The sequence below is a fragment of the Sphaerodactylus townsendi genome, linkage group LG05 (genome assembly GCF_021028975.2).
Source record: "Sphaerodactylus townsendi isolate TG3544 linkage group LG05, MPM_Stown_v2.3, whole genome shotgun sequence".
In the NCBI taxonomy this organism is placed as follows: domain Eukaryota; kingdom Metazoa; phylum Chordata; class Lepidosauria; order Squamata; family Sphaerodactylidae; genus Sphaerodactylus; species Sphaerodactylus townsendi.
The window spans coordinates 29,719,886-30,008,243 of NC_059429.1; the positions used below are offsets into that span (position 1 = coordinate 29,719,886).

The 288,358-nt window shown below is 40.8% G+C and overlaps 5 protein-coding genes across 14 annotated transcripts; 2 read left to right on the top strand and 3 right to left on the bottom strand.

The window, feature by feature from the left end:
- Positions 1 to 7,664: 7,664 nt before the first annotated feature.
- On the bottom strand, positions 7,665 to 27,718 carry UCHL5 (ubiquitin C-terminal hydrolase L5). Of its 2 annotated transcripts, XM_048498715.1 has the most exons (12): positions 27,528 to 27,718; positions 25,526 to 25,589; positions 24,445 to 24,550; positions 17,103 to 17,228; positions 16,961 to 17,022; positions 16,743 to 16,873; positions 14,716 to 14,779; positions 13,113 to 13,215; positions 12,542 to 12,655; positions 9,896 to 9,994; positions 9,666 to 9,717; positions 7,665 to 8,710 (listed from the first exon to the last, which is right to left on the bottom strand). In XM_048498715.1, the coding sequence occupies exons 1-11, from the start codon at positions 27,607 to 27,609 to the stop codon at positions 9,691 to 9,693; spliced, it is 978 nt and encodes a 325-aa protein (XP_048354672.1). In that variant the 5' UTR covers positions 27,610 to 27,718; the 3' UTR covers positions 7,665 to 8,710; positions 9,666 to 9,690. The 2 variants fall into 2 exon arrangements, with proteins under 2 accessions (XP_048354672.1, XP_048354671.1); XM_048498714.1 differs by lacking the exon at positions 9,666 to 9,717 and having other exon boundaries at positions 27,528 to 27,716.
- A 479-nt stretch (positions 27,719 to 28,197) lies between these two features.
- RO60 (Ro60, Y RNA binding protein) lies at positions 28,198 to 49,863 on the top strand. Of its 2 annotated transcripts, none has more exons than XM_048498712.1 (9): positions 28,198 to 28,520; positions 32,202 to 32,806; positions 34,645 to 34,865; positions 35,069 to 35,215; positions 37,593 to 37,730; positions 38,330 to 38,446; positions 41,348 to 41,461; positions 43,725 to 43,871; positions 44,695 to 49,863. In XM_048498712.1, exons 2-9 carry the CDS (start codon positions 32,227 to 32,229, stop codon positions 44,845 to 44,847), a joined length of 1,617 nt encoding a protein of 538 aa, XP_048354669.1. In that variant the 5' UTR covers positions 28,198 to 28,520; positions 32,202 to 32,226; the 3' UTR covers positions 44,848 to 49,863. The 2 variants fall into 2 exon arrangements, with proteins under 2 accessions (XP_048354669.1, XP_048354668.1); XM_048498711.1 differs by having other exon boundaries at positions 28,199 to 28,497.
- A 5,908-nt stretch (positions 49,864 to 55,771) lies between these two features.
- On the bottom strand, positions 55,772 to 62,298 carry GLRX2 (glutaredoxin 2). Of its 6 annotated transcripts, none has more exons than XM_048498317.1 (4): positions 62,189 to 62,298; positions 59,789 to 59,864; positions 58,392 to 58,568; positions 55,772 to 57,436 (listed from the first exon to the last, which is right to left on the bottom strand). In XM_048498317.1, exons 1-4 carry the CDS (start codon positions 62,230 to 62,232, stop codon positions 57,290 to 57,292), a joined length of 444 nt encoding a protein of 147 aa, XP_048354274.1. In that variant the 5' UTR covers positions 62,233 to 62,298; the 3' UTR covers positions 55,772 to 57,289. The 6 variants fall into 6 exon arrangements, with proteins under 6 accessions (XP_048354274.1, XP_048354278.1, XP_048354277.1 ...); XM_048498321.1 differs by having other exon boundaries at positions 59,789 to 59,852; positions 62,111 to 62,279; XM_048498320.1 differs by having other exon boundaries at positions 62,111 to 62,278.
- Positions 62,299 to 62,517: 219 nt separating this feature from the next.
- On the top strand, positions 62,518 to 191,376 carry CDC73 (cell division cycle 73). Its single transcript, XM_048498741.1, has 17 exons — positions 62,518 to 62,882; positions 67,649 to 67,754; positions 70,718 to 70,787; positions 71,248 to 71,310; positions 71,389 to 71,441; positions 72,346 to 72,434; positions 77,888 to 78,104; positions 95,578 to 95,676; positions 98,239 to 98,317; positions 113,091 to 113,155; positions 167,647 to 167,704; positions 175,528 to 175,563; positions 175,749 to 175,836; positions 185,298 to 185,459; positions 185,544 to 185,644; positions 188,389 to 188,530; positions 189,494 to 191,376. The coding sequence occupies exons 1-17, from the start codon at positions 62,752 to 62,754 to the stop codon at positions 189,528 to 189,530; spliced, it is 1,596 nt and encodes a 531-aa protein (XP_048354698.1). The 5' UTR covers positions 62,518 to 62,751; the 3' UTR covers positions 189,531 to 191,376.
- On the bottom strand, positions 136,678 to 143,690 carry B3GALT2 (beta-1,3-galactosyltransferase 2). 3 transcript variants are annotated; one of them, XM_048498743.1, is made up of 3 exons: positions 143,094 to 143,690; positions 140,403 to 140,515; positions 136,678 to 138,392 (listed from the first exon to the last, which is right to left on the bottom strand). In XM_048498743.1, the coding sequence occupies exon 3, from the start codon at positions 138,272 to 138,274 to the stop codon at positions 137,006 to 137,008; it is 1,269 nt and encodes a 422-aa protein (XP_048354700.1). In that variant the 5' UTR covers positions 138,275 to 138,392; positions 140,403 to 140,515; positions 143,094 to 143,690; the 3' UTR covers positions 136,678 to 137,005. The 3 variants fall into 3 exon arrangements, with proteins under 3 accessions (XP_048354700.1, XP_048354701.1, XP_048354699.1); XM_048498744.1 differs by lacking the exon at positions 140,403 to 140,515 and having other exon boundaries at positions 143,099 to 143,690; XM_048498742.1 differs by lacking the exon at positions 140,403 to 140,515 and having other exon boundaries at positions 143,094 to 143,689.
- Positions 191,377 to 288,358: the final 96,982 nt, after the last annotated feature.

Genomic DNA, 288,358 nt, shown 5'->3' on the forward strand with positions numbered 1-288,358 from the left:
TCTTTGCCAAAGGGTACTCGCTTTCTTCTTGGTATTCAAACCTTATGGGCATATGTGAGTGTGATGTAACAGCCCATCTGGCTAGCTGGGAAATCACAGCTAAGAGATGCCACCTTTTTTAGGACTGAGGAGATCCTGCTGACAGAGACACGGCCATTGGTTTGTGCGTTGTTGAATTAGCTCCTCTGCGTTACTCAGTGTTACGTAATATCCTCAGTTGTCATCAAAACTTAATTTGACCATAGAGCCTTTTTGTCTGATCTGAATTATCTCTGCCTCTTTCGGAAACAACATATAATAGTGGAGCCATTCTCTGTGCCTGCTGTTGGTCATCTAGCGATTATTATGCTATAATCAGTGTTTTTCAGAATCTTGCATGGTTTATTTGTGCCTTTAAATTTCATGTCCTAAAAATTCAGCCATACTTAATTCCAAGAGCAAGGAGGGGCCCTACTAACATTTTAACCTATTCTGAGCCAAACGTTCAGCCAACATCAGGCCACTTGTTATACCAGCATACTTTGATTCGCACATCAATATCACAAACTTAGACTAATTTCCTCTGCTCAAGGAACACTGGAAAATGTAGCTTTTTGAGGGTCAAGATGTTACCCAGGATAGAGGTACAGTCTCTCAATAATGTGGGGGAAATTAGTTCAGAGCAGACTGCTCATTAATACTGCAAGAGGCTGGGTAGGGAATCTTTAATACCAATGTATACAAAGATCAGCTCTTGGAAGAAAATCCACAGAGAGGAATATAATGCAAATATGACAATATTGTAGGGATAAGAGGTTGACAAGGGGGAAAGCTTCTGTTTGCCAGAACAAGGTATCTTTTCCAGCTGGGAGAGATGACACACCTGCCATTTGATGAGTTAACACCTCTTGATTGGAGGGTGCAGGCTTAGCAGGCCAGATTGGAGGGTGCAGGCTTAACAAGCCAGATTGTCTGAAGACCCCAGAGCACACATGGGGGTGGGATCTGAACAGGGGAATAATTCCTTTCTTTTGGGCTTCTTTCTGGTTTTCATTCTTGGCATGTTCTTGATTGGGACACTTTTAGGTAGAATGTTTGGCCCCTAACTCGTTTGATTTTGGAATGATTACACAGGCAGCTTGTCTCTCCATTTGTTTCTTTCCAGCCAGAGACAGATGTGGTGCTGGAAGTGGGATAACATTTTCCATCCTGTGGATCAAACCTGACAATTATGCTATTGCATGTTATTATCCTAGGTTGGATCTAATTGTCCAACAATTAAAATAAGCCCTTTTCATAAGATGGTGGAATCGTTTCTGTGGGGGACATCTCTGAACTAAATTAAAACCATTGAGACCTATCATTGCTATAAGCAGGAAAGGTATCAATGAAGAGCTGAGCAGGGAGGGTAATAGGTCATGTTCAGAGAGCCTTCACACAGACTTTTGCCTGGGGCAGAGCTTTTTGCTTGCTCCCTCAGATGCTCCTATCTTCATGGCACTACACAGGGCAGTCCTGTACAAACCTGTAGCCCATGAAGTTGAGTGAAGTCCACCAAACAGGAATATGATAATGTTTGGAACTGCAAAAGGCTACTGTTATAAGGTTTGGTGGGTCACAATTTGTACAAGTATAGCACCAGAAGCCGCTGCATCAATCCTGGGTCTCACCCCAAATCTATTTGCATGCCTAGCAACCAAGGAAATTGGTGATAAGCAATGATCAACACTGACCCAGTCAGTCACCACTCAAATTTGGGGCCAGGTTTCTCTTGTTTATGCATTATGCTACTTCCTGAAGCAGGTTTTCCTAACAGCAACAGTTTTGGGGATGGAATCACAAGAAGATTTTTCTGATTATTAATTTCCTGTGCTTCGCTGCAGCACACATATCTACAGCACGTGTCCAGAAATGCTCAAGGATTTCCACTATCTTATCTACAACACTTCTCTGTTTGTCTCACATTATAAGTGTCAACAAACGTGCAGACATTTAATAGCTCATTCAAATCCCCATATGGTTTATTGCCCACAGCAGGCCAATACCACGTAAACAAGAGGAGTTAAAACATTATAGGTCAGACATTCTGCTGAAGTTAATGACTCTCTTACAACAGCTGTGTAGCAGAGATCTGATTTGCTTCCTATTTTCAATTGCCTCTCTGTGTTTGAACAAGCCATAGAGTTGCAATTTATCTTTTCATGTGGAAAACATTATTACAAAGGTACTCTTTGATGTCCTGAGGACGCAAAAAATGTATCGTGGGGAGGAACTTTGCACACCTTTCCCCCCAAGAGTCTTTACAAGTATGCCTTCTCTATTGTGATCACACCATCCAAGTCAAGTCCTCATTACTATAAGGAGTTCAGGGCTCTGGATTTTTAATCTTCCAAGTATTTGTGTGCGTCTTGCCTTTCTGCTACACTGTACTCCCACCCCCCTACAAAAAATTCCCTCAGCCTACAAATCAAGGGCCGTTTCCGCACGGCCACGCTGCGGGAGTGCGTCAGCATAAACAACGCCGACGCACACACACCCCGGGACTGTTCGCACTGACGGTCACGGAAGGGGTGGGGAAGACGGCGCAGCCTGCGTAGAGGCTGCGCCATCCCCCAAGTGCCTTACTGTCCCCTCTGGCCTTCCGGCACATCGCTTTTGAAGGCTAGGGACCGCCCCTGCCCTGTCACGCGACAGCTCTCCTGGAGTCACAGAGGCGGAGGCGGAAGTGTCCCGGGCCTGTCGCGACACCTGGAAACCAGAGGGGGCCGGTAAGCAAGCGTTCAGGAAAGGGGCCTTCCGGCCTTTTGTCGCACAGGCCAGGGGACACGCCCCCTGCCGTTCGCACGACAGTGGTTGGAAGACGCTGCTTCCGAAAAACCTTGCTCAGGGGTCTTCGCGCCGCTCGGGGGTTGCGAGGTTGGCACTGCTGTGATGTAGCGGCGGCGGCCATGCGAACTCCTCCGAAGGGACACTGTTTTTAGCATCCCTGGGGCACTCTTTACCGCCCGTGCGGAAAGGGGCTAGGATAGAGAAACCAGGCTTTTTGCTAAGTGACTGCAATTCACTAATTACTTTACAAGTAGCCATATATTTAGAAAATATTGTAAATTTTTAAGTTCAGTATTTGGACTTTTTTTTTCAGCCTTTCTTTTAAATGACCTTCATATGCTTATACCCTAGTGATAATCCTCTAATTAGTCAATAAAGGTATAATGAAATGAAATGTCTTCAGGACACCTTATTTCAGCTTTTTTCCTGAAATTGTTTGCAAGTCGTCTTTTCTTGCCATGCGGAGCTCAGGAGCTGAGGAGACAATCTTAGTTTCCCAGCCCAACCATTAAAGCTCTCTTGTAATTTCCTCTGCTTCTCACCCTTGACATTTTGGTGCTGAGGTGATTCTCTGTGCCTGTGCCACTAGCGAGAGGTTTCCCCAGGATGTTTGCTCTGAAGGCACCACTGCTGGGCTCCTTTTCAGCCCAAAAAGTACATGGTTGTACTCAGTTTATCCTGCCAATTCTTATGCTGCTGCCTTTTTCAAATTGTAGTATTTTCACTTTGTAAATTGCTTCAAAGGCACATAAGACATGGTACATAAATTGTCAGAATCCAGAGAGAAGACTGAATGCCATGAAACTGTTTTTTCTGTTTATAGCTTTCATGATGGCTGACTTTAAAAATACAGCTGGGCAAAAGGATATGATCCTTTCTGTGATCCTGACCAAGTTGCCCTACATCAGAAATAACTATAGTACATACTGGTAATTCTACTGATGTGGAACTGAAAACTCTTATATTTGGACTGTTTCCACTACCTCATATGCAGCTAGGCAAGCTGAATGACTTTATGTGTACCAAGACAACAGAAAACTATCACATTTAAACGTCACATTGAAATCTGTAATGCTCTTGCTTGGTGGCTATGTTTCATGGGAAACTTGACAAAACTCCCTTCAAATTATTCTTTAAAAATTAAGTTCCCAAAGCAACTCTGGTATTGTCGACTTGTGCTCAAAAAGCACTCAAAACTGTCTGTGGCACATTTTGTGCAACAGACTGCCTAAAGCTTTGCATCCCTCTACAGTAACTATTTTGAGAATACTAGCTCATTGTTACAAATATGAATAGGAGAGCCAGCATAGCCTACAGCCCTCCTTCCCCAAATGTATCTCGGAGTACTCTGTATGCAAAGACCACTTTGAATGGCTCAGAAAACTACTTTTGCTCGAGCTTTGTTCTGATTGTAGTACTTGAAAACTACAGTTCTTTACACTGAATGGTAGCATATTCTAAGCCTGCTCCCCATTCACCACACTGTCTAAATCAGAGGAATATCTTGCACCTCTCAACTGTGTCCAAAATTGTAACCTCTAGCTTTTGTTCTATAGAACTCAATAGGAGACAATGAGAATCAATACTGTTTCTATTTTTCACAGCCCCCACAATGGAGGTCCATTTCTTGATCATCCTTGAAACTGATTTGGGTACATATATAGATGGAAGCTTCAAAACGTTGTGTATCTGAAAAAAATAGTTTAAATATTTTTACTTAAAGCTACATGATGTTATCCTAATTATTTAAAGGAAATAATTTAAAGGAAACAGTCTACCAGCCCATTTGCTTAACAGGAAGGTATTTCCTTGCAGACTATTGTAAACTTAAGACTGCAAACAATGGCATTTGAGCTCTTCGCCAGTCTGTCTCCTTGGATGACACCATCCCCCTTAGCCAAAAATAATTTTTTGTTCCTTTCCACAGTTACTCAAAAGACACCATAGGAACTTTCAGGTACTTAATTTGAGGGCTCGTGTTTCAAGAAGAAATGATAGAAAGATGGGATTCTCAGAAGCCAGGAAGACGGTTCTTGCAGAGAAAAAAGCTGCTGTCCTATTCAGACCACAGGATCTTCATGAAAACTGTCAAAGGCTTTCACGGCCAGTTTCAAGTGGTTCTGGTGGGTTTTCCAGGTTGTGTGGCCATGGTCTGGTGGATCTTCTTCCTAATGTTTCGCCTGCATCTGTGGCTGGCATCTTCAGAGGTGTATCACAGTAACAGACTTTTCTCTGTGATACACCTCTGAAGATGCCAGCCACAGATGCAGGCGAAACGTTAGGAACAAGATCCACCAGACCATGGCCACACAGCCCGGAAAACCCACCAGAACCAGTTCATGAAAACTGTTTCATATTTTATACCTGAAGGTAAAAACCAACATTGCTCCTCTAACCTCACTGTGATAGCTGAACAGAATAACCTCAATAGGTTTGGGTCTCAAAACTCTGAAACTACTCCGACCAGCTCAAGGGTATGTTCGTTCTCAAGAATTTGAGATAGTTCTGCTTCAGAAAAGCAACTGTAACTTGCTTACCAAACAAGCCTGATCTTGCCAAGTCATCTACAGGACTATGCTGTGATTGCATGAGAGTATAGAAAACCTTCAGAGTTTGGAATGGAACACAAATTTTATCAAAATAACAACCCACTGCTAGTTTTTTCATATTGTGTAGAAACACTAACCATGAGACCCATCACCTAGTGAATTATCTTATAAGTTATTGGAATGTATGTAGGGATGCACCAATACTTCACATGGGTGCCCATCTTTTAGAGGGAGGCTCTCTGCACAGGAATCCATTTCTAGCACTAGGAGGAATTTACACTTCTGTATTCAGATGTTCATTCCCATGTGAGAAAAGGTATATCAAGTTATAAACCTCCTTTCTTTCCAAGGTGTCTCAGTGATGCTGAAGGTCAGCAATGCCTACATCAAATCTTAAAGCCACAACACTGCTCCTGAGATCAATTCAAAATCTTGATTGGGCTTGTTGAAGTTTGTCATGACTGAGAAGTGGCACATCTGCCTCTCCTGATTCAAACCCATCTATGCATTCAGATCTATCAACAGACTGTCGAGGAGGTAAAATGGACTGCACCAGTGTGTGTGGATTCCAGTTATGAATTCTCCTTTATATTAAAAAAATGCCTTTTCATGTTGATAGAAAATCAGCACAACACAGAGAAACTTCTACTCCTTATCATTGCTTGCTGTGCTGGTTTCCTATTACGGGAAGTTTTTTAAAAAAATTTATTGAAATTCTCCACTTCCACCCTCACATATACAGTTCTTTCTCTACCCCCCCTCCTCCCCTTCTCCTGAATGTGTAATTTAGGCCCAAGTTTCTTTTAAAAGGCGTAACAAGTTATTTATAAGAGATAAGGATACACCCACTTCACTTTTGGTCATTCTTAATACAGCACTCTGTTCACTTGTAGAGTTTACAGAATCTAGTTTGAAGCAAGCACAATATCTGACATGAAGTTAAAAAGCCATGACCTACACTGAGGGGGAAATAATCAAGCAAAAAGAGTTAATGAATAGCCTTAATAACCATGAAAAATGACAGTTCTATTTCTGATGAATAAGAGAGCCAGATTTCATGAGAAAAGGAGAAATGAGAGCAACAAAACAGTCCTCAGAAACCATTCAGTTGATAACTTGGAACTAACAAAAGTGTGATAAAATCATTTTCAGATCAGAACTGGATGTTTCTGTAGTCCGATCCCACTTGTATCATTTACTTGTATCATTTTTCATTTTAACTGGGGTTATTCGATTTGTTTTATTATGGTTGTTGTTGTTTTGTTGTACACCACCCTGAGCCCTTCGGGGGTAGGGCGGTTTATCAAATTGAATTAATAATAATAATAATAATAATAATAATAATAATAATAATAATAATAATAATAATAATAATAATAATAATAATAATAATAGTGTACCCACACACAAGCCATTATCTCATATGCAATTACAAACCAGTGAGATATGTGAAAAGAAGTCACATGGCTAGACTATGGGATAGGTCTCATTTGACTGGGTTGAGGAAAAACCTGCCCTGTCAGGCCATCTACTGCTGCCTGAAGTATTCACATGCATCCTTAGGAGTATGGGAATAAATCAAGAAAGGCCCTTTCAGGATGGTTTTTCCCCTCCTTTCTGTCAAACCCCCTGCTCTTAGACCAAGGTCTTGAACAATAAAACTTAAATGAGACCCATATGTAAAATTATCTCCCTTTGACTCTTCTCTACTGTCTGTAAAAAACAAGCAACAAAATAAATACATTGAAGTCAGAGTCCTCTAAGAGGACCTGGAGCTTTTGCTCTAAAGTTGCTCAAGAAAACAGGAACATTTATTGAAACATGACACAATCCATTTTAGACTAAGCTGGGACACAAGGGCATTGCAAAAAGGATATGTACTAAGGAAAGGGGCAGGGAAATAGCTGGTCTTAGCAGATGACCCAGCAAAACCACTGAAACCTTTCATGAACAAGGGTGTTCAGACAGTGAGGGGAACCCCATTCTCAAATTCAGCCTGAGGCTTTAAGAGCAGACTAATTTTTCAGAGCAATCCAGGTGACAAGCTTCAGTCCTTGCCTTCTAGGATGGTCATTCTGTATTCCCCAGAAACTGTCTATGGTTCAATAACGAGAGTTCTGTTACAAAGGCATTCACACCATAGCCTGAAGAGGCACCAGAAATGTACTCATGCACCACTGGTGGCATATGTCTAAAATAAGTACTCATTGGATATGCATGTTTCCTGCAAGGAACAAATATGTAATGCATCCCCAAAATTAAACCAAAGATTCTGCCCATTAAAAAGACTCAAGTGAAGGTAAGATATCTTTTCCTCTCCTTACAATATTGAAGGATGAAAATATAGTATTTGTTTAATTCAGAACATTAGGAAAAAATATATACATGTAGTGATGTACACCAGTGCAGGGCAGATTAAAAATTCTCCCAGGAAACCTATAGCACAGAACTTCATAGAGTGAACAAGCATTTCTAGCAATACTAGAAAATATTGCAAACCTTTTTTTTAATGTTTCAGTGTCTCAAACCGTAAATGAAGAGAGGAAAGATTATGCGGGGAAACTCACCACATTATCTATTGATATAATACTACAACATACAAGGTTTGCCAAAATAAAAATGGGAATATTTATTTATTTTTCTCCTACAAAGCAATAAACTCTTGAGCTTTTTTTATTGGTCATTGTGACTCTACCGTTCGAACTGTAGCTTTAATTGTGTACAAAATTTAGACACAAACTCCATAAAAACAAGAATGTTGGGCAAGCCACTGTAAGACTAACGGTACAATCCTTTGCGAAGTTACTCTGGCCCAAGCCCACAGGGCGCAGACTGGAGGAACTCTGCTCAGGATTATGCAGTCAAAGACCAAGACAGTAAGTGGTGATAAGCAAAGAAAAGTCAACTTAATTTTTAAAAGAAAGAAGTCAAGCTTTCTTTGCTTAACTATATGCAAAGGCTTCACTGAGAGACAAGATATTTAAATATGTTCATTACAGTAGAAAGATTTACATTAGTTGCACAAGTCTGGGTCCATACAAATTGCAGCTGCACTTCCTGATTAAATATGAAGAATCAGACATTTCACTGTTAAATACTGGAATCTGACAGAGACTCTAAAACCCATTACTGAGTGATACATGCACATGATGCAGGGAGAAAAGGGAAGATTTGTAAGACCCCGTGCAAATGGTACAGGACAAACTGTTACGAACGTGCACTGGACAAATTGGAACTTTACAAGAAGTCTGGCAGAATGATGAAGGCAAAAATTCAGGAGCACACTTTCCCCTCCATAAACACAATCTTCATTTGGCTTCCTGAGCTTTCTTAGCATTCTGTTTTTCTTTTGCCTAAAAAGATAAAGGCAAACATAGGCATCATGATGGATAGCTGCAACTCAGTAATACAACTTCTAGATGCAACTGAACATATAGAAGAGTGACCAGTCGGAAGATCTGGCATTCTATCAACTACATCCTACAAATCTGCTAAATGTCCTGATAAGTCAAAACATTTGCATACCCCCCGCCCTGAAACATTTTTGTAAATGCACCTCTGAAGATTGATACTGTGTAGGGTACAGGTATAATTAGCACTGGTGCATAATTTGTATTATACCTCTGTGACTATGAAGCCAAAAAGCAGTCTAACATAAAATATGTGGCACCCAGGTTGGATGCTCCTGCTACAGCTATACATGATTCAGCCCCAAAGTAGGCTTAACTTTCTCACAGGAGGAACAGGGATCTTCTCTACCAGATCACTCTGAAAGAAAAATGCCCTAGAACTCAAGAAAACAACATATTTTCTGTTAAATGGTGTTCGTAGAAGCCAGTGACTAAAAGGTTTTGTGAATTCTGAACAAAACTTTGACTTAAATTGATATCAGATAGCCACAGAACCTCACCAACAAGATGTACTATACATCAAGCACGCATGGGATGGACATGTGCAAAGACAACAGCCCAAATAAGGTCAGCTGAGCCATCAAGACAGCTTGACAGGAGACTGACTGGACACGTTACATATATCTTCATTTTATGTGCTTGGATTTAAGCCACGTCAGTAAATCAAGATTACAACTGTAACTAGAACACAGAGGAAATAGCAGAAAGTCATCAGGCCAATGGCAAAGATCCCACAGAGAAAGCTGAAATCAAATGCACATTAGCCATTTAGGGGAAAAACCATTCACATTAAGAGTGTGCCACCTAGTGTTCACAGCATAGAAAGGAGGGTACTATTGAATAGACTTTTAGATGCTTACATTCAGAATTTTTTTCTTTAAAAAGTGCTGGTACTCACATAAAAGGCTGCATAAATGTCTGTTTCAAGATTTGGGAGAGTACCCGCTCCCCTGCAAAAAAGGCAGTTCTCAGTACCAATAAGGACTACCACAAAAAAGCACTGTTTACCTGTCTGTATTATTTTGCTTTGGAATATGTGGACAATTTCCACTACAGCTTCCTTTTCAGGTGGAACCTATATACATATCCAACAACTTATTGCTGAATATTAAAGGACTTGCGGCTCACCTTTTCTACAAGCGGGATTAATTGTTGGTGTTCTGCTAAAGTCTTCAGCAATTCCATGATGAAAGGCAAGTAGTTATGTTTTCTTCTAATATTTTCGATCTGCAAAACCAAGAGACAATGCTTACGTCAGATTCCTCTTCCCAAGCCTTAAAAAGTACATGAGTAAGTCTGTAAAACACCAGAAAAAAACCCTCTTCGGTGTAAATGTCTAGTACTGACATTTTTTGGGGGGGGGGGCACAAATGTGGCTGGAGAGGCAAAAGATGGCTAGAGGATGCAATGGTCAGCCCTCACCGCTCCTTAAGCGATTATTAGCTACCATATAGCTAGTGAATGGTATCCTGAACTGCCTAGCTGTCTATATATTCACATAAAATCTACACAGATACACATATATTTAGTCCTATAAGCGGCACATTAAATACATGTCAAAGTTTCTCTGAAGGGAAAATTACCAAGTACAGAGGAAGCTCCGCACCATTTGAAGGAAAAACATTTGCTTTCTGACGAAAAGCGAGTAATAGGCAACTTCAGTAGGTTGATCTTGACTAGTAACAGGCAGCTAAAATAACTAGAGGGTGATAACAAGGCATCCAAGCATACCAGTTTATCTTCTATATTAGCCTCTGGCCGTAACAACTAAATACAAAAAAATCCAACCTTAAAGTTGCCAAAACATTATAACAACATAAAACAGGAAGTATCCATAAAAGCCTGTTTTGATTTAAGCTTTAACCTACACAGAGAAGACCAGGTTTAGAAATGCTATTACAATTAAAATATTTTTTAAAGGGCAAGCAACAGCTTTGGTTCAGATCCCAATCTCATGTCACCTATGAACAAAAAAAAGCTTGAGTGTGCAATCCTATGTACACTTACTTGGAAGTAGGCCCCACTAAAACTAATGGGAATGACATCCGAATAAACATGCTATAAGGGAAGAAACAGGAGAAACACAACATGCAGGCACTATTGATTTCAGGAAATAGTCACATCAATGGAAAAGGAAGCCTTAGTTAGTGCAGGTGGCCATCTTGGTATATAGTGAGTTAATGTTAAGATACAGTTAGTCTGTACAATACTGTAACTGGGTAGCAGAACACAGCATCTGCATGAGGTCATACCCACCTGTGTTAACAGGAAAAAGTATAAGGCATACTGGGGTGACTGTACCTTCCTCTCATGAAGAACAGCAGAGCTCCAACTATTAGCTGGAGAATTTGGAGTTGTAAGGAGCTTTCTTTTGTTCTCCCTGTCAGAAAAGAACTCTTCCTCAACTGCCAGTACCTTATGTTTTCAGTAGTGGTGGAGGGGAAAGGGCAGTGGCCCCAACTAGCTAATGGGCACTTGCAGCACTTCATCTCAGAAAGGGAAAGTCAGGTTGGAACCCAAATGTTTACCTGCTTTCTTCTGCCAGTCACACGAATTGCCCTCTTCTACCTACCCCCTTTGTGCATCTTATATTTTAATGAGTGAGCCTGAGAACAAGACTTGTGTCTTTATTTTCATCTTACAATGCAATCCTGGGTGGGTTGAATGCCCTAGGAGATGTCGTAACCCCAGTGCCATTTAAATGCTACCTGCACCAGCTAAAGGGGAATTAACATCAGTGCAGAGGCACTTATGCTAGTGTTGGGGAGTTGCATGGAAGTACAATGCTCGGGCACTGGCACCGCTGTAGCTCCAGCACTCCTCTGGCATAGAAGCCCAAGTCCTGGGAGTGGGGATGGCTTTAGTCAGCTTCCTGAGCCCTGTCAGCCCAGGAATGCCCCCATTTGCCAACATACACTTATGATGGCAAAAAGGTGGGTGCAGCCTATGGAGATGAATAGAGCAGTTCAATAGCTCCTGTTGGCTTGCTGACCATGGTGTAGCAAGCCATCACTGGTCACAATGCAGCTACCCCCCTTAGGATTGGACTGTAAGTACAGCACCACCTGGTGTTAGGACTGTGATTTCAAGCTGTGTTGAGAAGACATCTGACCTTGCTGGAAGGATCAGGTTGCATAGCCCTTTACAGTCAAGGCAGAGAAGAAATTTCAACAAAGCATGGAGAAGAAGCTGGGGATAAAAATCCAGCATGAAATTTTAAAAGGCACCTTTCCATCTCCAATATTATCAAGTTCTTCTAAGGAGGAGGATGGAAGATGCAAAATAAGTAATTCAATAAGGAGGAGGTAAATTTAGAAACTGGTGATTTATGTAAACTTCCACAGTGCTGAATAGAGATCCAAGGGTCTGATATCACATCTCAGAATTGTCCATTGTTTCAAATAAAATAAAAAATTACAATTTTATATGATTAAAATTGGCCAGGGAACATAAGCCTCCTTTTAAACACAAGGTATTGGAGACTTTACCCTACTAATCGGAAACGTTTCCATGTTTCTCTTGCCATATTGCACATGAAGTTTCAAGGAATCTAAGATGCCAAGTGACGACTTTTAAACTGTGATTCTGGAAAATCCATGGTTCCTCTGAATCTTATGCTTTCATGTTCCTTGCTGGTCTCAAAATGCTGCACATTTTATGGGACCAGCACAGCAACTCAGTTCAGTGTTCCCCAATCCTTTTTTTTTTTTTTAAAAAAGCTCCATAGACAATTTTCAACTTTCAGTTACTATTCAAAGCAAGAATTCTACATACCTTGTATCTTTTCAACTTTTGGTTTTCTTCATCAATTAACATCTGGTATTTGGCAACTTCTGACTGAATAGAGCTTAGTATATTACTGCTCTGGTCTGTATCCATAGGCTCTTCCTTTGGGGAAAAAAGGAGGATAAAGAGTTTGTGTGTTGTTTCCAACACAGTGATGTCTATTCCGACTATTCAGAATTATAGATTCACAATTATATATCTAATTCTCACATGTCCCCCCCACCCGCCTGTGGATACTTAAATCTGCTGACAGGGGACACATTCACCCCAAAAAGAGGAGGGTGTGGAGGGAGGGCTTGCTGGAGGAAAGCTCTAAGTAAGCTGCTAAGAAAGCGAGGCTTGGAGCACCATTCAGAGAGAGAGAATGAGTACACAAGGCTCAGTAGGGTGTTCAAGGGTGGGGGAGGAGGGAAGGAAGAAAGCCTACTTAAGCTTTAACAATCGTGTAGAATTTATTATTTTTATTATTATTATATTTGTAGACCGCCCCATCCCCTAAGGGCTCTGGGGCTCACAGGGCTATTACCTAGTTGTGCCAGAAAAATAGCCTATACAGTACCTCAGCAAGTTGTCTCTGCAACTCTGAAATTTTCTGTTCATATATCATTTTTCTGTCTGATACAATTGCCATCAAGTTAAACCTTATTTCGCCTTCACTATACCTACAAAATAAAAATAAAATTGTCAGAAACCATCCTCAGCATATCACAAGTTATTAATGATCTTCAGGAATTTACAACTCACAAAGCCAACTGAATGTTCAATTTCATCAGCAGAAAATGCAGCCGACATTGCTACTCTCCTCTTTCCCTTGTGCGTGAATTTCTTGAAAGATCAAATGGCATAACATACATACCACACACCTATTTAGAAAATTCACATTCTACTCTGTTGTAATATCCAAAGCCATGTACAAGAAAATCACAGCAAAAGAACAGAAGGCATGGTGATAGATCCTACTATTTCATGCCATCAGAACTCCTATGTTTTCCCAGCAGAGGGACCCTCTGCAGAAAAAAAACTTAGGCCAGAAGGATATGTGAACAGCAAAAGAACAACGCAGTAGGATCCAGCCTTCAGAATATTATGATTCCATTGCTGTGCACCCCATTTTAACTCCCTGTGTACATGCAAATCTGATAATTTTCAACTTGATACTTGGAAATGTCAAAGATTTCACTACAGCTAAAAACGCTTAAGAAAAAAAATGTTACAAATTTGAAGTGGACAGAAACCCAATGAAGTTTTTGCCTGTAAGGGATTCAGAAGAAATTTTTGTTCCTATAAGTTGATTTTTCCATGCCCTTTCATGTATTCATAAGTAGAGTAGAGTAAGTGGCAAAAAAGTGAAAATAAAGTACCATGCTAGATCCTCCAAAGTTATTTATTTTAAGACCACTACAATAAATAATGGTGGAACAGGAGAAGAAAGATCCCAGTTATATATGTGTTATAATTTCTGAAAGAGGGAAATGATGAGTACAACCATGTTTTTTTTCCTGTACTGATGGCTGCACGTGGAGAATGCAGCCTACTATACTATTAGCCACTGGAGAACATTCCAAGAATTTCACCCATAGGAAGAAGTGAGAATGTACCAGTACACATTCTGCCTTACTCGAAGAAGAAGAAGAGTTTGGATTTATAGGAGACTCAAGGGGGCTTACAATCTACTTGCCCTTCCCCCCTCACAACAAACACCTTGTGAGGTGGGTGGGGCTGAGAGAACTCCGAGAAGCTGTGACTAGCCCAAGGTCACCCAGCTGGCGTGTGTGGGAGTGCACAGGCTAATCTGAATTCCCCAGATAAGCCTCCACAACTCAAGCAGCAGAGCTGGGAATCAAACCCGGTTCCTCCAAATCAGAGTGCACCTGCTCTTAACCTCCCACGCCACTGCTGCTCCCAGGAAGTTTCACAGCAATTTGGGTTGTTCAAATGTAGTTTACACCAAACGTCCTGCTTATGACTTGTAGCCTGGAGTTACAGGTGTCAGTAGCACCAACTAGCATACAAATCCATCTCCAAGAAATGTTGAATGCAAGGGTAGACTCGTGTGTAGGAAGAAAACCAGAATACAGTTCAAACAGTTTTGTAAGAATTAGGGTAATATTTCCGTTTCACAATAGAAACAGCTGAGTTGTATACAAGTTTTAAAAGTTTACTTTTGTATTCTTTTTTCTATGACAGGTCTTACGGCGCTGATCCAGTCATCTTGATTACATGCTCCTAAAATGGAAACACACAAGTAGTGCAAGTCAACATTCCTGCAAACACAGAATTTCAGGCTTTATTTATTTATTTATTGCATTTATATCCTGCCGTATCTCCAAGGACTCAAGGCAGCTCACAATAAAGCATACATAATAAATATCATAAATATATAAAACATCATAAATACATAATTAAAAAACCCAAATACAAACAGATGGCATAAAAAACCCCAACATGGGAGAACAAAGAAACAGATGCATGCACTGTATCCAATGAGGACCAGAGATAGTTTTAAAAGAAAGGGAATGTCCGGCTGGCTCGACAGAGAAGGCCTGGCGAAACAATGAAACAGATGAGTTTAAAAATTATCAGTGAAAGAGTCAAGATCATGGCTCCACCAAATTCCATTACCCAATTCTGAATATTGTATTTTACCATCTGAACAAAATGAACGTATTATTGACGGTCAAATTTTGGCAGCTGTTGAAAAGCTGAGGGAAGCATTAGTTGAACTGAAGTGAGGTAATATAATTCTTAATTTAGTGTATTCATATAAACATGAATATAAACATTAAATAAAAGTTTATTAATTCCAGGTATAAAGCCTTTATTGGCATTATAAATTACGGTAAGTTTATTAATTTAGTAATCATAGTGTATTCATAAAAACATGAAATAAAAGTTTATTAATTTCAGAGTTAGGTTAGTGTACAACGTTGTAAGTATAATGATGGAAAAAGTAAAAAGTACAAACAGTAAATACTTCTCTGTCATATTTTCATAGACAAGGACATTCTGTCAAAATTATTGGCTTTAATACTGAAAGGTGTATAGGGGTCTTCTTTGAAATTTTAACAGGATGACCTGTCACATTCAGAGGAAGGCAAGACTTTTACCAGTAATTTTTAATCACAAAAAGACTAGAACTAGCTTCTTTACCACCTCTACCACACCCAAGTATATTTTGGATGTAGTAACAAAGAGATTTTGTTACATAGTGAAACTTCCTCTATTTCTGACAGTCCATCTATTTCGGGTTAAGCACTTAAACTACTTTTAATATATTTTTCTGTTCAACAAATATTGGTTATTTTAAACTGTTCAAATAATGAAAAAAGTACCATTTTAGCTGTTTGTGATCATTTTGGAGCTGGACAGGAACTGATATAAAAGTTCTAAAAAACTATCTTCTGTGGTTTTGGAAGGTGATTTAAGAGCTACAATCCTTTACAGAAGAGCATTTGCTCCCTGTCCATTATCAATCTTAGAAGAATTTTCCAGTTTCATCTGGATGTAGCCTCTGCCAGGAGCAGAGTGAATTCCAATCACCTTATATCAAAGATAAGCCGCCAGGCCAATTTAATTTGGAGTCATTCATTGAGACTGAGAACTTCCAGTTGGGAGCAGACAACTTGTTCCAAGTTGGAAGATTCAGTGAGGGTAGCTCCATGATTCTTTGTGGCAGGTCACCAGACTATGGCCAGTTTTCCTATAACAGTATTCAATGCAACAGATAGTTCCCCTTCTTCTCATTTAGCTGAGAAAAAACTTTGCTTTATGCTTTGAAACCTAAGGTCTTAAGAACAACTATGATGTGTAGAACTTCAGTTGAGTATTTAGTTTTGGTATTCTTTGTGTATTCTGTCAATGATAAACAGTACTCTGTTTGATTTTAAACCTCTTTCTAATTTTCTTTAATAAAGCTCCATTTGCATTTTAAAATGGCATAAGTTTACTGACCAAACCCATAAGTGCTTGGTTGCCAAGGGCTGGAATTGCTACTACAACTTTCTACATTAGCCTACTTTTGATTTGTAATAATTTTGCAGGAAACATATTTTGAAGATTAATCCTCTAATCTGAACTTCTTCAACGGTCATTAATATATCAGAGTAAAGGTGAAGATTTTCAACCACTGCAAGATTTCTCAAACTAAAATATCAATGGTACTATTAAGAAATCAGAATGAAAATGTTACCCAAGTCAATTGGGCCTTCCCTTAGACCATCGAGTTCATATAACCTCCCGTTTACAGGAACATAACTGACAAAATGGAAAGCATCTTCTTCTTTAGCTGTTGACTTTGCATCAAACTCAAACATTTGTTGTCTAAAGGCAAGCAAAAGTAAAAAACAAATGTTACACAGTCTCCCAAGATTGCCATGTTTATTGATGACAACTGTAGATTCATATTACCTGGCAAAACCGTTATGGACTTGCCGAATCACTTCAGAGTTACTTAACGCTAGGCCCTTCATCTAAAATTGAAATGAGAAATTTAGTCGTATTGATCACAAACAAGAGGGTTCCAAAGAGATAACAGAATCATTGCACATACCGCTGCATCAAAACTTTGTGAAAATTCTTTAAATTCTGACAGTGTTTCTCCTAAGTGGACATCTTGATGGGTACAGTTCAGTAGCACACTTACTATGGCTTGAGTTGCACATGCATTATTTATTACCTGGAAAGACATGTGAAAATATAGTTAGAAAAGCTACAAGAGGAGTTTCATTCTTTCCCCCACTGGAATTGCTATGTTTCTGGGACTCTAAATCTGCAGAGCCTCAGGGATCTGTCTATGCCTATATGTAGTGCACAGGAAGACTGTTTCATGCTATCTAAGCACACATATTGAAACATCTGATACACTGTGGTTCGCTTTGCAGATTCGCACAGACATGAATACAACTGTTCCTTTATTACCCTAATCTTTAACTATTAAGCATTCTTAATAGTTGTACCATTTAGTCAAATTTTATTGCCTTTGAATAGTATGTTTTTATTATATATTGTCTAGAACCAATATAAAACATCAATAGTTTATAGTACAAACCAGCAGCCAAAAATCTACTTTTGGTACAGATTTACTACTTCCCAGGGTAAATGCCCTATTATATGAAGAACTGCATCATCAATTTCTTATTCTTTGAACTAAACTGACAAAAAGCAACAAGCACTTAGCCCAGCCTCTTTGACAAAACAAATACTTTCTGGAGACTGTCAGCTGTTTAGGCATATAAGAGGAGTATATTGTTTCCCCAAAAATAAGACCTACCCCAAAAATAAGCCCTAGCATGATTTTTCAGGATTTTTCTGAAGATGCTTGAAATATAAGCCCTACTTCAAAAGTAAGCCCAAGTTACAGATTCCCTGGCGCAGCTGATCTGGTCACGTGGGGGGCACAAAATCATGGAAAAAAATAAGACATTCCCTGAAAATAAGCCCTAACACATCTTTTGGAGCAAAAATTAATATAAGACCTTGTCTTATTTTCGGGTAAACACGGTATTAAGAGAAAGAAAGGGAGAAAGCAACAAGGAAATAAATACAAGGGTTGAAACAGAGAAATTATATGTTACAAACTGGTAAAAGGGGGGGGGGGAAAGCAATATTTGAATGATCTTCAAGGGAACAAGAACATCAGAAAAATGAGCCGGGTCTACAGACATTAAGAAGAGTCCTAATAAATAAAAACAGAGTCATGAATCACGATTAAAGAAAAATTGGTCATCTTCCAGAGAAACAAATGAATCTGATTTCTTCAATGTTACCATTTGGCAATGCCAAATCATAGGATGTCAAGGTCAGAAACATTCAAGCTGGTTAAGATAAGGCATACAAATATGGTAGCTCTTCAGCTCATGCTCTGCTCATATTAAATACAAAGGCTTAAAATTTGAATTATTTAGTACGACCAGAAAGCTTGTGGATCCACCAAAACAAACTCCACCGAAACATGAGTTTTCCTACTGCCTTGTGGAATACTTCCCCAATATTGATTAATGGGTCAATCTATGGAATGTTTTTCCTGTGGGTAACAGAGGTGTGTGGGCACTATAAAGCAACACAGTGCCAAAAGAAATGCATAAATATTAAATAATACCTCTTCTGATCTATGATGTTCATAATGTGAGATAAAACTCACAATAAAGCACATGAACAAATTTAAATGTTGTAACAGCATAAGTGACATTACCCTGTAAAGAAGAATGTCTTTAGCATGCCATATAAGGCTCAGCTTATTGCTCTGTTTACAGAGACCAAGGGACATGATGCACTAGGAAAAAAATTTCCATCGCCACAATTGTTCTGCAGAGGGCATGAAGCAAGGAGAAGTTAAAGCACATCCAAGGATATGGCCAGAGAAAACTTGTGTAGTTGCTGGCTACTGCCAAGACAGGAGTAAGATCTTCTAGACTCGTGATTTGGATATGCTTGGCTTAAGATGTATGATAGGGTCACGAAAGCTAAGCTATTTCAGCCACTCCACTGCACTTTATAGTTAGAATACTATAAAAAGAGCAAAAGCAAAAGATAACAATAATATCAAAATGAGAATAAAAATGACAGCCAGTTACTCAAAGTCTGAGGATTCTTCAGATGCTGAACATGCTTGCACCAGAATATTTAGAAGACACTACATTTCATTGCATTTATTTAATGCAATGCCTTTCCCAGGCTCAGGGCAGCTTACAACAATAATAATCTATAAGTGGGTGTGTATATAAATTAAAACTTTCAATTAAAACCAGAGACCTAATCTAACTAATGCAATATAAAACAGCACACTGACTAAGCACCTACATGATGATAATGCATTAAGGATGGTAACAGGGAGGCCAGCAGGTATATAGTAGTCTCAGTTGCTTGAAGAGGAATGAGACAAGGACCAGGAAAAAAGGAAAAGGAGAGGAGACCAGCTACCAGTGATGGCGAACCTTTCAGAGAATGAGTGCCAATGGCTGAGCAAGGGGAAACTGTGTCCAGGGCACGAGTGCGCCCTGCGCCCCGCCCCGTCTGCCCCCACCCTGCCCTGGAACATCCCCGGAATGCTCCAAAACACTCCCGTCACACCCCTGGAATGCCCTTGCCATGCCCCGCAGAGGCATGTGCGCAGTGCATCATGCACCAATCACCCCCTTGGCGCTATGCCACTGCCGAGTGGCCAAACTGGGGTGACATCATGCGTGCCCACAAAGAGGGCTCTGAGTGCCACCTCTGGCACTCGTGCCAGAAGTTCACCACCACTGCCATAGTACCATCACTGTCCTCAATCACAAGCCTGGTGGAACATCTCTAACAGGGGGAAAAAAGCGGCTTGCCAAACTTTAAAGACAGACAAATGTTACCAGCAAAGATCAACAACAATGCTCTGTGAAAATCTTGAGTCAGTTTGACAAAACAAAAGCTAGGAATTTAGAGTTAAGGCAAAAACAGTAATTAATGCAGTACATCCTAGCACATATATGGTGATCCTGAGTTTTGAGGCTCAAATATAGGGCACGATACCTAGGCATAACAACAAGGCCACATTTTACCAGGCTGCATATAAAGCTGACCACATTGACATACATGCATACAATCTTAATTACTTATAAAAATTCTCATAGTTGTAGTCACCATTAGGGCTAATTTTCTTTTCCTGAATGCTATGAAAGCTGTGTGAAGTATTAGACTAACTGATCAGCTGTTGCAGTTGTAAACTGCACATTTATAGAAATAGTTTACTACAAATTAACTAAAATTCCATTTTAAAGTGAATGTTTTATTTTGGAAAAAAAATGGATTGAAATTTAATGGGAAATAAGTGGCAGAATGCGGAATGCTGATTTTCATGACAGTGTTACAGAAGAGATTACAACACAGTTCTGATGCTTTCAATTATGCCTAAGCATTTAATAGCATTGGGTTCATCTTATGAAGATGTTTACAGATGTTTCCTGCCTCCCCTTTTCCAATCAGTTCTCAGAAAAAGTTGATGTGAGCGTTGGGAAACCTTTGCAGAAAAAATGCTACAGGACATGGAGGACTACTCTGAGGAGAGAAAACTGGGAAGAATTATCCCCATTTATCTTGCCCCTTAACCCCTTTCCTTGGGAACCACAATTTGACCACACTTATTGATGCACTGACACATCTGTTAAGGTTATTGCAATTCACTCTATAAGGGGATGCCTTTGAATACTGTATGCAAACATTAATTAGTATAAGATGTGGCAGTGAGACTGCTGATTGTATAAGATATAGGCAACATACATCACCAGTGCTCTACGATCTCCAATGGCTATCTATCAGTGTCTAGAAACAACTCAAAAGTGCTGGTTATCACTTTCAATGCCTTCCTTGTCCCAGGATCTAGGATATTCAAAGGATTACCTGTTCCCATATGAACCTGCCTATTCAATGACATCTTCTTTGGATGCCCTGTTATCTCTGGTCCACTTTCTGAAGCAGGGAGGGAACTGTCACTAGTAACAGAACATTTTCTCTTGGGATGACCTGGTTGTAGAATGCTCTTTCCAAAGATATCAGCCTGACACACGACCTGCTGAGTTCTTAGCATCAGATAAAGGCCTTTTTCTCTTTCCTGGCTTTTCTTTTGACCTGGCCCTGTTCTGATGGCCCTTTTAACATATTTTCTGCTCATCTTTGCCTTTTGAAATTCTTTGCTCTGCTGTTATTGATTTCAGGTTCAAATGCTGCTGCTATTGGACATTGCTATTTAATGGCAATATAAGGTTTTAATTGTTTTATAGTAATTATTTCATTTGCTTAATTGTCACAAGTAGTCTCAACTGCAAAGACAAAAAACTAAACAAATATGATGGTCACTGTCATCCAAGCCCTTGCCAGTTCTAGGTTAATCTAAAATAATGCAGCTTGGGTGGGGCTCGTTTTGAAAAGTATCCAGAAACTTCAGCCAGTCCAAAATGCTACTGCCTTTCAATAGATGTAATGAGGGATCACACTTCACTTGTAACCTAAAACTTCATCAGCTACTAAAGGTCAATTTGATATTGGTATTAACTTGAAAGACGTAATGGTTTTAAGAAGTGTCTGTTTTTGTACATTACCCTGTGCTTGTTTACGTTCTGCCAACAAGGCTACTTTAAATTTCACTTCAAGCAGACAACAGGCCCACTGTAAGCATGGCTTTTAAAGCAGTTATTCCCTGCAGTAAAATCCTTCCCCTTCTGACAGCCTTTTAATGACTGTTCTGAACAATTGACTTTTAGTCTGGTCATTTTTATGTAAGCTGATGAATTTTTGATTTCTTGCACATTAAAGTCATAAATCTAGTAGCAAACTATCTGTGCCCCACCCTACAAATGAGAAACAACAGTACAACCTTGCCCACTCGGTAGACTTTATGCATGCAGAAAATATAAATGGATAAGGGCTGATAATCTGAGAGAGAGAGAAAATGAAATACTAAAAGCAAAGGGGAATCAGCTGGGTGGGTAACTAGTTTGTTTGACTGCTTCCAGAGAAAAATCCGGAAGGAGAAGTTTTACTGGGGATGGGAGCATTTCAAATTGTTCTCTTCCTTTAATTTTTCATCAGCCCAAAGCTTGTATTAAAATTATTATTATCTCTTTGTAATAACCGTATTTCAAGATGTTTTAGAAATCCAGAGTAATTAGTGCATCTAAATTTAAGAGATTAAGTAGTAGGAAGGCAGAAACATGTTCCACTCTTTGATCCTATATAAATCCCTTTTTCAACGTCATTTACATGCTATTACATGCCAATCATTTGAAGTGTAAGTTTACAAAGTATTTCATGTTAAAAAATAGTGCACTATGAACCCCAGTTTCCCTCAGTAATTGCTAAAATATCTTATCTTCAAAATCATCAAATGAAAAGGGGTCTATCAAAGTTAGCCCACATTTTAAAGGATTTTTTTGGACTCTTGGTATTCCTGTCTTCTCCACTGTTAAGTTAAATACTTAACACAGGATTTTGAAACAATCTGTGCAATTTAAATATATCCCCGTACTTACATGCAGTGGCACTTCACTGTTTTTAAATGGAAAGAATTAAGGCATGTGGGACTAAAGAGTCAGCAAACACAAATAGGGTAAATAAATCACTTGGACCTTTTCCACACAAGTAATTTAAAATGTTTCTGGAACTTTAATATAACATTTCCTCCATGGTATTCCACACTTTGTTTCTCCCATTTGTCCCGGAAGTGTTTCATTTTCCTTTTAATCCTTTGTATTTGAAAATCGTTTTAAATGGATTCTTTTGGCTAAAATGTTTCCAAGCTTGCTTCCCTTGCAGTATGGTATTCTTGAAATGTTTTAAATTTCCTGCTAAAAAGCTAGCCCATTTCTCAAGCTCCTGTGCCCTCACTCAACTTTTCTCTTGGAGCCTGGCCTGCCATTTGATTTCATGCATTTTATATTTTTGGATGCTTTTCTCACTCCTCTCCCCCTTACATCTTTACTTACATGTGGGTAAAGTTACTCACAAGTAAACCCACACTTACACGAAGCAACAATTTAACAGTTTCTTCTTGCAGTTACTTATGTGTGGATAGATTTACTCATGAGTAAACCAACAATTACATGAAGTGACGATTCAACAGATTGACAAGGCATCAAGTCAACGGATCGGCAAAAAAAGTAGGTGAGTTCGGACAAACTTCGTGGTAAAGGGGGAGACATCAAAAACATTCTGGAGCCTTTCTAAATGATTTGTGTGGCAAAGGCCTTGAAATAGATTCTTTTTAAACGTAAGTCACAACATGAGGGGAACCTCTCTTTCATATTTGGCTAAGGAACCAATGGAAGCTGAGGAATGGACGCTTAACAAGAAATATTCAGATTGTAACATAGTTACATTACAAAAGACTTGCCCTGGAAATTGGTTTCTTGGTAGGATCCAAAAGAAAACCAGAAGAATGAAGAGAAGATGAAACAAGCCTAGGAAGTGAACATTAATAAATGGACGTTAGGAGTGGAATATTTGAGAGATTTTTTTTCTCAGAAATCTCTCAGGTTGGGTTTCAGAAACCATCAGTGCATCAAAAACCGAGTGAATTATTTCACTTTCTTGCCCAAAGAGTGTACCTGCACTAAACAAAATGCATTTGGCATTTTTAAGTGACTCTGCTGGAAAGCTAGCACTATCTATAGTATTCAGTATGCTGCTCTGCATGAGTTACTCTGTATGACGGAAATGATAAAGGAACAGAAATGGTTCAAGATGACATGGAACGGTACAGACCATGCTTGCAGATTTTGTTCAGAACAGACAGACTAGCAGGAGGAGGGATTCTCTCTCTGACCCCTTTATAGATGTTAAAATTAGTGTAGGAAGGATCACAAGAGCAACCATCTCTGCCACAATGGTATCCCAACCTGCCTTGGATCACTTTCCTCTTACAATTTTTCAGGGGAAGAAGGCAAGACAATTTCACCTAAACTGAGAATCTCTCTTTGATAGGTACCAAAAGAGAGGTACCACATATATATTTAACTGGTTATGTCTCCCTTGGAAGGCAGGTATGTTACACTTCACAATTTGTTTCCAAAGCAAAGTATATTCATTTTTTGTTAAATGACAGAAAAATTATTACTCTGGAATAAAAGCCATTTCCTAAGCATCCTCAGTGCTATACCTGTTTAGCTTCTCAGGATTACCATAATTTAAGCATATATTTACTGAAGACACCCTTAAACATTTCTGACTATCACATCTTTAGCTCAATTAACTGAATGCTTGTATTTATACATCTATATGCTGCTCTTTGCCTGTCATGACTTAGCCAGCTTCTCTCTGAACAACCTGTTCTACAAGGATGCCTTCCTGATTACATATCTTCTAGCATTAGAATTTTCATTTACTATATCCAAACAGAAATTGTCATAGAAAAACTGTTACTATACCTGTTTAGCAAAAAATATTGTATCTAATCTAGAATCCTGAACGACAGAACCAGCTGGTTCTTCTCCTGGTTGCCACTTGAATAGAAAAATTAACCCATGAACTGGCCTATAAGAAGGACGGGGAAAAAAGGAAGGTTAAAAATAAACACAACAAAGTACTTTTATCTAAAACTTTAAACATGCTTACTGGAAACTAATTCAACTGAGGCTAACATCACACATGTATAATAAAAAAATGGCATTCATGGTCACCTATCAATAAAAGCTTCATCAGCAACTGACCAAAACTGTGCAGCATAAAGCGATGGAATTGCTATATTTTTCTAAGGTGGGGGAGACCAAACCTGTGGTTTGCTGCTCCCACACCAGGTGACTGGTGGTCTCAAAAGGAAGGTTCCAACAGAAAACTGCTGAATTAGATTTCATCGACAGGAATAAGAACATTGGTCACAGGGTCAATAAGTCAGATACAATTTTCAGATTCTTTCAGTGATCAGTTACTTTATGTAATAAAGCACTCTGAGATATCACCAACTGTATCACCTATATCTGGTGTTTTCTATAGAGCTGCCCAATCCAACTTCACCCATTTACAGAGGAATGATTTTCACAGATGAATATGCACAGGGAGACACTGAGTATTGTGGTTGCTGCAAATGATTTTATCTTCTCTGTTTTACATAAAAATGTCACAAACTAGTCCTTTCAACATTCACAATTTTCTCTTTGCTATGTATGAAAAAATCTTCCTGACTGAGAACCCATTTCACAGTATCTGATGAAATAGGTTCAAAACCATAAATGTTTATTCTATAATAAATGTGTTAATTTTTAAAAGTGCAACAGACCTCAATATCTCATTGTGCTCATTCATCTGTGGAAATCATCGCTCGGTAAATGAGCAAAGTTGTGCCTGGACTATGCAGCTCTATAACAAACAGCAGATATACACCAAAAGGCTCACATCTTCTACAAATATAAAAATATTCCAACTATAATATCTCACCACTTCTTCCCCTTTTGAATACCATACCTTCTAAATTCCCTGTGAAAGTTATTTCTTTTGAAATGATTAACTTACTTTAACTTTTCAAAGTTCTCTGGCTCCAGACTCCATATTTCTTCAACCTGTGCACCCCTACAACCTGAAAAAAATATTTTTGTTTTTTATACAAGAATGATGACAAGCAAGACACACCAATTTAAATAACCTACTCTTAGTATACAAAGAAGCAAACTATATTCGTTACAGTGGTTTTCAGAGCATTAAGAATTTAATGATGCTTACCAAATTGTAACAGATTATGAAAGTTACCAAAGCCAGAAAAATTCCAGATGTTGCAAAAGCCTCCAAATTCAGAACGTTTGATCTTGCATACTAGAACGTAAGAACCTCAAATGTAAAAATCTTAGACATGTTACTTCTGCTTGCTTAAGGGTTCCACCAGACACCAGTTCTGGAAGGACTTGTTTGTGTTATAAGCGCCTAAGGTGATTAGATGTCCCTGTGTTCATCAAGAAGGTAGGACAATTCACAACATGAAAAATTATTTATGTTATCTACTTCATGTGTACAGTTCATTTCTCTCTGATGGGACCCAAAGCAACTTACCCTGTTCTCCCTGGATGAGAGCATATGCTGGTCCAATGCTCACCACTATGCTACACTAAATTAACTATTAAAGTGCTTGAAGCACCCACACTGTTTACTTGGTCCATTTGGATAAAGACCATCACGATTTAGTAAACGTTAAACCAATAACATGTCCCCCCCACCCGCCTGTGGATACTTAAAAATAATTCTTTAGAATTGTGAACATTATACTAGAAAGAAATACGTTTCATTGTTACAGAGCAATTCAATATAGATTTGCTGAAATTTATTTATTTGTTATATTTATGGGCTGAAATTTATCAAAGTAGCAAAAATTATCCATCCATGCAAGGCACATGCCAACAGATCTGCATTAAGTTCTCTGAAGAAAGCACCCTCAAACACACAGTAAATTACTGGGAATGAATCAGTGCAGAGCACAAGCATAGGATCTTGCATAACTAGACATGCACTCTGTGACTTCGTTTCCCAAACTGTCAGCTCCTTCATACAGCTATTCCAGGAGCTAGCCAGACTGGCAGGTGTTGTTGATCTCTGATAAGATACTACTACTTTTTTAATTAATCTGTATTCACTCCTCCCTTCCAGGGAGCTCAGAATGATAGTTTAGCTTAAAGACAAACCTAAACAATAGGTTAGGTTGACACCTTGAGGGCCTTTGGCTACTCACTCATCATGAAGCAATGCACAAGCAAGCATACACTGGAGCTACACAGTCCATGCGACCTTCTTAACAAATCATATCAGAATGACATGCATTGCACGCTCATGCATTATACACACAATCTCTACCAGATACTGTAAGCACCATACACACAAAACAACTTGTAAAGGGCAAAAACAATGAACACATCTTTGCAACTCTGTATTATGAAGGCATACACATAAGGGACTTGGTGCATCGAGCATACACTTGCTTCATCACATACAAAGCTGACATAGCTCTTGGACATTCACATAAACCAGCAACACGACCAAATATTTGAACACAGGCTCCTGATGGTCAACACCTTATTAACTTATATGTACAAGGGGGCGGAGGGGGGAGACTTGGCAGCAACCCCTACCCCATCCCATTAGAAGCACAACACCATCATGCAGAACTGACTAGCTCTGCAAGATTTTACCCTCCAGGTTTGGTGCATACGTGAGAAGGAAGGAGAAGAGGGAAGAACGTGTTCAGGTTTTTACTGCTGTGAAGCATATTTTGTCACTTCTATTTTTCGTTTTAAAAATCGGCTTCCTACCAAAGGCTATACTGTGCCCTGGGTGGGGAGAGGGGTGGAATTCTGGCCTCTGAAGCTGCTCTCTTAACCAAATAAAGGCACCCAACACGCGCTCACAGGCATTTGCTTGCAAAACCTGGCAAAAGCGTAGGCTCCCCATCACGATCTCTGCTTGCCGTCCTGCTGCCCTCCCTCCAGCCCACCCCCTCGGAAGAAGGCAATGGCCGGCCTCCAAACCTCACCGAACCCCTTGATCAGCTCCGTGAAGACCCCCGGGTCGCTCTCCATGAGGCACCACTCGCCGGCGCTGCCGCCTCCCGCCATAGCGCCGCACTAGCCGCGGCCTCCTCAGCGCACGCGCACAGAGTCGCCTTCTCTTCCTCACCCGCCGGCTGCCTCACGCCGCCCGAGGGACGCTTCGCCCGCCCCACGCACGCACGCGCATGCACACACGCACAGGACGTACGACCAGCCCTTTTCCCGAAAGCCTCCGCGGCCGGCTGCTTCAGAGCTGTACCTAGATTATAACGTCATCGTTACAGCGCCCGGAAATCTATCTCAGAGATGAAAGCACTCTACATCCTGGCTGTTTCGTAGAGTTAGGAAAAGGCGACGCCCGCATGCGTTTTTCTTCTGGTCTCTTGTTGAAGGCGTGCGTGGCGAGCACGCAAAGGGGACCTTACCTCTATGGTTCCGTGTCCCATGCTTGGATTGAGATTGAGCCAGATTTGTCTCTTCTTCCAGTCATGTGACATCCCCTCCTTGGTAGGCAGTTTCGCTGTTTACGGACAAGGGACATTTATTCCGGTTCCCATGTGGCATTACACTAAAACGTTTGCCCTAACCGATGCCGGTTTTGCACACAAATCTCCTTTCCAGAGCTTTCTACTCAAGTCTCCTGCAAGCAGAGTTAGATGGGGGTGGGGGTGGGTGGTATCATCCGGGTCTCTAACTTTTGCGGGTCTGTCAGTATTTCCGACCCCCTGTGAAGAGAGGGCGGGAATAACAACGCAGAGCTTCTCCATCCGGGTCCCTCCCAGGCACCCTCACGTAAGGGAAGTTGTCAGGTCGGGGTTGGGAGAAGCGCGCACGAAAGGATCCCCAAGAGAAGCAGAACCTTCCTCCTCCTCCTTCTTGACTGGCCGCCGCTGGCCCCCGCCGTATTTGCGGTGCCGCTTGCGAGTCACGGAGGCAGTCGCGGTTACCGCGCAGGTACGGTGCGCTTGGTGACAACGGTAGGCTTACCTCCTGCCGTCCATAACCGGCTTACCGGGAGGGAAGGGGACCAGTGCGCCTGCTCTTTCTATAGCAGAGACTCCTTTTCAAGGGATGCAGTTTTTTCCATCCCCCCCTTTATACCTTGCAAAAACTTAAAGGAATTGCGAAAAGCTCTGCCATTAACATTAAAAACAGGGCTTGCTTTAAGGAGGTGGAGCCTTTACTCAGAGAAGAGGAGGTCCGATGTTTCAAACACTGATTGTGCAATTGGCTGGTTTGTTGGAGAGCTGGGTGTGACTTCAGTGACAGTTTCAATCAATCAATAATTTTTATTGCATGTTGCCATAGGCCTTTACAATCCACAATGTCTAAAGACACATGAAACATGCGTACCACATTTAAAAATTAAACCTACTAAAGTCCCAGTAATGCTTAAATTCTCAATTGCAGTCTTCTTGAAGGTATACGATATAACCCAAAATATAAACCAGAGAAATAAGAGGTTGTTATAACCGTCTGTAGTGTCTTCAATACATGTCGTTGTAAGCCAAGTGAAAGAATAATGGTTTGGCTCATTTAGTGGTTCTTTGGCCTGATATTTCTAGCAGCTGCAGCAAAGAGTGCCGTCCTACAGGTAACAAAAGAATCCACATCTGATACTAAATAAGTTAGCTTGTCCATCTCAGAGCAAGAGTGCAAAGCAGTTGATATATTAGCTTTAGGATTTTTTTCCCTATAAATAAAAGACAAGACAAGGTATAGCAAGGAAGATCTTCTACTGAACTATTACATATATGAATACATTGTGGTAGTGGGTTTTTTTGTGTATTGGCCAGCAAGTAACTCTGGATATCGTTTGGAGATACAGTGAGGTAAATGCTCTTCTGAGACTGTGTGCTGATATGTCAGCCAAATAAGGAGCTCTGAGACGGGTTTTTTAAAAAAATTATTGTACTACAGGGCAAATTTCAAATGAATATACAAGTGACTATTAGGTGTCTCCTTTATAGACCCATTCTCAACCACTCACTTGGCAAATTAACGACCACAAAATTGAACAAGAGAGGAACTATAGATACCTTGGCATTGTTTTCAGCCACGATCTGTCATGGTTTCCACAATGTAAAACAGCCTTGGCATCCATGTCAATAAACATATCTGCAATCTTTTGTTTCCACTATTGCAAAGGTAATCAGTTCATTCCAGCTGCATTAACTGTCCTTAATGCAGAATCAGCTCCCAACTATTTTGTGGGGTCCCAATTTGGATCACTTCAGTTAAAAATGACCTAAATTATTTTCATTCCAAATTTCTGCAAAAACTTTTAAAGTCTATAAGGCTCCCTTATTTCCACAAACAACCCTAGAAAGAAGGAAACAGGTCTCTGCTGCCAATTTTAAAATGCTACCAGAATGGCCCTCAGTAATGGAAACAGAGATTTAAAAAAACCTTTATATTATTCTTAGCCTCTAGGAAACCTCCTTGGGAGGACCTGAACCCCCTCGGATGCAAGCATGCTCATGGGACAATTGGTGGGCTACTAATATTCACTAATTTTTTGAACGGGATAAACGGGTTGAGGATGTGAATTAAGGAAGACTAATATTGTGATCCCCACTCATAGAAAGTGGGTGTTGGGAAATCTTAAAGAAAAAAAATAGGTATACTAACTTAAAACAACATAGCAAACATAGCATACATAGAAGAAGGGAGTACTTTTATTTCTTTAAGGAGCACAAGGTGACTCATGTTGCTGTCATGAAAATTCTGCGAGGGAGGTGAAATTGAGAGATGTGACTGTCCCAGTGTCAACCAGTAATCTTCATGGCAACACAGGAATTTGAACCAGGGCCTCCCGGATTGTACTTGAATATTCTGAGAGAAAGGGAACTGTGGCTTAGTGGTAGAGTGTCTGTCCTGGACTCTCCTGTTAAAGGTTATCAAGTGGTAAGTGGTGTGAAAGACCTCAGCTTGAGATCCTGGAGAGTTACTTCTCATCAAGAGTAAACAGTACTGACCTTGTTGGACCTGTTGTTCTGATTCAGTATAAGTGGCATACGTTAATTGCACTGGTTCTGGCAAAGAAATATACACTCTCTATCCTGTCAATGCACACTGCCATGATTCAAGCCTCATGCATGGGTAACCTGAGGCCTGGTGTACATATACAGCACAATGAGGTGGTAGAGTAGATGCTGTTGCTTAAGTTCAGACTGCAGGTGATGAATTCTGAGTTTGATTGAGACCAGGCCCTGAGAATTCTGGACAAAATAGATGGTTTAAATTATTTGGGAAGTAAAATGTTCAATACTATGCTGAATACAAAAAGGGACTTTCTGTGTTGCATAGAACTTTCTAGCAATTCTTGGCAGGATTGGAGCCTGTAGAAATGGTTATCACACTTTGCTTATGTTCAGTAAAAAAAAGTGTATCTTCTGTCTATTGAATGTTGTAGCATATGAAAATGACAATTAGGTTGCCTGTGAGTTCATCAGTAGTTTGTATTTTTCCACTGGTAATTGGTAGTACGTATATAGTAAATGTTTTCCTTGTTAAAAAGAGAAACTGAAGGATTTATGTTATAGTGGAAAGTGACAAGCCAGGTGAGTGAGTGACCTCCATGAAGTGAAGTGTCACATTTTCAAACATTCTACCACTAGGATGAACTGGAAAAATGGAGTTTCACACAGTTGTACAATATAGTGCTATACAGAAGTGTGTACGTCAACTGTGCATTTGCCTAGCAATAAACTGTATATGCCCGAAAGTTGGGTTGACTTTTGTGTTGCATTTTTCAACTTCATAATCCCTTGTCTTTAGAAAGTGCCTTTTGTTGCTGCAGGAAAAAAAAAACCCTCTTAAATGTTTTTGCTCCAGCATCAGATTTTGTAGGTCAAAGTAAACAGCAATGCCCTCCTTAGCAAGTCTTCTCAAAATTTTACTTAGGTCAATTTGATGTGGCTGACATCCAAGAAAGAGTTCTTAGGATCACAATGTTAGTTTCTAAGATTTTCTAGTCCTTTTATCTGGAGACAGTAAAGCAGAATTTGCTATAACTCATGCTTTAACTATCTTGGACATCCAAACCCGGGGATGGTGGGATGCACTGCCAGTTCAATGATGCCCCATCACCTCCAAGAAGACTTTCCAGCAGTGAGGGGAGCTTGGAAAAGACCTGTAACCCTGGAAAGCACCATAGGGCTAACAGGACATACACCACCAAAAGGGTGGCATAGCTCTCAGGGCTTGAGCACCGTGCTCTCAGCCTCAATCCTGGGAGAAAGCCGACTAATGTAGACTCTGCCCCCAGCCTGCCCCCCCCCCCCGCGGTCTAAGCAGGACATCAGCACAGCCCCACCTCAGCCTAGACTTGCAGGTTTTGCAGTGGTGGGGCTGCAGGATGGGCAGCTGCTAGTGTGGCTGCCTCCTCTGCCGGAGTAAGTGCCCTGAAGAGGGCAAATGCACCAGTGCCAGATGACATGTCTCACTGAAGCTCTCCCCACCCCCTTTGGCTGGATTGTTACTCTGTTAAAAAAATATGTCCTGGCTTAATAGTGTGGTGGATCTCTACAGTTCTCCCCTCCCCCCGAACCCAGTTTTAACATCTGAATGACATACGGCTGGCCATACGACTATAGAAGAGAGATTAGAAGTGCCATGCTTTCGAAAATATTTTTGATCATACTTTTTTTTTTCAGGAGGCCTCCTAACACCAGAAAGGAAATGGAAGAAGCAGTGTGCCAAGTGGAGCCTTTGAATGAAAATCAGCTGTCAAACTTCACAGACGAACATGTATGGGAAGTTACTGACATGAATCGATTGCGGCGTTTCTTGTGCTTTGGTTCTGAAGGAGGTACTTACTGCATCAAGGAACAGAACCTGGGGCTTGAAAATGCTGATGCACTGCTTAGACTTATCGAAGATGGCAAAGGCTGTGAAGTGGTACAGGAAATAAAAACATTTAGCCAAGAAGGAAGAACAGCAAAGCTAGAACCTATATTGTTTGCACTTGCAATTTCTTCACAGTGTTCTGATGCAAAAACAAAACAAGCTGCTTATAGGGCTGTCCCTGAAGTCTGTCACATACCACCTCACCTTTTCACTTTCATCCAGTTTAAAAAGGATCTCAAGGAGGGTATGAAGTGTGGTATATGGGGCCGTGCTTTGCGAAAAGCTGTTGCAGATTGGTACAACGGAAAGAATGGTATGGCTGTTGCTTTAGCAGTTACAAAATACAAGCAAACAAATGGCTGGTCTCATAAAGATCTTCTCAGGTTGTCCCACCTAAAGCCTGCAAATGAAGGTAATGAGAACTACGAACATTCTGCTACAGCTGTGTTTGTCACTGTTAAATGTATTGCCATATAAGTGGGAGGAATATAAAGTTAGGGAAAGTTTATAGCTCTAAGTCACTGAGACATTACTGAAACAGGCGTGGTTTTTAGAAGCTGTGCAAGTATGTGAACAACATAAGATTAGAGCTTGGGAATATGCACAGTATGGAGTTTTGCCACATACTTCAGACTCATTTCATAGTTATTTGGTAAACTTGTAACCCTGAAATTTCACCCATCGCTTTCCACATATTTTGATAAATCGCTTTTGTTTTAGTACTATCGTGTAAAATTTTGAGTAGCGGGTCTTATTTCGCAAACTGCTTGTCAGTATTATTTGTGCAAATTGTGATTTTTTTTTTTTGCTTCCAAAGGAAGGAAAATGTCTTTTAAACACATTTTCAGGTCATAGATTACTGTTTTTAAATGTCTGCCTTTATGTATCTTCCTTTGGCCATAGGGCTGACATTGTTCAGATCATTTACAAGATGAAGCTTTATGTGCCTAGCTCCTGAAACTTTTTGGAATTAAACAATAGCTTACTTTATTTATGCTAGAATAAAATATCCCATTATGGGCAGGCTATGAGATTAAGTCACTAACAAAGCAGTCCAGTTGCTATGAAATGAGAAAGGTCTGGAAACCTCTGACTAACGATATATAATTTTTGAAGACATTAACATTTATTCTCTGTTGGAAGACTGTAGTACTTATCTTTTTGTGAGTCTTGTGCACTGGGACTTACTTGAGTCTTTCATTACCTTCGTCTTTTTCTCTTCAGTGTGCTTTGGACACACCTTCTTTTTCTTCATACTTGGATTTATACTGTTCTCTTGTAAATTGTGCTTACATTGTATACTGTTTTTGTACTATTGTATGTGCATACTGTGTTTTTTGTCTCCTGACCTCTTACCTCTTCACACAGTATATTCTTTTGTGACTTCAGTTTGGTAGACATTAGTATGGTAGGTTTCTACGGTATTCTATTTCATTGTTCTAAAAGCAACAAATGTGTATTATATTTTATTTTCACCAGTACAGTAGTATCAGTAACAAAATGAGGGTAAAATTGCTGAAAAAATAGTTTGAGCATCAGCTTTATAAAAATACATATTTCTTTTGTATGTGACAGTTTAGATTTTTGCCTATTAAATACAATTTTGCATGCAAATTGGAGTAAATAACTATAGAATTCACAGACATATTATGTGTTATATTGGTGGGATTCAGCATGTTCACACCACTTCAGCAGAACTGGTTGTTAAATTGGTGCTTGTAAAACAACCAGTTTTAAAATTATTTGAATCCCATCACCAGAGCCGGTTGTTAAATTATTTGAATCCTACCACTGGCTATATTTAATCTTCTTTTCAAATGCATGTGTTTGGGCTACCATATCCTGGATAGGTTAGAATGTCTGAATTGTCTTCAACAATGGTATCATGGTATAGCTAGTGAAGATGAAAATACACACTTCTGTCACCTGAGCATCCATAATGTTGTCCAGGAACATTCCCATGTTGTGTGCTTACTCCTGCAGGAGAAACATGACTGTCTAAAACAGTCATATTATCTACATCCAGGTCAAGAAACATATCCATTTTAAGCATCTCTGTCTTGTCTGGATTGAGTTTTGCTTTATTTACCCTCACCTAATCCATTACACATACTTTTCACCAGATAGAAAAATGAGGTGGGAGATCTGGCTGTCATCAGTAAAATGTTAATACTGTATTCCACATTTCCAGAACATCCTGTTAAATGCATTTGCAAGATTAAATGGGTTCTTTTTTCTTTCTTTCAACAGGCCTTGCTGTAGTCACAAAGTATGTAATGAAAGGGTGGAAGGAACTCCAAGAGGCATATAAAGACAATATGCTTTCTGCTGAGACTGAAAAACTATTAAAATATTTGGAGGCAGTGGAGAAGGTGAAGCGTACAAAGGATGAACTGGAAGTAATTCATTTGATAGAAGAGTATAATTTAGTCAGGGAACACCTCCTCACAAGTCATTTGAAATCTAAAGAGGTAAGTAACTCATACAAGCATTCATATTTTGCATCATGTTTATGGTTATTTTTGTGCATTTTGCTACAGTGACCCTTTTAAAAAATTATTTGAAAATGGGTCACTGTCTAAGGTTGATTCTTATATCACTACTTGCATATCCTCATGGTAAAGACCCTGAGTTCTCTCATTTTTTGTACTAATTTTAACCCATTCTGCAAAAGGTATGGAAAGCGTTGTTGCAGGAGATGCCTTTAACAGCAATATTGAGGAATCTGGGAAAGATGACAGCAAATTCTGTCCTTGAACCAGGAAGCCCAGAAGTAACAACAGTCTGTGAAAGATTAAAAAATGAAAAACTCCTTAAAAAGGTAAAGATTTCTCTGTGTGTTACTCTGCTCCTTCTTCATTAACAAGGCTTTTCTTCCCTCATGAGAGCCAGCATGGTGTATTGGTTAAGAGCAGTGGGCTCTAATCTGGAGAACTGGTTTTATTCCCCACTCCTCTACATGAGCAGCAGGCTCTTATCTGGTGAAATGGATTTGTTTCCCTACTCCTACATTCCTGTTTTCTCAGAATTCACTCAGCCCCAAGGTATCTGTTGTGGGGAGAGGAAGGGAAAGGTGTTTGTAAGCCCCTTTGAGTCTCCTTACAGGAAATAAAGGCAGGTTATACATCCAAATGCTGCTTCTTTTTCTCTTATGGTCACCAAAGTGGCTAAAAATATGATCTTAAAAGCCATTAAAACCAGCACACAAATATATTATCGAAACATGTTAAAACCAGCCCACCTACTGCTGTTGAGTTGTTTTACTAACAGTACATCAGCACTGAAGATGAGGCTGTGTTTGTTAACAAAGGACCATTTATTGTTTGGGATTTTCTCAGTTTCAAGTCTTGATTGATGGAAGTTTGTCTTTTGAAAGCAGGTGATTTTCGCTTCAATGAACTAATGGCTATGGCTTTTTTAAAAATTGGAAAGAATTGTGGATAAAATAAAGGAAATAAGAATATTGAACAGACTTCTTTCTGCACATTGTCATTTTGTGGTTGGAAAAAAATGTTGGAAATCATCCTCTTAGAAAAGGGTGGAATATTGACGGGTTGTCTTAAAATTGCAAAGTAATGTTAGCATCTCCACTGTTTGGCCATTTCCGCACGGCCTTTTTATGGCGCCCTGGGGACGGGATAAACGCCGCCGTTGCAGCAGCGCCGACCTGACTGCGCTCCCCCTCCCCCAGGGCGGCGTCAGGCCGCCCTAAACAACAACCCTTTAAAGGGTTGTTTTTGCCGCAACAGCGTGTTCCCTGCGGCGCAGTGCGAACAGCACCGCCGGGAACACGCTGTTTCCCTTCTCTGTTCTATCTCACCTTTGTCCTCCGTTCTAGCTTGTTGGCCTCTGCAGCTCCTCCTTCACTCGTCCTCCCACCCCTGGAGGTCGGAGGGCAGCGTGGGCGGGGCAGCAGAGGCCAGCAGGCTGACCCATCGGGACAAGGTGAGTGGGACTGGAAGGGGGGGCAAAGAGGTCTCCAAGGCGGAGCCGCTTGTCCTTGGCTGGTGCCTCAGCCTTCCCACACCTGCAGAATTTTGCCGATGGGGCCTGGGCTGTGCGGAAACGGCCAATGAAACATATAATTTTTAGAAAAACAGTATTATTTTAGACAAGTCGGGAAGAAGACATTTTCTTATTTAGAGATAGGGTTGATTCTTCTGTGAGCCTTCTGAGAATAATAGTTGAAGAAGGATACGAGAAAGGTAGAAACTGAGGGAAGAGTTCATGGGAGGTGAAAGGATATTGAGGTCCTAACAAAATTGACAAGGATAATAAAGAAAAGTAACAACCTGAATGTGACAATTTATTGTTGGAAACATGCTTCTTATTTCATTTGCTGCAAATAAGAAATATTCTTTTATTTAATTTTACTTCATTTTGTACTCTACGTTTCTCTATAGTGAGAACCCAAATCAGCTTAATATTCTTCTCTCCTCCATTTTATCATTACAACAAACTCATAATGTAGGTTTGGCTGAGAATGTGTGAATGGCCCAAGGTCACGCAACAAGCTTCAATGACAGAGTGGGGATTCAAACCAGGGTGTCCAGATCCTAGTGTGACACTCTAACCACTACACTACTTTGGGTCTAATTGTTACATGGGCAGCCCAATCCACAGGGGTTTTTGGCAGCGTGGGAAGGCAAAATACAAAAAAATCCCTTCCTGCTGCCATAAAGCCTTCCATTGGACTCAATGGGTCCATACCCTGGGCTCCAGCATCCTGGAAGGCAAGCTGGGGTGGAAGTCAGCTAAGGTCATCTCCACCCTGACCATGCCTCTGGAACGCCCCTGCTACATCAGCAGACCTGGCAGTGGTGCAGGAGCACTGACACAGCGCTCTGTGCTGCATCTGGTCACTGTGGAGGACCACAGAAGCTGCCCACCAAGGAATTTGCTTCTCTGTCAGAATTTAGGGTAGATCTGCTGGTGTAAGGTCGCGTCACCTCCACAATCTCCCCCCCCCCCCCGATTGGGCCATTAGTCTTTAAATAATTTATTTCAGTTTTGATGCTCTGGAGGCAGTTAACAAGGTAGCATTTTTTCTTTTCTGTATCTATCGTAGATACAGACATTCCTCTCCCAAAACTGAAAATCACAGCAGCTAACAAAAACTATATTTAAAAAAAAACTTTTTTTGTGTGTTCTTTCAGATCAAACAGTTGAGAGTATACTTCTTGTATTGCTTTTTCCAGGCTCGAATACATACTTTCCATATATTGGTTGCATTAGAAAACTATAAGGGAGAACGAAGTTATCGGGCAAAACTTCGCTGGAAACCTGACAAAGACATTTTGGAAGCTCTTGATGCTTCATTTTACAAAACCTTCCAGGTATCTTTAACATTTTGTAAATATACCAATTGAATAAATATACTGGTTTAGAGTTGTATCTTAAATATTTTGAGTGTGACTGTTTGAGATAGCTAACCTTTTTTAAAGGGAAGTGTCATAGCATTGACATCTTGTCAGTTGCAACTAACAGTGTGATCTCAAGTATCTTATGAAGACAAGTGGCAGTGTAGTTTTTTATTTCTTTATGTTGCCACCCTACTCTGATCCAGAGTCACAAAGTAAGCAGTGGTTCAGCATCTCCAAATCCTCAGCCTTTCTTTACCCCTTGTTAACTTCCGGATGGACTGCTACTGCTGCTTCCTTCATCCTTACCAAGTTAAACCTTTCCTGGTATCCACCTGGCAGATTGTACTTCTCCTCCTGCTACCTTCTGTTCAGTTTCTGTGGACCTAGTATTTGGCTGTGAGAGATGAACTGAAATAAAAAATATCTATTTATATTATTAGTATATATGTTCTCTGTTGAATATTTGTTGGTTCCTACAAGTGTGAACTTTCTTTGACCTTGATTCACAATATAAATATGCATTATAAAAGCATCAATGATTAGGTCTATTGACTTTCTCCCTTGTCCTTTAGACACTAGAGCCAACAGAGAAGCGTTTCTTGCTTGCTGTTGATGTCAGCCATTCTATGTCACAAAAGGTTTTGGGCTGCGTGCTAAATGCTAGTACAATTGCTGCAGCAATGTGTATGGTAAGGCTGAAACTCTGTTATATCCAAATTCTTTTGCTTAAATCTGAATGTGGATGATTTTATGTTCTTTTTTCCAAACCCAAACATGCAGTTGCCTGCAGACTCAGTCAAGTGAAGCCTAAAAGTAGAGCAGCAGTACAGACAGGGAAGAGCTTATATCACATTAAGGAATCTTATCTCTTGAATTTAAAAATTAAAACCATTTTGCAAAATGCAGCATTTACATAAACTGTGATAAAAATCTCCACGAGAAACCCACAAAATCCGTACCCCTCACAGTATATAAATAAAATTTAGTCCCATACTTTTAGAGGATTCCCAAAATCTGAGGGTCATAGAATCATAGAGTTGGAAAAGACCCCAAGGGCCATCAAGTCCAACCCCCTGCAATGCAGGAACACACAATCAAAGCATTCCTGACAGATGGCCATCCAGCTTCTCTTTAAAAACCTCCAAAGAAGGAGACTTCACCACACTCCAAGGTAGTACATTCCGCTGTCGAACAGCCCTTACTGTCTGAAAGCTTTTCTGATGTTTAGATGGAATCTCTTTTCCTTCACCTTGAACCCATTACTCCTGGTCCTAGTCTCTGGAGCAGCAAAAAACAAGCTTGCTCCCTCACCAACATGACATCCCTTCAAACATGGCTATCATATCACCTTTTAACCTTCTCATCACCAAACTAAATATACCCAGCTCCCTAAGTCTCTCCTGGTAGAGCATGGGTTCCAGACCTTTGATAATTTTGGTTGCCGTCCTCTGGACCCGTTCCAGTTTTCAATATCCTTCTTGAATTGCAGTGCCCAAAATTGTGGGTCTTCACCAAGGAAAAAGACCCCAAAGGTCTTATAGTCAGTGACTATTCATCATGACCTTCTTTTGCTTTCAGATAACTTACTATTATTGACATGCCACATGGAAAGGAATGATTCTTAATTTTCTCTGAATATGTTTTGTTTTATGTATTGATGCCATGAAAGGTCTTGTTATTTGTTGGAAAGGAATGATGGATGATGTAGAGTTAGGCTGATAGAACTGGAATGTCCTAGTTTCATAGGAGTGTATCCTTTACCTGAGATACAGTGGCGTAATCCCACTCAGTGGACTGTTAATTCCCATCAGCCCTTAGCCATGCTGGCAGGGGCTGATGGGAATTGTAGTCCATAACATCTGGAGTGCCAAAGGTTCGCCACCACTGTGGACCTAGCCATTGAGGTCAGAGTACATATGGAGCCCACCTTTTGCCATTCCAGCCCAGTCAGTCTTCTGAGCTCCCTCTATCCTGTCGCAACTCATATGATAATGTAATGATTTAAAATGTGTGTGTGTTCCTTTAAAATGAGAGGTTAGGGTGTGAAGGAAGGGGGTGGAAGGGGGCTGAGAGTGAGGTGATTGGTTGTCACAGGAGAGTGACTGTGAAGAATTTGTGCTAGAACTGAGAGAGTCAGAGGAAATGTGCAAAACATGGGACAGAGACAGTAGTAGACTGAGACAGCTTCTGCTATACTGACAGAGAGAGAGGGGCTGTCTGGGCTAAACTTATAGTATTATATGAAATGTAGAATTGCCAAAAAATTAGGTAGAAGCCTTGAGAGTCTAGAAAAGGAGTCATATCCTAATTTGGTCTCAGAGACGTAAGGGAGAGAGTAGATTGACATATGAAGTGTAAATCACCTCAGCAGAAGATTGTTGCTTCAGATTGTTTTATTTATTGTAAATTATTTTATTAAACTTTAAGCGAAAGAACATATCTAAATAAAATTTTAGTTTGCTAAACGTAACTTGGAATCCCATACTAGTAATTTCCTCAGAACCATGTAGCAACTGCTTTAAAGCTCGGACACACTACACTACAGAATAAATTATATAGGGGTTTGGAATTAAATTTCTGGTGGCAGCAACGTATAGATAGAGAAAGGAAGGAATAAATAAACATCATTTTGCATCTATTATATTTATTTACAAAGAAAAAGAGAATGGGCATTGCAGATACCCTCTCATTTTCAACTGTATTTCTTTAGTTTTCCTGACTGAGAGGAAGTATATTCATTATGGCCTGTTCCTCCCTTCCTAGGGTGAATGCTTTTGTCAACATAGAGTCACCCGGAAACAACTGCTCTGGAAAGGGAAGAAGAGCCATCTTGAATGCTCTTCCTCTCTGAACTTTGGCAGTGGCAATAGGAGAGGTGCAGGAGGCCATGGGAAGGCGGAGGGAGTGATGGAAGATTGATGGGATATGTGGAGGGGTACAGTAGAGTTGGAGACTGGATCAAGAAGGTAAAGGAGTGGGGGAATATGTGGAATGAGGGAGGTACTGTATGTCTGTCTGGGAACATGGAGAGAATGCCCTTTGGCAAGATGCTTCCTTCAGGCATGGAAATATTAATGCATGCATGTATCTGAGGAGTTGTGCATGAATATGCATGCTGAGGGGTGCATAGGTAAGAGAAGGTATGATTGAGAGAAGCCTTGTGTATGTCTTCTTGGAAGAGGAGGATTTTCGTCTGATTTAATTTATCAGTGAGAAATGTCTTCTGTGGGTGGGTGCTCCAAAACCCCTATTTTTGCCTTTCTTCCCTCCTCACACTTATTCACAGTCATCTCTTCTTAAAATGTATGCCCTCACTTCAGTCAAAGAAACATCAAGAAGGCTTACAAATTCAGTGAAATCTGTAAATTAAAAAATATCACACCCAGGGCTGTTTTGCTTTGCTTTTAAGGCAAACTCGGAAGGTATTCAAGTGATAGTGTCACAGTGAACCACAGCATTCTGGTGATTCCAATTAGATAAGAATTACGGACTCACATTGTTACTCAGATCTACAGTAACAGCAAAAAAATAAAATTGAACAGTCATTATGGCTGCATTTTATACTTCTGTTCAACTTTTTTTCCCAATAGGTTGTTGCACGGACAGAAAAACATTCCCACGTTGTTGCCTTTTCACATGAAATGGTCCCTTGTCCTGTGACTGAGGACATGACGTTACCTCAAGTATTACAAAAGATGTCTGAGGTGCAGAAAGCTTTTGATTCAATTCTCTTTTTAATTCTATATGTAAAAATTGTATTGAATTCTTAATACCAGATAGTGTTTATACTTGTACTTTCCCTTTTGTTGTGCCTACTGTATGATAGCAACAGTGGCCAGGTGGAAAACTCCATCACCATGCCTCCACGCAGTGTTGTCTGATGCAGCTTTTTCAGAATGTGAGGACCCTTGTATCTCATTCCCCTGAGGTTGTAGATCCAGAAAATGTACAAGCTTTGTGTGACCTGCATTCTGTGTTTAAAACTTGTCAACCACTGCATGTTGTTTTAGTTCAGCGGTTCTCAACCTGTGGGTCGCGACCCCTTTGGGAATCGAATGACCCTTTCACAGGGGTCGCATCCTTTCCCATCAGCAGTATGTCCTGCTGAGAAGTTTGCTGGGTTGGGAGGGCATTTTGCTTTGATAGTTCCCTTCATTCCTGGCCCAGCCATTTGCAGGAAGTGGTGCTGGGGGCTGGTGCTGAGACCAGGAGTGTTGTGGAATCTGACAGGGGGGCCATCCTGTTACCCATATGCCGTTTAACACCTACATGAAAGTGATGGAACAGTATAACATAGTAGTACTCAGTAGCTTATGAACTGCATGTGGTTCCTTCACATGCTACTTTTAGCTCTTCTGGTAATTTTTGTGGATTGGAAGAGTCACAAGTCTGGTGAACAAGCTAGAGATAAAACCATAGGAAAATAATTCCTCCGAGGACCCAGGAGCTCCTGAAGGAAGAGGTAAAGGTGGAGCGGGGACCATTTGGGAGAGACAGAAGCTGGGGTGGGAAAGAAAGAAGATAAGGGAATCGAAGTAAAGAACGTGTTTGGGGAAAAGAGTCGAGATGGGGGAGACCTTGTCTTTGCCCAGAGAGAAGAGCTAAGTATGGCATCAGCTACAAAAATTAAAAGACAAAATAATTCACAATCTGCTTCTAGCCTGTTCTATGAGAATCATTTTAACATGCTAAATGTTTTAGCAGTTACATCTCTCTTCTGTAAAGGGTCTCTAAAAGCATCAGAGCAGGCCAATACCCCATCACCTCCATTCTCTCTGGATGGTTCTGGGATTCATCTCATGGTGTACTATGCTTGTTCAGGGAAAGAAAGGGCAACTGGTCTTTTCCCATGATGTACAGATGAGCTTGGCTAAACAAAGGGGGCAGCTAAAGCCTCGTTTGTGTCACCTCAAAGGTGATCTTACGTCTCTGAGCAGAATTTTCTCTCACCAAATCTGCATTCTTTTGGTGGCGAACCTTCAAAGACTTCCTTCTCTTTTGGTCCGAAGATCCAGAAAAGCAATCAGTTACTCCCTCTGATTTCTCTGCAATCTTTTCCCTACTGTAACATGTCATGTCACCTCAGTGATCATCTTAAGAGTATAAAAACAGGTCCCTTGGGCCCCATTTGTAGGATGTGTGTGTGTGTCTGGATCTGCTCACTTAACCCACTTGTGAGGTTGAACTTTTGTTCTCCGAAAGCTGGTTGTTTCCCTCGTTAGTGCTATTCCCATGGACAGCTCCCTTCAAGACTGGAAATTATCACCCATCCCTATACTGTATCCTATCGCCCTCTTTTCTCTGGTATGTCTTGTGTACTGTGGGTGTGCATTTTTACTAGACTTTAATAGTTACCCATTATTTTTCCCATTATTTTTGTCCCATTATTTTATAATATATTTTTAAATAAAGCTTGATTCAGCATCCAACAACTGCTTGATTATTTGAGAATTCCACCTTGGGAGGATCCTGGAACACACTGATTACTTGATCCCAGTTCTCTACTCTCACCCCCTTTCTCCAGCTAATTCCCCCAACAGTAGAGTAAAAGCTTATACTAGTTTGTGCTGTTTTTTGTGCTGTTTTACGATTTTATCATGTTTTACTTCATAAACTGTTTAAAGGAGAGACAGTATTTGCAGTTTTCAAATATATAAATAAAATCCTTTGCGGAGGCATGGGAACAAGAATTGTTTTTGTAATAAATACTTCAGTATAAGAAGTAAAAGTTCCATGGCCAAATTAAACTATGTTTGCAATAAATAAATGGAGTTTAGTGTTTATAGCATTTAAAAATAATTTGGCTATATTGGTATTTATAATTAAATATTTAATATTATTAAATATGTCTGCTTTGTGATTGGTGCATACATAATTCTGCAGTAGTGATATATGGGCCATACCGCTCTCTTTACATCATGTTTCCAACTTGAAACGTCTTGTGCTTTGTTCTTTTCTTAATTCTAGATTTCAATGGGTCCCACCGATTGTTCTCTTCCAATGCTGTGGGCTCAAAAAAATGGAGTTGCTGTTGATGTCTTTATCGTGTTCACAGATAACAAGACTTTTGCTAGAGATACTCATCCTGCCATAGCCTTGAAGAAATATAGGGAGGTAAATGTATAATTCTATGCAGTTGTTTCTGTGGAATATTACAGATTTCTAAACTGGTTCTAGCATCTTGAAGATCCATTCTTTTGTTTCAGAAGGGTCAAATCATTCGGTACAACGGCAAGGACTGTGGCCAGTATTCTAATAAAAATCTTTACATTTATTTTAACTATGGTCCAAATACAATAAAACATTGATTCCCCCACCCCTCTAGATTGGGATGTATTAGTTAGACCTACACCGACGAAAGTAAACAAAGCTGGGATAGATTTGACATTCAGAGTTTCTAATGGAAGATGCCCCCTCCTCCATAAAACTTGACCCCCCGACCCAAAACTTCACCAAACTTGGAATTTTTTTCTGAGGAGAGTCATCTACAGCTATTCTATTAAGCAGCCCTTCAGAGCCTTCCAAAATTCCTCTTAGACCTAAATAGGCAAATGTTACACCCGAGCATCCATGGGAAAAAGTGCCCACCATTGATTTTAATGCGTAACTGTTTTACTCCAGTTACATTCAATGTATGTTCTTTTTGAGGCTCCAGGGAGCTAATTTCAAGCACAACACAGGTGCTGGTCACTCTCCTCAGAACTGAGGCTGGTGAAGTTTGGGTTGGGGAGATGGAGTCCAATTGTGTGTGCACTCAGTTTTCTTCCAGTTCAGTTCATCTTGAAAGGACAGCATAAAATATTGTTCTCTCAGGGAAGTAACGGAAAAGAGCCTCTCCTTCTCTCCATACATGCCACATTAAAGTCTGTATGACTTTTTATGAGTAGTTTAATACATTGCTGTGTAGCTAATACTTAAAGTTTTTGTTTGTCTTTAGGAAATGGGTATTCCATCCAAACTTATAGTCTGTGGAATGACATCTAGCAGCTTTACCATTGCAGACCCAGATGACAGAGGAATGCTGGATATCTGCGGCTTTGACACAGGAGCCCCAGATGTCATTCGAAACTTCACTTTGGATCTGATTTAAATCTGAGCGCCTGCTTTATTGAATTCGTACCAGCTTGAAGACTTTGATACAGAACCTCTCAGTCTGATTAGATGACTATACTAACTGATGACTGAGTTCAATGCATTGGTCAGAATGTTTATCATTTTTATCAAGGGATATAAAGAGAAAAAGAGGCGAAGTCTGTTCTGTAGAGACATTTATTTACGTATGTTGCACATAGTTTAGAAATAACAGTGGGAAGCTAGAAATAATTACGGAACACAGTGTATACTTTGAATTTTTTAAAATAATAGTTTGGCTATATCAAGGTATTCCATCATGGTAGACTTCATTTTCCTTGAAGTGATTTTAATGTTTTACATTGTGTTGGATTAACGGTTGTTTGCCTGAGTAGTTTTTATTCTCTGTATTGACAAGGGAAAGTGAGGCTAGGTATGCACTACAAGTTACCTCACTTCTAACAATGCGTATTAGTTCGCATTGCTTATAGCACATTTATATCTGGCAACTTGCTGCTTTCCCTGTTCCTTATATTAGATGCAGACATTGTTACCACATATATTAGGTCACTTTGGGACAACTGGTTTGTTCCAAGGGATGGGTGGGTGTTGTCTCCTAGAACCACCTTTATTTCAGAACAGGTCTTGCAAGAATTGCCTAATTTTTTAATTCATGCATTATGATTGCACCAATTTGTAAATAAGCATCTTTTGCATTTTCTATGTTTGTGACAGGAGAATAACAAGGCTTTCCTAGAAAGTTTAGAGGCAGTCCAATCCAGATCCTGAAGTGGCCGGGGGCTGTGCTGCCACTGTTCCAGAGGGCTTCCAGCAGGTATGGGGAGGCAGCTAAAATACCTCCCCTCCAACCATCTGGAAGACCTCCATAGGGCTTAATGAAATAACACCAAAGCCCTGACTGTGGTATCCCCAACCCTAAAGCCCAGGTGGAAGCCTACTAAAGTTGGCTACACCCCTGGGAATGCCCTGGCCACCCCCACCCCCCCACCCCCCACCCCGCATCTGATTGGACACCAGCATTCCTCTGTGGTGGTGCCCACTTCTAGGTTTCACAACCATGCAGCTGAAAGGTACCCAGCCACCTGTACCTTTGTCCTCTCCACCAGCGGGGGTGCCCTTTGCACTAGCGGAGAGGGCAAATGCATCAGCACAGCCCATTTGCCACCACCCCCCACTTTGGATCAGGCTGTTATTTGCACATATTATCAAAGGGAAACAAAATTGCAACCTTGGCCTTTTGAATAAGGGAATTATGGAGGGGAAGGGATAGCTTAGCCTTTGCTAACAGATGAAAGTTGTGATGACCAATTAATGGGACTTCTGTCCACGTACATTTTTTGTACTGTGGTGAACTGTCATATTTATATTTGCCCCAACACAGTTGTAAGAGTGATAATACAGTACAGTACCTATATACATGTTTTCAGTGCAAATGATACCAATGAGAAATATGTTACAGGTGCCTCCAGTCAATAATTACCTTAGATACAATATTAGTAACAAAATTAATCCTCAACCTTAGGGGGTTTTTTTCAGGGCTGTACTATAAATGGTTCTTGGAATGCACTAGACCATGTAACTGTGTTAAGGGGTGTAAAAACTAAATATCAGATTTTTAGCTGAAGTATATAGAAGTTTTGCAGAGTTCAGATTTTTCTAGAGCTGAATATTCTGGCTACATAGATTAAGATCTTCTGGGCAACCCCTTTTAAAATGTGTGGGAAATACATAAGAGTGTCTGACTCAAAATGATTTTCCTTCAGTGAGTTTGTTTGGAGGAAATTCTCAGTTGACTTACTCTTTGCTTTACTGATTTGTGCAGTGAGTAGAGCAAAAATCAAAACTAGTATGTATATATACTGGAGTCTTGAAGAAGCCATGTAGAAAAAACATTTTTCTTAATGGTTTAGTCATAGCTTGGATTCAATTTTGAAAATCTCTTTCAAGTCTGTGTGGAAAATACTCTTCCTCAGTGTGAGCAGTGATCCTTTTGAAAACTAGTGGCAACTGTAGCAAAGTAATAGTGCAGTTTTTTCAGGGTGTACCCTACATCCTGGAATGTGATACTATGTAAATAGTAAGAGGCTATACTATGTAAATAGTAAGAGGCTACACAGGACTGCAACTTTTAATCGGGTACATCAGTTAATTAACGAAGTGTAATTTGTTTGAATTAACTAAAAAGATACCCTCAGTTCCCTGGCTAACATATTTTTTTACAATAAACCGTATTTAGAAGCACTTACAAGCATTGCTACCAGCAGATATGTTAAATCGGTCCTAGCTGAGTATCTTTCTGAATAATGGTAAAAATTTGTGAGCGAAGGTTGCTTCTGTGTTTCCTAAGATCTTCTGTCCTCTAGAGAACAGCAGCTGAACTGCATTTAAAATCATGCCATTTGAAGAATGGTAGCAGCACGGATGTTTATAAATTATCTCTGTTACACTGTAGAGTGTGAAAATGTTCCTAAGTGCCGGGGTTCTTTGACTTTTCCACCTCTAGAAAAATGTGTAAGGAATATGCATTCCTGATCAGATCTTGACAAACTTATGTGTGGATCTCTTCTTACCAGCTCCATATGAAATCTCAGCAGTAGAATAGGAAGTTACTCAACAGCATGAAAATAAGACATAAATAGTGATGCTTGGGTTTTAAGCATATACTTCTATGATATATGTAAAAGTTTGGTATAAACTACGGGTGATTCAAATAATGAACAGTAAGTTGACATTTAAAAAAAGGGAAGTGACCATATATAGGTTTCATACAGATCTGCATTTTACTAAAACACAAAAAAGGAGGCTAATGCAGCTGCCCTTACACCTGTGCTTAGATCAGGATCCTTTCCAGTAGAACTGTCTCTGAAATGTATGGTAGGTATACAAGACCAGCTGTATGCTTAGTATGCTTAGTAAAACTAAAAAGTTTTATTGTTTTGTAAATAGACAGCAACAACTATTGCAGTTGATGCTTGTAGCAGAATGTAAGTGAAAAATTGAATGAACTATCTATGTGAGTTTACAAAAAATATCTGGAGGTAGAAGAAATCTCCTTTGTTTCAAAAACAAAACCCTTTACTACATGGCATGGAAAGATGAGCTATTGCAGCTCAGAAAACATGAAACTAATCATGGAGTACTTTAAAGCCATTTTATTTTCAGCAAAATGTGTGGTAGTTTTTCAACGCAACATAATTTCCCCATCAAAGGACAAATGTTACAATGGAATTAATTCCCAGATGTTTAGTTCAGACATTACCTGGAGAAAGCCTTGGGCACATGTTCCTCCTCTTCCTCTTACCTCTGTATATTGCAGTTTCTTTCTTCCCCTGTTTTGCAGCAAGGCCTGTTTTGATGTATATGCTGACTGGCAGATTCATGGATTTCTGCTTGACCTGCAAACCAGAATGTCATACCATATGAACTGTGCAGTTCTAGTTTGCTGGTTTGGCTGGGACTGCAGACAGTGTTACCACAAACCAGGGAGGTAATTGCAAGATACATGTGGAGAAGGGAGTGCACAAATTCAAGGTTCCTTTGTGATTCATTCATGATTCAGCATTGCCTGTGACTCAAGCCACTGTATTCCATGCTATAGAATATTGTCAGATTGTTATTGGTGACAACAGCCTTTGTTTGTTTTATTCAGAATTTCTAGTTCCCTGTTGATCAATGTTGATTGCCTGCCATTTATAAATAACGTTGAAAAGGCCAAGTAATTTGGGACATGACTGCCAAACTGTAGCCCAAGTTAATTCATACAAATTGCTGTCTTTTCATGAGAATATCATATTAAGATGAGAGTTCTGTGTCAACGTTCTATGGAAGAACTGAAAGGGAGGATCTAGTTAAACAAATTTTTGCAAAAGTTTGTATCTATAGTACAACAGACTTCCTCGGGGATGTTGACAGCTATTCTGATTTTCGCTCTGGACGTTGTAAAAATGGTTTAAGTCCTACATTCTTCTGCCTATGTTGCAACAGCAGTCAAACAGGTAAGGGAAACTAAGTGGGCAGCAGATTAGGACTGAAAGTATGACTAGTTCCACAAGTCGGATGGTTAGACTTGCTGTTCTTCCCATGTGTTGCATATTATATCACTGCTTTGTCTTCTGTTCTGGCCACTCTCCCCAATGTACACAAAATTTACATCTTTCAAAATGCTGGAATAAGATCAGCTCTGATTGTAGGAAGAACTGTTCAGTTACTGCTGGTTTGGTAGGTAAAATAAAGTGAAGCTGTGGGAGAGGCTGTTATGAGCATGCTTGGGTACTTGAAGGATTTGAATGAAAACTTATTGGAAGATAAAACTAATCTAGATATGGATACATTTATGGGTAGCATCCCTGGCACTTGTGTAGATGAGCTAAAAGATTTTCAGATGCTCAGTTTGGCAGGTCTAAGTTCCTTCTAGAGAAGTCAGTGTGAGAAATATCAGTGTGAAGCTGCTATTGAAGACAGACCTTAGGAAACCAGTTGTGAAAATTTCTAACTTCACTAACTGAGAAATGATTGCAGGATTCTGGGATGGAATGAACATTCAGATCCTAATTATGGGTTTTTAAAAAGGAATATTGGAAGGTGCCACGTGGGCCTTTTGAGGAAAGGGGATGGAGATTCCACAGCCTCTCTGCACTGATGGCTCATGGGGCGCACCTGTTGACTGCCTCAAGTTCATTTTTTGTTCATATTCCATAATAAGCAAAACTATGAAAAAGTCTAAAAGAATGTAGTACAAACATGAACACTTGTAAATTCTTTCTCTCCTGAGATAGGAATGCTAAATGTGCACAGGTAAAGGCCGTTTCCGCACGGGCGGAAAATGACGGCCTGGAGACGGTAAAAACGCCGTCTCCAGGCTGCCATTCGCATGGGCGGCACAGCCACCCCCGCGCCGCCCTGCTGGCCCGCAGCCGGTGTATTCCGAGAACGCTAAGAAGCGTTCTTTTCGGAATACGCCGCCGTGAAGCCGCTGCCGAGCGAACGGCAGCGGCTTCACGGCGCCTCCCCGACCCGGCACTCACCTTGTCCCTGGCCCTCCGGCGCGTCGCTGAGGCCTGGGGACACGCCCCCCTGCCCTGCGCCGCTCGAGCAGGCGTGCAGGGGCAGGGGGGCGTGTCCCCAGGCCTCGGCGACACGCCGGAGGCCCAGGGACAAGCCGGGTCGTGCGGGCGCCGGCGCTCCACGGCGCCGGCTGCCCGCCTCTTCCTGGGACCGTCCGTGTGGACGGTCCCAGCGTCTTCGGGTCAGCGCGAGAAGCGCCGACCCAGCCGTTTCCGCTGCCATGCGGAAACGGCCTAAGAGAGTTTGAGGTGGTTTTGTGCTGGTAATGCCAGATTTTGAAAAGCAAAATCATGATTGAACAGGAATGGTTTTCTCTGTTTCTGTGTGCATTTTGAAACCTGTATATTATCATAAAATAATGCATGAATTAAGCTTAGTTGTGGTGGACAGATAGGTATTACATAACAGTAGACAAGTGCAATCCAAAGTGCTGCTTGCATAGGGACCTTGCATTCTCTTCTTTAAAGGGAAATGATTGGTGTGCTTATGATGATTTTGTGCTCTTTGTATAGTTCAGAGAATGGTGGAAACGCCTGGGTGTGCTGCGCACTACCTGTGCATCACAACTTCTGACCCATGGCTAGTTAATAGCTTGTGTTCTTTTATAGTCTACAACATATGAAACTGATTTCTTTTAAAAATAAACGGCAATATCTTTTTCACTAGTGGTGTACATACAATTTTCATGTCAGCCTCTGTTTTACTCTGGAAATATTGCTAAATCACTTACAAGTCTTGAGAAAGCATAGCCGTTATTTGTCTTCCATCTTTTTTGTAGGTAAAAGCCTTAAGGAAGTGTACGAAGCATCTACATGAATGGTGTCATAAAGTGGAAGCTTTCTATTGGGGATCACATAGGCCAGCTTAATGCCCCTTCTCTTTTTGTTTTCTCAGGTTTGACAATTTCCAGCAACACTTTCTTCTTTTTTTGTTTTATTCACTTTTTTTGCTTTAGATCTTGTTCATACATTCCCTTTTCTCAAATCTCAGGTTATGTATATACATCAGCACTCTTTATGTCTTAACCTTGGTTAAGGCAGCAGCCATAGAATTATGTACTTTTCTTTCCCTCCTTTTGCATGCTATACAGCTTGCCCTTCCCTTGTGAGGCTACCCAGGATTTACTTTTAATCATGACTTTTCATCAATTTCTACCCCTGAATTTTATACTCTGGTTACTGCTGACCATTGTTAACACTGGTTCAAGTATATTCCTTATCTGCAGCTAGGGGGTAGCAGAGAGTGGAGACAGAGATTTGTGGCAGGGATATGGAACGTCACATTATACAACCCTAACTCTTCAATGATAGTTCCATTTTTGAAATGAAAGCATGTTTTCTTTGTTTTGCTTGGCAATGTTCAACGTCTGTTACTAGAATTTGAGTAAAGACCAATTTTTGTGTAGCTGAAATACAGGTTTTGTTAAAATACAGTGGATACATATACACAGTGGAAACAAGATCCATTAGACTGAATGAGAAGTTTCAGTTGTTATCTGTTACGTGGGAGCATAAACTTGTGGCTTACTACTTTGTGGAGAATACCTCTAATTTCATTCTTACTAGGATCACTTAATAAATGATTTCCCCCTAAAATTAGACCATAATGAAAGGTCTAGATTAACCTTTATGGTGTCCGACAGCTGCATAAATGGCCTGTGCAGTCATGTGTTAGTCATTAGGTCAAGAAAACCTGCAGCATCAGTCTAAAACCAAATCTTGTGTCTATTAGCAGGGAACTGTATTTTCAACCAAGAAAAGCTGACCATTGGGAGTATCTTGAGCTGAGCTGGTGAAATAAGGACCCTTCCCCCGCCGCACTGATCTTTTGTTCATGTTTGTGCAATTTAAATGACTGAAGCTTTGGCCATTTCCACTGCCTGCTTGTTATCAAAGGACACAGGTGTATATTTGAATGCTGATAATGATTAATTTAGCACAGATGTGTGCTTGGTTTACTCTTAGTTTTATAGGTAGGAAAAATGTGACAAGCACAGAATCAGTTAATAAAATGGTACATTGGAAACATGCCTGTTACTCATAAAATGATTCAAAGACTTCAGTGGATAGTGTCTGAACGTGTTTATGCATGTGATTTTGCTTTTAGAACTAAGGAGGTTTCTTTTTAGATACTTGTAAATCTAGAGTGCTGCTTGGAATACAGAAATAATATTTAAGACTAATGCACTATAATGAGGCACAATGCTGCTACCATGATTTTCACTCTAGTGGAGCACAGTAAGTAACAAATCATACTTCTCTCTAATCAGTTCTTACTGGGGTGTGAACCTGGGCCTGGGCTCTACATCCTAGACTATTGGGAAACATGTCTGAAATAAAATTCAAGCCTGCATATAGAAAACAAAGACAGACTTTCTCCCTGATGTGCTTCTTTTCTATGCACAGGGTTATTTGTTCTTGTTGGTATGGAAAACCATAAAATCATGCAAGTCTTCACTTTCCAACTTAACTGATTCATCCCTGACACAGGTTTACCATCCCAGTGAAAACAACTTAAGTTGAGCTGCTGCTCTTACATGCCTTTTAAAAAATGAGAGACTGAGAGGTCACCTGTTCAAAAGAATTTGCTAAAATAACACATACCTATTGACGCCAATATAGGTTCCATCACAAACAAATGTAAATTGCTTCAGACCCATTTGAAATGAGATATGTAGTTAAGTCCGCCCTGTGGCTTAATTTTTAGAGCCAAATTGGACTGCTAAGATGAAATGTGATGTTGCGTTAATAGACTGGCATATATAGTATTAGCTTCATTGCTTTCTGTAGAATTTCACAAATTAAAGAGAAGATCCTTTAGGGAAAAAAGAGAGCCTTAATTTGACAAATAGTGTCATAATTAACATTTAGAACGCCTTAAGACACATGGTATCATAAGAAATGGGCCCCCATTAGAATCTGTAGATATACAACGATTACCCTCAAGTATTCATTAATGGATGTTTTGCCTTAAGCCACACTATTTTGAGATCTGAGTGTGCAAATTAGCACTAAATTGGAAAGAGGGAAGAGTGGTTTACATTTATGTGCAAATATCTGAAATGAAATGTTAACATTGAATCTAAATAGCTTAGACATACCAACAGTTTTTGCATGTTTTATTTTTGCATTTGTTGATAGAACTGTCTTGTACCATTGGAAAACACTATACATAAAACAAAGCTGTTTATCACTAATTAAGTGGTAATTCATTGACTAGTTTTTTTAATATTGTGGGAAGATACATCAAGTTTTGGATGACAATTCTGTGTCATTTCTTTAAGAAATGTTGAGATAGAACTATTTACCAGCATTTATGCAGAATATTTTTAATTTGGTATGTTTAGTATATGTGTATTTGTATGTCTAAATCAGTAGTATAACAATTACTTAACAGGGTTGTGAAGAACTTGGCAAAACTTAGTAACTCCTGCAGTGGCAGGAAAAAATGCAGTTATCTCTCTGTGTTTGTGAATTTTTTTATATATACATTAAAGGTGCACTACACATTTCAAAACAAAGGGACTGCCAACAAGCTAATAAAGCAGACCATTTAGATTTTATGATGGAAGTTAATGTGTGCATTTGAGTGTTTGGCTTGAATTCTAAATTAGAAATTGCTGCTCATCTCTGTATAAGGAGCAAAGACTGCCTTCATTAAGCATTGTCAGGGAATCTGCAAATTACATGCAAACACACTTAATGAAATTCTGTCAGTTTTGGAACAACAACTTCAAGATAATTTTAAGTGGAGGAGCAGTTGAACATATATGCTTTACCTGTGACTATCTTCAGGCCTATGTTTTCAAGGGTAAACATATATCCTGAATCCTGGAGGAAAAAAAGCATTGAGACAGTGGTAATGTGTAACAGAAATATGGCTGTCTGCCATCCACTCTGAATCACTTCCTTCTGAAGCTGTTTTTCCTTTTAAGAAAAGTTGTCAGGAATTTTACAACTTGCACTTGTGTGATGTGCAGTAAAGATGCAATTTCTAGTTATATTTCTGACAGCTACTTTAAAACAAGTAAAACAAGCCTTAATATTAAAAAAATGTAGTGCACCTTTGAGGCATGAAAACCTTAATAAGCAAGGTGACATAATTTTTTTCAGAGGGCAGGGTTTTTGATCTTACTCATATTGCTCATATTTGAATAAATGACTGTTTTTAGATGCAAGTGAAAATGTTCCTAATCTGCATTATACTTTGTAGAACATGACATGTACAAATTAAATTCTATGCATATTGTTCCTTGGAACTGACCTCTTTTTCCCCCCTGAAATAACCATAAAGACATTCCAAGTTTACTAGCAGTATATCTACCACATGGTAGGTGTATGAATGGAATTGTGGCCATACAAACTGATGGATTGATGTGGAAAAAAAGTAAAGCCAGATCTACACGGATCCTTATAGATCTTCTAGGTTTTTTAATGGATCTCCCCAAATCCACTATCAAATCACATATGAAAACCATGACCACAGACTATTTATTAAAAATTGATCCAATACTTTGTGACATTGCAGTGATGTAAAAATGTGGATCCGAGGCATGGACCCTTATGAATTCATATGATTTTTTTCATTGAAACAAAGTAGAAGTGCTGTTGTATTGAAGGTCATGCTTTACAGCCCTATCCAGAGGGCTTGCTGCTGTGCCACTGCATGAAGGTTTCCAGGTGGCACAGTGAGGCTCTGGGAAACCTCAGCTACAGAAGCCCCCATAGCTGAAAATAGTGTTACACCACCCTTCCAGGTACATCGACATTCCCAGCTCCAAAGGCAGGGTAGACGTCAAGTAAGGTCTGCTCCACCCCCAGCTGTGCCCACAGTTGTGCTGGCATCCTGGATGCCAATACATCTCTGAGGGCCAGCCTCCCTTCTGGGTCAGGTGCTGCCAGCATCCACATATCTCCCAGTTTGCTCATCTTGCCAGCATAAACTTGCACCAACTGCATAAACGTACACACACACACACACACACACACGGAATTGGGGTGCCCATCTATAAGCAGCAGCACAAAAGTCAGGCATTCACTTATTTTATGGCAGCTGGATAGTGCAAAAACATTTTCAACCATGGAGTGTGATTTTTGCTTTGAGTCACCCAAACTCACCATCAAATTGTGTCATGTCCATAGCCCCAGGTTACACCAAAAAAAGTAGGATCTGCCAGTGGTGGGATCCAAAAATTTTAATAACAGGTTCTGATGGTGGTGGGATTCAAACAGTGGTGCCGCCGCACACACGCACCTCCAGTTCCTATTGGGCAGGGAGGTTGCTTTAGTAACCCCTTCTCGGCACTCAGAAAAAGTTAGTAACCACTTCTAGAGAAGTGGTGAGAACTGGTTGGATCCCACCTCTGGATCTGCCACTTTGTGGCACCCCCTCAACATAAAACACAGTTCTAAAGCACTGGGTCATCCTAAACTTACTGTCTAATCACATATGTCCATGGCAAAGACTCCAGCACAAAACTCATGTATCCACAACTTTGAGGTGCTGCCATGATGCAAAAACACAGATCCTCGTGGATTCCCGTGATTTTATATCTTTTTCTCTAGCTGAAAGGCACACCCTCCCCTTTCCCCACAGCCAAAGGTGAGAAATATTTCTGCTTAAAGATTACGCTTAAAGATTACGTGAGAGAAAGGGGAGGAGCTCCTTTACCTCAGTCCTTCCCCAAATTCATTATCTAATCACATGCCATGTCCATAGTCACAGATTGTAATGCAAAAATCATGGATCCATTACTTTATAGCACCCAAGCATGAATCCCCAGGACTTTAAAAATCCAAGTAAATCATGTAAACATTTCTAGAAGATGGCAAAAGGAATACCATGTAACTGGCACATGATCGATTTCTTCATTTTATTTTTATCTCAACAACAAAATAATACATTAACTGACTTGCCTATAGTTGCAAGAATGTAATTGCAAGAAAGCACATAAAAGTTTACAAACTGACTGCATGTTACAGTTAAAACGGAAGTGTACTTTGTCATTCTCTATGCTTACAGAAACCCTCTTATTTGCATGATGCCATTAAAGCTTAGGTGAGGTGGGGGTGACTGAAGGATATTTTGCAGGCAAGAGGGCTGCCTAACTATTCAACCCTCTAAGAATTCCATCTGACAAAAAGTATCCTTCCCATGTCATTTTCCAAACTATCATGGTCCAAAAGTAAGGGCACGTTACCCTATAACCCACCAGTTCTTCCTGGTAAACACTATGCGTGTATCTTGAAAATCACATTTTTCAGGCTATTATCCAGCTCTACCCCTCCAGCTGGCTGGCTGCAGTAACCAGCGGCTTGTTCATCATTAGTGAAGGGACATGATGCTCTGCAGCTAACATTACTTCTAAGCTCTAGTTGAAACATTGAGAACTGACATGGAGCAGATACTCTTCATACATTAATTTTCTCCAGAGAATTCTCATAGGGCTGTTGTGAGATTCCTTCATCATTTTGCTTCATCATGAAAACAACTTCCTGAATTAGAATCTGAGACTGAGTTCCAAAAAGACACAGCTGCCTACTGCTAAGAGCAACGATCCATTTTTCATTTCAACGACAACCCTTTGTGTCCTATAGAATGCTGCCCGAAGGGGACTTGACCTTTAGGAGTGACTTTCTGAGCTGAGTATGGAGATGGCACTGAAAAACCCTGATATTTGAAAAAACTGTGCACAGTTTAGTGCAGCACAAAATAAACAAAGAAAGAAGCTTTGTAAATTGGATATGTTAAAAATACTTATTTGCTTCTCCTTTAATCTCTTTTCCTCCTTTTTTTGCATGAAAGATAGATTTGCTAATATGGTCTGGAATAAAGGGGTTCATACGTTCAGTGGAACAGTTTTCAACAGGGAAATGTATACTTCTAAAGTGTGTAGCCTTCAGATGAAGGAAAAAAATCAGGTTTAATCAGACATTAAGTATTTCTCCTTTCTGTTGCAAGTGGCGTCCCATTGACATGAGACTTTGGTAGTTCATGTAAACAGCTTGTTTGAACATAGTAGGAGTAAGTTTACCCCCAACAAACAATATTAAAAACAAAGCTGGCCACAATTATAATCTATTAAGGGCTCATATACACATCAGCTTCAGATTCTGCTTTTTCTAAAATTATTTCTAGAATTATTGCCTCTGACAAGGCAATTCCATGCTACATAAAACTGCTACACCATGTAAACAACTAGGCTGAAATATCAAAATGAAGCCTGTAATTACACAACAACTTGAAGACCGGATGGAAGATGTTCTAAACCACTTGATAAATTACCTGGTTTCCTCAAGTTGTGAAAATACTTATCTCCTTATGCATGTATCCTTTGCGATGAAAAAAAGTGTCAATAAAAGCAATCAAGAATAAGGCTAAGGCAAGCTACATGGCTGTTCTAAGCTTCTTGATCTTTGCATTTGACACTGGTGCACTAAAGGAAGAAGTCTGCCATCCCGGTGAAGTCTCTGAGTATCTGTAGCTCCTCCAACAAATGTTCCATTGATAAATATTCGGGGAACCTGTTGAGGATAAAGAAAATGATGTTATAGCTTGCAGGACTATAATGTGCATTCTCTGTGTTATATCACATTCTGGATTATTCCAGATATCCATTCATATTTAGTGTGGAAAATGGCTCATAGGTACAGTTTTACAGTTTGGGCAAGGAAGGTAATGATGAGGTGATAAGTATTTTCCTTTATATCCAACTGCAAGAGAAACCAACTAGCCAAACATGCTTTTCTACCTTATTTTCCAGACTAAGTGCACCCAGAGTATTGAATATTAAGCAGTTCGTGTTTAGTACTTTAATTGGGGCTAACAGGTGTTGAATGGATGACCAGAGGTGGAATTCAAATAATTTAACAATTGATTCTGGTGATGGGATTTAAATAATTTAACAATTGGTTGTATACAAGAGGCATTTTAACAACTGGTTCTGCCGAAGTGGTGCAAACTTGCTGAATCCCACCACTGGATGGGTCATAATCTGAACTGAAATTACAAAGATGAACACCAAAATGACCCATGACACGGGTTAAGAACAGCATAAACAATTCATTCTCATTTGCTTATTTTGTGCAAAAATGAAGATTGAATTCTCCTCACAAAACAGGATGCATCAAAACTTCTCTTCCTCCAGAGTACTGTAGCTCTTGCAAGACTGCCTGACTCTTTTCATTGCTTTTCTACAAAGATGGTGACGAGACACCTCTTTGTAATAGGGGAGGAAGGCAGCTATGCTCAAGCACCCAGGTTTTGTTCACACATCAGAAAATTTTACAAAACCCTTTACACCTGAAAAGGACAAAAACTAAACTAATATGGTCTTATTAGACATCCCTTGTTTCCTTTGTGTTTGGACACTCAAAGCACATGATCGTTGTTAACCCCATTCACTTCAATAAGAATTGGACTAAGAAAGCTACTTGAAGTCTCTATGATAAATGAACAAACAAGGAAGAATGTACTCACTGTCCTGCCACCAGTCATTTGATGAAGAACATCTTGAAATTGATTTCCATTTTCATATGTGTCTAGCTCAAAGGATCTGTAGTTTACATTCATATCCCGAAATAACTTTTTCGCCATGTTGCAATAGGAACAGGTTGTTTTGGAGAAGATGACTACACAATTGTCTGAGATAGTTTCCTGTGTGTGATCAAATAAGACCTGTAACAGTGATATTCTATGGGCAATTAAAGCTTTAAATGAGTTCACAGTGCAATCCTGAGAATGCTTTTAAGGAGTAAGTCCAACTGAATAGGACTGAATAGGATTCTATGTTGATCTGTTCACAATTGTTTTTGTATTATTGTTGCTATTAGAACTGAAACTGAATGTTCAAGTTTTGACTCCTTCCCAATCCAAAATGTAAATTGAAAATGTTGGTCAGACAGACAAGTTTTAATCATTCTTTAACTACAAAGTTAACCCCTGTATGTTATGCTGACCTTCACAAATGCTGGCTAGTAAAAGAGAAGGATTTAAAAAATAAGAACAACTTCGAAAAATACTGTTATTAATTGCAAAAGTAAATCATCAGGCCCCTCTTTATCATCTTGAAATCTCTTTACAATGGCTAATGGAAAGAAACTGAAAAGAACATTTAAAATATGTATTCTACATACATCCTATGCAAAATACAACGTAACATCTGCATAGCTGTGCTTGTCTACACCATGGAAAGTAATCATAATAAAAAGGAAGAGTTTTAACTGAGCAATAGGACTGTCTTCAGGTTGATATATGCAAGGAGAGGAGGCAACATTTGTAGATCCCTTCCCCCCAATCCAACCCAACCCACAAAAGAGATCTCTGATTTTCCTCAAGCTATTCTTGGGGGATACTAACTCCCAGGAGTAGCACGGGGGGTGGGGGTGGGTGGGGGGTGGGGTGGCTGTTGGGAGGTTGAAAATCAACAAAAACTGGCCTAGGAGGAATTTAGGTGGGACTAACCCTTACATGTTAGGAAAAATGTCCTGAAACTGTAAAAGCAACAATTGCATCAGAAAAGTTGCGCTGTGTTTTCCTTGAAAAGTGCATGCATCTTCCACTCACATAAACAGCTGTAAAATGAGGCATACTTTTGCTGAAGTTTAGGATTACCCCCCAACTTATCTATTTACAATGCCTTCCTAAGCAGAATGACAAACATCTACAAACATCTACTGAAGTCATTAAGTTTACAAGGATATAAGTAACTACACAGGAATGTGCTATTATTTACTAATTCTGGGATATGTCTTGTCATTTTAAACAATGGAAAATGCACAAACATTATTTTTAAAAGTTTAAAATAATACCCAAATGTGTTTTGTAAAATACAGAGAACAACATATTAATATGTAGGCTAATATCTTTTTACTCACCTGTATTTGATTAGCAACAGCAACATTAGACAAATCTGCTGTAGTAGATGTACTGTTCCCCATTCTAAAATAAAGTCTGAAACAGTTATTTTTTTAGAAAAAGTTGAACACTTCTTTTTCAGAATTGCATGCATTCAGAGACAGCTATTCCTGTATCTGGGGTCAGAGGTGTATTTTTTTTCTTCCAAGACTGAGTCCTAGGGTTGTAAATAACATTCCCAGTCCACAACCTTATGAGGGTTAGGGTTAGGGTTAGGGCACAATTGGTAATTGGCACAATTACCTCTGAAATTAATCATGTTGACCAAAATCTAAAAGGAGATTTGTACCACCTTAAAAATGACAGATTAATTTCATGATTACAGCCCAATTAATCAGATGCATAAAGTGAATCAGCAAGTACAGATCCACACATGAATGTAGAAAAAAATTATGAGCAGTGGGGTTAAAACAGTGGTGGGATTCAAATAATTTAATGACCGGTTTGCTGTCCTAAGGACCATTTTAAGTATTTAAAAAAACCCGAAAAGTAGTTTATTTCATAGAGTTAATATTTAAATAAGAACAATAAAGGAGGTGCACAAAACTAGATTATGTTATAAGAAAGAGTTTTAAAATATTAAAATATTAATTATACCTAGAACAGAAGGATGGCTTGTGAAGCTATTGAAGTTGGCAGAAATGACTACACTTGCTTCTGTGATTAGAGAAACAAACTTATTTAAATTCTTAGACAACTGGAAACCCTGATAGCCTTTTTGTGTCAAACATTTAAAAATGAATTTATGATCTGTGAAGTTGAGAAATAGAAAAATAAGAAAACAGAGATAATAGAAAAATATGACGCTTATTAGTAATATTAAGAGATAATTTTATAATTGTAAGTAGGGAGCAAGTAATAATCTTTTAATTTGTTTGTATGAAATGGGAAGCCTTCCCTTTCACCCTGCTAAAAGTATTGCTAAAAGTAATTTTTGTGTTTTTTCTCTTTAGTTGTTTGCATGTTTTAAAACAGGGGTCCCCAAACTTTTTAAACAGGGGGCCAGTTCATGCATGGCCAGAGCCCAGCCGGGGGCCGGACCAAGTGCCGCCCGCGGGGGGGGGCACCATCCATCCGCCCTCGACCCGCCCCTGGCCGAGCCCCCCACCCCCGCGGTCCCCTTCCAATCCGGCCCTGAAGCTCCGCCGCCTTTCTCTCTCCCCCTTTGCCACATTGGTATGGTCCCCTCCGGCCGCTTGGAATGAACAGCGAGTCGCCCGCGCTTGAGGCTGTTTGTAAACCTGGGGGTCGGGGTGCCAAGCTCCAGGGGCTGCCTGGAGTTTGGCACCCCAACCCTCAGGTTTACAAACAGCCTCAAGCGCGGGCGACTCGCTGTTCATTCCAAGCGGCCGGAGGGGACCGTACCAATTTGGCAAGGGGGGGAGGAGGAGAAAGGCAGCTCTGCCGTTTTTCTCTCTCCCCCCCCCCCCTGCTGCATTGGTACAGTCCCCTCCAGCCGCTTGGAATGAGCAGCGAGTCGCCAGCGCTTAATGCTGTTTGTAAACCTGGGGAAAAGGAGATAGAGAAAGGGGAGATCCGCTTCTGCCCAGCGGGCCGGATAAATGTCTTCCGGGGGCCTGATTTGGCCCGCGGGCCGTAGTTTGGGGACCCCTGTTTTAAAATAATCATCATCATAATAGTTTAACCTGAGAAGTACCCAGTCATTATAAAGAGTGATGATGGATAGCTTATAGTTTTACGCAGATGAAAGGGCAAATATGGCATATGAAGCAGTTCTGGGATACCACAACTTAGACGTTTCTGTTATACCTTTGCCTGAATTAGTTCAGTAGAAACTACTGAACGACTCACTGAGGTGAGAAGGTACTCTTCACATGTTCAGACAGACAATCCTAAATCCCAATGAACGCGGTGGGGCTTACTTCAGGACTGTAATGTTAAAATCTATATCATTTGCTCAAAAGATCTATGATATTACACAATTGCTCACTGATTTAATTATGACTCTCTATGGAACACTAATGGTTACTGTGATTATTTGCTGTTTATTGAATTTCGTTTTTATTAATAATTTTCATATTTTCTGATACTATCATTAAAGATATTATGTATTATTCATTGCTATTATTATTTACAACAGCTGTTGCAAATGGTATTAAATTCGTAAAAAAGAAAAGCCTGTTCTCCGAGAGGGTCAACAAAGACATAGGGTTCTCCATCTGGGATCCACTACAATGCACTTAACCAGAGCTTCCTTCCCGGGGTTTTCCCGAGCCTGCCTGACAACCCTCTACCCAAAGACTCAGAATAGCAGCACCTACCCAATTTTTTCCGGCCTCTACCGTACAACACCCGCGCGTACGCATACACAAAACGCCCTTCCTCCAAAGACCACCGACCTGACCCAGCGCCCAGACAGCTTCGAAAACCTTGTCAGTGCCATAAGCAGGTCGAGCAAGCTGACGCAAGCCCCGCCCGCTTGCGCCGCCTAGGACCCCTGCCGTCGGAGGCTAACTATCGCACTGCCTGTCGCTTTTTTTGCCCGTGGAGCAAGCCACCCAACCAGCTCACACCGCGTTCCTTCCGCGTCCCCATGAGAGGCTATCTGAGTTGCCAATCATCGTTGGCACCGCCCATTCTTCAGAACTGGGGGGTGGGGCCAAGCCTCTGAGCGAGGAGGGCTCCGCGGGAGAGGGGTGGCTGTCGGAGAGGGTGGGCTGTTGGAGAGGGTGAGCGCAGGCGCGAGTTAGGACAGGCCGGCGGGGTCCTCCTCGCGGTCTGTGGCTTATCCTCGCGCGGGGAGGTGGTGTCGTCGCCGCCGTTGTCTGGGCCAGCTCCGTTCGTCGGTTTGTTTGTCCGTCCGCCTCTCTTCCTTTCCTATCAGTGAGTCGGTCGGAGGAAGGCGCGAGGAGGAGTCTCGAGGGCAGCCCGCGGTCGAGCGCGAGTCGGTCCGGCTGAGGCGATGGCGGACGTCCTGAGCGTGCTGCGCCAGTACAACACGCAGAAGAAGGAGATCGTGGTGAAGGGGGACGAGGTGATCTTCGGCGAGTTCTCCTGGCCCAAGAACGTCAAGACCAACTATGTCATCTGGGGGTGAGTGTGGAGGGGGGCGAGAAGGAAAGGGCACCCTGAAGGGAGTATGGGGGGTGGGGATGGAGGAAGGATCTCTTCGCACTGGTCTCCATAACCAGCCTGTACTGTAGAGATCTGGGTTCAAGTTTCTGTTTAACCAGGGCCTATCCAGTCTCGTTGATTAGTTTGTGTAAGACGATTGCTATGATAAAGTGGGACTATCCCCAAACTAGGATAAAGTGGAACTAGTCCCTAAATTCCAGGCCCTGTTGTATCGGACCCGTGATCTTATGGAGTCCAGCATGCCGCTTCAACCAGATGCTGTGGAGGGTCGGCAGATGGGGTGTAAGAGGTGAAGGCCTACTAGCACTTGGAAGTTTATAGTGTAGTAAAATTCCATTTAGTCGACGCGTGTAGTAACTATTGATGCATGCTCCATGAATCTATTGAATCCCTTTTAAAATCTGCCCTTGGCTATCGCACACATCCACTGGCTGTGAATGCCACAATTTAAATTCTTGTTGATTGAATAAATACTGCAACTGCCCTTTTTTTGTCATGAACTGATTATGCATCAGCTTTATGGGGTGTTTCCTATTAAATGACAAAGAAGAAAAGTTCTACCTATGTAAGTTTTTCATCTCAACCATAGTTCTTTATGTGTGGGAGAAGGTTTGGGTACATTATGTGATAAATCAGGAGGACATTGATGCAGTCCAACAATATCAGATTTCTAGTTTAGCATCCTATGCCAGTTAGTCAGTGTTACTCAAGAGGTGGTGCACACTGGATTCCATTTTATTTGTTATTGAAATCCTCCCCCCACCCTGAAAACAAGGTATTAATTTATTTGTCTCTAATCCTAAAAGCTTTTGAAAGATAGCATAATAGAGTTTCACAGACAAGGGAGTGCACTTTCTAGCCTTGTGATTGTCAGATGTTTCCCACATTGTTGGAAAACTGTTGAGTAGCGGATGGAGTCAGAAGGAAAAACATTGAAACAATCACTGAAGAAAGAATGGCTAACCTGTGATCCTCTCTGAAGTGTAGGCCTCATGCCAGGGATGAGAGTAATGAGGTTCTTTTGGTTTATGGTAATTGTGAATCTTTCCATGTTACCATGTGAGCTATGGAGAACCACCACTCTAGATAAAAGAATAGTGAGTGCATTTTTGTGCTGGAAGACAGATCGAAGACACAGTTCCAACACTATTTTCCTGTCTTCATAAGGTTAGGATGTCTTGTTATGATGTCTTAATTGGAAGGAAGAGCTCAGGGTACTCACTAATCTCTTTTAGAGAATAAAGTGATGTCACTTCCTTTTTAAAAAAATTCTTGAATTCTCTTTGGACTCTTGAATAAACCATGTTGTAAGGAGCCATGTAAAGCTATGTTTCCAAACCTGAGTTGGCAGAGAAGAGATTATGATGCTCTGATTTTCCTTCTTGTGTTGCAGGGCTTCCTGTATTTGAAATGAAAATCAGAAGATATCACACTTGTTTGTTTTTGTTTGTCTTTGAGGCTTAACCAAGGAGAGATTGACTAGAGACAGTGGGTGTAAATGTGTTGTAAAAGAACGTCACCGTGGCTTTGGTTATTTGCTTGCTTTTTAAAGGTTCATTGACACAGGCTTAAGTCTTGCATTTTGGCTTCTACGGAGGATGGCAGGTTCCACCACAGACCCTAAATTGCTATGCAGTTTAAAAAGGAAACTCATCTTTGCTAGAATGTAACCTTTCTAGCTGCTACTTGGATAAGCATTTCTGTGCATCCCTGATTACACTGTACTCATGTTAAAGGGTTTACTGCTCATACTGCTGATTTTATGTATTCTGAATTTCAGTTCTATATTGATAGCATGCTGTATTGCTAAAAAGCAAAGCCTCTGCTCCCTGTTTAAAAAGAATTCTTAGCAGGCATGAGAGCAGTTATACCCAGTAGCTCAGGAGTCACACATGGCTCTTTCAAGCACTATTCCTCACTGAGGCACAGCTTTCATGTTTTGAGGCGGGGAGGGAAGAATCACTTCATCATTACACTGGGCCCAAGTGTTTTATTTTTAAAATACAACACTATTTGTCCATGACAGTTATATCAAAATTGTGCAGATGTAGGGATTCTTTGTTTGAGGTTGGGTGAATGTATGTAGCTGAATAAGATGGTGGAATGAAGCTCATTAATTGAAACTGCCAGTAGTGTGGAAAGCAGCCTTAGATGTTCAGAAGTACTCTGGTAGTTAAGAAAAAAGTTTAAACCTATCTGCCTAATTTAAATAAAACTAATGTATGTATGTGTGTATTTGGAGTAGTACCCAGGGCATGTGGTAGTCATGTGGCTCTTCTGACTAGTGGGTATTGTAAATGTGGCTCTTCATGATCTGCAGTGTGACTATCACTGGTTTAGGGGCCAAGAGTGTAAAATATTAAATTGGAAGGTCTTCACTCTTAAATTATGCTATAATTTGAAACGGGGGGGGGGACTCTTTAATATTTTATTTATTTATTTATTTATTTATGCTTCAAATTTCTATCCCGCCCCGTCCCCGAAGGTGGTGAGTGTTCTGGGCATTTGAAAGCACCAAGCATTAATAGGGTTGCTAACTCTTGGTTGGGAAATTCCTGGTGATGTGGGGGGGGGGGGGGGTGAGCAGGGGAGGGACCTCATCAGGGTGCAATTCCATCAAGTCCACATTCCAAAGCAGCCATTTTGACCTCCTGTCGCAATTGTGGAAGATCAGTTGCATCCACACTGAGCCACTATTTCCCCTGTATTTTTTGTCTGCTATGCCACTGGAAGCCTTTTGGAGGTTTCTAAAAATTTAGAAAGTAAAAACAAAAATAAATTCCTTGGCCCTTCTGTTGTGAAGTTTTAAGGGGAAATGTGGTGCCTTTTTCAAATGGAACCTGATGTAGGATTGAGGTTGACAGAGAGAGGGGTTTGTCTAAGACCTCATAATGTGTTCATGAGATTCTGTCCAGGAATTTCGTTTTTTGTGGACAGAAAGATTTGTGGATGAGGCGGCCTATAAATCTAATTAATAAAATAAATAAATAAATAAATAAATAAATAAACATGACTTTCTCACATCCCCTATGCCAGTGTTTCCCAAATGGTGGGTCGTGACTCAGCATCTGGCACTGGGTCACAAAAGCAAAATGCTGGGTCACCTAATGTCCAGGGCTGAGGCCAACCACCCCCACCCCTGCCCTTGCTCAGAGGGCACCATTCACCTGGAACCGGATCAGCCTAGATGATACAGCAGCTTCGGGGCTCCTCCCTGGCCAGCCAACCACACAGAAAGGGGTCGGGGACGGAACCACCGCTCACGGCAGATGCTGGTGCTGTGAGGGAGGTAGAGGTGGAAGCAGCACCTTGGGGAGCACCTTGGTTAGAGTGAGTGAGGAGCAGCAAGACAGAGAAGGAGAGCAGAGTGAAGGAGCCGGAGGGAAGGAACAACTGGAGCACAGGGACATTCAAATTTGTTTTATTTTACTAATAAATAGGCAATGAAAATTTAATGGGTCGCAGAGAAGAGGTATTAAAATAACCAGGCCATGGGGAAAAAAAGTTTGGAAAACATTTCCCTATGCCATTGCAGGACAAATGCCACTGAAGTTCTGCTCCTGGCTGAGAGTCTCCCAAGAATCCCCTTGTTCATAACCAAATATGAATCAAGTTAGCAGATTTTCATATACCTCTTTCCTCGAAAAAAATGATTTTATAGTGTAAATGAGCCATATTTCAGTATCACTTGGGAGAGCATGCTTGTGGTGTTGTCCCAGGGAGGGGTGTGATAGTGTGATGGGATTTGACTTAGAAAGTAAGTCATTGTCGTGGGTCATTCAATGCTAGACATAAGTAAGAGTCCTGGGTAATGTATTATTATTATTATGAATAGGAGGGTGAGAGTCTGTGAACCATCATTTTGGTTCTGATGGACATCTTGTTGAACATCTTATGCTATATTTGTCATATATTGTAAAATGTACACTCCATAGGAGTCTGCTCCTATCACTTCTTTGCCCACAAAAAGATGTTCTAGAAGAAATGCTTGCTTAACTGCTCTCGCTGCAGTAAGACACCTCTGTGGGAAAAAGTGATGCACTACAGTATTGTAATGTGGCCAGCTTTATTATCCTTTTTTGGGTTGTACTGTAACCATCAGCATTAGTTTGTTTCTTTGCTGATGGAATTAGTTTGAGGTACAGTCATATCCACACTTAATCCAGGGTTTACTGGTGCAGGTTCTCATTTCAGTAGTTCATTACATTGAATCTACCTTAAGCTCCAGTTGAATTAAGTGAATCTTAATAGTAAGGGTGATGAAGAGAAAATTTTGCTGTGTTTTAACCCTGTAGGCCCAGGCCAGCAGAAATAATTGTGGTGATCAAGATGATAAAAGGCAGAAGGTCAGTCACCTGCGGTGGGGAAGAAGGCAAGCAGGTTGGCTGATTTTGCTTTGTAAACATTGCAGAACAGCTTTTACTGTACGAATGCATATTTTAGTATTTTCTTAAAATGTAATTGGAGTATCCAAACTTCCACTGGTAAAATCTTTAGCGCCCCAATTAATATAGGCTTCTTAAGAGACCATCCAACAGGTTTGCCAGTATATGGGATATCTCACTCTGGTTCCAGGTACTGCAGTAACCAAGCTGCTCATTGCACAAGCTTATTTCAGTACATCAGTATAGTCAGTCCTCCCAGCTCACCTACAGAACGTAACCAGTTTTTGGATATGTTGTTTCTAAACCATTTTCTCTGTTTTATTTTTCCATGTTTTACAGGACTGGAAAAGAAGGCCAGCCCAGGGAGTACTATACCTTGGATTCAATTTTGTTCCTGTTGAATAATGTGCATCTTTCACATCCTGTTTATGTCCGGCGTGCTGCGGTAAATATGTCCCACAGAATAGGATTCTGACATTACTTGGTGACGTTACTTTTTATATTTCCTGCTTGTCAACCAAATCCTTATAGCATTTGAGAATATGACCTTTAACATTAAAAAAAATTCCAAAGCAGTAACTGCAAAATCACAGTCTGGCAATACATTACTTAAATTGGATGCATTTGCATCAGTGCACTTAGCTCTTATGCTTTGCAACCACTTTTTGTAGATTTGAAATTTCATATTAACTTTTTGGCTGGCACCGAAGATATTCTGGGCTTCAGACATTCAGCTGCTGTTGCTTGGCCCATTTAATTATTAAAATATACACAGAGCATGGAATTTTCTGCATCTTACTATAGACCAGTACAGCCATAACTTTGACTCCTTTTTAACAACCGTTCATGAATTGGTGGCCAGCCTTTGCTAATGCTTTTCCACAGAGACTCCTATCTCCTCCTATGTCACTCAGCTTCACTGGAATGACTTTAGCAACACTGAACCCAACTAGAATTTCTTGTAATCCAGGATCAGAAACTGTGATTTGAAGGGGGTTTGAGGAGCTAAATCGAGGGAAATTCTGGTTAGCCTTAACAGCAGGGAATATCTGTTAATCATGTATTGCCTGCCCTACAGCTAGAAGGGGAAGGACTCATTTACTCCTGGAGGAGGAGTGGTGAAGTGAGAGGAGGCGTCTCTAAGTCTTGCTGCCAGTTTGCTAACTACTGTCTGTGCCACCCTCTTTCCAGTATAGTGCATGTCTCAACCTGTCTTCTGCATCTAGTGTCTGCGTTGTTCCTAGAGTACCATATGGCTTTGGCTCAGAACTGAACATTTCAAATTCAGAGGATCAGAATGTCAAAAAATCAGGCCCTGTCTGCTATTTCTCCATTTCTGCTCTGTTGTAAGATGTGGGAGTGTTATGTTTCCTGTGACACCATCATGTGTTACAGAGTGCTGGATCTATGTTAATTGGTGACAGACATGTCCATTCAGGTTGGTTTGATACAGGAGCAGAGAGCTACTCTATCTGAAGAGGTTGCTCATCCATCTCTGCAGTCAAAATGTTCTCTTTTATGGCAGGTATCTTGTAATGGAGGTTCCCCTATTTTATGTAATAGAAGCTAGCCATTTTGTACTGGTCTCCTTCCCTATCCATTTATCCTTACAAACTGTAATTTTGCACATCACTGTGGTATTTCTTATTTTCCTGCTTGACCTGTGCTTTGCCTTGTTCTTGAAAGAACAAGAGAGAGCATCAAAAGAAGAGCAAATAAATACACTATAGGTTTGTGACAAAGTAACTCTAAGAAATTACCACTTTGCTATAAAAGCTCAGAGAACAAACAATGGGAATGGAGATAATTTTAACATCACCAGAAGAATGGAGAAACAGTCTTTGTGACTTCACGTGAATTTTGGCATTGGCAGCCATGAACCATTGAAATACATTTAAAATCATGTTTTTAAACATCATTAAATTCCCTTGATATATTGACACCTTTGTCTTATTTATCTAGAATGTCTTGGACCTCAGAAAGTGGCGCTTAGATGTGTTTTAGTATCCAGTCTTATTGGAAGAAATCATGTATTTTACAGGTTTAATGCGTTTAAAGATCGTTCAATTTGGTGTATTTAAAGGAGTATTCAATTATTTGTTATTTGTAACACTATGGGCATAACACTGCGTGTAACTTTCATATTGTTATCCTTGGGCACTGGAAAAAGTGCATGCTAGAAAACTAAATGTGTACTGATTAGAATTTTAAGAATGAAGAATTGTGATTGGTCATAATATTAACTTCGTTATGTGGTGGGGAATTGAATGAGTCAAAGCCACATAGTGAGTGATGGACGGGATTTTGAATTTTAGTCCCCCAGTTTTTGAATCACTGGATCACACTAAATAGTCACATCTGTTTTTTTTAACTCCTTAATCTAATTTCCGTGGTGGTTAATCCTTCTTGAGCGCTTCCAGATGTTATGGGATTCATACTTCTCCATCAGTCCTCCCGCCAACATGGCTAATTGGCCATGTTGGCAGGGGCTGATGGGAATTGTAGTCCATAACATCTGGAGTGCCAAAGGTTCGCCACCACTGACCTAACCTATCTACGCCTTCATACCAGCCATGCACTGTGTGGGCTGTAATTGGCCCTGAATCTATCTTGCTTTTCAGAAAGATTAAAATATTGGTAAAATCATTTATCAGTTGTTCTCTGATGGTTCTAGACTTAATGAAATGTATGTAATTGGAACCAGTTGAAATTCTTTGATTTGAAATGAAGTGCTATTGATAAGATACCTAAAGATCTCATCCCTGTGTCAATTCTGCTATATTTAATCATACTGAAACGATAACAGGCTCCAAGCAAGTATATTGATATTCTTTTTTTTTAATTGTTAAATACTTTTGAGTGCAAGCTCATATGGTACTCTTAACTGTGCTTGCTTCTAGATGAAGAAACTTTGAAATGGGGCAGTTTGAAGTGGGCAAGACAAAATGCTACCTGCATCTTCTGCCTGTGACTTTCCTTGGATTTCCCTTTTCTCCTTGTCATGTGTGAATAAAGGATAAAGCATTTTTTTCTCTGCCACATCCAGCCACTTCTCAGGGCTTTGATTGCATATGTCTGCATGTAACACATGATTTGTCCTTCAGGTATTAAAGATATAGGGCCCAAAGCTCAGCTCCCTTCTGTCACATGGCATTTAGAATGTTTCATTAGTATCTGATGGACTTCTCTCAGCAGTGCTGGTATATGTATCTCAACAGAATACTCCATCAGCACCTTTGCTGAGTTTCATTATATTGGTAAGCCTGTGTATGTAACATGCTTGTTTATATCTGAGGTATAAGAAGCAATTTGACAGCAAACTTTATCATCTAGGCTTCTAGTTTGGGTTTGTTTTGAAAGTATGCTTTTAAAGTTGTTGTTCATTTACCAAACTTGCCTTCTTTTTAGACTGAAAACATTCCGGTAGTAAGAAGACCTGACAGAAAAGATCTACTTGCATACCTAAATGGGGAAACATGTAAGTTAAGAGCATTTAACTGTTAAATGTTTTTTGCAAATGATAGAATTTTTCATCGGCCGTGTGTGTGTATATACACATACAGGTGTATGTATATATAGCTGGGACTAAGAATTACTAATGCTCCTCTTTCTAATGAAACTTAAACTTATATAGGAATCAGAAATCAGAGTTAAAATGAAATTTAGATGAGGATCTGAATGGTTGAGTGCTCTTGATTGTCTTTCCCCAAAAAGGGCAAGCAGTAGTCCAATAAAATGTGCGCTAAGCAAAGTTGGCAATCAGGGATATCGTTTGTGCTAAATGTATAATGTATACACAAATGGCTAGTCAGGAAAAATAGCTCTAGACCCCTTTTATTATTGCCAGGTTGTCTTTTCTGCTCCTTTCCCCCCTGCTGATTGCTTTGTTTCTGTGCCTTTTGAAAATAATGATCTGTTATTGGTGTTTTCCCATCTAGCAACATCATCAAGTATAGACAGAAGCGCACCACTTGAAATAGGTCTTCAGCGATCCACTCAAGGTATGATTTGATTATCAAGGGTAGTAATGATCCATTTTGCAAAAGGTTGCCTCATTAATACTTTTAATTTTTTTGTAGTTAAAAGAGCAGCTGATGAAATACTAGCAGAAGCAAAGAAACCAAGAATAGAAGTAAGAGAGCAATGTTTTCCTGTACACTTTTTGTCTTCTGTTACTTTTACAACCCATTGAATAAATGTTTTTATGATATTCTCCTGAATGCAGCTGATTATGTTTTGTGGTTGTATAAGGAAAGGAAAATCTTTTCAATAAAAATCAGAATTTGAAGGCTGTTAAGGCTTAAGCAATGGGTTTGCAATAAATCACTGGCATTTTGTTTTTCTTTGGATTGCCAATACCCAATGAACTACTTCTGAAAGTCTTTTTTAGTTTCAAAAATGGCCAGTTCTGCTCCTGGCAGTGCAGGGTGGAGGCTGAATTTTGTTTGGGAAGAAATAAGTTTACAGTCCTCACCAGCTCGTGAGACTGATTTTATGTTTGTTCCATCCTACACCATATTAGGTAAAGACTTGTTGAGAACTTCCTCTTTGCTCACATGAGATATCAGGAATGCATTATGTACCATAGCGAAAGTTCTAGTTATACTTCAGGTGTTAATCATTCAGCAATAACCATTTGGGTTTATGTTAAAACGTCTTGGTTAATACTGGCTATTAAATATAGATGGAGACAAGTAGGGGAGAGTAATGCCATGAGCAACCAATGCAAGTTTCTAGTCTTAACTCAGCATCTCAGTTTCACTGCTTCGTGGACTTGGGCTCCTTGTGACCCTTCAGTCTAAGTCAGGGGTCTGCAACCTGTGGCTCTCCAGATGTTTATGGACTACAAATCCCATCAGGGATTTGTAGTCCATGAACATCTGGAAAGCCGTAGGTTGCAGACCCCTGGTCTAAGTAAACTTGTTACAGTCTAGTAAAGGCCCTTTGCATGGCCCATCATGCAGCTTGTCTAATGCTACAACTGCATGCTGTCAAAGGAAGACCGGCATAGTCTTACTATTCTGTTTCTCTCCTAGGATGAAGAGTGTGTACGCCTGGACAAAGAGCGACTGGCTGCTCGGCTTGAGGGGCACAAAGAAGGCATTGTGCAAACAGAGCAGATCAGGCAAGCTTTGCTTTGTTCGTGATATTATTACAGTATTTACTCTAAAGGAAGAAGACCCTCAATGTAAGACAACCCCCACTTGAAAAGTTATACATAATTTTAAAATTATTGGATGTAACTAACTTGTATGGGATTGTAAGGCAACCCCCTCTTTTTTGGATGATATACCTGGGGAAAACAATTAGTGTTGCATTTGAGTAAATACAGTAATTTGAGAATTGTGAATGTGCTTTCATAGAACACCTGGTGTAGTGTGGAAGAGCAGTGGACTTTAATCTGGAGAACTGGGTTTGATTCCCCTCATGAATGGTGAGCTCTTACCTGGTGAACTGGGTTTGTTTCCCTGCTCCTACACATGAAGCCTGCTGGGTGATCTTGGGCTAGTCACAGTTCTGTCAGAACTATCTCAGCCCCACCTCCCTTACAAGATGTCTGTTGTGGGGAGAGGAAGGGGAAGGAGTTTGTAAGCCGCTTTGAGACTCTTTGCCTAAGAGAAAAAACTGTATATGAATCTAAACTCCTCTCAGCATATAAACTTTTCTCAATGTGTCACAGCAAAATTGGACAGTGCCATTTTAAAGCAGCCTGAAAATGGAAATAACATTGATTGTGTGAAACATCTTGCTGCTCTTTGATTCATTGTTCTAATAGGAAATAGCTATTTTTAATGGAACACACTGGAAAAGGTCAAAAGATATGATGTGCACCTTCTGTTTAAGCAAAGAGCCTGGCCTTCCCAACATGCTGTTGGGAAGGCTAATCCTATGCATATTTAATAGAAGAGAAAATCCCATTGAGTTCAGCAGGACTTTCTCTCAAATTTTGCAGCTTTAGATTTGGAAGACCAAATTGCAGTTTGGCCAGAATACTTTGGACCTTGGGCAAATTAGTTTCACAGCTTCTTTTTTGGACCTGAGAAAAGAAAGCTGGGAAAGGATGGAGAAGTTTCTAAAAATGAAAGCAGGTTCAGTATATTTCATGAAAAGTGGATGCTATTAACGAGAGGAAAATGGTGTCAGGGTAGCTGCAGGATTTTCTTGAAGCATATAACTTGGGCCTTGCCCACAGCACAGGCTAACAACTTTCTTGCCATCAGCTTTACCTGTGACTTACCTGAGGGTCCACATACCTCATGTAGAATAGCACAGCTAGGCATGGTAGGTGGATTTAATGCATATAGCAAGCAGTAGGATTTATGTTATCAGTAGTCAGTCCCAGTTCTTTGCCTCTTTCTTGCATACCCTATTCTTTATCTAGCTGTTTCTTCTGAAAAATCAGATGGTAAGTATTACTGCTTGCTTGCTTTCTTTAAGCATATGGCAAACTTGTAGCAAATAGTATGGGGGAAGATAGCTGAAGGGGTGGTTATTTCCTGTTTCTTAGCAGTATTTAAAAAGTCATTCCTGTATCCATGCCCTCAATATAGTTAAAAGGAGAAAAGTAAATTAAAATGCCATTTATATGGAATGTGTAAGGTGTTAGTTCTTCTGTTATCTAAATTAGCTTCTGAAGGAAAGATTAAGTAGTTGTGTCAATCATTTGAAAAGCTCTCTAGCATTGGGCGAGGTTATCAGTTTGTTTGTTTGTTTTTACCCCACTGTCCCCAACCACAGAGTGGCTTTCAACATACCACAGAATGTCAAATACTATAAAATTATGACATGCAATAATATTTCAAATATAAATCCTATGACTCTTAATCTAACTAATGGTAGAACAATTTCAAGGCAGTTCCCCATGCTTCATAACTAACGTATAATTCCAATCACACTAACAAGAAGAGGAACAGGAATGTGAGGTGTGGAGTGGCCAGTAAGATGGACACAACCCCTTTGCTACCCTCAACTATAAGCCTGGTGGAACAGCTCTGCTTTGCAGGCCCTGCGGAACTGAGATAATGCTGCAGGGCTAAGGTCTCATTTGACAGAACATTCCACCAAAGCCAAAAAACCTCTGGTCCTACCTGAGAACAGATAGAGACTTTTCGGGCCATGGATCACCAGCAAGTTGTTATTGGCATGATACAGTGCTCTCTGGGGAACATATTGGGAGAGGTAGTCTTGCAGATATGCTAGTCCCAGACGGTTAAGGAGTTTAAATGGTAAAACTAAAACCTTGAACTGGATCTAGTACTCCACCTGGAGCCAACATAGATGATAAAACACTGGACAGATGGGGGCCCTCCATAGTGGCCCTGTAAAGACCTGTTCAACTGCATTTTGGACCAGGAGACTCGAGGGCAGCCCTGTGTAGAGCAGGTTACAGTAATCCAATCTAAAGATGATCATTGCATGGATCACTGAAGCAAAGGTAGGGTGAAACAGATAGGGCGACAATTTCTTGATGTGGCGAAAGTGGAAAATGCCAGTCTGGCCACATTTGTGACCTGGAATCACATTTGTGATTCCAACAAAAAGGAGGCATCCAGGATCATACCCTGGCTCTTGACAGATGGCTTAGGTGTCAGTTGCCCACTGTCAGGATCCAGGAGCTGGCTCCCATTCCTATATCTGCCTGGCGCAGTCACAGGCCCTTCTATCTTTGTTAGATTTAACTTCAGCTGGCTCTGCTTCATCCATTTCACCATGGTCTCCTCAAAATTGGTCAAATTCTGAGGTGGCACTTGGCTGATTGGTCATTAAGACAACTTCCTCCTGTTTTGCCCTGGCAAGGTGCCCTCAGGAGTTTTCCTACCAAAATTATAACTGTCACTTTCATGGGTCATTGAGCATTTTTCAGATAGTCAGAGAAACTGCTCTGAGGGAACACAAGAAGAACCCTTTTTCCTTATGTCAGAAAACAAAAAGTGGGCATCACAGGCTTTAAAGTAAAAGATGGGACTAGAAGTTTTTCTTTACACCCACCAAGCAAACTGATTTTGGCAAAGGAACAAAATGTCAATAATCAAAAGGCTGGTATTTAGTGGTTAATATATACAAGATGTTACTTTATCTCTCTTCATAAGTGCTACAAGTTTGGCTCAGGTCACTAGCTTATTGTCTTCAAGTTACATTCTATTTATTTAAAATATATGAACACACCAGTTTAAGTGATTCTATATTCAGTTGTTCTTACTGTTGGTTTTAAAAGACCTTTCTTTTTCCTTCAGGTAAGTATTTCAAGAACAGTTCCTTAAGATTTAATCTCTAGACTTCCTGAACCAGGTGGGGAACCTGCGGCTCTCAGATGTTCAGGATAAACAGGAACTGACAATTCCCCACATCAGCCTCTGTCCCAGCAATGGGCTTCTCAATTGGCCATGCTGGTAGGGGCTGATGGGAATTGTAGTTCCTGAACATCTGGAGAGCCGCAGGTTCCCTACCCCTGTTCTAGACAATCCTCTCTACTGGACATGTCTAGCCCACACATTGCTTAAAAGAGCAGGAATTCCAGCTAACTTTCAGGAAGCCAATTCCTATTTTTGTCTCTACCTCCACTCTCATAAGTCTTCCTGCTTAATATCTGAGTGGTGTTTCCCTCAGAAACAAAACAACCAGGCAACCTGTTTGTGTATGTAGAAGTACTGTTTTTGTTAACACCAGGTATGTGGTACAGATTCTCCTTTTAATCCGACCCTCCAGTCCCTCAGAGTAGCTTAACCAACTAGAATGGAGCCCAGCACACACACACTCACAAGCTTACTCTCAAACCAACTCTCAAACCACCAGAGAACACACAACTGTTCACGCTGGCATTATAATCAGAACTCCCCTCAAACTCTCCTCATGCTTCCTTTAGAATTCTGGCCTTTCGCAGCCAGCCAAACACAAGCAACTTCTTGGGGGCAGCAGTTCTCTTGCAGAAAATAAGGCTAAGTGTTGGTAATTGTTACACTCATCAACAAATACAACTGGGTGTCATCAACCCACTTGTGGCAACTCAACCCAAAACTCCGGACCAGTTGGGCTAGAGTGTTCATATAAATTTTAGGCATGGTGGCTTCTGTTTGTCCCAGTGGGTATCCAAAGCAGCTTACATGGTTCTCCTCTCCTCAGTTTTATTCTCACAACAACCCTGTGAGGTAGATTAAAAGTCTGACTGGCCCAAAGCCACCTGGTAAGTTTCCATGGCAGATTGGAACTCAAACACCACACTGACTCTCATTCACATATGAATGTGCCTTTCCAGCAGAAGGGTTAGTCCCAGAGTAATCCCAAAGTCCAGAGATTCAGGTCAAGGAGGAGCAGAGAATTCAGAGCAGGAGCCACAAGATCAGTAGCAATTTGACACATTGTTTCCACCCAGCTACCCTCTTATAAACACAGTGCTACTCAGAGAGTCTGTAATGCTGTGTACCTGCTAGTTGCCTCAGGTGTGTTCCTGCAATCAATTATCCTTGCTCTAGTGATGAGGAAAATGAGGAGAGTATCATTTAACTTTCTGCAGTCATCGCAGAGGTGGAAGGCTGAGGGGTCACTGCCCTGTTTCCTGACAGTGGGTTCAAGTGCAACCCCATGGGGGCTTCTTCCTGTATCACTTCTGCTACTTGCTGATTCCTCAACAGAAATGTTTTTGGTAACTCTTGGATCTGTCTGGTCCATGACATTACACTTCACCGCATCACTGTTCTCTCTATTTCTGCCACCTCCCCATTTCTCTCTTTTGCTGTTCCCCATGTTTGGAGAAAAATTTGTTCTGTTATTGTGGACCCAAACTTCAAATTCAGATAGCTGCAGATAAACCTACTGTGGCTATTAGATATATAGATTGCTTTGGTTGGGAGTAGGAACAATGCTTTTCTTTCCTTTTGGGCATCCAGTCAGGATTAATCACTAAGTAGATTAGTGTCTGTATAACAAATTCAATGTCATTTAGCCCTGCTAATGAGTCTCTTAGGGTCTTCAATAGTGACAAATGGTGGATGACTATCCCAAAGTCTTACCTTTGGCATTCATCCCACCACCTTCTCAGTCTTGTCATTCATGACACAGGTTAATCAATACTAGATCTTCCTTTCATCCTTGACCAGACTGGGAAGAGACCACAGAACCAGAAGAACTTAATAAGTCTTTTATGTTTATGTTATGATGCTGAATATGGGGAAAGGGTAAATTCAGATGAGTGACAAAGCCACTGAGAGTCCCCTTCACTGATCATTAATTGCAAATACATAAAACTTAAAATATAGACAAGAGATTGAAGTAGAGCTCTGGTATGTTGCTTCAATTTCCTCTTCCCCATTCTCTTTTGATGTCTGTATTTTTTTTTATTCTGTGGGTCTCTTGTTGAGGGGTGGGTACTAACAGGACATTCAGTGTTTATACAGATTGCCACATTTAGCTGTAGGAGAGTGAATTGGTTAATTTCTTCATAATAGTACTTTGATGTTCTGTTGTAAAACTAAGGAAAGTAAATCAGTTAATTGCTGCTTGTACTGTCTCAACTTCCATTTAGACTGTTCAGTTGGCCTGTAAACTGTGCTTAGTTGGTCTTCTGCTATAATGTTTTTCTAGGTCCTTGTCTGAAGCAATGTCTGTGGAAAAAATTGCTGCTATCAAAGCCAAGATCATGGCCAAGAAAAGGTCCACTATCAAGACAGATTTGGATGATGACATAACTGCTCTTAAACAGCGAAGTTTTGTGGATGCGGAGGTTGACGTAACCAGAGATATTGTCAGCAGGGAAAGAGTGTGGAGGACAAGAACTACCATTTTACAAAGCACAGGGAAGGTAATGGTTCATTCATCATATTTGTTTTCAACCACTAGGAAGATTGTTTTTTGTTCATCTCACTGAATAATTAAGCTAAATTACATTCAGACACCTGACTGCACACATTACCAATATTCACCTTGGTAACTAATTTGTGTCTTGATTATGTTTAACTGTAATTTGATTGTGATGCTTGCTTGTTGGTCTCATTTAAATTGTTCAGTATGCTATTTGGGATTTTTACACTAAGCTCTAGAAGAATATTTGACCCATTTCTCTTCCAAGTCAGAATTTGATTTTATTTCCCAATAAGAATGGAAGTAGACAAAGCTGACAAAATAGATGGACTCTTTGTATAAAAATGCTTAAAAACCCTTTGTTTCCTTGTAAGTCTCATCTGGAGATACACTTGTTTCTTGCTAATTTAAAGAATAATAAATAATAATAGAGGTGGTCTTTTGTGCTATTTGTGCCAAAACATCTTAGAATAACTGAAGTCAGTGTGTTAGATCCATCCTGTATGTTCTGTGCCTTGACCCTGATCCTCAATCCCAAAATGAAGGCGGGTTCATAAACACCGTGTCCATCCTCCTTTATCTGCCTGCCTCCTTCTGGTCACTTTAGGAAGCAGTGAATGAGTTTCCCTCAGCTCTCTCTCGCTCAGGCTTAAATGGCTCAAGCAGGCCTTCCAAGTTCTGCCTACCTGCCTAGCCTCTCATGAGGGATGGGGGCATTTTGGGGCTCTCAGCCACACCCTGACAACCATCATGACTGGCCCATTGTTTTCCTTGCAGGAAAGGAGCTGGTTGCCAGCAGCAGCAATGAATAGCGCTTCCCAATTGGTTCTACAACTTGGTGTTTAGATTTTGAAGCTTCTTGTGGCTTCCTCATAACTCTTTCTCCTTGATGGACCTGCTGGATGTGGCAGGATTTGGGGTTCCCATGAGAAAGTTAATCCAGGATGTGGCAATGCTGATAGGAATAGACATGATTATTTTTGGGTGGATCCACCAGGGAGAAGAAACATGTTTGGCTGCTATCCTAATACTTTTTCATACGCAAGGAAATGGTTGCCTTGTGTCCATTTATCTTGCTTCTTTCTCCATCCTCAGTCTTGCATGTATTTGTGGATTCATATTGAGCTGAATTTTGTTGATGCTAAAATGCTGACAAAACAGATCAATATTCCACACATGTACTTGCAAGTTAAACTAAGAACACAGGACAATATGAAGATGTGATTGGTATGAGATTGGATTGGTGTGTATCATTCAGAGATGGGAGAGCAAGACAGTAAGCACTGATTGGTGTGTTAAATAACTTGAGTACCACCAGGTATACATAGTTGTGTACTGATGGATAGGAAAGCTGGTTGCCGAACCTTGGTAATTGTGAGTAGGGAAAGAATAAATGGGTGTGACTCAAGTGTAGCACTAGAAGCGGAACTGAGGGGATGAGGCCATGGGATTTTTCTTATGGTGTCTTCTATTTCTTCAGTGTTTATTCCCCATCGTTGCTACCCAGGTTTAAGTGTTGTTTGGGTATTGCTAACCACCTCTTAAAATGAATGTAATTATGTACTTAAGCTGCGACCAAGGATTCTACAGAAGGTGAGCTCTTTGAAACATAAGCATCTCTAGCCTCTGGGTTGGGTACACATTTTATTTTGCTCTCTCACTAGCTCCCTTGGGGTGCTTTATGTTCAAGATGTCAGGGTATGTGTAGTCCCATTCAATAAAACCTTGGTCCATCAAGACTGAGTCATAGATTTGTTGCTGTCATTATTCTGAGAGTTGTGACAAGAAAATGTGTGTAAACCAAAACTTGAAACTAAAACAAATTCATATTCTGCTGCTTGCTCTGAAGTATCTCTGGGTACCTAAACTCAGTGTAACTTGAAAGCCTTTGTTTATGAAAAACGTTCAGAATGTTTTTGTTAATTTCCAGGTGGGTGGGACCGATGAAAACTATATGGTATCTCCAGATTGTGGCAATTGGGAGCATAAGCTTTGATTTTTTTTCTGGCAGAATATAAAATGGGCTTCTGAGAGAGATGGCTTTAGGTTTAAATGATGAACCTTTCAATATTAGTCTAAAATGAATGTATACATTGATTTGTGTACATACCATTTAAAGATGAGTCTTTTTAATTCCTCATGAGCGAATACGAACAATAGCCCAAAATGTTCTGCTTCAGTTCCGAAAAGTAATTTTTTGTACATTAGAAAGTTTTGTAGAGCATGTGGGAATTCTGAAACCTCAGTATTTTCTAACATAGATGACATCAAGATCTTGTTAAAGTAATCATTTTATTGACAACTAAGTATGGTGTTGGAGAGGCGGCTAAACTGTTGTCAGATCTTGTAGCTCTAGTTCTCTAGAGGTTGAACTGTTGTCTGGTTCAGATATGTTGGCAGCAATATCTGTTTTTGTAAATCTTATTTCTTAGGATACATCAGTGTCTTTGCTTGTAATCTCAGTATTTGTTATCTCAATAATCTGGTTGTGTATTTTATCGTATGAATTGGTACTATTCATAGATTAAAATGTGGGTCATGAGGACTTTTAAAAATCAAACCCAGATCATTTTGAACAAGATTTACAGTCTACCTTTTGTTATATTATTACTAGTAAAATGACCACCAAATGATGGGGATGTGCAGTTGAAATAGTTGTGAAAGTAAATTTCAGCTGAGTGGATAGGTGAGAGCACTTTAAATCTGGGACTTGTAGATGGCACAATGTTACTCCCAACCGTTAAGTGTCAGAATTGGTTCTTTTCTGGCAGGTTTTGTGTTCCTCTTTCCACTCTCTCCCTTTTAAAACATTTATCTCTCTCTCCCTTGTTGCTTCATCTTATGCTTCTGACCATTTGGAACCACATCACCGGTTTGTAACTAAGATTAAAGCTTATTTCCTCTTTGCTGGTCTACCTTTTTATAGTCTGTATGACTATCTCACAGCTATCTTTCTGTGTTCATTTAATATTGTGTATCTGTTCTTCCTTTCACTTTCTTAGGATAAGTTGGCACTTGCATGCTCTCCATTGAATGTTGTAACTCCAAACTTCCCTAAACTGGGTACTCTAGGGGCAGTCTCTTTAACTTGACAACTGCAGCCTCTTTTGAATTCTGACTCTTGGATTTTCCTAACCCTTTTGAAATTTGTAGCCTGGAATACTTTAGATGACTCTAAGCGATAGACTTAGTTTCATTTGATTTAAACTTGTTTCGTTGCAACGTTTGGCAGTTAGGCTCTTCATTCATAGAAAACTTTATTCATAGAAAACATTCAGTCTCTGTATCACCTGCTATTATGGGAAACCTGAATCTGAAATGGCCGCACTTTGAGCAATGGGTTTTGGTTGTTTTTAAGATGCTGCGTTGGTTTAAGGCTACTTTGTAAGGCCTATAGTTCAAAGATACATGATGCAAAGGAGAGGAATTTGGGTTTTTTCCAGTTAACCAATCATTCTCTCTTTGAGCACTAGGTGGGAGTCTTGTTCCATGGCTGCAAAACTGTAAGCTGGAAGATTGAGTTTGAGAACCAGAGGAGTCAGTTGCACTCTGAGTGCTGAGGCTGATTTCCCCTGTTGGTGGCTTATTCAGACTACAAATTTCAGTATTACTTTTTAGTGTCAAGCATTGTGAAGTATGAGTCTCATAAACATTAAAATCAAGGCAACTTCAATCATCAATAAAAAAAGACTAATTTAAATAATTTATTTAATTTGAATTTTCATTGTTAAATTCATATATTTCATGAACAAGATTGCATACTAATTGGTCACTGAAACAGTTTAAACCTGTTTTTGTTTGATGTTATGTAAACCCTTTATTTGATTTAGGAATATAAATACTGAACTTCTGGTTGCACTCTTTGAAAATGAAATATCCCCTGAAATGGTGTATTTCTGCTTGCCTTTCTGTACCCAGAAGGAAACTATCATTCCATAGACAAAGTTAGGTATGATTGAAGTGTGTACAACTTTTTAGAAGCAAGGGCTGGTAGTTTCTGGGCAGAATAATATTAATCTATGATAGAAAATAAGTATTCTGTGTAATTTTATAATAACAGTAAAATATGATGCATTTATTTGTTTTTCATTATGTAACTGATTTAAAATTGCCTTTCTGTGCACAACCTTATCCATCCAGGGAAAATAACAATAAAATTGTAACATTAAAATAGTTTGAAATTTCTAGAACAGATCTGGTTCTATAAGCAGCTATATCCATTCAATAGCAGCAGTGAGCAAAGCAGTCATACAGACATTGTTCTTCTGGTATAAAATGTATTTAATTTGTGCAGGAAACCTTTTCGGTGGTGGGTCTCACCTGCAGAGGGTACTTGCTAGAAACCTGAGAGTTCTACTAGCCTGATCTTCAGTAATAGGTTCCCACAAAAAAGCCCAGTCCATTTATCTCAAGGCTTACACAGAATGATTGTGGTGGAAGTAATCTCATTTTTTATCCAAAGGATCTATCCAGTACTTTGAATAGGAATTGGAAAGAAATGAAGCCAGAGCAGTTGACAAAGCACTGGCTATATCATTGCACTGAGTCTTAACCTGCTACATTGTGATCCAGCTGAAGATTCTGTACTATCTTCAAGGGTAACCCTACATACAGCGCCTTACAGTAATCTAACATGGATCCCACTAAGGCATACATAAGTGTAGACAATGTTTGCTTTTTCTAGCTGTAGCGACAGCTGGCAATTCAGCACAGACTCATAAACAGTACCCTTTGCAACCTCCATAAACTATCCATCCAATGTCAATAAGTCCAGAAGCACCTTCCAGCTGTGAGCTTGATCCTTTAGGGAGAAGTTCAACCTCATCAAGAATAGACTATATGCCTATTCTCATATTGACATTACTTGTGACCTGCACCAATTCTGTCATATTGGTTTAAGTTTCAGTTCATTCAACCTCGTCTAGTCCTTCATTGCCTCTAGGGTCTGGTTAGTATTTCCACCATCTCCCTGATTTTGATAGAAAGCTCTGTGCCATCAGCATATTTGTGCCACTGTCCTCCATATCTCTGTGTGATCTCTGTTAGTGACTTCTTGTAGAGGTTAAACTGATCAAGGGACAAAATGAAACTTAAGCCAAAGGCCACGGGCCACAGTAAAAGGTCCTTATGCGTACATTGCTGCTATCTGTAAAATTTAATTCTGGTAGTTATCACTCTATGAGACTGAACTTCTCTTGTGGAATGCCCTATAATTTGCAGGGTTCTTTCAAGGAAGTAGAAGTTATGCACGCTTTCTCTGTCACTCTCTCGGTCACTCCCTCTGGAAGTTCTAGCCATTGAGAGCAGATGGGTGCTTGTTCTTCCTTTATACTAAACATTCCCCATGAGTAGTTAGTTTAATGGAAAATTGAGGTCTCTGAAAGCTTAGCACTAGATAAATTGTTGGTTATTGTCTAACTGGGAGAACCAGGTCAGATCCTCTACCTGCCATGGAAGTTTTCATGGTGATTTTGTCCAGTCATACACTCTTAGACCAACCTACCTCACAAAATCATTAGGGATAAAATATAGGAGAGGAGAATGATGTAAGCCACTTTGGATCCCCACTGGGCAGAAAGACATGGCACAAATGAAGTTAATAATAAATATGGACTATGAGCGGTGAGTCAGGAGAACTTGGGTTCAGATGTTTCCTTACAAACTTACTAGAGTTCTTTGAGGGTGTAAACAGACATGTGGATAAGGGGCAACCAGTGGACATTGTCTACTTGGATTTCCAAAAGGCTTTTGACAAAGTTCCTCACCAGAGACTGTTGAGAAAACTCAGCAATGAAGGAATAAGAGGGGAAGTCCTCCTATGGATTAAAAACTGGTTGAGAAACAGGAAACAAAGAGTGGGTGTAAATGGGAAGTTCTCACAATGGAGAGATGTCGGGAGTGGTGTCCCCCAAGGATCTGTTTTGGGACCAGTGCTCTTTAACCTATTCATAAATGACCTGGAAGTAGGGGTGGGTAGCGTGGTGGCCAAGTTTGCAGATGATACCAAATTATGTAGGGTGGTGAGAACCACAAAGGATTGCGAAGAGCTCCAAGCGGACCTTGATAAATTAGGTGAGTGGGCCCAGAAATGGCAAATGCAGTTCAATGTAGCAAAATGTAAAGGCGCAAAAAAATCCAAACTTCACATACACGCTACAGGGGTCAGTGCTATCAGTCACAGACCAGGAAAGGGATTTAGGCGTCTTAGTTGATAGTTCCATGGGAATGTCAACTCAATGCATGGCAGCTGTAAAAAAAGGCAAACTCTATGCTGGGGATCATTAGAAAAGGAATTGATAATAAAACTGCAAAGATTGTCATGCCCTTATATAAAGCAGTGGTGCGACCGCACTTGGAGTACTGTGTCCAGTTCTGGTCGCTGCATCTCAAAAAGGATATTGAGGAGATAGAAAAAGTGCAGAGAAGGGCAACAAGGATGATTGAGGGACTGGAGCACCTTCCCTATGAGGAGAGGAGAGGCTGCAGCGTTTGGGACTCTTTAGTTTGGAGAGGAGGCGGCTGAGGGGGGATATGATTGAAGTCTACAAAATTATGCATGTGGTAGAAAATGTTGACAGAGAGACATTTTTCTCTCTTTCTCACAATACTAGAACCAGGGGGCATTCATTGAAAATGCTGGGGGGAAGAATTGGGACTAATAAAAGGAAACACTTCTTCACGCAACGTGTGATTGGTGTTTGGAATATGCTGCCACAGGAGGTGGTGATGGCCACTAACCTGGATAGCTTTAAAAGGGGCTTGGACAGATTTATGGAGGAGAAGTCGATTTATGGCTACCAATCTTGATCCTCCTTGTTCTGAGGTTGCAAATGCCTTAGCAGACCAGGTGCTCGGGAGCAGCAGCCGCAGAAGGCCATTGCGTTCACATCCTACATGTGAGCTCCCAAAGGCACCTGGTGGGCCACTGCGAGTAGCAGAGAGCTGGACTAGATGGACTTTGGTCTGATCCAGCTGGCTTGTTCTTATGTTCTTATGTTCCTCTTCTAGGAGCTCACTGACAACTGTAAGCAGGGCACATTAAATGATAGTAATATGCAGTTTGTGACTCATGAATGTGCATGCAAATTACACATAGTTATATGTCTTTGACATAAGGGCTTACCTGCTCACTACCCACATATGTCATGTGACCGCCCTCTAGGTCTGGGGAAACTCTTTCTCTTTGTTGTCTGGGATTACACAAATGACAGGATGGATTTTAAAACACTCGCAATTCAATCCTGTGTGGAGTTATTCTAGTTGATTTCAGTGGGCTTGGACTAAAATAACTGCATAGAATCTCATTGTAAATAGACTTCAGTGTTTGGCAGATGAGTTGCTTTCAGCTTAATCTGTCACAATATGAAGTTGTGCTATACAGAAACCTGTGAACACTTTGATATGATTCTGGTGTAAATTACCCCCCAAAATATTATTATGTAGATTCTCCTTCCAAGATTGCCAAAGAATCCCTTTCCCTTATCCTCTGTCCCCTTCAAGTATATTGAAAAAATGATGATTCCTTTCCAGATTATCATTGCTTGAACTTCTTGTGGCTAGCTGACAACTACAAGTTCAATTTTGTGAAGTCGGGCTTTAAAAAATCTTAATTCTCCAAACAAGAAAATCATGTTTTTTTTCCCTAGTGCAAATGTCACAGATCAGCAACCAGGTTTGAATGTTGACAGAGTTGCGTAATTGAGTGGGAGATGGGGTTTTGTTTAGCAAGGGATGGGCTGGTGGTTGGCAATGCAGTATGACAGAGGGACTAGATGAAGGTTAGAGAAAGCAGTTCCTGTTTGCCTTAGTGCTAGCATAGGCACTATATGGATCTCCAGGAGCTTTCATCTGATGCCTTGGAACTTACAGGTAGATTGCCACAACTTGGTGAATTTTAGCAGATGTGTGTTCTTTACAGATTTTTTTTAAAAAACTTATTTATTTTTATGACAGGATTCTTGGGGTCTTGGTTGTAAAATAGGTGGATTTGATATCTAAAACATGGGGGCGGGGGTAATTCTGTGTATTAAAATTGATGGCACACTTGACTCGGTATTGGAAGTTTTTCATTTTCTGAATCCTCTCCCAGAACAGAGTGTGAAGATCCTCTGTGTTACTGCAGAGGAATCCAGTCAATATTGCCTCCAGCCCTCTTTACCAGGTTAGTCAAAAGTCAGAGATGGAACAGGACCTTCTGATCAGTTGTGCTTCAGAGACTGCACAGGATTTGTTCAGCTGCAACATAGTTACAGGGGAATCCTGTTGAGTTTTTATTTCCTCCCTTCAGAGAATGTCATTGCTTTTATATTGGCAGAGAGAGTAGGTATTATGTATATGCTCTCCTGCCTTGTGGAGGGGGCTTGCTTTGTTTATTTTTCAAATTTTTACCCCACCCATCCCAGAGGGGCTCAGGACGGCAATACATCTTAAAACAATACTTAATTAAAACAACTGGTTGCATCCAGTTAGCTTTTAATATTTCAAGGCATACTTCTGTCCAGGCATATAGTTTTAGAGTTGCTGTACTTAAAAAAAATGAACAGAAAATCCAATAAAACCTCCTCCTGTTTTATGTAAGTTGATGGAACCATCTGTTGCCATGTCTGTACATTCTTTTTGATCATCATCTCATTTTAGGTATAATTGTCTGGAGCAGATGCTTGTTTCTTCCATGTAAAAATGCCCAGGCTCAGCAGATGGATACTGTGGATGGATGCTACTGCTATAGTGGAGTATTCAGCTGAACAAATACAAACAGCAGCTTTTCAACCTGTAAGCCACAGAGCACATGTTGGCCTGCTAAGGGCTGTGCAAACCACATGGCTCTTTATCAGCTAGTTTTCAGCTCCTCAACTGTTTTATAAAGACCTCCAAAGGGATTTCTTCCCCAGTTCACGTATTGTTGCTAAATATAGTGCATGAGTGCTGAACCATACAAGTGAGAAAATGCGAGGGTTTTCAGAGTAAAAAGTGTTGTATTGGATCCTATAGCAAAACTTGAAGGAAGATTGGGGAAGCAAACTCAGTTCTCCAGATTTGAATCTGCTGCTCTTAATCCACTGCATCATGCTGGCTCTCACAGTAGGCTGCTAGCAGGTGGCAAAATTTGCACAAGGTCTTCTTATGTGTATACATAGATCTCTTTGGCATGTATTTGTCATCCCAGTCTGTATTGTTCAGAATATTGCATCATATTGGGATTCCAAGATCTAGGAGCATCCAAGAAATGCTTAGATACACAAGCAACTCTGAACAAAAATGTACAGTAACACGAACAATGACATAACAAGCTAGTTCTGTTACAACCCCATTGACTTGAAAAATTCAGAAACAACCTCACTGTTGTCATTTTGATACACTTATCAAATAAAATCTTTATTATGGTCATAGCCATCATAAGATAGATGAAATAAAGACTAATACACAAAGTATAAAACATATTAAAACAGTATCGTAAGTACTAAAAGGGGTAAAAACTTAAAAGGAAGATAGGTATAAGAAAACACTAAAAGTGTTAAGTTTAAAGTTACAGCTATTAGGTCACTAACCTACTGTGTTGTACAAACCATCCTGCGATGTATTTCAAAGTACTGTTACACAGGATTTGACTGCACTATAAGTTAAGAAATACACTTAAAATGTGACTAATTCCAGAGTCTTGTCTGTGATGTCTTTGGTTTAAGCCTCTCTAACCAATAAGTAGAACTTCAAATCTTCATTGGTTGGACCTCACCTGGAATATTGTGTATAGTTCTGGGCACCGCAATTCAAGAAGTATATTGACAAGCTGGAATGGGTCCAGAGGAGGGCAACCAAAATGGTCAAAGGTCTGGAATCCATGCCCTACAAGGAGAGACTTAGGGAGCTGGGTATGTTTAGTTTGGTGAAGAGAAAGTTAAGAGGTGACATGATAGCCATGTTTAGATATTTGAAAGAATGTCATGTTGGTGATGGAGCGAGTTTGTTTCTGCTGCTTCAGAGACTAGGACCAGGCGTAATGGGTTCAAGGTGAAGGAAAAGAGATTCCACCTAAAAATAAGGAAAAGCTTCCTGACTGTAAGGGCTGTTTGACAGTGGAATGTACTACCTCAGAGCATGGTGGAGTCTCCTCCTTTGGAGGTTTTTAAAGGGAGATTGGATGGCCATCCTGTCAGCTTTGAATGTGTGTTGCATTGCATTGGATTGCGGGGGGGGGGGGGGGGACTTGATGGCCCTTGTGGTCTCTTCCAGCTCTATGATTTTATGATTCTAAGGGGATGTTGCAGCACCCTGCCTGTTTGCATTTTTTTGCTTTATGTAACGTTAAGGTGGTAGTGAATGTATTTACATATTCCAACAATTGTGGCAGGGACTAACACAGCATCAGATAAAATCTAAAGAAAGCTTAGTGGTATTCTTGGGATGTTTCATTGGCTATTAGTTTACAATGGTTCAAAGAGATGGGGTATATGCATGCGTAGTCGGGGGAAGGTGAAAAGGAGCATAAAAGGCAAAGCAAGCACAACAATCAATGGTTTCCATTGTTTTTCTTACACAGGCAGGGAAAGATTTGTACTTTACCCACCCTTGGAAACTGCAGGACATATTGGATATTCAGCATGGAGAATTTGGGAGTGGGGAAATGGTGTCTGTAAAGGCAACTCTGCGAAGGGAATGTACACTCACTGGGGAAGACCAAATGTGCATAATAGGTCCTAGAGTTCTTCCTACTGTCAATTCAATTCCTACTGAAGCTTCTCCTCCAAAAGAATTGCAGACAAGTTACTGTTGTTCTTTGGCATTTGCATTCATGGCTTCAGAGGGTTTTTGACTTGCTGGCTCTTTGCAGGACAGAACAGTAGAAATATGCTTCAGTTGAGCAGGTTAACAAATGATCCCCATTCAGTAAAACTGAATGAAAAGGTCAAGACATGTAAAAACCAAATTGCCACTTGTAACAGGGAGACTGGTGGTGTTCACGTAGTGCTAATATGCTAATTAAGGGATTCATTTATGGTAAAATATGAATTGAAAGCGTGAACTGTTTAAAAAAGGTAGCAGCTTGGAGTTAATCATAGACTTGACATATTCATGTGTAGAACGTTACCTCTATCCTGGCTGCTTTATTGTGAGGCATTACAACATACATTTTATAGGTGAAATTGAGCTAGATGTGGATGATGACTGACATCAGAGCTGAAAGAGCAGAAAGGGGGAGAATTGGATGCCCTTTAGTTGTGTAGTGCCATACCCTTTTCCATGTGTAGGCTACTTGGGGAAGGAGGAAGGAGATAGGCCAGCCGTGTGAATGAGTGTCTTTGAATGGGGCATACTTCTACAAATCACATTTTTAGTTCTCTATGGTATATGTTTAGATGAAATTCTAGCTTCCTGTTTAACATCTGTTTTATTTACCATATCCCCTTCCCCACATTGTTTCCTCTTTCCTCCCAAAACTCCCATAACCTCTTCCCTTTCCCTGCTTCCTTCTTCCTACTCACCAACCAATCTTGCTTTTATTTGCCCTCCTCCAGTCTTCCTCTTAATTTATTTATTTTCTTCATTTTTCCCCACCTTCCTCATCCAATGAGAAACCAAAGGAAGTAACATTTTTCCTACATATCTTCCTACATTCTATCCTTTCAGTAGCCCTGTGAAGTAGATTGGTGTATATGATTGTCCCAAGGTCATCCAGGAAGTTTCCATGGCAGAGTGAGAGTTTGCATCTGGCTCTCCCAGATTGTATCTAACACTCTGACCAACATCAGGAAATCTTGCTATCATTAGTAGAGCAAACCCCCCCCCCCCCCCCCCGGTAATTTCACTGTTGATCATTCAGCACATACATAAACCATACTTAGTTGATCTTAAGGAGCTATTGTGAAAGTTACTGGTTGTATCATATTAACTGACATTAACCATAGTTTTTGCTGTTGTTATTAATTTATTTGATTTAATACCCCACTCTCTCCCACCAAAGTAAGCTTGGAGCGACTCACAACATTACACAAAATGCAATATAAAAATATAGTAAAATTAAATCAAAATGCAATATAAAATAGTAATATAAAATATATAACATAGTAAACAATTTACAGATGGCTCTAAAAACCTAACTGATGGTGGGACAACTTGGTGTGGTCCCCCCCCCCCCGCCTCATTTGATAAAAGAAGGAGGAAATGGGGAAGAAGGGAGGCCTGTCAAGAGGGACCTATTATTCCTCGTTTCTGCCCTCAACTATAGGCTGGTGGAATCGCTCTGTCTTGCAGGCCCTATGGAATTGAAATAAATCCCTCAGGACCCTGGTCTCGTTCCACCAGACTGGAGCTAGGGCTGAAAAGGACCGTTGAAGACAGCCAAATATTTTCCGGGCCAGGGACCATCAGCATGAATCTCTCGGGAACATATCAGGAGAGACCATCTCGCAGATATGCCAGACCATTAAGGGATTTAAATGTTAGAGCTCAAACCTTGAAACAGATCCAGTACTCCACATGGAGCCAATGCAGCTTGTAGAGCTCTGATCAAATATGGGAACTCTGCAGTGCCCTAGTTAGGACCTGCGTGGCCACATTTTGAACCATCTGGAGCTTCAGGATAAAGGGCAGCCCTTCATAGAGCCAGTAATCCAATCTGGAGGTGACCATTGCATGGATCGTTGTAGCAAGTTTGGGGCAGGACATAGGGCACCAGCTGCTTGATTGGGTAAAGATGGGAAAATTCCTGACAGGCTACATTAGTGACCTGGACCTCCCTAGAGAAGGAAGCATCCATAATCACACCTAGGATCTTGACTGATGGCTTAGTTGCCAATTATACACTGTCAAGAGCTGGGAGCCGGTGCTCAATTTCAGACATCACCCCCCACCGCCCGACTTAATTACCAGTCCTCTCCATTTTTGGTGGATTCAGCTTCAGCTGGCTCAGTTTCCCCACTACACCCCCCGAACAGCTAGCCAAGCTGTCCAGGATGACAGTTGGCCGGCCACTCATCAATAGATACAACTGAGTGCCATCAGCATATTGATGACAACCTAGTCCGAAACTCTAGATCAGCTGGGACAGAGGGCACATATGGATGTTAAATAGCATTGGCAAAAGAATTGCTTCTTGAGGATGCACGAATGAGTAGCCTGACGAGGTTCTCTTTCCCAGTGCTACCATCTCTTCCCAACCCTGGAGGAAGGAGACCAGCCATTACAAAGCTGTTCCTCTTATACCAGTGTTAGCAAGGTAATGGGTCACAAGGTTATAATTCACCAAGTCAAACATTATGTCAGATCAAGTAGAATCAGCAGCAGTAACTTGCTTTGATCCAGCTACCTCTGGAAAGCGTCCATGAGAGTGACCAACTCCGTCTCCGTCCCATGACCTATCGGAAGCCTGAATGCAATGGGTCCGAAGCTGATGAATCATCTAGGAACATCTGAAGCTGCTCCACCGCCACTCTTAAGTATCTTACCCAGAAACAGCAAGTGTAGAACTGGGAGGTAGTTGGCTAGTTCCAAAGGGTCTAGTGATGGGTTGTTGTTTTTTCAAGAGGGGATGTACCACTACCTCTTTCATCTCCACTGAAGCAGTGGAGAAGCAGTGGCGTAGTGGTTAAGAGAAGGTGTACTCTAATCTGGAGGAACTGGGTTTGATTCCCCGCTCTGCCTCTTGAGCTGTAGAGGCTTATCTGGGAAATTCAGATTAGCCTGTATACTCCGGCACATGCCAGCTGGATGACCTTGGACTAGTCACAGTTCTTCTGAGCTCTGTCAGCCCCACCTACCTCACAGAGTGTTTGAGGGGTGAAGGGAAAGGAGTTTGTAATCCCCTTTGAGGCTCTTTACAGGAGAGAAAGGGGGGATATAAATCCAGCTCTTCTTCCTCCTATAATGTCTCTTAAGGAGCCCACACTTTCACCAGTGGCTTTCACCAACCATGACAGACATGGGTCCGGAGAACAGATAGCATGGTTCACAGTGGCCAGGGTCTTATCAACATCAGTTATAGAGAGATGACTGAATTAATCCAAAATTGGTGAGTCAACCAGGGGTAACCTCTTAAGAACGAGAGAAACTGATTTGATGTGAGTTCTGAGTCCAGGTTAAATTAAAATCTGGTTAGCTTTTTCTACGGCAAGGATTGCTTGACTAAAATTAAGATAGAGAGGTCAGTTGTTCTCCAGGGATGAAAAGGGCATGAATATGCATTCCCGGTATTCTCAATTTATTGACAGGGAGCTGGGGATATATCTGCCTTAGCCCAGAGATGGTTAAAGGGGAAGAGCTACCTGTAGGAACATCTTTCTGTTGTCTGTCAAATGAAGTGCTTCCTTTGCATTGACTTTCCTTCCTCTGCCATTAATTTCTAGCTGCTTCTGAAGATGATTTCTCTGAGCTGTCTTGAATTAGATGATCAATTTTTAATGAAATATTCAGATGGGGGAATCTACCTAAGCAATTTATCCTGACTTACTCTTAAGCAATTTTAAAGCCATTTTAAAGCACAGTGAACACTTAAACATGGCACTTAAAGTACGTTATGTCTGCAGTATGCTAAATAGACCTTGTATACGAATAGTGTATATCTGTTTTTAGTGTGTTAATGTTTGCATAATGAATAGAGAAAACATTTTTTCATTATATATATTCTTTGAGAATCTCTGCTTCTAAATACATTCATTATTATTTAGAATTATTAGGAATGGAGAACATCTGTTATATACATATGCCATTTAACATTGAAGAAGAGTTGATTTTAATACTTAGCTTTTCTCTTCCTTTAAGGAATCTCGAAGCAGCTTACAAGCTCCCTCCCATCCCCTCCCCACAACAGATACCTTGTGAGGTTGGTGGACTGAGAGAGTTTTAGATAACCGTGACCAGACCAAGGTCACCCAGCAGGCTTCATGTGTAGGAGTGGGGAAACAAAACCTGGTTTACCAGATTAGAGTTTGCTGCTCATGTGGAGGAGTGGTGAATCAAACCATGTTCTTCAGATTAGAGCCTACCACTTTTAACCAGTATACCACACTGGCTCTAAGGGCATCTGGAGGGTTGATCCAAATCATTTCAATGTGGGCTTTCTTTAAAAATGACTGATATTAGAGTATGTGCTTCTTTTCATCAGTGTAATGCAGTTTAGTTATAGGACTTTGTTTTGAGTATTTTAAATGTACCGTATATACTCGTGTATAAGCCGAGGCACCTAATTTTACTGCCCAAACCTGGGAAAACTTATTGACTCGAGTATAAGCCGAGGGTGGGAAGCCGGGAGGCAGAGGGAGCTCCTTATTTGGGCAGTGACATCAGGGGGAGTCACTGCCCAAATAAGGAGCTCCCTCTGCCTGCCAGCTGGGTTTGACAAAGCCCAGCCAGCCAGGGTGCCTCGGGGTTCCCCCTTCACCCTTGACTCTTGATGAGGGCAGCAACAAGCGGCTTCCCAGCCCCACCCCCAGCCTCCTTGTGATGAATATAAAATGGTGACTCGCGTATAAGCCGAGGGGGCTTTTCTCAGCTTTTAAACTGAAAAACTCGGCTTATACGCGAGTATATACGGTACAATCGATTTTTAAAATTCATATACCTCTCTCTTCAGTGGGCTTGTATTTTTACTTTCTGTTTTTATTTTTGTGCACATCCTCAGTTGTTACTTTGTTTGAGGTTTAGATTAGAAGAAAAATAGGATCTACATTAAAAACCATTCATTGTAGGTCTTATGCTTGGGTATGTAGGTTATACTTGTTTCTAAACAATTTCAGCAATTGATTTTACTATGTATAGCTTTATTAGTACCCCATTACTTTATCTTCTGTGACCAATTCTGTTGTATGGTTGATATTCACCCGCTTTATTATTTTAGGAGATTCTTAATTATCCTGTTCGATGGTTACATATTTTTTTCAGTCCTAAGTTAGGGTGATCTCATGGAGTCAGAAGACATTTAGACCAAGAGGCTCCCCAGTTTCCTAGTTCTGTGAGATAACATGTTATTTGATTTTATTTTGTCTATGGATGATAAATTCCTTGCTCTGACTGGGATGAAATCTTTCTGCTATACCGTGTTTTTTCTGGACATAGAACTGTAGGGTGCTGGCATAACAGATGGTCAGATACAGAAAGTTGCATAAACCTTGGGAATCAATGCTGCAAGTTTGACCTGAAGTAATTGATAGGCAATAATGTATTTTATTCATTTATACTCTGCTGTTCCCTGCAATGAGGAACCATAGGTATTTTCATTGTTGTTGTATCCTCCATTTTAACCTCCCAACCTGTGAAGGTACTTTAGGTTATAGATTGTGAGACATGCCCAAGTCACTCTACTTTCCATGGCAGACTAAGGATTTAAGTCTGGGTCTCATGGATCCTTGCCCCACACTTTAACTATACCACACTGGCTCTCAATTTGATTGACTGAGATATATCTACTAAGCCATCAGTTCAGGGTGGATAGGGTTTTAAATACATGTTTACAAATTTGGATACGACACTCAATTTTAAACTTACAAAATTTGTTACCAGAAAAACCCTTGCAATTTTTCTTGTCATGCAGTTGAAGAGTACATTTTTGAACTTGTAATGGTAAATCCACTAGTGCATTGTATAAAGCTGTAGGGAGAGGAAGTGTGGTTCAATCGTACTTAGGTGACAGTATTTTGAGTTACTGAAGAGCTCAATGCAGAAATTAGTTTGTCTGTTCGTATGCACCTTAGAAATGAATAAGATTCTCTTTCACGTTCTGTAGCTAATACAGAAACATTGTTAGGGCATTCAGAGAACTCTTTTGACTAGGGGAAGAAAAATATTGCCCCAGACGGGAAAAAAATAGTTGAGTGTGGTGTGGACTGAACTTTGCAACTGTCATTTTGCTCCAATTATAAACTGACAGCAAAAAGTAAAAGGCAGACTTTTTTTTTATTTTCTAAGTCTTGAAGCCTCTCTTCTTTGAGTGGCTTTGTAAGTAAAGACAGAATATAATATGTGACATCATATGCATGTTTAGCTTTGCGTAGGAGAAGTTGTGTGGAACAGATCTTCCACAAGACTGAATCAGTGTGAACAGCGTTTCCACTCTGAGCATGATGCTGCCTCAGATAGTAATCTGAATGGAGAATCCTGAGTTCCATATGGGTAAAATGGTAGTTGTTATATGATGGTTTGGACGGAGACGTGAATAATCAGAAATCTTGGAAGGCTGGCACATTATTATTCCTTGCTGTGTAAGTGGTAGAGAGCAGAGGAGCAGCTGCACATCTTCAGGGCTCCATCAGATGCATGACTGATTATTTACAGTCTCAAAACTATATTCTTCCAGCTACTATACTGTGCAGTAGTACTGACTTGGTTTGCTTTATTTTTCTAATAAATGCCCCATGATTCTCAGCAACTAGTGTTATCCCAAGCATTGTACAACATAGAGAAATGCATAAATTATAACATTATATATATATATATATGTATATCACAAAGACGAGTAAAATAAAATCACTTTCTTTGTTTTCTAGAATTTTGCCAAGAACATTTTTGCAATTCTTCAATCAGTCAAAGCTAGAGAAGAAGGCCGTGCACCTGAACAACGACCAGTACCTAATACTGCGCCAGTGGTAAGACTAACTCTGCACTTAAGGCTAGAAACCATCATGTTTTTAAAAATAACAGTAGCATGTGTTTTTATTCATTTTAAAATTTGGTTTATTTGAAAAAACATAGCTTTGCATTCCGAATAGTGACATGCAACCTCTAGTTCTACCTTCTCCCAGCAAATCCCAGCCTGCAAGGGAAGTAGGCAGATACCAAGCAGTGGCACCCAGTGAAAGACTGTGGAACCTCTGGGAGGTGGGGAGGGAAAGTTTGCCATCACCTCAGATGGGGCTTAGAGAAGTAGCAGAAAATCAGGGGAAAGTATCAAGAGATTAGTTATGTAGTTAAGTTTTGTCCAGCAAAGAGAAAAAATCAGACATCCTTGGGCTCGAGCAAACAAGGAGGCAGGAATACTGCTGGTATCCTGTGTTACCTTAGAAAAATAGTAACTTCGAAAATAATACCTTAGAAAAATAGTAACCTGTAAGGGAATTGAGGAAAATATCCAAAGAGATAAACTAACCCTGTTTCAATAGGATGGGATTCTTGGGTTTAAGGAGGCGTTTCCAGTGAAATCATTCTGTCCCTGACAGAAACGTCCTGTCAGTTCAGTAAAGCTGCGGATGGGAGAAATTGTAAGCACTTTAAAGCAAAGTAAAGCAGAGTTTCTGTAAAGAACCAATAACTTGCTTTTTCCATACAACCACAAAATATTGAGCCCAGCTAAAGAGGAGACAATAAACTTATTCTATAGTGAAGGGAATGTGTTGATGTGGATCACTGAAGGAAAGGGGAGGCAAAAGTAGTAGAAATTATCTCAGATTACTATTCTACCTCCCCAGGCTTTCTCTATAATAGTCGCACGTAATCCAGCACAGTTGGTTGTTAGGAGTGCCTTACGAACCACTTGTAACCCATATCATAACAAAAATCAACTTAGTCACTGCTACTAGATAGTAGGATGGATAGGGAATGGAGAAAACACCTGAGCATAACACAAATCCTTTCTTTCCAAGGTGATAATTAAATATCATTAATAGTCTTTTCCTTGCATCTTGCAGTAATGGATCTTTAATGCACAAATGAAATTAATGTTCATTGTCCTGGCTTCTGTGCACACCCACATTGGCATTGTGCATATTCAGCACTAGCGACGGAAAGATCTCGAGCTCTTCTGTCCAGAGAATGCTCTTGCCATTAGGCGTCCTTGTGCTCTTCCCTTGCCTTGTGCCTTGATTTGGAATTCATTATTCCATTGCACTTAGCTTAGTAGTAGTGTCTCTGTTATAGCTAACCAAAGATCCACTTGGATGACATTGTGGTTCTGTACTTCTCTGCCCCTATTACAGCAGCCCCTCTGGCTAATCTTGACCCTCCTATTCACTTAGTGCTGCTGTCCTTTTTTGCCTTTTTTTTTTTGAGAACATAATTGTTTCAGTTTCTTCTGGAGCTGATGGCAGTTGGTATTAAAAAGTTTGTGAGTGAATGTCCACACCTGTTTTCTGAACTTTTTCCTGCATTTTAACCATAGTCCTTGTATGTAATTGCAACATAAATTTCAGTGTCTTAATGGCAGTTTCAACACTGAAATGTGTGACTTATGGTGGGTGTTTTTGGATATATTCTAAATTATTGCAGCTGTGAGTAAATTACCTATGCAAAAGATGAATAAAATGGAACACTCTAGGTTGGCACTATTTTTAACTCTTTTAATTTTTTTACGATATCCTTTCTGCTCATCTCCTCCCAAGAAAAGACGTATGTGGGGTATGTAGTTCCTTCCCATACTAGTATCACTTGTATACAAAGAGAAGACACACTGGTGCACAAAGAAGCTGCATCATTTATCCATGTCTCCTCTTCTGTTCCCCCTCACTCAGCTTAACATGGTAGAGGAGCACGCCACTGGAAATTGGCTCCTGTACCAGTAACTTAGAATTAAGTTCAACGTGGTATCTTATTAGGTGGTTATAATTTATATATTCATCTGCTGATCAAATGACTGTAAATAATCTCAGCTAAACTGAATTTACAGTTATCCCTTCTACTTAGCGACTTCCCCATTGCTGTTTTGATATATCATGGGTTGGCATAAGAAATTAAATAGAAATTTTTCAGAAGTTTTGCGGAAGCCATACACGACATGTGAAGGCCAGCAGATGACTCAAAAAAAGTTTAGAAACTCAGAAATGTAAAAAATATATGCACAGCATTGTATATCAATATATTTTATCTTTTAATACCATAAATAAACACAATTTCTTTTTAAAAAGGTAAAATAAAAGAAAAATAAACAATTTAGACTTATTCTCTGGTACGAAGGGAGAGCCCAAAATGTTTGCACGGATTTCCAGATGTGGGGGGTGCCGTGCCTCTAATGTGGAAGGGATATATTCAGAAGGTGGATGTAGGATCAATTTATAAATTGGAATCAAATACAGTTTAAATTTATCTTCAGAAATTGTAATTAATTTCTGTCATTTGGGTTATCATTTGACAGATAGTTCCCTCAGCTGTCAAAGTTAATTTTTTAACAAACATTCAGCACAGCTTTTACCTTTTGTGTGTGTGTGTGTGTGTTTCAGGACCCCACTTTACGAAACAAGCAGCCTACTCAAGCCGCCTACAACCGATACGATCAAGAAAGGTTTAAAGGAAAGGAGGGTAAGTTTTCCTGCATTAACCTTGTCTTAACATTAATAATCCTGGTTCCATAAAGTTCGGGCTGCACATAACCAAAAACGTTCGCAACAGGAAAAGAAAAAAGAAAAAGCCAATTATTTAATATATATTGTATCTTAAGTATTGTCTTCTATTACAATTTTCTTCCATTTCAGTTTAACCTGTGGATAAGCTTCTAGAGTAATTTTTTTTCCAACAAGAACCAAGTGGGATTTTTTTCTTATAGCAAACAAGTTGCAGTTTCTGATGTGTTGTCATTCCCTCTTTGTATTTGCACACTGCTAATAGCATAGAAGAACTGGCCAGCTCTGGCAGCCAGTAGTGAACAATCAGCTTGTCTTCAGATCAACTGTGTAAAAAAGCTGTAATGATGTGTCTTAGTTTGCTTTCCTGTCAACCAAAAGCTTGGTTTGCAGGTCAATTGCACCCCTAGAATGTCTATATTAATTGTTTGAAAGAATTTTTGCCTTTTAATCTTCTGTGAAATCGTAACAAAAGCTCAGACTAATCTTGTCTGGTCTGTCTGCATGTCCTTTTAAATTCATTCTTGAGTGGGCTGTTGTTTCCCCTAGTAGCTAGCACTCTGAAAGTCTTTATCCTTGGCAAAAGGATGGAAAATGAAACAGTTCTAAAATAGTCTTCCTAGAAGTCACAGAGAGACCAATTTTCAAAACTAAGCTGCAGATATTTATGAAAGAGATCTTCTGATTTTTATGTGCTTCTGCTGTAATCAAAGCACTTTCTCCTGACTGCTTGCAAAATGAGGTAAAAGGAAATGGCAATACCAGAGAAGCAGTTTCAGTCACAATTATTCAAGGCCCTAGAAATTTTCCCAAAAGAATTTATTTATGCTGCAATCCGATATCCTTTCTTAGTCAAAACTACCTAAAACCTCCAATGTTGTCTTTGCCTCACTAGTCGTCTTCTGGAATTGGTTGAAATTTCGTTGCTGAGGAACCTGGGTACTGATTGGGTGTGTGTATGTGATCTATAGTTGGCCTACTGGACTAGACAAAGAAGACATGGTCAATTAACCAGTCAAGTAGATTGAAAACTTAACTTTTTTACAGCAGTAAAAAGATACTTTGTCAGCAGATTTCATGTGTATTCTGATTCTAATGCAATTAGGTAATTATCATTATGAAACCACAAAATTTACTTTAAAAACTTTACAATAAGAAAAAATCCAAAGGCACACCTCTGGGGAAGATGTTCCATAATCCTGGGGCTGTGAATGAAAAGGCCTTCTGTTCTGTGCTCCTCAGACAAACTAGCTTGTCCATGGGGCAGCCAAAAGGACCTTTTCCAGTGATCTTAGTTCCCAGACAGGAACATATGAGAGAACACAGTCCTTCAGATAGTCCAGTTACAAATGATGTAGATAGAGTGGATCAGGAGCCGGTGAAATTGTTGTAATATTGGCATCACATGATCTCAGCAACTAGCCCAACCAGCTGTCAAATCACAGCAGTCTGCCTTAGTTGTACCCTCTGAACACCCTTCAAAGATAGCCCCAAGTACAGAGCATTTTAGTTGTCTAGTCTAGATGTAACTAGGGTGTGAATCGCTGTGACTAGATCACACTGAGCCAGGACCAGGCACAGCTGGTGCACTAGCAAAACTGTGTGAAAGCACTCCAGACCACAGCAGCCATCTGATTTTCTGCTCTGTCAAACAGCACTCCCAAGCTGCAAGCCTGACTTTTCAATGAGACTGTAACCCCAACCAAGACAGGGGAGATCTCAAGTTCCTGGTCTGCCATTCTGTTAAGCCAGAACACTTCTATTGTGTCAGGATTAAGTTTCAGCTTGTTCATCCAGTCCATTTCTGACTCCATTGCTGACCAGTTCACAACATCATCAGCTTCCTCAGAATTAGGTGGAAATGAAAGGTATGAAAGAACAGCCATCAATAAACACATCAATAACATAGGGTCAATAAACATAGCATCATAAATAATAAACAAACAAACATCGTGCAACAAACAACAATAAACACATCAATAAACATAGAGTCAATAAACATAGGATCATAACATCATAAACATAATATCATAAATATAGCTACATAGACATAGCTTTATAATACCAATAAAAATCCATACAATACGTTAATAATAGAACATATAAACATCATAAATACAATTAAACCAATTAAATACAATTAAACCAGTTTACCATAAATTAACAATAATTCAATAGACAGATGGTGTCACCATACAAAGGAATTCATAGGAATTCATATAGCCATGCCTACTGAACAGCGCAGGCAGTAGCACCACATATTAGCTAGTAGAAAACTCCCCCCAAAGCCAGTTTGCACAGAAGAAAACAGATATTAAAAAAGAAAGATATAAAATGAAGAGAAAGATAGAAAGAAGGGGTAACCTGGACCCGTCTGCCACCCAGTGTCCAGGCACCCCATTCAACAGCCAAGGAGAAGAACACAGGATACCACCACCCACCTGGCCGACTGCCATAGGTGGTCCTTATGCTGGAACAGGTGGCCATCTGCCACTCAGTTACCTATTCTGCAGCAACTTTGGACTTAAGAATAAAACATTAACAACTACACGAACCTAGATCCACCTAACTACCTTAGCTTAAATATGTAACTATCTGTGTCCCACTAACTGCAAAATTTACTAACTACTAACCAATACATTCTAATTACCCACACTATCCTAGCTGAAATTCTATGATCTAACTACCCCCAGTTAATTGCCTAAGTAGCTTCTATGTAGACAATCACTTGAACCACTCCACCAATATAGATATAAGAGTGGGACTCGCAAGCACCCTGGGAGCAGGCCATAGTTCCACAGGTCTTGCAAGCAGATCTACACAGGCAGCAAGATGGACTAGGCAGGCATTGTTACATCAGGGATGAGAAGCTAGCTGCCCTGGGTTGCTGCTCCTTAAGTGACTGCCCAGCCCCACCCTCTCCAAGTGTTGAAAATGGGGTGGAGTGGGACTCACAAGCATCCTGGGAGCAGGCCATAGTTCCACAGGTCTTGCAAACATCTTCCACACAGGCAGCAAGATGGACCAGCACCTCTTCCAGCACCTTGCCCAAGAATGGAAGACTGGAGACTGGCTCAAAACCAGTGGGCTCCAGGCTTACCTGGGACCTGTTTTGTGGTCCTGGGCACAATGAGGGCAACGTTAGGGGCCTTGCTGGGCCTGCCAGCATGACTTCTGTGTACGTGCGTGTTTCCTTGCCTCCCTGGCCCTCTTTGACCTCATTCTGGCCTCCAGCTAATCAGGCTCATCCTAGCCTGGCTAGGGGCAGAGTTCTGGCTGTGGTAGGATGTGCCTCATCATCTCTTCTGGGGCCACAAGTTTGCCATCATGGCAGGTCTCAAGGAAGGTTCCCCCCCCCCCCCAAATGCAGTTTTTAGGTTTTAACAACATTTAAGGACAGTTTCCATAAATATAAAAGAGTCACTGAATGGTTCTTTCACTTTTTTAATTCTGGAACTCTGGTGCCAACCTATTAATTTTTTAAAAAGAAAATTGAAATTAAAAGAGCAAAGTAGCAATTAATGCTAAATAAAATCTACTTTAAAGGAAGCTATATTTAATATGCGGCAAGTAATCTGTTTTGGTTTGGTGATGCTTACAATAAGCCCACAGAATGAGCTTTTCCATGCAGTTAGATTTACCCCTGATTGCAGCAGTTACAAATAAAGAACCCTCATTCCTGCTCTTGCTAACGAAGAACTCCCCCCTCCAACAAAGAATAGAAAAATTATTTTGAAATGAAAGGTATGGTATGGTATATTTAATTTATATACTTAATTTATATACCCTTTGTACCTCCATATTGGCATTCTTGGCCTTATGGAATTCTTCACCATGGGCAAATAATAGATGATTAGTTAGCGTTGGATTGCCCATTGCCCAGTGTGCTAGTCCAGTTGTTTGTCCCTGGATGAATTGAGAGAAGAATTGCAGTAGTGTTTATAGGTATTTGCACTCTGGCCTCAATTATGAATTTCCCCTTCCCCACTCACAGTCCCCTAATAATTATGTCTGCACCAGCTTTAACCAGGACTTACTCAATATGGATTTTAAATCCTGTTTTTCTGTTTGTGATCAAGGGTAAACTAATTATGTCTTAAAACCATGGTTTGACCAGGAGAGGAAATTAGAACTTGGAAGAAAAGGGAGTGTGTGATCTTGTAGCCAGTCCAGGTCCTTTGTCCTTGGTAGAAGAATAAACTGTATTATATTTGCACCAACCTAAGTGGATGTGCATTTTCTTCTGCCTTTTTTCAGTTTCACTTCTGAATTTTACTGTCTACTGCTAATATTTTTTAGCATGATGATGTCTTATGACATTTTGAATTGCTTTGCTGTTTTAACGTGAACTGCCTTGATCAGTGGAAAGACAGCATATAAATTTAATAAACAAGTGTGCTGAAAGAAACTGCCAGTCTAGCTGAGCTACTGTAAACATAGAATTACCCTCCAAGCAGTATTTTTTTTTCCAAACCTTTGGAATATTATCAGTGGTTTGGTTCTTGCTGATGTACACAGCTGTCAAACCGCTACTATACCAAAATTAGTTTAAATTGGTATCTTCAGTCTATTATAGACAAGTAAAGCACTGCATTGTTTAGTGGGTAACTTTTTATTCCCTTTTTCTGGGTTATGCACGTCTGCGTTACACTAGATTTTTTTCACATTTCATGTTTCAGAAAGTGATATATCCTGCTGGCATCTGAATAGTTTATTCCTTTTCTGGTGGAGCTTTTATTTACTGCTTACATCAAGTGCTAGGAGAAAATCCATATCAGGTATCCACTTGTTTTAGGAGACTGGTGCTTGTAAATGCAATTCAGGAGGATTTCATATATGTTAAAAGCCTATGGGGACAGTACCATGATGTATTACTTTTCATAATCTGTACTTGGGATGTTTCTAAGATGTGTAATTGGTTATTTTTCTCCTGAGATTTATGTCTGCCTGGGAAGACTTGTCACATTTTCTAAAGCTGTGGTAAGATGCTTCGGATGATTTTCAGTATAAAGGTGCATATCTCGGAATGCTTAACCTTCTAGTGGCTCTGATTCTGGTTTATGCTGCAGCTTTAATTTCAGAAATTAAATTCAGAAATTCGGATCGCCCCTCCACTGTGGTAGGCGCCCTGGGGAAGGAGATTCTGCTGACTTGGCTATGCACCGCTCCCAAATGCGGATTCAACCCCCCCCCCCTTTTTTTGGATGGGGCTCAAAGTTTTGTTTTCTTCTCTCATTTTATATTTACAAAAGTACACTAGTGAAATTTTGGAAATTATTTTGGAATTCCTCTCTTTCCAGTAACAGCATAAATGAAAAAATCCATGTGTTGTATTCATTACATGAAGGTTTCTTCAGTCTTTTTAGGTGAGCCCATCATTAGTCTCTTCCTTTTCTTCCCTTTTTCTGTTTTCTTCTCTGGATTGGATCTTCCATGAGACAAGGACCTGTCTTGCTTTTTTCATTCAAAGGACCTGGTTGATTGGTACTGGATAAGTGCCTGTTGTGCAAATTGAAGGGCTCTTCCATTGGTGCAACGTGAGCTACATTTGTCAGTTCTCTCTTTTCTCTAGTTCATTGTGCAAATTCCATGTTGCTTTTACAACCAGACTTGCTGGGAGTGAAGGGGACTGAGACATTTATTCCTGGAATTTTCTAGCTTTTCATGTCCACACCTATAAAGGTAAAGCTTGGGTGTGTTATAAACACCTTTGCAACACATGGATCACACAGCTATGTTCTTTGAGAAACTGGGATTTACCACATCTTTTTGTCAAGCAGACACTCAGTAACAAAGCTGGATTCGTCACCACTACCACCCCATTTTAAATTGGTCTTTTGTAATCTGAGCTTATTGTTGGGGAGGGGCGGCATATACATCAAATAATAAATAAATAAATGTAAACAGTGAATGTGTATTATGTTCCAGCTTCATGATCTTGCCCACTTAAACTTTGACTAGGGATCATGCCTGTTCAGGGCTTGCTGAGGAAGCTATTCAGTCAGGATCTCTAGGAGTTGATTAGGGCATCTCAGCAGTTGAAGCTGAAATTTAGTCTGGTGAGGTACTGTGGAATGTGAATGCTCAGACCTCATAACTATTTTCAGTCATAGAAAGAAACAAAGATATACAGCATTAGCCCTTGTGATTGGCTAGTACTGTGTAGCTGCTGGATTGTTCAGGCCTGGCTTAAATAAATGTAAACATGGCTGACTTCCTTCCGTTAGCATCTCAATAGCTTCTGCTTTCTGTATACTTATCAAGTTCTATCAACCTCCTTGCAATAACCAGACTCTTGGATGAAAAAAGTCAGTTTATTGAACAGGAACACTATGAACAGATACTATCCAGCTTTTGCTGGAACTGAGTCTCACACAGCATTTTTTGGTTAATATCCCTTCCCCAGATATCCGTTTAGCCCCCCTCTTGATATCTCAGCAGGGTGAAGTCACTAATAGCATTACCAAGCAGTGTGGGGTCTTCAAAACTGAACCAAAGATAAGTCCAAGTGCTAGCCTTCCCAGGGTGTGAGAAAGTAATGCATGCATGAAGGAAAAGAAAACAAGCCAGAGTTTCTCATGTTGCCAGCTGCTCCTGGTCCTCTCCCAGAGTCTCAAGACAAGAACCAGGGAAGAGCTGAAGTGCTAACAGGTCATCACAGGGTCTTGACAATACTTTGAGCTTCTAGTACTAGGAAGTTACTATATGTACTTGGAGCTAGAGAACACAAGCTCCAGGACTGGATTTTGAGCATGACTTCATGTGATCTGATGTGACTCTTATTGTCATGATCTGATCAACTGTGATTCATATGAACCAGTGTAGACTGCAGATTCATAGGTGAAAGCCTGATACTTATCCTTCCATTAGCAGGATTAGTTGCCCAAGTTCTGACATAATTGTCCACAATGGCAATGGGAAAAGGATAGTCTCTCGTATTCATCCAAGACTATGTAGGCCCTATCTTTTATACCAGCCTATGTGTTTTCTGGAAGAACTTTAATTGGAAGTTTTCCCAGGAAACTTTCTGATGCCCTAAGTAGAGTACGATTTGATTTAGCATGTTTATTTTTTGCTTGCATTTAGTAAACTAAAGCTTAGAATTATCCAGTAGATATTCCAGTAGGAACAAATTCTTGAGGTGAAAGGAATCATGTAAATCAAGTGTGATATAAATGTTATAGTCAAACAAAAATCAAAACTTTCAGTGGAAGTTATTTTTGTTGAGCAAATCTTGTAAAACTTTTAAAGATTATCTAGCATGCATTTCCCTTGTATCATTTAAATTTAGTTTAAACTCTTTAACAGAGGTCACTGGAGCACCTCTGTCACTCTGTAGCATCACTTGTATTATTTGTTTGAAAAACAGAAGTGTTTGTTCTGTCAGTTATATATAAGCTGATTTTGTCTTTTTTAGAAATAAGGGATGAGATTTCTAGTGCTTGTTGCTGCATTTTCGGCTGTGCACAGCTATGAGTCCTAAGTACTCGGCAGGATGGTGGTCATAGACTGGTGTGGTCTGTGGGAGTGGACTGCCCATAATATATGGGCAGGAGTTGTTCAGAGCATTTTGTACATTGTACCTGGTGTCCCAACATCCTCTTGAGTAATGGCTAGCTATTATAGTGAATACTGGGTCCTTTATACTACACCATGATTTTCATGCTAAAAATATGTTCTTTCTATGGGGGTGGTTTCACTTTGTAGTTAGAAGAAAACAATAAAGGTTTGGTTGCCAAGTGTGTTTACCCCACAGCTGGTAATAGCTTTGTTAAAAGGAAATATTCACATCCTTTCTGAAGCGATTTTGTGTCCTCAAAGATTATGAGAACAGAGTTGCGGCTTCATATCTTGTGAATAAAAAGCCCTGTGGGTTTAACAGAGCATGGTAATAAACACTGGCAAACCTTTAAGCAGAATATATCAGCCTTTGACAAAGTGCAAGCAATTTTTTGGAAATGGTTACTGTCTGATAAAAATAACTCTAACTCACTGACACACCAAACATTCAAGTGGAAAATGGGATTAAGCTGCAAAAAAGAGTAAAGACTTATAACTATCATCCCGAGATATCTGTTGCCCTCAGCCTTTTCTTTGCACTTCAGAATCTTCTTAATATTATCCAAGACTTGTAGCATTTGCTGCAGTCTTAAATTTTTGCAGTGATTCTTTCACACTTCAGACAGATTTATTCAGAGTTTGTGTTTTTTTTAAAAAAAAGACTTTAACATTCAAGCGGATTTGAATATTCATCTATATTTTTATTGAATTATTCATTTTATGGTGGCTTCAGTCATGTAGTGAAACTCTAATATGAGATGTTTTAATGAATACTAAAAGCAACAAAGAAAGAAAGAAGCCGGTCCCTGGCAAGTTGTAGATCTAGCAGTTGAATGCCCCCTGATAGTACCTGATTAAAAGTTAGCGCAGTATATTGGTAAATCCACATTTATGTCATATTTGGCCTTTGTAACAAATGAGTTCAACATCCCTGGGTTACACAATCTCTTAACAGTTGATATTAAGGGTCTGAACACTGCCTCTCTAGTAGATCTTAAATCGTAGTGGAAATCTCAGATGATTGTAAAAGCTTGTCCTGCATAAATTTGTCCAAGGGTTAGGAATAGGCATAGACTAAAAAAAGACAAAGTAGATAAGAGAATAGATGATACAGGGTGACTGAGAACTTCTTATGAGTTGTGTATTACTGTGGTTCATGTTGTGAAATTGTGCAAAAGAATTGATGGTGAAGGACAATTCTCAAATAAGCAACTCTGTAGAATTAATGCAATGCATTAAGGGAATTTATTATGGACCATGAAACTTCTGGCAGCAATTGAGTAAATTGGGTTGTCATGAAGATACTGATTACAAATTCAAGTGCTGAAAGTGAAATTCTCAACATTAGAACATTTGCAAGCATTCCAGCTTCTTAGGGAAGTGAAGGATTAGATTGATTGGAAAAATCCCACAAGCTAGACCTAGAGACTGGACAATTAGGAAGAAGGCTCATAAATAAGAACATGGAGTGAGATCAAGTTGACAGCCTGCCCATTTCTAGGTACTTCCTTCTTATCTTGTAAAGAATATTGCACTGTAAATTTTGACCAACTATCATTTCAGTGTAAAACCTGTGGAGAAATAATGAGAGAAACTGGTTTGGTATGAGCGAATTGTGTGGCTCTGATCCTTGTTTATCTGCATGACTCAAAACCAGCCTGCCTCATTGCTTAATTTGTATTCATAGAGGCACCCTGGAAGTACAGCTAAATGAAAAAGCAAATTGCAGATATATGCAACACATTGATTATATATGCACACAGTAATCTCATTACTGTAAAAACAAATAGACTGAACTTTAATGAAATTGATAAAAGCTTTTTTAAAAATATAGTACAGTATGCAGCTCTTTTGAATCATGTTTAAAGCAGATGCTTCCTTCCTTTTGCCTCATTTCTGGGCAAGGAGAATGCCTTGTGCAGAGAGGGGAGAGTCCAATGGGACCTTCTCCAATAAAAATGTTGCTCTTGTGCAACTCTCATTTACATGGAAAGGGTTTGTGTCCAAATTCTTTGAATGGTTGAGTGTATCTAAGCTCAACCACATTACCAGTAGAACAACAGGTACTTGTAAATGTTAAATAATGTGACTTAGCCGGGGGAGTGGGAGGGGGGAGAGGTATTCTTCAATACATAAAAGGCTGGAAGTATGAATATTGGTTAATTGTGGGAGGGGTTCATTCCATGGCAACAGTTTCCCATATGCAAAGCAGTTTTATTTGCTCTTTATGTTGGGAAATCTTAGCTTCAGTTCTTTGTTTTTCTTAAGGTTAACTAAGGCACAGTGGCTTGGAACCATAGTTGTGTGGACACTGGGTTTTGGGACCTTCATCACCTTCCCTTTTTCACTGCAAACTTCTTGTGCTCCCCAGCCACTCATGAGGCCTGGGAAATTCTAAGCCTTGGAAATCTTCTGGAGTGCAGTGCAAAAGGCAGCATCAAGGAGGCAGAATTTCTGCCAGGTTTTTTTTTCCTTCTGCAGGCCACCTTGCTGCATCCTACATTATTCCTCATTGCCCCTCGAACTCTGGGAGTGGCTTTTTGGAGGCACAGGAAAGTGCCGTGGGGAGGGGCAAGATCCTTTCTGCATATTCCATTCTTTTTGTTGGAACCTCAGCTCTGTGAATAGAGTGAATTGGGACTTTGGTGGTCAGGGCTGAGCTGAGAGTTGCATCTAGGTCAGTGATGGCGAACCTTTTTAAGACCGCGTGCCCAAACTGCAACCCAAAACCCACTTATTTATCACAAAGTGCCAACATGGCATTTTAACCTGAATACTGAGGTTTAAGTATAGAGAAAACGGTTGGCTCCAAGGCGCGCGTTACTCGGGAGTAAACTTGGTGGCTTTGCTTTGAAGCAACTGTGCAACGCTTCAATCGAATGAATCACGACCCTAGGAGGGTTTACTCAGAAGCAAACCCCATTGCCAGCAACCACGCTTACTCGCAGGTAAAGGATCACTCTTTCTTCCCATGAAAATCAGTAGGGTTTAACAGCGCTTAACAGAGTTACCTACACTGTTTCCCCAAAACTAGGTCTCAGGTTTAATGCCAATAATCTCCCTGAAATAATTACACTATTATCACATGGCGAACTCTGTGCACCCGTGCCATAGGTTCGCTACCGCTGATCTAGGTCTTAATTGGTTTTACCACACATTCTCAGAAGACATTTTTTACTGAGTTTTCTTGCCCCTTCTTCGTCCATGAGAACCTGAAATTGTTGTAGTGGCTTTATACTGCTTGGTGAGCTTTGCCAACTTGTTTACTACAAGGGCTTTTACAGGAATCTGTTTTTTGATATTGGACAATAAGTCTATAGGGCCAGAAGGACTTTTTTGTTTGTTCCATCAGCAATATAATCCACTTGGTCCAGCCAAAAGCACATGGCTGGAATTAGCAAGTAGTTGATATATTTTGAATCATCAACAAAAACAGGTCCCTCATATCAACATGTGGTGTTTTATTAGGGCTACTGAAATAAGTGGTGCCATCCATTAGTTTGATCTTCTGCATATTTCCTTTCAAAATTGATTTAAAGATTTAGGCTTTCCTAAATATCTGCATTAGTATGAATAGGCAGTGTTGATAGTTCTTTTTTCCATGTGTGTTTCTAGTTTGCCTCATTGTTACTTTGGGTCTCCTTTTAATGTTCTTCTGCATTTTTGTATGAATATTTCAGTGCCATGTCAAAGGTTCAGGGCAGATTAATGTTGAAGTTCAATGAGTATTCACAGAGCAAGTTTAATTTAGCAGCTACAGTGGAAGGTATGCTATATAGGTTCTAGCATTTGAGGGGAAAATGGGTGTAACATAGAGGACACTGCAAGCCAGAAGCATTTTTGCAGGACTCAAAAGTGTCTTATTTATGAGAACTAAGTCATGGAAGAAGAGTTGGAAGGACCTTAGAGATTAAACCTTCGCTGGAATCACAAATCCTGTCTAAAGTTACTTTGGTCAGTGATAATTGTCTATGGATTTAAAGCTGACAGTGAATTTAGAGAGGTCATAAAGCCAATCCTTTTGTTGCTGTGGCGATTGAGTCAACTTCATTTTGTTGCCTAACCTATTTTAGAGGCCTCTCACAGATTCTTTCTATCCCTATCATCATGCAACTTTGCCAAGTTTTGAGTTGTCATAATTGCTTGGAAATAATAACTATATTGGTTTTGCAGATTATTGGGCAACATTTGTGGCAGTTGACCACAAGGGAGACTTCTTCTACCTATCCACTCACATAATTTAAGTTATCCTGTATAAACATTCTTCTCATTGACAGGAATTATTTGCATGCTTTGAAGACGCTGTAGTTCCAAAAACTGCCAGTATATCGTACTGATTGATATAACATGTTGACAATGATATTAGCCTTTAGAAGCATTTCTTACACTCTGTTGTTACCTCCATACATAGAAAGCAAACTACACTGCATTGAAAGATCAGTATTTCCTGTGTGACTGAAAGGAATAACTAGTCATCTGTGCTATACTCTTTCACCAAGCTAGTACCACAATATTGCATGGCTTGGCTTCATTTGAGCATGGGTTGACTTTTAAACAGAGCAGAGTTTCTTTGTCTTCCTAGGAGTATACCTTTCTAGTTCTTTACCTGTTCAATTGTCCAGAGTGTACAACTGTGCCTTGCCGTCTTGCATTCAACCATGGTTCAGTTTCACTGGTTGTAAGAAGCAAGCACAAGGAGAAATAAAATCTAAATATGCTGTATGTTTCTAATTAGTTTTAAACCCCGATAGAAAGGGTCTCCTGTTTGATCTTGAATGTGATTAAGGTTGCTAGTAATTCGTTCTCTACCTAAACTGAGACAATCAGTGAAAACTTTGAGAAGGGAAGAAGCTGCAGTGAAGGATTGTGCAATCCCACAGTTAACACTTTCAAGCTATCAGGGAGATCTGCAAGCAGGCCCTTCCCAGTATGTGTATATTGAAGCAGTCAGGTTTCCATGGCACTTGAAATTAGTTTTCTTTTTTAATATACTGATCCTTTTAAAGACAACTATGCATTACAGCTGCTTCAGGGTAAAGCTGGGAAGGAAGAGTAGTTTGCTTTACAAAACCTTCCAGACACAATTGGTAGATTATCTCAAATAGCTTCTAGACAGCAATGATTGTGGATGCCTTTTCCAGTAGTACTGCAAACTGTATTCTGACTATTGAGGTTAATTGTAAGAATAATGCCGGAGAATTGGTGGTAACCTTTCCCCTGATAGGTGCCTGTAAGAGCAGATCTATTCCTGATTTGAATTGATGATGAGTTCCTGCCCTTATGAATCAGAATTGATTTTCCATTTACATTTTAATGCTTACTAATGTGCCTGCAGTTACAGTTGTGTTCATGATAACATCTAATCTTTATTTTAAGGCATACTTAGATTGTGGCTTTTTAAAAAATAGCAGCGGTTTTGTTTAAATAGTTGACTTTTTGACTCTCTTAAAGTGTACTTTAGCAGCATTATTTAGCGTGTATAATTTTTTAAAGAAGCCATTAACCAAAGAATAGGTAACTGTATGAAGCCACCTTTATCCAGAGCTACATCAGTGGTTCATCTAGCTCAGTTACATGCATTTGTATTCACATCATTGGGTAAGTAATCTGAAGGACTGCCTATTCCCATATAAACCTACTGGTTTACTAAGATCATCCAGGGAGGGCTGTCTGTCCATCCCATCAGTACATTTGGTAGGAACCCGGGAGAGAGCCTTCTTGGTGGTAGCACCCAGACTTTGGAGCCTCTTCCTATGGAAGCCCACTTGCTGTCCTTCCATTGTCAGGGGAAGACATTTTTATATCACACGGCTTTTAATACCAAGATTTTAACAAGTGGCAATTTAGGTTTTGATGGTGTATTTTATTGTAGGTTTGATTTTTATGTAGTTCGTGATTTTATTGTTATGGGATTATTGTATTTTATTGTACTTTGTAACAACTTTGATTATGGACTATAGAAAGGCAGGATATAAATACTTTTAATTAATTAAAATAAATATTCTGATTAGTAATATCACTTCAGTTTTTAGGGGGATGTTTCCCTAGCCCCAAACACTTGAGGTTTCTGAATATATGCTGTCTGAAGTTTGCAAGTTTTGTACCTGATTGTAACTGAGGTGTCACGTCACATTGGACTTTATCTATTCTGTCATGGCAAGGGTTGGGTGGAAGTGGTTGTGCAGTTCAGCTTTTGGAGGCTGCCTTCTGTCATGGAATGAGAGGTTGCCCAGAGACCTCTGCATCTTCTGAACAGCCTCTCTCTTCCTATGGGAAGGGTGTTCAATAAGCTGATAGTAGTCAGCAGAAACTCCTGAACTGGAGAGAAATATTTTGCTTCCTTTCTGAGATATGAGATGGTTTCCCTAGAGGTGCAGAGACTTTGATGATAAGTTCTTGTTTCCAATGGAAGATGTACCTGCAGCCAAAGCAGTGTGACTTCTTTTGGACTGTATTTCACCATTCAGAAACTGGGCTGGGAAGGTACAGTCCATAAAATTTGGACTGTACCTTAAGCTGAGAATATGGTATCTGACCACCTTGACCAGGCCAAACTTTTCCACCTAGCTCCAGTAGTAGTAGAATACACATCAGCTATGCACATGCATTTTGTTCCAAGGTACATGCTTTTCTGGCACTGAAACCAGGATGAGACTGTGTGTACCTGGGTGTTGGGTGGACTTGGGTATTCTGGGTATACGTTCCTCTGAGTGCTTATTTTAAATGTTAACAGACAAACAGTGTTCCATAACCTTTATAGAAGTTTTGCACACCCTGTCTTGTTCGTCTGCATATAATATTGGAAAATCAGTTGCACTGCTGCAATTTCTGGGGCCTTTTCCGTATTCCTATGTGCTGGTGAAGATGCCTGATGTAGTTAGTTTTCATAATCTATCAGTTACAATTCCAAGTAGTTGCACTGTCACCTGAATTAGCTTTCCCTATGTTAAGTAAGTATGTTTTGTGGTTGTATCTAAGGAAGGGAACGTTGACTCTTGAAAGCCTATATCTTGAAAATCTTGTTGGTCTTTGAGGTGCTATAGAATCTGGTTCTACTCGTGTCAAGAGTAGCTCAAACTGATGCGGTTTTGTTTAATGTGTCTTCGTTGCCCTGTGGCTGTTGCAAGGTTTGCTTTAAAAGTGTCTTACAATTATTATTTTTTAATCCACAGAGACGGAAGGTTTCAAGATTGACACCATGGGTACTTACCATGGAATGACTCTGAAGTCTGTGACGGTAAGTTGTAAAAATATTTGCTGAAAAACCTTTGGGTAATTGTGGAAGTTTTTTTTCTTCAAATTTTCTTTATCTTGTCTTGTTTGATTGGACTCTCTTGTGTATTAGTGAGAAATCATTGACACCCAGGGAATGAAGTGAAGCTGGTTTATAGCCAACGTGTTGGTGTTTCTAGTTCTTTTAATGTAGACTTGATACCAGGTTGGTTTTGCTTTATGTCCTGTCTGCTTGCAAGGCTTCAAGCTGATTAATGGACTTCTTTATTTAAAGAGGAGGAGCATCCCATGCAATTGTCATGATTCTATTATTTTAATGTATAAAGCTGCTCATAAGAGCTGAAGGAGAGGCTTCGAAACTGGTTTTCGTTGTATGCTTGTCTTAAATTGTCAGCTTTTATGGAAGTGGGTTGTGTGTTCTCGAACAAATGCTGTTTTGATCTGTCTGCAAGTAGGACAGATGCTGCCGAACTAGTGTAGAAGCCTCATTAAAGATTTTTGCCATCTGTATGCCTATGTAAATGTGATGAATAGATGGTGCTAAACAGTCTCCAAAAATCTGTGCACCTACTTCCAGTTTGCTCTCCTAATTTGAACATAACATAATGCCTGGAATGTAAATGTCTCAAAACCAATTAGAGCTAACTTGTTTAAACTTTCCCCCAGCTAATAAAATTGTTCCTTAAGTTTTTGCCATCACCTTCCAGTCTTTAAATGTTGGCCTGTAATTCTCTCTTAATCAAGTAATCTGAGGATTAATCCTGCATTGGGAAGAATACCAAACAAAGCATTAACGTATGTCACTGGAGAGCAAAAGACATGAAATTTTTTAGGGTGTTGTGGGTTTTCGGGGTTTTTTTTTTGTTTCTGATGATGTTCTGAGTTGGCAAAGGGCAAAGTATTTGCTGTAATAGCAGTGTTTGTATGAGGGGAGTAAAAGATACGATGGTTATGGTCATTTTATCAAGTGTTGCTTATTTGTCATAGCAACTGAATACAGGAGAGGATAAAAAATATAACCATGCCACTTGCTGTATCTAGAATAAGTGTATCAAGCTTCTTCTGGATAAATTTTCTAACTGACCTTACAGATAAGTTTCTGAAAAGTGCATCTGCCCATATATACCTACGTTAGACAATTGCAGTCTTAAGTAGTGGATTTCAGTTTGTCCTGATTAGGGACTTAAATTTGAACTTTCCACATAGAACCCATTTTCGTGCTTTTACCTCTAATGTCAAATAACTCAAAGTACTTTTAACACTTGAAAACTAGAGCAGGTAAATTGGCAAACACTCTGAATATCCAGAGGCAAAGCCCAGCGATACAGAGGCAGAGCCTTGCTCCGAAAGTGCTGAACCCTAGTGGAGTGGCAGTATTGTGTAGTGTCAGACTAGGATCTGGGAAATGCTGGTTCAAATTCCCACTTCACCAAGGAATCTTGCTAGATGACCTTGGGCCAGCCGCACAGTCAGCCTAACCTACCTTACAAGCTTGTTGTGAAGATACAATGGAGGAGGGAATGATGCGTTACTGCTTTCATCATCTTCTAATCTTGACTTTCGGAACTGGATATTTAAAGGCGATAATTCTATGGACAGAGATGTAATTTTACATTCCATGTTTGCTCCTTGGTATAACCGCATCAAAAAAGATCATTACAGAGCCCCCTATCTTGTTGGCATAACCCAATATAATATAAGGAAGGCTCTGACAGCGCTACGATTTCAGTCAATCTCAACAAACTATCTAGAAGGCAGATACGCTTAAATAACAGTAGAGCAACAAATCTGTATTTGCAGACGTGAAGTAGAGGATCTACCTCATTATGTATTGAACTGCCCACTGTATGATGAGCCTAGGTCCAAGTTCCTTCACAGTTTTATATCTGTCCCAGGTATACTCTGATCCAGATAAAATATACTTTCTCCTTTCAGATTCAGATCCTTGCATATCCTATAGGGTTGGCCTCTTTGCTTTGGCAGCCTCAAAGATCCGATCTAGAAACTCATTGGAGTAAATAGTAAAATCAAAAGTTGCACAAGATATATTTGACTCTAATTTAGATACACTGGAAGGGGAAACTGAGAGGGTCTGAGTGTCCATATATTTTAATTTTAGCTGTTAAATCGTTTTGCTTGTGTATTATGCTGATCTATGTGTTTTGATACTGTAATATTGTGATGGCCTATGGCTCTACAGTAAAGTTGTTGATGATGATGATGTAAGCTGCTTGGGTCCCCATTGGAGGGAAAGGTGGACTATAAATAAAAAAGAACATGAAGGAGTATAGTTACTACATCCCCTGCCAGGCCAACAGAGATTGTCTTTAAGCAGACTCTGGTTGTATCTCAGGGAATGAAGCAAGAATGAAAAATACATAAATAAGCTACACATTATGCCACACGTTTGCATACCTCTCACATACATGCACACACATCTTATTACAAAGTGCTCTAGAAAACATTCAGTCAAATCACATACAGGAAGTACAGTCTCCCATTGAAAAGGCAATTGCTGAATTCATGGTAGAGAACTGAAAGTCCATGCAAAGCAGATCAGTAGGAAACCAAACCACAGACTATAAAAATCAAGTGAATGCAGCTGCATCTTATATTACTATGAGCAACTCAAAGCCGATCTCTCAAAGGTTTCTTGTGACTGTCAAAAACTGCTCATCTAAAAACGCTATTTCAATCTCTTCCTATACAAAGGCCAAACTAGATGCAGCAGCAAAAGTCAGATTGTCTGTCCTATTCACAGATACAGTAGGGTATGTCTAACTTTAACATCAAAATGGGTATACAATGAATGCAGCTGAACTTTATTCTCTCTTCCCCCTGGTCGATCGCACCAGGCTGGCTCCAGCAATGAAAGTGAGCTGAGCAGGAAAAATTGCTTGAAGGCAATGGAAACACGCTTCAGACGTGCCTCAGTAACCAATCTGTATCCTTGTATGCCAGATGGCAGTCGAGCCTTGGCAAAATGGACAGTGCTAGTTGAGAATGTGACTGCGGGAAGCTGTTTGAATGTCAAAGAAATTGACTCAGAGAGCCATTTTGGGTCTGTCTAGTTTATTCTCAAACTGATTATGAGCACAAATTGCAATGCAAGCATGCTAATGAAAACAGTACTTCTCTTGCAGATACCCTGCAAGTCCAATCTTCCTATTCTGGAAGATTTAGTTTGTACCCTGTACATACTTTGGCAAAGGTTCCATTGAGCTCAACAAAGCTTACTTTTGAGTCAGGCTTAGGATTGCACTGTTAAAGGTGACAGGTTCCCTCCTTCAAGTGGATACAGATCTCTCCCACCTCTGTCCATAAGCAACTAGGGAAGTGACTATTTACAGGCCTGTTAATCTGTCTGGAGAATGGTGCATTTACCGATAAAGTCATGTGTTCTGATACGAGTTGTGTGAGGCATTCCAACTCCCCTTGCTTCTTCCTAAGCATCCCCATCCTGAACGCCAACGTTCCTTTAGGATTTATGTGTAATCCAGTTTTTGTCAAGAGGGGGTTGGGGTAATGAATAAACATATGATTCTTGGGCAGGGAAGGCATGAAGGATGGCTTGACACATATGCCACCTGAGCTATTTTTTGTTTCTTTAGCACTTCAAGCCTAGATGGAACAAATTATCCCAAAGGTAGTGGTCAGAACATGACAATTTGTTTTTATCTTTCAGCAGTTGGATCACTGGAGGAATGCTTGCCATTTGCCTTTAAGTTGCAGAGATGGATTTGAAATATTTTCTATTTTAAAACAACAGACCTCCCCCCCTTTTTTTTGCTGTAGTAGTTTGCTCTGTTACGGTTTTATGATTTCATGATGGTTAGAGTTGTATGAAACTTAGTACTCTTTACGTTTAGATAATCTGAAGCCAACGAAAATATGATTTATTATTAACTCACACTTCAGATGCATTTTGGTAAATTATTTTTAGCTCTTTAATGAAAGTAAGAGACTTCTACATGGGTTTATTAATGATAACAAGACAGAACTTCACAACTTTGATACAACAGATGGTGAAGGCTAGATATTTTTTCTGTAATGTTAATGAAAACAACCTGTTTGGCAAGGTCCTCTCTGTAATAGTTTTATCTGAAGGAAAGAATGAACACTTTTAATGCTTTTTTCCCCATACCAAATCAGAATTATCTCTGGTTAGGTGCATTATGTATGCACTGTGCTGTTTTCACTTGGACAATCTCCCTTTGTTTCTCTTTAAACCTTTCTTAAAAGGTTGTCAGTAGTGGCTGTGGAGCAAGCAATCTTCTATGCATTACACAGCTTTTATTGTGTTATGCAAGTGACCTGCCTTCCTCATGTCTCCTTTCCGTGGATTCAAGTATAGAGTGATGTGGATTTTTTGTTTTTGCATTTGAATATTTAAAATTTTAAAACCAACAAATAAACCTTTTCCAAATTATAGTGTCATTCAAAACCTAGAAGATATTCTTAAGATAGTATTCCTCTACTCTGGAAAGATTTATTTTTGAGGCCAATTTCTGTTCTTCAGTAAGATCTACACTGTGACAAGTCTATTCTAGCTCACATTCTAGCTCACATACTAGCTCACATTCATTCTTTCAGCAAACCTGTGGGTTGGGTCATCTTTTTCACAGATGAGAAATTTGGTCAAGAAAAATGAGCTAAGCAAAGGCTCATCTTTTAGGTTGGTGGCTGATCTAGGCACTGGAAACTTCTAAGAGCCATTTTAATGTACATATGGCTATTGTATGAGTGACTGGGGATGCATTTAATGTATTTGAAGTTCCTATTCTTAAATTGCAAAGAAATTAGATGAAAATCTAGTTGGATAGATGCCATGTGATTATATAGAAATTTGAGCAGATAGTGTTGGGCAGCCTTCAGACATAAATTGCAATCCAATGCAATTGTAAGAAAGTCAATAAAATAAGTGGTTGTGAGCTTGTTGTAGTGTTGAAATGATGAAAAGTAGTTTTTCACATTCTTGTTCTTCAAGAAAATTTGTATGTCGCCTTAGTTGGGAGAGGTTTTTCCCCCCAAGGATTATTTCTGCACCATCCTCTCCTCTTCTTATGATTCTTGGGCAGATCCAAGTCCAAGCATTTGCTAGAAAGTGTGTAAAGACTTGTTATTTTTACTTTCAAAGCTACTATTTAGCATGTATGAGTTATTTAATGGGCAATGTTATCTTGCAACTTTATTGTGTTGGCCTCCTAAACAGTTTCTGTTTTCCTGAATTCTGAAGAAGAGTTCAAGACAAATCAAGCTAAATACAAGGAATACTTATTCTTCAGAGACTTGACTGAGAAGCATATCCAAATGCAGTTCAAGGTATCAATTTAGACCCTCTCCAAGCACAATAATAGTAAGCTGTGACAATATGAGGAAGGAAGAGATGGCATATTCAAATCTTTTCTAAGCTCCTATAGGAAATAAAAGGTCATATGATCAGTTTCTTCTCCTGAAAAGACCTTTTTGCTGTCATTTTATAGTAGCCTGTAGTCTTCCCATTACAGGAGAGACCATCCAGTTAAAGCCAAGGGGTAATATTTTCAGGGGAAAGGGGAAAATGTGACTTTTTCCATTCTCCCGCTATTTAACGGTTGTTGTAAATTGGGACAGATTAACCATGTCCAGAGACTGGTGAGTTCATATTTGAAGATGTCTGGACAAGTTTACAATAGAACGTACTTATGGATGAAGAGCTCTTACCAAGCTTGCCTTGACAAACCTAGAAAAATTATCATGTTTATATTTTATATAACTCCCTTGAGGAAGACAGAACACTAAATGGAATCTTCTGACAACTCAGACAAGGGAAGAGTTTCTTTTTAACAATCCCTCCATTTCTTTATGACTCTGTTAAGTAAATTCAGTCTTTCCAGTATTTTTTTTCCTCCTTGTGGGTAGAATTCTGTAAATTCTATGGTTGGTAGCATGGTAGTTTTACTGTATTATCTAGTCTGGCAGGCTTTGTACTTGCTTGTGCAAACTGTATAAAATAACTGAAAATACATCTCTAAAACAGGAGAAGTAGCCCTACAATTAAGTGAAAAAGGATGGCGCCAAAAGTTGCCTAAGATGCATGGTTGTAACAGCAACTCAAAATGTAAGCTTCACATATAATTTGCATAATCAAGCAAAATGTCTATCTCTGTTTTCTCAAATGTTATGTAACTAAAAATGAGAACACAAAAGCAAGCAGGATTCTCTCAGGTTTTCTGTTGTAGTTGCTGGAACCACTGACCTATATGCTGGACAGTTATTATACCTCACTTCATACCAAAAAGTTTGGTGTGATGCATAATGAAACTCTTCCTAATAATGGTTAAGGAATCTCATAACGGCTTTTTGTTTTTGCTTCTGTTGAACACAATGTTACTTTTAGACCATTCTTTGTTTTGAAAAATGTGATGCCTTCTAGAACAAAGTAGCTGCAGGTGGATTCTGAAACAGTAATTCAGTGGTATCTTCAAGACTATAAGAGGATTGTCATGGTCAATAGCCAGTTTCTGTTCAGTAAAGAGGCTAGCCCTGACACAGATAGTGCAGGCTAGCCCGATCTTGGAAGCTAAGCAATCAGTGCTGGAATGGGAGACCACCAAGGGATACCAGGGTTGCTATGTAGAGACAGGCAATGACAAATCACTTCTGCTAGTCTCTTGCCTTGAAAACGCTTCTTAGTACCCACAATTTGGCTGTAACGTAATGGCCAAATAGAGAGATTGCATGTGCTGAAAGTCATACTGGAAAGCTCACTGAAGATATCAACCTGGTATGCTGTGACATGTGGAAAACATTATGATTCAAACTATTAGGAAAGTAGTTAAAAATGATGCTGCCAGTACCATATGCATATGTCCCAAACACGTGGTCTCTCAGTACATGGCACAGAAGAGCCTGGCCTGCCCCCTGCCTCCATACAATCTACATGACATGAATACATGGAAGAAGTGCACACATGCATACCTGTCCAGTGATCAGCAGTGTTCAGCATTGCTGATCATGGGGTGAGTACATGTACTAGTGTGGAGGCTTGCTCTTTCTCCCTTGTGATGAGTCCCATGTGATTGGGACATCTGCATAGAGCTGATGACAGTATATAAATCTGAGATGTGACCAGACTTGGAATATTGTGTATGGATTGCTCTGTTCAAAAAAGGATATCACGTTGCTGGAAAGATGTTAAAAAAAAGGGAGAACTAAAATGAACAGAGTAAAAACATTTTTTCCTATTAATTGAGAGGGGAAAAAGCTACATTAGTGAGATGACTTAGTTTTTTTTATTTGAGCAACTAAGCTGGATGTGAAAAGTTTGTAAAATTATGAACAAATTTACCCAGCATAGTAGTCATTAATAGAAGATTAGTCAGGAAATCAAAGCAGTAAAAATAAAATTCCAATCAGTGCTTCAAAACCTATAATGGATTTCATGTGTTTTGCATTAGTTTTGTGTAATTTTAGCTTGCCTGAAGGCTGCTGTTCCTTTTTGTGGGCTTTAATTGCACCCATACATTTTACACTTCCTAACAAATCCCCCCCCCCCCCCAACAATCTGGTTTACATATTATGACACAATGTATTAAGCTCCTGTCCTATAGTGAGTTGACTTGTTAAGCAGTGTAGAGAAACCCCAGATGAACATGATGGGCTTTTGGACAAGAGTTCCCCATCCCAATTTTAAGTAGCAACTACGAAGTGACCAAACTAGTAGCCAACAGTTTTTATTCCTGGCCTTTTTCACTATGAAACCATAATTTATCTCCCAGTTTGCAAATTCACATTCAATAGAAAGAGTAGCTAGACGTCTTAACTATTTTTGCCCCATCTGCAGTTTTTGATGAGAGCTTTGGTTGTTGAAGGGTTTCATCTTCTGCCACAGTCACTGGCAGAGTACAAAAAAAATGTACAGGACTATGCAAGGTTTTTTGAAAGTCAGGTGAAATTGTTATATCATTTGGCAAAATAAGTGGGGTAGTCTTGAGGCAGAATTCAGGAAAATTATGTCCACCAACATCTTTTTGGTACTAACTTGGTTAGCTGCCACATTTCTTCAGAAATCAGGACACCAGACTGAGCTATTTTGGACAAAATAGAATGTCTTTAGACTCCCAGCCAGGATCTAAATCATGAATTGCGTAGGATAGAACTATGGTCTCATGCTTTTTATAAATCTCCTGTGTGCGGCTGTGGTGATACTACCTGACTTGCTTTTTCAATACAAAAGAGCAGAATTGCATGATGCATCTGGCAGCTTTTCCTCTTCTGCCACAGGTGCACAAATAATTTTAATCTTGTCTGTTGTTCATCTACTTCCCTAGTTAGTTTATTGCCACAGAAAGGCCTTGCCTGTTTTAAAAAAATGGAGGAGTGATTGGTGTCTTACAGTTCCTTGTATTTTGTTTAACTTCTGTGTGGTTGTGGTTGCCTGATTTGTTTTTATAGACAGGCAATGTGTGTGGCGGGAAGGGGGGGTGCATTTATAAAACTAACCTCAGTGTGGAAAATCTACTTCTCTACATCTTCTCACTTTTCTTTCAACTGTAGTGCTGCTTGCTTGGATTTTAACACTGAGTGGAACAAAATGTCCACTGAGCTGTACCCTCTGAAACAAAAACACTTTATAAAGCTATAAAAAGCCTCAAGACAATACCAATTCACTAGATGTCTTACCAACTAATAGTGAATTGGTACAGCTTTATGGCTGTTTATAGTTTCATCATCTATATTTCCCCATTGTTTATGTTGAAAAACATTTTATAAGTATGCAGAACACTAAAAATAATAAACCCATATCATACCTGCAAAGAAGCAGAGCCCTAAATCTGCATTTGCAGTCCATACATATGGAATAAAATTACCTGAAAGCCTTTTATAATATTGCTGCCCTATGAGTTTTGTTAAATATATTAATGAGGTGAGCTCCATCGAGACCCCATTCCAAAGCATCAGGACCACCGCTGAATGGGTCCAGCAATGGGCTGCCATGGGCCAGACATTTCTGTAAGAGGAACAGAAAGAAGAAGAATCAAAATTGATATATCGGCTCAAACAAAGAAAAACATGAAGGACTTTATTGCTAAAAACAAGCACCTTAAATTAAGCCCCAAAACAAAGCAGCAGCAAATGTAGTTATCAGTATAGTACACAGAAATGATTTATTCCGAGAAATGGTTTATTCTCATCAGGTGGTGAGATGCTGTGGTTTTTTAATCAGCTGAAGTTTCCGGGTTGTCTTTAAGGGCAGCCCCACACAAAGGAGAAGAAGAAAAACATTGCGTCCGGCAATCTAAAAGTCCCTCTGAGGAGGGAACGGAAAGGCCCAAGATGTGAAAGGCCACAGATGATAAAAAGGGAAGGAGGGGGCACCATCAGCTGCCGGCTTCTCCAAAGGCCCGGTGGAACAGCTCGATCTTACAGGCCCTGCGGAACTCTCCAAGGTTTACAAGATCCTTTCCCTTCTTCTCCCCACAACAGGCACCTTGTGAGGTAGGTGGGGCTGAGAGAGTTCCAAAGAACTGTGACTAGCCCAAGGTCACCCAGCAGGAATGTAGGAGTGGGGAAACACATTTGGTTCACCAGATAAGCCCCTGCCACTCAGGTGGAGGAGTGGGGAATCAAACCCGGTTCTCCAGATAGAATCAACCTGCTCTTAACCACTACACCACACTGTGAGAAGTTGCAGTGATGTGGCTTAGCGTGGTCAGATCAGCTGATTCGAGGAAAGAAGCAAATACCTCAACCAGATTTTTCTGGAAAAAGGCCCTCTTGGCAACAATGCTAGCCTGCTTATGTATTGGGAGCACTGAATCAAAAAGGTCCCCCAAGCTTTTCAAACAATTCGACAAAGATATGAGATTCCGTGGAAACTATCAGCTTTCCTAACTGGTATCATCACATACTTTTCTGGATTCATCTTGTTCACCATTGAGCCACTTGGCTACAGTGTGTAGGTGTCTGACCAGGGCAGAAATGGCGGTGACTTAGTGAAATACAATTGACAATCTTATTGTGTGGATTGACACTGATATTATATAGCCTAGTTGAAAATATGGGACATTGGGGTGCTCTACATATTGACACCTAAGAAATGGGCAGTGCAATCCCGATGAGGGGGAGTATTGCACTGGTTGGGGACAGTATAGCAAAGGTGCTGCCACACTATCTCCAAAGGGGCTTTAGGTGGTGAAGAAAGAAGAAAAATTTGAAACTCCTCCTGCTGTTTTACTGGCCCCATAGCCAAAGCATAGCCTGCAGGCTTGGAGTGCATGTTCTCGGACTGGAACACCCTCTCTCCCACCAATGTAGTTCCACAGTAATGCCCACTTCTGGGTTTGGCCACTGCGGAGCTGATGTGTTTGCTCTTGCCATTATACTGGCGGAGCGGGCAAACACATCGACATGGTCCTGTGCTGTTCCCAAACAATGTTTCCTCCTTCCCGACCCCAGTCTGTATTGGGCTGTGAGTCTGACAGCTCAATCAATGATGCAAGAAAACTACGATAGCGCCTGCATTTTCAACTTGGAAGCGCTAAAGGAGGTGAAAAATAGATTAATTGAGTTGGGTTTATGAATGTCTGGTCATACCTCAGGCTAACAGAGGTTCTTGTGACACTGGTTTACAGTTTGTGGTAATGTCTGATGCACTCATATTTAACTCTTATGTAGTTGACTATATGACAGTCTTGTTCAGTTTCATCGGGGGGGGGGGGGGGGTGTATTAGATTTCTATGCAGAATTTCTTCTTCGAACAGTCCAGCCTTGTAAGCCAATGAAGCAAATCAGTATGATTGTATTTCAGCTCAAATGTGTTTGATTTATGCACATTAATGGAAATTGAGTTTGCCCTTTCATAATTGTTGTGTGATCCCAGTGTTTAAAGGGCATTTTTGAGTCAGCTGGGTAAGGAGTGGTGAAAGGACTGGCAATTTAAGTCGACAGATGTATCTAAAAGGACTGAACTAATTCCCCCATATTAATCGAACGTGATTAATATCACTTTGTATATCATTTGAATATGCCAGAATTTTTTATAAGCCTACCACTCAGTGGTATCAAAACTAAAGTTGGATCAAATCCTTGAGGATGTTTTAACTGCTAGTTTAATTTTACAGGGATGACAAAATACATTTCATCAGAAAATTTAGGTTAGTTTGTTGGATGCTGTGTGTAACTTTGTACATTTGTGGGTAGGCACTAGAAATTGGAATTTCATGCTTGTACCACAGTCTGTAATCGTTAAACCAATGGTTCCCAAACTTTTTCAGGCTGCTACCCCCTTGACTTCCCAGGCCACTTCCATACACTTATGAACACATCTCTTTCTTGATATTAGGTCTCCTGCAAATTCAACGCAGCTTTTTACACTGTAAACACACACATGTATTTTACAAATAAAACATGACCTAGCAAAAGTAAACCAATTTATTGAGCTGCTTTAGCAATATGAAAGAGTATGTTTGAATCTCACGCATTATGTTGTCCACATGGGATGGATATGCTTGGTGCAGGGGTATCAGCTTGTCAACATCAGGCTGCACATCCTAAGAAAAAGCCGTAGATCCCAACATTATGTAATTTTCAGCTTGTTTCTCTGCTTGGAAAGAAGTTGGGTGACTGCACTGAAGTCCTGCTCTATTAAATATGATGTTGGGAAGGTACATCTTGACTTTGTCCGACAGTGCAGGATAGCAGTCAGGAAGGTCTTTTTCAGCGAACCATGAAAACGAGGCACAGAAATTGAGTAGTAAAGATGCCTTTGCTGGATCGTTGCCTTGGCTCCTCCCTCCAGGCTTCACAACCTCTGCTTTTCCTCTAAAATTCACCAGTCACCAGGATGGAAGACCTTTTCCCCCCAGCTGGCCCAGGAATTTCTACCACCCCTAAATTTTCTGCCATCCTCATTCCATCCACCCCTAAATTTTCTGCCATCCTCATTCCATCCCAGAATTTTTCTCTGCCCCACTTGATATTTCCATCTTGATATTCCCACTTTGGGAATTCCTACTTTAAACGATGTAAGTAGTGAAATGTTAGTCGGAGCGGGTCACTAGGAGACAGTACAGTAAATTACAAGAGAGGTATTCTGTAGAAATTGGTTTTAAGGGTAACATAGCATGGATAATTAGCACTGCACTAGGATGAGGAAGAAACTCTCAGGATTTTTGGCATTTTGGACAGAATCTTTGCAGATTTCAGTAAGCTGGCAACAACTTTGTTGTTGGAATCTTTGCTTGAGTTCAGTCCCAGTGTTTACAAATCTCAGAGATGGTATTTATCAAGGCACAGAAGGAGGAGGAGCTATAGTAGGATGTTTTGCCATCTGTAACTCTGACAGGGATCCAGTGAGATCCATCCATATATACATGCCAAATTCTTTTATAGGGGCATGAGGCGGCAGCTTTTTTTCCCCACTTGCAACCCTGATGGTGTTCCATGTCCCTAACCTTCAGCAGTCAATTTGAGAAGCACTAGAATACACAACAGAAATAGGAGAGCTTAAAAAACCTCGGAGCATGTTTGAGACATGACTCTGGATCCCTGGTTACATTTTCAGCAGAAACGTGAAGCATTTCTTACCCTTCACTACCACCCTTTGAACAAATAAAATTCCTTAGTAACAGGGTGCATGTTTTGCAGCTGTTTGTTCCAGATAGATTTGAGTTACAGCTTCAGGGTAGTCCTTCATGCTCCCTTTTGAGTTTGTTCTGTAATTACTGTTTTATGTCAACATGACTTCTTTATAGATTGTTGTTGTTTTTTGTTTATATTCATGTGCATGGTTAATGTTTACATTCATGGATTCGTGTTCAGTATAAAGGTATGTATACCATTTTGATTAAATTCTAGAAAGGGAGTAAAGTAATAAGTATTTTAGTATAAAATGACTCCTTTCTGGTTTTTGTGCAGATGTTAAAATTTAGATATAAATATTTCCATTATGAGTTGGTTATGAGATGTTTTGAGGATAGTGTATATGTAACCAGTTCACTGCATTCTTCTCTGGAAGCTATTCATGTGTTGTGTTTTTAATGACCTAGGTGTGTATGATGTGTGGTCTCAAATTTTCATGCAAGTTTTTTTTACTCATTTCAGCTGTAATCATGCAAAATTCAGAAAATAAATCATTGTAGTAATTCGATAGACAGTTACAAAACAAAATGTACAGAACAAATAATAATGGGAAAATCTGATAGTCCCATGTATTCTGTTAATGTGGGTGAACAAAACAAGTACACAGTAACAAATGGGCAAGCATCAAGGCAAACAATAAACATTAAAATGTATATCTGGAGCAGGAAACTGCCTAGAGAAACTGTTGAGCCTTTGATTGACCAAGGAGTACCGGGATTGCTTGCTGGGGGTAAAATGTAGATGACTGGGGGAAGAAGTGGCAGACCACCCCATAAACAATGTTTGCCTAATAAAGGTATCACCCTGGGTTAATAATTACTGGGTACTTGCATAGAGGACTACCTTTATTTCTTTAAAGAAAAATAGGGAGACAGCAGAGAAGCGCAGTTAATTTTTTTGCTTCTATGTTCTCTGTGAAAAGTTTGTGTTGTGCATGTTTTGGTTTACCAGTAATTTTTTTTATTCATACCTAGAAACACTTTGACAACAAAAAAGTATGTGGTGTGTATCCAGGCCACATCCACTGTTTTCAGAAAGGGAGTCTAAAGAACTTAGTCAAATTGAGGTGACAAGAAAATTAAGTTCTAAACCTACTGGGGAAATTAAAAACCAATAAGTGTCAATGTCCTTGTATGGAAGTCCTGGTGGCATACAGCTGAGAGGGAAATCAAATATGAAATTGTCAATCCACTAACCAGTATATGTAACTTATTTATTTATTTAGAATATTTTTGCGTGGCCTCTTTTAAGTCCTGACTTGTCACTAAAATCTGTCACTGTACCAGAAGACTGGAGATCAAATAGTAAATCAAATCCTTTTTTATTGTAACACATGGCCAAGATTTTTTAAAAATACAATAAATATCATTTGGGTACAGACATACAGTCATAAATCATAAAACAAAATGTTCAAATGTTGATTTAAGACATTATCCCAATTTAAAAATGCTTATTAAAAAGAGATTAAACTTGCAGGAAGAAAATTACTATTTAGTTTCGATATTTAGAGTAGGACCAACTTTGTATATTAACACACAAAACTTGGGTATTTGTCTGGATAGTTGGGAATTCCCATTTGAAATAATTTTTTCAATGCAAGCTTTTCCAGGGAGTCCTGGAGTTTTGTTTACCAAAGGGCAAATGAACTCTAATCAGGCCATGTTATAGAAGATGCATTGAAAAAAATACACTTAACAAGAGTTCTGCTTCCCCAGACCTGCATAGGCAAACTCTCTCTGCCCTCTTCTCTCCAATATTGCAGAGGAAATAGCAGAGCTGTACCCTCTGCAGTATAGCTGATTTAAAGACCTTTCTGTCTTTAGGTCTAACTAATTAATTTAAATTAGGTCTAGCTAATTTAAAGACCTCTCTGTGCTATTTATTCCCAAGTTAGTTATCTAGGTAGAAAGCCAGGGCAAGGATGTATCTGCTGTTGGGCAATGTCATAAAAGTGGGTGAACTACAAAGATCAGAATGTTGCTCTGTGACTTCTACTCTTGACTTGGAGCTTGCTTTGCTCACTCATTACCTAACTTGAGCAAAATAAGGGGAGAAAAGTAAGGAGCTCTATTTTTTCCCCTACAGCCTTTAACACTTTGATTGAAAGCTATCATGAAGAAGTAAAGATAGCAGACCTCTTGGGGATTGAGGTTTATTTTCAGCCATAAATAGAGAGATGGGAGTCCAACTCTTGCCATGACTTTCATTACATCTGTCTCAAGACACACCAATGAATTTGATACACATTTAGGAACTTGTTGGGAGCTCTGAAAAACTTTGGCTGAGCCTGTTCCAGTGGCAGAAAACAAGTAATCAATGGTCCAAGATATGTTGCATACAACAGATTTTAGTTTTTCCCTTGGGCAAAGGCAGCAGGGATATAATGACCCTCCTTGTGCGAAGACATTTAATTATATTGGGGTGCTGTGTGGTTTCCGGGCTGTATGGCCGTGTTCTAGCAGCATTCTCTCCTGACGTTTCAGATCCTCTGAAGATGCCAGCCACAGATGCAGGCGAAACGTCAGGAGAGAATGCTGCTAGAACACGGCCATACAGCCCGGAAACCACACAGCACCCCAGTGATTCCGGCCGTGAAAGCCTTCGATAATACATTTAATTATATTGCTAGCTGACCCACCTATACATGAGACATGGTTGTTATGAGCAGCTTTGAAGCCTGAGGCCTGAAGGACCATTCCTAAATACCTGAAACTATTGACCTGCTCAATCATTTGATTATTGATGCTCCAAACCCTAGATTTTGAATGTTTGTCAAATGCTATCACCTTTGTTTTGTGATAATTGATCCACAATTATTCCTTTTCACAGTAAACAGCCTTTTTTAAAAAGAGGTCCAAAGGGGAACCAGGAAATTACAAGCCTGGTAGCCTAACATTTGTCTCAGGGAAATTAGTAATAAAAGATAGAATTATTAGGCACCTAGAGGAACAAGGTCTGCTGAGGAAACATCACTGTATCTCCAAAAGAACACTGAAGAGGTGGAAAAAGTACATGGAGATGGGGTACCTTGTGTATGAGAAAAGGCTGAAGAGTCTTTTCAGTTTAGAACATCACGGAGATTTAGAAATTGTTCATGGAGTAGAGAGAGTAAACAGAGACATTTTTCTGCCTCTCCCAAAATGTTAGAGATTGAGAACATCCAATAAAGTTGATGAACAGTAAGTTCAGGGCAGACAAAAAAGAAACACTACTCAATAAGTGGCTAAAATGTGGAATTCCTTTCCAGAGAATGGAGTGATGGCCACATTCATAGATGACTTTTAAAGGGGGTTAAGCAGGTTCATGTAAGATAGGGTCTATCAGTAGCTACTAGCCACGGTGACCAGAATAAATCTCCACATTTGGAAGCATTAAACCTGTGGATACCAGTGCCCAGGGGCAAACTCAGGGAAAAATCTGACTATTCTTTGATGCTGGACCAGGTGGGGGGGATATAAATCCAAACTCCTCCTTCCTCCCTCTCTTCTTCTTTTATGTGCTTAAGGCAGTTGCAGCTCCTGCTTGATACAAAAATGATACTAACGATTAGAGAATTCTTTACAAAGCAGGAGGCTTCTTTGGAAAGATTACGCAGGCAGTAGTTGATGGGTATTCTGTCAGCACAGAAGCGACCGTGTCCACTGGATCTTAATTTTAAGAACAATTGATGGTAGTAGGCCATCTGCTTTTCATGCAGACAGTTCTGACTTCTGTAGACATGTCCAAGTTAAAATATGCCAGGTGATGTTCATGGCATCTCTCTGACACCCTGGAGAGCCACTGCCAGTCAACGCTGACAATACCAAATTTGATAACCAATTATTTGACTTGGTATAAGACTGTTTCATATGTCTTGTTTTTGTTATTGTTTTTCAGAAATTTCAATTTATTCTGTGGCTTCACAGTTTCAGGAGGTATATAAAGGAAAGGGATAGTATAAACACCGAAGAAGCTTTTGTAAACTTATACAAATACAGACTTTGGGGGGAGGGGCAGGCAAGAGCAACACTAACTCTTTGCATTCACCCATTGAGCTGTATGTAGTGTTTTTCATGGTCAAGAAACCAATGAGATCTGGGGACAATTTTATGTTCAGGTGCTTTCAATGAGTAAGACTTTCTAAAGCACTTAGTTGAAGGTTTTTTGGGTTTTTTTAAAGCAGATTTTTGTTTTAAGGCATTTGTGGCTTCTGTGTTCAGACTCAACTCCCACTGTAGCCTAAGGGGAATGGTTAATATGCTGCAATTTTGAGTAACAGATCAGTTAGCTCCTGAAGTCAACTGTGCCCTGCTGTCATTCAGATAGTGTTATCGTGACGCTGTCAGATATTAAATACTTAGGAGAGAGCTCTTATAACTGTTGCCATGGTGATAGCATGAAGGCAACAGAGTAGTTTTCATCTATATCCATCTTTGGTTTATTCCTGTTACAGTCATTTAACTGTGAAAGGATTTGGTACTCAGGTTATATATCTTTGAGATGCACCACTAAAAATTAGGGCTACAATTAACATTTCCCCTGTAAATGAAAATGTACTTCAACATTTGTCACAGCAGGTCTAGTATGTTCTTGTGTTACTTTCATATTCATTGACTGATTCCTGTGTAGATTTGCTTTGGAATTATTGACCTACTATTATGCTTTCATGTCACTTTCCTCCTCTAGTATTACCTCTGTTCAGGGTATAGTTAAGAATGCCTTGCAATCAGAGTAATTGCAAAGCAATTTGTGATTTTGACATGGCAATGGACTTCCACCTCCCTGTCTTTTACTTCTTCATGCCCCCTTGCCTGACTGGGTAACTACAGAGATATTTTTAAATATATTGAAATCATCTGAACATTTATGTTATTTATTAAAACGTGAATGTATCTCATTAGTTTAAGTCACCTTGGTTTTATGGTGAATCTTGTTAGATAGAAATTTGGCAGATCAATTAATATAATTCAGTATTTTATCTTCATGTTCTCTATGTCACTGAAGTAGGGTAAGCTAAGGGTCACTTTTTCAGAGTCAACCTGTGAGCACCATAAGTGAAACGTAATTGCAACACTGTTCAGAAGCCACATTAGCTCTCATAGTTTGACTCATTTGAACAACAAAATAATAAAGTTAGGGAATGAGTTTCAACAATATTGTAAGACAACCCCCCCGCCCCCCGAGTTGGAACCAGAGCACTATGAAGAAGAAGAAGAGTTGGATTTATATCCTCCTTTCTCTCCTCTAAGGAGACTCAAAGGAGCTTACAAGCTCCTTTCCACCCTCACAACAAACACCTTGTGAGGTAGGTGGGGCTGAGAGAGCTCCGAAGAACCGTGACTGGCCCAAGGTTACCCAGCTGGCATGTGTTGGAGTGCACAAGCTAATCTAGGTCACCAGATAAGCCTCCACAGCTCAAGTGGCAGAGGGAGGAATCAAACCCGGTTCTCCAGATTAGAGTGCGCCTGCTCTTAACCACTATACCACACTGGCTAATGGAACCTTTCCATCTTCTTTCCACTGGCAGAATCTGAGGTATGGATCCAACCCATAGGAAGTTGTCCTTAACCAAGTGAGCCCTTTGTAAATCCTCCAACTGAACATTGTATTGTATTACAACTGAACATTGTCCCTTCTGGCTGGCATTGGCTCTTCCAGACTTTATGGTGCAATCTTTTTCATCCCTGTCACTTGATTTCTTTTAGTAGACATTATAACATTTGAAACTAGGATCTTTTGTATGTACTGTTCTAAGCCATAGGACAGAGTGGCCAAACTGTGGCTTATGAGCTACATGTGGCTCTTTGCCACATAGTGTGCGGCTCTCGGTCAGGGCGGCTAGTCTGTAGAGTGGGTCTGTGACAGATTAGGCTTTAAAAGGGTTAATCTGAAAAGGTGTAGTTCAGCCACAGCAGGAGCACCAAGTGTTAAACAGAAGTCAACCTGATTGGCTGGCTGAAATGCAGTAGCCAAGAGCCACAGATTTTCAGAGTTTGAAAGATATGAAAACAGCTTGTGATCTTGTATGACACACAGATCGTGTCAGTCCTCAGATTCAGTGGAGATCTCGTCAAGAGGCTGAGACCAAAGCCAGAGGGAGAACAGCTAGAGGGTCAGTGTTCTCTAAAAGATCTCAAAGACTGAGAGGAAAGAGCATTCTTTTTACCAGGGACTAGGAAGCCTGGTGTGGGTGGAAAACAGAAGGAAGCTTATTTCATGGGGACATTCCTAAGACTACGCAGAGGGCTTGGCTATTGTCTCATGAGGAGACTGCACCTAGATACTGAACTGGAGAATTCATGAGGGTGTGTTAGCTTAACTGGCAGAGTTAAGTGAGGGTTTAGAGAAACCCCAGAGCTTACTCTGTCCCAAGCCAGTGTGAATCCCTTTGGAGCTAAGGGTGGGTGTTTTAGGGAAGTGTTCAGAACCGTGTTGAAAAGGTTTACCCTAAACAGAGACACCTGTACGTGTGTGAAACTATATGTATAACTGAAACAGCCATTTAAGTGAAATTGCGTTTGTTCTGTAAGATCTAGGTAAATATCTGCCTAAAAGTAAAAGAAACGCTTAAGAACCTCTCTGTAACAACAAACAGAAGAAAGTTTGTAAATAAAATCTAGTTTTATGTATTGGCGAAGGCTTTCATGGCCGGATTCAACTGGTTCTGGTGGGTTTTCTGGGCTGTGTGGGCGTGGTCTGATGGATCTTGTTCCTAAGTTTTGCCTGCATCTGTGGCTGACATCTTCAGAGGTGTATCACAGACTGTAATTTATACAGTCTTGACAACATATCAGCTGGATTTTAAACAACTTACAAGATGGAGACTCAAAATGTTTCTCCTACAGTAACACCCAGTAACTATCATTGACAATATCTGTTTTTACCTTTTCTGTTTTTATTTTTGGCAGTCTCATTTACTAATAAGAATACATAAAGCACATACATGGATAATTATTATGATATGTGTATCTTTTAAAATATTTATATAAAGGGTTTGGAAGACAATGTGCATGTAATGATAAAAATTTGAGTGTAATATTTGTTCATGTCTTGTGGCTCTCAAACATCTGTAGTTTATTCTATGTGGCTCTTACTTTAATCAAATTTGGCCACTCCCACTATAGTGCAGATTGGTCCAAAGTCCTGCAGATCACCTCTCTTCTTCATTAATCTCACTGAAAACACCATTCCCTGACTCTTTAAGGCCGTGGTGGTGAACCTTTGGCACTCCAGGTGTTATGGACTACAATTCCCATCATCCCCTGCCAGCATGGCCAATTGGCTGGTGGGAATTGTAGTCCATAACATCTGGAGTGCCAAAGGTTCACCACCACTGCTTTAAGATATCTTGCATTATTATTCTTGTAAATTCTTCCCCACTTCCTTTTATTTAAAATTGAGCTGTGTGTTTATCCAGATTATTCAAAGACAAGAACCAGGACATTATCATCATTCAAGAAGTTATTTCTTAACTGATCACTTATTTGGGGACATTGTACATCATAGTATTTATTCTACAGAGAAACCTTATCATAGTGGAGGTTAGATGAGTGGACACCACATCCAGTAGTACCTTTGTGAAAAATATAGAGTTTTAGAATAAGTGTACTTTCGGGATGATGTCGTTCTCGGTTCTTTATTTTTCCCTAGCTGGTGGTCTGATTCAAACCTCCTTACTCCTACTGTTCTCCTTTCCTCATTGTATATTTTCCACAACGCTTCAGTGAACATATAAAAATAAAATTGCTAGACTGTTAACAGGGATCTTGTTAAGTTAAATAAATGAAGTTAAATAGCTTTGTTTGCAACATATTTAATTTTCAGTCAAATTTTTCTTAGTTCCAATATATGTTGTGGTTTCACGCTTGGAGAAGTTTGGTGATCAGGTTGTGATAAACATGTGATCACAATTCTAGTTTGCAGACATGTCTATTCTTTGAAAAGGAATCAACGTATGTATCCTCCTCTGTCTTCCTTTTAGCCCATAACTTACCTTCCAAAGCTATTTTACACTTATGAACTTAAAGGCATCCTGAATAACTTAAACTATGGTAAAAGGATACTATTAGAATTTATTTTAAAAGGCTATTTTGCAGTGCAACGTTAAATCCTAAAAGCAAGCTCTGTTTCTCAGGAAACTCTCATCTGCATTAGTGTAGTGACTATCAACATCTCCATTTCCAGATTTTTTAAAAGATATTTTTTGTAGTTTACTTTCCCATTAATGAGCTGGTCAGTCAGCTATTGCAAATACACACTAAAACCAGTGAAGCAATTTCCTTCCAAGTGGGGCAGGAAATCGTGATTTTAATTTGAATGCATTCAGGTAATAAGCATTGTGCAGACATATGTTGCTAAATTGATCATGGGCGCAGAGACACCAGTGGACCATATCATGATCCTCTGAGAACGATGTCAGTTTCTCTAAAATGCTTCTAGATACATAAATGGAACTTTCCCCATCCTTTCTCTCCTTGCCATATTGTGATATATATTTTCTAAACTCTCAGACCCTGCCGGAAGGGATAATTTTTCCCCTTTAACTTCTTGATCCGGCAATGATGCTATATGGATAGCAGATGCTTTTAGTCCTGTGGATTATCTGCTCTGTGTAGGCAGATCCATTCTAGATCCCACTACAAAAAACTGGCAGATTCTGACAACTTTGCTGGCCTGGTCCAGGCAAACTGAATTACACATCCATTTGGCTTTTATATACATGAACGTGTTCCTGTATGTGCTTGTGGAAGCTTTACACTACAATTCCAGCACTCTTACACTTGGTAGAAAAGCCTGTTTCTCTGTACCAATCTCCTGAGGAGAATCTAATGATTGTTTAAAAAAATTATTATTTTTATTTGAGTTATTCTATGCTACTTTTCATCCCAAAGCGATGAAGTTTTGGAAACTACCAAAATAACTACACTTAAATGAAATAAGACAATAATATTCTGTGCAGATCTTCATTCTAGTGTGCCTGTCACTGGCCCCAGCTAACAGCTAAAAGCTGTTTGGTCCTGGCCCTTCAGCTCGTGCTGTTGCCTACACCCAGGCTTAAGTTCCTGCAGGAGGTCTGCCTGAATGGTGGATGGCAGTTTCTTCAATTTTGTCCTCTGTCAGTTTTTCCTATGAAGTGGTCTTTGTGTACCCACAGCCTATTTTTTTAATTTTATTTAACAAACTGTATATCCTGCCTTCTGCCCTCATAACATTTTTGCAAGCAGTTCTGAGTAAGGGTTGAGTAAGGATGAAGAAGTTAGACAACACAGCCTGTCCAGGGTCACAAGCCAGACTTCCAAACTGAAATGTTTCTCTAATGGATACAGCTTCAATGGGTTTCTGGCTAGGACAGTCAGGAAGACTGCCAGGCTGACTCCAAAACACTCTGTCTTTCAACTGCAGAGGGAACTGGGGAGCAAGTACCAGGAGACCTACTGGTGGAGAGATTCTTCCATTGCCCAGGTTATGAAGGCAAAAGGAAATAAAGACCAAGAGCTAAGGAGGAGAGAAGTACATGTCAAGCCAGTGGTTAGCTATTTTAATTCTGGCTTTTGGAGGAAAACACCCAGAATCCTTTCTTGATTATTAGGCAGGGAATCAGGAAATGGAGAAAGTTCTGTGCTGATCTCCTACCTGATCTGAAGCTCTTTGGAGAGCTGTTGTGAGAGGTTTCTGAGCAAAGCAATGGGGGATAATCTTACCCAGCCATCATTCAAAACATATTCTGGGATTTCCCCCAGTTTTTTAAAAGTGGCTTTTTCATTTCCATATAGCTTATGAGAGAGCTCACAGTAACATTTTGGACAGCAGGGAATTGGGTTGATTTGATTAAAAAGTGGTTGGTAAATTGTCATCAGCCGATAGAACAACTCTGGCAATGGAATGGAACAAGCTGTGTGACTGCATTTTTAATGATGAGATTGGAGAATATTATAAAGGTGCTCTTTACTGTGATGCCTTCAGGCTCTCTAAATAGAATTTCATTGTTAGCTACATGCAAGATTCTTTAGAAAATAAATATAATAGTTTGACTCTTGGGTTCTATAAGAAGAAATTTTGAGAATTTGCAGTGAAGAATTTAAAATCTTTTAAATGGCAATTAAATATACAGATGTACATGGACATTCTACTGGCTTTACTGGCTTTCAAAAACTGCTTGATAAGTACTAGAAGTTGATCCCTGAGGAAGCAGCTGTCCATTGTATTGGAAAAGAAGTATAGGAGCAGCTACAGCAATGGCTGACCCTGTGCTTAAGAGTCCCCGTATAGCTTCAGCATGAAAACTATGGCTGATCCTAATGCTTTGAGCTGCCTAATTGTTTTTTAAGATCAGGATCTCCTGTACCATTTTAGCAAAGTGGAATGATGCAAGTGCAGTCTGTAAATTCCACAAATAGATAGCATCACAGTAGAGTTGCATCATGTGCAGAATAAGGAAGGAGAATTGTTGGGGAAACATATACCTGCCTGCCTCACCTATGGTTCAAGCCAGTTCCCATGGATGAACCAGCAACAGAATTGCAACCAGCACGAGATAATTTTGGCTGGCTGGTTTATATTATATTTTATAGTTGTAAGCCACCTTGGGGAAAAAAGCAAGATATAAATCCTTGGTACCCTGTTCGTATTAGGATCATTTAAATAATTGCATATTTTATAAATATGCGTATTTTGTGGCACTCCAGTTTTGGGCATATTCCCCCTGTGTCCAAATCCAAGGTGGCTTCATATGTTGCTAAACACCAGTCTCATTTTTCCTGTAGCCAAAAATATTCTAATATTAAGAACAATAGACAAAGTAGTGTACTGCATAACCATTCAGTAGTGTCGTTATATCAAGATTCTAATTGCTATTTCTGAATCCTAAAACAATTACAAATAATAAAAATTATGTTTCTTTTTTTAAAAAAATAAATTTTAGTATGAAATTTGCACAGTTAAATTTTATTGGCACATAAAATAGCAATTGTACCACCAAAGTGTGCATGCTTATTATTGCACATTAAAACAAATATCTTGATACCAACTTTTCCTTCCCCAATTTCAAAAACCTTTTGGTTAATACTTTCAACATACTACTTTTTTCAAGAATTAGAATCTTTTTTCTGTTAAATTAAAAAAATAATTTTCAAACATCATTAAGTGCTTGGTCTTAAATAGAGTGTCCCTCTTAAGCGCATTTTTCCACTGTACATGCTTTCAGCCATAATTTTACAAATTGCACATGGAATATTTTGAGGAGTGGTTCCTTCTAGTGCAGTTTACGATGGCGGTACTTGCCTGCTTTTTCTTTTGCTGCATTGGCACAGGCATTGTGCTTATTCTGTTGTAAATGGTTCCAGTATTTGATCAGTTCACTAGGCTGGAACTGATGGGAGGTAATTAGGTGACTGTATTTACAGCTGGAATAAGATACCCTCCAGTGATTGAAGACAAACTCATTGGGTGGGGGCATTGGGTCAATTCGCAACTTGGCAAGGCAGATGCCAACATATACGTCCTCCAAGTGCAATCGTCTTATACTCAATGAAACCTTGAAAATTTTTTCTGCTAAATCTCCAGAAAACACATAACCAGTCCCAGAACAGAAGACAGGGTAGCGTTCACTCGGGTACAGATCAGGTGGCATATACCACTTGCTGTCTTTGTTCCGATTGGGCGCATACCCCCTCATTAGATAGCCTGTGAAATATTTGTGTCTGGGAGATAATTCTGGCTTCAAAAGCTTATGTATTAAATACTCTGTATTGACAAACATGTCACTGTCTGTTTTCATAACATATGGAACATTTGGACAGTAAGTGGCAACCCAGTTCATCCCCATTAGGGTTTTGATTGTTAAGTTGTAATAAGTGTCTAAATACTCTTGTTGGATAATATCATGATATTGCCTGCTTTCCTCTAGGATAGCTCGCTGAAGGTATCCATTTAACTTCATATTTAAACCCAGCAAAAAAATCCGAACAATTTGGATTCCAGGTGCCAGGCTCTCATTTCCCCAGGTTTGTCTGATAGCTTGTCGGGCTTCCACTTGGCCTGGTTCTGCAGCTATGAGCAGTATTAGAAATGGACTTTTTTCCTGGCATTTGTCAGGCTCATTGATGATATACTTAAAATGATATGAAGTTGGATGTCCGGTACCTCTTGCATTATAAATACTCCCATTGGCACTGAGTGTGTTCTCTAAACCAGTAACTCCTTGAGGCGACAGTTCTGTATTGTTGGAATTCGTAATAGTCTGTGGCCTGAGGGTTTGAGGGACTGCTTCCTTCCAAATGGTTCTCAACGAGCTGTGGTTTGTCTCACTTCTCGTTGATCTAAATCCTCGGGTAGTGTAAGCCACAGGGTTTTCTTTGAATCCAGCTCTGCCAGGCAGCCAGTCATGATGACTGAAAAACAGAAATACAGCGAAAAGGAACACAAGCGAGAGTAGACCAATGAAGTGGGTGCGGAACAGAGTTCGCTTGGTATTCCAGGTCATCTTGGCCAAGCAGCAATGCCGCCTTCTCCACTGAAGCATGTTGTAAGTATCCAATAATGGGATGTGAGAATGACTGAAGGAAATGCTTTGTTTCTGGATCCACTGCTATTTCTGGGTATTCATCTTCCGTCCTCAGATGGTTAGTGAATTACCAGCTCTGCAAAAGTGACAGAATTCTGAGTGAACAAGCTTTCAAAATTTGCCCTTTACATTGTTCTGTGCAACTTGGCGAGAAAACTATATAAACAAGTGGAAAGCCTTTCTATTAATAAGCACGGCAGCACTCTTAATGTTGCAAGTGCTAGACAGGCGGCATTTAAAGAAATATTTTGTTTGCTGTGGTTAAGCTTGAAGCAAGTCCACCAGCTAAGTCAGTTTGTTGCTGAGAGAGGTTGGTTTGACAAATTGATACTCCACCCTTTCATCCTGGGGACTCCAAGGTAGTTTGAACCTTTGGCCTATAGACCCACACTCTAGTTACTGCCTGCCGCACTAGCTCTTGTTTTGTCTAAATGAAAAGAGGCTAAGAAGCAAGTTGTCACTGTGAAGAAAAAAAACTTTATATCACCTTTTCCCTCCTTGACTTCACAGAACTAGTGCATCTACTTGCTGTGTTATCCTATGAAGAGTAACTGGATTGCCCTGTTAATGATTGGGCCCCACATTGATTTCTCACAGAACCCCCAATTGTTGAGTTCCTATACTGCCTTTAAAAAGAATAGAGGCTTTACGATGCCAGCCTGTCCAAAATGTTCCATATGTTTTACCATATGGATTGTAAAAGAGTGCCTGTTTAAAACATAAAGATGAGAAAACTACTTGAATGGGACAAACATACAGCAAATGCAGGATGACTATGAGGGTGTTTTGGGTTTTTTTTTTTTTTTTTTGAATGGCCAAGTGTAAAGGCCTGGGTACCAGATGGAAGCTTTATTGGCTTTAATTAAAACTGATTTGACATGCCAAAGATAGCATGGCTCACAGTTGGAGGCCCTTTTTGCAAAATGATCATGTATTTGTAGTGGGGCAGACGGTAGAAGGTTGATCGCAACATAGTTCTGTTAGTCACAGTACACTGCTTGGCATGTTTCCATTGGGTCCCTGCTGTGTTCAGAAAGTCAGTGAGAAGAAACACCTGTCAAAATTTAATTTTCAGGGTTCAGTTACCTCACTGCAAAATGTAACCCTTTCTCTCTAGAACTGGGGATTTAAAGACCTGCTTTCTTCATCTGATTTTCTTAATGGTTAAAATAACTATAAATTTTTGAATGAACTGTTTAACAATAGCTAATGCAGTTTTGTGGCAGTTGAAGCGCATCCATTTTTGAATGAACTGTTTGCCAATAGCTGTTTCAGTTTTGTGGTGGTTGAAAGCATATACATGCCTATTAAAAGCGTTTCCACCCTTGAAGAAGATTACTTCAACATAGGCAGTTTCTGTTTCAGGACACCTTTATGGGTATTCTATTCATTGTCCTGAAACATATGAAGCGGAATGTGTGTACTTGGCTGACTTTCTACAAACTGCAGAAGATAAATCCCAATTTTACAATATGTATTTTCTCATTTGCCTTTGATATTTGAGAAGGGGGTTAGTTTGCCAGTTTCATAACTTCATATTAAAATCTTGTTCCAGCATCTTACTATGAGCCTTATTGCATGATTGTAAGGATTATTTTCCAATTTTTTTCTCATTTATTTCAAAACAATAAGATTTTGAACTGGAGGAATCTCATGGGAGGAAGTATTCTTTTTATGTAAATGTGTAGTTTATTTAATTTCTTTTCTATCTGTCAAAGCCAATATTTGGACTAATAGTGTACTTTTTCAAAACAGTAGTTTCTTGGATGGGTAATGACATCTTTAGTGTAAATCTTTCCATCTAATCAAGACAGTTCTTGAAAAGGAACATTTGAGTTTTAAACTATATATCAATGAATTCTGACCTAAACCCTTAAAACAGGGATGTGTTCTGAAATCCATAATTATACACAGTGAAAATGGACAGTTTGCATATAGCAAAAGTCCAGAACTTGAGGCAATTGGAGATTTAATCTTTATAATTTCCCATGGGCCAAATAGAAGGTGTATCATACAAAATGGAAACATGCTACAAATATTTGGAAGTCTTGTGTCATTCAGAACAAAAACTATACTTCTTCCTTACCGCCACTAGGAGGAGCTGATGGGGGTTTTAGCCTTGAATTGTAGCATGCAGTACTTCCTTCTGCGATTTATACAATATCTGCGTTTACTCTAAGGTCTTCAATACTATTTGCACTGAAATGATAAATGAGATGTGAATGAGTTTTAAACAGTTTCTCTGGATTAATGAGGCATAAGTGTACCTTTTAGCATTGAGTGGGAGCCTTGGATCTGTTCATTGATGTGTGAAAATCAAAGAATCTTGATGAAATGATGGACAAATCAAGATGAAATAAATTTAACAATTTCCACATCTATGTCTACAGTAGTACATAAAAGATGTGTACAGGGTGAAACAAGGCTTTATTTCCAAAATTAAGCTCATAAATTATCGTTTGAAAAGAAATTCATTAAGCAAATCTTATCCAAGTGAAAACTTGCTTTTTTCTAATTCCTTTGTAAGTACAAAAGTGGATTAACCACAAAGCACAACTGATGGTATGCAAATAAATCAAGCAATCAAATTCTGTAAATATGTGGTATTTTGCACACATCTATATTGGGAGCACTTACTTTGACCCACTGTACTCTCAATATGTTCTGTGCATTCTGAGGATTTTTTAAAACAACTCTTGAGGCACTTTTATTATTTTTAAAAAAATTCTCCAAACCACTGTCAGTTTATGATGTGAGCTATCATAATGCTATTGCTGGTTAGGGCAGGGGGAGGGTATATCTTTCACAGCTTAACCAGCCACAGTTTTGTTGTTCTCACTACGTTTTAGAATGCAGGAAGGATTTGGATACTCATTCAGTGGAGTGTGTTGAACACATCTCCCAAGTTTCATACTCTTTGATTTCCCCTCATTCTTCAGCATGTTGGCTTTGTATTCTTAAAATAAAATACATATAGTTGAGAGTTCTCTTACTAGACCGCAAATATAAACTAAAATGCTTGCTCTTTCATTTAGGATCAGAACATGAGTTGAGTTTGCTACTTCGTGATTAGTGAATGGGGCTCCTGTGGAATGTTGCATTCAGGTCTATACACTGTATGCAACATGTCACTCATTCCCAGGTTAGGAGTCTGTCAAAGCTGTGTCCAATTCACCCTCTTCATATTTGCATGGAAGTGTTTTCTGCTCAGATATGGGCCTGTTTGGCTCTTGGCCTATATTTAGAAGAGAACTTACATGTCTAATGCCTCATTAGGTTTCAGTTTCTCAGGCTCACTGTATAATACTGATAATGATACTACCTGGTTGTGGTCATTGGCTTGTGTATTCCAGTTCATATTTCCCTTCATTCTTGGGAGACATCTGCTCCCTAGAAGGGAAAGGCTGAATAAGAAACCATAAGATCTGCTGTACTAGATATGAAAAACTGTATTCCCACACCACTCAGGGCCTAATATCTGCCTTGACATATCTGCATTAATCATTTACCCCAAAGGAGGAAAATGTACATTTAAAAATCCTAGCAGTTCCAGTGAAAGAATCTCTGGATTTGATGATACTTTCATTTGGCATGAGTGGTTTTTAAAGAGAGAGAGAGATTTTCTGAAAATGCTTCTAGGAATTAGAATGCTTTTAAAAGTTTTGTGTTAAATTTTTTTTGCCTTTGTCACACTTGTCTATAGGCATTCTTTTTAAAGCAGGCACTCTCACCACACGTTTACTAGTTTTACTGCATGTTAGTTTTGCTCGAGGCAGGCAAAACACATTTATATTTAACATGCTTTAATGATTTAGTATTGTTTGTTGGGTAGCTCTTTGAAGAGAATCACTTGGGCACTAAAGAACTATTAAGCTACTATAGATTCAGGTCTTAAATTTTTAGTGCAGATAAGTAACCCGAGTTCCTTGTCATTTTCTTCATCAGCATGCATTCCAAAGAAGACTAGGATGCTTAAAACGATTGGAAACAAAGGCAGTTTAATTGTAGTGGCTGCTTTTTAATGGCTAAACAAGGGAAATGTTGCACATTAGACTGAATTTAGGATGGCATGACATACACCCTGTCTTGAAGGAAACAGGATATTGAAGCTTCTTTCTGAGATATTAGAAGATATTATTTGTAGTATCTCAGTAATTTCAAGGTTGGTCCTGGGAGCTCAGATCACTATACTTGCTGTTCTTGTGGAGGGTGTGTGTCAGATCTGGTGTAGCTAATGATATGAATCAGATGATACTTTGCTTGTGTGTTAGAGGTTAAGCTGGGGCGGGAGTAGCAAATGCAGAAAGGACTGAAGGTGGTAGTGAACTGACATTTGGAATGCCTGATTTGCTTTGATGATTCCCACCATGTCACATCCTAGCTGGTTTTATCACTTTTTTGAGAGTATGTTTGGTAAAGATTGGTGAATCTGACCTGTCTTGATTAGCTGATTCTCTTTTAAAAGCAAGAAGATATAAAGTTGAATGACTCAGGACTTGACTAGGGCTACAGATAGCTAGATTATCCACCTTAATCCCTTTTTGTCTCCCCCCATCCTTTCTGAGTCCTCCCTAGCCTTTGCATTTGACTGAAAATAACAGATTTGTTAAGTGTAAAGGCAATACTACCTTTTCGACAAAGCAAAAACAAAAGCCCTTCTAGATCTCCCCTCCCCTTTCTCATTAATGGAAGCATAGTTTTTGTAAGTGGGAGATAACGATGTTTGGAATCTGCTACCAGCACATGCAATTGAATGAAATATTATACAATGACATACCTTACTTGATCAGGCCATTTCTGGCAAGAAGATTGTGCCCACTGCAAGTAGTTTTGGCATGCCATCCCTTCAGCCAAAAAGATGCTATCGACCATGCGCACATCTCCCCCCCAGCAGCCTGCTGCCTGCGACTGCTTTTCACCGTATCCAGTTTGTCCATCTGTATGCTTCCTGCTCGGCTCCCTTCCCTGCTCACCAGGGTGTTTGTCTTGATTTTTCCCTGGTCATCCTTCAAGAAGCAGAAGCAGCACTTCTCGCTTCCGTTCTGACTGGCATTGTCTGCTGCTGACAATGGAAGCATTGAAGCTTTTACAGTTGGTGTTTCCCTTGTTGGACAATGCAGTGCTGTGTTCTCTTTTCAGTATCCATATTTCTAGTGGCGATGCCAAGCAAAGCAGCAGGAGCTAGAATCTGGAGCCGCTTGCATTTGATAACGGGCTTTACTTCTCTCACTTCATTGTTGCTAGGCAGTAACCAAAAGGGTGTCTTTTTTTAAAAAAAAAGGCTTTTAGCTGAGGGTTTTGGTCTGCAAAATCCAATCCATAGCTTCTCAGCCGCTGCACAGGCAGGCAGCAGTTTAAATGTGGACTCTGACAGATGCTGTCTTCTGACAGAGCAGAATTTCACGTCATTGCTTGGCGGAAACCCACGTGATAGTTTGCATTTATTTGGACTAAATCCTAAAGCAGCCAGAGAGAGCTTGGAGCTTTTGCTTCTGTTCGATAGAGGGTGTAGAATCCAGTGGAGTGCTGGATGAAAGAAATGAAAATAGTGTTGTTGTAAGGATCAAATTAATGTGTGTATCCTTCCTCAATTGCCTTCCTTTATCTTTAGTGCTTCAATTTAGCAATCTTGAAATGCTTTTTTAAAACACTGGATGTTATCTTAATTCAAGCACATCTGTCCATTGCATAAATACTACAAGCTATTAAATATGTTGGCTTACAGCACACTTCAGAAGTTGTGTTTTTAGTGTATAAACTTGTACAACCTTAAATTTTTTTAAAAAAATGAATGCACTTGAACGGGGCTCTACTCCATAAAAGCTTGTCATCAGAAACCTGTTAGTCTGTAATGTGTGCTGTGAAAGTCTTCAAAATTAAATCAGATCCTACAACAGTTGCCTGAATTTTATGTACTGTACATTGTGTAATATTAGACTGGTCCAAACAGTTTTATTTGGCTTGACACATGCCACAATTTGTAGATTTTTCATGCATTGATACCAAACAGTTCAGCACCACAAAGTAGGCAAATGACCTACTCTGGTCATTTGATATTTCAGATATAGCCATCGTAATGCATACCCAACATTACTAGGATAAGCATGTTCTTCATATAGTTCTTCCTGCTCTGCTGTTTTCCAGAAACCTCTCCTTTCATGTTAGAGCTTACTACGTCCATATTCATGCATTGCATGATGGTTTGGAGTTCATAATCTGAAGAACCAGTTATTCATTCTGTTTTGGTTATTAAAAAAATATTGTTCTCTATTGACATTATAGTGTAAATGCTCCTCACCCCAGTGAGCTAGCTACTTGTTGTTTTTTTAAAATGAAAGCTGAGAACTTCCTGGATTCCTGTCCAGCTGCCATAGAAATTGAGATATCATTTCAATAGTTGGGAATAGCAAAGGGTTTTTGAGTCAGTATGAGGAATTGATAGGCTCTCCTGCTGCTTTTCATGCTATAGCATAAGCAAAAAGCATGCATGTGTTGGGTGGGTCCTACCTAGCAGTTTCTCCTGGCACAAGGGGGAGGTGTGATCTCGTCTAATTCTCTCCGCCACTCCCCCCCCCCAACACACACTTCTGTCCCTGGTTATCACCTGATTCCCCTGTCTTCAATGTCTGGTCATCGTGATTTTTTGCTGTGTGAGTCCCCTGATCTTGGTTTAACCTTTTCCTGGATACAAATACTTGGTGGAGTGAGGGGAAGTACAGTAAAAATAAAAAAAGTTCCATCAGTAGAAATCTGGTAAGATACCACCTAATTGTAAGCTTGCAATGTTGTTGTTTGGTTTTTGTAATTATCGTTATCCCTTCTATCCACATCTATATCTATTTGTGAGGTAGCTTACAACTATAAGGATTCTAAAAATGGGAAAGAAATGTGATGAAACTGTAATAACAGCAACAAAATCAGGAAAAAGGTGATAATGTTTAAAATGTAATTGTATGCAGACTTAGGCCTTTCTTAAAATCCTGGAACAGCCACCATAAAACTAGGAAACCCATACTAAAAGAAATGTGGGAAACAAGGATAACCTGGAGTACCTAGAATAAAACACCGCATATGAGGGCAATTCTGTAAGGCATTGGAGAATTAAAAAAATGTATTTCCAAAAAGAATTGAAGTAAGTTCAGTTCCTGGCAAGCTTCTGTGTAGGGAAAATGTTCCAGTTCTCATACACCAATATAGAAGATGACTGCTGCCCATCAGTCTATGAAAATGCAGTATTACAGAAGATTTAAACTGGTAGGCAGGCTTAGACAGGATACCTATCAATTTTAAGAACACTTCATACAAGTGACACTAGTGTCATGTACATCCTAATACCGTGGTGGCGAACCTTTGGCACTCCAGATGTTATGGACTACAATTCCCATCAGCCCCTGCCAGCAGTAGTCCATAACATCTGGAGTGCCAAAGGTTCACCACCACTGTTGTACTTTTTTGAACACTAGATGTTATTTGATAGTGATCCTGTTAATGTAAACATATGAAATTAAGGATTACTATTGTTTTATAGTAAACCATAAATGGTTGGGACCAACAGTCTGTAATCACCTATAGTATTGATTCTTATGTAACCTTATTTGGCACACATACTTTAATCACAAACTTTTTAATTCAGCTTAAAACCTCCTGGAGGAATGAAGAAACATACTTGGTTTAACATCTCATCCTAACTGCTACATCAGCATACAATATGCATTAAATGACAACCGTCTGCATTTTAGAATCAGTTAGACCCAGCATTTTAAATGTTCAGTACCTCATTCTCCATTCACCTTAATAGGTCTCTTAGTGTAATATTCATTTGGAGAAATTGTTCATAAATAAACTTTCACAATGAGGAGAATTGAAATGCAAGTGGCAGAGAGGAGGAAACTGCCAAGGTTGACTATGATCTTAAATAAACATGAAGATTAATCTTCCGGGATTCTTATTTTAATACTGAAAAAGGACGTCTTCTCAATTTATCAGTAGATTATATGTAAAACATGACATGTGCATACATATTATAGCTTGCTTTGTGTTTTAAAATTGCAGGCTGGTATGCTTGCATAAATGTAGCCAATGATACAAAATCCCGCCCCCCTCCCCAATGTTATCATGGATTACTATGACTTCGAAAACATACCCTTGCATTTGAACAGTTCTCAAACCTTGACAATTTCCCGTCAAGGTTAATCAGAGGGAAAGGCAGGTGGACCATCTGGCCAGGAGTTCAAATTCAAAGGTGGCTTCAAATGTAGGCAGTTAAGTAAGTGCATAAGCACTGTACCCCCACCCTTAGAAGAATTCAATGGTATCTAATACCACAGAATTTTAGAGGAATCAGCAGGAACACACTCTTCCTTTTACACTCCCAGGAAAGGCCATGCCTCAGCATGCAAACCTGAATCCAAATTGGGTCTAAATAACCTGTTTCCTCCAAAACCACATGAGGTTGAATGGCTACCACCCTTTCGATCACCATACCCAAAAAGGGAATGATGACCACCAAGCTATAGTTGCTCAGGTCAGTGCGGGATTCTAGGTGTAAATAAATAAATCTTGGAATGCCTTCTTCATAAGAGGTCACCCAACCACCTCTTTCAAAGCAGGAGGAACTGCACCATTCTTCAAAGAGGTGTTTATTGCCTCTCAAGCCCATTTGACCAACCCAGCCTAGCTTGATACCAAAAGCAAGTGTAGAGGGGGGGGGGGCACACACTTCTGAGAAGCTTGTCTACTTCATCAGGCCTCAACTGAAAGTCATCTATACAGTAGGACCAGGCTGCATTCCAGTGGTATCCTGAGATTGAACTGCACCAGATGTGAAATCTAGGTCATGGTGGTGCAGATGATTTTATCTACAAAACACATCACAAAAGCATGACTGAAGGCTTCTGTGATTTCTTGGTCTACATTTTCAGGATCCTAGGCAAGAGCCCCTTCACAGCCTGGTAAGGCTGTGCTGGATGGTATTGTGTAGATGCAGCAGTGGCAGAGAAGGGAGCTCACTTTGCCACTGTTACTGTTGTGGTAATGTGCTCTTGCCTATCCTCTGTCAAATTCACTTCTGATACAATGAAGCATGTTTCATGGAGGTGGGGCTTTCCACTTTCTCAGTCAGGAGCAGGAAAACATCCTCATTGTTCCAAGAGAGAATTTTCCTTCCATTCTGTGTGTTGCTACTGAGCAGACAGGCGGTCTTCTCTGGAGCAGCTTCTGAAACACAACAGTAATATCAAAGCATCAAGAAGGATCAAGCTTTCTCATTCTGAGCCTTAACATAGTTCAGCAATGTTAAAAAGCAAAAGAAAGCCTAACTAGCTCCCATGTTTCATGGAAACAGTCCTATTTCTAGGAAGGGTTATGGCAGAGTTTTAGGGTTAAAAGTAATTATTTCTGCATTTCTACTTCATTTAGCCTTGCAAATGGAACACCCTGGGGACTCTGAACTGGGTTGAAAGACAGTATAAAATCATTTTAAATAAATAAAAATAAAGACAGCAAGAGAGATCAGAATTTATACTGCACGCTTTTGGGAGCAGTGACCTGAAATTTGTGTTTGTTACTGAGTATAGCACTAAGCTTGTGTTGGTGTCATTCATTTAGCATCATCAGCTGTTCATGTGGAATTAAAATTAAAATATTCCTGCACTATACAACCCATGACACTTTTTGTTGACATGAACACATGAGGATTTCATATTCCTTATCAGACATTTATTTTGAAATCAGGAAGAAATTGAGGAGAGTGATGAGCTGCAGTCAAAGCTCTGCTCGTGACCTGAATTCAATCCCAATGGAAGTTGGTTTCATGTAGCTGGCTCAAGGTTGACTTGGTCTTCCATCCTTCCAAGATTGGTTAAATGAGTACCCAGCGTGCTGGGGGGAAAGTGTACATGATTGGGGAAGGCAGTGGCAAACCACCCCATAAATAGAGTCTGCCTAGTGAATATTGTGATGTGACATCACCCCATGGGTAAGCAATGACGTGGTGCTTGTACAGGAGACTGACTACCTTTACCATTACTACAGGATATTTAGGTCAAAGGGTCTGTGCCAAGGCTCTCCAACCCTGTTGAATCTTCTGGCTGTTCTGGAGCTTTGAGAAGGTATGGCCCAACCACAAATGGCTGCCATGTGAGATGGGACCAATCACAAAATGACTGCCTTTGGGGAAAATTTACAAACGCTGGTTGGTTCTAAGCCAACCATTTTCAGGATGATGTTTCCTGGGGCCTTCTAAAGTACTTCGTGTTATACTGAAATAGAAAAAATCTGATACTGACCCTTTGCTTGGAGGAAGAAACAAGTGAGTACCAGTAAACATATTAGTGTGCACCATGGCTGTGGCATTGAGTATCATTGGTCCATTCTGTTCTAATTCATTATTCCCCCACCCTTTCTCCCCTAATGGGAACCCAAAGCACCTTACATCTTACTCCTGTCCTCCATTTTATCTTCACAGCAACCTGTGAAATAGGTTAGGTTGAGAAAGTGTGGCTGTCCCAAAGTCACCCAGCGAGTTTTCATGGTGTGAGAGGGTATGTGAACCTGGTCTCCCAGATATTAATTTGACACTTTTGACCAGTGTACCACACTTGTTTGCTTGATTTGTTTGTTTTACTAATTGTTCAATGTTCCTGTGAAATAGTTAATTTTCTTGAACTTTTCTGCCTAGAGTTGTCTCCAGACGATAAGAACTCATTAGATTCCTGTAGTCTCAACATGCATCATGGTACATTTTGTTGTTCTCACACAGTGACTGTAGAGAAATGGCTTCTCCCCTTCCTTTTCTTCTCCCCCTTCTCCAACCAGGCATCCTAGGACTCAGATTGGAGGGCAGAAAATGCAGTGTGCCTGGCAACACGGGTAGAGGGCACCAAAAGGGGTGGTATTATAAAAAGCAGGCAGAAACCTGGGAGAGGGTTCTTTGGTTCTCTGGTTGTCTGCTGTTCTTGGTTGTTAAGAGAGAAGGGCCGTGTGCTCAGCCTAGAGATGTGAGTTCTCCATGAGTGGTAACTGTTCAAGCTGAGGACCTACCCTGCTTTCGAACATCTAGTAGGCAGGGTATGTGTCAGAGAAAGGGAAAGGGGATTTGCGGTTTGTCTCCTTTTATTTGTTTTTCCTTGCGTTACCTCGTGTGTTGCCAAAGAGTTCTTATGATTGTTTTCTGTTAATAAATACTTATTTTTCAAACCTTACAAAAGTTCTCTGTACCACGTATGCCACCCCCCGGTCTGGGACACACTATGTGAATAAGAAACTGAGACAGAGGCCTTGTAACCAGAAGAGGAAGCTGGGAAATCCTGGTCTTTCCCAGTGGGGAGTCCTCAAAGGATCAGGTGGTGGCAGCATACCCTGGGAGAAGATAGCCCTCCCCAAGGGAAAGTTGATAACCCCTGGGAGAGTGCAGAGCACAAAATAGGACCTGCCAGCCATAAGCAAACCCGTTTCGCCTCAGTGACCATAAAAAATTCTTGCAAACCACTGGTTTTTATTCATGATGTAGCTTTGCTCCTTAGTAATATTCTGTAACTGAGTATGGGAATAATTTCCATGTTAGGATAGACCTATACTTTTCTTGTTCAGCATGGGTTAAAAAATGTTTCCATAACAAAATAATTTCTGGCATTGTCGGTTGAAAGTGGTGCCTCCACCACATTTAAACAAGCCTCTTGCTTGACTCAAATCACAAAATTGGCATTTGAGTAAGAATTGGATCAATGCCTCTGTGTAGCTGGACTTCCTTTCAGTAAATATAAAAGCATGTTTGCTATTCATAATCAGTTGTTCCAAATTTAAATGTATGTGCTTCCTCTTACAATGCAAGGAAGACTTGGGTTTTTAAACTACTCTGAGCATGTCAGCTCATTGGCTAACCCTTTATTTCTGTCTCTGTGCCAGTCTGAGGTGCAGATTTGTAGCATGATAATTAATGTTTGCGATAATCTCATTTCCTGTTATACCACAAGGATTTTGTGAATTAATTTTAAAGCATACATAATATAGTGACAATCTAGGGATGGCCACAAGTGTCACTGTTGCCTTCTGGATTTTTCTTTCCAAGAAGTTCTATTGCTTAGTGTATTGTTCACCCTCCCTTTTGTTGATCAGTAGCAAAGAGCAATATCACTATTTACACAGGTTCAAACAGGGAGAGGAACCCACACTGCTTTTGCTCCTAGACTAGATTGCAGCTTTGTAAATAGCAATAGCAAGTGATCTTTCAGGGTAATTTTTACAAAACTTGAGTACTTTTTTTGTAAGGTATAAATTTGTGAAGAGGGGTGCTCATAACTAGTATGAGCTAGTAATTTATAAGTATTAGGACTAAACTAGTAACATTTATGGAGTTCCTTCAGAGGTTGCTGGGTTGCCAGCAAAACTTATCCCAACTGTCTTTCCTCTGTACGTAGACTTCAATGATATTTATTTAAAAGGTGCATCTTTTTCATTGATGTCTGGTCATATATTTTTCCACAGTAAAGAGATCATTTTTCAGTGGGGATTCAACCCTACCCTTTTATAGCCTGTGTGCGTGTATACGTATACATGTTTTTGGTGACCTTGCCTTCTCTCTCTTTTGCTTTTGTGCCAACTTCCACCATAAACCATCTGATTACTTCCTCCATTTTGAAATCAAATCTCCTCCCCCTGAGCCAGCATTAAAATTGTATAAATGTTCTTATTCCAATGCAGGGGGGAGGAAGGCAAGTTCAATGTAGTTGGTACCCTTCAGCTTCTTCTTAACTCTAAGATCCCAGAGAAGCATGCTTCCCATTATACTGACAACTGGTTTGCATACTCCTCTGCCACTGGACTGGTTTGCATACTCCTCTGCCACTGGACTGATACTCACCAGTCCTAGCAGTAGTGCTTCATGCCTGTCAGAAATGCTTCTCTCTCATTCTAAAAGGAACTGCGACTTTATGAAGCTTTGATTTGGCACAGCAGGGAAGAAGAGGCCAACCTGCAGCTGCGCTGCATATTTCAAAGCATTTTTTTAAGCAAGAGAAAATTAAACTCTTATTCAGCACAGTAGTGATTTATACGCTTACATGCATTGCTTAATAATATGAGGTGGTGGATTTTTTAAAAATGGACTACTGACCAAGAACTTCAAAGTGTGCTTTGATCAGTGTATATATTAATCATAGTGACAGTTCCATGTGCATACCACACACTAAACATTTCTGAAAGCAATGATGTATTTCCTTGTATGCATAATCATTACTTTAGTTTGTATGGCTGTCTGTGCTATCCTTGCTTTCACTCTCCCTTGAGAACTATCTAAGTCTGCACTATAGAATTTCATCATTATTAAGCAAAAATCTCAAAAGGGGGGGGGGGTTCTGCTGCATCCCCAAACACATGCTTGTTTCTAATATTTATATTGAATTTGTGGAACTTGTATTTTGCAAGAATAATGTGATTCAGTGTGTCCACTATCTGTTGTGAAACTGGGAGGCTCCATTGATTAAATAAAATTTTTGTCTTCTTGTTGACAGTGGTAGTTTTCAGGACATGTGTGATGAATCTTGCAGCAGGTAGAGACAGGAGTGCCAGAATGTACGGTATGAGTGACAGGCTGGCAGTGGGCAGAGTTTTACAGGTGCTTAGACCGGATTTGAGAAAAGTTCAACTCTGAGTTCCAGAAATAACAGACATGTTTTAGTGTCTGAAAGAAATCTGTTGTTTTGACTGGAGGTAAGACTGTTGAGAGACAGTCCCTAACTCTAGGCAGGAGGGGAATTTCCTTCTAGGAAGAATTCCTAACCCAAGTTCCTGGAACAGAGCTACTCAGTCTTCTCAGAGCTACTCAGAGCTACTCAGTCAGAGTGGGTAGAACTAAGGGAACTGGCAGGGAAAGGTTGTATCAGAGAAGGGCCATTTTCTTGTCAGAAAGATAAATCATGCTGTATGTGTGAGAGATATTTCCCATTCCTAGTTCTGCAGTAGGATTTACTTCAAATGCTATGAGATAATGCTAAAGTTTGAAGAGGGAAGAAAGTGATGAAATACACCTTTCCATATAGTTAGCAAGGCACCTGAGTTACCATGTGAACCTCTGGTTGATAACTGAAAATATTTTCTGAAATGCCTTGAAAGTCCATCATATTTCACAAGCATTAAGAACTCTATGACAAACTGACATCATTTCTAAAAGCCAGCTACCATCTGTGCTGAACTTTGAAATCACTTTAGTATCAGTAAATAAAAACTGTCTTTTTCTATGCTGACTATCTAATTCTCTGAAGTTGTTAATAAAATACTATACTTTAATTGTTAAACTTTTAAAAAAGGCTCCTTATGTGGTTGTCTGAAGTAAAAGAGAGAGGGGGTGGGGAAGGGAGAAATCACCTTAGTTCTCTAAACTGGTTCAGTTAAACATTTGTTTTAAAGTGATACAGGGTGGGACAACTAACAAGAAACACTATAAAGGTGTGTATATGTGTATATGTCTACGCACGCACACATGCACGCACGCACGGACAGAGAGCGAGAGACCAACAGTGAAAAAAAAAGATCTTAGGAGATTGAGGGAACATTAATTGCCTTTAGATACTGGGAAGTAGGAGAATTTTCCTCACATGATCCCTGGTCTCACAACATGCTTTAGTGTATCCAGTGAATGAATTGATTCTTTGTCTATCTCTGGATGACAACTTCCCCCAATTATAGCAGCTCCGCTCTGTTGCAAGTTTTTGAAGTAGTGTGAATCTCTTCTGCATGGCTAACTTTAGAAGACTACAGCATCTTAGAAAGTTAATCAGAATTCTGCCAGCTATCTCAACAACACATTTTTGTTCTCCATAGAATCTCTCACAAGCCAAGTGCAGACAAATGCTTTCCGATCTCTCTTAGCGCTGGCTAAGATAATGGATGCATTGTCTTCATTTGGCCTTAAGTCTAGAATTCAAAGTGGCCAACTCAGTGGTGGGATTCAGCAGGTTCGCACCACTTCGGCAGAACCAGTTATTAAAATGGTACTTGTTAACAAACAGTTGTTAAATTATTTGCATCCCACCACTGGGGCCACCGCCTTCTGTTGAGCGTAGTGGGTCATGGAAATCATATTATTCCAGTCTTGTTCTTTGGAACTCCATCTCTGGGAAGGTTCATCTGTGACTTTCTATTATTGACTTCTGCCAACAGGTGAAGACTTGTTTTGTTTTGTTCGGCATATCCCAATAGTCGTTACTGGCCTTCTTCCTTGGTTTAATGTGCTTTTATATGTTGTCACTGAATTATTGTATATGTACTTTATTATAAATGTTTCTTAATGTTGGAATGTTTTAAAGTATTAACCTCTGCTTTGAGGACCCTATTTGTATTGGAAAAGCAGTATAGAAATATTTTAAATAAGTCACCTATGCAGTCCAGACCAGTTTTCCACTATCAAATGGAATGTGTTTTGTAGAAAGTGTTTATGGAACCAACTAGCAAGTGTTACAGCAGTTCTGCCAGTGAGATGGGGAGTGATGTCTTCCTAGCCCTATATGTCTGTCAGGACCTATGTGAGCAAATCACATCAACTGGGATTACAACAGCGTGACCCAACAGACTGTCTCTGCACATGACAGTTCTCTTAGAGGCGGAGACCCTCTCGGTGGGTGGAAATCTCAGGGAGGCAGGATCAGAAACGTCACTTCCTGTTCAGGCTAGGACTCCAATTATCTCCAGTTCTATTTCCTGCCTGATCAGGGAGTGCACGGATCCTTTGGACTCCTTAGCTTTCTACCAAAAAAATCTTTCTCATGTCTTCTTTCGTGAGTTTTTCTTTCTCCCTTTTGTTACCCTTGTATTCCCGTTAGAGTGTGTGTGTGTGTGTGTGTGTGTGTGCGCGCGTGCGTGTGTGTGTGTGTGTGTGTGTGTGTAGGCTTGGTGAGTTTCTTACTCCCCCTGCTCCTCCCTTCCCGCCCAATTCTCCGTTCCCGCCAAAATGGTGGATCAAAACGTCTCCCTTCCTAGGGATACCTTCCATTGGGTGGGGGGGGGCGCAGAAGTCATTAGGGCTTCTTCCAAGAGGAAGGGGTATTTCCTCCCCAGCTGCCGCGCCTCCTCCTCTGGAGCTTCAGCCACAGTCAGCAAGACTGCCTTGCAGGCAGCCAACAGTTCGGTGTGCCGCTTAGGCTCAGCAGCCGACAGAAAATGCACAGGCGCAGACATCCAGCCAGAGCCTCCCGCGAAGCAGGGGAAGCTAGCGCCCTCATACGTGCTGCCAGAAGACTCTCATGCGGGCTCAGAGGGACACTCCTCAGAGGATCGCCTAGCAGGGAACTTTCTGAGCGGCAGTTCCAACGCACGTTCGTCCTTCTTTTCACGCAGGCAAGTCCATTCAGGCAGAAGGGGGGAGGGATTCCCCCAACTCAGAGAGACGACTGGCCCGTCATTCTTCTACTAGGAAATGGCAGTCCTTTCCTCCCCTGAAATTCCAGCATCCCAGAGGGCCATTGAGGAACACATTGAGTGCTACCTCCAGGGCAGGGGATTCAGGATAATTGGTAGTCCACCTCCCTCTAATGCACCAACTCTGCCTTCTCCACTCCAAGGGCATACTAGGGGTTACCTAGGTCCCCAGAGCATGCGCTCCCTCACTCCTCAGTAGGAGGAGTAGACAGCCTTGCGGAAGGGCTGGACCCCAATTCCTTAGAGCGCCTTCTAATAGTGAGGAACTATGAAACCCAGGGCAGGGGGTCAAGGGTTACTGGTAGTCCACCTCCCTCTAACGTACCAACTTTGCCTGCTCCGCTCCAAGGGCACACTAGGGGTTACCTAGGTCCCCTGAGCATGCGCTCCCTCACTCCTCAGCAGGAGGAGCAAACAACCGCACGGAAGGGCTGGATCCCACTTCTTTAGTGCGCCTTTCTGATTATTTATTTATTTATCAAATTTATAAACCGCCCACCCCCGAAGGGCTCTGGGCGGTGTACACTGAGCCAATCTATGACCTCTTCCTCTCAACAGTCCTTAGGAGTTTTCAACTAAGAGGACCTGGAACTCCTCTTTGCCAAACTGTGGCAGCTCTGGAGTCACAGGAGTCCGAGACTCCTCTACCCTCCGGCAGAAGTGCGGCATCTATATATATAAACCTTTAATGGCATAATTAAAACAGCAGCAATATACCAGAAAAATGGCGACCTCAGTGTAATGATACAATCTCCAGTACAGTTATAACCGTTTGCTGATGACAGAGCACAAAAAGTTAGCCAACGCTTCCAATACACTTGCAGAACCACAATCCAACATCGTTACCACAATTGATAGATTAATATTATCAATGGGGGGTTTTAACCACGGGTTTAGATATTTATTCCTGGCTAAACTGTGTAACGGACAGTGTAATATCACGTGTTGGATTGATTCTTCGTAAGCTGAACTGCAGGGACAAAATCTTTCATTAAAAGGCACTTTCTGTATTCTGCCCTGAGTGGTAGCTGAAGGGAGAATATTGCACCTGGCAAGGGTCAGGGCTCGTCGCAATTTGGGTTCTAAGACCAAATGGAAATACTTGGCCATGGTATAGGGTTTTAATGGTATACCCAAGTGCAAGGGAGAGCAGCTTTTATTAGCCTGCTGCATCAGGTGACTATACTCGAGATCATACAATCTCTTTTTGATAGTCAGCTTTAGCTCATTGGCATTCATTAAAACCAATGCATCCAAGGATAGACCCATTTCATGGATTTTCGCCTCAACAAAGGACCACCACTCGGTTTTGGCTATGAAAGAAAGAGCCTGGTAGGTAAAACTTTTGTGACAGTTGTTAAAGCACAATCGTATCCAGAATTGGAAGGTCATGCACCATGCTCTTGTATGGAGTAGATGTTGGCCCACCTCCAAACAGACCGCAGCATATGGGACTGAGTGAGGTAAGCCGAGTATACTATAGAGAAAGCATGACTGAACTCTTTCCATATCGCAGCTCCATGCTTGTATCCACAGTGGGATTCCGTATAGTAATTGCATGGTGATTTTAGCATTAAATGCCTAGTGTGGCATCTAACACCTTAGGCTGTACTAAGGCAGCAAGACCTTCTTCCCACAGGATAAGCCTCCCAAGCCCACCCTGCCTTTGCCGGAATATTTATTAAGAGGTTTAGGAAGGAATGGGAGACCCGGCCTCCAACAAATGCCTCTGATCTAATGCACGCAAGCATTATGTGGTGCCCGAGTTGTGGAAGAGTTCCTTCAAGTCACATTAGTAGATACCTCCGTGGTGGCTGTTCAATCCTCAGGATTGTCTTCCAAGGACGGGGAGGGCAACCTCAAGGATCCCTTCTATAAAAGATCTGAGGCTGCGCTCAGGTGCTCCCATTAGTCCTCGCCTTGGTCATGAAGACCATTGATCCGACCTCCACCGTAGCCAGAGCCACCCTAGTTGGCTATACCACGTCATGGGAATTCTACCCCCCAAAGCCCGGGCATCAGGGGCAGTCTGGAAATTGTTAGAATAGCAGATCTTACATAGCGGATCCCATGGCCTCCATTGTGGTTGCACAGAAAAACGCTTGGCTAAGGACCTGGTGGGCGGACAATCAGTGACTATTGGGACTGCCTACTCTTCCGGGGGGGCGGTGTAGACCGTTTGGTAAGGAACTTGACGACATCTTAGTGGAAACCAAGACCATATAAAAGACCATGCCCTAGTCCATTCGTCTAGAGAGCTCCCCCTCCTGGTCCAGAACAATGCCCTACCAGGGAAAATCAGAACTGCGAACTGGCAACCTAAAGGTTCCTGTGTAGGAGGGGTGAGTTCAGATCCCAGTACTAAATGGACAAGGCTCCTAGGACGGAAGTCACTCCTCGATACTGACTCCTGTGATTCACCGGTAGGAGCTCACCTTCTCAACTTCGGGCTCAGTGGAGAGGAGACCACATCATTGCGTGGACCAAGAGGAAGTGTCCTTAGTCTGCACTATAGAATTTCATCACCTTCCTCCATTCAACTTCTCCCTCTCTTCAATCGGTTCCAGACCAGAGAAGGTGGTCAGTACTTGTGCCGCCGTTGATCGTCTCCTGACCATCCAGGCCATAGAACCAGTACCACCATCAGAGAAGGCCTCCGTCCACTATTCACACTCTCATTGTGCCGAAGGCGAACGGAGACTGGCGGGCATTCCTCAATCGTAGTATTGAGCACAAGTACATCCACCTGAAGAGTTCAAGATGGAATCCCTGAGGCTCATCACCAAAGCTCTTTGCCCAAGAGACGTCCTCATTTCACTAGACCGCATGGAGGCTTATCTACATATATCTATTCGACAGTCTCACACAGCCCAAGGGTCTTTTCGAATTTTGCTCCTAGGCCCCATTATACTCCTGTGCCAACAGGGAGTACACATACACCTCTATTGGACGATCTACTATAAGATCCAAATCTGCATCAGCAGCACTTCAGGACCTACGTCTGACCATGCAGGTCCTACAAGACCATGGTTCCTTGTGATCCTGGGAAAGATCCATCTGCAACCTACCCAACAGCTCATTCACCTAAGGGTAACGATCGACACCATAAAGAACACCTATTATTGCCAGAGGTCAAGATCCAGAGGGTCATCACGATGGTGTCCACGGTGATAAGATCCAAGAACGGTTTCCCCTTCTCTTCCTGTCCAAACTTCTAGGAGTCATGTCAGTCACATTCGACATGATTCAGGGGAACAGATTTCACTCCAGAGGACGGCAGCTCCTCCTCCAACCTCACCAGTGGGGACCCTTCGGAAACTGGACAGGTCCCTCGACATTCCTCAGTCTCTCAAACAGAGCTCTGATGGAGGAAATGCAGGACCGTTTTGACACTGGGCAAGGTCTTTTCAACAAGTCCTCTGTGCAGATCTTCATAGACTCGAGCCTCCAGGGCTGGGGAGCCACTTTGGTGGAGGTATTCACGCAGGGCAGGTGGTCCAAACCAACCTCCTCTCCTTCCATCAACATACTAGAGATGCGAGCTGCCTTCATGCCCCTACAACATTCAAACAGAAGGTGAATGGCAAACATGTGCTTGTCTGAACTGACATCGTAGTGAACAAGACCTTCCTAAACCATCAAGGGAGATCACATTCAGCTGGCCTTCACAAGGAAGCAAAGAAGATTCTTACCTGGGCAGAGGGGAATGTCCTGAGCATCCAGGCCGAACACGTCAAGGGAAACTCAACCTGAGCGTCGACTGGCTGTGTCGGCATCCTGTCTCCCCAGCAGAGTGGTCATTCAACAGGTCAGTGTTCCTTCAGTTCACCTCTCACTTCGGCACCCCGATGGTGGATCTCCTTGCCACAGCAGAAAGCGCGCAAGTCCTGACCTTCCTCTCTAGGCTCATTCATCCTGGGGCACAGGAAGTAGATGTTTAGATTGCCCGTGGCCTCGGTACCTTCTCTACACCTTCCCTCCAATGCCGGTAATACCAAGGCTACTAAGACACATCCGGGCCGAAAAGGAAGAGGTCATCCTAGTCGCCCCATACTGGCCCAGGAGACTGTGGTTCTCCGCAATAATGGAAATGGCAGTATCTCCTTCATCCCATCTTCCAGGGCTGCCAGATCTTCGGTCCCAGGGTCCTCTTCGTTATCCCGACCCAGTATGACAGTGTCTGACCATCTGGCTGTTAGGCAGGGAACATTAAGGCGCAAAGGCTACTCCGAAGACGTCATTGATACCATGCTGGCCTCCGGCAGACCTTCCACTGTGAGGTTATAAATTTCCACATGGAAGTCATTCTTGAACCGGTCCTGGGGACAGCTGTGGGATCCAAGTAATCTCCTTGACCTCAGTCCTAAAATTTCTGCAGGACGGATTCCAAATGGGTCTCAGGAGTGCCACTCTCAGACATTAGGTAGTGGCCTTGTCCACGGTTCGTTCCCAGTTCCAAGGTTTTTGGCTTAACGCAACACCCTGTGGTGTCACGTTTTTTTTTTAAATTAAATTTATAGGCCGCCTCATCCCCGAAGGGCTCGAGGCGGCTCACAACATAACTGTTTCCAGAACAGTAAAGCAATATAACATAAAATCTAACTCATTAAAATTCAGCAGTAATTAAAACATAAATACAGATTAAACAACAAGGTTGTGTAAAAACACATACACACAGGCGCCCGGTCTAAAGGCCAAAGGAGAAGGGAGGAGAGGCAGGGCCCAGGATGGAATCAGGGCCCTACCAGGATGGAAAAGGCAGCTTAGTTCCGGTTTCAGTGGGGGGCAATAGAACCGCGGCCAGCCCCTCCAAAAGCCCGGTGGAATAGCTGCGTCTTATAGGCCCTGCGGAATTCACCAAGGTCCCGCAGGGCCTGGACAGCTGGAGGTAGAGCATTCCACCAGGCAGGGGCCAGAGCTGTAAAGGCCCTGGACCGGGTCGAGGCCAGCCGCATCGTTGCAGGGCCAGGGATCACCAGCAGTTCTGCCGCAGTTGACCACAGCGGCCTATGTGGGACATAAGGGGTGATGCGGTCCCGTAGGTATGAGGGTCCCATGCCGCGTAAGGCCTTAAAGGTCATTACCAACACCTTGAAAACGATCCGGAACTCCACTGGGAGCCAGTGCAGGCGGCATAGCACAGGGGTGATATGATCTAGATCAGGGGTAGGGAACCTGCGGCTCTCCAGATGTTCAGGAACTACAATTCCCATCAGCCCCTACCAGCAAGGCCAATTGGCCATGCTGACAGAGGCTGATGGGAATTGTAGTTCCTGAACATCTGGAGAGCCGCAGGTTCCCTACCCCTGATCTAGATAATCACCACCTGTCAACAGCCGGGCCGCCGCATTCTGGACCAGCTTCAGCTTCCGGATCAGTCTCAAGGGAATGCCTGCGTAGAGCGAGTTACAGTAATCCAACCTTGAGGTGACCGTCGCATGGATCACAGTGGCCAGGTCGGACTGGGAGAGATAGGGAGCCAACCGCTGTGCCTGGCGAAGATGAAAAAATGCAACCCGGGTAACGTGGGCCACCTGGGCCTCCATTGATAATGAAGGGTTCAGGCGGACCCCCAGGCTGCAAGCCAGGGACATCGGGGCCAACGCAACCCCCTCCAAAACAGGCAGCTGGAATTCCCTCGGTCTCTCCCCCCGGCCCAGCCAGAGGACCTCCGTCTTCGTTGGATTAAGTTTTAACCTACTTTGCCTCAACCAACCAGCGACCGACTCCAAACAGTGCTGCAGAGCTGCAGGGGCAGAGGCCGCCCCCCTCTCCCTTTTCCTAAGGGGATTCAACAGCTGCAACCCCCTGTGCACCACAGGTTCCTATCTCAGCGCCTTCACACTGTCTTTTACAGCTCTCACCAATTTCCCCTTCTAATAGGTTCAGTCCATTCACTTGTGCTGGTTCCACATAAAAAAAGATTTTCCTGGTGGCAATTAACATCAGCCACAGAGCCTCGGAACTTAGATCCTGGTCAGCCAACCCAATTCTTGTGTATTCCATCAAGATAGAGTAGTATAATTGCCAGATCCTACTTTCAAACTTAAGGCCGCTTCTACCTTACACCTTCAGTGGAATAACATCTCTTCTCCTAAGTTGGGACAACATATGTCTATGGCAGTCATTAGCTCCGCCATCAACTGAATATAGTCGGAGCACACAAGTCCTCAACGTGCCAGTTCCTGGGGCATCACGGCCCACTCCAATAGGAGTGCAGCGACCAATGCAGCCCTTCGCAACTAGGCTTCTCTAGAGCAAATATATAGAGCAGCCATATGGGCCAGTTCTGCATCCTTGGTGAGGTACTACAAACTGCAGTCATGCAGAGTAGCCGAGACCGTCTTCGGACGTAGAGTGCTCAAGAACATATTGGAGGCTTAGCGATAGCCCACCCGATTGGGGACACTGCTTGGGGAGGTCCCACCGAGAGGGTTTCCGCCTCCAAGAGAATGGTCCATTGGTACTTACCGTGAAGGGGCCTTCTCTTGGTAGGCAGGAGACCTTCTCATCCCTCCCATGGCATCGCTAGCGCCCGGAATGTTCTCAGGTTGGTCCTGGTTAGGAAAACAGTTTTCCCCTATAGTTCCAGTCCCTCTGTGGGCCCTTAAACCTTTTCTGCTCCATGTTGATGGATGTTATGTTCCTGTTCTTCCTGTTCTATTTCTGTTTATAATTGTCTTTACCACTGCTCAGTCAGGAGCGAACTGGAGATAATTGGGGTCCTAGCCTGAACAGGAAGTGACGTTTTTGATCCTGCCTCCCTGAGATGGGGTGGAAATCACCCACCGATAAGGTCTCCTGCCTACCAAGAGAAGGCCCCTTCACGGTAAGTACTAATTGACCGTTTGCCGTGGTGTGTTTGTAACTTACGTCCTCACCACTGAGGAACTGGAACCTGAAATTCTTTTTATGAATGTATTCAACTTTGTCCTGATCTCATTGAAGGCCAAAGTATTTATCTCTAATGCTTTAAAATATTTTCAGGTTATTTTTCAATGTTACTAATAGTCCACGTTTCTCATTTGCAGTCAAGGTGAGTTACACAGGCTCAGTCAATTCAATCAACACATGGGACACTAAATAAATAATGCAGAAGGATTAGGGTTGTAGAACCAACCAGAAGTCTAAAAACATAACTGAAGCAAAGCATAAGTATTAATATGACACATTAAATGATTCAAAATTCCATAACAGGTCTAGCTTCAATAACATAGAACACAATCCCTAATAATTTTTTCAAGTAACTTTTGTGAATCATAAAGCATAGTGCAACTCTATTGCCTGAGTAGAAAAGCCCTCTTGAATAATTCAGTTTTGCATAGGTTGCAGAAAGCCAGGAGATTGAGAACCTTCCTGACCTCCTGAGTCAGGTCATTCCACAAGATGCGTGCCACAACAGAGAAATGGTGTGTACAGGCAATTGTTGATTTTGCTCATTTGCAAGTTCTCTCCTGTTGAGGATGCTGCTCCGGTGAGCAAAGGCTTTACAACTATGTATGTATGTTTGTCATTTCATCCTGTTTGGAAGGGTCGCTTCTTCCCACACAGTATACATGCAAGCTGTGAATAGAGTTAATTCTTTTCCCACAGAGCTGGAAAGGGACAGGGCTTGCATACCTCCCTTAAGGGAAAAGTAGTACTATATTCAGTTGGAATAACTGTGTAGTGTTCATATTTTCCTTTCCCACAGTGCTTTTGTCGCAGTCTTCATCTACAAGGGATAAGCAAAATTTTCCATGTTGATTTCTGGCCTCTCTTTTTAGGCTTCTGAATTGTGGCACTCATATATAGATCATGTTGCAATGGCTTTGTTCTAGTTCTGCTTCTTCATGGTTTATCTCTTTTATACATTGTGAAAAAGGGAAGATAATGTTCTTTGATTAGGTTCTGGTGCAGTGAAAGGTGTGGAGTAACTAAATGCATGCAGCCAGTCCCTCTGTATCTTGGCAAGAACTGAAGAACTGATTGTCCTAATTGTGAATATTTGGCATATCAAAAGAGAGATGTGTGGGGGTGGGGGAGAAATTCATTCACTAGCAAGCTCCAAAATTAAAGAAGTACCCTATGCTGTTACTGCTTGTGCTGTAATTATTTTGGAGGGAAGAATCATGCTGTCTGGAATGTTTACTCCCCTTCTGGGAGTTGTATTGTGCCCATCTTGTCAAAATGTGTGATTGTTCCCTTTCATATCAATTCAAACAAAAAATAAACACAACTTAGGAAGAGCGCTTTGTGTTGCATAAAATTCAAACTTCTGATCAGCATGAGCAAAGAACAAGTATGCTGTTATACGCAAAATACGCCAGCAGGGACTGGGAAAAGATAATACACACCTGTCTGAATTTTCATCTTAGTAAGGGTAATTAAAAGAAAATTGGACTCTGTCCATCACTGTTTGTTGTATTTCATAAATGCTGAGTTATCCAAAGTATAAAATTCTTCACTAGCTGTGGCTTTTAATTTGAACAGTTAAGTTCTGCCTTATGTTACAGTTCTGCATCTAATCCCCACCTCTCTGCCTTCATGACTAACTCTCTTCCTTGCTGCTGGCATAAACTTCCGTCTAGCTTCAGAAAGCTTTCAGATGTCACCTCATTCAGCTCATGCTGTAGTGGCCAAGAGAACAGCCTCGGGCTTCATTCTCTCTGTCCTTCCCCTTTGCCCTCTTTTCTGTAGCTAGTGCTAGAAAAGGATGAGGAAGGTTCAGCTAGGTTGCTGTCAGCGTTGCAGGAAACTGACAGAGGAAATAGTATGATTGCATTTTTGGTGGCTCATTTGGTACCTTGAAGCAATGAGCATAGGACACCATATTGCGGAACTCATATGCCTCCATTGTTGCATTAACTGGACTGTGAAATCTCTTTTTAAAAAATCCCTTCCACTCCATACATTAGGAGACATCATGTATCTTGAAGGTGATGGCTTGGCTTTTGATGTAGGCACCTGATATTACTATGTGAGCAGAGATGGGGACACTTCTAGCATTCAGGTTTGTGTTTTGTAACTGGGTTTTGTTTAATCTCCACAGGATTGCCTGCTTTATTACTTTAGGTTAGAAAAAACATCTGTTAGAAAGAGAAAAATCAGACCTTTATAGCCCTACAAGAGAATATGGTTATATTCCAGGAAAAGCCCTAAACTCCCCCAATGGCTACGTCAGTTCATGACCTGCATCCTCTTTTAGCAAGGTTGTCTGAGCCACATTTTCTGACATGCTGAAATTGCCAGTTTCTCACAGGTAGTCATCCTGGCAGCAGTACCTAAAGTCCGAAGGGGTGGAGGTCCAGAATGATAGACAGCAGTACCAAGGAGTCATAGTTGGGCCTACTTGCCCATTCCAGACATCAGACAGGAATAAGGAACAATGAATAAGGAACAGAAAACAGACTGGCTGGGTGGCTGACACAGTGCTCAATGCCGCATCGGTATCCTGGGAGGCCATGGTGGCTGCCCACCAGCAGATTTGCCCCTCCATCGGGATAAGTTACCAGTGGAGAGCGTTTCTGTTAGTGTAGGGCTATGCTGCCTCCACAACTCCCCTCATCCCCCCCACTCTTGATTGGTCTGTGAATCTCAAACCCTCTGATTAAAATTGACACCCATTACATCGTGTAAAGTTATTTCCTTTTATGCATACTATTTATTGTGAAAACCACTTGAATTTTTTTTTAAAGTGTATCTAGACACAGGCTAAAGAATCCAGAAAATAAATTGCCTGGTCCTTTATCTCACATTGTGAAGACAGTAATGTTATGCTGAACACAGGATAGTTAACTTCACATTACATAAAAGTTTCAGATTGCTGGTACTTTGCTGGTATTGATTTTAGATTTGTTCAGTACTTGATTGTATGGACAACTTTTTAAAAACAAAACGTTTGACTGTTTGAATGTGTGTAGAAGTTAATGATTAAAATTGGGAATCTTTTAACATAGTTGACATAATTCATGTGAACAGTGACTTTATATGTTCACTCTGTAGCATGTTGGATAGATTGTTTTTATACTCAAATGAGAGCTAGTTTTCCTTTTATCTTAGCTGTTTAACCTTCTAAGTTGAATGGGTAGTAACACAAAAAGAGGTTCATTGTAATAGACTGGATTCAGTCGTATATTTATGCTAACAGAAGGAGGTTTAGTGATTTCCCTGCTATTGCTGACTTCAAACTTGCCCCTCTTGTTCCTCAAGAGCAGAATTTCAGGGAGCATTTAATAGGAAAGTCCTATTCTGTTGATGGAAATATGTTCCATCAGTGAAAATTATTATTAGACCAGTAGCTGAGATTGCAACTTTTTTATCTCTCACCATCCAAAGTCATTCCAAAGAAATTTTATAACGCTTTTAATACATGTGCATACTTGGGCTCTCCCCCATTGTGGAACAATTGCTGAGATTTTATTTTATTTAAATAGGTGGTTATATTGCATCTTTCTCCTCAGTGAGGTCCCAAGGTGGTGTACATCAATAAAAGAAATACAAGCATCTTTTCTGGGGAGTAGACATGCAAATAATGGACTAGAGATGCAGATGGTATTGTTAAGGAGACTCTTTTATCTAAGATTTTATCTAAAATAAAAAGGTTATAAAGGTTAAGGAGGAGGTTTCAGGACTCAAGTAATTCAGGTTTTTTATTTCTAAGCAAACATTTTATTCAGAAACAAACAGAGACTCTACAGGAAACTGAAGCTGTGTTGTAATGTCTTCTTGGCAATGTACTGCCATCAGAAAGGGTTGCAGTGTTCTACCAACTGGATCCTAACAGCAGGACAGCCTCACATACTCATGAGGCTGTGAAGTCATGAATGATGCTCTCTAAGTTTCACTTTTAGACATTTTCTGGGTTCAGATTTCTATTATGTAACTGCAAGCAGTTTTCTCCTTTGTGGTCCCTTTCAAATCTAGGTTCTTATCTCATTTTCTTTGAAAGATGGTGATAGACAGTTAGGGCTAAACATAGTCTTCCTTTTTGTTCAGCATGACCTGCTCATGTCCGCTTACTGAGAAAATTTAAAACATATTGCCCAATTTAAACTTTAATCAGAATAAGACATTAAAATACAACTTCTGTAGACACACATTGTTTATTGGAAATAAAGATTTGTAACTAGCATTCCAGCCTGTTGTATGAATTGCTATTTTGTGACTGACAGGCATCAGAAATTTGGGAATGAATAATTTGCTTTAAAAGGGCTTATATCTGTAGTAGCACCATTGCAGAAAAAAGGAGACCAAATACTTTGCTCCACATGTTGAAGAAGATGGTAGTTGTATGCCATTCAGTGATTACTCAATGTATGTAGTTAATCAGGCATATTTTACTACAGTTCAACAGGGAAATATTTAACTAAATCTTTATGAGCTGAACAAATGAGAGATGGTCCAGTTGTATCTTTGTCCATTATTGAATTGTTTCAAAAAGCCGTATTGGGATTTAATTGTCATGAGAGAACATTTAATTCAGATTTAGTTTAACACTACTCATTGTCAAAGCCTGCTTATTAAATCAAGGATATAATCCACTGAGCACTGCTGCTTTTCAGTTTGAGTTTGGTTCAGTGGGGCGCTCATTGGCAGAGCCATGTTGTAAGAAAGCAAAAAAAGGAAACTCATGCCCATAGTCACTGGTAAGATATGGTTATTTGGAGTTATTCGTTAAACAACCAGTGACCTCCTTTTGACTGTTCGACTGTGTGTAGAATGTGGATCTAAGGCCTGTGTTCCTCACTTCATTGTCCTTAAATAAAGCCATTCATCAGGTCACATAAACTTGCCACTATTTTTTTAATTAATTTTAAAAACGTATTAACAAACTCAAGGTAGCTTTACAAAGGTGCTTAAATACAAAAACAAGGTAAAAACACCCTGCACACTACTAAATTGTACAGTAAAGTATAACAAATATGCAACACTATACAAATTGTTCAGAACTAATTACCTAAATCTGTTGTCTGGATACAAGACAACCATTCCGAATTTAGTTCATTTATACATTTACCTTTCTACAGATATATTAATTAAGAAACTGGCCCCGGTTTTACTAAGGATTGTTTGTGTTCATTTGGAAACCATCTGATGTCCTGCTTCCAAGTGCACATAATTATGACAAGTGATTAATGTATACAAATGATCTCTGGAAAAAAAATACCATATATACTTTTATTATGATAGGACTTTTATTTTTTCCAAGCTATCTGTGAGGTATAATCCAAATTTGGTGCCATTAAAATGGTACCTCCTTGTTTAATGTTCACTTTCTTTCCTATAACCAATTTTAAAATAATGTGCTGGGTTCACATGGGTTAAAATTATTTTGACAGTTGGCAAGCTATTTTCTGTATGAGAACAGATACCTGAATTGGCAGCAGCAATATTTATGTATCCATTGACATTTCACAGGTGTAGTAAGGCAGAAATAGTTGGGTTTTTTACATTACAATAGTTAATGTAGGCTTGTTAAGGGGTTTTACAGTAAGAGCAGAAATGGCTCATTCTTAGCTTTGAAAAGCCATGACATGTGCTCTCATAAAAATTATTAATATTGAAGATTTATATAGTGAATCAGACTGGTAAATAGCCACTCAGCTGGTTACATATGGGAACTCAACATTGCTTTCAGGCAAGGAAACATCACTAATTTTTGACCAAAAGTTACTGTTGAAGACCCATTAGTGGATACTTGTTATGTAATTGTGTAATTGTTTGGAGAGCTGTACAGAAGTGCTTTTAGCTAGCTTGCCTTTCATCATTTTTTAAAATGGTGACAGATAACTGTTTTTAAAAGAAAATGATCGTTGTTTCTCTGGATTTGTAGGGTTGAGCTATCTTCATGCCGTTGCTTTAGTGTTCATTTATAATGTATATATTATACATCAATAAAGTCTATGTGAAAATAAAGGTTGTGTTTCCTCTTTCTCAAGGAAGGAGCTTCTGCACGGAAGACTCAGACCCCAGCCACGCAGCCAGTGGCAAGGCCAGGTAAAACCAAACTTTAACCACTATTTTCTCTACTAGTGTGTGATAGGTACAGTTTAACAAAATTTTAAAAATTATGTCTTCAGAGTATAGAGCCATGATTCAAATTCCTGCTTGGTTGGGTCTTATAAGCTGCCTGAGCAGAAAGCTATCATGGGGTTGGATCTTCCTCTCCTTTTTCCACCCACAGCAGTCTTCTGTGAACTCTGAAAAGGCATTATGAAGGGTCAGGAGATCTCCTTGAACAAAAAGCCACTGAGTCTGGGGAGTTAAAGTAAGGAGTGGAAATTGAACAAAATAGCTCTTACCATCTCCTTACGTGAATGGAATATTTCATTTCCCCTCTGCATTCGTCCAAGCCTGGTGCCTTTTGTCCTTGTGGAGTCTTGCAGCCTCCATTGGTGCCTCATTTGGTTTGTCCCAGGAGGAAGTTGAGAATAAAAAGGCGAATATGATAGATTTCCACATCCACATTCTTTGAATGCAATTGAATCTAGTATGCACAAGTTAGGAAAACTGATTTTCCCTGAGTAGTTATTGATCATTTAAAAAAAAACATAAACTGCACCTAATTATGCTGGATGAATCAGTGAACTTGATAGAATGAATGGATTGAATGAGTGGAAGAGCATGACTATGCCATAGGCATATAAACTAGGGTAATAATAGTTTCCCTTTTCCTAGAACCTTTGGGACTGTAGTTCTGTGAAGGGAGGGAGAGAAGAGTCTGGATGTTCATTAAATTGATTTCTCTGACACTTTAAATACATCAGCTTTTACCCCAACCCCTCTGAAAATATATTCTTTTCAGATGTTCTAAATTATACTTTTAACAGGAGCACCTTTTCATGGTTACAATGGAAAATCACTGCTAAATAATTTTATCTCATATGTTTTAGCAAATGCAAAATAAATCGTATATTGTAGCAAAAAAAATCTATCCAAAAGAAGTCACTAAAGATTGAATGTTAATGTATTTAGAGTGGAATGGTATTGGGATCCTTTTCTGGTTCTATTATCTTTGCAGTTGTGTGCTTGTGCTTGGAAAGGTCACACTGCCTGTCATATTTATCTCACTAGGTCTGTTGAGAATAAGAATGTGTTTGGAACTGACAGGCAATGATATGAAAAGGGTAGAAATAGCAAGAGCAGAAATACATCTGGATAAAACGTTGCATGTGGGTCACACTGCCAGATGTGATTTCACACACACATTAACTGAATGGCCTGTATAGGCCTTCTTTACTACAAAGGCTAGCTCATATCATTGTTGAGCTTCCATTCTGGTGGTACAAAGGCATTTATTTACAGCCCGCCTTTCTCACAGAGACTCAAGGCAGATTATAAAATATTAAAGCAATGCAATCAGGCAGCATAAGTTATCCAGTGAACAATACAGTAGGACTAGGATTACAAAATTGGAGGGCAGTGCAGAGAAAAAGCACACATTAACATATGACATTCTGTAAACAATTCATCTAATTGTTTACAAAAGTAGAAGACAAGGCAGCAGAACCAAGATTATAATACAATAAATAGATTACAATAACATCATTCCCCTGAACCATTCCGTCATTCAACAGCCCTATTTGCTAAAATGCCTGTTATGAACATTTGTTGTACACATAAGAACATAAGAACGAGCCTGCTGGATCAGACCAGAGTCCATCTAGCCCAGCACTCTGCTACTCGCAGTGGCCCACCAGGTGCCTTTGGGAGCTCACATGCAGGATGTGAAAGCAATGGCCTGCTGCTGCTGCTGCTCCTGAACACCTGGTCTGCTAAGGCATTTGCAATCTCAGATCAAGCAGGATCAAGATTGGTAGCCATAGATCAACTTCTCCTCCATAAACCTGTCCAAGCCCCTTTTCAAAGCTATCCAGGTTAGTGGCCATCACCACCTCCTGGGCAGCATATTCCAAACACCAATCACGCATTGCGTGAAGAAATGTTTCCTTTTATTAGTCCTAATTCTTCCCCCAAGCATTTTCAATGTATGCCCCCGGGTTTTAGTATTGTGAGAAAGGGAGAAAAATGTCTCTCTGTCAACATTTTCTACCCCATGCATAATTTTATAGATTTCAATCATATGCCCCCTTGGCCCTCTCCTCTCCAAACTAAAGAGTCCCAAACGTTGCTGCCTCTCCTCATAAGGAAGGTGCTCCAATCCCTCAATCATCCTCGTTGCCCTTCTCTGCAAAATGTTGCAAAATTATAGAACTGTGAGCCTTCCTGACATCTCAGCCAGGCCATTCCATAAGGTTGAGGCCACACCAGAGGGAGCTTGTTGTGGCAGCTGTTGTTTCTAATACAATTTCAGGGTAGCACCTACAGAAGACTTTTGCTCAGATGAGTGAATCTGTCACAGGGAAGCACTGCAGCAAAGGTGGTCCTTCAGATATGCAGGTTCAAAGTCACAAGGGCCATAGGCATTCTGAGAAACCATTACCAGTGGATTTGTAGTTTTTGCTCCATTAGTATACAGGTTTTCATAGGCAATTTGCTAGCTGGTGCAAATTCAATCCTGAAATCACTCTCAGAACAGTAAGTAGCTACAAAGGTACAGTAGTTTTCTTAAAATACTGTGCAGTTGGTCAGCAACCACTCTGCACTCATAGTGCTTGAATGCTGTTCTGAAGCCTTCAAACCCCAGCCATATTTGGGCACAGGTAGCTGCAATTTGAGTCAAGAGCTGTTGTAGAAAGTTGTTGTCTACTTCATACTTCTAAAAGCATGGAGCATACTAAAACTTTCCATAACTGCTCTTGAATCACATTGCTGAAATTTTTCTTCCCAAATACAACACTTATAATTTGTTTAACTCTTCCACGCATTGAAGCTATGTACTATTTGGATTAGAAGACTATAATAGTAGTTAATATTTTGATTGTGCCTTTTGTAAGGATTGAATGGAAAGCTAAGGAAGTGAAATAAGTACTGTGCACTGCGAGAAAAGTGGAGTTCAAAAGTTTCAATTAATATTTAAATAAAGGGGAGAGTTAAGTTCTATAGTTACAGTGCCTCTATGTTGAAGGAAGTTATTTTTTTCTGAATCGTTCTTCACAGCAAGTGGTGATTTTCAGATACTAATTTTGATAATCGTGGGAATGTATAATTGAAGCTCGTCAATTACCGTTAAGTTCTCTAGTTAAAATGGTGTTTTTGTTTCTCTTTTGTAATCAGTTGGGGAGCATAATTAATACTATAACTCATGCTTCGTTACTCCTCCATCTTAATATTTTAAGACCATTTTACCCAAAATTGAAGATTTTTTGCCTTCCAAGTATGATTTGGGGGATGTACCTGATAAGAAATGGTCAAGCTGGTCAACTACCATAAGTATCATGACAATAGTAACTAGGGAACTTCTCCCAAGTGTACTTTACATGATGATGCCACAGTCCCCCACTAGGGAAGATGTATCTATCCTTTATCTTTGGCTAAGGAATTGGAAAAATGGTGAGAATCCCACCTTCCCTTCCCCAAGATCAGTGATGATAATGACACATGTATCAAAGGTGACATGGCAGCATTCACCAACACCCAACAGTTTGTTTTACTTGTATTTCATTTTTAAAATTATTTGACATTACTTTATCTAGTACATAGCACCAGATATAATTGGATTGTATTTTTATAGTAAATAAATATGTAAATAATTGTTTCTCTTTTGTGGGTGGGGAAGGGGGGACACATCAGCAGAGTCAAGTTAGGCATTTTCCAAATTTTCGACACACCAAGCCCAAAAGTTTGTCATCATTGCCCAAGATTCTAACCTGTAAAACCATCAACCCCTGTTCCCTCCCAGCTTTAACAATGATTTGTTTTTGAGTCTGCCTTAATGTTAACCAAACCAATGTTAATGTTAACCATGGTTTGTGGGCAGCTTCATGCTATTCTGTTTCCCAAGTAAAACAGTCTTAGGTGCCTTGTACTCGGCCAGAACAGAGTGGGAGACTCATGAGCAAGGTGTAACAGTTTTTTTTTAAAAAAAGGTTTATTGCTAGAAGAATTGAGACCCTAACACTGCCCAGGGTCTGACTAAAATAAAGTACTTGCTTGACTGGAACAACTTGAAGCTTGCTACCAAGAAGAATTCCTCTTCCTGAAGCTGACAAGTTTTGTTCTCCCCTCTATTTGGGAATTTTCCTTATTAACTTAACTGTTTCTAGCTATCTCCACATTTTAATCAAGGCCAGTTGATGCAGAGCCTTGACCCTAGCCAGATGTAATGTGTTACCCTCTGCTCTTAGGCAGGGGAGGGGCTTGGGAATTCCCCATCATGAAAGAACGTGTTCCTGTGGAACTTGAAGCTTGAGACTTTTATCCTTTCCTGACTCCTTCCAGGAAGGTCCACTTTGTCTGAGCTTCCTCTTGGTTCCTTCAGTGTCCTTTATCTGGAGTCTATTTTCTGTTAACACCTTAACTTTATATTCCTTAGACTATACACCATAGATGAAAAAGATATTGCAGCCTTCCAACTCCGCTGTTACCTTAGACTAAATTAAATAAACAGGGGCACTACTGGGTAATGAAAGGAAGACTGCCTCTAGGGGACTTCTTAAAGGGACAGGGTCTAACTGAAGTTCCCTCCCTTAGAACACTATACAAAAGAAGCTATAGGAGTGGGTTATACTGCTTCTACTGTTTTAAAGGGATTTTAACGTATTTAATGTATTTTGATGATATTGATTGTATTTTGTTTTACATTGTTTTGTTGTTTGATTACTTTACTGTGCACCGCCCAGAGCCCTTCAGGGGTAGGGCGGAATGCACACTTAATAAATTATAATGTAACATAAACCCATACTAGCTATAGCGACAACTGAAACTTAATAAGAAGCTAATAAGAGCTTCTTGGGGGCATGACACATACACTGGTTTAAATACTCTTGTTAAAAGCAAGGCCAGGTTTGTATTATCTGGGTTGCATCCAGATGGAATGGAGTTAATGGAAGGAGTACTTGCTGATTCCTACCTTCTTTCCCCCTCTGCTCTCTCCCTCCACTTCTCCTGAAGGTTGGACTACTGTTGAAAACAGCACAAAACCTAGACGGGTTGCACAGTGTGAAGGGGACATTCTGTACCATCACCATGTTCTTGTAGAAACTAGAAAAGCATGCACAAGAGCAGGGGAGATTCCTTCTAATTTCTCCCTTCTCACTGCGTTTTCCCTCAGGTTACAGTATTTCCATGGTTTCTTCCATCTGGGACATTAGGTTCCTCATTTTCCTTGCCGCACTACATGATCAGTCTTTTGCATTGTGAAAACCTATGACATTTGAGTAATGGGTGTAAATTTGTTCATGAGGGGTTTAATTGAGTTCTCATTGTCATGATCTGTAGGACAAAAAGCATAATTCACTTAATCTGTATAAAAGACTTTTAAAGACTAATCCCAAGCATGTTTTCTCAAAAGTGAATCACACAGAAATGGGATCTACGACCCAGTGAAAGTGCTCAGCATGTAGTCACGGTCTTAGCTATGAGTATTTTGCCATGTCCTCTGGGAAACACTGAAGAATATTGTCCTGTTGCTGACTTGTGATAACTCATAATAAATTCCTCTGCAATGTTTGATATTCCTTCAGCAGGCACTTAACATTCTCAAGAATACTGAAAGATTACAAATTCAAAATTTGTATCCAGAGCAGACTACTCTTGTGTACATGTAGCAAGTCCCAGAGTATATGCAATATGCTTTTACTCACTAACTGAGGCTCATTAAGGACAATGTAGATTGAAGCAAATAGTAGACTTGGACTACATTTCCATTATGTATCTATCTATAAATAAATAAAACAAGACATCTTAGCCCTTCTGTTGGTGTAGGCTTCTTCTGGCTAGGAGAGATAATTGTAGGCAGCAAATGTCATCAGTCAGACTTCCATCAGGCATTGCAGAAGCAGATATAAGATTTGTTTTAAGCAGCTTTTCTGTTGCTAAGCAGAGGGGGTTGATTACCAAAAAGAGAGAGAGAGAGAGAGAGAGGCTTCTCTGGAGAACATGGGACCTGTGTGGGACATGAGGGTTGGGGGAGTAGGATTTGGCACATTTTCTCTTTATTTGTTTTGACTTTTGTCTCACACATCAGTAAAATCACAAAAGAACAGCAGGATCTTTCCTTATTTCTCTGAGACTGTAACAATCAGAACGAGAGGGAAAGGTGTCATCTGGCAAGGACGTAGGTAAAGGAGGGTTCTCAGGTTCAAACCCCCCCCCCAATTGCATGTCCGAAGCTCTGCCCTCCCTGTTTGTGGTTTTTCGTATTTTAAAGGTTTTTTTGGCCTGCCAGGGGCACAGTTTTAAGCTAGCAGCACCAAAATTTCAGGGATTTTTGCGGGGACTCTCCTGATGATTCTACCCAGGTTTGGTGAAGTTTGGTTCAGGGGGTCCAAGGTTATGGGCTCCCAAAGGAGGTGCCCCCATCCCCATTGTTTCCAATGGGAGCTAATAGAAGATGAGGGCTACACCTTTGAGGGTCCATAACTTTGGTACCATGAACCAAACTTCACCAACCCTGGGTGGTATCATCAGGAGAGTCAGGATATCATACTGATATCACCCAGGTTTTGTGAAGTTTGGTTCAGGGGGTCCAAATCGATGGACTCCCAAAGGGAGTGCCCCCATCCCCCATTGTTTCCAATAGGAGTTAATAAAAGATGGGGGCTACACCTTTGAGGATCTATAACTTTGGACCCCCTGAACTAAACTTCATCAAACCTGGGAGGCATCACTGGTAGAGTCTCTTACTGATACCGTTCAGGTTTTGTGAAGTTTGGTCCAGGGGTTCCAAATCTATGGACTCCCAAAGGGGGTGTCCCCATCACCCATTGTTTCCAATGGGAGCTAATAGGAGATGGGGGCTATACCTTTGAGGGTCCATAGCTTTGAACCCCCTGAACCAAACTTCACAAAACCTGGGTGGTATCATTAGGAGAGTCTCCTAAAGATACTCTGATAGTTTGGTGCTGTTAGCTTAACAGTTGCACCCCTGACAGCAGGCACCTCCCCCCCCCAGATTTCCCCAGATTCTCCTTTTAAATCCACCCCCTTTGGCATGGATTTAAAGGGAGAATGTGAGGTCCCCAGTTTAAACATTGAAAGTGATGCTGTTTCAGGGAGGGGGATAATCCACCCCAAAACAACATCACTTTCAATGTTGTTTTAACTGGGGACCCCAGATTCTCCCTTTAAGGTGGATTTAAAAGGATAATTTGGGTTCTCTAGTTTAAACACCGTTGAAAGTGATGCTGCTTGGGGTGGATTCCAGCATCACAGTGGCCGCCCTTGGGAGGGGGGGGGGCACAAAACTCAGATTTTGCACCGGGATCCATTTTCCTTAGCTACATAGAAGGGGCTGCTGGCTGGGAGCCCAGTTGGTGGGGGGGGCAGGGGGGGGCAGGGGAGTCTGCTGTCCCCGGCCTCAGGAGAGCTGCTTTTATAAGCACTGAGGCCGGGGGCGGGGCTTGGGGAGGCATGGCCACGCCCCCAGCAGAGGGGCCACACCCTGAACCCCCCCATTAAAAATCTATACCTACGTCCCTGTCAGCTGGTACCCCAGAGCTTTTCTCCATATACTCTGTTCAGCCCCTGATCAGAACTTTGGCTGTGTAAGGAAAAAAGAGAAGAAATGAGTCTTTAGCGCAGGCTTGCATGAATTGCCTTACTCGCTGCAACATATTACTCATTTATGGCAGATTGGGATGGAAGTGAGACTGAACAGGGTGGCTTGACCAGAGCTTGTTGTGGTTTATAACTTCATTTCTTACCTATTATGTTACACCAGATAAAAATAGATTGTGATGTTTGTTTGTTTGTTTCAGTCTCCCAAGCAAGGCCTCCACCAAACCAGAAGAAAGGTGAGTTGTTCACAAATTCATAGATTCTCTTATATTTCTAAGCTTAGTGTTTTATGTTGTGAATCCTAAGTGAGACTTTACATTCTTTGAGCTGCAGGACAAGGGATAATGATAACAATGATTGTGTTTTGTTAAAATTCTATCTTTTACTTGGCTTTAAAAAAACCCTCTCTCTCTCTCTACAGGATCTCGAACACCCATAATCATTATTCCAGCAGCTACCACCTCTTTAATAACTATGCTTAATTCAAAAGATCTTCTGCAGGATCTGAAGTAAGTTGGTTATTGAAATATACCTTTTAAAAGATTGTCTCTTCAAATGTGGACAAAACATTGATTCAGTGGTAATATTCCTGAATAGTGTTTGGGATTGCAGAGAGTGGTAGCAAAGAAGGGGTGTATGGGAAAGATCAGTTTTACAAGCAGTATTCTGGCATTCACAGGGAATGAGGGGAGAGCATATTGAGCATATCTTTAGTGAAATGCTTCCACAGTCCAGACTGTTTCAGTGATAAAAGGACCTCCTAAGTAGGCTGAGCTACTTCCCATTTTGAAGTTTTAAATTTGGGGGAGGTATCTCTCCTGTGTTCACCTCGTTTATCCATCATAGACTTCAGATGAGACTCACATGCAGGAGGTGTTCACTGCCAAATGTACTTTAGTGAGAACCATTAAAAAACAACCCCAAATCCATCTAGCCTGGCATCTTGATCCTGATACTGACCATCCAGATGTTTCTGGAAAGCTCTCTTGCAAGGTAGGGAGGCACTTTGCTTTTCAGCAGCTAATATTCCAAGACATGCTGCCTTATCTATATGAAGTTTCCATTTAGTTGTTAGTCAAGATATTCTCCATGGATGTTACATATTTTAAAGCCATCTAAGCCAGTAGTCGTCACACCTTTTTGCATAGGAGAGTTGTGTTTTATGAAGAAGTGATATATCCTATCTGTCCTGCATCCTTAAAAACCAACTCTTTTCCCACAAGTTTTTTGTGACTACCAACTTGTAATATCCTAAATCTCCAAGGTTCTGATTTCAAATTTCTTGATCATCACAGTTACATTCTTCTCCTTCTTTTCCAGCTCTTATACCAATTTTGAGATAGCAGATCATATGGTTTTGTTGATCACCATTTGGAACATTCTCTGATTCTGAACTATATCTTACAATCATAGCACATTAGATCTGCAGAAATAGAGGAATGCCAAAGCACTGTTTGCTGTAGACACATAGGGTAGCTGGGTCAATGAAAATTTTCCCACATTATGGGTTCAATCCAGGCAGTTTTTCCAGTGGTGAAAGCGGAGGAAGGATTCTTATTTGCCTATCAAAAAGGCTTTTTGAAATTATGGGACTTGCATGGACAAAAGCCATGTGAAACAATGGCTGCAGTAAGAAAGGGAATTGAGTGAAAAAGCTAGCTGGACCAAGACCTATTCATGAAACTATAATTCTTTTGAGTATATTCACTGGAGCAAAGTTCTAATGTGACTTTGCGTTCTTGTAATATTTGCTGCGTTTGCAGACAAGTTTCCATTGCAAATGCGAACTGGAAATCCAACTACTGTTAAGTGGTGGGAATGGGGAGATGTATAAAAGAAGCAGTAAATTGCCACTGCAAGCAGAAAAAATCCCTCCATTGTTGGTCATCCACTCCCAATAGCAAGTCTGCGTGGATCACTAACCTGTTGCATCCTTGAAGGCAAAGATTTAATAAACTGTATCAATAAATGTTTATTTACAGCCTTAGGCCAAATATTACAACAAAATTCAATAACTATATAGTAAAATGAATTGTAAGCAGAATAAAACAATACATTCAGAATATGTCACTCCTATTTGGAGGTTCCTAAGACCTTTTGTAAAAACACCAAATAAACTTAGCAACATTTAGGGTTATCCTCTCGTCAGTCCCAGTTGTTAAAATAGAAATAATAATGTTTCTATCTCCACTCAGAAATTTACCAAGGACAAAATTGATCAAAAACTCTCGTTCCTGTCTCATATTATTATAGTCAAAGATAAGATGTACTTGTGTTTCGTGGGAACCATCATTACAAGAACAAGGGCAACCTTCCACTGGACTCTTGTTAGATCTCCCAATAAGTGTCTTTGTCGGAAGAGCATTATCAACATGAAACTTCTCCTCAGATTTATATTATCCAATCGACTCACATATGTTGTCAGCTTTAAGTCATTCCAAACATTGAAGTCAAAAAGGCACAATTTGTTTTTATCATGGCTTCTCTCCACATTTATTATTCTCTGTTTAATTATTAGTTTGGCTTCTTTACAGTCCACCACTGCCAAGGATTCACTGCAGAACCTATAGGTTCTCAACTTTAATTCCACCCTTTTCCGCCAGGTTGAAATAAATGGATCTTATGTCGTGCAATATGCCCTTGTTGGAATCAAAAAACTAAGTCAGTGGAAGATTGCAAACAGCCGAATCCTGGCTTCAACCGAGAACAACCCTGCATTTAACCTGATAGCTGCATTTGAAATATATGGGGGAGCTTGAAAGATAGAATGTAGAAATTTCACCTGTACTCTTTCAATTTTTTGAATATGACCAACACATAGTATAGAACCATATGTTAATTGAGCTAATGATTTTGTTTTATATAATCTTTAAGCTGCTTTGATATTCCTTGCCCCCTTTTTCCAATAAAAGTCTCAATCGAATTAGCACTTAAGTCAGCCTTTGTGGACTAAGTGTAACGTATTACACTTAACGTATTGTCTAAGTGTAACGTATTACAACCATTATCCTGGAAAGTGATCCCAAGATATTTGTAGGAGCGCACCTGTTCTCAATTGCCATTTGTTCTTGAACCTTCTATCACAAGCCATAACTCTTGTTTTTTCATAGTTGATCACAAAGTCATTCTCTTGACAGTAGTGTGTAAAAGCATTTACTGCTCATTTCTGGCCTACTGGGGCCCTAGCAAGGAGGACTGCATCATCAAACAGTAATGTTGAAATGTGGTGGTCTGCTACTTTAGGGGGATGAAATTCCTCCACATATATGCTATAATGTTATTTATATAAAGGTTAAATAAGATGAGAGCAAGGATACATCTTTAACTCCTTTTTTAATGTTAATGGGGTTTAATGTTAATAAGGTGTTTATGGGGAGAACATCTTATATTTATTTCTGTGTTTTTATGTAATGCCTTAATCAACATTAATAACCGCTTATCTATATTTGTGGCTTCCAATTTAGACTACAGCTTAGTTCTGGATATCCTATCAAACACTGATTTAAAATCAATGAAAGCCAGTTACAATGAGGTACTGTTGTTCTTGGCATAAGATGGTTTAGAATCAAACAGTGATCCAAACAATTCCTGGCTTCCCTAAACCCTGTTTGTTCATCCTCAAGAACTCCTTATTTGTTAATCCAAACTTTCAATTTCTCCAGTAAATGTTTAGCATATAGTTTGCTCATTGTACTTAAGAGACTTATCGGCCTATAATTTACTGGTCCTCTGCGTCCTTTTTAAAAAATGGGGATGATAATAGCTGTTCCCCAATCCTTTGGAATAATCCTGGATCTATCAATTGCTGTAAACAATAGTGCAAGAATGGGGGAAACACCGTTCTTTGTATTTTATCAAACGATGTATAGGAATCACATCAATTCCTGAGCTTTGCCACATCTCGTTGACTCTATCAGACTACATATCTGAGATGGAAGCACTGGAGGCATTTCATTACCATCCGTCTCCTCTTGGGTAATTTCATCTGAAGAGGCATATAAATGGCTGAAATACTCCTCCCACAGTGAAGGGAAAATGAAACAACTCAGATTCCTGATTACACTACTATTAACACAAGAGGTTAATTTCCAGAATAGAGCTTGGTTCTTGTTCTTGATTGCAAAGAATAATTGTGCCCATTCTCTCTAGGTAGATTTATGTTTTTTTCCCCTTTTTATTAGTGCCTTATATGAGTTTTTGAGTAATTTTAATTATAGGATGGGGTGACTGTAGGGTTATTTCTTATAATCATGTATGTTTCTCTCATTGCTTTCTTAGCCATCTGGCATTTAGTATCAAACCAAGATTTAGTATAAGTAGCTGGTGCACTTTTCCTCCTATATTTAAGAGGGGAATCGGATTGTACCATGCTTTTCATTTTATGTTTTATAATTCACAATACATAAGGACTCCTCCTTGGCATTAACAATATTAGATGTTAGATCTTTCCCTGAGTCAGATACCATATATTAGATTCTTTTCAGTCTCACTCTCCCACCTTGCTTTACAGTGGTTATTAATATAACTGAAATCCTAGTCAAATCTACTCATTACAATACTATTAAAATTTAGAGTGATAACCTTCAAGGTGAAGGGTAGGTAGTCACTATCATAACATGTTGAAACTTTGAAACATCCAATAGAGCCCAGCAACTCCTGGGAAACCAGGATATAATCTGTTGGGCTAAATCTTTCGTCTGAGGCATATGAGGTCTTTAGATGCTCTTTTTAATAACCCATCCTTATTGTTGATATAAAGCTTCAACTTATCATGTGCTTCCTCACAACTCCCTATCCTCACATTTAAAGTCACCTCTCATTAGGAAGTAGGGGGTTGGATATTTCCTAGCCATTAATAATACAGAATCATCTAATCCCTCCCACATTTGGTTGGTCTGATCTTTCTGCCTTGAAGGTGGCAGATAAACATTAATTATCAGCCAGCATATTTGCCCAATATATATTAAGACAGCCATGGCTAAGTGAGAAAAGGGTTCCAGTACTTTCACTTCCAACTTTAGAGAAGTTGCTACCATAATTGCCAGACCACCTTTTGGTCTACCTCTGTGGGCAGGGTCAGTGGCCAAGTCCACAGTTTGATAACCATCCAGATAAAGAGGATCAAGGCACCAGGTCTCCTGCAGTAAAATCACACAATATTTTTTTTCAGAAACATACAAGTATTTGGATCTAAAGATCTTCCTCTCCAGCCCATTACATTTCATGAAATTAATGAAACATTCCCCAGAGTTCTGATCAATACACAAATCACCTCAATCAATAGTAATTTGGTTTAGTTGTCCTTGGTCATCCATATAAACACAACCATTATGACAGGATTGCTTGGTTTGCCTTATATTAATATTCTCTTTTATTGTCCTTTCCATGAGCTCTTTTATTACAGCTTTTGCTGTTGTTTCCAAAGTTAGAGTACGCTTCTTTGAATTCTGTAATCAGGGCTGCATGAGAGGGGTGTTCTGAATCAACCAGTTCTGCCAGTTCCTTGGCCCAGGTTTTCTCTTCTTTCCTTCCAGGTGGTCTTTTGATTATATCATAAGTTGTTTGTTTGTTTATCTCCCAATCAAGATTTAGATCCGCATTTAAATTGTGGCATCTCTGGGCAGACGGTATTATTGCTGGAATAATGTCTAATTCAGGCAAGGGTGGGTCAAGCATAATATGATTTTCTTGACATATTTCCATTTCTATAGGTTGTGGTGACTGCGGTTTTCCCTGCGATTTTGCAACTGTACATTCTCTGCTCTTTGTTAGTTCCATCTGTAGGGATTCCAGCCTATCTATAATCCTTTTTTTCTCTAGTTCAGGTAAGGCTAGGAAGGATTTTTTAAGGTTGTCTTCCAAGACATTGTTGTCCATACCTTCCTTTTGGCACCTAAAATCCATATCAGCCACTATTTCCATAGGATCTGAAGGGTACTTCATCACGTTCATACACTTATCCAAGTGTCCAGCCGCTCTGTTTTCATGCTGCACTCTCTTCCTTTGAGCAGAAGCCAAATTGGGTAATAATAATCGAATAAAAACATCCTTAAAAACTCAAATTGAGTCGCCAAGTATGCTCTTTTACTTAACACTAGCATGGAATTTCCTTGGAGTAAAATGTTATTTTATCTTGGTTCCTGTCTACTATAATCCAGTTTTTCTGTAGAAAGCAGGTTCACTTCCTGGAATAATAATTCTCTTAAGTGTCTCTTTGCCACATGTAATTTACTTCAGTCTGGGGTTATACCACCATACTTGCAAACAGTCAAACAAATTTTATTAAGTAACAGTATTAATTTGCAGAGTTTCCTTAAATTTTAGTCCATCAGAGGGGAGCTAGGGTTTAACCCTTTTGAGACATTATATGATTCTTTGACTGTTCCTGTATTTGAATTTCCTCTCTCTGCTTCTCCATTCTACCAACAACTTTATTAAATTTCTCATGTAAACACTTAAGTTCCTCAAACATATATTCAGTTGTAACAACTGTGAGGGTTAAAGGAGAGAAGGCTTTATCTTTAGGCTTCTCCAGCAGTGCCATTTTATTGTCAGGCTTGTTACCACCCTATTGAATCATCACAGGGTCAGAAACCCTGAATGATACTTTATAAGACTGTCTCCTCATTAATGCAAATGGCATTTGCAGATCAGAGGTATATTTCCTGCAAAAATAGTTTAATTATTCTAAATAATGAAAATCAAATAACTGTGTTGTAGCAGTAAAAAAAAGTATCTGCCCTAAACAGTGATGTTTTAGACATGTACAGACATGAGTGCCCCAGATGCAATGTTGATTCTTTACTTCTGGTAGTCTTATTCCTTTGTCTGAGTATACTCTTGTGCCATTGAACATTAGTGACCTTGAGCAGTATTTGTCTGTGGTAGAAATATGTTGGTGTAGCCCAGACTAGCCCAGTCTTGTTAGATCTTAGAAGCTAAGTTGGGTTGGCTCTGGTCAGCAATCAGAAGGGAGAACACCAGGGAATACCAAGGTTGTGACGTGAAGGCAGGCAGTTGCAGCCCATCCCTGAATATCTTTTGCCATGAAAATTCTTCAGGTTGCCATATATCCTGTGACTTGATGGCAAAAAAGTTAGTGTGCCGGCGGAGTCTGAGGTGATCTTCATTTTCTTGCCTTCATGTTTTAGAACCCAAGGTTACAAAAAGAAAATTGCATTGGCAAATAGTGCTCTTTCCTGATCTGTTCTGCTATTCTCCATTTTTATTTCGTGTGTGTGTATGGGTGTAGATTTTGCTGTTTCAGGTATTTCACATATCAGTGAACCAAGAATGAATTTTAAAAGAGAGGTGGGGGACGGAAAAATTAGTTGTAGGAGGAGCAAAGGTTCTGTTTGATTTTGATCCATCAAAGCAGCTGTTCTCAACTTTATTTCAGGTGTAAAAAGCTTTGGCTTGGATCACAGTGGCTTTTATCATACCATAATACACGAAGGAACAACACCCATGATCCAGGACTTGTTGCAAAAATCATGCAGTCAAATACACTCTGCCTTTTTCTGAGAGTGCTAGGCTTGACTAGTTACAGAAAACTAAAGTTAAAAATTATTTTTAAAGTACATTTCTGTAGATATGGTACCACTGTAGAAGACTAGCAATCTATCTTTATGGGTTCCTATAGTAGCCTGTAAAATTTGTAACGAGTCCTTGACGTTTAACAATAAATAGACATTTTGTAACTGTTACTAGAGGGTTGGAGCATCCTATAGGTTTATCCACATCTTCATCCCTTTACTCACACCTTCCTCTTCCTTTCATTAGTTATCACATAACTATGGTATGGGTTACATCTCTGCCAGTGCCATGGATAACTTTTATAATCTTTGTGCACAGCTTCAAAATCAAACACGGCTCTGCCTTACCTAGTGGAGCTGTTGGTTGCTGTCCAAGAGGGCAAGGGGAGACAGAGCCAAGAGAAGCACCAGCCACATGGTGCCCCCAGGGCATGACAGTTTGGGGCCTGATGGGTGTGCAAAAGCCTTCCTGGGGCTGGGGCTGGTGGGGCAGAGTCGCTGGCCATGGAAGGCATAGAATTAGGGCCCACTGACTTCTTTGCTTTGCTCCCCCAGTTTACCCACCCTCCATGTACTCGGTATTGTTTGACTGTACTTGCCAACTAGTGCTTGTTATGTTTATTTTTGTCATGGCTTGGCTAGTTGGGCATCAGGATGGATCCTTTTGTGGGGGGAGGCAATGCCTGTGATCCTGCCTCCCTATCATTGGGGGCCTCCACAAGGAGCCTTGGGGGTTGTGTTGGGCTAGAAACTGCATGCCCAGAAAGGGGCTGCTGGCTGGCATGCAAGGATATGTCCACTTAGTGCCCAGTTGGCTCCCAGTTGCTTGCTACTCTTTGGCTTCCCCAGCCCAAGTTTCATCAGGTTGGCAGAGGGGCTGCCCAATGACAGGATCTGTCCCCATGCTGCACCTTAGCTCCTCTATGTGGATTGAATAAGCAAGTGGTGGCCAGCTCATTTTACCAATGAAAATATGTCCTTGTGTATTTTCTCTGACCTGACCTCCCCTCCACTATGCTCCTTGAATGGACAAAAAAATTTTTTCCCCATCAAGGACATATTTGGTAGTCAATGAACCTCTTAGTTTCCCTACTATTGTAATTATATATGTCTGACCAGGCTTTGTAAAGTTCATTCACTTTGCATTTGATCATTTCACATGTGTAAATGTGACAGGTGGAGAAAGTTGCCACTTGACTCAATGTTACTATTTAGAGCACTGTGAACAGTACTGAATTTGAGTGAATTTCAATTTATGGACTCATGTCCTTTAGCAGGGGCTGATATCTTACCTTCTGGGTGATTTACAGCAGATAATGCTTGCTTTTTTAAGAATTGGGTTTAGTATGTCATAGTTTAGGTTGTGAAACTTTTACTGGATGATTAAGCCCTTATTATTTCTAGCAACTATATCTATGGTGTAAATACCAATTTAAATTATGTATTTGTTACTTTTTTTGCAGCGGTTTAAGGATTTTCAAGACAGCCTGAAATGTTGTTTTCCAGTGCCTCAGTAGGACACTGGTCTGGTTTCTGACTAATTGCTAGATCATGAAATGACTATGTTTACCTTGCCTTAACCTAGGGATTCCCAAAGTGGGCACTACTGCCTCCCTGGAGGCTGTGGAAGCATCACGGTAGCGGTGAGGAATTTTGGGACAGTAGGCTGGTGGCGTAGGAATCCCTGGACCTGCTGGTTGGGTGAAAGGTTCTTGGGGCAGAACACTGGCACTGTGACCCAGATCTAGCTGCAACAACTTTTGTGAAGCAGCCAGCCCTGCCCCAAGAAGCATTGTTCTGCACTGCCACCAGGCACTGCTGCTAGCCAGTGCATACAGAACAGGGCAGATACAGATACTTCACTGATGACAGGCCATAGATGGCCTTCTTCCCTCCAAAGAAGCCGCCAGGCCATGAACATTGAGTTCTTTGGGTAGCAGCCAGAACATGCACACCTTTCCTTCCTTCCTTCCTTCCTTCCTTCCTTCCTTCCTTCCTTCCTTCCTTCCTTCCTTCCTTCCTTCCTTCCTTCCTTCCTTCCTTCCTTCCTTCCTTCCTTCCTTCCTTCCTTCCTTCCTTCCTTCCTTCCTTCCTTCCTTCCTTCCTTCCTTCCTTCCTTCCTTCCTTCCTTCCTTCCGTCCTTCCGTCCTTCCTTCCGTCCTTCCTCTTTTCATAGTGGTAAAACAGCTCAATGAATTGGTTTACCTTTACGAAATCATGATTTATTTGAGAAATACACGATGTGTGTTTACAGTGTTAAAAGTTGTTTTGAATTTGCAGTAGACCTCATATCAAGAAAGAGGCCTGTGTTTGTATGTATGTGTATGGGGGGTACTGGGGATGTGGCCTGGGAGCCGAGGGAGCAACAGCCCGAACAAATGTGGGGTTCACTGTCTTAACCAAATCCTATTCATTCTCTCACGTACATCTTTAAGGTTTGTGCCATCAGATGAAAAGAAAAAACAAGGTTGTCAGCGAGAGAATGAAACCTTAATACAAAGAAGGAAAGACCAGATGCAGCCTGGCGGAACAACCGTCAGTGTTACGGTACCATACCGTGTAGTTGATCAACCTCTGAAACTTATGGCTCAAGATTGGTAAGGGAGACTGTTTTGTTGCTAATGATGGTTTCCTGTTCAGAAGCATGTTGAGTGTTCAGCACTTTTCTCTTTTCTACGTAGGGACCGTGTGGTAGCTGTGTTTGTGCAGGGTCCTGCTTGGCAGTTCAAGGGCTGGCCATGGTTGCTACCTGATGGATCACCTGTTGATATTTTTGCAAAAAGTAAGCTTTTAGCTTTGCACTAATTCTCTGACATGTTCATCTCTGAGTAATCTATATTTACACAGCTGCAGAAGCTCTCCCTTTCCATGCACCTTCTAGTGCGCCACAACAACATTTTTGCATAATCTGGGTAAGGAGTGTCCCTACAGATCCTCTTGACATGTGTAGAAGTTCAAAATTAACCCTAGTGTTCTCCCACAGTAGAGATTAACAAAGGTTTAAGGTTTCTTACTGTAGATTGAATGATTTTTAAAACAAATAGTTGAAAGCTGATTGCAGTGAAATCTAAGAAAATGTCAAAATGTAACATGCAAATCCCAGATTAGATTCCATCTAGAACACATCGGACTATCTCACAATATCACTTTATCCTGGCTAAAACCCTTTAAAATGTCACTTGAACAAACCTTAAAATAGTACAGTCTTTATCCTGTGTTTTTTCCCCCAATCTACAGCTCTCCACCTCATGCAGAATTATTTCATTTTGGACTGTGCACCAATTGCTTCTCTGGAGAATAATCTCTTTTATCCCTTCATTTCAGAGTTGTCTGCGAGGAAGTGGGCATTTTGAATGGAAAGTTTTTGTGTTTTGGCATTTTAACCAACATGAATATTTTATCTGAATGCCATTTTAAAGGTCTACTTGCAATTGCATGTTAATGCAAGTCTATTGAACTTGAAGGTCACTTTTAGTGGATTGATTCTTGTTCAATACTTTTTGCTCCTAACTCAAAGGGTCTGTTTGACATTCATAGATTTCTTTGTAAATGCATATATTCTTGATATACTTCATAAGCTTCCTTTAAAAGGAAAAGTTTTCTGCAACGTGTTCTGAGATTAGTGTTTTTATTTTAAATGCTGGAATGCCCCCTATACTTAAGGTTGATGAACTTAACACAAGGTTGATGTGCTTAACACAGCACACTGTTGCTACCCAGAACCAAGTTTTGAATGGAAGAAATGCCACCGTTAGGCAAATTAATATACCAGTTCAATTTCCTGTGCGTTTAATAGTTCTGTTACATCTGTATATAAACTGTAGAAGTGTTAAGACATAGGTGTCAAACTTGCGGCCCTCCAGATGTTATGAACTACAGTTTCCATCATCCCCTGCCAGCATGATGCTGGCAAGGGATGATGGGAACTGTAGTCCATAACATCTGGAGGGGCGCAAGTTTGACACCTGTGTGTTAAGATGAGGATTCCTATGATTTGTGATGCTGATCCTAAGACCAAGTTCACAGCTTACCTGCTATGGCAGGACTGCTGCTGAAAAACCTGTCCGATATGGTTGGGACCTTCATCATAGAAGTAACGTACGTAGGCTGGCCTCATTCAGATGGCCTGATGCACATGGTGGTATCCCACATGACCATGGCTTCTCTACTGGAGAACAGACTCATGCAGATGAGATTAGTATGAGCACTGATACTATTGTTGTGTTGTGGAAGAGAAGCTTTTCGGCAGCTGCTGCAGCAAGTAGGCATTATGTGAGCCAGGACCATGTTTCCCTGTTTAATATTAGGGAAACTGTGTAAGATTATCCCACTATCACATCTGAAAAGGGGTGTGTTTATTGTAGCACTGGCCTTTTAAAAAGTGGACCCGTAGATGTCCTGCTACATCAGCAAAGACCGTGGTAAGGTCTGTGAAAACTTTCTGTGATTCTTGGTGGGAACAAAACCCAATTATATTGCCTTCTGATCCGGGTTATATGTCACATTCACATGGCTGTGAATGCTTCTGAAAGGCCACTGAATACATCAGAGCAGTGGTTCTGTTTTGTTGTGTTCATTTCTTCAGATTATTTGACCCTGCAGAACTAACCCTTTTCATCTATCTAAGTCTGTGTAAAATAGACACACAAAAGGCAAATTAAATCTGCTGTACTATTTTCTAATTGGTATTCAAGAGTATAAACTTCCCAACAATATATCTGTTATCCCCCCCCCCAATATATATATGTGAGGGTTGCACAATGTGTCTCCCTCTCTGTCCTCTGAGTAGCTTTGAGTCCATTCTATACAGAACAGGGTAATCACAGTTGCCAGCCTTCATCATTCCATTAATGACATCGTACAGGAAATCATGTAATTCTGAGTGACACAGGCCTTGAGCAGCATTATCGGTGCAGCTCATATGTGATTTTCTGTATATAGATATTACCAATAAAGCATGGAAGAAGACTACAGTGAAGTGGTAACTACATGCTCTTCAGTAATGTCAGGGTAAGGAGAGAAAGCATAGTGCTTTCCACTAAACCCTAGATGCAGAGATTAGAGCTAGGAACAATCCACCAGGGGGCAACACCAAATGTTTCTGTATGTATTCAGTTTTATATCCCCTTCCTGTAAAGGAGTTCAGGGTGACTTATATGATTTCCCACATGCATATAGACACACACTCAGCAGTTCTTTTAAGATAGAGTGTCCTGCAAGACCTTGATCAGTGCAAAGCGGCCCAGTGATTTTCTTTGAAGGGTGGTGATTTGAACCTGCATCACTTAATTGTTAAGTGTTTCCACCATCATAGGAATTGTGACTTGCCAGCTTACACAAATAGAGACACCCCCTCAACCCTTGCTTAATGTCCCGGATGACAGATGTCACTGCTTGCTCCAGATGCACTTGCATATCACTCACCATGGCTCTGTGTCTTTACCAGAATCACACAAAATGAGTTTCAGGTTCCATATCAATTAAACTACCATTTTCCTCCTTTCCCCCTTTTTTACTCTCTTGTAGTCAAAGCTTTCCACCTTAAATATGATGAAGTCCGTCTAGACCCAAATGTCCAGAAATGGGATGTTACAGTGTTAGAGCTCAGTTACCACAAACGGCACTTGGACAGACCAGTGTTCCTTCGTTTCTGGGAAACATTGGACAGGTAAATATCAAGGTGGAGTGAAAAAGTTACACATGTATTTTAATAAAAAGGTGAAGTGGGATGTATTGAAAGTTGCAAGGAAATTGCTAAGCTTTAAAATTCAGAAAATAACTTGTCAAAACTTGCCTAAAGGATTGAAAAAAAAGTGATTTAATATAATTTATTTCACACTTATTGGCACAATTGGTCCATCTTTACAAACTGTGTGTAAGAACACATGAAGGAATTCTGCTCCCCCTGGCTGTCACTTAACTTGCACAGAATGGTTTTATGGGGTATAAATTTAAAAATAAATAAATGTCCAGTTGGATTCTGTAGCTACATCAGTGGTTCTCAACCTTCTTAATGCCACAACTCTTTAATACAGTTCCTCATGTTGCGGTGACCCCCAACCCTAACATTTATTCATTTTACCGATGGAGAACACTGATGCAGAGAGTCTTAGGTGACCCCTGTGAAAGGGTCATTCAACCCCCCAAAGGGGTCCCGAGGTCCAGGTTGAGAACCACTGAGCTACATGAACCCCTTATGTAATATAAATCCCTTTTAGCAAACTCTTGATTTATCAGAGGGTTTGATACATACTCCCCATTTTGCCAAATGCAACTATGAGGCTCCTGTGTGCAAACAAATATTTTAAAAAGTATAGTATTGATATTTTTATTTAATCCAGACTGTACCCCTCTTTAAGCAAGTTCACATCACCTTCATTTCAGAATGTTGCTTAGAACAGCGAAAGATTACAACAGGAAGTTGTTAATGGGGTGAATATTAGCAGGTTAATATTACTGATATCATAAGGCTGTAATGAAATACCCCAACAAGGCACTGAGAAAGGGAAGAGAAAACTTCTGCTTGTTTCCAAATACTAGCAAAAGTTTCTTCATCTTTCTGCATTCCTAAGCAGAGTGCTTATGTGTTGGAAACTTCAGTCATGATTGTTGTTTCTTTTTAATATTGCAGGTACATGGTAAAGCATAAATCTCACCTAAGATTCTGAATTTGGGACTGCCATTTTGATTTCTCAACCCTTGGATTCAGGAATCTGGAAGCTACTCTGGTCTACAGATGACAGTTCTCCCTGTCCCTATTTGTCAAGAACAGTTTACAGATAAAGAAGGGAGTCATTGTTGAATCTTTTATAAGACCTTTTTGGACCGATGTATTGCAATGACAGGTTGTCAGCCCGTCAACATTACAAGCAAAGGGTTTTGCGTAAAACTTATTTTTAATAATGTAAACCTTCTAGCCTGCAATTCAAATTGTATATTTTGATAGCTACAATTTCTCCCCTGTTTTGTTAAATTGGCAGCATTTTTACAATTTTTTTTGCTTCTGAATAGAACATAGGTTGATTTTCTCAGAAGGCTATGAACGTGTGTGTGTATGTATATATAGGTGTTCTAAACCACTGCACTTCTGATTATAGTTCTTGGTTCTTTGCTTTGTTTCACTTATGAAAAACAAATTCTGTTGTGATTGGTATTATCCTTCTAGTCTAAAGAACTATAGGAACTAAGTAAAATGAAGACTGCTTTAGATTAATCAAATTGTCAACCTGTATATGTACTGTATATTCTTTCAGTCTTTGAAAAAGGGATGAAAAAACCCAGAATTGCTTCTTTTTTAATGATTCATTACCAAAACTGTTAAGCAAAAACATTATGAATACCTTTCAACTGTAACATCCCCCATGGACAATTCATTAACTTAAAATGGTGTGTGCATATAACCCACATTGAGGCATATATGAAATTCTGTATACACAAGAATATACTTAGAACCAGAGGGTATCTTGGATTATTTTTTATCATGGAGATGGCAAAGTGGAATCATAGAATCAGTTATTTGAATCCTGATTGATGTAGACTGTGTTCTTAATTTCGTTTAGTGGTATGGGAACCACAGCAGCATTCCCTGCTGGTATGTAACACGATAAACCTTGAGACCTGTGTGGAAGGAGCCCACACTGCAGTTCTTCTCACCGCTTTCCCAGGTTGCTATTAACCCAGTTTTTAAGGGTTAAGATTGGCACGGAAAAGTTGAATCATACATTTCTGCTGTGTGGTATGTGGCTTCCCTTCCAGTGGCACAGAAAGGTGTTTCACACCTCTTAGGTAACATAAGAGTGCATTCTTGGTGGCAAGAATTCAGACAGTGTAAAGTTACAGTCATGACTGGTTAAGCTAATTTTCCAGTATTCATATGGAATAGAAACTGTGCTGTAACCAAAGAGCATGCTTGCTTGATCGCAAAATGAGCATAACTAAGGGAAGAATGTGCTGGTTATTTCCATGACGTTTGTATTTTATGACACAATCGTGGAATGCTGCAGACCACTGAGCAAAGAAAAAATATCCTAAGCGTAATCTTCTGGATACATTTCTTGTGGAATGAACAGGCCACTCATTTCTGTCTTTCAAAACCATGTTTTTAAGCTGTGCTTCAAAAGTTTGACAAAAGTAAAATATTCTAGTTAATCTTCCTAGTTTTGCTTTTTTTTCACTTCCTAATTGGTTCCTTGTGTAGCATTTCCTAATGTGAAATGTTAATATGTTTCTTACTGTTTCCCTCTTAAGCTACAGGTGAGATCTAGGTGGCTTTGAGGATACTATAGATACTTTTCATATTTATTTCTAATATACTGAACTGTGATTTCTAATTTTGTTTAGTTAGAGCAAGAATCAATTTTCCAACCTTTTCAATGCTTTTTTAAAGTGATGTTAAGAATTCACATTGGTAGTATTTTTGAAAGTATATCACCATACAACTAGATAGATGACAGCCAAATCAGAATTGGAATGTGTTTTAAAATAAAAAGGGATTTCAGAAATCTCTCAACTGACTCTTCCTGCACTTTTATTTAGCATGATGAGAATTAAAGCTACTTTTATTCCTTGCTCATACAGTGATGTACAGTTTTTAAAAGTTAACACAATTTTCTACTAATAGATGAGCAAAACCCTGCAGCGTGAGAAGGCACTGAAAGTTTTTGTGGAATTGTAAAGGATTTTAATAGTATTGTGAATACAATAACATTATATTGTGTATACTGTAATTCAGTGGTCCAAGCAGAAATGCAATATTTTGCCATTGATAACTCTGATCTACAACTCTGCATTTACTGCAACATCTGGACCTCATGTCATGAACATTTATCTCTTTGTGAAGGCAGATCTATGTAGAAATCCCTTTACACATGTGTAGCTTCTTGGGTTAAAGTGAATAAGGAATGTCTTATGTACTCAAGAGGCTTACAGTCAACTAGATGTATTCTGTGCAAGAAGTTTCTGCCAAATCCCGCATGGGTATTGCACTGCATTGCTCATGAAGTTTAATACTAAACAGCTCTGGGTATGCACACAATTATGACAAGTATCTCTATAATCAAAGGATTTTTGTGTGTGATGATACTTACCAGTACTACCAGCACCTTTGGAGAGGAGATTCTCTCCTGTTCTAAGGGGGATGTAGGGAGAAAGGAATTGAGGAAAATAAGTGACAACTTGTATATGAATACTGGTACCTTTGTAGAAGCAAAATGCACATTAGCATAATATCTGGGGCAGCACGATCTGCGGGGGGGGGGGAACCCTCCTCTGGAGGCTGTGCAGGCTTATGCCGACAGATTTGCCCTCACTTTCTGCTTATGCTGGTGGAGGGGCAAACCCACTGGCACCCAGCCGCAGCAGGGCCTTGGTACACCCAGCCACAGCACTCAGCTTCCTGCCAGCACACCTGCACTGCCCACAGCTACACCGGCATCCCGGTGGTGTTCCGGGGGATGGGGCCAATCTTAGTCGGCCTCCAGAGTGCTCGCAGCCCCTGTATTGCCTCTGTGCAGCAACCCTGGACTTCCTTGTTGTTGTCCCATCCAATCCTCTTTTTCCAATTCTGCCCAGCTTCTATAATCTGATGAGGTCAGGGCTGATAACACATTCAAGTGATCCCCATATAATGTGCGGTTTTATTATACTTTTTCCCTCTGGTTGAGGTGTTATAAGTCTCTGGATCTGGTTATAAAGCAGAACTGCCCATGCTGTACTCGCAGCATGTCAAAGGACACTTTGCAGGTGCAAAGGATTTTAAAGAAATAATTGAGATTGACATCTTCCTCACACATGGTAACCATGGATGCTTCTCTGGCACTGGATTTGGCACAGCCTGGGCTCTGATTGCTATTTCCAGGTTAATCAATTTAGTATGCAAACAGACCAGTGGAATGATCAGAGAGAGTCATAGTCATGTGCTGTACCATCTGAAGGAAATTTGCTCAACTGAAATTCCAAATTAAATTTTGGGCATGGGGTAATCCTACCTTGGATCCACACCACTTCAGAAACACTCATCAAGGTCTGTTCAAATACTACAGTTCTACTCTCTTTTTGTCATCAAATGGAACCAGAATCACAGATCACAAAGCAGAGTTAACTTACAGTAAACCTCTTTGTTTGTGCCACGGGAGATAGAGACGTCTGTGGTGATTGTATCATAAATCCACGAAGAGCCTTAATCTGTGATCAAGAGTGATGCAATTGATGCCGGATAGATAGTTTATATGACCATCAGCTTTGTTTTTGACATTCATTTTCAGCTCAGTCAATGCATAAAACATGCTGCTTGTTTTCCATGGAAGCAGCAGAATAATTTGTTGGTACAGCTTCTCAGTCTCCTGCCCAGTGAAATATGCCTTCACTTTTTAGTGCTTGCTAACACTCTGTATGTACAAAACAGAAGCTGGACAAAATTAATGGCTTAGATGGTGATTTTAAAATTTAATGTTGTGGGGCTATGCTCATTTTAATTCAGGAGCTATAACTAATGCCAAGTACTTTATTAAAGCAATGTGTTCATGAAAAATTAAATACGCCCGCCTGAAGGAATTGTTGGCCTAGCAGGTTAAAGTTCGCCTAGCGTGCTGGCAGCAATTGTCAGCGGTACAATATACCATGTAAATCAGATTCTGTGAGATCACGTTTTGGCTGTTCTAGTAGCCTTACGATGAACGCTGCAGTGATTTGTGTCCTAAGGTTTCATTAGTGAAAAGAACACAAGCATTCTTGGCTTATTAGAATGATGCTTTGGCCATTCAGCTTGGTTGCACAGAGATCCTCTAGCTCAAAGATCTTTTCAACATTTGCTGCAGCTTAGACAGCAGTCATGGGACAAAATTTCCCATATGTTTCTTCGACTTGCCCCTGATAATTTCAGCTTGGCATCTGTTGTCCATATGATACAAGCCATGTAGAAAGCCTGTGATGAGCAGTAATATGAATCCTGAGGAGATGGGATGCGCATAGAGAAAAAGAGCTCATGCATGCAAGAATCAACTTTGGCAGGCCAGATTTCAGAGTTACTTTTGATGCATCCTTCATGAAGTGCAGGCCATTACAATAATAGAAATGAATATTATTATTTGAGAATGAGCTGCTATGATGATCTTAAATACTGCATAGGTTACTCCATAGTTTAGTGAGAACAATACATAAAATCTCTCCTTAACAGTACCATTTCTCCCATATTTGATTAATGTCTCCTAATTTCCTCCCCATGCATTGTATGGAGTCAAATTGCTGGCTTGGATCACTTGGTACTGTCTACTCTGTAGCATCATCAGTCCAAAATCTCAAGCTGATCTAAAGCGTGCAGCCTTCTTCAAACAGGATTTATCCTTCATGGACCAATCGTCCGTATATAAACAGCCAGCATTGACAGAAAAAAACTTGCCTCGGGATTGGAAACATGATGTGGACATGCATAGGTCTCTCCCCTTGCATGCCACTTCCCCGCCCCCCCACCCAGTATTGAAGGTAATGTTGAAGACCTGCCTTGAACTGGAAATCCCTGATTTTCATATCTTTTTGAAGTCATGGGTAATATTAAATTGTAGTTTGTATACATATGTTGTCAGCCTCACATATTTGCTATGACCAAGCTCAGTTCAAGTTATTTTTGTTTCCACACATAGTAACTAAAGATTTTAACACTGCATTGACACCAGTTGGGTTTAAATGCTTAATTTTGCCTGGGCTGCACTCAGTATTTTTATATTCTGAAATTAATCTCTAATGCCCTTGTTAAAAACATGGGAAAATGGACATCATGAGTAGAAGAAAATGAACATCATGAGTAAAATAGACATCGTGAACTTGGTTTCTACTCATTGTTGGCCATTAGGACTTCCTGGCCATAGCTGCTATTTGCTTACCCAGCAGGAGGCCCAAGCCCAACAGTACCCCAAGCTACGAACCTACTCAGAAGAGCGCAACCCCATCCAGAATAGGAGACATTTCAATTCCTCGCTTAGTTTCTCTGGTCACCACTAGCACCTCTGTCTTTTTCAGGGTTAACATTGAATTTAGAGTGGGGAAAAATAAGAGAGAATTAAGAGGAGCAGAGCAAAAAGCATACAATGTCATCGTTTCAATTCAGTTGGACAAATTCCAGAGTTGTGCGGAGGATGGTCTAGGCAAAAACATGGGATCTATTTCCTGAGACTTACATAGTGAAGGATTGAATTATGGGTGGGGAACTGTACTTTACTCCTCATCTTGTAGTGGTAGAACTGTTTGAGATGCAACTGGATTCAGTTTGCTCATTCCAGGATGACAACTTAATACTATTTTCTTGAGCATACACTATTTGGACAAAATGCTGTTGGTCATTTTCTGGATCCTGTCTGCCATTGGGAGGGGGCTCCTAACTCTTATTGGTATGTTTGAATTTTTAGGGAGAAAGTAATGGGGAAAGAGAGGAAGAAGATAGTACTATATGAGGTAATGGGGAAGGTGGGATGACCTGATTAAACCTGTTCACAAAGGTCAAAAGATGGGTGATCGCCTTGACTTCATTTATGATTGAATTTCTGGAACAGTCTTCCTTGTAAGGCAGATTTCTGAATGGTCCTACAAGATTGGGTTCCAAATGACTCTGGTCAGGCATGATATGCCCTTAAGAAGCCCTAGGCATGAAGTTATTCTTTCTATAAAGAATGAGAGATATATCTCAACAATCGTTTTAATTGGTTGTGGGTACAGTACACAAGTAGTAATATTCCTGTGTCTTGCAGTGTCTTGCATTCATGTTATGCTCTTAAAAACCTGATTATCTACACTTTTCACATAGACTAATTTTAAAAGAATATAATAACATTCACTGATTTTCCATAGATTATTAAAAAATCATTTCAGCCCATTACTATGGTTCACCAAAAATAAGCAGATTACAGGCAGATCTATGCAGTTTCCCATATTTATTTTTCAACAACGTTTTTCAACAACGTAACTATCCAGCCCTCATGGGGTTCTCATTCTTGGAAAGTTAATTGTCTGATAGCTTCAAGCACCATGCAAAGTCAACTGGATTCATCTGTCTTCTAAAGATATATAAATGCTATGTTAACTTATCCTCACTACTTTTTACCTAACAAAGAAATAACAAGTATCTGCTTCTCATATTTATGCTTATCTGTTGGTCCCCAACCATTACACTCCATCTTTGCAGTATATCTTCACCAGTATGTTCAGTAATTACCCATTCATGTAGAGGCAGCTGATACGATTCCCCTGCTTAAGTCGGACATCACAAGACCTGAGAAATTCAGGGGGTATCAAATAAGCATAAATATGCATTTAAAGTAGAAATGGGGAACTTTAACTCCATATCTGAAGAGAACTGATCTATTGGTTTGGGAGTTGGGGTTGGCCACAGATGCGCGTTGACAGTGCTTGATTTGTTTAATGTTTTTTAAAGGTGTCAGTACACCTAAATAAGATTGCATGATTTCCCCCGCGCCCCCCCCCCCCCGCAAATCCCCACTAGGCATCAAATGTGCTTAATTTTGGCTGGACCATGCTTTTGATTTGTGTTGATGCAATGACTGTTCACCCAATAGTCAACTGGCTTCAGACTTGGCTTTGATGTTCTGGATTTGGGTGCATTTAGCAGCTCAGAGAGCGGCTTATCCCACAGCTGAGAAGACTTCTTTGAAATCTGCACTTGCTCCAAGGAATGGGAATCTGAGCTGAAGGCTTCTACTGAGTTATAAAAAGTGAACCAAGGAAGGGGATGTTGAGAGCATCAAAGAAGCCATGTATGTTTCGAGTCGCTGGAGGCAACTGTGGTTTATTTTAAGCCGCTTTGTAGTTATTTCACAGTACTTTCAGATCTGAAGGTTATGGAATGTGTAGGAAAGTTTTGCCATTATCTGAACTGCTCAGACAAAACTCCACATGGTGGCAGGGGGACTCCTTTCAGCCTGAAGAGTTCCATGTTGATATGAATTTCTTTTCTTTGCACCCTTAGAATACATGATGCATGTATACTTAATAGAAAACACTGAGATGAAAACAATCTTTTGTTCTTCCTGCTCTCTGCTACCTGCTACATCTTTGACTATTGCAGTCAGTATATATTTATCTAGGCAGAGTAATTGTTTTTTTAAACCTTCCCAACAAAATGCACTAAATGCCACTTCAGTTATTGACATTCTCAAATGTCAATGGATTTAAAAACTTGCATTAGATGCAGTGCTCCCCCAGACTGTTCAACTGTGCTTACTGCATGGACACGTGGGGTCATTGCAACACACACCCAGGTGCCAGACTTTCATATTGACCTCATTACTGTAGGAGGTTTGAATGCCTTGATATATGTGATGATTTTGCCCCACTGCGTGACAAGTCACCCTCTCTCCCAATTTGGACTATCAGCCCTTGAGCAAGCAAGAGAGGTGCAGCCCTGCTCAGAAGCTAGGGTTAAGGGACAACCTAGAAGGAATCTTTCTCCAACCCCCTCTCAAGCACGGTTCAGAGCCTTTCCATTTAGTTAACTGCTTCCACTTTCAGATCCCTATCCCCTCACCAGCTTGGTGCCAGGAGGAGCATCCAAATTGAGGCTGCCTTGGTAAGATGCGCCACAGGAATCAAGACAACCATGCTGTCTTTTCTAATAAAACTTTATTCAACTACCAGAATACCACAGAAAGTACAGTGTGAAATAGTGTGCAGACGAATAAAAGAAATAAAACAGAGAAAGACTGCTAATCTAACTTGGAACTTTCAACCCCTGAACATCTGATCTCCTCCCCAATGGAAGATACAAATGGGTAAAGAATAAACTGTCGTTCTGTCATGTTTCTCCTCCCATGGTCACACACACAGAGAAGGGACAGCTCCTTTTCAGTTCTTCTGACCTATTGGTTTCTGGCAGCAACATCCTGCCAGGACATATTCAACCAACTGACAGGTGCTACCCTGTTTCCCCGAATATAAGACATCCCCGGAAAATAAGACGTAGTAGAGGTTTTGCTGAAGTGCAAAATATAAGGCATCCCCCGAAAGTAAGACGTAGCAAAGTTTTTGTTTGGAAGCATGCCCGACGAACAGAACACAGAAAAATAAGACATCCCCTGAAAATAAGACATAGCACATTTTTGGGAGCAAAAAATAATATAAGACACTGTCTTATTTTCGGGAAAACACGGTAGGATATCAAAGAGATATGACCCCAGGCATGAAATTCCCAGGAAGATCTTGAGTCATGCACTCTGTCTCAGCCTAACCTACTGATAGGTTTGTTGTGAAGATAAAATTGGGAGTATGATGTGACTCATCTCAGGCTCCTTGGAAGAAATGTAAGGTTAAAAAGAATAAAGAATAAATTAAAAAGAATAATACAACTGAAGCCCTGTCACTGGATCCAAGAGCCAGTGTATAGTGTTGGACTCGGAACTGAAACAACTAAGCTCAAATCACCACGTGGCCAATGAAATTTGCTGTTTGACCTTGGGGGTCTGTCACCTTTCCTTGATCTTATAGGTTAGGAGGCCAAAATGAGGAAGGGAAAACCATGCCATATTTAGGCAGCCACATCATCACAAGCAGTGTAACCCATGGTGACACTGAGACTCTCCTTGGTTAGTACAGAGCTCATATATCAAGTGGGCCATATGGTGATTCTGATCTTTGGGATGGGGGTGGATGTAGCCTTAACCTCTATGGACATAGTGCTGTGGTCAGACCACTTTGCTCCGAAGGCCCAGGTGGCTACAGTTACTACCCCCAGTCTAGGCGACAAGCTTATTTATCCCTGCCCATGGAGGCTCATGGATCCACTTGGTTTTCAGAATGCCCTGGGAGATCTGAAGCCAGCAGTGGTTCTCAGTGAGCTGGTGGAGAACTGGAATGCCTGGCTCTCCAAAGTCATGGAGTCTATCGTGCCTTACATCCTCTTTGTTCTTGCACCAGCCTAGCACCTTGGTTTATCGAGGAGCTACAGTTGATGAAGTGGGAGCTGAGATGGCTAGAATGAATATGGCAACAAACTTGTGTCGAAGCTGGAAGAACATCTCATAGGACGTTTATGAAATCCTATGAGGTGGCAACTAAGAAAGCAAAGAAAACTGTGTCCTCTAGCTCACACTTAGCACAATCATTTAAAGTAATTTGGTCATTGACATCCCTACCAAAGGGATCTAAAAATAGGGAATTGGCTATTAGCGCTGAGGCTTTTGCAAGCTTTTATGCAGGTAAAGTTTTGTCACTCCCTGCTACAGCTGATACAGTAAGGCAGGGGTAGGGAACCTGCGGCTCGAGAGCCGCATGCGGCTCTTCTGCCCTTGCTGGTAACTGCTCGCGACACTTCCATGAGTCAAAGCGCCAGCTGGCTTCATCCTTGCCCGCGTACCCTGCAGGCATGGCAGGGGCGGGTGCACCAAGTGCCAGCGGATGGCTGCCGCCAGTATCGCCGCATGAGCTTCTCGCCTCTACGCCCGCCCCGTTGAGTAGGGGGCGGGTGCTTTCGCCAGCGGATGGCAAGCGCGAGCCGCCCGGCTTCATCTCTTGCCCTCCGCCCTGCACGGCAGAACTGGCAGGGCAGGCGCTACCATTGCCCCGTTCGCCGGCTGGGCAGTGCCGCGGGCTTCTGCTCTCGCCCACCCCATTCGAGCGGGGTGGGTGCTTTCCCGGCGGCCGGCAAGGCCAAGCTGCTGGCCCCATCCTTGCCCACCCTGCAGGCAGCAGGGCGGGCGCATCCATGCGCTTCTCAGAATGAGTGGAGTAAAAGGTAAAAAAAACCCCAATATATACAGTGTTATCTTTATTTTAAATGTCAAAAATTATTTGCGGCTCCAAGTGTTTTCTTTTCCCATGAAAAACGGGTCCAAATGGCTCTTTGAGTGTTAAAGGTTCCCTACCCCTGCAGTAAGGGAACTGGAGGCCCCTTGGCTATCTTCTGGCCCTATGTTGGCTATCTTCTGGTTCTGGTTCACCCTCCTCTCCCAGTCTGATATAGACAGAGTCCTGGTGGCTGTAATATTTACTATTTTCTTTCTTGACCTGTTCTCCGGCTGTTAAGAGATAGTCAAGAGGAGTTATGAGACTCCCTGCTGGATATTGTCAACCACTCCCTTGAGCAAGGAGTGTTTCTGGGGAGGTTGAAAGAGGCAATAGCACACCCACTCTTAAAAACACCTGCTTTAGATCAGATGGATCTGACCAACTGCTGCCCAGTCTTGGATCTTTTGTTTCTGGGGAAAGTAATTGAGAGAACAGTTGTGGAACAGCTGCACGTATCTCTGGAGAATGCATCAGTACTGGATCCCTTCCAGTCAAGGTCAGAGCCTCTGCTGGTCACCATCATGAATAAACTCTGGTTGCAGTTGGACCAAGGCGGGTCAGTGCTGTTAGTGTTATTAGATTGTACTGCAGCTTTTGACATAGTTGATCACAATCTTTTGACCTTGTCAACACTGGCACCCAGGGCACAGCCTTAAGCTGTGACCTCATTTTTGCAGTGCCGGAGACAGCAGGTATCACTTGGGGAGGGGCATCATTGCAACACCTGCTTAATTGTGGAGTGCTGCAGGGGGCTTTTCTCTCTCTGATGTTTAACATCTATATGCAATCCCTGGCATGGCTGGTCTGGAGCTTTGGGCTGGGTTGTCACCAATCTACATATGACACCCAGCTTGTTCTGGTGATGGCAGGCCAGCTGCCTGCCACCCCAGATGCTCTGATGAAATGCCTGGAGACTGTTGCTGGATGGCTGAAAAAGAGTAGTCTGAAGCTAAATCCATCGAAGATGGAGGTCCTGTGGCTGGGCTGGAGGGAGATGCTGGAGGGCTTTCAACTACCTCAGTTTGACAGCATGGCTTTACAACCTGCATCCTCTGTCAAAAACTTGGATGTGATTCTGGAATTTTCCTTAACAATGGAGGCCTAGGTCTCACACATGGCAAGGGTGGCGTTTTTACATCTTCACCAGGCCAGGCATTTAGTCCCCTACCAATCCTGCACCAACCTAGCCACAGTGATCCATGTGATGGTCACCTCCAGGCTAGATTACTATAACTCACACTATATGGGCCTACTTTTGAGATTGATCCAGAAGTTAAAGCAAGTTCAACATGCTGCAGCTAGGCTCCTTACTGGATCCACAGTGAGGGAGCAAGTTTCTTCATTTTACATTGACTGCATTGGTTACCTGTCAAATTCTGGGAAATGTTCAAAACATTAGTTCTGACCTTTAAGACCTTGAGAAGTCTGGGACCCTTATATATGCAGGACCATATATCCCATATTGCCCATTCGTGCCTCCAATGGAAATTTGCTGGTAATCCCTGCCCCTGGCTCCAGCCTGATAGAACTCTCTGTCTGCTGAGATCTGGGCCCTGTGGGCCCTGACCCAATTCCATAGGTCATGCAAGAGAGAGATGTTCCACAGGGCTTTCAGTTCATCCATCCATCATCCATGCATTGTTCTTGTACCATCTTACACATCCACCCCAAAACAGCATCACTTTCAATGTTGTTTTAACTAGGGACCCCAGATTCTCCCTTTAAGATGGATTTAAAAGGAGAATCTGGGCTCCCTAATTTAAACACCATTGAAAGTGATGCTGTTTGGAGGTGGATTCCAGCCTCACAGCAGCTGCCCATGGGGGACCTCAGATTTTGCATCGGGCTCCATTTTCCCTAGGTACCCCTCTGCCTGGGGGGGAGGGAGAAGGGACTGCCAGCTGCCAGTGGGTGGGTGGACCAGGAGGGGCAGGGAAGTCTGCCATCCCTTGCCTCGGAGAACTGCTTTTATAAATACTGAGGGCGGGGTGGGGCTTGGGGAGGCACGGCCATGCCCCCAGGGTGGGGGGGGCATGGCCTCGCCCCCAGAACCCCTCCCATAAAAACTTGTATCATCAGGAGTATCACCTGACGATACCCTGAAATTCTGGTGCCACTAGCCTAAAAACTGTGCCCCCTGCAGGCCAAAAACACACTTTAAAATACAAAAAAACCCACAAACGGGAGGGGGGGGGCGAAGCTTCGGACATGCAATGGGGTAGTTTGAACCTGAGAAACCTCCCCCCCCCCCTTACCTATGTCCTTGGTTGTGGGCAGAGGACGGGAAAGGAGTTAGTAGGCAACTTTGAGTCTCCTTACAGGAGAGAAAAGCAGGGTATAAAACCACAACTATTATTTTTCTAAGTAGGATGTGTTCTGATTAGTATTTGGATAGGCAACTTCTAAAGAATAGCAGGGTTGAGATGTGGAGTCAGGCAATGGCAAACCACCTCTGAACATCTCTTACATTGAAAACCCTACAGAGTCTCCATAAGTCACCTATAAGTTGATGGAACACAGACATATAAAGAAGCTTAAGTCATAATATACTAGTTCGCATCCTGTCCTAGCTTAATTTACAAACCCCTCAGAGTGCAAAATAATAAATGCAGCTTTTGCATTGGAACCCAAAGGAATGTTTATTCTCCTAAAAATCAATTGTGCTGTAATAAGCAATAAAAACCTCTTAGTATTATGTTTTAAATTTTGTTTATGCATAAAAATCCCCAGTAGAAACATTTTATTCCAATGACGCACTGGCATAAACTATGAATCTTAGGAAAGTCTGGATGACAGTCTAAAAAACACAGTGAAATGATACTGAATTTATTTGGGCTTGTCCCATGGCCTTTTAAGGTGGATTTTCCTCCCCTCCCAACATTTAACTTCCACTAGTCTAAAGCAATAAGAGGCTTTCCAGGCAGATTAACACAAATTACTGGAGCTCTAGGCTAAAACAAATCTGCGGTTACTTGACATGCCTTTTAGATTAAAGTTGATTTGACTATGAATTTCTATCCATGTCTCCTGAAAAGAGCTTTCCGCAAGGAGGTCCCAGTTATCACACACTCTTTAAATTGGATCAGATGAAGGGCAAGTGAGAACCTTTATCTAAAAGCGCCCCGCTTTCAAGACGGACCTCCGGGCCGAAACCCTGACACCGCAAGAATTACCTGCTGGTGTGGGGTGGAAACGTTCGCGACGCACTAAAGCGTCTGCAGAAGCAGCCCCAGCAGAGGTTACCGGCAATGAGGAGAGAGAGCGCTCCGCGACTGAACGCCTCTTCCCGTCCCTCTCTTACTCTCTACCTCGTGGCTGTCATCGCCCTGCTGTCCTCCTATAAGCCCATGCGCTGCCCTCCAACCTCAGAGAGAGAGAGAGAGAGAGAGAGAGAGAGAGAGAGAGAGAGAGAGAGAGAGAGAGAGAGAGAGAGAGAGAGAGAGAGAGAGAGAGAGAGAGAGAGAGAGAGAGAGAGAGAGAGAGAGAGAGAGAGAGAGAGAGAGAGAGAGAGAGAGAGAGAGAGAGAGAGGAGAGAGAGAGACAGCCGGGCGGGCCAGGAGGACGCAGCGTGAAGGCTTAGAGGACAGTATACGGCGATCGAAACAAGGTAAGCGATAAGAGAGGAGCGGTGGAATATGAAGGCTGCCCCGGGTTCGGGTAAGTTGCTATTTGCACCGCCGCCGAGAACACGCTTCGTTCACTCAAAAAAACTTATCCTTTTAAAGCGGGTGTTTTTTGAGGACAGCCTGTGCCGACGCTCTGAGTGGAGGGAAGGGGAGCCAGGTTGACGCTGCTGGGTTTCAGCGAGTGCCGCTTGTCACCCGAGAGCTTAACGGCGTCTGGGGACGGAGTTTTTGCCGTCCCCAGGCCGCCGTTTTTGGCCCGTGCAGAAAGGGCCCATGTTACAGAGGAGAAAGTTAGCCCCTGCCCCCAAGAGTTTGTACAAGAAGAAGGTACAAGATGCCCATTCATTCCAGTAATGAAGTGAGATAGCTACACCCATACTGATTCAGTTGACTTGGAAGTACTTTTTTTTTTGCCATCAAGTCACATCTGATTTATGGTGACCTGGGTGAGGTTTTCAAGGTAAGAACCATTCAGAGGTGTTTTGCCGTTGCCTGCCTCCATGTCACAGCCTTGGTATTTCTTGGTGGTCTGCCATCCAAATACTGGCAAAGGCTAACTGCTTACTTTCTGAGATTAGGCAAGCCTGAGCTATCTAAGTAAGGACCAGTTATTGCATGGGTTAGTAATGATGATGACTCCTCTCCAAAAATTGTAATGAAGAATACTGGATAGCTTTTTCAAAAGGATGAGACACAGTGGTGAAGGAAAAAAAACTAAGTGTATTGTGGCTCCATAAACCTGATGGTGGAAAGTGTGGTCAAGTTTAACCCAATTATGGAGACCCCATAGGCATAGGATTTTTAAGGCAAAAGATGTTCAGAGGGAATTTGCCACTGCCTGCCCCTGTGAAACAACCCTGGACTTCCTTGGTGGTCTCCCATCCAAGGACTAACCAGGACTGGCCCTGCTTAGCTTCCAAGAACTGACAAAATCAAGCTGGCAAAGACTAGCAAAATTTTGTTCTAGCATGAGATTTCCATGGGTGAGAACCTAGTTCCTAAAAATGCAGGGAGAAGAAGTGGGCAATTTATGCTGGAATAGAATGTTGCTCATCTTTAACATGCCACAAAACACCTTTTAGCAGCAACAGACTCACGAAGCTGCTCCTGGAATTAACATTCATGGAAGAGAAATGATTGACAGCTATGGTGGAATCTCCCTCAGAATACTAAATACAAACCAAGTAGATTACCATTAGAACCAGAATACTGACTAATGAAATTCTTAGCAAGTGTTTTGCATGAATTGTGGATATTCACTCTGTGTTGTGTGTGCAACACAATCCTGACCTGGGACTCCCAAAGAATTATGGTATACATTTAATCGATGCAAGGATTCAATTACATGTTTTTCTTTAGCAAAAGTTTAGCACCAGCCCAGCATCAAGCTGCTTTTGAAATTGGAGAGTGTTCAAAAATAGTTTAGAACATGGCATTTACATGTGGATTGGTGCCTACTCTTCAAAGAAGAAAATCTAAAAGGTCCATTTTGCATCTCTCAGTCTGTTTTCCTTGCACATAAACAACACCTGGATATCTGACAACTGTGGATTGTCTATTTCCAAGGGAAAGGATGTATCACTTTTTTTCTTTGTTTAGTCTGCCTTTGTTTGTGGCCTGCTGGGTATATTCTGGAAGCTCACTTGAATATCCATGCTATTTATTTTCTTGCTACATTGGTAATTGTTCTCCCAATATTTTTCAGCATTAGACATATAGTAGCCCCCCCCCTTTGTTGGGAGAATTTCAAAAATGGAAACTTCTTTGAACATATATATTTGTTTTTCTCTATGGAAACCATTCCGGAATTTTCTTTCAGGGCATTTGTACAAGTGTCCTTCTTGACTAAACCTGCCACGTGTGAAGTACATATAACTTCTGATATTGAGCTCCTCTTCATGTAAGTTGTGCTCTTTCTGCTGGAAAACTCCATAGTGTACATTATGTATGCAGATTTGCATAGAGAAGGTTCTGGAACTGATAGGACTCTGATTAAAGGATCCTGAACAGCTGAGGTCAGGTGTAGAGATGCATTTTGAAAGTCCAATTTGAATTGAGACTACCACATATGGAGGGAGGTGGTTGTGACCTTGTGCCATTTTCCTGACCTGAAATGGTCCAGGTATGTGTGGGGGTGCTGTTTGTCCTGTTGGGTCTGTTCAGGTACTGATATGCTACACATGCAAAACCCTGAATGGAGCAAACAGCACCCCTCCCCAGAACTGCTCCAGTTCACAAAAATGGCACAGGGAGGGAGCTCTAAGCCACCTCACTCTGAATGCCCTGGTCCTGATCTGAGTTGAACCCACATGCATCTGGAAAACCTGGCACTCAAAATATACCTGTCTGTCATGGGGGTGTCCCCAGGAGTAACATATCTCTGGAGAGTTGCTGCCACTGAGAGTAAATGATACTGAACTTGATGGACCAGCGGTCTGATTCTTTTTGAAGTAACTTATGTTGGCATGCTGGGAAGTTTCCATCTTCAGTTCCCACACCCTCCTTCGCTAGTTGAAAGTATCCTGAGCAGCAACCTGGGGAAAGAACTGTCCCTCAGAACCTGGCTATCAGTACCGCATCAGTGGTCTGATAGTATAAGGTTCAAGTCAAGCAGGCAAGGCCTGGGGAAAGAGACCATAGTGCAAGGAAAGTGTACACAATGGGCAACAATGCTGTTATTATGCAATATTGCTGTGTGTTAAAGCTTACTGAAATCTTTCTTTGTTAGCTCCTTCTGCAAATTCTCATACACTGTCTTTCGGCATTTCAGCCTGTTCCCAAAGCTGAGCACAGCTTTATTTAGTGATATAATTCTCGTTATTGCCAAACTGATCTTCTTTGCTCAGAATCGGCAATCACATTTATTAGTTTGACTGTCTTCAGACACTGTAAACAGCCCTACTAATTGCCATTGAACAAAGCCATACGGATCTCTAACTAAATAGCAAAAAAAAAGAAAGGAAAAAAAAGTATTGGAAGGGTTGGTTCCCCTTCCCAGTTCTAGTCAGCTAAACATTTTTTGTAATTAATTTTAAAGGCAGGATTTGTCCCACAGAATAGCCCTTTCAAGGGAAAGGGGGATTAATGCTACATTTCTTCAACAGCGTTTGCTGTAATTGCTTTCCTTGTGCAATAGTGGAACTCATAAAGTGCTTAATTGATATTGCCACGTTATTTGGAGTATCAGTCTCCTTCTAGTCGTTGCCTTCTGCTTAGTTTGGTGTTTCTGTTAATTCTTCTATTGAGCCAATTAAAGCAAACGAGAGTTGTACATCTGGTGATAATAATCCTTCTTCTGTAGGGATCATCTTCCCACCCCTGGTAGCCTAATCAAAACACCTGTTTTCATCTGGGGGCTTTTCCATGGTTACATAAGGGGCTTTTCCATAATTTGCATAGTCGCTTCGATAGTTACTTTTCCATGGAAAGCATTTGTACAGTGCAGTTCTGTGTGGACCAAATCAGTGATTACGATGAACAGTTGGGTGTCCGTAAAAATGGCAACTGTATGTTTATGTGTTCTGCCCTGTTGTTATTTTCTAGTAGGACTTATTTGTGTGAGGATATCGACACTTTGTGGTTCCCTGTCCAACTGAGCACTGTTTTCTTTTTGACAAATGATGGAGGCATTTTATCACCCCCTGTTATCATTTTGCCATATTCTCCATTCAATGACTATCCTATATTTTTTTCTTCCTTTTTCAATTAACATACCCCAAAAATCCTTTTTTGTTGTTTTTAACCTCTCTGGCAAATTTGAGCTCATTGTGAGTTTTAGCTTTTCTTTCTTTCTCCCTACATGTCCTCGCTATTTGTTTGAATTCCTCTTTGGTGATTTTCCCCCTTTTCCATTTTTTGTACATGTCCTTTTTAAATCTTAGCTCAGCTGAAAGTTCTTTAGACATCCATCCTGGTTTCCTTAGACACCTCCCATTTTTCCTCCTCATTGGAACTATTTCAAATTGTGCCTTCAAGATCTCACTTTTAAGAAATTCCCATCCATCATGCCCTCCCTTCTCTTTTAGTATTTTTTACCCATGGGATCACACCCAGTAATTACCTAAGCTTACTGAAGTCTGCTTTCTTAAAGACTAGAATGTGTGTCTGACTACACTTAGTATCCCCTTACTACTATATAACTCCAGGAGAACATGAACACTCCCTACTACTTCCACTCCACTATTGTTGGTTAGAAGCAGATCTAAAATAACTATTCCCCTTGATGCTTCTTCCACCTTCTGGACCATGAAATTGTCTGTCAGGCAAGTGAAAAATTTGTTGGACCTGATAGTTTTGGCAGAGTTTGACTCCCAACAAATATCAGGATAATTGAAGTCTCCCATTACTACTACTTCTTTCCTTTCTGAAAGTTTGGTCATCTGTTCCAGGAAGGCTTCAACCAGTCTAACTTTGGGGGTGGTGGGGGTCTGTAATAGACCCCACAATGAGATCACTGCTGTTTTTCTTTCCCTTAATTTTTACCCAGATGCTTTCAACATGGCTTCCAGGATTTAAGTCATGGACCTGCTCACAGCTGTAATCATCCCTGATCTACAACGCTCCACCTCCTCCTTTCCTGTTTGATCTATTTATCTGAAATAGGATAAACACTACAGTTATTACATTCCAATCATGGGACTCCTCTCATAGGTTTCAGACAAGGAGTCTCCTACCACCACCACATCTTTTCTGGGGTTTTGTAGATGCCACTTCATGGCCTGAACCTTCTGAAACCTGAACATTTTCTGAGTGACTCTGTTGCTCCTGTATCTGTTCCTTATCCTCACTGACATGGGAGAGAACTTCAAATCTATTTTGTAGATTCAAACTCACAGAATTCTCCCCGGCCCCTCTACTTCTTTGAGTCACATTCCTCCAGTTGCCCACCTTCAGTGTTTGAGAGCTGTTAACCTGTTAACACCTATTACTGTCTGCTCCGTTCTGTCCAGGAAATCTTCATTTTTCTTAATATTCTGAAGTGTAAATACTTGCACCTCTATCTGCTGGACCTTCTCTTCCAAAAGAGCAACCAGCTTATACTTGCTGTAGGTATAAATACCCACATCGCCCAGCAAAAAGAAACAAACATTCCACATCTATTGCAGATGACTGCAGCAACTTCCTGACTATCTATATCTAGTAGCCTTCAATAGGGGTTCCTTCAAAAAGTCTTGCTTATTAAACCAAGGACTTGATCACTGAGCTCCAGGAAAATAGACCTAGTGTCTGGGCTCCACCCTTTGTCCAGATTCAAACTTACCTTCTATTGTCTCCCCCCAGATTGTTGCTTACTGACAAACAAAAAGCAAACACAAAAGCCTCAAAAAATGCACACAGTGAAAAATTTGACTTTAAGAAAGGTAACAAAAAGCACAGCTCACCTTTTGCTTTCTGCCTGCTCCTTTTTTTGCTTCCTCCCAGAGTTCAGGTTGCATGCCTCTGCCTCGATATAAGGAAATATTACCAAATCTTCAGCCTGCTGTTATTAATGCAATGCAGAAACAAAATGGGTATTTTGGGTCAAATTCTTGGTTGGACACAGAATATTCTGATTTTAAGTAGTCTAAGGTCACCCAGCAGTCTTTTCTTGTGGAGGGGAAACCAACCCTGTTCTCCAGATCTGCCTCTCTAAACCACTAGTCTGCCTCCAGTCTGCCTCTCTAAACCACTAATCCACACAGGGGTATAAAAACCTTCAGATCAAGGTAAAGATAGTCCCCTATACAAGCACCAGAGCATTACTGACCCATGGTGCGATGCCACATTACACCATTCACTACACAGTACTGTTTACAGGGTGGTTTGCCATTGCATTCCTCAGTCCCCTACACTTTACCCCTATAAAGTTGGGTACTCATTTTACCTCAGAAGGTTGAAAGGCTGAGCCAACCTTGAGCCAGCTATCTGAACTTGACTTCCATCAGGATCAAATTCAGCAGAGCTTTGACTGCAATACTGCAGCTTACCACTCAGTACCATAAGGCTTACTAAGAAGCTATTTAATGATTGAGAAATGCCATTTGAGAAGGAAGCATGATGCCTCCATGCAAATGCATGACTATCTAATGATTCTAAGTTATTTGGGCATATAGTAATCAGTGTTCTAGACAGCAATTCAGGCCCCCTGGGTTTCAGAGAGTGTGTGTGTGTGTGTGTGTGTGTGTGTGTGTGTGTGTGTGTGTGAGTGAGAGAGAGAGAGAGAGAGAGAGAGAGAGAGAGAGAGAGAGAGAGAGAGAGAGAGAGAGATTTCCAACAGATTTACAGCAGTTAAAGAAACTGGTGGTGCTGCTGCATCGCAGAAGCGCTGTGCTCGCCCCCCTCAAGCAGTGTGAAAACACTGCTTTTGAACCTCAATGAGCAAGGTTTTTCAAAAGTAGTGTCTTCTACCTGCTACCATGCGAACAGCAGTGTGTGGAAGGCTCCGTTTTCCCTGCGCTGGCCCCAAATGATCCTTACCTCCTCCTGACTTCCGTCGCTCTGTGGAGGCCAGGGGACATGCCTCCTGGCCTTGGTCCCTGCAGTCATCGCTCTGGCTATGGGGGTGTGTCCCCTGGCCTCCACAGAACAACGGAAGCCAGGAAAAGGTAAGGAGGCATTTGGGGGGCTGTTCGGCCATTCGGAGTCTGCTGCCTCAGCTGCGCAGCCAGCGGGGGCATTCGTGCGAATGGCCCTGGGGCTTGCATCAGCATGAACCATCCCGATGCAGCCTTGCTGCTCTGGCTGTGCAGAAACATCCCCTGAGATGAGAACAATGATATCAACAGTCGAGGATGCCCTGTGATAGTTAGAGAAATAGATGTTGTAGTCATGCTAAAATCAGGGAAGATCTCTCATCCAGATGATATTCTCCCAGAACGGATTAAATGCAATGTTAAGTAATGGTGGAACTGTATTATCATTTTAGTTTATGTGCATATTATCTCTGGTAGAACGCCAGCTACCCAGGCAAAAGCAATAGTTATCCAAATATAAAAAGGGAGATTAAAAAGGATCCTGCTTAGTTTGTTTTCTGTAATTAGGAAGATGCATACCAGTAGCTTTTGCAATAAGCCAAAAGTATGGCAAGATGACACCAATGTTCTGAGTAAACAGCACCGTTGTTGTGTTAGCACATTAGAAAAAAATGGTATTTTAGAAGGAGGGAAACTGAAGCTTTGGTCTATGCCAGCTTTTAACTTAATTTCAAGGTAACTTAATTTGGCTTAACTTTAAGGTAGGTTTTGACTTAATTTCAAGGTAACTTCTTTGGATGAAGCTAGTGAAATCTACATTACAGAGGAGGTTGTTACTCCTAAAAAGGTGCCTTTACCCAAATGCATCTGTTCAGGTTTGCTGCTCCAATAAAAGGCACCACACTAATTCAGTCACCACTATCAGAAGTAAGGCTGTGTATTCACTTCCTTTTTGTTTAACTTGTATTTCAGGAGAAAAGAAAAGGGTCGCATCAGTCTTTGAGACAAAAAATAAGGTTAAGTTGATGGTGCAAGTAAAGTAAGAATTATATTTCATTACTCATTGAAGGAACACTGAAAAACTAATAGATGTACTTGAAGAAGACTGTTGATGACATGTATAGGGAAATTTTAGCTGAGTAATTTATATAATTTTTACTTTAACAGCACCGTCAGATTTGATCACCTGCTTTTTGTCCTGCTTCCTTGGAGCCCAATGCAGGTTGCTGTACTGTGGTTCATTACCCCCAAACCACTTCAGACTCTAGTACAGTGTTCTCCCTAAGAATTCCCACAATTCCTCCGCTATTCCCAACCTATCCCCTCAACACTACTTATATCCTTGCTAAGCCAAGCGTTTGCTCTTGCTAATTTCCCACTCTAAAAGGGACAGACTCCCACCGTTTCAGGTAACATAGCCCCCTCAGCAAGTCCTCTCTCCCACTTGATGATCTCAGAAGATAATTAGATGGAATGTGCTCTCTCAGCCCCAATGTCCTTGGAGCTGATTGTACTCAGTGCTGTGAACTGCATCTGGGTTTCCATCTCCCTTATATAAGTCTCTGCAATTATCAACAACTTGCTGAATTTCAGTAAAAGAAACTTTCATCTTTACTAGGCCTCAGTCTGAATCTTAGTCAGAAAAAAGCATTACAAGATCAGTTTGTTGACAATGCATATATGTGCTAATGGAAGAAAGTTAAAAAAAATCCAAGAAATAGCTATGCTGGATTTCCTCTCCTGGCATTTTTGCCTTAAAACTTGGAAAAGGCCCAGTTGTTAGTTAAAGAATTTTCAATAAGCTATTAGTAGATTTCGTTCACCTTTAACTTTCAGATTTAAACTTTCTAGTATCTAAGGAATATCATACCGTTTAGAAGCTTGATGTATGCCAAAATATAGGAGACCTTTTAGATTAGAATTTTGCAATAATTTGGCATCAAAAATCCTTGAAGGTTGTTACAAGCTAATTCCTTCAAGCAATGTACTTTGTGATTGTGGTGCAGGGTGGATAGAGACTGTGTAGCTCACAAGACATTATTTTGTAACTAAAATTGCTCCAGTACCAGACCATTCAACAGTAGACCCAACTACTTTTCTCTTGCTATGCCCGAGAAAAGTGGCTATTTCTTGCCAACTAGCAAGATCCTGAATGATAAAATGGTTTTGTTAACTAAACATGCACAGATATTACATGCTATTTGTTTGAATTATTATACTGCATTGTTGAAAGAGGTGTGCTAACTGCATAATAATGGGAACTTAACAGAAACAATTACAGGATCCTTCATGCTTGATTGTCTGTGGGTATAGGACAAGTGAAAATAACTAGTTATTTTATTTTATTCTGCCCTTCCTCTAAGGACATTGAACAGTGTTTCTTCCTCCAACACTGTGATGTAGGTGTCTGGCCCAATATTGTATAGCGAGCTACAGGGCAGAAGGGGAATTTGAACCTGTATCTCCCAAAAACTACTCTGGGACTCTGATCAATACACCAGACCAGATTTCTTCAATTGTTCTATGATCCAGCAGGATTATTATATTAATTCCAACAAAATGGAATGACAGACACTTGCTCAGAATGCTTTGAAAAACAGAAATTTCACCATGGGATAGGGCTATGCCTGACTTTGAGTCATGGTAACTGAAGGAGATTCCATAAATAGATGAAGTATACCTTTTAAAACATTTCTGGGAAGACAGGCAATTTCTGTCATTGCCCCTTGAGCTTCTCCGAGGCACCTAATTAGTCACTCCTTGAAAAAGAATATTGGTAATATGTTTTTGTTAGTGTATCAAATTTAAGAATTGGAAAATGTGCACGAATGCATTTCATGCTGGCTTTCCCATCCCATCCTTTTCCTGTTGAATGATGAATGCTAACATTATCTATGTGCATGTGTGTCAAGTGCCATCAAGTTTCTTCAACTTATGGTGACCCTACGAATCAGTGTCCTTCAAAACATCCTATAATTAACATCCTTGCTCAGATCTTGCAGACTGAGGGCCATGGCTTTCTTGACTGAGTCAATCCATCTCATGTCAGGTCTTCCACTTTTCTTGTTCCCTTCAACTTTGGCTAACATTACTGTCTTTTCCCATGGGTCTTGTTGTTATAATGTAACTAAAGTATGATAGCATCTGTGGAGACGGGCCAGAATGTCTATAATTTGTATTTGATTACGGAATATGGAAATTCATATGAACCAAAGATATGAAGAATCAAAATGGAGCTTCTGTAAAGTGACTAGAAGACTGCATGTTTTGCAGTAGGTCAAAAGGAATGTTAGAAGCTTGTGAGTGATTATGCAGGCAAGCAAAGATAACATCTTTAGGATCTTGTCACTGAGGGCCAACGTGACAGCAGACATATGCATTTTATAACTTTGTTTTGTTAGAATAGCTACATGAATGTGATTAGTAAAATTAATAAGTGTTTTTCTATATAGTTAAATGAACACAGAAATGATAATGAGAGATTCACATGTATTAGTATTTCACTATAATTCTATTGTGTTGGAATCGAAGGAATAATTGTTAGAATCATGTTTTAACATTTCAAACTGGGGAACAGGGAAGTTTTATGATCCTAAAGAATGCTGCATACCTTAAGGACATATCTCTCTCTGGGAGAAAACTTAGAAAACAGGTTTTTCTTGGAAACAAGAAAGACAGCAGGCTAGTTTTATTGCAGCCCTTTGCATATGGGCAGAGAGGGCATGAGCTAAGGAAACTGACATGTAGAATAAGAGGCTGCCTAGATGTGACAAGGAGACAGAACTATCCAATGGGATTTTAAGGTTCATGCTTAAAGCACGTGAAAGAGGTCTGGATTATGTACGTGAAACTTAAGGGGATGAACTGTGTGACGTCTGTATTTCTGTATCTATAAAAACTAAGGTTCTTCCTATGCTGGGTGTGTCTCTTTCGAGAGCCACCCGGAAGGGTTAAACCTTCTGTAACTTTCTAAATTCTGTGTCTATAAAATTGGTTCTTTTGTATGAAGTGGGGGTGCCTCTTACTGAAGGGGACACCCTGGTCAGATACTTATGCTGTCCAGTAAACTTATCTTCTGTTTCAAAACTGCTTCTTGGGTGTTTTCTAACTTAGTCTTAAATTAATTCAGCTGTGTAGGACCAGAGACGCGGTCCTGGCCCCACACATCAGACTGGTCATTGTCATTTCTAGGGAGTGTTCAGGCTTGATTTCATCTAGAACTTCTATCAATTTGGGTTGTTTTTCTCTTTGTTCAGTTGCATTTATTCCACATGCTGCTGCTAAAAACACATTATTTCTGATGGTAGCAAGATGTCTTTAGTGATGCAGAAGAACAACCCAGGACGATCTCCCAGGATGACCCTGGTTAGCAATAATCTCTAAGGCAAAATCCTGCAACCCACAAATGCTTATGACTTTTAAATACCTGCCATTGTGTAAAATTTACTAGATTACAGCAGTCTTCTGCTGTCTTCAGAAGCCTTACTCTGTGTGTCCCCAGAACCTGAAATTGTGTGGGACAGGGCTTTTTCTGTGATGGCAACTCAGCTATGAACATGAAATAAATAACTCACTGGCATTGAGTATGCTATGTTTCCAGTGGCAACTAAAGTCCTTCTTTACTCATCTGTTGGTTGTTTTTTAAATGTGATTTTGTAGTGTAATTGTAATAATTAAATTAAAACATTGTTACTTGTTGATTTTTAAAAAACAATTTTCATATACCACTTTTCTGCCATGAACTGTTGAAGAAGGCAGAATAAAAATCATCAGAATAAATACTGTATTAAAATGTGAATAGTGACTTCACGAAGGTGTCGTGAAGAATACTGAGGTAATAGTCATGCATGGGAAGTTATTTGAACACTAAATGCCAAGGAAACATTCTGTATAGTAGCAGCGTGATTCTGGACTACATTACCAGTTATGAATGCTTGCTGCAGAATCTTTGAATGAGGACTTTGCGCAAGTTCTAAGCACTGCAACAAAACTTATTTATTCTTTACAATCTGCTCTAAATGACTTAGAGGAGTAGTAGGAGCATATTTTTGAAGTGACTAACCCATCTGTTCTCCTTCTCTGAGACTAGCTGCTCAGTTGGGCTTCTAAAGAGGGAACCATGCTGTTTTGCAAGTCTTGCACCACTGGAAATCTTAACATGTTAATGGAGTTGTCCTGCTGCTGGGGTTCTAAGTTCAAAATATTTGCACACCGTGTTGATTCTGGTGTGCATTAAAAACACACACAGTATTTTCTGAATAGTCTTGTTAAGCCTGTTTCTCCCTACCCTATTTTACTAGGATGATTCCATAAAGCCATGATTTGTTTTGTTTTTTGAAGTTTACATTGGAAAATCATCTTTCTAGGTGTCCTTATGGAACAACTCAGTTTTTTAGCACTACCTCTGGCAAATCGTTTGTTATTTGTTATTTTGAAGATACCTTGTTAAAAAGTTGTTAGTGTGAGTTTCAGGGTCCAGGTTAATACCTTCTCTTCATGCATTATGCATGGTTTCAGCCTAAATCAGGAACATTTGTCTGAGAAGCCCAGATCTCCCAGGGCCACATCTATTGCTGAGACCCAGAAAAAGTGTATTATGTAGTTAGACCCTGGGAGTGCAAAGTTTTCAGGGCTGCATCTGCGCACAATCAGATGTTGTACAATTATAGTGCTCTAGCAAACATTTGCAAGTGGATTGTTCATGCATTAGATCTCCATAGCAAATTCAGAATGCATCTAATGATGTGTGGATACAGTCCAGTTCACAACACAGACCAGAGTGGAAGAGTAGGCATGAGATCATGGACCAAGAATAGATTTTCTGACTGTGGTTAAACCTGGCTGGAATTCAGAAGTTCATTCTTTTCATGAACTATTGAGAAATTTGGGGAATCACCTACTAATACTTTGATCAGTGTATGAATAACTGCTAGGTTATGCAACATTACATAAGATAGGAAGTGTGGGAGATGTACCAAAATGTCACATTGAATCTAGCTAGAATTGCAAACATGCAATCCTTCACTTATCATTTTCTGTTAGATGAAGGTCATATCTGTTCACACGGAAAAGGCTCTCTCATGACATTGTTTGTCAATTATCTTTGACAAACTCACTGTGGAGTTTATTCAAAAATTTTCCTACAAAGGATCCAGACTTACTATTGGATCCTAGATCATTAAAGGTGGGGAAATCTCAGAATAACCCAATAAATGGATGACCTCTTCAACTCTACAAGGAGTAAGGGAAGAATAGCTGGGGGTGTTGAATGAAAGGTATTTTTGTTTGTCATATTTTGTTCTTTGTCCCTGAAGTGATTAACTCGCTGCACCAACCAGAAGAGGGGAAACAGACTTAACCCTAAAAAAAGAATTAAGTACCAAAAGGTCAAGAGTAGAAAGGGACCACTAAATTAAGAACTGCTTAATAGCAAACATACATAAACATTCATACATAACAAATTAAAATCATCACTTCATAGTAGAAGGCCCATGATAGCCTGCTTTACGTGCATAAAATTACAATGACATCACATAAAGAATTCCTATGTCTCACTTTATAACCTAAAATTAGACTCGTTTTGGCCCACTGCCCTTCATCAATGGTCAAAAGTGATACTGCAGTGTATTTGCTACCTGACTACAAATACAAATGTTAGGGACAGGGCAGGGCCCTGTTCTCAGAGCAAAAGCTCTGTCCGGTTACTCACAAATAACCATCCATAAGCTTCTTCAGTGTTAAGAGTTTTATTGTTCAATTCTGCGCAGAAGAGGGAACTCTCCTCTGTCAGCAACAGGGAGGAGGTTCAAAGGGGCTGTTGTTTGTGTAACATAATTTATACCCTCTTACAAACATTCCTCCTTGTCTTCTGACTATTGGTTTGAGTCAAGAAGACGTACAGACCCGGTCATTTCATCCCACCTTTTACCACACCTTTTCATCCCATATTTGGTGCAACTTAAGTTAAAAACATCTTACGCAAAAGTTTCTATAACAACTAAGTTTCTATTTTACTGTTATCTGTATTTGTGAGCTTCTGCTAATTCCTTATCTCCTTGGTGGGGCCCTGTTCAGGCTGCTTTATAAGTTTCGTTTCTTTTAACGAAAGTAAGTTTCTAAAGTGCTTAGTGCCCAGTGAATTACACTCATATAACTTATATGATTAAATACAATGGCTTAAAACATTACAAACTATTTGTTCATATCACAAATAACCATATAGTTGACTGAGATAAATTTCTACAAATAAAAACAAACAAGAAAAAGGTTAGCCAATTACATATGACATCATCAATTACTAAATCCAATTTCAAAGGTGCAAACTTACCAGAAAGTTGTATAAAATTGGCACCCAGGTCTTCAATATATATAACCTTGATAAATATATATTCTGGCCAAAGTTTGAAATTATATTTTTTAAAAATCTTCCCTAAGGAATTTGGCATGATTGGCACACTGCATTATACCTTTTGAGTGGACAATGGTTTTAAGTTGAAGACCTGGGTGCCAATTTTATACAACTTTCTAGCAAGCACAAGGCTCTTCAGTGTGTGTCTGAAGGTAACCATCAGCACACATTTTGCGACTGGTTCCATCTTTTGCAGCAGCCATTTTGTGACTATACCTATCATACTGTGTCAAAATTCCAAAGGTGCCTCCAGGATCAAAAAGATTGGGGACCCCTTCTCTAGTGTTCATTAAAATGCTCTGTCGTGGGGAGCTACCTTAGTAAAGGGCAACAAAGACCATAAGCAGGAGGAAGGCATAGAATCTAAAGCCCTAGTACAGGCAGGTGTGCTAACTTAAAATTAAGAAAAGATCATTCAAATCCCTATTTAGTTCAATGGAGACTAGAACAAGATACATTCTCAACCTCTGTTGATCAGCAATAAGAAAAAAAAACTCCACTCAAAGCAGTGGTGTAATGAGAAATGAGAAATTGTAAGCTAGTGGTGGAAAGTACTGTCAAGTCACAGCCAATTCATGGCAGCCCCACAGGGTACTCAAAGCAGGAGATGATTAGAAAAGGTTTGCCTCTACATAGTGACCCAGGATTTCCTTGATGGTCTTCCAGCCAAGTAAGAACCAGGTTGGACTCTGTTTAATTTCTAAGATCTGATGAGATCAGGTTAACCTGCGCCATCCAGTTCAGAGTAGCTGTATAGGACCTATCAGTTAATAATAAATCATTTAACTAGTGACCTTTCTCCTTCTGGTTGAGGAAATTTGGCAGGCCAGCAATGTTGAAAAAACAAAAAGCAGCAGTTACAAGGCAAAACATCCTCAAGGACTGCCACACTGTTTCTACTCTGAGTAAAATACAGTTACCTAGCAACTATTGAAAACTGGTGATTCACCTTTGCCTGGCTTTTCTTGCCACACATGCAGATTTGAGAAGAACGAAGTGTTCTATGAAATCCATTGAGTTCAGAACGCTTAACCGGCAGTACTTTGCAACATAGCAGCCACAGTTTAACAAAGGGCCTGCTGTGCAAAAGATTGCCATTATTTTTTCTGTTGCAAAGTTAGAAAACATGTTTGCTGTCATACTTAGACAATCATGCACAGCTTCATATTTTATAATTATAAAGTAAGGCAATTCCAGGGGACTGGAGTATACAATGCAAAATGCAGAGTATGGTCCCTAACAAATTGGGGTACTTGCTATGGCCTAGTCATCTGGTCATGTCTTGATGCAATGCAGTGTGAATTTATTAGTCACATGACACTATGTTCCCCTTTGAAATGACCTACAAACTCTAGAAATAGTTGCTTCACAAAACAGATTGTACAGCAGCAACAGTCGTACTGTAAATAATCGAGAGAAGAGAACATGGCAGCACTTTAAGGATAGGACACACTTGCCAAGTTTAGGAAGTTACATGATTTAAACATTACCTTGAACAGTATAATAATAATTGCTGCCAAGGGGCTACTCTCAGATAGAAAACTTCCTCTCCATGGGTTAGGGCAAATTGCATGGTTTATATACCACATGATAGACGGCATGTCACAGGCAAGATATCTAAATATGTGATCACTTCAGCCAGAAGGGGGTGGGACAAGCTTTGCGGGCAACCAGTGAAAGGCAGCAGCCATAACATTTAGTGTTTACTTGGGTAACTAGATAAATTGTATGGAATATCCTTTAATTTGTAGTAATTCATGCTGATGATTGCTGGGGAAGACCAAGAGCCTTTTTAGACAGTTTCAGAGCCAAGGATTGACATGGGAGTTGTTCAATAACAATCTGAAACCATTAAGCAGGGAGTTTTGGCAGAGTTTTCTGTGGGAGAGGACCATGTAGCTGGCACTAATTACATGGTATAAAGGAGTACTGGCAGTCAGTGTTTTGCATGGAGGTTGGCTTTGTAGTTAATTATTTGGGTCAAGGGAGTATTGTATCAGGCTACTGATGCAATTTTCTCTAAAGCATAGATGGCTTGCTGATAATGGACATGTGGGATTCATCTCACATAACACTAATGCTGAATTGGTATATGTGCCTTTGCAGTATAAATCATCAAAGGTCTCTTCTACTTAATCTGAGAGATGGAAGGTGACTAATTCAGCAGTAAAAGAACACATTTCAATCAAAATTCATTAGTGAGAGCACACATGACCTTTAAGGGTATGATATACTCTACTCTGAGAACAGTGTAATACAGATATTTTTTACCGCTAAACTTTATAGAACTTTTGGCCAAAGGAGATCTGTGTGGCCAGTTCATCCCTCGGTATTTAAGTTTCTGGTAAAGGCTTTTATATAGAAGGTTTTTTTGTTATCTGAGGGTTGATCATGGTTCTATTTGGCTTGTTGAATGGCTAGGTTCACTTAATCACTTTTATGCTTTTTGTTCTTTTTGTTTAAGTAGCTTTAATTGATTTTTATATCTTTTTTATCATTTATGTAAGGAACTTTCTAGGGTTTCTAACCTTCCACTGGCAATCCCAGGTGCACTGGGGGAAGGATGTACTTATGAGATTGTATTTCTTTTTTTTTGCAATAGGAAGTGATATCATGATACTCTAGAAATTCCCAGATCTCTATGGTAAAGCATCATGACACTTTAGGAATGTTTCAGAAATCCCTGTGGTAAAACCCTACAGAATCATGATATCACTTCCTGTTTCAAAACATGATGTTCAGGTATAGATTAACAGGTGTAGACTCACACAGCCCCAGTGCTCCACTGAGTGAGCACAGGTGACAAGGATAATTGCCAGGAGGTTCCCCCCCCTCCCGCCATTTACTGGACAAATGGCAACCCTACTAGGTTTAATAGTTTTTATATAAATAAAGAAAATAAAAAGGAGCCAATTGATTTTTAAAAGGCACTTTGGGGGTGCTTATCTTAAAGTTACTTCTTCTGTTTTGTCCATTATCAGAAAGCACTTTATTGTGATTTGTCATAAATATCTACAGAGCATTTTACGTTTTTTCTTTAAAGAAATTTTTTTCTTCTTCATCTACAATATGTTTGTGACATTGGTGGCTCACCCATTGGCCTTTATCCCACCTTTTCACTCGGCAAAGTTTGAAGCCTTCTTCCAGCCTAAGGAGCTTTCTTTGGCCTTTTCACTAGAGCAGGGGTCTTCAAACTATGGCCCGCTGATGTTCATGAACTACAATTCCCATCAGCCCTGCCACTTGGCCATGCTGGCAGGGGCTTATGGGAACTGTAGTCCATGAACATCTGGAGGGCCATAGTTTGAAGACCCCTGCACTAGAGGAAGAGCTACTTAAACTGGAGGAAGGCTCCTTAGGCTGGAATTTCCTTCAGCATTTTCCCACAGTAAATTGATAATTAAATCAAATTGTGAAAGATTATGTAAATTTAAATGAGGCAAGAACTGAAAAATTACTGAATTTAGATTATGCCATTAAGATTTTGATATCAAATTGATGTCAGAATTTGAAATCAGAAGTTCAGTACTTTCTGTTAGGATTCTAAAAAATCTATTCAATAGTGGTGGTTCTTGCCTGCCAAAATGAATTCATTATAATACAAAATTTACTCACCGGCATTGCCAGTGTCCAATCCTGGCTGCTACTGCATATCTGCTGACCAGATACAAATGAGTGTTGTTTTTTGCACTGATTGCCTGAAGCCACCTTCAGGTTGCTTCCTGCTTAATTGTTCTTCCTGCTTCAGGTAGCCTGCCTTGCATCAGTGAGAGTGTTACCTTTTCTGCTGTAGCTTCCACTTTGTGGAAGAGGCTTTTGAGCATTTGGAGGGGGTACCATCTCTGGAAGAGCTCTGCTTGATCAGACCAGTGGTCCATCTAGTGTTGCCAACCTCCAAATAGGAGCTGAGATCTCCCGCTATTACAACTGACCTCCAGGTGATAGAGTTCAAGAGAAAATGGCTCTTTGGGAAGGTTGCCTTTATGACATTATACCCCACTGAAGTCCCTTCCCTCTCCAAACCCCATCCTTCTCAGGCTCCAGGTATTTCCGAACAGAATTCTAAATGCAGAATCTTGTCTTGCACAGTGGCAACAATTTCCTCTGAAGAGCTCACAACAGGGCAAAGAGCAGATGTTGCCTGATGTTGCCTACTGACAGCGATATTCAGAGATTTACTGCCTCTGAATGTGAAAATTTCCTTTAGTCACTAGGGCTATTCTCCATGACTCTGTCTAATCCTCTTTTAAAGCTGTGTGTGCTTGTGACCATCACTCTGATAGAAAATGCCACATTTTAATTACTTATGAAGTAAAAATGTATTCTTTTTGTTCATCCTGAATCTACTGCCCATCAGCTTCACTGGATACCTTCCAATTCTGGTATTTTGTTAGCTTTCTCTATTCTATGCATAATTTTATAAACTCCCATCATGTCTCCCCTTTGTTGTCTTTTTTAAAACAGAAAAGTCACAGATTCATTTCCCACCCCCCTATTCATCTTGATTGCCCTCTTCAGTACTTTTTCCAGCTTTGCAATGTCCAGTTCAGCAATGAGAGCCAGCATGGTGTATTACCCTGTTTCCCCGAATATAAGACATCCCCGGAAAATAAGACGTAGTAGAGGTTTTGCTGAAGTGCGAAAAATAAGGCATCCCCCAAAAGTAAGATGTAGCAAAGTTTTTGTTTGGAAGCATGACTGATGAACAGAATACAGAAATATAAGACATCTCCTGAAAATAAGACATAGCGCATCTTTGGGAGCAAAAATTAATATAAGACACTGTCTTATATTCGGGGAAACACGGTAGTTAAGATCATTGGCTGACTCTAATCTGGAGAATTGGGTTGGATTCCCCACTCCTTCACTTAGTGGCAGACTGTTATCTGGTGAACTGGATTTGTTTCCTCACTCCTACACATGAAGCCTGCTGGGGGACCTTGGGCCAGTCACAGTTCTCTCAGAACTCTCTTACTCCCACCTACTTCACACTGTATCTATGAGAAGAGGAAAGGAAGCAGTTTTTAAGCAGCTTTGAGACTCCTTAAGGAGAGAAACACAGGGTATAAATCTAAATTCCTCTTCTTTCAGAGATATAGCAACTGGAACTGCACACAGTATTCCAAATGATCTATTGTCATCTATTGCCACGCCCTAGATCTATTGTCTTTTTCACTGTTGTAGCACCCTAGCTGAAATTTTCCTTGAGCTAGCCAGTACAGCCTATGGTTGCCAACTCTGGGCTGAAGAATTCCTGGACATTTGGGGGTACAACCTGGAGACAGAAGGGTTTGGGAGCAGGGAAGGTCCTTAGTGGGTTATAATGGGATAGACTCCATTCTCCAGAGTAGCTATTTTCTCCAAGGGAACTGATCTTGATAGTCTAGAGATTCGTTTTACTTTTGGGGGAACTCCAGGCTCCATGTGGACGCTGGCAATCCTACTTGGACCCCAAGGTCTCTTGGTATCAAAAAGTTCAGACCTCATTAGCATATACTAGCATATACATGAAGTTGGGACTTTTTGCTCCTTCGTGCATCCCCTTACACTTACCTATATTTGCCATGTTGTTGATTGCTCACACAATTTCTGGAGATCATCTTGGATCGCTTCGCCGTCTTGATTTTCACCATCCTGAATAATTATGATAATAATTAAGAAATGCTTCAGAGGTTCTGCAAGGCCATTTTATTTCCAGGTTTTGAATGTTTCTACAAGGCCATTTCATTTCCAAGTTTTTGAATGTTGTATAGATTCAAGTATTTTCGAGGGGAAATGGGTTATTAGATGTTTTATTCTTTTGTGTTTTCAATTGTGTTTTAAATGAAGCTGCCTGGAGCCATGAGAAAAGGCAGAAAATGTTATCTTTAAATAAATAAGTAAATAAATTGGTATTTGGGGTAAATTGCTTTCTTCTTCCCATCCTACATAACACAGTCATTCTTGTATTATTGCTTGTATTAGTTCACATACAAAATATGTTAGATGATAAGAAGTTTCTAAGCTATCATTTATACCTTTTTCTCATGGAAAAGTTTGCAATTGTATTTCCTCTGTTCCCACTGGGAAACTAGCAAAGGCACTAAAGCCTGAAATAGACGATGCAAAACAGTAAAAACCGCAAATATCATGAATTCAAAGCTTTTGGAATAGGCTTAGGGCAAAACCTCTTCTTTGTGTAATAGATGCCAAAACTATTCTTTGTGGTACAAAGGAAAGAAAGAAACAAGTTTCCAAAGAATCCAAATCAAATAATCTAGTTCCAATTATTCAATCAAACTAGGACTCTAATTTGAATGAACAAATACTGTCCTTGTAATACTTTCTTGAGAGTAACGTCCATTGAAAACCATGGTAACAGCTTCTGCAGAACCACGCCTGTATACAGCATTAGATCATTTGGTTTTCTGCATCTTTGTGTGTATATTAGGGATTCATCATTTTGTGTGTGGGGGGGGGGGTATTCGAGTTCGGGTTTAATAGATCTGGAAATTAAAAACAAAAACAAAACCCAAACGAGCAAACAAAAGGCAAATCCCCATAGTGGTATTGGGAGGGAGAGGTTGGCTTTTTTAGGTTACTCAATTTTTTTGAGTTTATTAAACCCGGTCCTGAAAAATTTCCAGCTGCATCTAAGCCTACATGGACTTTGGAGGTGGTGGCAGCACAGAACTGAATTCTGGACCTTGCCAAGCCAAGCCAAGCATTCAGTTCTGTGCCGTCTGCTGACTTCAAGACCCAGCTAACTAGGAGGGAAGCGAGGGGGAGAGGGATGAAGGGGATAAGAGAAGGAAAGAGGGTTTTTTAAAAATGGTGTGGGACTGAAGTGGCCCAAATAATGCTGAAGAATTCAGCATTGTTTGGAATCTACTTTTTGACTCTCTTAAATTGTCAGGATTTTTTTAAAAACCCAAAAAGTTATTTTTCAGGTGTTTTTCAATACGACTTTGCGAAGTGCACATACCTAGCCCATATACTCATCTCTCTATGTGTACCTTTCTCTAGATGTGTCTATTAGATTATCCAGTACATTAATCGCTTGCAAAAATCTAATATTAGATATACATCAGGGACCTTTTTTAAAAACACATTGATCTTTGATATATGGCAGCCCCATCCAATTGGCCAGGTGCCCAGCTGCAATGCCATTGCTGTGCTAGCGCACTGCTTCTAGGGTGATTCCGCACAGCACATTACCAGCAGAGCTCGAGTTGTGTTGGACTTGGGTAGTCTGCACAGCCGCAGATCTTGACACAAGTCCAACTCTCCTTTGACCTGCCTCAGCTGGATTTTCTCGATCCTGCTCCGAGGGAGTACTTTCTGGTGAAATCGCATCGAGCTCACGCTTGTGCGGACCGTCTGTTGAGCTCGACTCGCCCTGCCAGCCAATCGTGTCATTCCTGTCTCTGCCCAATGTGGGTTTAGTTTCCCTTAAACCAATCATGGCGCGCTTTTGGCCAGCCAATCATAATTGACCATTGAGAGCATGCGTACAGCTGGAAACTCGTGGCGCTGAAAAGCAAGATTTGAACATTGACCATTTGCAGGACTGAAACGAAGCAGGGGACTGTAACTTGTTATGGTGACAGCTTGTTCTGTGGTTTGTTGGTTCAAACAGAAATCTCTGGAGGAGGGAATGCCTATATCAAATGAGGAAGTGGTGTTTTAGAGATGCTGAGGCTTTAATTCCAGATTAGGCACCGCTGCCAGTCTTCCAGCACACTTACTTTCTCACCGGCAAATGAGTCCTGTCTCTTTAGTTGATTGCTGGAATGGAGGGTACAGATCAGAGCAATTTGAGTTGATAGCAAATGAAAATATGCTTTCATGTCACATTAATTCCCATTCTTACAGGATTAAAGTGTGTGCACATGGTACAGAGACTGTTGGGGAGGAGCTGCTGTTTGGCTGTTGTTTCTCTGTAAGGGCTGTTCTGAATGTAAATTTATTCTTCTAGAGCAGTGGTGGCGAACCTTTGGCACTCCAGATGTTATGGACTACAATTCCCATCAGCCCCTGCCAGCATGGCCAATTGGCCTGTGATCCATGCTACGTCACCCCCAGACTTGATTATTGAAACTCGCTCTACGTGGACCTTCCCTTGCGACTGATCTGGAGTTTGAAATTGACCCAGCATGCAGCAGTGCAGCTCCTCACAGTTTTATATGGGACCATATCTTTCCTGTGCTGCACCGCCTGCACTGGCTTCCAATGGAACAACAGATAATTTTCAAAGTGTTGGTACTAACTTTTAAGGCACTCTGTGGCCTGGGGCCCTCATACCTTAGGCCCTCTGTCCTCCTATGCCCCCACTCAGCCTCTGCGCTTTGCAGAGGCCAATTTGCTGGTGATCCTGGGTCCCTCAATGATACAGCAAGCCTCCACCCGGGCCAGGGCCTTCAGTGCCTTGGCCCCTGCCTGGTGGAATTCCTCCTCCTCATCTGTTACCCTGCAGGACCTTGAACAGTTCAGCAGAGCCTGCAAAACAGAATTATTCCACTGGGTTAGCCTCTGAAAGAGATGCTATCCCCCTATATCCCAACTGGTGGGCTGATTTATATTAAATCTGATGGTATTACGCCATCATGACAACCCTTGCAACATTCTTGCCATCTGATTTTGTATAACTATTTATTAACTTTTAATTGGTCTTATGTTATTTGTAACTGGTTTTATTTTAGTAAATTTTAACATATATTGTAAATCGCCCAGAGCCCTTTGGGGGTGGGTGGTATATGAAATCCAATTAAAATAAATAAATAAATAAATTTAATTAATATAAATAATGCAGTGGTATTGTACTTTGGAAAGACACTATGACACCACTGCATTTTAAATTATTTGCTGAAATAACCCTTTATCCCCATACATTCTGACCTGTTTGCTTGATATTGAATTCCTATGGAATTCATTCCTTTGAAATAATAGCCATGTGCTTGCTGTAATTCAGATTCACAGTTGTGCACGCTGCTGCTGCTTTTCTCATGAATGTCAACGTGAAGTATGAGGATATGATAAACAGCCCCAATCTGCATCAGAATTAGCATATGCAAACAAGCTGAAGGACCAAGTGTTTCAAAATATCTTCACCTTGAACTGGCAAGATAATAAAATTGAGAGTATATGAGTGAAAGAAAGAACTTGAACAAATTGGAGGTCTTATTAATGGGTAGTCCCTTTAAGGTGATAAATAGTTTTTATTGCCAAAAAATAGATGAAGAGACTAGGTCAGAAAAGTCATCCTGGAGTCTTCTGAGACTCAAAATCATCATCAGGAAAATAAAACAAACTACTGGAAACTCTGCTGAGAAAGCAAGCCATTATTTTGCATTTTCCAGAGAAATGGTATCAGGGGAATAAGGGTGTCTTGTTTCTCCTCTTGGACAATGTGTGGTATGGTAAATTGGGACCTGATGATCTGATATTTTGCTTCTAGAACAGAATTTGCTGTCTGATATTAATGGACTTTAAAGGGAAGGAAGCAGTTAGCTCATCTACTCATCTACCTTGTGTAAGCACCTTTTTTCAATAGGGCAAATAATCTTTCAACTAGACACTTCCGTAGCTAATCCTAAAGGTGCTTTCTTGATTGCCACTGAAACTTAGAAGAGACTGGTGGCTACCGGTTGCACCATGTGTGCCATCTTCTGGAAATAAAACAGCTTTACACTTGGAGTGCAACCACTGAAGGTAATAGAAGATAGAGTTTTATTGTTGGCCAGCAACAGTTAAAAGATGAGACACAAGACTCCAGGAGCTTGCTGTTTGTATCTGGAGAAAATGATAATGTTTTAAAAAGACTGGTGCTATTTGTCTGGGTCCTTGCCTGCTATCCCACATTCAGTTGGGGGCAAACTATGGGGGAAAGACTTCTTCCTTCATGCCATGCCTTTTTAGCTCAATTCAGGAAAAAGGACATTACAGTATTGGATTTAGAACACAAGGTTTTATTTTCAGTCCTTCTTACAGCTCCTATTTTCCTTTCCCCTCCATCTTGCTTTCTTCTGTTTGTGCCTACTTTGTGTTTCTGTGTAAATGGTCCAGCAACAAACTCAGAACTCTATAATGGGAGAAACGTCTAAATGCCAACAGTTTAATAAATGGCAGCTACTAAAATATAAACACGAAGAATGTGCTGTCGAGTTGCAACCCACATAGCAACACCTCTTCATGGATATCCTTGGAAGCATCTGGCTGGCCACTGTTGGCAAAAGGATGCTGGACAGGATGCATTTGTTACTGCATCACCACAAACACGTTGAACATGCATTTAGATTAATGTGTGGGATTTAGCTTGTGTGTGCAGGGCACAGCAAACTGGGATCTTGTCCCTAAAGAGGTGGCTGTGATTAACAAGTCTTAAGCAAGAAAAGGATGACAGAGGACTAAATTACAAGGAATATAGAGTTTTATTGAGGGTTTTGATACTATAGTGAGGTGGGGGGGGCTTACCTTAAGTAAATACCAAAACATGGATATATTCTTTGATCCAATTAATAAAGCAACAACTAACAAATGGTCAGCAGAACTACTCCAGTTTGGAGCAGGAGTTAATCTTTCAGCTAAAGGTGCACATATGTGGATAATGGGGTTTGGAAAATACGAGGAGATCAAAGATTACCTGTCCTATTCTGTGAAGAAATCAAGTGGAAAAATGAGTGATCCAGTGCATATTGAGAATCTTTGTCCAGTCCAAGATCATACTCTCTTTCCTAGCTTTAAAGCCAGGTCAGTTATACACTTTTGGGCCCATAGTATAAAATGTTTTTTTTCCCCCAGGAAACAAAAGATTACAACAGAGGATAGAACTGATCAAACAGCACCAGGTGTTTGGGGAAATACAACAGGAAAGTAACTTTTTGATTGAATTATAATTCAGGAATGGAAAAACTAGAGATATGAAGCTGCGTCATAACTTTGGCAGGAGCTTTGGGTACAATGGCAAGATTTTAATAGAAGATTCCACACTGTCACTTAACATCCAAATTGTGTTAATTGTCAGTGACTACATATGTACAGCAAATACAGGAAAAAGCATTTTTGTCTTCCCATTGGCATGCCCTGATTTCTTCCGGAAAGGCTTCCTTGGAAGCTTTGCTGTGGTCATTCTCGGAGCCTCTGGATGCAGTGAGTCTCCCCAAGCTTAGAGGGTGGCAGTCACTTGGGTTTTGGAGTTTAATGGGGTCAGGCATTTCTCAGGGCAAGAGCACATGAAGTGACCTGCACTCCCACAACATAAGCACAGGTTGGCCATTCACCACCAAGCTTTTTTTTCAGGGGTGAGGTGAGGTCAGACCGCCCTGACCTGCATGGGCTCTGCTTGGTCACCGGTTGATCTTAGTGTGGTCTGAGGTGGCACCACGGAGAGCTTGCTCCAGGCCCAGCATCAACTTCCTTCCTTGGTGCAATGACGGTCCTCCAGCTGCTCATCGATCCGTAAACACAAACCAATCAGGGTGGCCAGGGTTGAGGGACAGTCCACCCTAGCGACCTCATCTAAAACATCTTCATTGAACCCTTCCAGATATTGGGGTGCTGTGTGGTTTCCGGGCTGTATGGCCTCTGAAGATGCCAGCCACAGATGCAGGCGAAACGTCAGGAGAGAATGCTGCTAGAACACGACCATACAGCCCGGAAACCACACAGCACCCCAGTGATTCCGGCCATGAAAGCCTTCGACAATACCTTCCAGATATTGGTTGCAAAGTGTGGCAGCATTCCATTCCATGTCTTGGGCCAAGAACTGGAACTCCACTGTATACTCAGCCACCTATAACTGACCCTGGTACTGGCGATTAGCGTGTCCAGCCTTCTGGGAATCAGTGTAGGTGGTTTTCAGGTGCTGCTCAAACTGGGCATAGTCTGCAGAGGGAAGTCAGCCAGAAGCAGAGACATGGTCCATTTGGCAGCATGCTCTTTCAGAAGACTAATCACAAAGCTCACTTTCATCTGATCTGTGGTGTCTAGGTCAGCCCTGGTGGCCATGTAAAGGTGACATTGAGCTAAAAAGGTGGGAAAGTCCTTTCACTTCCTACCAAACTTGTTTGGCACACTGAGTGGGCATTTGGGCACAGCTTGGGGAGATGGGGCCACATCAGCAGCTGCCAGCTGAGTCTGCAACTGCAAAACAATCCCAGTTAGTTGCTGCAACTGGGTTTGCAAGGTCTGGTTTTGAGTAGCCAAGTCAGCAAGGGCATCAGCCACTGTCTGATCCATCTTGACAGAGGTATAACCTGCTGGTCTCCGGCAGAACTGAGGGGTGGTTGCAAACTGTGCTGGCTGGGCAGGGCTGGTGTGTTGCCACAGCAACAGACAGTACTGAGGAGGCTCAGGGCAGGGCTGCTAGCAGTTTAACAAAGAACAATGTCCAAAAAGAAGTCAATCAGGCCAGGAGTCAATTGCCAGGAATACAAACAGCAACTAGGAGAATCCAGGAATCAAGGTCAGAAGCTGATCCGTTGTCAGTCAGGTCTGGAGACAGCAGTGATGTGTAGACAAGGGCAGATAGAATCCACTTTGCAACCACAATCGCAGTTCCTGCCCACGGCTTTTTATTCCTCAGAGCTACTTGCCTGGGACTGTTCCTGCAAAGGCTCTGGGTAATGCCTAGCCTGTAGACTTGCTGAGTGGCATCTCTCCTTTAAGGCCAGTCTCAATCTCCATCTGCACCTCAGGCTTGCATCTGGAGACTCAAAGCTGCTAGCATGGTCTTTAGCCCTGCGGATTAGTTCTGAGTCAGAAGCCTGAGTGAGTTAGGCTTCTCTGTGCAAGGCTCCATTAACCCTTTCTCAGGCTAACTATCAGCTGCAGCAGGGACTTCTTCAGAGGAGCTGTCAGTTGTAGCAGGGGAGCATGACAATAAGCCTCTCTCCTTTGGCAGGTGCCAGAGAGAGGCTGGGAGAGGGAGAGAGAGTGTGTGCATGGAGGAGAAGGGAGGGGGAAGAGAATATCAGCACTACAGTATTGGGACTACTGAATGTTATGAGATCTGTCCCTTCAAAAGGGGTGGACTTAAGAGAACCAGGAAACAGAGGCCTGTTGAGACTAGCTGCGGGGAGGACTAGGCTTTCTCCTTGTGAGCAAACAGGGGAACAGAAGATAGTGTTCCATCAGTAATGTTCCATTGTATTATACATGTTCACTATATATGCCTACCTAGGACCCAACTTTTTAAAGGTAAGAAAAAGTGTTCAAAGTGGAACATTTCTGCTTCTGAGACACAGCCAAGAAAATATGGGCTACTTTTGCATGGAGTCTTTTCTCAGAAGGCCAAACTTCTTCAAAAGGAGTACACGAGACCAGTTGACACATTCTACGAAAACAGGTAGACTGTATTTTTTATTCCACTAAATCTTTGTAGAACAGGACAAGCAATGACCGGAGAAGAAATGGGTAATCCTTAGCAGGAAAAACCAACATAGGTTCATTAACAGACCATGGCATATGCTCAGAGACTAAGCTGTTCCTCAAATGTACAGTTAAAACACGAGGAGGCTCCATATTCTAAGATGCTCTTGGTTGGACATGTTTGTCTCTAACTTGCATTCCTCTGAATTTGTGCCAGTGTGTTCCATTGCTTTGGCTGACTGCAAAAGAAATGAAATCTGTCTCAGTAAATCTCCTCCCTGCTGGCAAATATGCCTGCGGTGAAAATTCAGCGGCAAGGTCCAACTGTCTGAAACACTGGAACCGGAGGCATAACAAACACACACACACAAAGAGCAGAAAAAGGAGAGAGCTGCCAAGTGACCTGGCGAGTCAAGAGCTGGAGGCATTGCAAATAGCCGGATTTGATTTGATATTTCCCTCCTGCCTTAGTTCAGCTGCTTCCCGTCATGCCCTTCACCCGCACGTGATAAAAAAAATCCCCAAAATATCAAGCCAGGCACTAAGAACAGCATGACGGCCATGGAATCTGTGACAGCTGTGGCAAAATTGAACTTTTATGCACAGCCTTCTAGATAATCCATCCAGGCAGGGTAAATTTTGACATACTTTTAAAGGAGGTGATGTCTGTTGTTGTGTCTTAGAAACAGAACCACCTGAAGTGCCAGGAACTGTGATTTTGGCAGCCAGGAATGTTTAGTATTTTGAAGAAATCTTTTGAAGAAATATTCCCTATCTATGCACAATCAGCATCCAGTTCTTGAATTAAGAGTGTATAGCAGTGCAGTCCTAAGCAGAATTACTCCTTTAAAAACGGGTGTATTTATTTGTGTTGGGTTCCCTTGCCATCTGAGGCTTGATGGAAGGCAAGTTAAGAAAGGGACTAATCAGTTGTGGCACCAAAACTCCGGAACTCCCTCTTCAGGAAGATTCATCTGACTATTGTTATCTTTGTTGTTTTGTTTGGCCCCACCCCGCTCCCAACAACTATTATTGACCTCCTTGGTTCTGCTGTTATATGTATTTATATGTTTGTATTGAATTATTGTGTGTCTGTGTGTGTTGCAGCCGACTTAGGGTTTTCAAGGCAAGAACCTAACAGAGGTGATTTGAAGGAGTGAGCACCAAAATAAAATAAAATAAAATAATAAAGATAAAAATTCAGATTCAGGTATATTAGACCATGAATTTTGGGGGGATTTAAAAATAAAAATGCGCTAAAGTTTGTTTTGGCTTTTTTTCTGGGAATTCCAAAAATTTCAGGGTTTTGCCCCTCTACTAGGGTAAGTGCCAACGGAAGCCCACCATCAGAAGTCCGCACCGTTTCCAACAGAACTAATCAGCAGGGCTAAAGACCATGCTAGCAGCTTTGAGTCTCCAGATGCAAGCCTGAGGTGCAGATGGAGATTGAGACTGGCCTTAAAGGAGAGATGCCACTCAGCAAGTCTACAGGCTAGGCATTACCCAGAGCCTTTGCAGGAACAGTCCCAGGCAAGTAGCTCTGAGGAATAAAAAGCCTTGGGCAGGAACTGCAATTGTGGTTGCAAAGTGGATTCTATCTGCCCTTGTCTACACATCACTGCTGTCTCCAGACCTGACTGACAACGGATCAGCTTCTGACCTTGATTCCTGGATTCTCCTAGTTGGCAGAGATATTTCCAACAGCAGGTTCAGCTGCCTCCAGATAGGGGTCTTAGCCACAAACATACAAAAGTGTTTCCATTTTCAACTACTGTGCCTCTTCCTTAGATTTGGTTCGCACATGCAGTTGAATGAGATTGGAACGTATGAGACTGAACCCATATGGAGGTTCAGTCCCCATGGCAGTGTCCTGACATGGTAAAATCAACAGCACCTGCTTTAGACTGTGTGTGGTTAATTCTATTCTTGAATGTTGCTTTGCAATTTAAAAAATTACCCTCCACGATAACAGAAATCTAGCACAGCAAGAAGAAAGATTCTCCCTTTGCCTGCTGAGCTGTTTTTCTGTTTGCGGGGAAATGTTTATACAGTAGATCATTTCAAAATGTGACTCTCTTTCAGTGGGAAGTAGTACATTCCAATACTGCAGCACTATCAGAATTACTCTTATCCCAGGACTTAGCCTGTAACATTTGAAACAAATTCCTGGGAAAAACCCTGGCAAGGACTTAGAACAAATTAAGTAACTCATTCTGAAGGCTAATTCAAAAGGAATATCCCTGTTAACCTGTTGAGACATTCCAAAATTAATCTTGTGGCACCAAGCTATCAAATAGATTCTATCATAAGGGTTTGTGCTAGAGCCTGTTTTATCAAATGCATGAATTGAGCTTGCCATTGTGACTAAAACATAAATTCAGAGGAGGGATCTTTTGTTTTAACCCCCAAATCAAAATGTTTCACTATGGATGCTTCAGAGATTAAGCCCCATCTGGGGAATGTTAACTCAGTCCCATTCATAGCTAGCAGTATTCCCCCTGCCAAGTTAGTTCTGCCTGTGCTCTTGACTATGCAAAAAAGAAAGCTGGTGTCTTTGTAACTTCTGCTTGTGTGGGGTTCTGTGGGGCAGAACTTGGAAAGAGTTTGCAACAACTAATTTTTTAAAAAAAATGGTTTACTTTTCCTTAATGTTACTTTTCCTTAACATGTGACACTTATCAAACATTAACATTTAACATAACACTTCAAGTTTCATTCCAAGTCCTAATTACAGTCTGACAAGTCCATTTCTTCCTGCTGGTGGTTGGATCATGAAGACTCCAGAGGTTCGATGAACTGGATTCGAGATGATGAAGGTCCCCAAAAGAACTTTCACCAATTATATACACAAAAAGCCCTGAAACAATAAATTCCAACATTAAAATATAGCAAAAATAAACAACTCCCTTTCCACTAGTTCCCAACAACCTTGCAGTTATCTTAAATAAGGTTTTAAGATTATTAAAAAATCAATCAAGGTCCCAGCCTGGTAGCCTTGCTTCCTCCAACTTCATGAGTTTTGCAGCCTCCTGCTGCTTTCAGACTCCACCCATTTTTGGGCCATCCCATTCTGAACATAGGGGTTACACCTTCAGCAAACCAAACCACATATTTGCTGGTATGCTTCCTTCTTTCAAATAAAACATTCTGGAACCTGGATGGTGGTGGTTTTGAACTCAGAGCAGGTTCAGATGTGGGACCAGCAGGCAGAATCCAGCCTTTTTTTTGATCCAACAGGACAGCTGTTTGTTCATTAAAGGTGTAGTATACTGTTGTCTGTTTATTTTTTTCTTCAAATAAATGGCTGACAAAGGAAAGAAAACCTTGCCCCTTGCTTTTTTGGCAACTTGCTAGTCCAGTTTTTACTGCTGTGTAATCCTACTCTTTTCAGTTATTTTCCCAATCCTTTTTGGTTTAGCTTCTCTGTCCCACTTTTTACCTCAGACTTCTGGTGTACACCTGTGGCAGAACAAAGAGATTGAATGAACAGCACCATTTCAGATGCTGGTGGGGGAATGGTGTTCAGTCTTCCTATGCAGTAAAAGCAAACAAAACATATACACAAATAGAAAATTAGCACAGTAATGGGCGGAGCTAGAACAATGGTGTGTCATTTCAGGGGAGAGTTTTTGATTAATACTGGCAATCTGAAGTGGTATAGCCAATACTACCTCTTTAACATTATGTTTCCACCTCTTTAACTTTAAGTTTCCAATATTATGTTCTGTAACACCTGTAGACCTGATTGACTGGAATTTGACTGAGGGGATAGAAAGGGGTCAGAGGTTCAGCCCAAGGTAGGAAAACCTGAGGTGTTCATTGTTTTTTGTATTTGTGCCTATTTTGCTCTTTAAAAAACATTTTCGCTGTATGTCCATATATATGAAAATGCACTAGCTTCCCTTCCGTTCTTCCAAGAATTGGTTATTCGGAGAAAAAATGTACTTCAATGTGCAACTCTGCTATACCAATTTCAGTTATGAGATTAAGCTTTAAGAAGGAAATGAATGTTACCAGTATACTGAAGAGCCCAGTTTTGGAAACTAGTTAGGAGAGATGGTTGGGTAGTTAAGCTGTTAGTGGCTCATGGTGTGAAAATAGGAGTGACTCAAATTCTGGAGAGACTCTGTTTTTATTTGTGAAAAACTGGAAACTTCCATATTCACTTAAGAGAAAGACAACCCTGAAATTAGATGATGCACCTAAAAATATTACACACAAGCACACGCACAAAAACGAGGGACAGAACTGTAACCTGTGTGTGGATGTAGACCCGCCTGTCCTCCTTTATGGCATGTCTGGAGAAAACTTGCATGAAGGTAGACAAAGTTTAAAATTCCCAGCTAGCAATGCAAAAAAAAAAAAAAGAGTGTGTATGTGGGTGGGGGAGAGTGTATAAGACAGAGCAGTTCACCTAAGGCCCTCTAGTGAATTCACGGTAAAGGCAAGGTTGGTATTATTATTACTGGTTGATTTCAGAGCTGCCAGTTCTTTAGCTGGTTGTTGGCCTTCATTACAATTTGAGCCTCACCCAGAGGCCTAGGAAGTTGTAATGTATCGACGAAGTATTTGTGCGGATCCCAGTAGAGCTGCCTTATGAATCTGACAGATGTTAATTTTGTTGATTTGAAGATGTTTTAAGTTCCGCCCCAGTGTTTTCAGAATGGCACCCAAGGTGCCAGTTACCACTGGGACGACCTCACTGGTTTGTGCCATTGTTGCTGAATTTTGATTTTCAAATTGTAGTATTTAGTGACTTCTTCATGTTCTTTTTCATTGACCTTGCTGTCACCAGGTACTGCTATGTTGATGATGATTGCTTTCTTGTCCTCTGTCACTGTAATGTCTGGTGTATTATGTGCCAACACTAGTCCATTTGGATTTGAAAGTCCCACAAGATCTTGGCCTTCTCATTTTCTGTGCCTTTCTCTGGGCAATGTTCTCACTGGTTCCTAGCTTTCTTAATGTTGTAATTCTTGCATAAATTCCAGGGGATCATCTTGGCTGCTGAGTTGTGCCTCTATACTCAGTCTGAGCAATCTTTTTGCAGTAGTTGAGTACATGATCTTCAGTTTCATCAGCTTCCTTGCACAATTTGCACTTTGCATCATCTGAGAATTTTTCAATTCTGGCCTTGATCATATTTGTCCTAATCTCCTGCTCTTGAGTGGCTAAAATCAGTGATTCAGTTTTCAGAGTTTCAATTCTTAACCACATCCAGGTTTTTTTCATTGTCAACCTTGTTCTTGATCGTCTCCAGAAACTAGACATGCAATGCTTTGTTGTGCCAGCTTCCAATCCTCATTTTAATCACATTTTTTCTGAACTCCTGTTTGATTCTCTGGACTTTCATTTCCAACTGTCAATTCAGTTCTACACTGTATCATAGCTTTTTTTGTGAATATTCATATGTTTTTGCTGACACCAGTATTATTTGAGACTAAAGGCTGGAGTTGTTTTTAAAAAACTTGTCAATTATACTGATTCACATGCCCTTTTATAATGGTAAGCATCATTGGTGACCAAGCAGGAAAACTTTTGAGAACTGGAAGAAGGTTGGTTCCTCTTTGGCTGGTAGGCTGTTTAAATGAGGTTGCCAATCTCCTGGTGGGGCCTCCTGAATTACAACTGATCTCAAGGCTACAGAGTTAAGTTCCCTTGGATCAAATGACTGTTGTGGAAGATACACTCAATGACACTGCACTTCAAGTGAGGTCCCTCTCCTTCCAAACTCTGCCCTTTCCAGGCTTCACTCCAAAATCTTCTGAAATTTTCCGGTCGATAATTGTCAACCTTATAATAAAATGCTTTGAGGACTTGGAAGTTTAGTGAACTTATTTCTGTGGTTGGCTTTACACTAGCTGCTCTGATCCCTGGCAATGGGACATTTTTGTGAGGGACTGTGAGAAGGAATATAATCTATTGTAGAACACCCATCATTTTGATTTCTTTTGTTTGGGTTTGTATTCTGTTTTTGGCACTCCATTTTTTAGCAAATTGGATTCTTCTATGATTGCCAAGTATGGTTGGTGAACTGCCATTGTGGCTGGGCCCACAACTAGCTCCTTAAGAAATAAAAGACGGCCTTATTAAAAAGCCGGTAGAAAAACGTTTTGTAGAAACTTCCCAATGAAGTTTCCAGTGAAGTACCAGTAAGCCTCAGTCTTTTGTATCATTCTCCCAAAATTGTGGAAATTGTGACGCTGCCTTCTGTGCTTAAAATGTTTTCAATGGAAGCCAAAATGCAAATCCCATGGACTGACCTCAAGAATATTTAGCAAAAAAAAAGCATGACACACAAGCTGTCTAATCAGAATATTGCTAATAGAAAGGAAGATTTGTGATATATGTATAAATAAAAATGACAGCCCACATAGATCCTTTGTATGGTATGTCAACTTCAATTCATGTCGCCACTTAACTCCTTTCATGTGTGTGAGGATCAAAATGTATTGCTGAATTACATGCACATTTTTATTATACTGTTTGAATAAAATCTAACTAGCCTTGGACATGGTGGCAGTCCATTAGTGCAGTTTCAAAGGAATTTCTATTTATGAAGCTTTTTCTCTTTGCCAATAGCAACTCCTCTTTCAGTGGATTGTGTGCATGTGTGAGAGAGAATAGTGTAATTGTCTTTCCAGCAACCTTTCAGAGTGAGGTCAGTGTTTCCTGCTCTTACTTGGAATTGCTATTGTCAAACAACCAGTTCTGATTGACTACATGGGCAAACTAGAAACCAGTTCATTGAGGAGTATTTCCTCATTCTGAACTGACTTTGTACTGAAGTCATGGTGCTGCAGAGAGTGTCCTGCCTGCCTTGTTTGCTAAAGGTTTCCCACATAGGTTTTCTCTGCAAGTAGCTCATCCACTTGCTATTTCAATTTAAAAAGCTAATGAAAAAAAGTTTGTTTTCCCTGGTGATCCTGTGCATATGTCATGTTTTCTTTTTGTTTTGAGGGGTCTGTCTTCATAACTACGATGATACAATGTGAGAATCACAGTTGCTTGGAGGGCTGCTCTACCTCACAGTGGTAGATCTGTTCTCTGCAGAGGGCTGGTCTACCTGCGATTGAAAGTAATGGGTAGTAATGTCTACCCCAATGCTTCTTAGTGGGAGGTAGACCAGCCCTCCGAGCGGCTGTGATTCTTGTGTCATTGTTGCTACAAAGAGAGCACCCTCAAAACAAAAAGAAGAAGAAAAGAAAAAAGTGACATGTGTGTGGGATTGCCAGGGAAAACTTTATTCACAAACTTTTAAAATGGAAATAGCAAGCAGATGCGGAAACCTCTATGGGCAACCTTCAACAAACAAGGTAGGCATGGAGACTCTCTACAGCAGCACACAAATGGCAGGTGCAAATGGAAAAATGAAAGTAAAACCTGGTTATTGTGGGTTTTCCGGGCTGTGTGGCTGTGGCCTGGTAGATCTTGTTCCTAACATTTCATCTGCATCTGTGGCTGGCATCTTCAGAGGTGTATCACATAGGGAAGTCTGTTACACACTGTGTTCAGTGTGTTTCATTTATTTCATGATGATGAAATACAAATTTTAAAAGCCCTCCACCCTGATTGGAGAGGCTAGAAGTAGATCAAAAAACCCAAAGCAAAGAATAATGCAGAGCCATTTGTTTCATCATCCCTGGAAAGCAGGGGAAAAGGTCACTCGTTGCATTTGAGATGTAATGTTAGAGAAGAGTTTTATGGATTCCATGCACCACCAAAAAGACAAATCAGTGAGTTCTATATCAAATCAAGCCTGTACTGACTTTACTAGCTAAAATGACTAAACTTAGGGTATTGTACTTTGATCACATCATAAGAAAGAATAAGTCACTGGAAAAGAAAATTATGCTAGGCAAAGTTAAAGATAGAAGGAAAAAAGGAAGACTCAACATGAGATAGATTGACTCAATCATGGAAGCTATGGTTGTCAGTTCTCAGGTCTGGAAGACCTGAAGAAGGGTGTTAACAATAGAATATTAATTCATACAGTCATCATAAACTGGAAGTGACTTGGCAGCATTTAACACACATACACTTTCTCATTGAGAGCTGGAGCATCATCCACGTATAATAAAACAGGCAGTAGAGCATTCCTCAGAAATGGACAGTGGGAGTTCAGCGATTTTAGAGATGGAGTAAGATAATTAAGGTTAAACAGAACTGGGGTGAGGACATATCCTTGCTTCACACCTCTAAATAATGGAATCTTGGAAGTTAACTGACGGTGGGCATTTGATCTGGCATGTAGTATTATTTGTAAAGAGCCTTAATTAATAAAAGGAGTTGGGGCTCAATTCCAGCAGCTTCCAATTTTCCAAAGCAATTCTCTACTTACTGAATCACACACCGCTTTTAAGTCAAGGAAGGATACATATAAACTAGAGCTGCCCTTCTTCACATATTTATTGATTAGTATATGAAGAACAAGGCAATGATCCAGAATGACTGGCTTTTCCTAAAACCAATTTGTTCAGATCTTAATATTTCTTTGTTTTCAATCCATGCAGTGAGTCTGCCTAAAAGAAATTTTGCATATAACTTGCCAGTCGTCGATAGCCGACTGATGGGTCTATAATTCACTAGATTGGTTGGATCACCTTTTTAAAAAAATCATGACAATGATCACATTTGTCCAAGCTAAGGGAATAAGGCCAGTCTCATTCATAGCAGTGAATAATTTGGCAAAGACAGGAGACCACCAATCATGAACATTTTTAATTAATTCAGCAGGGATTAAGTCCAGACCTGGGGTTTTATGAAGTTGATCTATAAGAGGACTTATTTCTGTAGGGAGAACCTGAGGCCAGACAGGACTACTGACTATACTCAAGGAATCGGAAATAGTGTTATATAGTTCCGAATAGTTAGCACTATACAGATCTTTGAAGTATGTCTCCCAAGTATTGGGATTGATAACAACTGTTGGAACTGAGCAAGATCACATATCATTATTAATTATAGACCAAAATCCTGTAATGTTGTTTCTTTGTACGAAAAAGAGATTCCCATTTAGCTGCTAACAGTGCCTGCTTATTTTCTTTCAGGGTGTTGGCTAACTTTTTCTTTAAGTCAAAGTAAGCCTTGGGAAAGCAGGACAAGCCCATGTTTTTATAACAGAGAAAAAGTTCTCTCATGCGCTGTTTAATGATTCTGCATTGGGCTGTAAATATAGGATCAGAAGAGTTAGCACTGTTAAGAGATAAACAATTGGGCTGAGTTGCCAGGGAATTAACCATTGACTGACAAATCTCTGGGACCCATGTTATGAAATCATATGATTCGTAAGAGGCCAAGGCTTCTGCTCTGGCTTCTAATAAAGTAGATTCATAGAAGATAACTTGGGCTCTGGTTTCTAACAGATTGGAACAGGAAAGAACCAAGCAAGCTGAATGCCTTTCAGAGGGAGAAACTTAATAAAGGGAAGAAACATAGAGCTCAAGGGAGTAAAAAGTAAATTTGAGGAAAGATTTGAAGCAGGGATAGTGATGGCAGTTCAGAACAGGTTTCTTTTTGATCTGGTGGGGCTGTCAGAATGACATAATTTCAGCCATTTGTTAAAGCAACACAAACATAAATTTTTCAGTCAGAAATTGGCATTATTACATACTGTTAATATATTAAAATGCAATTTCTACATTCAACACTGTTTCCAACTAGGGTTGCCAGTACTCCCTGGCACCCCTTGGCAACCAGTGGGAGAAGGGTGGGATGGGGTGTCTTACCAGGTGCGAATTGAGGCCTAGGCATCAATGAGATTGGCACTTTCATGTCACTTCTGGAAGTGATGTCATCACATCGCCAATGATGTTGGAGATGCTTTAGTATTTACTGTTGGAAGCTTTTACTACAGAGTTTTGTCTAAATACCAGAGTGTTTCCCATATTATTGGCAACTTGATGATGCCATTTCCAGAAGTGATGTCAATATGCTGACGGCATCAAGGCCTAGGCCTCATTTTACACCTGTTAAGTCCTCTGCTGGCCAGTTGAACAGCACCAAGGTGAGGGGGCCCAAAGTGGGGGATCCTCCACCTCAGTTGGGAGGGGGTCTACCAACCCTATTTGCAACAAATCCCTTTTTGTGTTTTGATTGTGCTATGGCAGGAGCCTACACTCTCCTCGTAAGGACATTTTTGTCAGTCTGTAGCAGAATACAAATCTGTAAAGCTGACTAAAACTGAATTCCTGTTCACACCAGTGAGAGATACTCTTCTGTAAACTGTTTGCAGCCTTCCTGGATTTAAAAGGGGCATTTGACTCCATATCTAGAGCCCTACTGTGAGAAAGAGAAATTGATGCATGCTACACATGTGGACCAATTACAGACTACTGTTTCTATATAAAACAGCTACACACTCTGCAACTAGCTGCAGAATAAGAGTCCGCAACAAATAGCGACCAGCCTCTACAGAAAAAAAATATCACATCACAATCCTTCAGAGGGGTCAAACAAGGCTGTACATTGGTCTCCCCACTTCTGTTTTAATATATTCCCTTAGTGATCTAGATTGCCAACCCTCCAGAAGGCGCCAATGGGCATGTTCCCAAACTCAAGCACTAAAACACGTGCCCGCGTTACTGTATGCTGATTCGACACGTTCTTCTTCCCACATCACTAAAGTTGGTCTCTTTACTCGTCTCTTAAATTGCTGTGCTGAATATTGTAAGAGGAACGAACTGGTAATTTAACTTATGAAAAAACTAAAATAAATGGTCTTCGCTAGAAGACCCTAGTCATACATGGACCATCAATAACAGTAATCCCATTAGAACAAGTTAACCAGTCTTCAAATTATTTGGAGCATAACTCTTACTAGCAACCTTAATTGGAGCAGTACATAGGAAATTAGCACTCGGGCCTGCAGCTAACAACAAAGTGCCCTAGCAATTCAAGCGTTTCTTTTCACTGTGGGCCACCAATTTATATACCATCCCCATTGAAGGTGTTCAATGCTAAATGCGGCTCCTCAGCTCCTCTATGGAGCTTTCCTCCATTTGGATCGCAGCTATAAACAAAACTATAAACACAGCCCAGTCCCGTTTCTTCCACAAAATTATGGGCTTACTCAAATTGTGCTTCATATGCAGCCCTATGTTTCAGAACTTCGGGCAAAATATCATATGCCACTTCGATGGCCCTGGCTGAGAACTGTCCAGGATACTGGCTACGTGATCCACTATTTGCAGGATCACTCCAGCCTTTGTTACACCCCTCATGCTTTCCGACTCATGCAAATTCTAGGTGGCTGAAACTAGTTGAGGGAAAAATCAACACTCTTTGGACTTCTTTCATTAAGAGTCGCTTAGTCCCTCTTTTCCCCTATCAAAGAAGCATTAAGTAGCTGCTTGAAAACTAAGCTATTACAGGAACAAGAGTATCGGGATATGATAACAGCTGCGAGAGAAGTAACGTATTCCCCCCTGACCCTGCTTATTCCTAATTCGAACAAGGACACATGGCCAATTATTTACAGTGGATCACCAACCCTAAATAATTTTAACACTGGCCAGATTCAATCTAATGCCTTCTATGCTGCTCTATGGCAGATATCAACAAATTGATAAACAGAGGAGGCTATGTCCATGCAATATGGGTCAGGTGGAGACACTCGATCATACCCTCTTTCACTGTGTAAGGTTTGCAAAAATCAGAATGTCACAATCTGCACTTATCCCATTTCTGTATAACAATCTAACTGATGCTCTTAAGATACCTATGCTTTTGAACAACATGGATCCCACAGTGTGTGAGAATGTAGCAAAATTTCTGCTAACAATAATAGACGTAAGTCTAGATGAATACCAACCAATGTCTATGTATTATGACCACATATAGCCAGCAGTAATTTTTCTAGCTTCTGTCAGTATCCGATGACGTTTAAGTGAGTTAACTTAGCTGAAGGAATGTCCTATAGTTACAGAAGGACCATGTATATATTTTAGTATTTAGTATTTTAGTACCAGTGTCTATAATTGTGAGCAATAATGGGCAAATTTTGTATGCTGATTTTGTATGTTTATTTTATGCCAATAAAGGCTTGTGATTTGATTTGGTACTCTTCTGTACCTGAACTTATAGGAATGACAATTGGATACACAATATGGAAAGATTCCCATTAGTCAGTTTAGAATTAGTGTATAGAGGTGCAGACACCTGGAGGTATTTTATGAAGGGTGACAAGAATACCTAGGCAAAGAGGAGAAGCTTTCCCCTCCTATTAGCTTCCTTCTCTTTCCCAGGCTCATTCCGCACACGCAAAATAATGCACTTTCAAGCTGCTTTCACAACTGTTTTTGCCATTCCGCACAGCTTCAAAGAGCCCTGAAAGCAGCTTGAAAGTGCATTATTCTGCGTGTGCGGAATGAGCCCCAGTTCCTTTCATAACTTGATGGAGTGCACTGCAGGCCTCACGTAAGCCTCCCCACTGTCCAAACTGGGAAGTATCACATGGAATATCAGCAGAACCTTTATAGATAGGGAGGCTCATCTTGCAAAGACCATGTGGGCCAGTTCCCTTTCCTCTTGTTATCCCTAAAGTTGTGAACATGACCCTCCTCATGCCCTCTTTCATCAGAGAAAAATAGTTCTTCAAATGATTTATTTATGCAGAACATTTCATTCCACTTCTCCTGGAAAGAATGGCTGATTTGCTGATGAGCACTTTGGGGCCCCTTGCAGGAGCGAAGGGACAGAATGCTGAAGCTATGCTGCTTCCATTTAAATTGCATGCTGGTCCAGGGGTTTTCCTGGGTGCTCTCTCTACCTTTTACCCTTTAGGTTGTGAGTAGAACCCTCCCCCATCATAATCAAGGATCCCATGAGGTGCTTTGGAGATTTCCTGATGCTTGTTGGCCCACTTTATGCCACTCATTCAGCCTAAGTAGCTGGAGGGCCAAGAGCTCACACTCATAGACTGCAGTCAGATGCTAAGGAAATGAAAAGGAATGACCATGTAGATCACCTCACCCCACTGAAATGAATCACACAAAGCTTTGTGGGAGGTTTGGCAATGCTAGGTTGCTAACTTTAGTTTTGGAAAGTTTGAGGGTGGAGCTTGAGAGTGTGGTGTTTAGGGAGGGGAGCAACCTTGGAATAATGCCATGCAGTCCACCTTCCAAAGGAAACATTTTCTTCAGAAGAAGTGGTATAAATGTTTTAAATTAATAAATAAGCAATTTATGTAGTATGGAGATCAGACATAATTCAAGGAGATCTCCAACCCTCACCTGGAGATTGGTGACCTTAGTCCATGAAGAGTTCCTGCTCCTAGAACATATTGTTCAAGATGGATTTATGTCCACTTGAACTTTTAATTTTATTTAATAAGAATGAGTTTGTGGCCAAATTGAGCTTTAAGCTCACTACTTTCTGTGGCAACTCAGCAGGGTACCCAGAAGATGTTGGTGGAAAGAGCTATCAAGTCACAGCCAACTTACTGTGATCTGTCATTGGATTTTCAAGGATGGAAATAAACAGAGGGGGTTGCAATTGCCTGCTTCTACAAAGCAACCCTAGACTTCTTTGGTGGTTTCTCATCCAAGTAGTAACCAGGGACGACCCTGCTTAGCTTCTGAGATCTGACGAGGTCAGGCTAATCTGGGGTGTCCAGGTCAGGGTTCAGAAAATTTTACAAGTTACAGTCTCTCTTTATGACTGTCACTGCTGCCTTGTTTCCTGACAAATGAGAGTGGGAAACAGAGACAAAAGACAGCCTGAAACGTGGCTATCAGAAAGAGAAGAAAAATGAACTTTCATTGTTAAATGGGTTTATTTTTATTGGCAGGGGTTCAACAATGGAACTGTTTTCCAAGTTAAACAAACATACAGAGAGTTGAAGTTAAAATTCCACAAGATGACAAGCATACAGCCGAAAATTCATGCCATGGTTGGCAACTAATGAAAACAACATGAACCTCTGCCACAGGAATGTTAAGAAGCGAACAGAGGCAGTTGAGCTCATAAAGGGTTTTTGGCAGCCTGTCTCCTCATTCACTAGAATTTTATTCTCAAGAATAATTGCATCTAATTCTGCTCCCATGGCAATGCCTGAAATATCTAATGCATTTTATTTCATTTGTATCCTGTAATTAGCCCAATACAATTAGTCCAAATTTTCATTTGCTCCCCCTCCCTAGTTCTGCATGTTCTATACCGAAAATAAGTATCTCATGCTTCTTGTACACTTGCAGCTCTGAAACGGTGGGTCATGTCCCCACTGAGAGAGAGTTTGGAACTGTGAGTTGGCTAAAGAATAAAGAACCTCTCTCCCCCCCTCTCCTTGTCGGGGAAGTAACAGTGACTTTGCTGCTTGCTTTTTAGAATCCACATGTTTCTGGAAGAGGCGCAGCTAGGAAAAATGGAGCCCAGGACAAAATCTGACACACACACACACACACACACCGTGTGGACGGCTGCCCTCCCCCACCACAACTAAAGAACGATTTTTTTTGCACCAAGTCATCTCAAAGTCACCATCACATTATAGAACATGCCCCAACTCACAAATCTAAACACAGCAATGATCCATGCCACACAGCAAAAATAAATTTTGACAACATTTTCAAAATGCTTTCAAAATGTTTAACAACTGTTACAACACTTTAAAGTGTTTTATTACTGCTGTGAAAATGTTTTATGGTGTTATATCCAGCAGCCCCAATTGCCCCCAACATTGGAAACAGCACAGAGCCAGGAATGGAGGGAGGGAGGGAGGGAGGGAAAGAGCAGGGACAAATTTCAAGTCATGTTTTACCCAGTAGTTGCACGCATTGAATTTTAATATTGACAATATAAGGCACTTACTAACATGAACTCACAGGCTCAAAAAGGTTGGGGACCTCTGTTTTGAATGCCAATGCCAATACTGAGTACTAGATGCACAGATTTGCTACAACCCGCTTCATTGGGGGAAAGGGCAGAATCACCAAGCAGAGAATACTTGGGAGTGCTGCCAGGGTTTTCTGGGCTCCTGGGGCCAGAGGGATCAAGACTTACAAGGCTCCCCTTCACATCCATATCTCTAAAGATGGGCTGAAGAGCAGAAAGGGGTCAAGTCACATCTCAGTCATGGTGACCCTATGAATCAATGCGCTCCAAAACATCCTATTGTTAACAGCCTTACTCTTAGAGCAAACAAAGGGTCGCAGTTTCCTTTATAGAGTCAATCTATCTTATGTTTGGTCATCTTCTTTTCCTGCTGCTTTTGACTTTTCCTGGCATTATTTTTTTTTCCAGTGACCCTTATCTTCTCAAAATGTGGCCTAATTACGATAGCCTCAGTTTAGTCATTTTAGCTTCTAGGGACAGTTCAGGATTGATTTGATCTAGAACCTACTTATTTGTCTTTTGAGCTGTCCACAGTATCTGTAAAACTCTCCTGCAAAACCACATTTTCAAAGGAAACTTGTCGGCTTTCTTCCTTGTCCAACTTTCACATCCATACACAGTAGTAGGGAATACTATTAATTTGAATTAATTTGATCTTGGTTCTGGGGATTGCTGGTGTGTGTGTGGGAGGGCTTCTTTGCCTAGGGATCTTTGGATCTTTGGTAGGGTGGGGGGAGGGCGGGAGGGTTTGGATCCCTGGGCCAGGGAGGGTTTCTGAGATGGGGGGAGGGCGGGAGGGCTAGTTTACCCAGGGATCTTTGGGTCCCTGGGTCAGGGAGGGTTGCTGGGGTGGGGGGCAGAGTGTGGGTAGGCTCATTTGCCTAGGGATCTTTGGATCTCTGGGCCAGGGAGGGTTGCTGGGGTGGGGCGGCTTGTTTGCCCAAGAATCTTTGGATCTCTAGGCCAGAGAGGGTTGCTGGGGTGAGAGAGAGGGCAGGAAGGCCTCTGCTGGGACCCCCATAGGCCCAACTGGCCTTTTGGGGTGGTGGAGCAGTGGTGACGGCAGGAAGGCTCATGCCCCCTGCACCCCACTTATTTTAGGCGGTGGCAGTCTCAGTTAGCCTTGTGGTGCTGGGCCTGGAGGGACCGAGGGGCACCCAATGGGGACCTCGCCAGACTGCTCCTTCATCTGGCGGAGGCTCTGTCAGCTGAAAAGGCAGTCTGGTGGGGTGGGACAGGGCAGGGCCGAGGGGGAAGGAGGATGGGTGTGGGGTGATTTTCTTCCCCCCCACATGACCCAACAGTGGCCCGCCCAGGGCATATGTCCCCATATGTTCCTGTGGAAGCTTCGCCTCTGACTTCTGGTATGTCCATATTGACATGAGAATGTGCTTGTTTGGTGTGCTCTTACACTGAAGTCTTAAAGTGAATGGCTCTGTCCATAAAAAAAATCTTGCAACTGCATTGGTTCTTTAGAATTTAAAAACTTAAAACATTAACAGGATGAAGTCTTGAAACCTACTAAAATGTTGCAAAACAATCAGCAGTCTTTGTAGGACCCTTATTTAGGCTGGATATTATGTTAACCAAAAAAGTGAGGTACAGCAGAGTGGGGTTTGTGGACATGGTAGAAAATCCCCTGTGGACATGTGTGGATAGAAATATAGAAAATGTATCTTTCAAATCAAACTAGAAGATTTTCTTTCAGGATTTATGAAATTTTTTGTTTGTGTTTGATAGGATTGTGGCACGTGCATCAAATAGGATCTGTGTTACAAGTTTTGACACGGGTTTGTCATCTAATTGCTGTTTAAGTGAGGTGATGGAACAGAGAAATGGCAGAGGCGGGAAAAATGGAATATGAGGGGGTGAGTTGTCTCAGGGGGTTCACTATAGATATTTAATATCTTCTGGATAAAATTAGAAATGAGAATATACATGAACAGGTTGCTTTTTCACATTTTTATATTTAAAAAACCACTTCTTGTGAGACTGTATCCACCAAGGTAATGAAGAGCTGGACTGAATACAGGGATCATATCACCCTCTGTTGAAAGATCTGAACTATGTGGCTATCTGTTTCTGGGCATGATTCTAAGCACTGCTTTAAGACCATACATAGACAAATGCTGGGACACTTTAGGTGTCACTTTTTTTCTAAATTCTCCAGCCTACCAGTTAAGATCTACCTCTGAAATCCTTGCTTTCTCTGCCCCATCTAGAGCAGTGACGTGGGTGGTTGACTAGAGACAGACTTTTTCAATGGTGGCATCTTGCCTTTTGGAATGTTTTCCCCATTGAGGTTCACCTGGTGCCTACCTTGCTTTTTTACTCAGACTCTGAGGGTTTAAAAAATAAATCTGTTTAAACAGTTTTACGTGGTCGGTATTTAGCCAGCTTTATGAATGTCATTTTAGGCTTCTGAATGCTGTTTAATAATGTTTTCAAGTCACCCTCAAAATAGAACCTTATTGCTATCTGCATAGCTTACAATTATTAGTAACGTATTTATTGTTATTATTTATCTATGTATGTGTGTGGGGGTATAAAATTGTGCATTTATACCTATATTTGTGCATTGTATTTATGTACTAGAAACTTAAACCACTATTTCTGATGTAACTATTACTCGCAAATGTTAAGTACATTGTTTATAATTGATGTGGCAGATCAAATTCTGTTATAACTGGAATCACTTTAAGTCAGACTGTCTGCCAATTAATATGTATTCCGAAATGATAAAATAAAAATGATTTTTAAAAATGTTTTCAAGGCTCATTTTTACCCCTTGTTTATTATCGATAATTCTCACACTGTTGTTTTTAGGATTTTATTGCATTTTTTTCTTTGTGAGCCACTATAAACAGGTTTCTGGAAAAGTGGCATATAAATATCCCAGATTTATACATTTATCAACATTTCCCAAATAAATATGGAAAAAATGACCACAAATTGATTAAAAAATAGGGCCATCGATTGATGAATACCTTTACAGGGAGGAGATGCAAGATACTTCCAGGAATCTTCAGTGCTTCATCTGTGATGAGCATGTTGTCAGAGAATGCAAATTCTAGTCTGGGAAGTGACAATGGATTTATGCTTAGCTAATTCTTTCAGCGAGTTGTTGCAGTTGAGTTTCCCGTCTGTTTCCAAATGCCCTTGCTATATTCTTTACAGAGTGAAATTCCACTGCCAACTCTATCTGTAACATCAGGATTAGAGGACAGCTTGGCTGTGATCGCAGATTGCAACTGGAGCAGAAGCACTCCAGGCTTGTTCCAAAAATGTGCAAGTCATTTCCCATTTAGTTTGTTTTTTGTAGCTGAGCTCTCCAAAATATTTGCCACCTCTGAGTGGTTTGAAGAAATAAACATGCGAGTTGGTGGTTTATTTATGAGATGTTAAATCAGAATTGCTGGAAAGAATTTAAAAAATTCCATGATTCAAGCTTTTTAATTTCTGTATAACTGAACAAAAGTTAGCAGCATTTGTTGCCAAAAATGTTTATGAACAATAGATTGCCTCACATTAGGGAATATCAAATGAGGCTAATTTTGCTAAAAGGGCTTCAGGGAAGTCTTATTTGAAGTACCATGTACAAAGCGCAGTGCCACTGGGAGGTTGTCTCTTGGGATATAAATTCCTTTTGTATCGAAGAAGCTAAGAATGGCTTCAGTAAAATATTAATACCCCCCCCCCCTCCCTGGCCAAAACCTCTCTAAAGTTCTTTTCTAACACTTGCCATGTCCAGTTAATTCAGATAGCATATTTAGAATTGTCACCAGATCTGATTTCTTCAAATTTAGGCTGCCAGGAAGGATCAGCCCTGGTTAGTTCTTGGATAGGAGACCACCAAGGAAGTCCAGAGATGACTCATAGAGGCAGGCAATGGCAAGCCACCTCTGTTCATCTCTTGCCTTGAAAACCCCATGAGAGGTTGCCATAAGTCAGCTATGATTTAACAGCAAAAACAAACCCCCAAAACAAAAATATGCTGACTTATGGATTGTAATGTTTTCCAGTCTGACTTAAGCGGGATGCCTTTAATAAATGACTCCATAACTGATTCTGCGAAGTTCATATGATTGACAACCTCCAGAGAGGCCTGGAAGGACAGGGGGCTGTTCCGTTGAGTGAAATGGCAACTCTGAAGGATTGATCCTATAGCATTATACACTGTTGAGGTTCCTCCCCTCCCCAAGTTTCACACATCATAAGTTCCATCCCCAAATCTCCATGAGTTTTCCAAGTCAGAGTTGGCAATCCTAGCAAGGACAGGGCAGGGAGAGACATTAGTGTGAAAGCTCTTTGGGGGTAGGGCAGTCTATTAAATTTAAACAGCAACAACAAACAACTATAGACCACTCTCCCTAAAAAATTGGAACATAAAAAGGTGTTACGAAGATGAATAATAGGGGAGGAAATGAAACCACACATCTCTTTAAGGGGGATGAATACATTGTGCCTTGCCAAAAGAACTGTCTGTGAATGCCTTTCATTTCTGTTTTGTGCAGACTGAAAAATAAAAGAAACCATGATTCCCAGATTGTGGGCTGAGTCATGCTTACAAGCCACAAAAAGAGCTGAAGACTGATGTGTGTCTTGAAAAAACCGAAGCACCATGTTGGATGCACTGGATCAAGAATGACTTGCAAAGAATTAATTTCCTGCTTTTCTGTCAATATATGGGAAGAGACATTGTTTTAAGGGAAAGAGGAAGAATGCACCAGGAGTTACCCAGCCACTGTAGTTAAAGTCAAAGATTTAAGTAAGTCACATAATTCTTTTTCATATACTGTTTGGTTTGTATCTGGAAAATCCACACAGTATCTGGGTGCAAAGGTTGGTGGGAGGACTGTGAATAGTGATATAGAGGAGGGACACAATCTTGTCGTCGTCGTCGTCGTCGTCGTCGTCGTCATCATCATCATCATCATCATGTATTAGATTTCTATGCCACCCCTCCAGTGGTGGGATGTAAATAATTTAACAACCAGTTCCGGTGGTGGGATTCAAATAATTTAACTGGTTGTTTACAAGCACCATTTTAACAACTGGTTCTGCCAAAGTGGTGCGAACCTGCTGAATCCCACCACTGCACCCCTCCCCTTTTGGACTCTAGTATGTCACATCTAGTAAAAAACAACACCTGGCATTGGTAGCTCTAGGAATTGCTGGAAAAAATCTATGGTTTTATGATAGTTTCTGTTGATTACTAACACTGCTACACATAATTTCCCAGTTTTCCAGAAGTGATGTAATGCTGCAGCTGACATTATGGGTTTAATTTTTTTTCTTGTTGCAGGAAATGGGAACAGATCATTGTGGATCCATTGTCTTGATGGGGAGCCAGACAGCCATAACTAGGTGTCTGGGGTGGGTCATGGTAGTCCTGTTTTTAGCCATTTGCTGCTGGCTGGTCTAAGTCATCATTTAGTATTGGTGCCAGGGTTGCCAAACTCCAGCTGGCACCTGGAGATCTCCCACAGTTACAGTTGATCTCAAGACAATCACGATTGGTTCCACTGGAGAAAATGACCGCTTTTGAGGATGGACTGTATGGCATTATACCCCATTGAGGTTCTTCTCCTTCACAAACTTTGCCTTCCCCTGGCTCCCCCAAAATCTTCAGGTATTTTCCAACCCAGAAGTAGTAACCCTAACTGGGACCAGTTGTAGCTGTATTGACTTAGGAAGGAAAAGCCATTTAGCAGGAAACATGTAATCAATGGGAGAATTGGAGTGTTCTGGGGTTTCCAGCTGTGAAAGCCTTCAACAATACAGTCGGAGAATTTTCACATTCCTTTCCTCCCCCAAATATATGCCTGTCATCTTTTACATGCTTTCTACACTCAAACATTTGGCTTGTGTGTTTTCTAAAAATACCATGAAAAATAGCAACTCTTGATGACCTTGTGGGAGTTATGAAGAGATCAGCATTGTTATGCAAACCCGCATTAGCCGTGGTAATACGGTGGAACAGAAACAATACACATGAGTGTGGGAAGATAAATAGCAGATCCCCAAGGTAAGAATTTTTGGGATCATCTAATCTACAGCTGTCAAGCCATTAAGTGCCACTCTGGCATTATCCCAAAGTTCTTAAAGCAAATGCAGCCCTGAGAAGATTAAATTATAACAGCATGTGGCAGACAGAGAACTGGAGAGCCAGATCAGATGTTGCCAGAAAGCCCTACAAGTAGATTTAGTGAGAGGTGCCCAGACAAACAACTGAAGCTTCATCCTTCAGCATAACAAACCCCTCTTTCCCTGAACAGCCTGTGAATATGAGCATAGGGTGAATTTGGAGGTCCAAATGATTGAGGATTGTTTATGGGATTGGATCATCTGTATTATTCTGCCCAATGGCAAGAATTTTGCAAAAATTCTACATCTCATTGGAAAACTGATAAAGCAAATGTTTCAACACAGGCAGATCATCTGTGCGTTCTTATCCCACCCTTCCACAAAAGAGCTCAGGGAGACACACAAATAAATTGATTAAACAAGGGGTAGTGACAGTGATGCAAATGGGTGTAGTTGATGAGTTTATGCCACTTGTTGTCATAATGGAAGGGCCCATGTACAGTTGCCAGTTCCATTTCCAGTTTCTGGAAATTTGGCCATAGGTCCTGGGGAAGTATAATGCCATAGAATTGGGAATTTGGGAAGTATAATGCCATAGAATTTACCCTCCAAAGTAGCCATTTTTCCCCAGGGGGAACTGATCTTAGTAGTCTGCAGATCAGTCATAATTCTGGGAGATCTTCAGGCCCCACCTGGAGTCTGGCAACCCAAGTCTAAGCCAAATGGCATCTGTCACAGTGGCAGAAGTACTGGGGCTAGATGTTAGGTTTCTTTGTAATTTTTCAGGCAAAACATCTGAGAAATGCCAGAAGACTTCAAAAGGGTTTCTTTGTATCTAATGAAACTTCCTCACATGTGGTTTTGGCCCGACCTTTGCTGTTTTCATTTCATTTAGTTTCTTTCCCCCCTCTTTTTGCCCCCTGCAACAGCCTTTAGCCTCTCTTTGATTGTGCTTCTGCTGGCGTTAATGATTCCTTAGACCCATCTAACACTTTGAGAATTAGACCTTAGGTGTGAAACCAAAGACCATTCACTGACTCTTTCCCAGAAAGAAAGATTCATTATAATTTTAGCACCTTTGCCTTTCATCCAATGTAACCCTTCCATACAGTATGTGTCAGATGTTGAACTCTGGAAATCAAACCTCTCCTGACATCTGTCTGGGTACAGGCCTATAGGGGTAAAGATTCAAACCCCAGCAAGCTCAGAAAATGGAATGTTAATGTCTGCCTGTCTTCAATTTGAGAGAAAAGGGTTCTCTGGAAAACATAATTAATGCTGACATCCAGGGGTTGAGGAACTTCTCTTGTTGAGTGCTAATGCATTTGAACTTAATCTGACTGCAGGGTTGAGAAAGTCATTATGAGAATGTATAATTCACCAAGAAGTATTATGTTTAGAAACAACTTGGATCACCTGAAACACTTTAAGGTTTTTATAGTGTCAACTCACTGTGACTCCAACCCTTCAAACACTTGTTTAGTGTGTAAGAATATTTTATTGATCATAATTTGGTAGTATTTGAAATTGGCAGAGTTGGTGACTAGAGAGTTATATTTGGAGGAGCTAATGTCAACTCCTATCACTCCAATATATCGCTTTTGGCTGGGAAGGAATACAGCATCTGCAAAACAGCTCTGTTTATAGATGTGTGTTTATAGAAAATGTATAGATCAGTCATGCCTGTAATTAAGCTTGTCAACCTCCAGGTGAAGCCGGGGGATCTGTTGGAATTACATCTAATCTCCATACTACACAGATTAGTTTTCCTAAAGAAAATGGCTGCTTTGGAGGGTAGTTTCTTTAGCATTATACCCTGCTGAAGTCCATCCCCTCCCCAAATTCTGTTCTGCCAGGCTCATTGCCAAATCTCTATGAATTTCCCAATCCAGAGTTGGCAACCCTACCTGTAATACCAGGGGCATAGTTACTTAAAATGGCGCACCGGGCTCATCTTGAGCACCACACCTTCCCCCACAGCTGCACCCATGCCCCCTTAGGGACAGGGGCACAGTTGAATGCCAGCATGTGGGGCTCACTCCACCCCCAATCTCCATATGGAGATTGGGAGCGGGACCAGCCAGGCTGACCCACCCCCTTCTCTACATGGAGGCTGGGCATGGGGTCAGTGGGCTAGTTCCACACTTGAATTCCATGTGGAGATCAGAGTGGCAAGGGGCTGTTTGAGCCTGTCCTCTGCCAGGCTTGGATTCAGCTCTAAGTTGCAGGCAGGAAGTCTGCCATTTAAAGCTAGATCCAAGCCTGGTGGAGGCCAGGCTCAAGTGGCCCCTTGCCACTCCGATCTCCATGTGGAGATTGGGGACCGGGCCAGCCCCACTCACTTATGCCCCTGTCCTAAACTCTGGGAGTTCTGGACCAGGGTGCAGTTGCAAGAGAGGTTGTTGTCCTAAAATGTGCCCCAGGAAGTGGGACTCCTGGGACTCCAGCCCCCTGCTTCCCTTAGCTAAGCCACTGTGTAATATTAGGCCTCAACTAGACCCATCAGGCCTTCCTCCCAGTTTTGTATTTTTATGACTAGAGGGGTTTTTCTCTTTCCCCTCCCCTCTGACATGTGGGAAGAGATCTTCGGGCAGCAGTGCTAGTGTTTGGGAACTGCTGCCATGTCTTAAACCTATGAGGCCACTTTGTTGCTTCTGTTTGCCGTATGTAAAGTCTCACTGCATTTATGCAGTCTGTTTTCATTGTAGAATAATTATAAGGTGCAAACCCATATGTATAATTTTTTAAACCAAAAATTGCTTTCAGATGCTTTGAGTTACAGGATTGTGGGATATAAATTAGAATGAACCTGTTTTAATCCATTGTCATTTCATGTAAATCATGCATTCTCTTTGCCATGGGAATTGCTGAATAGATACATCTGTGTCGCTGAACACTTTTTCCTTGGCACTTATGTAGGATAGGTTCTAGAGAACTGTGTCCATAGAGAGGAGGAAAGTTGCAGTAGAATTCATTATTGATCTTACTCTGGAATATAGCATTTTAACATGCACAGGATCATTTTTGAAAAGCCTGTGTAATCTTTTCAAATCTCATTGGCATGGCAGAGTGGTCCTTTGCTGAGTTGGTTTGTTCCTGGGGGTTCCTTTTGGGAATTCCTTTTCCTCTTGTGTAGGAATGAATGGAAAATTGACACATAGTGTGTTGTGATGCAAAGGCAGGGAGGAGAGGATTTCTTTTCGACAATTTCTCAATATGTCGCTCTTATTCCTCTTTACATTGTTCCTCCCAACTGAGCAGCCTTGAAAGGAAATAGAGGTTTAGATTCAGAGTTGACATTTCCCGCCACAGAGGTCCCTTCTGCACATGCAGAATAATGCATTCTCAACCCACTTTCAGTGCACTTTGCAGCTGGATTTTACTGTGCGGAATAGCAAAATCCACTTGCAAACAATTGTGGAAGTGGATTTGAAGTGGATTATTCTGTATGTGCGGAAGGGGCCAGAGTCTTTCCTGTCTCCCTCTTCCCACAGCAGTCTGGAATGCCCCCCAAAATTTTGTTTTGTGGGGGAGGGGACCCCAGAAGCAGGATTTCATGGGCTATTTTGAGCTGCCATGGTAGGGGAACATTCTGTGGATGAAATCCTTCTTCCTAAAGAAACATTTGTCTGGAGCCAACTCAGTTTTTATTTCCTTTCCTGTTAATGTAATCTCTTGAGTGTTCTTGTGGGATGAAGTCAACTTAATGTACTGCATATGAACAAAATGGAGGTGCATAGAAGCCAACTGCACCATCATAGTAAAATTAAGAACACAATTTATTTCACTGGGGATTGGAGAACAAGAGTAAAAATCAGAATCGATGAGATATATTACACAGGATGTTGAACATATAATTGATTTCATTCTGGTCAGAGAGATGTGACGAGGAACTGAGATCAGATCAGTCAGAGGTGCTGATTACAGCTGCTTTCAAATGGGGATTTCCCCTCTTGTTAAGAGTCACATGGTCCTGCTTATTGTTAACATGACTTGTGACATTCCTATTATGCGCTTGATTGAAGGGGAATGTTTGGTGTGGCTGCAGGGCAGTAGCTATATGCATACTTTGTCCATTGTTACTTTGAGGACAGGAACTAACATCCTCCCTTTTAGCCCTTTAAAGGCCTTCTCCCCTTTGCTTTCAAGCTATGCTGTGTTCCTGCAGTGTGGCTTACCAGGGAAGGAGAAAGTGAGGGGAAATTGGGGTACTCTTGGGCTCCAGGAGACCTCAGCCTGATTTCCATTACGTTTGTGCTTTTGTGCAAACATGGTGTGTGTGTATGTGTGTGTGGGGGGTGGGGGAGTGGAGAAGTGAGAGGTGGGGGGTGTTTGAATACTGTTTGTACACTTCTTTCTGCTTCTGCTGTGTCAGAGTCACGTTTCTATGTCGCTGTGTGGATAGAGTCTACATTGTATCTCTGGGAAACAAATACAATTGGTGTGGAACGACTACTGATAAATCTGTGATTGGAACTCAATTATGGACCAAGTTCAACAGGCTCAAAACTGAGATCAGAGGCATCAGATTGGTTAGTAGCATTTTCTGTTTCCTATAGGTTAGTCCTCTGATTTACTAGATATGCAGACAAACTGACAAATGCGGAGTTCATGTTCCTTCCTTTTATTATTATTATTATTATTATTATTATTATTATTATTATTATTATTAATTCAATTTCTATACCGCCCGATCCCCAAAGGGCTCCGGGCAGTGAACAACATAATATATAAACAATAAAAAGGAGCAAATCCGGTAAAATACAAACATAGGCTCCGTCAATAAAACATCTTAAAATACATAAAAACAGTGGCTAACAATTAGCAAATTAAACAAGAGGCGTCCAGGCTCAATTTAAAAACCCACCCCAAGAAGGGGGGGACGGCAGGCCCCTCAATATGAGGAGCTCTGTTGTACCAGTGCCAAAGCAGGAGCAGTGGGGGGGGCACCATATCAGCGGCTGGACACTCCAGCGTCTCGTGGAACAACACAGTCTTACAGGCCCAAGGGAATCACCAAGCATCTCCAAGAGGGCCCGGACAGTTGGTGGGAGGGTGTTCCACCAGGCCGGGGCCAGCGCTGTGAAAGTCCTGGCCCGTGTGGAGGCCAGCCGCATCATTGAGGGGCCGGGGACCACCAGCAAACTGGCCTCTGCTGAACACAGAGGCCGAGTAGGGACATATGGGGTGATGCGGTCCCGAAGGTACGAGGGTCCCAGACCGCATAATGCCTTGAAGGTCAGAATCCACACCTTGAAGATGATTCGGAATTCAAATGGGAGCCAATGCAGCTGGCGCAACACAGGCTGGATATGCTCTCTAAAGGCGCCTCCTGTGAGCAGGCGCGCATCTGCATTTTGGACCAGCTTTAGTTTCCGAATCAAACGCAAGGGAAGGCCCGCGTAGAGCGTAGAGCCTTTATTGAAGGTGCAGTCACACTGATGTTTAGAAGAAGAAGAAGAGTTTGGATTTATATCCCCCCTTTATCTCCTGCAGGAGACTCAAAAGGGTTTACAATCTCCTTGCCCTTCCCACCTCACAACAAACACCCTGTGAGGTAGGTGGGGCTGAGAGAGCTCCGAGAAGCTGTGACTAGCCCAAGGTCACCCAGCTGGCGTGTGTGGGAGTGTACAGGCTAATCTGAATTCCCCAGATAAGCCTCTACAGCTCAGGCGGCAGAGCTGGGAATCAAACCCGGTTCTTCCAGATTTAGATACACAAGCTCTTAACCTCCTACGCCACTGCTGCTCTGTTTACATACAGAAGTGGATTTGTCTTATTTCACCAGTGTCCAATCAAATATTGAAATAAGAAATTTTCTCTGTAACCTGCCTCATTAAATGATTGAAACCTTTTTTTTAATCTCAAACAAATAATTCTTTCAATAATCTTATTTCAACTACCTTATTGTATTATAGATGCCATTGGATAAAGGGAGTTAATGCCCACTTGTCCTTCATAGAACAAACATCATGACATTCTTATGGCTCCTTAAATCTGGAATTTTGTCTGGGACATAAATCTTTTCTTTGCAGGGAATTGAAATTTGGTTGAAAGAGCAGATTGCCAGCGTATTATTTGAGGAAAAGTATAGGAACATTGTGTACTTCCTCTCTACCCCTAAACAAAGCAATAGAAGGATGTAATGGATGTGGAGTTGAGGTAGTAGTGTTGTGATGGAAATCCAAAGCATATGAAAATGCATAATACACTTTTTCTTCCCCTGCAAGTCGATAAATCTTTCCCTTTTTTCCATCATTCACTCAGAGAGTTTGCACATGAGGAAATCCAAAATAAGGAATATATGGTTAAGCTGTGAAAGCAATGTATTGCAGGTTGAAAAACATTAACCGTACTTCAGTATAAAATATTATCCCTATCTTAAACTTAGAAAGAATTGTACATTTTCATATAAAACAAGGAATAGTTCCTTGAAATAGGGAACAGATTTCCAACCCTCTCAGTGACTCAAGACCAGTTTCCACTAACACGGATGGAAACATTGGCCCTAATCAGATAAATTAATCTTGCAACCAATCCCTGCCCTGTATATTTATTTACCTTCTAAGCGAAACATCTATTGAACTGATCAGATGAGAGTTAAAGATCTTGAAACTCTGTTTCTGACATCTCAATATCTTTATTCTTATCTTAATGGAAATAGTGTTTTGTTGGCATTCCAATATTATCCTTGGCTGACCTATAAAAGACTGGTCTTGAGATTTTTATTATCTCTCCCGAGGTTTGGACTTCATGCTAAGCTGAATGGGGAAAAAAATTGCCCCTAGCTAGTGCAAGCTTACTTAAATAAAATTGATTTTTAAGGTCATTCATTTCCCAGAACTTTGTGCTTTAAACTAGATGTTCAAAATGCAAGAAAACTTGTTCGACTGAGACCACTCTACTTTTGCCCCACCTTGAAGCTCCTCTATTTTTTTTAATGAATTTACTACAAGTGAAGGAAAATTACTAAATATCTTGAACCTACAAATCTTGGTAATAGAGGAGAAGAGTTTGGATTTATACCTTGCCTTTTTCTCCTGTAAGGCATCTCAAAGTAGCTTGCAAACTATTTCCTTTTCTCTTCTCACAAGACACCTTGTGAGGTAGGTGGGGTTGAGAGAGTTCTGAAGAATTGTGACTAGCCAAGATCAACCAGCAGGCATCATGAGTAAGAGCACGGAAACAAATCCAGTTCACCAGATAAGAGTCCACTGTTCATGTGGAGGAGTGAGGAATCAATCTGCCCTTAACCACTACAACACACTGACTTACCATTGTATTCTCTGGCTTCCTTTTTTAAGAAGGGAGGGAAGCTGTTATAATGATGCTTAATGGATGCATTTCAACCAGTTTAATACCTAGAGCAGGGGTGACAAACATGTGACCCAGGGGCCGTATCCATCCCCTTGAGAGGGCTTATCAGGCCCATGAGCCAGCTGAGACAACACCCCTTGCCAGTTCAGGCACCCATCCAACCCCGCTCCCAATCTGGCCTACTGAGCCCACTGCAGGCTGGCTAGTCCAAGCACCCAACCCACCCTGCTCCCCAACTATCTTGACAATTCTGCCCCCCAATGCTAGCTACCTCCCCCAGTGCTGATCTGGGCTATCATGGGCTTACTAGCCAAGGCAGTCAGCCCCACCCCCCAGTCCCGACCTGTCATATCTGGCCCTCATTACAAATGCATTTAACACCCCTGACCTAGAGGCTCCCTATTCCTACCCCTGCTCTGTGGCTACTGAAAAATGTAAAGGAACATGAGAGGATCAGATGTACAATAGCATCTTATAGTTCCCATAAACATTGTTATTCTTTACAAATAATTGACAGGTTATTGGCTATACAAAAATGTTTGTGACATTTATTTTAAAATGTCAGTGCTGCCTATTAGACAACAGTAAGCAGTGCTTGCAGAAGAGGGGGAAGAGGACTTTATCAAACAATTCCATCTCTTCAACACAGATCTCCTTCAACATATGGGACCCCAAACCACAGGAATTCACTTTCCTGGTGTCAGAATGAATTGTGGGGGAGATGCAGGAATGATCCCAGATCCTTGTACTCACAATTGTGGGATGCAAACCATAGGATTACAACATAGGGTTTTTTCTGAATGGGAGTGTTTTGAGTTGTTTCTCATGGAGAAATACAGATGGCAAATCCATAAAGATTTTTAAAAAGAAGATGGGAGCAAAAATCTAATCTGAAATATTAGATTTCTTCTACCTCTGACTTATTGATCTTTTGAGAAAATCTATGCAGATTTTCACTTCCAACTTAAAATTTGCCACAAGTATTCTTTTGTGGATTCCAATCTCTCCCCCTCCCCCAAAAATTTCTCTGGAGAAATGCTATATTAAAGCCACTTTTGGGTTCTAATAGGACTTATATCTAGATATCTATCTATCTATCTATCTATCTATCTATCTATCTATCTATCTATCTATCTATCTATCTATCTATCTATCTATCTATCTATCTATCTATCTATCTATCTATCTAGATATAGATATAGATATAGATATAGATATAGATATAGATATAGATAGATAGATAGATAGATAGATAGATAGATAGATAGATAGATAGATAGATAGATAGATATAGATAGATATCTAATAGGACTTTCCATATTGTGATGATCTCTTAATTTTATATTGATATAATGAGAAAAATACATTTGGCACTGATTCGCTGCTAGCCAGTGCAGTGCTGGATCACTTTTAACTGCTAATAAAAGATTGGGAGCCAGTTATGAAATCACTGAGGCAAACTTATTCTTCTCTTAACTGTAGATAAAATGAATATCAATACAAACATTAACCAAGTCTCTTAAACCCAGGTTTGAAATTTATTAATTAAACCTGGTTAAGTGGGAGCCTGACAAGCCACTACTACCTTTTATGAGTACCATCTTATATTGTTATCGGAGACACTCAGTCTTCACTGTGCTTTTAAAAAGTCTTAGTTTTCTTGTAACAGCGGTAGTGGTAACTTCCACATAGAGAGGGGATTTTGTGGTTTCCACAATCATGATGCAGCTGCAAATAAAGCACAGTGGTCACCAGGTCTTGCAATTTTTTAAAAATGGCACAATAATATAATTATACTGATTTCCTGTTGTAACATTAGCTATAGCAGGCTGTCTGAATTGCCAGCTTTCATCAAAAAAGTAAATTGGTTCTGGTGGGTTTTCTGGGCTGTGTGGCCATGGTCTGGTTGAACCAGTTGAAACCAGCCATGAAAGCCTTTGACAATACAAAAAGGTAAATATCTAGTCCCCCGCCTTGTGAAAATACCCCTTATATCAGTGATGGCGAACCTTTTCGAGACCGAGTGCCCAAACTGCAACCCAAAACCCACTTATTTATCGCAAAGTGCCAACACAGCAATTTAACCTGAATACTGAGGTTTTAGTTTAGGAAAAACGGTTGGCTCTGAGGTGCGCGTTACTCAGGAGTAAGCTTGGTGAAGCAACCGTGCAACGCTTCGAATGGGTGAATCACGACCCTAGGAGGGTTTACTCAGAAGCAAGCCCCATTGCCAGAACTAAGCTTATTCCCAGGTAAAGGATCGTGCATAGGACAGCCTAGATGTGTAAGGGGGTATGATTTTCTGCCCCCTCACATGATGAACTCTGGGTGCACATGCCCACAGAGAGGGCTCTGAGTGCCACCTCTGGCACCCATGCCATAGGTTCGCCACCACTGCATTATATCTTCTCAAGGGAAGGAGCTAAAGACTAAGGCTCATTCTGCATGGGCCAACAACAGTGCCCCAGGGATGGTAAACACACCAGAAAATAAATATGATAGAGAAGGGTGTGATTTGTATTAGTAATATTAATTAAGATTTAATTATTGAATTGTAACTAAAGATCAAGTGGTGAAATAATTAATTATTATTATATTTGGTGCTTCGAAAATTGGGAGCACTCCCTTTCCCTTCTTTATAATGTAACTTTTCCCGTGTTTTTGTCATTGTTTTGTTTATCTTTTAAAAGTTTTTAAAGTAAATTAAAAAGGAAAAGATTTAAAATGAGAAACTGCTTTCAAAATTGTAATAATTATTTTTTCTTTCTTCCATCAAACCATATATATCTTTTGCACAACAATTGCAATTTATATCTCGTATTTTTTTTTTAATACTTGCTTTAAAAGTTGACAAATACTTATCAAAGAAATGAAGCTTCAGGGGAAAAACCTTTTAAAGCTCTCATCACATAATTATAAAACTGTTATAATCCAGTTTAGTGAAATTTTAAATGGAAGAGCAATTTGCATGGAAATCTAATCCAAGGTCTGGCAGCTTAGGTGAGCAATTGGGCACAAGGACATAAGAATCTACCTTACACTAGTTATATTCATGCTACATGGTAGTTCTCCCTTCCCCTTCCCTCCCTTGCATGCCACCCCTCCCTCCCTCCCCTTGTATTCCACCCCTCCCTCCTCTCCCTTGCATGCCACCCCTCCCTCCCCTCCCTCTCCCACTGGTACCCAGTGTTGCCAATGTGCAGCCAGTTCCTATGTCAAATTGGGTGCATCCATGCCCATTGGTACCAGTGGGTTTAGGTGTGCATAAATATGTGTCAGATTGCCATCATCATCATCTTTACAAATGGATACATTTTATAAATTTTAGTGGGTTCTTTTGGGAGGTTGTATTATGCGATGGTAAACAGATATCCATAATGCAATGCTCATTAATCTCCCATTATCTTTGGTTACCATTTTGTATGAATAGGCTAACATGCATATTTCCCAGTTTTAGCATGCATGAGTGGATATCCCGATTTTTCAGAATAAGCATTTCTGTGTATTGTGGTAAAGAATGACAAAGGATGTTAATGCGAAGAAAAAGGTAATGTTTAGAGGAGAAACCATCTACTTCCTGGTGGTGTTTGGAAAAAAAGAAAGCTGTGTCGTGAGTTGCAAAGATGGCTGTGGCTACTGTTGCTGTTAGGGCCTCTAGCCTAGGGTTGCCAACAAGAAAGGGGATGGGGAATGATGTTACACCAATAGCACAATGTGAGTTATAGCAAATATCTGGAAGTGATATCACATTGCCAATGTGATGCTTTAATCCTTGGGGATCATGTCAGCAACATGGGGCCCCTCCGCACAGCAGAGGCAACTAGGCTTCAATTCGTGTCTTCGGAAATCGTTACCTGAGCTCGACTCCTCTGTTACTCTGCACAGCAGCTGACTCATGTCTCCGGAGTTCAGAGAGCGAGATTACCTCCTCGCGTCTTCTCCGCTCCTCATTCCCGATTGGCTGCCATTCTATGGCAGGAAACGTGCGTACGCGTCCCTTTTTTTTGTTTACCGATGTAGGAGCTACATAGGAGGGTTTTTTTAAAGTCGCATTTCTCGTTGCCGCCATGAGTCTCCCGTTCTGCACATGGCCAAAATACTGCACTGTGATTGGCTGGCTGGCAGAGTTGAGGCGAGGGAGATTCTGCACTCTGCCGGCTTCAGCTTGAATGCAACCCGAGTTCGCCAGGAAGTTGCACCTCCCAGTCGAGCTCGAAAATTTAACGGTGAGAGGGGGGTGAGCCGAGACAGACACGAGTCCAACGCTACAGCTGTGTGGAGTATCCGGGTCGGACCTACGTCAAACTAAGGCCGAATCCTACAGTGCGGAGTGGCCCATGGAGTCACTTCCAGTTATTTGCCAGAAGTGTCATCTCACCATTGGTGCAGTGCCATTTCTTAACCATTTTTCTTCTGTCACCCTGCCAAGTGGTGATGGTAAACAGGCTTGGATGTTTCCCATTGAATGGGAAGACCTGATTTCCTTACTCTGGGACAAAGTTGAATAATATGAAAATAAACATATTGAGTTCCTGAGTGGCAGGATCAGTTCTTTTGGGACCCTGGAGGTTTTTTGTAAATACTCATTATAACATGTATCAAAGCTGGAAAAATAAGTGTTTTGTCCTGTTCACACGAAATATCAGCCGATTAAAAATAAACCAGCTGTACTGATTTAACAAAATGCATAACTATAACTTAGCATATAAGTGAAAATATTAGGTATATTTATAGAATTTAAAGTATAAATGTGTTTTTAAAAGTTATTCCAAAGAGGAGGAGTTTATTTGAATTTTTCCATGTTTTCTAAGTCTTCACATCTCTAGACATGCCTATATTTCTTTTTTTAATAATAAATTTTTATTGAAGTTTCAGATGATATATTTACAATAAACAAACTGTATGGTTTACATTGGTGAAAACATACAAAGACAAACTAGAAGACAGATCAGGACAAATCGGACAAAACATATGTACCAACATAAAAGACCAATAGCGGTCTCGTTGACCTAACTATTAGTCTCTATAATGGGTGTATATCCACCCTTCAATATTCTCTTTCCAAAATCCTAAAGTAGACTTCTTCACCTATAATCAGCCAAAAGTTTTGACAGAAAGAAATAGTTTACATTCTGATAAGATAGCTAACTTTAAAGTTGTTACGTTCTGATTCTGCTTGCATTTAGATATCTATTTACCTCCTTATCTATAGTTGTAACACATTATAGAGTGATTTTCTATTGTAAGGAAGAAGAAAAAGCAAACAAAAAACTAATTAATACATGACCGGGTAAGACTTCGCACCAGTTTCCTTTCTTAGATAATCTATCCATAATTGCCATTTTTCTAGATATAATTCTACTGGTTGGCCCGACATGCCTATATTTCAGTGTTTGAAACTGGGAAGGAAAATAGCTACTCAGACCAGATCTGAAATCCCTAGTAGACAGATTCCCAAGATTCCTGTTTCCCACTAGAAGAACCTCTGGCGACACTGAAAGGGTTAATACCCTGCAACAGTGAGAGAGAAAAGAACCTCATCTTGCATCTTATGAAGCACAAAGATATTTCATGTATGCTAAGCACATCATCAGGGTTAGGCAATCTTCCTTGGTCCAAGTGCCAAAAATGCAAAAATGTTAAGACTTTTGTGCTGGCAGATGGGGAGCGGGGTGTTTGTTGAAGGTTGTACTTTACCAGGTGTGCCTGGAACAAGCAGTGCAGCTGAAATCTCAGGTGGCACTCTTGGACTTGGCTGGTGGTTGTGTATATTTGGGAGGCGATGATGGACATATGCAAAGCCTGTCATGTTCTCCTGCATTTCTATCCCTAGCAATGCTGCCAGTCTAGCAGCTTGAGCAGCGGCCCTGAATACCATACAAAATGGTTTGGTGTGCCATTATTGGCATAGATGCTGTGGATTGCACAACAAAATTCTCAAACTGAAGATTTAAATGGAAATTGCTGGTTTGGGCGATGACTGTGATTTTTTTTTCTTAGAACAATCTATGTTGTTTTTCATCTTAGGGTCCTGCTAACTGGCTAAGGCATGTACTTGTGTTTTTCTTTCATTCTATTGGTTTCCTGAGCAATTGCAGAGACTCACCTACTTTGATAATGTTAAAAAAATCAAATCCTTTCCTACAATCTGCATGAAAATTAGGAATTCTTTAGATTTACAGGGAGGTCTGTGTTCTGTGCAGATGTTATTATCTTTGTGAACAGCTGTCACAGACCTCATATACATTCCCCATGGAAAATAATGGTCCCAGACTCTAGAACCATATAGATTTGAATCTCAAATGAGTAATGTCCTACCAGAAAATAAAAACAAAAAGGAGAGAGGAAACCTCAAAATGACAAAAACAAGGCGATACAAAGTATCAGAAGTCTGAAGTATTAACCACCACCGCCACCCCACCGAAAAATAAGCAATCACAGTATAAACCCCCTATCCATGAAGGCTGGAAAAAACCATTTTTTCCCTCAGGTGACATCTCTATTGCCTGCCCCGTACCACATAGTATCTCCAGATTAAGTATGTAATACTTTAGTAACTTTCCAGTTTCCTTTCTACCTCAGGGAGAGAACAAAACATTTAAGAAGAAAGATATGCAAGGTAATTTACTTCCCAGGATTTAATATGTTGCCATTATTCCAGCAGTATAATTCTTGTAACCAGTAACTAGTGTCAAGAATTGGTAGAAAGAGCTGTGCCTTTTCTATGATTCTTTCTGTAACATTTTGACATCAAATGAGAACACCTGCTAGTCCCTTTTTTGTCCAGAAAATGTTAAACCTCATTTTACATGCAATTCCTTTTCAGATGTCATGATCACACATACCAGGAACCAACCATGGCAAAAGGTACTCCTCCACTACTTGCTATCCTCCTGTTGTGTATGAGTACCAGACTTGTACACTTTCTGTAAAAATAACTGGATGTGTCAGCATTTGCCAAGTTCAGGCAACATGGAGACCATGATTATTAGGAGGACTGCTAATAGCAAGTAATCCTGTTAATCATGGTTGATATGTTTCCAGTATGCACGATGATAACTTCTGAAAAGGATTAGACAGATTATTAACTGCTGATTTCCATAATAGAGCCATGTTTCTCATTATAGACAACCTTTTCATTTCAAGACTGCACAGTAGAGGAAATGGGGCTGGCATGTTTTGTGCCTCAAAACTACGGTTTAACTAATCTGCTATGATTTGTGTGACTGCCCAAATGTTGGCCATTCTACTCATTAGGGTTAGGCACTTCACACCAAACTGGAATATGAAACCATAAGAAGACTTATTAACAACAACATACAAATACAAATATCCAGGTTTAATACTTGTTTGTGCCCCAAACAGAATACCTTTCAGACCTCTGCAGGAGAAATGAAGGGAACGTAATGAAACTGGTGAAATTGTTTGGTAATGAATATTTGAGAAGGCAACTTAGGTTCTGAGCTATCATCAGTGAGCTGAATTCTGATTTTGCAAACAACCCATTGTTAAAATATAATAATGTCGTGTTTCTGAACTGTGTCTACTAACTTGTAGTGATATCCTCTGAAATATTAGATGAACATAATAAAAAATATTCCTTTCATGAAGGAAGCTCCCAGTAATTTTTCCATACAGTACTGTGTTCTGTTCCTATAAAAAGAATGTTGCAAATCTCATTACCGTGATATTAAATTCAGCCTTCTGTAAACAGGGTAGAGTTTTTGGACAATTCTTTGAGCTTTAGTAGAATAACAGCTGAGTTAATACTCAAGGTTGGATCTGACCAGGGTTTTTTTTCACTGTCTAGTCCAATTCTATTTCTTATATAACCACTGTCCTACATAGCTTTTGTTCACACAACTCCCACAATTTCCAGATTTAACCTTTTGACAGCCTGCTTTTTTTAAAGTGGGAAAGGTAGTTGAATCCAACTCTCTGTTTGCAAACTGGTCAGGTTGGGACCACATAGGATCTGAAGATGAGAGGTACGGAATCCCCCCATGGCATTTTTGACTTACAATTTCTGGTGGCTCCTGTTTTCAGAAGATTACTGGGAAAGTTACCTGGATGTGTAGTGTCGAAGATTGATTCCATTTGATAATGTCTCTCAGGTTCAGATATCATCTGGAATTAATTATCTGGGCAAATAGGAGTTGTTGTTCATGTGACTCTTTCAGTTGTTTGTTGTAATTACAGATTTGCCTGCGTATTTTGCTTAACTGATTCCCTTGCAAACACTACTGTGGTGGACTTCCAATTTGAAAATGTACAGTCACCTGCAAGGATTATAGGCCACTGCAGCAGCCCAATAACACCCCATTAAATTATGCAAATTATCATGTTTTACTTTTTTGGTTCATTTTAATTGAATTGTAACTTTAATGCAATCATCTTGCATTCACATTTGTAATTAAAATACCAATGGATCTCGTATACCAGTCTCCCCACTTCAAAATTTAATTGATATTGAAATTAGCTTTTTAATATTAATACAGGATTTGAGAGACTTCTAGATAGGATGCTAAATGTAACTGTTGTGGTATATGAGTCCAAAATACTAATTAACTGTTTAAATTCCTGCCCTTGTTATTTGGTTGGCTAGATAGTCTAAGACTATGTCTACAGGATGAACCTCAACTGGTTGAATAGTAATTTCATATTTCCAGGGAATTCTGGGAAACGTCCTCCATGGACTCATTATCATCACCCAACTACTATTTCCAGGATTCTTTGAGGGAAAGCCATGGCAGTTTTGTAGTGTGGTAACAAACCAAGTTTAGTCATGGTTGCTAGATTCATTCATTGTGTGACACTGTGGTCATCCAGGCATAGGTCATCCAGGCATAGGCCAACTAGCTATAGTTACTTGGGGAACATCAAACTAGGATTTAAATAGTTCAGAGTTGGTTTACAGTTATCTTGTTATGATGAATGAATAATGCTATGGGGGGATTCAGTAATGACTTAACTGTGGCTGACACTGCTTTTAGTACTTACCACGGAAGAGAAGGGTGTTGAAACTAGCATTTTGTGAGGTAAATCAGAACTTGAACAATTGTCTGAAAGTTGAATCCTGACTTCACAAACTAACCATAGCTAAAATAAACAATGACTCCTCACTGTGTCTGAACTGGGCTGTAAGAATGGTTGTGTTAGAGACAAAAATGAAATCAAAACTCTATCTCTGTTGAAGTGCTAAGGGCTGCTTCTTGTGTAAGGCCCAATTCATAAAACACATGTAAGATAAGATTGGAGAGAAGATGGAAGGTATTGCCTGACCTTATTAGATCTTGGAAAGTAATAAAAATTGATACTTGAATGGGAAACCAACAAGGAAGACCCTGCAGAGGAAGGCAATGACAAACCACCTTTATTTTTCACTTGCCTTGAAAGCCCCTTGCTGGGGTCACCATAGTTGGTCACAATTTGACAGCACCTGTGCATGCAAGCTATGGTTGCCGCTAAAGAATCAAATGGTCTGCCTTTTGAGCCAATTAATTAACTGCTTGTGAGCAGTTTCACCTGGTTCTTATCATGTCAAGAGGAAACCATGCTTCTTTTGTAAGGCTATCCTGTCATGTTTAAAACAGGTTCAGACAACATCAGCACTGTTTCACATAAGCAGGTAGGTATATTGATAGCAACGAGTAAAGTTTTTGGCTCCCTTGACAATTCTGGTTCAAGAGAGACCAATTATGCACAAAGTGTCTGGTGTGCGATGCGGGCAAATGTCTGTCGTGTCAAGATTTCTTGTACAAATGTATTTCCTTGAGCCCTGCTTTCACTTTCTTTTCTTTCTGCGGCAAGTGAGAACACTTCTGGCTTGACTTTTAATTTGCTTTGCCACCAAAGCAGGCAGATTTGCCAATGAGCACAACTTTGCCCTGGAGATCTTCACTCTGCCCATGGCCAGCCTATGTAGCACCACTCTTCCCACCCCTGGCACTGCTTTCATTCCTTTCCCCTCCCCCTGCCTTCCATGCTGTTGGCTCCTTCCAGCTTCTCTAAATGCTCGTATTGAGATATCAATATATTGATATAATAACAGAGAGGGTTTTTCCAAGGAACAGTACAAACAAAGTCTTTTTTTAGCTCTACCCCATCTTTCCTGCTCTACTTCTGCCCTCTCCAATGGGAGGGCTTTTAAAAACTTTATTTCCAAAATGCCTTTATTTTAAAAAAAGCCTCTCTCTTTTCCTGTGGCAATGGAAAGTGTGTGTGTGTGAGAGAGAGAGGGGGGGAGGGGGAGATAATATCATAGTCCTTTTTTTCAGCAGTGTGTGGTCCAGGGTATTGCTTTGCCTCTTTCATTTAAGGGAGAGATTGTTTTTTGGGAAGGGCTATAATATCGATATAACTGCATTAACATAAATATTGATATGTCAGTGATTTAAAAGTTTTTACAGATCCAACCGAATCTTGACACTACTGGTTTTCATGATCAATTCATCAAATCCAGTAGTGCCAAGATTGGGTTGGATTTGTAAAAGCCTTTAAGACTGAACTGATGGGTGGCATTAAGAGAACCAGGAGAAGCAGAGGCCTGGTCGAGTACTCTGCAGAAAAACTGCGTGGCAGGAATGAGTGCCTCCTCATGTATAAACAGAAAATCGTGAGGAGATCCCACAAGCTCACTGCACAGTGAAAAGCCTCGAAGTCAGCATTCCATGTATAATGAGTCAGAAGCAGCTAACTTTTGATTGGGCATCAGTGATAATTGAAATGCAGAGTGCCTTCTTATCTAACATATGCAGAGTCGTATGGGGGGGGAACGGCGCCTGGGGGCAACACCTGGTCAAGCGCCCCACGTTCCTCCCACGCTCCACTTATGGCGGTGGCTCTGACAGGTGGCTAATGTGGGCACCACAGGGGCAGGGTGGCTCCTGCCCTCCTCGTCAGCAAGGGGGCTCCCAGCTGCGCAGCTTGGCCCAGCCTCGGCAACAGTTGGGCGCTGGGCGCTGCCGGCACAGCCAGACAACGCCGGAACAATCCTCCGGCAGGAGAGAGGCCTCCCACTGTGCAGCTGGGGCCAGCCTTACACACCGGCACAATCTCCTGGTAGGGGAGAGGCCTCCTGGCCACGCGGCTGGGCCTGGCCTTGCATGCTGGTGGGGGAGAGGCCTCCCCCCTTGGTGGGGGAGAGGTCTCCCTGCTGTGTCAGTGGGCCCGACCTCACATGCCAGTGCAGTCCCTCAGTGTGAGAGAGGCTTCCCGGCTGCGCAGCTCCCTGGCATGGGGGAGCCGCTGGATGCTGGTTTGGTTACCACACTGCGGGAGAGGCCAAACATGGGGACTCAAACAGTGCCCAGCACGTGCCCCCCCCCCCCGTAACTGAAAGGTGTGCGCCTGGAGACATGGTCATATGTGAACTCCTTTTCCACCTTGATGCTACTGGAGCTGGACAGCTATGTGACCTGAACATTTTAGTTTCTGGTTGGGGCATCAAGGACTCCCCACCAATTTCACCCCAGCCTGCAATATGCTGTAGAATAATTATTGCTGTTCACCATGCTACCCACGTAAACCAACCTAAATTTTCATATGTGTACATAAGAGTCAAAAATGACTCAGAAGTTTGTTTGAGAATTGTTGCATATTTGACAGTACTGGAATGATGTTGAGGAATGCTGAGGAGGCAGAATGGACTGTGCCACTTCAGATGGCAGATGGGAAGTCACATTTTTAGAACGTTCCCCGGCATAAAGAATTCTCTGCGAGTTGTGAACTAGCAGATTAAGGTTAATTGACTTCTCCTGTCGCTTGACAAGGTGTTTTTAAATGGTGAGGTGCATAAAAAAGCATTCTCTCACCCATGGATTGAAGTAATGCAGTCCTTTCTGTGACTTCATTCTGTCTTGTGTATAATCATTCAGTAGAATGATATCACAGACTCTTGGTATGCCAAGCCTGTCTGCAAGTGGAGCACATGTCAATTTTTAAAAATAATTATATGCAAATAATAAATGAACACAGTAGGGGGCATCCAGAACTAAAACTGATATATTAGCTTTCTCAAAAAAAACACACAACAATCCAGGGTCGTTTATACATGGTTTCCTTCAAGGGGGTGTTGCATGTAGCCTGCACTCCACATTGTCTGTCTGTCCATTTATCCAATATTTGTCTTGCTCTTATTACCAGCCCCTGCCAGCATGGCCAATTGACCATGCTGGCAGGGGCTGATGGGAATTGTAGTCCATAACATCTGAAGCGCCAAAGGTTCGCCAACATGGCCCTAGGAGTTCAAAACAACATAATTGTTTCTGCCTCCTCCCTCAGATTTGGTGGAGTGAAAGTGACTGTTCCATGAACATCCAACAAGCTTCATTGCAGAATGGGTACATGAATCTGAATCTCCCCATCTATTTTGAATCCTGTTGATTGGCAGAAAAGCAGGACATAAATATTTTGTTGAAATAATTTTGGAGTCAGGGCAGCTTCCAAAATGGCTGTCCGTTCCATGGGAGGTGGTGGTGGTATACCAATGTGGTGTAGTGGTTAGAATAGAATGTTGAACTAGGATCCAAGAGATCCCAAACACCAGCACTGGCGAGTCCAGATCTGATTTGCTCTATGAATCTGAACAATACCAGGAATGTTTGTCTTCAGAAAAAGTTCAATAGTCATACTAGTATGCAAAATCCCAAAACAAGAACAATGTCAGAACATCCTTAAACCAGTCAATTGAAACAATTGTTGATGAACAATGGTTCCTTTACTGCAGGTCAGAATAGTCCTGTACAGTACAAAGATGTCTCTGGCTGCCCCAGCCAGGACGTATCTATTTTAAAGCAACCAGCATGCCTATTCCCCCCACCCACCATACAATCATCCCACAGTATTTGGCCTTCACTAGTAGAGCAGAGGAGAGATAAGCATTCAGGAAGGAACCAAAGAATAGTTTCACACAGCAGATTCACACAGACCAGAATTCCCATCTCCCAGTACTCAGGCCACCCCGACAAGCAACTTCTCTGTAATATCTTTTGTTGGTCCAACCAAACTAGCTCAAAACTCTTTGCAAGATTTCAAGCTCAGCAGAGCTCTTCATCAGGCTTGATATTACAAAATTTAAAAAGATAGAGGGTAAAGATGGAACCCTTAGGTGATCATCTTAAATTCTAATCTTACCGGCATCATTGGGCATCTTTGTGAGATACCAGTAGGCAATTAACTTCTTCACCTTGCTTCTGAATTGCTGAATCTCTGGCAGGCTACATTCAGTTAATGACTTTGATTCTTTGTTCTCTCACTGAAAAATAAATGCACCAAAGTCCATCTAAACATTGTCTCAAATTTTAACCTGTATTCTTTGATGAGGGACAGTGAATCCTAATGGATTTTATTCAAGCATGAAGAATGCAGCTTGACTCAAAGTTTGTGTCTTGGAAGTGTTTTCCATGAAATCATTCCATTCACATCATTTTGGGGCTTTGTCTCTTCAGCTGCATTTATTTCACATGTTACTACTGAAAGTGTATTATTCATGATGGTGTGGGATGCTATCTATGATGCAGATCAAAAATCCCCCCTTGTTTCCTTTTGCACAAATGCTCTAGCCTTACTGCACTGTTATATTTTGAAGCAGCAATTCAAAAAGTCTCAGCATCCATTTCTTCTATTGAGAACTACCAATCCAAAATGGAAATCGAACACCTCCTGGACCAGGTAATACTTTCTGAAGTAACAGAAACATGTAGCAGAGGCGTAGGGGGGAAATGGTGCCCAGGGCAACACCTGTTCCGGCTACCCCCCATCCCCCCCGTACCCCACTTACCTTAGCCGGCAAGAGCCTGCTTTGGGCCACCCCTCGAGTGGGGCTGAGGGGCCCCTTTCCCAACCCTGTTTAGCTTTCTAGATTTGATAAGACCAGGCTCGCAATCCAGGTTGGGCCAAGTATCTGTGCTCCCCCACCATCAGGTAGAGATGTATGGCATCATTAAAACCATTTTTTTTGAGGTAGAAGTTTTGATGGGTCAGAATCTACTTTTGTCATATGCATGCAAAGGGCTCTAGTACAGGAAAGCTTTTTCAAAAATGATATGGTGTATTGAACTCACAGAGCTCCCCCCTGAAATGTCTTCAAAAGATTTTTGCTCTGTGGAAGCCTAGAAAGTCATTGGATGTGTATCCAGTGCGTAGATGCAGAAGCCCCCAAATGCTCAAGGTCTTGGATTGTGGTAATACTCTGGCCATCCCCACAACAGATACTAGTTACTTCAAAATCAGTATGGATCATGGGGGATGATAAATTATTGTCAAGAGACATATTGTCAAGAGACATATTGTTATTGAGAGACATATTTTCTTCCTATGCATTCATCTCCCATTCCCCATGGCAATAAAGATTGGGGTGCTGCATGGCCGTGTTCTAGCAGCCTTCGGCAATAAAGATTGCTTGTATTTGTGTTTCTAATGTTGGTCATCATGACTTCTTCTAGTTCTTGTATTTAGAAAATGACTAGTGATGATTGTACTTGTCTCCAATGTCATAGTTTTCCTGGTTTCGGTCATATGTTTCTATACATTTTCTTAAATCAGTTTCACATGTATTAAGCTGATATATTTGCCTAACAATATCATAGAAGTAAAATTTGTCCTGCCCTGTTTTGCTTTTGTACTGTTTATCTAAGACTTTCTGAACTTGTTCCCCCATACGTATTCCACATTCCCTCCCCGCATCCTCATACACAGAATGTTTGACTTAAGGTCCAAACTGTGTATTTTATCTACTTCATGATTTCAGTTGCACCCACACAACAGCTTCTTGGCTGTCCCATGGGAACTCAGTCAAGAAGACCCATAGGGATTGATTTGGATTGGGAGAATGCCACGGGTAGAGGAGGAGATCCTGCCCTCCTCCCTGCATTGTTTTCTGTACCTGAAACAGTCTAAGGACATTATTTGCCTTGTTGGTGGACTGCACGTGTACTAAATGCTTACACATAAAGCCATGCAGAAAACAATCCCTGCCCCAGTTGTTTCAGATTTGGAAAATAGCCTCTCCTCCCTTACACAGCAGTCTTAATCTGAACTGGGCCTCTACAGTTCTCCACAGGGAACTACTGCAAGTCCCAATGATGACCTGACCTGACCATGCAGTAGATGTAATGTTCTGTTTGGTTCTTAGATTAAGGGGATGTGGGTTCAAATTCTTGCTCACCCAGAACTATTATAGGTAGCCTTGAGTCATTCAGGTGATAAAGGCTTATAAATATGTTATTTTAAATCACCATTTACTGCTATGGGGCCTGATGACGTAAATTGGGGACTTAGCATCTTTAAATCCAGCCCTGGCTTTTACGTCAAAATGTGATTACCACTCTTAAGTTACAAACGAAGTAAATTTAATTTGGCATCAAGTATCTGTTCCACAGATGAGCATACTGAGAATTTTTTATTAAGTCGATCTACTGTTGCATTTAGGATAAGTAGATGAAGATACTAACTATTGGTGAGGATTTGCATCCACTTACCTAAACCCATATCAAGGACAACATTTATCACAACAAAGCAGCTGCTGCTTCCGAGCTTGTGAATTAAAGTTGGGCACACCCAATTCCTGACTGTTGGGAGGAAGAAGACTTCCTTGAATTCAGGGACGTAGGTATAGATTTTTTATGGGGGGTTTGGGGGTGGGGCCATGCCCCCACCTGCCTCTGCGGCCATGCCCCCGACCTGCCCCCAGCCTCAGCGCTTATAAAAGCAGCTATCCGAGGCCAGGGACAGCAGACTCCCCTGCCCCCCCTACTGGTTGGGCTCCCAGACAGCAGCCGGCAGTCCCTTCTGCCCTCCACTCCAGGCAGAGACATAGCTAGAAAAAATGGAGCCTGGTGCAAAATCTATACCCCATGGGCGGCTGCTGTGATGCTGGAATCCATCTCAAAACAGCATCATTTTCAATGGTGTTTCAACTAGGGAGCCCAGATTCTCCTTTTAAATCCATTGGGGTCCCCAGTTAAAACAACATTGAAAGTGATTTTGTTTTGGGGTGTATTTGGGCTCCCTGAACCAAACTTCACCAAACCTGGGTGGTATCATCATGGGAGTCTCCCAACAAATCCTTGAAATTTTGGTGCTGCTAGCCTAAAAACTGCCCCCCCAAAAGGCCAAAAACTGAAAAAAACACTTTTAAAATACAAAAAAAATCACAAATGGGGCAGAGCTTCTGATATGTAATGGGGGGGGGGGGGTTTGAACCCAAGAACTTACCTACGTCATTGCTTGAATTTCTTTTCTTGAATTCCAAGGCCTGCTCTATCAAACAACATTTCTTGGAATTCTTCCACATGCCTGTCACATTGCAGCTTAAACAGCTTTCTCCATGTGGTACCCAAACTAAGGCAACAGCTAGGTCACAGATTTTCTCTGTGGTATGTTCAGTCCTCTGGAATGGCTTACCAGAGTCAGAGCAGAGGACACTTTCACTGTGTTTAAGAAGGGATGCAAGATAGTTCTATTTCAGAGAGCATTTGGAGGTAGATTTTTTTTGGCAGATTTCACTGCTTTCTAAACGTGCTTGCTAATCTGAGGGTTTTAATTTTATTATCGGGTTCTTATGTTTTTGTGTCTTTATAGCTTGTTGCGTTGTTAACTTCACTCTCTAAAGAAATAATGTGACATATTGGTTCTTTTAATTACATAAATAGATAAGTGGGCTCAGTGGAATGCCACTTCTGTTGAAAGGGGTGAGTTTTGCCAGCTTCCCCTACCATTACTACTTCTCACTTTGTTTCTTATATTGTTTGTGCTTCACTCAATGTAATTTGGAGCTTTGTTCTTCACTCAATGTAATTTGGAGCAACCAAAGTGTTCAGTGGCCACTTGCATTTGGAGAACTCAGTAGCCATGGTACTGGGTCTTATGTGACACAGAAGCATGGAAAGCAAGTGAGAAAAAAAGTTTTCAATTTTGCATATAACTGGCTTTTTTTTCAAACGCTTGTCCTAGAACAGTGGTGGCGAACCTATGGCACGGGTGCCAGAGGTGGCACTCAGAGCCCTTTCTGTGGGCACGCGCAAACAGAGTCCTCCACCCCCCCACATCTAGGCTGGCCTGGGCCGCTGGGCTCGATTATTAGCATTAAACCTAAGACCTAGTTTTGGGGAAGCAGTATAGGTAACCCTGTTAAGCGCTGTTAAACCTCACTGGTTTTCATGTGAAGAACTAAAGTGCAATCCTTTACCTGGGAGTAAGCTCGGTTGCTGGTAATGGGGCTTGCTTCTGAGTAAACCCTCCTAGGGTCGTGATTCACCTGTTGGAAGAGTCGCACAGTTGCTTCAAAGCAAAGCCACCGACTACCACCAAGCTTACTCCCGAGTAACGCATGCCTCGGAGCCAACCGTTTTTCTAAATTAAAACCTCAGTATTCGGGTCAAATTGCCGTGATGGCACTTTGTGATAAATAAGTGGGTTTTGGGTTGCAATTTGGGCACTCGGTCTCGAAAAGGTTTGCCATCACTGTCCTAGAATTTTAACTAAAACACACTTTTCAAGTTGCTTGGCCAGTTGCTCTTACTTAGGCTCATCCCGCACATGCAGAATAATGCACTTTCAAACTGCTTTCAGTGCTCTTTGAAGCTGTGCGGAATGGCAAAATCCACTTGCAAACAGTTGTGAAAGTGGTTTGAAAACACATTATTTTGTGTGTGCAGAAGGGGCCTTATACAACTGACTTTTTCAAAAACTTGTTCTAAAATTTTGACTAAAACACACTTTGCCAGTCGCTCTTACTTGCTAAGCAATCTAGTTGTTGGGTTTCCTTTCTCTCTTCTACTTCCCTGCTGATGTAGCATTGCCAGTTAAACACTCCAGGATGTATCCCTGCTCCCAATATTGGAGGGCATCTCTCCATGGTTAATATTATGAAAATAATTGGAATGAATTCATTTATCTCTCATTACAACATGAAATTTACACAGAGGAATGAAGAATGAAGAATGAAAGAGATGCTTACAATACAATTGTCATTATTAGAGGTAGTCTAATGAGGAACAATCAGAGGCAAACAAAAAAAAGCAAAATGCTGATGTTTGACAACAGCTTGAATGACTTCAGGGCAACTTAATTACTTAAGGCAAGACTTTTCATCTTTGAGTTTCTCATGGCCAATGTGGCGTCGAGATTAGAGCTTCAGGCTAGGTTCAGGGGGACCCCAGGTTTAAACCTCCTGTGAAACATACTGATCTAGTCAAAATCTCATTCTCACCTACCAGAAGGACCAGAAGACAGATCAATAACAAATAGAGCATATGCAGATAGGGAGTAATATGGATGCTCTGTCTAGTTTTTCCTAATAGTCAAGCTGCAGCATTCTGGATCAGCTGGAATTTCTGAGTTGATTTGGAAGGGAGACTACAGTGCAGTGCATTATAGTAATCTAGTATTTAGGTTACTGTGGCCAGGTCAGACATATTTCAGTATGGGGCCATTTTGTGGGCTAGGTTGAGTTGGAAGAAAACCTTTTTTGTAGATGCATTAACTTGCTACTCCAATAATAAAATGCAATCCCATATGACCCCAAGGCTTTTAACTGTGTCAGTAAGGGTCAGTTGAATTCCACTGAAAGTGGGGAGAAAAAAAGTCCTTCAAGGCCTCCACTTTCCTAGTCACCATTGCCTCTGCCTTTTCAGGGTTTAATTTCAATTTGTTCATTTTCAGTCAGTTAACCACTGTGACCAAGTAACTATTCAGAACCTCTACCACATCACCAGAAGATTTGGATAAGGGTACGTAGGACTGAGTACAATCAGCATATTGGTGACAACCAATTAAGAATGTGCACCATTTTTTTGTATTTTCCAGGTTTGGGTTTAACAGACTTGAAAATGTTCAGAATTTTTTTTAAAAAAAGTCTCCATACCAATGTGGGGTTTTTAAACTTTTTTTGAATGTCCAGGACCCTGATGTTAGCCAAAAGAGAGTTCTACCAGGCTGGAGCCAGGGCCAAGAAAGTTGTGGCTCTGGTTGAGGTCAGGACCAACCAAATGTCCATGGGGCCATGGACAACCAAGATATTGTTATTATATGGAATGTATCTTGAAAAATGAAGAAAAAAGAGTTTGAATTTATCAGTGGCATACTGGGCCTAAATGGCACCCGGGAGCATGACGACCCCCCTGCCCCCCACATGGCTCCCTGCATTCTCCCCATGCCCTACTTACGGGAGCCAGCAGGGATGCTGGGGAAGGGAGGGTTTGGAGGGTGGCTCAGATGGTCGCCGCAGCAGCAGGCCAACTTCTAGGCTCCTGGGCTGGCCTGTGTCATGGGGCTTGCCTTGGCTGTCCGCCATGGCGCCCCACTCTGCCGGCCTCCCTGCAGGCTGGCTTTTGTCCTCCCCAGGGCAGGTAGGAGGTAATATCTAATCCAGCATTAACCTCCAATAAGAGATGAAGAAGTGGTGACAGCCATTTTCTCATATTTATGATGGAAACTATTACGAGCCTTGATTGTATATTTTTTGCGTTGGATCCAGGTTATCTTGCTGTGGTGTCATTTATCTAGCTCACCAGTGGGGACCATATCTGAGTTGACAGAGATGATCTCTGGCTTCCTGCTGGAGACTTCCATATTGACAACCATAAGGGACTTCATGATCTAGGAGAGCCTACTGCACAGCTACCATGGGTCTACCCAAGTTTTTACATGCCCAGTGTTTGAGACAGAGCATATACTGGACATAAGTTTTTGAAACCAATGGTCTGGTAAAAGGGGCTCAATGTTCAGTCAATGCCATGGCTAGATGAGTTATTGCTGCCTCTTATTCCCATAAAGGTAGCGGAGCAATTGAAAAGATGGCCGATAAATCTGTTCAAAATCAGCTGACCATTTCATGTTGATCCACATATATTATAGTAATTGCAAGACTAATCACCAGTGTCCTCCAAGTGAAGCTGTCCTTGAATATAATTTAAAAACTTCATCATATGCCAAGTCTAGCTGCATATCTATTATCTGGGGCAAGCTGCTATAAACATATTTGTTTTAAGGTAGTAGCATTGGCTGATGGCTTATTACATTGTTTTAATTCAGAATGCTGGAACTTCCCTTTAATCCTGGATCCTTTGCTGTTCAGATGAGGATTCAGTTGATTACCCTCTTATAGCCATGTCAGGACAGTTACTGACCATTCCCGAGCTTAACTCATGATATCTTCCACATGATGGAGTGTCTCCTGGAGCAGGTATGAAAGAAGTCCACTTTGCTTTTGGAAATGATGCAAGGGAGCATTATTGTGTTGTGGGGCTTTTCCAGCTGATACTTTGTGATAGATGATTTCAGCCACTTGATTTGTATTTGTTTTATTATTGGTTATGGAATTTTGTGATTTTTGTAAAACCGTTTTAACATCTTGTTATAGACTTCCATGAATCTGCCATTGGAGAAAGGCAGTTTGTAATTAAAAACGGAAGATAAACTATTATGTTTTACAATTACAAGAGAGATACCGGCTCATTGTTCCAGTAGCTGATGGTGAACATATGATTGACTATGAGGACAGCAGCCGAAATCCAGCAAAAAATCATTTGTGTGTAGAAAAGTACATATTCATAATTATGAATTCCCAGAGGCTTCCAGTCATTTGTGAGCATTGGTATAATAATAATTAAACTATTTCAAAAATCCCCAAATGCCTGGTTCTTATTTGGGACATTGCAATTATGCTAAACATCATTGGTCAATATCCTGACCTGGAAGGGTTTATTAGTTGGCAGGTTTAAACAAAGAAAACAATATAATTAGCTGGGGGGGGGGGCAAGGTAACGAAGGGGGAGGGCAAGGTAACGAAGTCTGCATAATGCATTGAGATTACGTATAATTTTATTAAATGAATATACCATCTCTTAAAATGGTAGAAATACTGTGAATTGTCTTGATGGAACAGAAAAAAGAGAATGCTTCATATTAATGCCATCCTAATGGAAAACCACTTAGAACAAATAACAGTAATTTGCACTCCGATCCCTGCTCTGAAGTGTCTTATCAAAAAGCAATATTTCATTATTTCCTTGTAAAAGTTCTAATTTTGTGTTATTTTTTTAAAAAAACCTTTTCAGGTGTGTCATTAAAATGAATTCCCTCCCAGAACCTTCTCTTTCTGCCTCTCTCTTACCATTGTGAAATTCACCAAAATGGTACTTTTAAGAATTTTGTATTATATATGACAAACTAATTGCTCCATTCAGAACTAATTACTGAGTCTTCCAAGGTTTCTCTATGTTTTCTCTTGTCACAGTTTCAGCATCATGAGTACAGAATATAAATACAGATACTATTGTAAGATTTGTGCAGGTGTCCTGCTGATTGGGTATTTTTTTCTTTCCATCTTAGATGAAGAAAATTCAAAATTGTGATTATGGCAGTAGTAGACATTCCTTAAGGAAATAGAATAGTGCCTTTTCTGCAGAAACATATAGTATGCAAAGTTGTGCACATTTGCTTAATTAATCTAATGAATTGCAGAATTCATTACAGCTTTTTTTGAATTACAAAGAGACAGAATATCATTTTTTTCTTCTTTTCTATGATCATGGTTATAGGAAGATATTTAATTTTGAATCAGACTGATTCTCCAAACAAATAGCATACAGTTCTTACTAGTGTTTGTAGTTCATCCTAACCTTTTTTCTTTTGCATACATTAAGTTGGATCCTGTGATCCAACAATGGAAGATGCAGATAGTCATAGATCTTTCCTGTGTCCCCTTTCTCCTGGTAGTTTTTCTTACCTTAGGAAACTTTATTCCTGAGGTTTCAGGACCCATGTGAACTGATAGCCATGTGAATTGGAAGCCTACTGGTTAGTGGGGGATGGGATCAAAATCACTATCCCTTGCAGGAGCATATTGGCCTAGGGACATGAGGACGCCCATGTCCCCAGGCATACACCTTTCAGTCATGTAGGGGGGGCACCAGACCCCCCACAAGTCGAAATGGCATGTGCCCGCCCACCTCAGCACACCCCCGGTCTCCCTGCAGGCCGGCTTCTGCCCTCCCCAGGCCCTGTTTCCAGTGATGTGTGTATTTCCCCCCCATACACCCTGATCCCTTGCTTCTTTTATCAGCACAGCTATTTCATGCAGGTCCTGCAACACAAAAACCAACTTTCCTGCATTAGTGTCTATAGAAAGAGCAAGGAACAACTAGACATTTTTGCATGGGAATAACTGTTGCATAGACCTACACACACAATCAATTGTGTAGACATGAACTTAGGCAGACACTAAAAAGAAAAGGCTGCCTTCAGCCTGCCTTTCTGAAGGACTTCTCTACATTTCCCTTGGTATGGGGCAGTTCCACTCCTCCGATGTAGGAAAAGAGGTGTGGTCCTATTCATTTCATGAATTTATTGTTTACTGTGGCAACCAGGGAACAAAAGGCACCATACCTGTAATATCCGTCTGTATCCTAAAAGAGTATGTCACACAGAGTATTTCTTATCAGTTGTAAAACTGTTCTTGTTAGTTAGCGATGCGGGTTTTCCTCAGATTCTTTGAAACCTTTCTATCTTTTCAGCTATCTGCAGTACATTTTGGGAACTTCAAATGTGGATTTTTAGGTCCAAAGAAGCATATTCCCTTTACATGAGGGGATCGGCCCTGTTACATCTGTTTACATGAAATAATAGATTCTGATGCATCAAGATTTCCCTTGCCATCTCAGCAACTCCTTATCATTATTCAGTTAGCATTGTTGATTCAGCATGACCCATCTGGCCCACCAGTTTTTAGGTTCCTGCAGCTAAATCCACAGATTTGATCTGGGTATTTGGAATCTGTTCTGTATGTTGATTTCCTGTTGTATGTCCATTGCTAATATTTCTGCTAATGGTTTCATCCAGATCAGCCCTAATTCTGACATTTGTGCTTGTGCACCAAGAAAGAAAAAAAAGAGATCCCAGATCAAAAATCTATTAAGAAATTTGCCCCTGCAGTCTATCAACAGGGAACTGGTGAGAATATAGCTCTCAGTCTTCTCAGTTTGAGATGTATACTGGGTAATATTGTCAGTTTTGTATTCTCCAATACCAGGCTTATTTATGATGCAACAAATTTTTACTTGCTATTTCCAAACCGAAATAACCTCTACCAACTCATAAAACATTTTTTAAAATGCTATGCTCCCTTTGATGGCTTTGTAATAAGGCTGAAAATGTACTTATCCATGAAGTTATTGTATGTAGTCAAAATGTAACTGACTGAGTAATAGCCATTTCTATTTTTAAAAACAAGCAAGCAAGTAAACAGCCTCGGCATTCACTATCACTTAGGACTGAATCCTGATTGTTTGACTTTTAAATGCAGATAAATTTTGGGATTTCAGCAGCCTCCCTGCTTGCAGGAAACCAATGATCCACTGGAGTGTAAACTTTTTCAAAGCCTAGCAAGAGGGAAGGGGCAATGGCACAGAACAGCCTACTTGGGGGGGCGGGGCATAGAGTCTGCCCCGGGCACAGTTTGGCGCAGCTATGCTGCTGATGTATATATAAGCTGCAGGCAACAGCAGCCACTCATCTGGTTGTTTTCAGTCAGCTTGCAGACTCGTGACTTTCTCTAGAATTTATGGTGGGAGGAATAGTTGTTACTCTTTTGCTGGTATTACATTACACTAGCATTGGTAATGAGAGCTGGGCTGAGATGGTTTAGGAGTCTAAGTTTTGCTCCTTTAGGAGCAGCAGTGGCATAGTGGTTAAGAGCAGGTGTACTCTAATCTGGAGGAACCAGGTTTGATTCCCTACTCTGCTGCCTGAGCTGTGAAGGGTTATCTGGGGAATTCAGATTAGTCTGTACACTCCAACACAATCCAGCTTGGTGACCTTGGGCTAGTCACAGTTCTTCTGAGCTCTCTCAGCCCCATCTACCTCACAGGGTGTTTGTTGTGAGGGGCGAAGGTAAAGGAGTTTGAAAGCTCCTTTGAGTCTCCTATAGGAGAGAAAGGGGGGATATAAATCCAACTCTTCTTTTTTTCTCCCCCATAATAATCAATTCTGATCCCTAACCTGGATCATATTGACCGGAATATGTCAGTGTATCTCCAGAACTGTCAGTCTGTCAACTGCAATGGAATATGGAAGCCTATTATAAGTTTTCTTATAATAACGCTGGAAGTGTTCATATGAAAACCAACCTTTTCCCCCCCTCAATAACCAAAATGAGCACATGAGCTCAAGCACCAGTTCTGCTAATTCTTATAATAGAAGATTCCATATTATTTTTTCAGCCTTTGGAAACATATTCTGACCAATCAGATTCTGCTGTCTTTGCCTTTATCCCACCATAGGATGATGAGCATCTAACACCAGTTGTCAATCAATAGCCCATTAGTTAAGCTCCAGTCTGCTAAACTACATTTCATTTCACTGCATTATGTTTATTGGGCTGGTCAATGTTATGCAAGGTCAGACCTTCAATGGCGAACAAGAAGTGGTGAAGACGAAGAGAAAGAGAGAGAGCAAGGGAGAGAGAGAGAGAGATGCCAGACTATTATTGTCTTTTTTAATTATAAGAAGCAAAGAGATAATTATACTGCCATTATTGAATTACAAAAGCTGGACTTGCTGGAACTGAGTCATATCTTGCATAGGTTACAGCACAAAATGACAAGGCTAGAGAGAATTTGCTGAAGGAAAATATATTTGACTTGGATGACCTTTCCATATAACCAAGAAATGCAAAGTTAATGCTCAAGAATTCAATAACAGATATGCAGAAGGAAAGATGCTGTTACTAACAGTGTTACTAACAGATGGCAAGAATTTCAAATTGTCACCCATGGCAGAGTGCTCAGTTCATTCAAACTACTAGCGAGTAGCTACTAAAAGTAGTATTGCACTGTTTCTGAACTAAGCAGTTCTCTGTTGCACTGTGTTCCTACTACACTTCCTCATAATGGGTATTCATTTTCCTCTGCTTTCCTCCTTTGGTGAATGGGGCCATCTTTGTTGATGTTTTCTTGAGGGTTCAGATCCATCAACTTTAGAGGAAAAAAACCCTAGACTTTTCAGCCGGAAGGAGAGAATAAAGCGATCTACTCCACAGGAACATTGCTGCAGGCTGCTGAAGTATACTGATAAGTATGCTGGATACTGATAAATTACAAATTCCATTGTATACACAAAGGTTAGAGGTGGGACCTGTGGATGCACCTCTGGTTTCATCTTTCATATATTCAAACTTGCTTGGACATGGCTACAGTCTGTAGCAAACTGTGAGAATGACATTTTGACTAAGGCTGAAATCTTAAACACAGAGCCATCCGGGGGTGGGCGGTAAAAAAGTTGAATAAACAAACAAACAAATACTGTACTCAATGGAACTTGCTGACAAGTAATCATATATAGGACTAAGCTGTAAATGTGTTAAATTATTTTCAAGCATGGGGACCTTATTCCATATTCATTAATTTGGTGGAGTTAGCTTTGCTTGCCGGCAAGCTCATGGGAGCTCTGAAGGAAAAACAACAATGTAAAAACCAAAAACCTCAATCTTTCAGTACACTCTCCACTCTCTCAAGTCACTGTGAACTGAATGCTGTGGACTGGGAATTTCAGAAAATGAGGAGCATTTGTTTTTCAAATGTCTGGAATGTATATTTTTTGTCATCTTGGCTGCTGTAGTTGTGGTTGAATCCCTTTCATGTCATCTAACAGTTGACATCAGAAATGGCATCTAATTAAAAAAGAGAGAGAAAATTTAATGTCTTTGAACTCTATGTTTTCCTTTGGAGATGAGAGAGAGATGTAAATGTCCTTGATGTTTCCTTAGCTGCTTACTCTTGAAGGATGCCAGAAACAGGTTGGTTTCTCTGTTAACTTTGGAAAAGACTTTTGCATTTGAGAAGAAGAGCATTCTTTAATTACCTCACTGGAGTTGGTAACCATGACGATGGACACTTTTCTCCTTCCCACGTTTAACTTGCAAAATTCATCCTTTAAATCCAAACAAACAGGTAGGAATATTTTTTATCTCATGCTTGACTAGACTTTGGATAATTATTTGAAAATCTTTGTTTACTCCATATTATAATGGAGGTTGATTCTGCACATCAAATGTATGATGGATATCAGTTGTGACAAAGAAACCTGTTTTCCTGTTTTCCTATTGACATGTGTGCCATGCAGGCAGCGATTGGAGCCCACAGAAACAAACCCAGCTTGCTTTTGCACTTTTGCATGGAGACACTTATTTCTTTTTTAAAAAAATTTCTGACAACGCATGCGTAGCTACACAGGCATGCAGAAATGAACCTCCACAGCCATGCCAATCATCTCACGATAAGACCAGCTGCACCTGTGTAGCTATGCAGATGCAACCTGCAAAATAAAAAAGGGGGACCTCCCTGCAAAGGCTAGGCAATGGCAGGTAAATTCTCCCTGACCTTGATTGAAGTGGTGTAAGGAAGGGAAATGAAGCATCTCCTGCCTGGCTATTTGCATGGCAGTGGCTCCAACCTGGGATTTTTCAAAAGGATTGCTAGTTTAGCAATTTTTGAAAACCATGGGTGGGGGGAAATAAAATGGCTCATTTTGGGGACAGGACTTATGTGAACCCCCCCCCCCCATTATATAGCATCAAGCACCCATTATATAGATGCAAAGGAGGAAAAAATTTTTATACCTGTAGGTACCAAAGATAATTTTGTCATGTGTAGGTTCATTGCGTAAAGTCATGTGTTTTTGTTTTGTTTTGCTGTTATGACACTCATCAGTATTGGGTACTAACACCTTTTTTTTCCAGCTCTGGGTTGGGAAATACCTGGAGATATAGAAGTTGGTGCCTGGGGAGGGCAGGGATTAGGGAGGGGAGAGACTTCAGGAGGATATAATGCCATAGAGCAGGGGTAGGGAACCTGCGGCTCTCCAGATGTTCAGGAACTACAATTCCCATCAGCCCCTACCAGCATGGCCAATTAGCCATGCTGACAGAGGCTGATGGGAATTGTAGTTCCTGAACATCTGGAGAGCCGCAGGTTCCCTACCCCTGCCATAGAGTCTACCTTTCAAAGTGGCCATTTTCTCCAGGTGAACTGATCTTAGTCACCTGGAGGTCAATTGGAACAGTGGGAACTCTGCAACTACCACCTGGAGGCTGGCAACACTATTTCAGGACTCTCCTAAGTTCACATGGAGGAATGGGGGAAATCAACACACCACTATGTATTAATACTGACACCTTTTTGTTTACAAACCCCAAACCCCTACTGTTTAGAGGTGAACAAAACTGTACCTATCATAATTTCCCCTTCTAAGGAACTTTATCTCATGTTTTTACCATTTATTTCTGGCTTGGTTTTGTGCCATGTAATGTTCTGGTTTGAGAGCCAGTATGGTGTAGTAGTTAAAACGTTGAACTAGGATCTGGGAAACTGTAAGGAACCTCGAAGGACCCGAAATACAGTAACTTAGAAAAGCTCTTTATTTCATGAAAGCTTCAACCATCACACTTACCGCAACGAATGCAGATTCACAGTGGACCTTCCCGGGAATAGGCAGCCTCTTTTACAGAACATGGAGCTCCTCCCAGGCCTCCCCAAACCTATTCCCATGATGCAAGAAAGCAAGCTTCACACACACACATATGATAAGCGCAAAAGCACATAGCCCAGATCCTGGAATGTGCCAAGGCCAGGATGCCTGAACAGAAACACACATCTACCCCCTGCCTTACAGAAACCCAGATTGAAATCCCCACTCTGACATAGAAACTTGCTGAGTGATCTAGGCCAGTCACACACTCTCAGTTTTGATGCTGGCTAGTATTTGGATAAAAGACCTCCAAGGAATTCTAGGGGCATGATGAGGAGACAGGCAGTAGCAGACCATCTCTGAACACCTCTTTCCATGGATATCCTATGAAGTCACCAGAAGTCAGCTGTGACTTAATGGGGGAAAATTATCTGGGTGGGGTCCCTCATTCTCTCTAAATCAGGTGCTCTGATACACTGAGTGGCTGAGAGAACTGAGTTGCCCAGGGATGTTTGCTTCTTTCCATAACCTTTCACAAGACTTTGTCTGCCACCATTCATGGATTTCTGGTCTGCCCAAACTCCTTTAAACATTGTGGAACATCAAGAAGGGGGATATGTGTAGCTTGCCTGAGCTATTGGGTAAGAATTCAAGTGTAGTCCTTTTTGCACCATTAAATATAAGGAGTTTATTTTATACCCTCCACCCCAAAATACTAACACAGAAGAGTTAGGATTCATCAGCATGCATAAGTACAGTCTCTAAGAAATAAAGCAAATAGACAACAACTAGCTATCTAGACTTAAGGACTGGTTACCTTCCTGTTCCCCGATCTCTCTGGGAATACCTGTGGATAGATTAATTGTAGCCCAGTACCTTTATCTCCTGGTTGAGGCCGATTGGCATGTAGAGCAATCACCTTAGCTAGGTGTAATGCCCTGCCTTCTTCCTTTAGCCTTGGACGCCACCTTGGAATCCCGCATAAAGAAAGGAAATGCCCGTGTGGCATGGGTTCTGTGGAAACAGTATCTCATATGCTGTTGAATTGTCCTTTTTATGAGATAGGTAGGAAGAAGCACATAATCCCCTTCCTGCATGGAAGTGAAGGCATTACAGATAAACAGAAGGTTATATATCTTTTAAACAGCCACAACTACGAGCTGTTGGAAGCGGTGGCTAAATTTTTAAATGGTGTTATTTTAACTCGTCAGAAATTGTAAAGTTGTAAAGGCTGTTATTATCTTGCTAAGTTAATCTTAAACAATTTATATGCCATTAAAGGTATTCGAAATCGAAATCGAATCGACTGGTTACCTTGTGTTCATAGCACTCTTTCCCTTTGGGAGGGATGGGCTTGAGCTGACAGGAGATTGGCTGAAGATGCTCTCAGCACCTCCTACTGAGTTGCTGCACACTCCATGTGCCTTTTCTGAACAGAAGGGCTATGTTCACTCTTTCTTCTCAGTTGCACCGATCCTTGTGAATTTACTGTGTTTTAGCCTTGTCCTAGTAACATCTGTAGAAAGGGAGACTTTTTCCCCCTGCTCAAGTATAGCTGGAATATCTTTGCAAGTGGATTTTTTTCTTCTCATGCAGCTGTTAAAAGGAGGGAACAGTACCAGCTCTAAGAGTGGTGAGAGGCTGTGAAAGTCTGTAAACTATATAATAAAGAGTCAGATTCTAAAAAGGGAAGATGATTAGGAGCTGCTCTTGCAGAGTTCTACTCGTAAGAACTGCTTCTGAAGTGTTCCTTGCCCCAAATCTAATTCTGTAGTGATACTGGAATATAGTACAAATAGATGTCACGTTATAGTAGCACATGCTTTACCTAGTAATTGGGACACAGTGAAGATGAATCCATTCACTTCCTTGAACTGGAGGAAAAATACTATCCTCCATGTCAGTAAAGGGAAAGCAATGCTTGGTAGAAACACTAGCAATGATCTTCAATTTTATGGTTTGTTATCCCAGGCAAATGTCAACAGCCAAAAATGGTCAATTGATTTAGGGAGATGAATAACACTGGAGAGATTTCCAACACATTTTGTATTTCTAATAACTCCTGGTAAGCAGTAAGTTTTATGGGAGGCTACTTTGATTAAGGGGGCAGTGAGTCAGTCCCACATACTGTTCTTTATTGTCCATCAGAGTAGATTGCCCTCATATGAACTTTTTCA

What these genes read in the sequence shown, in the direction of transcription:
- CDC73 (XM_048498741.1), top strand. Translation starts at nt 62,752, where the DNA reads ATGGCGGACGTCCTGAGCGTGCTGCGCCAGTACAACACGCAGAAGAAG. An exon ending in TACCTAATACTGCGCCAGTG is followed by an intron (nt 95,677 to 98,238) that starts GTAAGACTAACT and finishes TGTGTGTTTCAG; the next exon opens with GACCCCACTTTACGAAACAA. An exon ending in AAGGTTTAAAGGAAAGGAGG is followed by an intron (nt 98,318 to 113,090) that starts GTAAGTTTTCCT and finishes TTTAATCCACAG; the next exon opens with AGACGGAAGGTTTCAAGATT.
- GLRX2 (XM_048498317.1), bottom strand. Translation starts at nt 62,232, where the DNA reads ATGGCACTGACAAGGTTTTCGAAGCTGTCTGGGCGCTGGGTCAG. An exon ending in CTGTCTGGGCGCTGGGTCAG is followed by an intron (nt 59,865 to 62,188) that starts GTCGGTGGTCTT and finishes TAACTGTTTCAG; the next exon opens with ACTTTATTTTAGAATGGGGA. An exon ending in AAATGACTGGTGGCAGGACA is followed by an intron (nt 57,437 to 58,391) that starts GTGAGTACATTC and finishes TATCCTCAACAG; the next exon opens with GTTCCCCGAATATTTATCAA.
- B3GALT2 (XM_048498744.1), bottom strand. Translation starts at nt 138,274, where the DNA reads ATGCTTCAGTGGAGAAGGCGGCATTGCTGCTTGGCCAAGATGACCTGG.
- RO60 (XM_048498712.1), top strand. Translation starts at nt 32,227, where the DNA reads ATGGAAGAAGCAGTGTGCCAAGTGGAGCCTTTGAATGAAAATCAGCTG. An exon ending in CATTTTACAAAACCTTCCAG is followed by an intron (nt 37,731 to 38,329) that starts GTATCTTTAACA and finishes CTTGTCCTTTAG; the next exon opens with ACACTAGAGCCAACAGAGAA. An exon ending in TTGCTGCAGCAATGTGTATG is followed by an intron (nt 38,447 to 41,347) that starts GTAAGGCTGAAA and finishes TTTTCCCAATAG; the next exon opens with GTTGTTGCACGGACAGAAAA.
- UCHL5 (XM_048498714.1), bottom strand. Translation starts at nt 27,609, where the DNA reads ATGGCGGGAGGCGGCAGCGCCGGCGAGTGGTGCCTCATGGAGAGCGAC. An exon ending in GGAGCTGATCAAGGGGTTCG is followed by an intron (nt 25,590 to 27,527) that starts GTGAGGTTTGGA and finishes TATTTTTTTCAG; the next exon opens with GTTGTAGGGGTGCACAGGTT. An exon ending in GGAAGGCCCAATTGACTTGG is followed by an intron (nt 14,780 to 16,742) that starts GTAACATTTTCA and finishes TTTCCATTTTAG; the next exon opens with GAGCATGTAATCAAGATGAC.